The following is a 263568-nucleotide window of genomic DNA, read 5'->3' on the forward strand; positions in this document are numbered from 1 at the left end:
CCCCACCGACACGCCGTGACTGACATTTAGCGTCATTTAGCATTAATGAGGCGGGAGCATGAGGGGAAGCTGCTGTGGTGGGATCAGAGGCCGCTCCTCACACGCTCACGTGCACCAGCACGGAAGGCTTATGGGGTGGTGACGTCACACCCTTTAAAAACACAGATAATAACCCGAAGGGCTCAAATATCCAGCAGCAGTTGTCGTAATAGCAGTACTAGATCAAGCTAACGGCTCGTTTCTTTTAGCTCCATGGTTATTTTACAGGAAATGCTGCCTCCACTCGCCTGTTCGGCCCTTTCAACGGCTCCCTAGGTTGTAATCTGTGCGCTGGGCTCGAGGTATGATGGGAGACGCTCCTTCAAAACCTTGAGTGCCCGTTTTTTTTTTGTAGTGTGTTGTCCACCCAAAGAAAAGTGTGTCTTGGGGGGGGAAACTGCGCACATAAATAAGGCCTTTAAAATGCATTAGACCTTGGACACCTGTGCTGTTTGCTGTCCCACTGTTGAATAAGTGTTTCCAGACAGGAGGCGTACAGCGTGCAGCCAGAGGTGGACGGGGTCGTCTGTGCGGGAGGGGGGGGGGGATCTCCATAAGGGGCGTCCTAATAGTTTTATCTGAACCATTCATTTCCCCGGTGCTCGCACTTGAGCGCACGTTTCCCTCCGGGCCTCGCTGGGAAGACTTCACACCTGTGAGGCTCGATAGCATTAGCCAGATTGTTCCCTGTGGCCAAGGTCGGAGGCATTTCTGGTCCACAAGACAAATTCACAGTTTGATCAACTTAAGCCGTGGGAAGATTCAATTATAGATGAAATCCACCCATTTACCTGCATTTAGGCTGAGATCTGCACGTCCTCGGACGGCCGTTCCTCAGAACCTGCTGGACTTTATTGACACCAGTCCACTTTTCTACTCTCAACCCACAAATCTCTCTGTCCTTGCGGAGGACGTCATAGCCTTTATGGATGGGCTCTCCTCTCGAAAGGTCCAGCAGGCAGCTTAAAAGCCGTAGAACTCCTGTTGTGGGTCTACAGCAGCTACGTACGTAACTCTGAATACACAAATACTGTCTGTCAGTGACTGAGATGGAACTATATTCTCAGCCTCTTTCCATAACTAGCACACAAAGTTCTTTGCCACTGTCGAAAAGCACATTTCATTTCTAATGAAATGGAATGAATAATGCAGTAAGAAGAACTCTGGATCGCTGCTCACCAGTCGGGCTCACAGGTGGTTCCGATCTTGCTCACAGTGTATCTGTTCCAGCCCAGCACTGGAGGGAAGGTCCAAACGAAGGAGAAGGTCCAGACGAAGAGCAGCCCGATCGCCGCGTGCTTTGCCTGCAGCCTCATGTTGCCCAGAGGTCGACAGATCACGAAGAATCTCTCAAAGGAGAGAACAGCCAGAGACCACATGGCCACGATCCCTGGGACGGAGAGAGCATCGGCGTTAGAACGGTAGCGACGCTTTAAATAACCCTCTAGATGCACTGAAGAGGGGTTTAAACTACTGAACTGGTTCAACGATCCAAAGTGGGGGACCTGATCCTCCACCTGAACAAAAGCCACCTTCAACGATGGCGCTAAATTATTCTGATAAGGTCCGTTATTGCTCGGTGCTCGGGTAAGGCCAACTAGCAGGTTCACTTCTTTCATAACACTTGGGTTTCTGTAGCGTAAAAAAAGGAAATAATAGAAAAACACACCTGATTGGTCCAACTAATCGCTTTTCCACACAAAACCAGCTCCAGTATATTGATTATACATCAGCACGGCTTCCTCTGGAACCATGTCGTTACTTTATTAACCTTTATTTAAGGTGGACCAGTCGTTGAGGGCGTCCCCTGATTTCAAATGAGGAGATATCAATGAAAAAATCTCTGGCAGTGTTGGTTTTCTTGTGGCGGCGGTTTATGAACGGAAGCAGCAAACAGGTTCGCCTTTTTCTTCTCTGTGAGATTTGCTCTTTTATTTATTTATCATATTTATGTGATCATTTGTTATAAAGGCAGATGTTTCGACAGGAAAAAGTGCACTTTTGAGATAAGAGGATGCACCCTGTTTAACTTAAAGGGGGTATATTATGCAAAAAGGGTAACTAATTCAACGGTATGTTAAGCTAGCTGGGCCGAGGAAGCCTCGGTATGGTTGCAGCCTTGGGTGTGGGGAGTTCTCCCTAATGTTTCCCTCTTCCCCCCCTCCTGCTTCCCCAACTCCCGTCGCCCCCTCCACACACCTGCCACTCATCTCCAGACAAATCATCCACACCTGCCTCAGGTCCGTTTTCACCAATCGTTGTTTATGCCTCAGCGGCAACAGCTCGGCTCGATAGCTCGTGGTTTGCTAGTTCCTTTCTTCCCTCCGTCTGTAGCATTCCACCTGATCCTGCCCATCTGCCCCAGCCTGCCAGGGGCCCTGTTTGTCCATTTAAAAAATGGTTCAAGCCCAGGTCCAGCTAAGAAGCAGAGGGTTGTCGGTTCAAGCCCCAGTGCAGGCAAAACATTGAAGGTGTTCTGGTAGTAGGGGAAGGTGGCAGGACACTTTCAGAGCACTGCCGAGGTACCCATGAGCAAGGTTCCGAACCCACGAATGCTCACACGGGGCCCTGTGATGATCTGGTGACTCAACCAGGGGTGGACGTGCCTTCACCCATTTGTGCCCCCTCCCCATGACCCCGAGAGGGACAAAGAGGTTAAGATGAGACTGAACATTGACATTAAATAAAAAAAACTAAAGTAAACTTCACTGGCCCGAAAGAAGAGTTCAGAAGATCAACTATGGTTCTCTAAATATATATCAGAGCATCACATCACATTTAGTGACACAGAACATTTAGGAAAGTAAACATGAGAGCAGTTCTGAAACCTTTGAAACACTTCAACAGCCTGAAAAAGAACCAGTATGTCTGGATGAATGTGCAACGACGGTGCCTCAACAGTCAATGAAGACGTCATGTTGAAAGGTCCAACCACGCGCTAGATCTCCCCCCAGTTTCTGAAAGATGCTGATATCGCTGCTTCTTTATGATCAGAAGCAACAGAAATGTTTTAATTTTTTTAATCTTTACATATGAAGACACTTGCTAGCGGGCTGGAGGCTACTCTAGTTTCAGGGAACAGTCTTTTGCCAGGTGATGAAGGATCAGGTCCCAGAGGAAGGTGAGGACAGTTTATCTCAGAAGAACTTCTAAGATACAACACATGATTGCAGTTGATTATTCTGATCAATAGACTCGAAGGTCACTTGTTTTCCAATCACGATGGGATTAAGCGCAAAGATCGTCTGTGGGAGGCGCAAAGATCGTCTGTGGATGGTGCAAAGATCGTCTGTGGATGGTGCAAAGATCGTCTGTGGATGGTGCAAAGATCGTCTGTGGATGGTGCAAAGATCGTCTGTGGGGGGTGCAAAGATCGTCTGTGGATGGTGCAAAGATCGTCTGTGGATGGTGCAAAGATCGTCTGTGGATGGTGCAAAGATCGTCTGTGGATGGTGCAAAGATCGTCTGTGGGGGGTGCAAAGATCGTCTGTGGGGGGTGCAAAGATCGTCTGTGGGAAGCGCAAAGATCGTCTGTGGATGGTGCAAAGATCGTCTGTGGGGGGTGCAAAGATCGTCTGTGGGAGGCGCAAAGATCGTCTGTGGATGGTACAACGATCATCAGTGGAAGGTGCAAAGATCCCCCACAGAGGGTGATCCCCTACAGACGGTGGGGGGTGCAAATATTATCTGTGGGGGGTGCATGTTTGTCTAGCTGTTCCTATGAACAGTGAAAAATAAGGAAGGAATCAGGAGAAAAGTGCCTGACTTTAAGCGTAGAACTTTATGCCATTTTAAGAATAGAAAAAAAGCAAGAAAGGGCAGAAAAAATATAATTGATATTTTATTTATTTATTATTTATTTATTTCGCTTGTTGAAAGTCATACTCGCGTAGTTTTCTTTAATATGTGACAGGTGGGTTTGTTCAGTCAACAGAAAATAGGATAAATTGTATTGTGAAGTTTAAAAAAATCAATTTGGGATGATAATGATTTAAGTCACTTAAAACAAGAATTGACTTCTTCCCAGAGAATTCCATTTAACTAAAACAGGAGTGTGTCCAGTTTGCACTGGTTCCCACTGTTTCACGCGCCTACAAATAGGAATTCAAAACAAACAAACAAACAAAAAAACAAAAAAGTTAACCAATTGAAACCTTTCCTCGTTGATGGAGAAGACAAAAACTGTCACCGAATTCAATAAGGAATCTTTTTTTTAATTCATGTACCAACTTTAATTCATGTATCTTGCTTAACTTGGGCTTTTAGTCTCCTAGTTAACACGGTTTCTTGATGACCACATTTGTTAATAGTTAGTAAGTTAGTCATTTGCTTTGGTTGGAACAAACGGAGGTTTGAGCGCAGAGGAACTCTGCGGCCACAAAAAGCTCCAACACTGACACCTACAGTTAGGAAAGGCAGCTGGCGCCGGGGCCACACGGTACCGACCGAGGGGACTCACCGAAGTAAGTGACCGCGAAGCCCTCCAGGACGCACGCCCACCTCCCCAGGAAGAAATAACCTCTGGCGTTTGTCAGGAAACTTATTAGTCCGCCGGTGAGGGACACCAGGAAGTCAGCGATGGCCAGGTTGACGATGATGTAGTTGAGGGGCTGCCGGAGTTGCTTGAACTTAAAAGTGATGAACATGACCAGAAAGTTCTCGCACAGAGAGAGTGAAGTCACCACAAACATGAGGACGGCCAGGATGGTGAAGTTCCACTGCGCGATGTTGTTGATGGGTCCGGTGAACGGATCATTGGTGGGGGCGAGTTCCGCGGCCACCGTGTAGGACACGCCGTTGACGGACAAACTTAAAGACTCCATGTTCCGCCACCGAGGTGAAGGTTCTGCTTCTTTTTTGATAGTGTTTGAGCCTGTTGACCCGGTTTCGGACGTGTCCGCAGCCCTCTCTCACGCTGCCAACTTCATGGAGCCCATGGAGCTGCGCTGGGGAGCGTCCCGCGCGTCCTGGGACTGTGCGCGCTGGAGTGGTGGCGGAGCGCCTCTCATTGTTCAAACCGCGGCACAAATGTGGACTTGAGCTTCTTTGGAGAGCTTCTGTCTGCACGACGGAGCGACGCGACGCGACGGCAGGGGCGCGCACAGAGACAGCTGATGTCTTGGAGAGCAGCGAGCGCGTGAGTAAGCGCTCAGTGGCATCTTGGGATCCCTTTTATAGGCGGCTCCAGCATCCCTGCCTCCAGCAGGGCGTCCTCTTCCTGCAGCTCTAATGACTTTGCCTTTTTTCCGTTCAGCAATTACTCATTTGACACCCAGCTGGACATTTTCTTATAAATCATAAAATCTCTGCCTGATGTGTCATAACCGTGTGTCATACCTTTAAGATGACGCAGGTAATTGGATCCTCTTGTTGGAAGTTGGCGGCATTTAATAGCTCATGATTATCAAACCGATAATTGTCATCAAAAACACCTAATTGACTTCTGCCAGTTTTGCCGTTGTGGTCAAGTCGCGCAATGGGGGGGGGGGGGGGGGTTAGTAAATTACAGGTTAAAAAGGTAAGATTTCAGTGGCAATCAGTGTTATTGTAAACATACAACATTTAGAAGGATTACGAGTACACTTCATTTAGTTGTTTTTTTCGAATAAAAACTAGAAAATGAACTCCGAGTCATGGATCATCAATACATATGTGCAGATTTGGACTATTTGTCTTCACAATTTTTAGGAGCTTTTGAAAAAAGATTCTTTTAAGTTAACGATCATTTCCCTATTATTTGTCCCGTTTTTAACAACTTATTCATTTCACAAGATTGTTTAATAATGAAGAAAGAAACAAAAAAATGAAATCCTGTTGGGATCGAAAGGTCCTGACATCATTTAAACAACCTCTGATTGTAAAAGGAAAGACAGAAAAGAGCCACAGGTGACTGGAAAACCCTCAGCTGGAGGAACTGAGGAGTGGACGTATCTTTAATCATCATCTCCTGTGATGATGGCTGATGATGGCACAAGTGATGGAGACATGAACTTTCAACTCTGGCAAACGTGCGCGTCCTGTCAGGCTGTAGCTGCATCCTGAAGGTCAGGGCTGCATTTTCAGGGAACCTTTTAATGATCCCGCGTCTCCATCTCTGCCTGCTGTTTGATCCCGTTCCGTCTTGTGGAAGCCAGCTTGTCACACCTCAGTGACCATCACCAAAATGAGGATTTATCACCTCCCCAGTCTCTCCAGACCTGCGTGTGACTACTTTTGTTCGGCTCTTCCTTCACTGTACCGTTGCCAGGATCAACATTGTCTTATGCTCAGAAATACATCAAAGTGCTTTGAACCAGAAAAGACTTTTCATTTCCTTTAAATGTGACATCATTGATCTGTGTATTCAGACATCAGATAAACCCAAATACACTATATAAAATATGTAGCAACCTTGCAGGCACTAGACTCTGATCCTATCACAGGTTGTGTGTTTACGAGGCTTCCGCAGGGGCCAGTGACCTGCGGAATTGGCTGGTCGACCCATTTCACTAAAGATTCCAGAGTGAATGAGGGTTGATGCCCACGGGGGCAATCATGTGAGTTTTTAGCAGCTGAAATGAGCCAGTCAGTGGTTGTTCTGTTACAGTAAAGAGGTGATTACCCCAAATACTGCTCTAAAACAGTCCCTGCAACCGTATTAAGCATGAACGTTTTGCAGTGGGACCTCTACTTACGAACGTCTCTACATGCAAAATTTTCAGGTTACGACACGTCGCAACGGGAAAATATTTCATCTTGTTACGAAAGAAATTTCAGGATACGAAAGGCAAAAATACGCTACCGCTGCTACTTGCAGCTTGCGGAGTTTAGCGAACGTAAACATGCTTGTAGCTGCTCTGCAATTAGCTATCGCCTAGCATCTTCCTGTCATCCCATTGGCTAGGAGGGACGTCAATATGTACAAGTTTGTGTGTATCCCAGCGTCGTCTTCGTTTACCTTTTATTTATTGTGGGTGCTCGTATGTTTGTCCATTAGATGGCGCTGTTGCCACAAGTGTTAACGTTCGTTGCTAGTAATGACGGCTAATGTAAGATTAGCCTGTGATAAAGTTCATTTTGTTCCTGGAGAAGCCTTGCACTGAATTCCTACATTTATTGTGCAATAATCTAATTGTAACATGTATTTGTTACATGTTTTGATGCATTTTTATGATTTATAAAAAAAATTATGTTCGAATTTTTGGGGGCTTGGAACGGATTAGGGCATTTACATGGAAAACGCGTCTCTACTTACGTAATTTTCAGGTTACGAAACAACTTCTGGAACGAATTAATTTCGTAAGTAGAGGTCCCCCTGTATGTCGTATTCACTATATATAGATTTATTTGGGAATACATAGGTTCTCAGCAACATATTAAATATCACTAGAATGCAACTCTGGTAAGAAACGGTTACTCTAGTTTAGGGGGTCATAGGTCACCCATAAGATCACACCAGAAACTTCAACTGGATCAAAATTCTGCTGCCTGCATCATTACCAGAACCTCCTCCAGTGGCCACGTTGTTCCTGTCCTGCAGCAACTCTGCTGGCTTCCATCAGAAACTGGATCATTTTGAAGATTCTCACTTTCGAACCCATCAACGACCTACAGTCGCTCCTCGCCATCTTATTGAGCTTCCTTCATGTCACAGCTCCTACCGTTCTCTGAGGTCCCCCGTTCCACCCAACTCACCCTCCAACTTGTTTGATTGGTGGTCAAGACAGGAACCTTCAGTCCCCCCAAACCTCTGGAATTCTCCACATAATTTCCCCTCTCTTGCCACATTTAAATGCCTCAAAACTCACTTTTTCTGTTCAGTTTATAACACATATTTGGCATATTTTAATATGGGACTCTATCTGTATTATCAGACGTGACCCACTGTCATGTCTGTCTAGTGGGAGGAAGTTCCAGCAGGAAGCTGGTCCCCATGGTGCTGAGGTGGGCGAGGGGTGCGATGAGGTGGATGGAGGATCTGAGGTAGTGAGTCCAGGTGGTACTATGGAGATCGGACAGATAGGAAGGGCCGTCTTACTCCCTTTTGCTGTCCCAAGCATTTTCCACCACCACGTTAGCCCCACTGACGTTGCTGGTGAAGTTTGTCTGTTCTGCTGCGAGGCGGTCGTTGTCCATGAAGAGCTGCATGAGCCCGCTGGTCTGTAGAGACGTAGCATCTACAGACGTGTGGATGATATGTGGAGACGTGTGGATGCTTCTGTCCATCTGAATGGTGTTTTGGCTGGTGGCAGTGATGTTAGCAGCAGCCCTCCCAAGCTAAACAGAGGTGGGGGAGGGGGTTAGGAAACTACTCCAGATTGTATTCTGGAACCCTGCTTTGGAGGGCTGAAAAGCTGTCTTTGGTCCATTGCTTCACCTTTCGAAGCACGTTTTAACTCTTATTATAGAGATGTATGCTGGAATGACTTGGATAGTGAGGTGGTCAGTACAGCAAAGCCATCGATAAGCAGTATTTACTAACCCTACTTCACGTACGCGCTTCCACTCAAGATCTTGTAGCTACACCTTTGATTTGGTTGAGTGAAAAAACTGTTCTGCCCGTAGGAGATCAGTCTGTGTTGACAGGCTGTCCAGTGACTAACTCAGAACTTGACAGAAAGGCACGCCGCTGATTTTCCGGGTGGATTGCAGGATCGTTGTCACCTCAACAACCCCTTCACAGTTCCGAAATGACCCACATCGACCCAAGATGATGCGCTATTTTTGTGCAGTGTGAAAGGAGCTGAGGTGATCGAGTGGGAGGTCCCAGTTGCAGGAAATACTTTCCATAACAGAAAAAGGTGCAGCAATAGCAATGCCATAACAGATTGTTGGATATTCATGGAAGGATATTCCACAATCAGCCAGGAACAGAGTCCAGACTCACAGGGATAGCACAGGGATACTAGCTAGCAAAAACAAACACATTAAAAAAACACATAAAATCTGCTCTACATGCACAAACGTCGACCTGGAACCCGTGTCTGGTACCTCATATCTGGTAGGTTGAGGATGGGGGGTGTGGTGGAAAGAGGGTGCTCTGGTTATGACATTAGCAGTGGAATTCTGGACCAGTTGAAGCTAATGAGGGATTTAAGAGGGAGACCAAAGAGAAGGGGGTTCCATTAGTCAATACGGGACTAGGTTAGACGCAGTGTGTTCAGGGTGAGGGAAGAACGAGGATGGCTCATGTTACGTAGATGGAAATATGTTGGTAACATTGTTGATGTGAGATGATGATAGCGAGCTATCGAGGGCACCCAGACTCTTAACCTGGGGGGAAGGGGAGAGTGAGGAGTTATTGGTTTTGAGTGGAAAACTGTCAAACCTCGATGATGGAGATCTGCTACCAAAAAGAAGGATGTCAGTTTTATCACTGTGGAGTTGTAGTTTATTCGAAGCGACCCTTATTTACTGGAAAGGTCGAACTGGGTGTCATCTGCAAAGCAGCAGAATTGAATATTGAGTATAATGTTACCATGGGGATGGAGGAAGGTGGTAAAAATAGGTCCACCCCAAAAGCAACAGGGAGCGGTTGGGATGTAAAGAAGCAGAGTTGGAGGTACTGAATGCAGCCAGAGAGATCAGAGTGAATCCATTCCTTTCATTCTACTTTAAATACATAAAATACATTTTATTACAACATTCACATCACCTGAACAGTGCCTAGTCACAGAACATGTATTTGTCTTCTGACCACCTCACTAACAGTGAGTTTCTGGGCAAGAGGACAGCTATCTACCCCAGGCTGTTCAGTCTTTTCCATTGGAAAAGACATCTCTACTGCAAACGTGCACACACAAGAAATATGTCAATATGACAGCAACACCTGTCTACACTGGTTCCAGTGTTAAGAGGGAGCTAGCCAGAACGTTGAACCCACGACAGGAAGGATTTTCATTCAGGTTGGTGAGAACAGGTGAGTTAAGGCTGAGCGAGGCAAACAGGGCTGGAACAAACAGCAATCTTTAGAATCTACGATGAACAAATCGGAAGCTGCCATTCAAAATGGTCCAACCTGTTGTTTGTGAGGCACCACAATTAGTCTTCATAGATTTAAAACCTGTAGCTCTTACAATCACACATGTTACGTAAGGACGTAACATGATAGCCAATGTTAGCGCTGATATCAATGAACTATGTCGCAACAGAGACAACATTTTCTTGGACAGCCATAAAAAACAATGTGTAGTAGCTGGAAGACAGACACATGGATAAAGTAGTCCTTAAAGCATTGTCATTCAAGCTAATGGTCCAGTAAAGGTTCCTTTTTTAGATGAGCTGTCATTGACATTTGAAAATGTAAACTTTAGTTAAAAACTGTAAGCTAATGGAGAAAACTCCGTCGAGGGTGTTTATCCATGTCCATGTATTCAGGTTTTTGTGAAAAGCTCAGTTGCACCAATGTAATCTCCTGTGCACAGCGCGTTCATCCTTTACACGGGCCGATCTTGTTTTCGCACATGCGACATATAGTGTTGCACTTTAAAGCCCTGATATGAAGCATCACAAGAAGCTTTGATTCTAAAAATTGGACCAATATGTCATTGTTGGTTGAGCTTTGGGGGTGCTGAGCTACCCTGAGAGCCTGACTGGTTCAAAAGTTTACATTTTCTGGTCAATCCACTGAACAAAATATACGTGTATCACTTCCACACTTGTGAACAGAACTTTACACTTTGTGATATGCAGAAACTTACCAACATCTGAGAAGGTTGAGCTTTATAAATCCTGGCTCGTGAAACAAGAGGCTTGGATTGGAATCATTAAGCAAAAAAAAAAAAAAAACCACAACAAAAAAACATGGAGAAGTAAACTTTCCCCCTGGAACTCCAGTTTGTAGGAACTCATTTAGTTGTAGCACACACGCACAATAATCTGTTCCATTCGAAAACAATCCAGCTCAAATGAGGACTGTTGTCTGTTCGGGATGATAATGTGTTGGCATCGGGTAGTAGGTGATTATTTAACCATAACCATTGTATGATGGGTCGGGAATCAAATGAACCGAATCATTTCAAGGCAGGAATGTATTCCCGACATTGCGTTGTTGACAATTTTTGTGTCTGGCAATGTTTTGTTGGTTGTTTTTTTTTAAAGTCTGTTCAATTATCCCTGAAAGAAAAATAAATCTTAAGAAATGCAATCATTTTAGGGGCGCTTGGATTGAATTCAGGGCCGTTAGCACCCCCAAACATGGGCTTGTGATGGCCTTGGAGACAGGCATGATTTTCCCATGTTTGGACAAGAGTGCTCATGAAGAGGTTGTTCTGCTCATTCTCGGTAAAATTAAAATAAAGAAAATCAATAGTTCCCAAGGGAACTCAGCCAAATGGCCTCATCCATTTTTCTTGTAGCTCTTCATTTTTCCACGAATGCTGCCCTTAACCGAGTTTGAGAATTGACTTAGTGAAAGGTCTTGTGTTGATTTCTCGAGGCTTTGTAAAGTAAAGGCAGCACCCATGTGTGGAGGCTTTAGGAAATTGTATTACCCCCCCTCTAGGACAGACAGCAACACACACCAGTTACACTCAATCCCTGGAGCAATCCCACCTGGTTAGCAGGTTTCCTTTAGGCCTAAATATCATTAGGACCATTTAAAAGAGGGATGACAAACATGGTGAACATCACCATTTCCCCATGTTAATGGGCGGATGCTCATGCACTGAATCCTGCTAAATCTGTGTATCTTCCAAAGATGCTTCTTGCAAGAGTGAAAAACAATCCTGGTGTTGTCCAAGTGCTTTTATTCTAGTTACTACCTGTGAACTAAATGGGATACTGGGGATGCCGCTGTGCCTTTAGCCCAATAGCTTTTGCACTGTTGTAGTGTTTAAAGTCTGTTTGCAATTAATTTGTCATTTTGGGGAGGGGCCAGTTTGATTAACACCGATCTTCACTAATGATTCAAAGCTAGCGTAACCTTGTAGATACAAGGCTGACCTTGTCAAAACCACCAAACATCTACCAGTTAGTTCGTTATGACTAATAATGCAGAAGTAGCCTGGGAGCAAAGTAAAACTGTGCCAGGCTAAACGTAAGTAACTGAGATAAAGCCCATGTGACTAACACAACCTAAACATTCAGCCATCCGGCCATGTCCAAATGCTCTTCCCTGAAGGGACCCTATCCAGTCAGGATTTGGGTAGAGGCAGGAACAAAATATAGATCTACATGCAATAAATAATTACACCAAATCACATAATTTACACAAATAATAAGAGCATACAGGAGCATATTTGTCCTATTTCCAACAACCTACTCAGCATTTCCCACCTGGAACTATAGAAATGTGCCTGAGTCCCTTGGGATAGACTTTTGCCTGAACACCTTTGAGAAAGAGGACAGGCAGAAGTGAGTTCAGTGTTTGTACAAGAAACTGTTTGGAATAAATGAGTTCAGCAGCTGGCAGATTTTTATAATCAACACACATTTGTTTGTGAAGGTGAAGCTAACTGTTCAAAGAACTTTAGGTGCTCCACTGGGCCCCTGTAACCATGTCTACAGAGTGTTTGATGAATAATATGTAAAGCATAGGAATAAAAACCTGCAACCAAATTCAGTGTTGACAATACCATGAAAAAAATGTCATAATAGTTCTTCAAATGAAAATTCGTATGTGTTTCCTGACCTGACCAGATTTGCTGTTACTCTGCTCTCGAGTTTAGGGGTGTTTAGATTTGTACACATTGACCGGCCTTGATGGACTTGACAAACTTTTCCCCTGATATTCTTTGGGTTTCTAGTCCAAACACACTAAAGGCAAGAAGCTTGATGGACAGTTGGTTCCCCAGTCAAAGCCCAAATGACCAAACCTGAGTCACTCGGGCTGAAAGTGTGAGCAGACGTGTCAACTTCAGATTTACTCAGCACCTTCTGATCCGAGTTGTTAAAGTCAAATGTGACCTACCCTCCCTGATTTCCCTCCCTTTGAGTAAGCACCTTTTTCTGCTGACCTCCACCTTGTGAAGTACAGATCTCTGACAGCATCGATACCATTTCTGCACGTTGAGCCTGTTGGCTTTTTTTCACTTGGTGGACCTTTGACAGATCAATCAGTTGTAGCCCTCACTGTGCGTACATCGGGTCTGAGGTGACGGAGATTTTGCTGGCTTGTTTTGATGACACTCACCTTTCTTAATATGCCAGTCTGCCCAAATGGCATTACACGCTTTGCTGTCTCCATTTATTTGCCTGCTTTCTTATCTTCCACATGAGAGGCCCAGACACCCCCCGCCCGCCCGCTTCATCCACCCCCATCACAAGAAGAATGATAATTGCTAGCACCTTCCAGGAAAAAGCAGGTAAGGGAAATAGACTGGCATTTACCTACCCATTAGTGTATTGGTCAAGGCAGAGGAAAAAAGGGAAGAAAGGTACAACTCAAACCAGGACCACAGCCAGCTGGACGCAGTCTGATTGTGCAACTGTTGCACAGCACAACAAAAACCACAACCTCAACAGCGACATTCTGTGCATGCATCAGAAATTAAAAGGTGTAAAGTTCAAATTCTTGAAATGTCATATTCAATAGCATAATTATATAGTATAATTGCTCAGGGAAATGGCATAATAGAATAGAGGGTCACACACTATTTGAATGCTGTTATTAAGTCATACATCTCAGCGCTGGACTAAGACTCTGTCATTAGCATGTTTCTACTGAACCTATATAAATGTTAATTGGTCTTTTGTAATCCTATACAATAACAGGTAATTTCTAAGCTGTTAATCATATGCAACCTTGCCATGAAGCTGCAGCAACCTTTGTGACGCGCAGATAAATGATTCCCAGTATTAGACTGTTGTAACCTTTTAGCTCAGGGTTGTATCAGAAAGCACACAATTGTGCTGTTTCTTCAGTAATGTGACACTCAGACACAGGCCTCCACTGGTGTTTCAGTGCCTTGACCTTTCTAAACTACTCTCCAGGGGCATGTTTGTAAATGTCGGATCACTTCTGATTATGAGGAAAAAGTTACTCATGTCTCATGTGTAGTTATTGTTCCTTGAGATTCTTAATGCTATATGCTACAACACCTATGGGGTACTTTTTAGCACAAGAATTAAGTAAACTGTAGTCAGTATTTACCATTACCAGCTGTAAACAGGATAAATCACACCAGGGAGAATTACAGCCAGAATTACACCTATTTTTCCCACAATCAAATCAAAGATACCTTGGTCCGTATAGACTGGGAGGATGGGACAGGTAAATTCAAGGATGGAGGAAATCTTCTCAGGTAGGTGTTAAAGCCAGAGTTTGAAACAGAAGTTGTCAAACCTTTTTTTGTACCTTACCAGAAGTGTGTGTTCCACTGACGTTCCAACATTTTTACACTACCTGTAGACAGTAAAGACCTTGTGGATATTGATATGTGTACAAGTGGTAAAGTCTCAAATTCCGTTACCCAAATGTCCATCTACTGTCCCCCTCTTCCAGTGGTGGATAAGATGCTTTCTCTGTTTCATCTGTGCTGGGTACTTTATCTTCTAATGACTGTTTCGACTGTTGCTTCTTTGAGTCCACTGGCCCACATTGGCTCTGGGGATAATGAGTATGGGAATCTAGCGTGTGGAATCTGAAGCAGGTGCCAGAGGGTCAAGGTTAAATCACTTGTTGAACAAGACATGGGAGGTTGGACAGTGGAATTTGCCCTCTCCACCTCATCACCACCTGAATGCTGTACAAAACAGACAGGCTATTTTTGCTGGTCATCCATTGATTTTTGGTGCTTATTTCTGCAGGATTACAGCCGCTCAAGGAATTCATGTTGTCATGCGTGAAGCTGGCATAAAGGCTGACAATGAGCCTCAACAATCCTCTTGGGTTCTGCTGCAGCTCCATTCAATCACTTTGACTTTTCATCGAGTGACCCATGCTCACACACTTACAAAACCCTCATTTGCTGAAACAATCCTTATAGATGTGGCATTTACAGGAACCTTTACAGTATAATTGCTAAAGTATCAAAGCTTTTTGAATATTGGGCCTGAAGGGGATTATGTAAGAAGGCCAAAAGTCAGCATATAATTGTGGAGGAATCTGTCCAGATATGAGCAGCAACATAGAAGACTTGATTTTGTTGCTGCAGTCCCCTTTTACAACATGTTTTTGAAAGGAAATGCTCCCTTTATGTAGTCTGCCATGATACAGCCTCAAACACTGGTGATGATGGAGGAAACAGTCGACAGACAAATCAGGTGAGACACGACTGAACCCAAAAATTTCAAACACAAACTTACTTCTTTGGGAAATGGGCAGAAAAACCAATACAGGCAGATTTTTATGGACACCTTGGTTTCTTGTGTCAGCCAATAATACGTGAGGACACTTCAGATCCGTTTCACCTCCTCACTTCCCTGACCTGAACCAACATATCTGTAACAGAGGTGAAGGATGTCAAATGTCTCTGCAGTCGACTATATTGGTAGAATCCCTGTTGTCTTAGAACACAGACGGCAAAGAGAAGAAACTCTGGATATTTTTATGCTTTCCTCTTTATTTACTGTATTTCATAGTCCAACTTTCTTGTGTTTATATTTGGAAGAAGGTTTTAACAAGACCGTCTCTTTAATTCTCTCAAGCTTTTCAATCTGTCTCTAATAAAGATTTTAGTTCTGACTCATCTGCCTGGTTCTAGATTTTTCCAAGAGCACACGAGTCCTGAGTCTGATGGACAATCACATCGCAACCAAAAGAGACATTTGTCTTTTCATGTTGTTTGGTTGTGATGAATGAATCTAGTTTCTTGTTAGTGTTTGGGTTTAGTGTGGCGAGGTGTGCTTGTGCCTTGGTGCTGACTGATGTGTTCACCAGTCGACGTCTCGTACTGCTTCGATACTGAAACTGTTAGGAGATCCCGAGTGTTTCCCTCTCCCCCTCCCTGTCTGTGTCTCGTCTGTGTTTCCCCTATCTGTTTATTTCCAGACTCTCCCCCGTCGGGGGATCGACGCACACCTAGAACCCATCTCCAGCCAATCACCCACACCTGCCGTCTGTTTTATAAGCCTGGTCCACTTCTCAATCTTCGCCGATTCATTGTTAACCCCCCGTGGTACAGCCAGGCTCCTATAAGTTTAATTCTAGTTCACTTCACTTCCTGCTTCCTGTGCTAATCTGATTGTTCGTTCCTCCAGCAGATCTCCCTTCTCGGATGCTTGTTCGTGCTGCCCAGCCTGCTCCTGTTATATCGTGTTTCTTCTGCCGCCTGCACCTCTTGGTTTTTGTCCTAAACCATTAACAGTAAACGGACCCTTGCTCCAACTCCAGCCAGTCATGTGTGTCTGCTTTTGGGGTCTAGATTCATGTCTGCAGATTCTTAACAGAAATCGGCACCTGGATCAACCTGTCTTTGATCTGTGTTGTAGAAAAATTCTGGAGGGTGTGGAACAAACACAGTGGAGACTCAGGTGACCTTTGTTGAAGCGTAGTTTACTGATATCAGGAGAAGGAGCAACACCGCAACAGTTCATGCATGCAGATTGAGCCCCAATTCTGAAGAGATATTTGTACCAAGAGATTTTGACCATCAATCAATCAATCAATCAATCAATCAATCAACCAATCAATCAATTTTTATTTATATAGCCTCCGTTACAATCAAAATTGTTTCTAGGTGCTTTCCAGAATCCCAGGGCCTGACCCCCAAACAAGCAACAGTGGCAGGAAAAACTCCCCTTCAACAGGAAGAAACCTTGAGCAGGACCAGGCTCGTGTAGGGGGACCCTCCTGCTGATGGCCGGCTGGGTATACAACACAATCATCTAACTTGTTTATCCATTTAGAACTGCTTTCTCTACAGAAAAAAATGGGGAAAAAGAAAAAAAACAAGATTTGCCACATACCCCGGAACACTGAGCGGTAAACAACGGACAGCACGGACCCCCCCATGTTGTGGGGGTGACATGTTGGACAACAGCTGCAGTCTCTTGGGATAAAAACGTTGACCTTCCTGCAAAACATGACCCAAATATGTGACCTCTGGACTGCAGTACTGCAAGTGTCAACAGAATCAAATCACTCCCCAAAGAAGTGATGACATCATTCAGATTGTCACACCTTCTTATCAAATCACTCAATCGATTTTCATCAACACCAGCCGTCCAAGCAACTATAATGTGAGGCTACAAATCATGAAATCTGTACAAAACTGTAGGGAGGAAAGTCGCCAAACATTGTAATCAACAGCAGCAACACAATAACACTCCTTGCACAACAAATCCCTTCCAAACCAACTCACTAGAGTCCTTTCAGAAATGAGGAATGCATGTTGAACATCTGAACCTGCCACTGAACATGAGTTTGCTCAGATACCAGCTCAACTACCAGGGTACCAGAGGCACCACAGTAGCGAACATGTGCGAACATTTGAAACTGTAGCTTGACTGTCAACCAAAATTTCATTCCCCCCCCCCCCCCCCCCTGTATTCAGAGGGGGGGAGGGGGGATTACACAAGAAATAACATTATCACTCATCTTCTCGAGGAGTAGTAATTAGACGACCCTATATGATAATTAGTTAATTATCTAGGATAATAGCTGGAACTACAGAATTACTAACAATAACCTTTTTTCAAAGCATGGCGTGATTGTCGTCCCCGTCCATTTATTCAGCCCATTATGTGAACAAATTCATCAGACCAAATTCTAAAGCAGGCATGTCCAAACCCAGTACTTGAGGGCCATAATCCAGCCGGGTTTTCTATCCCAATGAATGCATTTTCAGCCTGGTAGGACAGAAAACCCAGCTGGATTGTGGCCCTCGAGGACTGGGTTTGGACATGCCTGTTCTAAAGACTTGAGAAAAATGGGGAAGTTGGGACAGAAGCAGTCTGATTATCATGTGTGTGCCCTACCTGAGTCAAGCTCTCGGCTCTCACAAGATTTTTTTGTTTTTCTGCCTTCTGGATTTTGACTGCTTTTGGTTTTTCAAATAAGGATTTTAGATTTTTGTACTGCTGCCTCGTCTAATCATTAATGATCAAAAACTGCTTATTTTAATAAAGGTACTGTGGTCGGAACAAGAACGGCCTTGACAAAGCCTATTTGGTACATCAAGTGTGTTTGACAAATATTAAGCACAGTTGCTACATGATAAATAAATAAGAGGCTTGACTTCCCCCATTTACATGCAGAATTGGCTGAGAAGAAGCTGCCAGTTGCATCACTATTATCAAAACTTTCCCCAAATTCTGAAAAGGCAAAGTGACTCCTAGAGTCTGTGGCATCTTTTTTAGCTTAGGATAGAAAAGACAGTCTACAACAAGGGCTTTTGATCCAAGACCCGGATGTTAGACCTGCGATACAGCCTCCGGAAGCGAAAATATTTCAAGAAAGCAATCCTGAAACGTTGAGACAAAAACCACAGTGATGGATTAGCTAAGGACTGCGGAGTCAAGCAAGAACTATGGTAAAGGCAGGTGAGACCCACGGCGCATGGACTGAAAATACTGAAATGGAAAAAAACTGTTCCACATAAAGGAAGGAATAAAAATGAAATACGTGTGCGTAGAGTGTTTTTGGGTGGACAGACAAGAAGAGGGAAAAAAGAGGAATATTTTCCAAATGTAGATGGTACATTTCTGCCAGATTCCATGAAGAATAAAGAGGAGTCAGATTTTACTGATCAGGATATTTTTAGGTTCAGGAAACTCAGTTTCAAAGTAAAAAAAGAACAACTCCATAGTAATGACAGGCGAGGTTCCAATGTGCACTTTGCTTAAAACGATGTTTTTATATGTGCTTTTCCTCACATCAGCTTCAATGACTGGAATTAAAGACCCATGCTCAATATAGGAAGATGCCAGGAAAAGAGCATGTTTGATGGAACTGATGACGCTGAACAGCATCAGTGTTTGTTCGGGAGACACAGCGACACTGTAAATGAGGCTGACTGGAGGAGGGGACGGGTTGGGAAGGTGCTTCTGAGCAGGAAGAGCATTAGAACCTTCCTTCCTGGGTCTCGCGTGGTGGAAGGAGTGAAGGGCCGACTAATGGTTGTTGGGACCAAGTATGACAATTTTCCTCCTGTTTTTCTAAATGTCTCATGGGCCCTCGTGCTGCTTCCAAACAGGTGGAGACGCAGGATCCAACGGATGTGTGGAGAGAGATGGAGAGATGTCAATGTGACAGCAGCAGAACAATTAGAGGTTGAGAATTCAATACAGTTGAGACCTTCTGAGTTCTTCTTCAACTTGGAGAAAAAAAATGGACAGATGTTACATTTTGTGGTTTCCAGGTTGACACCCAGGATACATCTTCTTCACTCATGAACAGTGCTGAGGTTTCAGCTCAGTGGTGCTTCACAGATGCTCGGTGTGGCGTTACTGAAGGAGCTCGGCTTTTTAAATAACATCATGGAGCGTCTCTGAGAGCCTCAGTGCTCTGTGGCTTCTTGCTGCATCTGTTTTAAGATGCTTTATTGTTCTGTCATGTTGACATTTCTGTTGTTGTATGGACAGTTTCAAATTCTCTCTCTCTCTCCACACACACACACACACACATTATTATCGACAGTCGACTGTCACCTAGCTGCCTGGACCACCGACTACCTCACCAACAGACTACAGTACGTGAGGCTCCACGACTGCGAGTCCGAGGTGGTAGTCTGCAGCACGGGGGCCCCGCAGGGTACAGTTCTCTCTCCCTTCCTCTTCACTCTCTACACATCGGACTTCAGCCACAACTCGGACAGCTGCCACCTCCAGAAGTTCTCCGACGATACAGCCATCGTTGGACGTGTGTCTGAGGGGAACGAACTGGAATACAGGGAGGTCATCACCAACTTTGTCGCCTGGTGTGAACTGAACCATCTGCGCATCAACACCAGCAAGACAAAGGAGGTGGTGATCGACTTCAGTAGGAAGGCTCCTCACACTGCACCCGTGAACATCCAGGGTTTGGACATTGAGATCGTAGAGGAGTACAAATACCTGGGTGTTCATCTCAACAATAAATTGGACTGGACTCATAACACAGACGCTCTGTACAAGAAGGGCCAAAGTTGTCTTCATCTGCTGAGGAGACTGAGGTCCTTTGGAGTGTGCAGGACACTGCTGAGGACCTTTTATGACTCTGTGGTGGCATCGGTGATCTTCTACGCTGTGGTCTGCTGGAGCTGTGGAAGCTCAGAGAGGGACAGGAAGAGACTCAACAAACTGGTCAGAAGGGCTGGCTCAGTCCTGGACTGCTCTCTGGACTCCATTGAGGAGGTGGGTGAGAGGAGGATGTTAGCCAAGCTGACATCAATTATGGACCCCCCCTCTCACCCCCTACACGAGACTGTGGGGGCCTTAAGCAGCTCCTTCAGCAGCAGACAAGGGAACGTTACCGCAGGTCATTCATCCCAACTGCCGTCAGATTGTTCAACATGCACAACTCTTGTAGCACCAATAACCCAGGGTTGGCATATTTGCACTTAATTTTTCTTCACACTGTCTGACACTCCTGTACATAATTTTCAATTTCTGTATATACTGTACAATGTACATAGCAATGTACATAATAGAAGAGTCTTTTATTTTTTTTCTTTTAGTACTTTCTGTATTGTACACCATGGGCTACCGCTGTAATGTGCAATTTCCACAATGTGGGATCAATAAAGTCTTTTATCCTTTATCCTTTATCATGAACAGATATTAGTCCTTATTTTTGATTCTTGTCTGTTAGCCTACCTTTGTGTGTGTGTGTGTGTGGAGAGAGAGGGAAAGAGAGAGAGAGAAATTAAGCCATAGTTGGGCTGAGCTGAGCTGAGAGCTCTGCCTGACATATTTTTCTAGAGGATCTACACTTGACTGGCTCATTGGCCTTCAGGCTATCCTCTTCAACTTTTCAACTCCGATCTTTATCCTCCCAATCTGCTCCACTGCTAATCACTGATGTAGTTTCATATTCAAGAAACCTTTACGGTAGCAAAGGTAAACTAAATCATTCAACTTTTTTATCTTTAAATTGAAAAAGTGTCGATAAATGCAGCTGAGACATGAACAAACCTATAAATCATTTCTCACATTTCTGAAAAGGGAATTTCTTAAATGCCCCCTGTAGTTTCCAACATTTATCCAACCACCTACGTGTTTTTTTCTTTATTATTCTTTATCCTCCTCTGATTTGATCCTATGATAATAGTGTAAATGATAACAGCTCACGTTTGACCCTGTCAATGAGGTTATAAATAAGTCTAGGTGACACATGTTTTTTTTGCGTGTTTTTTTTCTTTAATGCAGACAGATCAACATCTCTGCGGCCTTATCTGGTCCTCGGGCGAACAGCTGAGACTGGACTCATTTCAGGAGCTCCATCTTCTCTCTCTGTCGTCACTGCTGCCATCTGTCAGTACGTTTACGTGCACAGATTAATGGAGCTATGCTCAAAATTGGACTTCTTGTCAGAATTCAGCCCTTTTCCTGGTTTACAATGGCGAAAAACCAATAACTAATGGGAAGATGTCCTCCTCAACACCAGGTGGTGATATGTGCCTTTTTTCAGCTGGCTAACGCGGCCCCCTTTCCGGTTGACCTATTACGTCACCTAAACAGCAGGAGTCAGGCAGCAGACCAGCAGTTGGAACAACAGGAAGGTTGATATCATACGGCTTTGTTCATCTCACGCGTAATGAACGCGTTACCGATTGTGCAGATAAGACGTATGCTGGCCCACCTTGCTTCTTCTTCTGCAACCAGCTGGGCGTCAGTTGGATAAGAAAGATTTTAGTTGGACTAACATGCTTACGTGTAATTCCTTTTACCAAGTGCCATGCAAACATGGTGTGACTGTTTTCAAAGGATTTCAATAGAAAATGCAAAAGTCTTCTCATCACCAGCCTTGAATATAGTGGAACTCAGCATGAACATGATTATGGTGTATTAAAGACCTCTTGTCGATTCCATATGGGATTTATTTGCAGCATTTTCTATGGCTGATTTCTGACTGTCTTCTCGCCAGTGTTCTTGTCTCAGCCTTTATTCTATGGCCTTTTCAAAGGCAGCATTGTTGTTTGTCACCTCATGTTGACCTTTGTCACATTTCAACATCTAGGTGCACTTAGTCTCTGTGGCTTCATCATCCAGGCATGTGTCACATGTGTCAAACTCAGTCCTTGAGGGCCACGATCCTGCCGGGTTTTCTGTCCTACCAGGCTGAAAATGCATTCAGTGGGACAGAAAACCCGGCAGGATCGTGGCCCTCGAGGACTAAGTTTGACATGCCTGATCCAGTGAGACCAGGATGTTGTCTAGCACCTTGACTCGACTTGGGTATTTTTTATCTTGGGCAGAAACAAAACTTTTCCTTTTAAGTTTTGTTTTTTCTTTCCTACTGTGCCTTTAAGAGAAGTCCACTTTGAGCATTCCTCGGAATCTTTTTTTCCCCTCACTCTGCTTCCTGTGTTTGCCAGACTTTTACATTTATGTTGTTTGTGTTAACGCTGGTTTGGTGAGAGGCTCGGTGAGGCCATCTTTGCAGTATTTACTTTTACTGCGTTTGTCCCCTCCAAGAACAGATTGATCCTCCACAGTGTTCCTCCACATCACGACTGTGCTGCTTACACATGCAGCTTTTACCTTACAAGAATTTGAACCAGGGAACCCTGACATGTAGGATCTGTTGATGGTATTTGCACTCAAAATCTAGGTTCAATAACTTGTTGAGTGATCTTGTTTTACCAGAAAATAGGTGCAATTTATTCGAAACATGATTTGCATTGACCAGTTTAGCTTATACGCTATGTTATGGTGACAGATTGTTATGGGGTGTATCGTTTTCGTTTAGTTTCGTTTTCTCACGCTTATCCAAATCCGAGTCCCGGCCCGGAGGGTTACCGGGGCCCCACCCTGGAGCCAGGCCTGGGGCTGGGGCTCGATTGCAAGCGCCTGGTGGCCGGGCCTACGTCCAAGGGTCCCGGTGCAGTGTGGATTGGGAAGCGGACCAACGCGGGGGCCTTGGCGGTCCGATCCTCGGTTACGGTTATGGGGTGTATCGAGTGAATGGAATACGGTGAATGGTTCTTTATAAGAAGGTGAACTATCATTGATACCACTGAGGGGAAATTACACTGTTACAGTAGTAAACAACAATTTAGCAAAGAGGATGAAATTATAGGCAAATATAAAACACAAAAACAACATGCATTAAAAATAGTAAAAGGAAGAAACAGTATTTACACACAGCCTCACCCACTGGATGTGTAGTAGTTGTTGCACAGGTGTATGTAGATGCTAATATTTTCCTGTAAATGTGTCTTTTACATGTTGATACTATCTTATCTTAGACCTCTGGAGACTGAGTTGATCAGGTGGAAGGTTTGGCCAGAGCACTCTTGTTCCCTACCACCTCCATGGAGCCAAGGGGGCTGTTTTTAACAGTCTTTAAGCCTCTTTTTGTCCCATTCCGAACGCCCTCCTCCCCCACAGACAACTGCTTCGAAACCTAGAAATGTCAAAACCTGGCGTTTCATATGCAGTAAACAGAATTTCGACACTAATATCAGAGGATGTGTGCGCACACACATGCATGCACACACATCCTTGCACTATCTTTGTGAGGACAAAATGTCCTGACATTCTAAAAATGTCCTAATTTTTCTAGCAGAATAAGTGTTTTGATGCTTAGTATATAGCAAATACACACACACACATAGACACAAGACTGACTGAGTTTCTTAGAAGTGACTGAGACACACATGGGGGCATTTAGTCCAAATTTCCAGCGGGGCTGAAGGTCCCAGCAGACAACCAGCTGCTCCATCACACACTCCACCTTAGGCCACACTCTTTTAGCAATTCTGAGAAAGTCCAATCGCCTCAGGTGAAACAAACATTGCCTCATTAATATTTCATTCTTTACTTCCCAATTCTGACTTGACTACTGGATATGTTTGGGGGAAAAATAATGAAATCAAGAAATAACGAAAACAAACACATGGAGCCAATTAAATGTGGGCGAGACTCTACTCTAGAGTATCTCAGGAGCATCCTGGATGGTTCTCTAGGTAGTCAGCTGTATTGCTTAGATCAAATATAAATATTCCAACTTGGTGTTATCTTTATCAAACTATTGCCTTGACAAATTCTCCTCCACAGTTTATCATCTCTAGACTGCCTACTTATGCTGCTTTTCCCTGGAACAGTAGGGGGTGTCCTCACATTCTTTTTTTCTATTTAAAGGGGAAAGGTTTGAAACACTAATAACAAAGTTACACTTTATCATGATGTGGTTCTACGTTCACCAGTAAGGATTAAAAAATCTTCGGCAAAGATGATACAGGTAGTGATTACATGGTCACAAATCAGTGAGTGTCATGTTCTTCCTCAAACTCTGAAACTCGGTCTATAGAAGCATAACTAAGATGTTAACCTAATGATTAGACGACCCCCTAAGTATGATAATTTGTCTGTCTATGATAGTAACTGGGACTACAGAATTAGTAACAATAAGCTTTTTCAAAGAGGAAGGTTTTAAGTCTAATCTTAGAAGTAGGGATGGAGTCAGCCCCCGGATCTGGACAGGGAGCTGGTTCCACAGCGGGGGGGGGGGGGGGGGGTGGCTGGTGGCTAAATGCTCGGCCCCTTATTGTAACCCTAGAGACTCTGGGAACCACAAGTAGATCAGCATTCTGAGAGCGGAGCGGTCTATTAGGGTGATAAGGTGTCACTAGCTCCTCAAGGTAGGATGGAGCTAGGCCTCTGAGGACCTTGTAGGTCAGAAGAAGGATTTTAAAAATTATTCTAAATTTAACGGGCAGCCAATGAAGCGACACCAGTACAGGAGTTATGTCATCTCTTTTGTCAATACCTGTCAGAACTCTGGCTGTGGCAATTTGGATCCCCTGGAGGCTTCTTAAAGAGTTGTTTGGACACCCTGATAATAAAGAATTACAATAGTCCAGCCTGGAAGTAACAAAAGCATGAATTAACTTTTCAGCATCAGGCTGCGTCATTAGTTTCCTGATCTTTGTGATGTTCCTCAGGTGAAAAAAGGCACTTCTAGAGACTAATTTAATGTGTGAGTTGAAGGAGAGATTTTGATCAAAAGTTACTCCTCGATTCCTCACAGAGAGACTAGATGTTAATGAGATACAATCTAGAGTGATCATGTGATCTAATCTGTCCCTGAGAGGTTCAGGACCAAACACCATGACCTCAGTTTTTCCTGAGTTAAGGAGAAGGAAATTTGAAGACATCTAAGACATTATGTCTTTAAGACAGGTCTGAAGCTTCACTAACTTCTCTGTCTCCTCTGGTTTCATGGGTAAATATAGCTAGCTATCATCAGCATAACAATGACAATTTATTCCATGCTGCTGAATAAAGTTTCCTAAGGGAAGCATGTACAAGGTGAAGAGGATTGGTCCAAGTACAGAACCTTGAGGAACTCCATGGCTAACCCTACTGTATGAGGAGGGAACACCATGAACATGAGCAAACTGGTATCTATCAGATAAGTATGATCTAAACCAGTCTAGTGCTGTCCCTTTAATCCCAATCACATGTTCCAGTCTATGTAACAGGATGCTGTGATCAACTGGATCAAAAGCAGCACTGAGGTCCAGCAGAACCAGCATAGAGACCAGTCCATGATCTGAAGCTATGAGAAGATCATTAGTAACTTTAAGAAGTGCTGTTTCTGTGCTGTGATGAGCTCTAAAGCCTGACTGAAACATCTCAAACAGGCTGTTCCTCTGCAGGTGCTCCAGGAACTGAGTCACCACCACCTTCTCAAGAACTTTAGAGATAAAAGGAAGGTTGGATATCGGCCTATAGTTTGCTAACACATCGAGATCCAGTGATGGTTTTTTAAGCAACGGCTTAATCACTGCCACCTTGTAGGACCGGGGTACATAACCTGTCACTAAAGAACCATTGATCTGGTCCAGGATAGATCTGCCTATCAGTGGTAAAACATCCTTCAACAGGTGTGTTGGGATGGGATCTAAAGGACACGTGGTGGTCTTGGATTTCTGAATTAGCGATGACGTCTCATAAAAATATATAGAGCTGAAGGAGTTTAAGGGCTCGTTGGAGAACCTGTATGTTCCCACAGTCAGCACATCTGGTGATGGTCCAGTTGTTGGGATGGCCTGGTTAGCTTTCTCTCTGATAGCTAGAACTTTATCAGTGAAGAAGCTCATGAAGTCTTCACCACTAAGGGAAGAAGGGATACGTGGATCTAAAACACTGACCCTTGGTTAATTTGGCCACAGTGCTGAAAAGAAACCTGGGGTTGTTCTTGTTTTCTTCAATTAAAGAAGAAAAATAAGCTGTTCTAGCCTTACGGAGGACCTTTTTGTAAACTAATAGACAGTCTTTCCAGGCTACATGATAGCTGTCTATTTTACAAGAATGCCACTTCCTTTCCAGTCTTCACACTTTCTGCTTGAGGGTCCTGATATGTGAATTATACCAGGGGGCACACCTCCTCTGATTTACTATTTTCTTTTTCAGGGGGGCAACAGAATCAAGCGTGATTCTTAGTGAGGTTGCTGCACCTTCAGCAATAGAGTCAACCTCAGCAGGGCTAAGATTATAATGATTTATCCCTGGGGAAACACACGGTGGTCCTGGGATCAGCACAGGGATCACTTCCTTAAATTTAGCTACAGCATTATATGAAAGACATCTGCTATAGTAAGACTGAGTTCTGAGCATAGAAGAATCCTTAATCATAAATGTAAAAGTGATCAATGAATGATCTGACAGGAGGGGGTTCTGAGGGAACACTGACACATGTTCTACCTCAACACCATAAGTCAGGACTAAATCTAGGGTGCGGTTGAAGCTATGAGTTGGTTGGTTTATCTGCTGGAGGAAACCAACTGACTCCAGTAATGAAATGAAGCCATTTCTAAAGCTGTCATTGACAACAGCTACAATCTGGTGGTTTACTTTGAGTTTTATTGTTTCTACATCATAGATCCAAACATAGAACATAAACAATGATTATACTGTAAAATAAAATTGATAAAGACAGGATGCTCTAAGGAACAGTACAGGAAGTCATTCCTGCCATCCGCCATTAAACTCTATAATTCATCCAAACCCACCCAATAACAATAATTGTAATATTTATGTTGTAATTTTATTTCTATTTTATTCTATATTTCTGTATATATGCTTATAACATGTATATATTATATTATGTATATATTATATACAGTATATTCGTATAATATATGCTGTATATATGCTTATAACATTCTAATCTTATTTGTATTTATTTATTCTATTTCTATACTTTGTAAATACAAAACCTGCACTACAGTTATATCAATCCACGTTAGGCTGCTTCTACAATTCAATTTCCCTACGGGGATGAATAAAGGAAATCTTGAATCTTGAATGGGACGCTGTGGAAGTCAGGATGTAGAGGAGGAGGAGGAGGAGAAGGAGGGGGGAGGAGGAGGAGGAGGGCTTTGGGAGTTCTGGAATTGTTGTTTACTTCTTTTTCCAGAACTTCATTTTTTTGCAGATCCATCTACAGAAGCTTTTCTTCTTCTTTTTCTTTGATACCTGAAGCTGCAGAAAAGAGAGATTGTGTTTTAGATTTCACTGAACATCATCTGAAATCTTCTGGAAGAGGAACAAAGGCGAAAGCATCTCACCTCAAGTTGGAGGATTGCTTCAGAGAGCCTCTGGAGCTCCTCTTTGGTCTTCTCCTGCTCCTCTTGCCTCAAACGTTGGCTCTCCAGGACCTTCTGCTCCAGCTCTTCCCTCATCTGGACCCATTTTTGAGATGTCCTCTCCCACCGCTGATGAACATCAGCCAGCATCTTGTTATACGTCTCCTCTTGAGTCAACAGCTGCTGCTTCATTGACTCTTCTTTATCAACGATCATCTCGTTATATTTACTTTGCTCTTCTTCCAGCATTTTGTTGAACTTTTTTTCTTTTAGAAAGAGCTGCTGCCTCAAGGCCTCTTTCTCTTCATTAAATCTTTGCTTCTCTTCCTCCAGCTTCCTCACAAATTCCTCCTCAATCACAAGATGCTTCTGATTGAAACGTTCCTCCTGCTCCATCAGCTCTCTCCTGTGTTGCTCCTCTTTCTCCTGCTGCTGACTGTGGAGGGTTTCCTCCAGAGAAGCACATTTGAGGTTGCTCTCCTTCAGAGCAGCTTGTGTGCTGTTCAGCTGGGTCAGGGTCTCCACACGGGCCACAGTCCTCATCTGTTGCCTCTTCACTGCCCTGCTGAGCTGCTCCTCCTTCTCTGCCAGGGCTTCTCTGAGGTGCTGGACCTCTTCCCTCCAAGTCTCCATGGATGATTCCAGTGGTTCCTGCTCTGCCTTCAGCTGCTGGGTCCCTGTCTGTGCCATTGATGCGTCTGCTGGTCACCAGTGTGGTACAAGAGTGTTGAGCTCCTCAGGCATGTGCTGAAAGAGATAGAGCTGATGGGTTTGATACAAAGGAGATCAAAGACTAAAATGCCAACTTAAGATCAAAGAGAAAAATTCCAACTGGCTAAACCACCTGACCCAAGTAATGAAATGAAGTCATTTCTAAAGCTGTCATTTACAACGTGTAAAGTCTCCAATAATAATGACTTTATCTGATCTAAGGACCAAGTCAGATAAGAAGTCAGAGAACTCAGACAGGAACTCTGAATGTGGCCCAGCAGGGGGCCGATATACAACCACAAACAGAAGTGGCTTTTCTGTCTTCCAGTTCAGATGGGTGATGCCAAGAGTCAGGCTTTCAAATGAACTGGAGCCATGTTTTGGTCTGGGATTAATTAATAACTTGGAGTGATAGATTGCTGCCACTCCCGCTCCTCGACCAGTAACACGAGGAATATGATAATTAAGATGGGTAGGAGGAGTAGATTCATTTAAGCTAACATACTCCTCCTCCTGAAGCCAGGTCTCAGTAGGACAAAATAAATCAATGTGATGATCCGCTATCAGGTCGTGCACTGACAGGGATTTACACAAAAGAGATCTAATATTTAACAGTCCACACTTAATTGTGATATTAGTTTCTCCAACTTGTGCTTTAATAAAAAGATTATGGTGATTGACCGCTCCCCTGCTCTGTGCTTGGTGAACTTTTAACCGTGGAACAGAGACTACCTCTATAGTGTTAAATATGTTATTGTTGGTGGATGAGGGTTCTATGGAAGCAGCAGAGAGGTGTGTAAGACTACAACTCTGCATCCTGGTCTGGACCCTGGATTGTCAGGTCACTTTGGGTCTAATAAAATTAGCCAAGTTAAAGAAATGAGAGAGGCACCATCCCGTGTGGGATGGACACCGTCTCTCCTGATCAGACCAGGTTTTCCCCCAAAAGTGCTACAACTGTCTACAAAGGCCACCTGGTTTTCGGGGCACCACCGTGACAGCCAGCGACGGAGCGGAGCTGTAGCTACGCTAGGCGGCTCCGCAGCAGCTAGCTTCTCCTGGCTACCTGACGCAACTCCAGCTAACTCCAAGCTGCGAAACCGCGTCTCAATCTCATTAAGTCTCGCCTCCAGAGCCATTAATAAACTCCACTTTCTGCCCCTATTCCCTTCACTAAAGGAGGCAGAGGAGTAACTAAACATTTCACACGCTGAACAAAGACACCGAGTGAAACAGACGGTGAGGCCATGCTAACGCTGATAATCGGTGGAGCCCTGTATTTGTTTAATATAGGTTGTTTCTCACTGTTATCAGGTGACTAGAATGTCCCAAGTGTTCACATTTTAATTAAAGTGAATACGGTACAACACACCAAGTGTTTAATTTTAAGTGAATACAACACACCAAGTGTTCAATTTTAAGTGAATACAACACACCGAGTGTTCAATTTTAAGTGAATACAACACACAGTGCACAGCGCAACCAACTACAATTGAGAAGACAGGAAGTGACGCAATACGTTACCTGCAATACGTTATGATTAAGTGCATCTAATCATCCTTTAAAAATGATTTCATTTATTGAGTAATATTCCTAATTTAAAGGAAATTTGGAAGTTTTTAAAGAAATACTCTAATCTCCATTTAAACAGCTTTATTTTTTCCAACCCTTTTATTTTTTTCAGGATAAGAAGAAATTGGTGAACGCCACAATGGGCCGGATTCACGAAACGTTCTTCCGAACAAATTGGTTCTTAAGTCCCACGTACGAAAATTTTACGAAGATTGTGGCATTCACCAATTTCTTCTTATCCTGGATTTATGCGTAGGTAAGAACAAATCCTACGAACACTCAGGAGTACTCTTACGCATATTTCAGTGCCGACCTGTTGGCATGGTTGTGTTTTCTTCTCTTGTGCAGTTCAATAAAATTCAATATTACAATGATGATTCTGTCATATTTATTTATTTATTTACTATTTTTGGTGATTTACGGAGAATTTTAAAATTACGTAAATGTGCCAATGACTCAACTTTAATCAACCAAATTGGAAACCATGCCAAAACTGTCTATTTATTTGATTTTATCTTGATTTATTTCATTAGGGGATCGAGGATATGCCCTGGTTGTTGACACCACTGACCAACCCTCAGACCCTCAAACCCTCTGTGTTTGGACACAGAGCCACAACCCCGTGAGGATGTGCGTCCTGACGCAATGATGGGGCCATGCACGCGGTTCATGGTCGAGCGCGATTAATTGCCTGTTTGTGAATAAAATGCATTATTGTCACAATTTCAGTCTAACAGTCTTGAGTCACTTCAAAAAGAAAAAAATAAGAGAGACCGGTTTCAGAGCACAGCTTTTACACGTTTATTTTTTTTACATTCTATTTTATCAAGCGTGTTAGCCATCCTTTCACAGCGTCAGAAATCAGGCGTGGAGAGGCAAGCTTCAGGCATTTTGCTGCTTTTTGCTCTGTCTACAGGGTCCTACTGCAGTTCCTTTTATGGGCATTAGTGGGCGGTGACTTATGCTAATAGTATGTTAATTAGACTCACCAGGCACGCGCTCTCAATTTACGAACAGATGGCATTCATCAATCTAAGAACACAGCTGCGAACAATTCTGGGGCTTACGAACGCGTTGATTAATCTGACGTAGGGGTTTCTTAAGAAACTTCTTAAGAAAAACTTAAGAAAGAATCTAAGAAGATTCTTAAGAACATATTGGTGAACGAGGCCCATTGTCTTATCTGCAGGTTAGGGTCTCTGAAGAATAAAAAGGCTGGTTTACATAGTCGCAATGTGAAAATTGATGAATGTGGAAAATGATGAAATTGCCAGAATTCATCTAGAACCTCACTTTTATGGAAAGCTACAAAGAAGGCACAGGAGATCCCAGCTTTTCCTGCCATTGTGTGATAACCCACATGCTCCACCAAAGTTAACTTGGAATTTTTTGTAGAACATGTTTCATGTTATGCTATAGGCTATATCATGCTTGTCTTTTTGTGCTGAAAGAATGACATGCCTTGATGTCACCGATGTCTACCTTTAACCTTTTGGTGTGGAAAACACCACAAAAAGTGATCACCGCTTGCTCCAGGGAGTTCAGCTCCAGCTTACTCATCTCTCCATCTGCTGCAGCATATGACCATAGCTTGGTGTCCAATCCTTTGAGAGTAATGTCATTCATCCTGGAGTGCTGTTCAAGGTCTGCCATATGCTGCAACATTATTATTTTTTGGTGGGTATCAGCATTTTGTCATTTCAGTTGTTTTAGTTTCCATTATTAATTTCTGTTGTATCTGAGATAATTGCAATCACTTCTTTGGTCCCATGATGTTTAACTAGCCGGTTGCGCATACAACAGAAAGCACCTCGAGCTTAAGCTAGTCAGAAGGCTTGACAGCTACTTCTGTTTGGGGACCAAGTACCATAATACAGCAATGCATAATCAGCAGGAGGAAGTAGATCCACAGCATTCTACACGAGGTCTAATCAAGTGTTGTGCAAGGTCCAAACACAGCTTGCTCCAAGGCTTCAATATCACTGCAGTCAGCCAAGCTAGTGCTATCAGACTAGCATCCACTAGCTGCAGAAATCCTCAAAACCACTTCAATTATGAAACCAAGGGTTTCACCTGGCTCCTGCACATCAAAAACAGGGCAAGACAACCCTTTAGCTGGTTTTAATGCATAAATGCATTGGTGGTAAGCAAAATAGTGGTCTGTGTGCACGGTAAAGTGATGGCCGGCATTTTTCTAAAGCCAACACACATGGCAATGCCTTCTTTTCAACTATTGCGTACTTGCACTCTGTTGTTGTAGAAAATGAAAGCCACCAGTTTCTCTGTGCCATCATTCTGTATTTGGGTGAACATTGCAGCCATTCCATAATTACTTGAGTTTGTTGAGACAACTGAGCAGAGTGTGGGGTCGTATAGGGCAAGGGCCAGAATAGCTACCACCAGCTTTTTAACCCCCTCAAAATTGTTCTGAGCAGCTTCAGTCCACACCATTTCAGTCTTTTTAGCACACTCACGCATTGGGGCAACGAATGTGGCACAAGGCCTAAGAAAGACCTCATCAATGTGTTCTAGGTTCAGGCAGGATCCCCACAGCTGTGATGACATGACCAAGAAAGTGAAAGTAGTCTGCTTCTGATGGCAATTGTTGTCATTGAGGACTAAACCGGCCTTTTACATTTATAATAAATACCCTAGCTCCTCGCAGGTAGGCCAGCAGTTTATTGATGTGAGGCAACAACCACATTTCTTAGTGGTAATGTCAGAAGCATTCAAAGTAGTGAGTATTGTAGTGTTTGTAGACATCACCACCTGGGAGGCAGTGTGCACAGGTCCAATGCACAGGTCCAGAGCAATGAATAGGTCCATGCCTAACAGTACTTTCTCTCTACTATGAAGAACTTAGCTGCAGCAGAGGTTTTGTCCATGTGCACTCGATCATGCAGGGATCATAGCACAGGTATGTTGTCTCTTGTGTACCACCAGCATGGTGGAGGCTGCCAACAGTAGGTTGTCTCAGGAGAACTACTGGTAGATGTGACGTGGCAGCATTGAAATGGTAGAACCAGTGTCAACAAGTTGCATTGACATAGCACGAGTAGCAGGAGTAGCAACATTGACGCTGCATAGAAGGGGCATGTGTTCAATTTTCCAGGTACAGTATGGTGAAATCTGGTAACTGTACTTCATGCACATCACTCAATGGGGCTGAACGACAAACTCTAGCATAATGTCCATTTTTTTTACAGCAGAATTTGCACTGTACTTTTACTGCAAGACACTGGTGGGAAATTGCTAAATGACTGTCTGAGCCACATCTAAAGTGTACAAAAACTGTACCAAGGACACCTATGTACTGAGCTACCGTCTCGTGTGGCAGTTGAGAACGTTGTCAGAACGTATGTTGCTCCATGTTGACATGGGGCAAGAAGTGGTTCTCTAGAGCTGTTGCAACATCTTCAAAAAGCTGTACCCAGATCCAGCAGGGAGTAGAAAATTCTCCGTCACAGTGGCTATCGGGGAAAAGTGTCCTGCAGCGTCCACCACGACTTTCCAAATAACATGTATCTAAGAGCGGCCAGTAACAGAGTTACTACTGATGTCTCATTTAGCCATTCCTCTGATGGATCCAGATGCCCTTTCCATGAGTTTTTGCCTTCATCCAACCTTTTGATTGATGGTGAACAGCCAAGAATTTCTGTCTTCTATGCTTTGTCCACACCGGGGCTTTAACCAAGAGCCCTCCGCTTATCAGCCCAGCCCCCTACAGAATTTTGGGGAAATTTATGTGATGTGTAGCCTACTTTGATGGTTTTGTGTCCCATCATTGGTGGGTGCCAGAATTACCGTATTTTCACGACCATAAGGCGCACTGTATTAAAAGGCGCAGTCTCAGTTATGGGTGCTATTTCTGTATTTAAAACATACATAAGGAGCACCGTATTATTAGTCGTGTCTTTATCCCGTAATGAGGTGAAATGGTACTCACTTTGTCCCGAACTATTGTGACAAGTCAAGTCCAGTTTATTTAGAGGCAAAATCACAAACATTGTTTGCGTTGGAGGGTTTTAACATTTGCACTGTTGTGAGACCTTCTGTCCCCTACAAACCAGGTCAGAAAGACTCATAAATGATCTGTACAATGACAGTGGAATTAATAATTGATTGGGGTGATTTCTATAATATTTTACAGCAAATTTGTTATCAGCCCTCTCCTGCTCGGTGGTCAATGACACGAGCATGTTAGAAACTGTTTCCAGCAGAGTACATTTGCATATTAGCTAAATATTAGGTTTCACTTGAGATATTTAAATTTAACATTTAGAGTTCGGATTGGCATTTAAGTTTAACATTTAGATTCCTCATTTTTGATTTGATATTGAGATATCAAATTTATGTGAAATGGCCAAATCTTTGTGAATATTCCAAAGAGTGACTTTTAAAAATTAACACCACTTTTAACACCACAACATGCTTTGAAGCTAAATGCAATTAAATGTTGCTGTTATTTCTAGGGTGAGCTGCTTTACAAACAGCACCCCATAGCTGTCCTTGCTTCACAAATCCAAACTGCCTGAGCCCCTTTTCTCTTTATGTCAACACTAATTTTTAATATAATCTGCTCAGAAAATACATCAGAACTCTGCTAAAAGAGCTCTTTCAACTGTCCCAGCAGCCACTCACCAACAACACAAATCTAGCAATTCTAATCTAACATCAAGTCAAGAGGTGAGATAAAAATTAACATTAATGAGCAAATAAAAACACACTGTGACATGTCTTTTCTTTTCTTTTTGTATCTAATTTTCCCTTCCTCGTTATGGGAAAGACAGAATACAGTTTATTTAGGAGAATTTTTTTGGATTTGAATACTAGTTTTGTTGTATGCATGAGAGAAAAAGTCTTTTGCTCTCAGTTCAATTGAATTTCCTTCCACTCAAGGGTGCAAGATGGCCTCTTTCCAGTAAAGATGGGTTCCTGTATACACAAAGGCATTGAAAATTCCACATTCTTCCACGACTCATCTAAAACTGTTCGCCTCACCAAACAACTGGACGCTCTTCACTTGCATTAGTGCAGCATTTCATTGCATCTCTGAGCAGCTTCCTACTTCTTTAGGAGCATTAAGTTTAATTGGGCCACAACTGCAGCCAGGGACCCATCAGAACGGTCATCTCTGCCTACTCAGAGGGTCCACATGCATGAAAACTTGACTTTTGCATTATGCTATGCAGAGTTTCTGCCTGCTACTTCTCTGCTTTAGAGTTAGCATAAATATCGCTGACGGAGCTGAAATCTGGGCTCTATAGTCTAAAATTATAATGTGAAATTTTAACACAATAAGCATGTTTATGTGTGATATGTCTTTAAATTGATGAACAAAAGCATCGGTTTTATTCAGTCATGTCACATGTAGCCTAAAGTTTTATATCTCTTAATGATGTGAAGCAGACAAAGCGTACAATTCTGGATCAGCTGATCCATCACATGACCCCCTCTCTGGGTTAGGACAGGTATTTTAGCTCAATCCCACCATCTCCCCAGCATCCTCCTGTGGGCTGTGTCTTCTATCCCTATGAAGGGGGGGTCTGATTCATTCCCTGTGATCTCAAGGCAGACTATTGTCTGCCTGAAATAAATGTAATAATAAATTTACTTTTGTCAGGTTGTTTGTGATCTCTTTTAAGAAACTGATAAAAGTTCTATGTTCAAATTATTGCTTTGAAAAGGTTTGGATTCTTGTGGCTCAGGAGTCGCCTCTCAAAAGGGCTAAAGAACTGTGGATACACCACACAAATAAATAAACAAATGAACATATGAACGGGATTCTGGGTATTAGAGCAGCTGGGTTACTTCCCTTTCATCCACTGTCCCCAGCACGTCTGCTCCTCAGTCAGCCGTGCAGGAAGATACAGGTACAGTGCACACCCGCCAAATCTGTCATTCTCCTTATAGACAACTGCAGTCAAGTGTGTGTGTCTGTGTGTGAAGGGGGCGCTGTAATACTGGGAGAACTCCAACATCCCGAGGGGGTTCAGGAGGGCAAAAGAGCACGAGTGACTCTCTCCAGCCAGTGACAGTTCTCCTGGAGTGAGCAGCTAAATGGGCTGTGAGCTCTCCAGAGAGCCTGGCCACAGAGGGGAGACTGAAATATACCCCTGTCTGGCAGCATGGGGTCATCTGGCTGAGGAAATTCAATCTAAATCCAGACATTATTTTATAGCAAAGCTGGAATAACAGATGGTAGAACTCGCCACTTCAACCCCGATAGCACACTTGTAAAGACATCCTGGGGGGGGCAGCTGAACAGTAAAAACCTCCGGGATTAATAGCAGCTTGAATTACAAACATTTACGACCGTGGTTACAGCCGTCACACATCAAACTTATTCCTGAGTTTAACCATCTATTAAACAGGGTAATGGCGGAGAATTAAATGCTGTGCTATGTGAACAGATTGATTTGGATGTAACCTTTATCAAGCATAAAATTATCAAAATTCCAGGATGGGTTTGGACCATTTTGGACTCATTGGACTGGATTTGCACCATGTTTTTCTGTGTTCGCTGCTTCTGATGCTGCATTCATGTGAGGTTCTGGTTGGTGCCATCTCGAAACACCACAACAACCCTGAAGCATCACCTCCTGCTGTGATATTGCGTAATGCTCGGTCATGTTTCAGGGACTTTTTGTCTGTTTTTGTAAGTGGTTTTCTTCTTCTGATGTGTGTTTGGGTCCTGACTGCCCCTGGTCACGACCTGGAGATGGCAACACTGGCCTGTGCTGCTTGGCTCACCGGCTTATCGTAAATTCCAGTTTATTACGCTGATAATCTGAAACAAAATGAGTTTTCCGTGCTGCTTTCATAAGGATCTTCCTGAAGCTCCTGAAGTTTGTTTTGTTTGAAAGACCATAGTGTTGCAATATTACTTCAGGTTACCTTTTTTTTTAACTTTAACATTTAACTGCAACACTTAACCTTGAGGTAACAGACTGCATCTGTCAGGAAAATGTAAATGCAGTTACATCAACCCACATGTACCTTCAGTGGTCATTTGTAGACTCAAAAGCACGACAGAAGACAGGTCTGATGAGATAATGTGTGGCCTCACGGAAGATTTACTCCTGTAAATGAAAAAGAATAAACTGATCCGTGCTCATTGCAACAACCATCACGCTCAATCTCAATGATTTCTCCTACTTAGACCTCCTCTTCCACTGGTTTGTGTGGCCCAGCAGCAGAAAATCCTGTAATTGTAGTTCTCTTCTGTCCTCTGAAAGTGTAATCAGTTTTTTTCCTGGTTTTACAGCAATGAAAATAATGAAATAAGGGTGTGAAATAATTCAGAGACTAAGCAGCAATGGCAGACAGCAGGTCTGGGTTTTTGAGGGGACGTTAATTGGTCTCAAAAGGTCTTGATGAACAATATTCACATCTACGTTATCAATGTCCTCGTCTCTGTTGCTTTGCAGGTCGTACAGGCTCAGAAAAGGAGCGTACACCCAACCTCAAACAACCGAATGATCTGGTGTCAGTATGGTTTAAGCACACGGACACTGGACCTGGATGGAGGTTTGGTTATTTCTCAGCCCAGCAAGCTAATGTGTTTTCATTTGGAGGCTGACAGGGGTACACTACCCTAGGAGTTTTATACAGTGCTGGAAAGGCTGCTGTGATTTATGTCATCAATTACAGTGCTGGTGGTTGGCATGCGCAGCCAGATCCATGCTGCATTGTCTTCCCGTTGCTTGGATTTTGCCCGCCCGTTCATCCCCTATTAGGTAGCAAATGAGCTGTCAAGACGCTCAAACAAATGAGGAATAGGACGTGACTTGTGTCACGCCAGTGCGGGCATCTCCTCTGTCACTGCAGGATGAGGCTACTCATCAATCAATAAACTCTGCTTCTTTGAAAGCTAAGCTTCGCCCGTTAATATGGCTGGTAGATGTTTTCATCGCTCCTCAAAAATCTCCTCAAGTCGATCCTTTCTCCTCCCAGTTTCATCCTCAACAAACTTAAATAGTCTTCTCTGACTCTTTTGACATTGTTTCTTGTCAGTGTTCACAAAGGAAGAGTAACTTCTGACCCAGAATCAAGACTTTGGAAACTGAACAATGCTGCCAGAACAAGTCATTAGGCACAAGGTGGACGCTCTCCTTCCCGTTTGATCCTTTCATTCTGTTTGGCTCTGCCATCACTAAACTACCGAAGCACAACAGAACCAAAGAGAGTGGATTCATCACACGTTGATGACAAATGTCCTCACGAAGAAACACTGAGACCTTCAGGCTTCATCAGGTGCAGGAGAACCCGAGCAGCTCTGACCTCTCTGCATCAGAGCCATCAATCAGCCATGCGGGCACCAGGGTCCTGACGCTACCCTTGATATTTGACTAACATGAGGTATTACATTAATCTTACCGCTGGTTATGAAAACACAAGCCGGCACAAGGAGTATCCTTCAAACTCCTTAAACTGGACAGAAGGAGGACGGTGGAAAGAGGAGGAGAAACCAAGGAGAAGAAATATGTAATGCAAATGGTAGCATAGCTGGAGTTAAAGAGAAGAGGATACGTACGCCTAAAAACATGATGTAATGTTACATACGTTGTCCTGAATGTGCTAACACTGACCAGAGGTCAGCCAGGCTCTGTGGGGTCGCGTATCTGTACCCAGGCAGCTTCTGTCTATAGTAGCATAAAGGTACAGGCTGCTGATTCCACAGCAGGGGGGCGGCAGCTTAAGGCTCTGTCCCTTGGTATGGTGTGGTATAGGATCAGCTCTTCTCCCTAAATCCTTTTAGCTTTGTTTACAGCTTGACCTCATCACCATGGCAACCAATCACTACGATGCGTAAACAACCGAATTGATATAATGTAATTTATTCTGACTGTCACTTAATTGTGTTTTACTGTATCTGATGTACTGTAAAGGAGAGGAGAGGAGAGGAGAGGAGAGGAGAGGAGAGGAGAGGAGAGGAGAGGAGAGGGGAGGGGAGGGGAGGGGAGAGGGGAGGGAGGAGAGGAGAGGAGAGAGAGGAGAGGAGAGGAGAGGAGAGGAGAGGAGGGGAGGGGAGGGGAGGGGAGGGGAGGGGGAGAGAGGAGAGGGAGAGGAGAGGAGAGGAGAGGAGAGGAGAGGAGAGGAGAGGAGGGGAGAGGAGAGGAGAGGAGAGGAGAGGAGAGGAGAGGAGAGGAGGGGAGGGGAGGGGAGGGGAGAGGAGAGGAGAGGAGAGGAGAGGAGAGGAGAGGAGAGGAGAGGAGAGGAGAGGAGAGAGGAGGGGAGGGGGGAGGAGAGGAGAGGGAGGAGAGGAGAGGAGAGGAGAGGAGAGGAGAGGAGGGGGAGAGGGAGAGGAGAGGAGAGAGAGGAGAGGAGGGGAGAGGAGAGGAGAGGAGAGGGGGGAGGGGAGGGGAGAGGAGAGGAGGGGAGGGGAGGGGGGGAGGGGAGAGGAGAGGAGAGGAGAGGAGAGGAGAGGAGAGGAGGGGAGGGGAGAGGAGAGGAGCCTTCTGTCTCCCTCCATGTTTGCGGCCCATTCTAAGAAGACCAGAGATCTGTCCTTCATGTCCTCACAGGTGGACGTGATGTCGTGGTCCACATTGCTGACGTGGGCTGTGAATGTGTCTCATTCATGCTCGTCCACGTATCAATAGGCTGGGAGACGTTCCCCTAAAGACTACTGGGGGGGGCTCATGGCACGGCCATGGTTCTGCCTGCAGGAGGTCCCCTGTGTTGGACAGAGATGGTCCAAGAGAGCACAGACCGGCTCTGGCTTGAGGGTGACTCTGTCGGGGAGTGTGTGGTCCTCTGAGCGTCACTGTTTCGCCGATCACAGGACAACCTGTCTTTATATATTTATTCCTTTATTTATTTATTTCGATCAATAAAACCCTCCCGGCTCAGACAGGTTTTCCCCGGCTGGTTTGTTGAAAGGCTGAATCACCAAAAGGACACAACCATCATTTGTTGAAAACTGACAAATGAACTTTCAAAATAGCCTCAACCACGTGTTTATCAAGATATTAACATTTTAGGGAAAGGTTAGCGCTTCCTGACTGACAGCTTTTTCATTTCCTGCTGTTGAGCATCAGCAGAATCAAGGCGAGATCCACCGAATCAGCCGTGGGATCATCTGACACATCAGCCCGATTATTGCTGCCTCATCGCTGCACAGGACGAGAATAAAGGTTGGTGTTCACCACAGATGTTGATCAATCAATAAAATCAAATCAGCTCAAATCAGCTTTATTTATGGAGCGTCTGTTAATCAAAATTGCCTCTAGGTGCTTCACAGAAACCAGGGCCTGACCCCCGACAAGCAACAGTGGCAAGGAAACCCCCCTTTAACTGGAAGAAACCCCAGGCCTGTATGGGGGGGAGGGGGGGGGGGGGGGGGGGGTAAAGGAGAGAAAAGATGTTTATCATGCATTAACATATACTGAGTTATCAATACTAGAGATGAGTGGGCCAGTGGGGGTCAAAGGTCAGCAGGTGTCGGTGATACGTGGAGATGATGCAGCGGGGGTGGAGGGGGCATAAGATGATACAAATCAATGGATCTGTTCTTGTCTCACTGTCGTCCCACTGAGACTTCATCACTGGTCATGACATCATTCTTTGCTTTTGCAACACGGTCACAGGATCGCGTCCCTCCAGAACCAGCCGGGGTCTCTGTGGGTTCCCTCCGAGTCCTCCAGCTTCAACAGTCCTCAGACACACAGGTCATTTGGGGGGTCGTTGACCTGGGGGGGGAAGGAGACCTGTGGCGAGGCGGCGCCTCCTGGCTGCACCTGCTGCTCACCTGGAGGCAGCTGGGACAGGAGTTTAGCCCGGTCCAGTTCTCAAGAACCCTCTGTAGGAGAATGGAGAGGTCAGCGTGTGAGTTGCAGTTCTCTGGAAAACCGAAATCTCTGGGCGGGGAAAGTGTGAAATAAATAAATAAATAAATACACAGATCCTTATAATTCTTTGTGAAAATAAATCTTTGTGAAACCTTTCATAGGTGTAATCCTTTACCCACCCCCCGACCCTGACCCTGACCCTGACCCTGATCCTGACCCTGATCCTGATCCTGACCTGACCCTGACCCTGACCCTGACCCTGATCCTGACCCTGATCCTGATCCTGATCCTGATCCTGACCCTGATCCTGATCCTGACCCTGACCTGACCCTGACCCTGACCCTGACCCTGACCCTGATCCTGATCCTGACCCTGACCCTGACCCTGACCCTGATCCTGACCCTGACCTGACCCTGACCTGACCTGACCCTGACCCTGACCCTGATCCTGATCCTGACCCTGACCCTGACCCTGACCCTGATCTGACCCTGACCCTGACCCTGAACCTGACCCTGACCCTGACCCTGAGCCTGACCCTGACCCTGACCCTGATCCTGACCCTGACTAAAGTCCAATTCTAAACTCAGCCATAAAACCCTCAAACAGTCCTTTGATGTTGTGGAGACCAGCCAACATGACCCTACTTTCTAAAATGAGTAGTTTTATCCTTGGTATACAGCAAGTACAAGAACACACACACTCACACACACACTCACACACTCACACACACACACACACTCACTCACACACCCACATACACACTCACACACACACTCACACACACACACACACACACACACTCACACACTCACTCACACACTCACACACACTCACACACACACACACACACACACACCCTGCCTGCAGCCTTGCACAGCTGTCCTCCATCACGTGTGCCTGATCTGCTCAGGACGAATGAAGCTGAGCTGTACAGATGCTCAGGTTGGAATGTGACATTCTGGAATCATTTGGAATCCTTAAAGGTCTGAAGAAGCGCAGGATGCTGGCTCACTGTTTCCTCAACAGTGAGCCAGCATCCTCGTCACCACTCCAAACTCACCAGGAGTCCTTCGGAGAAAACATTTTAGACTTATAATTGTTATGGCATGGAGCTGTAAGTCCTACTAAAGATAAATATAGAATTTAAATATTGAGAATAGAATACTAGAATATAGTGCTTCATATAAATGTGGACTCAATTCAGCTTAAAGGAAATAACGGATTGTTTTGTCACCATTATTTTTTCACCGTTCAAACGGAGTAGTTTCCGACATGACCACTGGAGGGCGCCAAAGTATTGCATTTTGAAGTTTCTGATCAAGTCATCAGACCAGAGCAGCAACGGTGGTGGTAATAAATCCTCAGATGTTGCAGCAAAAGTGGTGGAGATGTTTGAATATGCGTTGGAAAATGAATATGTTTATTAAGCATAATCTTGATATACAAACCTAACATTAATGGTGATATAGAGGACCATCGGTCCCAGTTAGGGTCCGCCGCTTCCATGTCTCTCTTATTGACGTAGATTTCCACCTACTGGTAATGTTTTGTATTACTGTAAATATTAAAAAATGATTTATATCAAATATAATTAAATATTCATTTGCACACAGGTCACAGCAACTAATTTTATGAATCCAGCTGGTTTGGATAGAAACTAATATGAATATATTTTTGACAAACATCTGGATTTGGATATCTGATTGGACGTGAATTTCCTCATATTTTCTATATCTCTATTTTTGACGCTCTGATTTGCATTAATCGTTTTCATCTGGTTTTGGCTTCATATTTAAATACTGTACATACAACAAAATCCTCACGTTAGAGACGGGTATAAAGATAAATGCGATTAAACCTGGATATTCTCTTAAAAACAGCTGACGGACTGACTGACTGACGGACTGACGGACTGACTGACTGACGGACGGACTGACGGACTGACTGCCTGACTGACTGACTGACGGACTGACTGACTGACTGACTGACTGACTGACGGACTGACTGACTGACTGACGGACTGACTGACTGACGGACTGACTGACTGACTGACTGACTGACTGTCTGTCTGTCTGTCTGACTGACTGACTGACTGACTGACTGACTGACTGACTGACTGACTGACTGACTGTCCACCAACACTCCACAGTACTATCAGGGTATCTGGAGAACCGTCTGCATGTCTAGAACATCCACAGAGGTGCGCATGCGCGGAGGTCCCAGCCCAGACTCATTCTGCCTGTATAACAGCGTGGAACGAACTTAATCTTGTCCGTCATCCAGCTGCGGGCCCGGGGGGGTAGCAGCCCTCCCTCCAGCTCTGCGGGGTGCCCAGGAGAGCCCACCAGTAGAGTCTGGTGTGATCTGGGTCTCCCCCCTTCCGGCCGAGCTGTGTGCAGGTGTGCGTCCCACGACGAGCAAGGATCTTTTTAAATGTTCGTCCTAGATTGCAAAGTTGACGAGACGACTCGTTATAAACTATAAACTAATAGTTTTGGCCATTTTTGCTTCATTTAATTAAAGTTCAGGATTCAATCAAACGATCAGATCAGACATTTTGTGAGGAGGCTGAAGTTCCCCCCCCCCCCCCCCCCCCCCCCCCCCCGCGTGTTTGTGTGATATTGAGACACTAGAGGGAGCAGCTGACCGCGCTTTCGGGTTGTGCAAGCGCGTGCGTGCGTGTGCGTGCGTGCGCAGCAACAAGCGTCCCGTCGTTCGCTCCGACACCTTCGTCCCGGGTGACCAAAGGTGTCAGAGGTTTCACACAGATCCGATTATCTTTTAACGCGCTTTATTAACTCAGTTGGTCTCGACAGTTGATCAAAATGCCTCAAATTATCCGCAGCAAAACGAACTGAAATGAAATGACACGATTTATTTCTGCTCTGGACACTGGATTAGTATGGTTATTGCTGTTGTTGCTATTATTATTGTTATTATCCTTATTATTATTGCTGCTGCTGCTATTATTGTTACTACATGGATATTTAGTTTTCACAATTATAAGTCAAAATTAAATGATCGATTTGCTCGAGTGAAGGCCTAAAATATATAGATTTTTATTAAACACAAATATCAGTGAACAGGAAAAAACAGAAAATTGTTTCCTTAGTGTCATATTTTTTATTTTTCATATCTTCAAAGGTGCATAGAATTATTATTATTATTATTGTTGTTGTTATTACTATTGTTGTTATAGATGTTATTGCTGCTATTGTTCTCTAATTGTTATTATTTGTATTATTTAATAATAGTGATAATAATGCAAAGAAGAAGCACTTGTTCTTCCATCTCTAGAATCACAACCTGACCTTTATGTTTTTCCTCCTATAGTGATGATTTTAGAAAGACTTTCTAACGCTGTTGGATAATAAATATCCGTGTATACGATCGGGGGAAATACGCCAGTATAAATTAGAAATAAGAGCCCCATTTACAGGATTAGAAACCACGTGTACTCCCGCTCCTCGATGTGCAGAAATATCGTCAAAATTGTGAATCACCTCGCGTTGAAAACCTTTTAAAATCCACACTCTTCCCCTGGCGAGCAAATGGGCAGCATGGTGCATTTGCTGAAGCCTTTCCGAAGCGAACGTGGCAATATTTCACTCTTACAACCTTCGCGCATCTCCATAAAATATTACAGCACTCAAAGTGATGACTGGAGCCGAGGCGCTATTTCTCCTGCACACTTTCTCTCTAATACCGCACTTTCTCTCCAAAACACACTGATTAGCCCTGTCCAAGTCATTAAAAAGTTGAATTCTCTTGAATTTTATAAATATATATATATGTATAGAGAGAGAGTGAGATACAGAGAAAGACATGAATTGAGGCAGTTATTTAGAAGTCTAATTTAGACATCTTTTTAATTACATAAAAGATCCACAATATTTAATCTTTTGTACCGGCTTCCAATTTTATTTCTGTTTTAAGTTCCCACTAACCCTCCAATTAAATCTATATTCTTTGAGCAACGGAGGAATCAAAGACTTAATGATGATCTTAATAAAGCGCCAGTGGCTGTGGGGCGTTCACGGTCACCTCCGACAACACACACTTCACCTGCGGGATTTGGGCCCTCGGTGTTTTTAGTTCGTTATCGGAATCATTTCATCATTCCAAATAATTGTCAGACAAGTTTAATTGGACACTTTGTTTAAAATCAATCTCGTGAGCGTATTAATAAAGAAAATGTTTTTTTTTTTTTTTTTAATGCTGCCGTACGTCAAATCCACCAACTCCCCCCGGTCGTGCACGCTTTAAAACGCGCACGGTTGTCGTTTGTTCTAAATGTATCCAGTCCCTCCTCGTCCCGTTAAAACAACTAAACTGAAGTTGCTATTTCCGACGGCGCATCAAAGCAGCGCCGGTCCCAGCAAAGACACACGTGCGAGCAGCGGAGTGTCTCCTTCAGCCAATCAGAGCGCGGCTTCGCTCGCCCGCTGTCCAATGGGAGGAGCGCGCGAGCAGGTGGCTGGGCTATTATCAGCGGGTGTCGCTTTCACTGGCGGCCGAGAGCGAAGTCAATTTATGGGAGGACGAGTTGAGTCTTTAATGGTTCCCATCAAAACCACTAAAAACATCATCAGAGCGGCTGACTTCCGCGGGGATTGTTGTGGCGGACGCATGCGGCCATCTCCCCGCCGACTGCGCGCACGTTTGTCGGAGTTTTCCCGGGTTCTTCACTTCCAATAGGTTTTGTTCCAAGTTTTTCCCAACATTTGCAGACTTTGGTTCTTCCGCATCAGGATACTCTCGGAGGCGGCGGCAGACGTGACCGTCCCACTCGCCTTCATTTACTGGTTCTCAGCTCTTTTAATTCCTCCGTGTCCGTTTTATTTAATTTTTTTTTGCGTGTTTTTAACCAAGTGGGCTTGGTGGTTGATGCTCACAAATGTTAGCGGTTGGGCAGATGGAGGCTAACCGGCAGAGTGCTTTCGTCCTGGGCAGCACCCCGCTGGCGGCGTTGCACAACATGACCGAGATGAAGACGTCCCTGTTCCCGTACGCGCTGCAGCAAAGCCCGGCGGGCTTCAAGGCTCCCCACCTCTCCAGCCTCAACTCCCAGATCGCCATGGGCACCCCGCACGGAATAAGCGACATCCTGGGGAGACCCATCACCACCGCCGGGCAGCTCCTCTCCGGCTTCCCCAGGATAAACGGCCTGGCCACCACCGCGGCCGGGATGTACTTCAGTCCGGCGGTGTCGCGGTACCCGAAGCCCCTGGCGGAGCTGCCGGGGAGGGCGCCCATCTTCTGGCCCGGGGTGATGCAGGGATCTCCCTGGAGGGATCCGCGGGTTCCGTGTCCTAGTAAGTTCTGTTGTCCTTGAACCTTCAGGGTTCATTTAGATGACTAAAAACCCCAATAAATGCCTGTAAATGTGCGGCTTATCGTGTGAGGACCGCGGAGGCCTCTTACACACCAACACACACTCTTAAAATAGCCAGAGAATTATTCTTGTGAGTAATGCTGAACAAATGTAATAGGTTCGGTTAGCAGGAAACGGATGGATAATTAATAAAACCAGGAGGATGTAAAACCAGTTGATCAGCTTCCACTGCGTTGTTAGACATTTTAGAGCAATAATTCAAAGAGCAGAACTTTTAAGAATAACACAATTACAATGTGGTGCTAAAGTGTTACGAAGAAGCTGCTGATTTTGTATTTGAGAGGTCAGAGAATTACGGAGCAGTAAAAGGTTCAGACTTTGGGATATAACTATATATATATAATGTATTTATTTTGTTATTTATAGCGCAAGCTGGCGTTTTGATGGACAAGGACGGCAAGAAAAAACATTCCAGGCCAACGTTTTCTGGACAGCAAATCTTTGCACTGGAAAAAACTTTCGAACAGACCAAATATCTGGCCGGTCCGGAGAGAGCGCGCCTGGCCTACTCTTTAGGGATGACGGAGAGTCAAGTCAAGGTACAAATACGCTGTTTTATCTCCATTTATTATTAATTTTAGCGGCAAAATACTCTTTCACTCACACGCTAGTCATTTAAACTAATATGGTCCTTGTTGTTTTGGATTATTTCCGCCTCCTGGACCTGTTGATGCTTCATGCGCAATTGTCTCCGTCTCCAACAGGTCTGGTTCCAGAACCGGAGGACTAAATGGCGGAAGAAACACGCGGCGGAAATGGCCACGGCCAAGAAGAAGCACGACTCCGAGACGGAGAAAATGAAGGAGAGCTCTGATAACGAGGAAGACGACGAGTACAACAAACCGCTGGACCCGAACTCGGACGACGAGAAAATCACGAGACTGTTGAAAAAGCACAAGGCCACCAACCTGGCGCTGATCAGCCCGTGCAGCAACAGCTCGGACACCTTGTGATGGTGCACCAGAACCTTTGCTGACCTTCCCCTCCACTCGTGACAGGAACATGGCTCAGAGGAGAGGGCTTCTTGCTCCAACGAGGCAAGAATCTATGTATTAAAAACAGTAAGCGTGCGCCATGACGCGCGGAATATGCACTGACCAAACGGCGGCCAGAGGCGCATTTGGCCGCTTCACCCACTTCAGAGACGGGGATCTAACTCCTGTCAGGACCGGACTTCACCCACCTGATGATGACGACCAGCCGAACGGACCTAAACTTGCTTTTACGCCTACAGGTGGAGTGCCTAGCGGCCGTAGACAAACACGAAAGACGGTTAAAACGACGGATTAGCGGCGGGATCGAAGACTCAAAGCGTTCGTGGTTTCATCTGCACTAAAAGTCAGGAGGGAGTTCCAGCCCAGAGCGGGGTTCCATTCATTACACTCGACCGTCCGACTACTTTAATCTGCAGAAGAACCTTTTGATGTAGGACCAAAAAGAGCCGCTCGCTTCCAGCCTCCGGAGGCTGATTCATTAGCAGCAAACGCTGATCCGGACCGTCGACGCACGCCAGGTGTGAGCGGGGCCTTGCGACGCTTCTGAAGCTCAGTTTAACCAGGGTATCACTGTCCGTCATCACCAGTGTCGACTGGTGACTCGCGGAGGGTTCAGTCGACTGATTTGTGCTTTAGCTTAAAGATAAAACTGTAAATGAGATGGTGTATATATTTTTTATTGACTAAGTTAAGTGGGGACGCGGCAGCCTTCCTCTCCTCCGCCTGCAGCTCGGACGCGCTTATCTCCCCCCTCCCCAGATAAACCTGCTGCTTCGCCCCCTCGCCACCCCCCCACACACTTACTTTGGTTCAGTATGGGCACCCAAATGTATAGAAACAGATGCTGTAAATAATTATTGTAACCGGAAACGCTTGTTGGAACTTTTCTGTCGGTTTAATTTGAGCAACTTTGATTTTCGCCAACACAGCAAAGCAGAAAACTGGACTTCTCCTTTTCTTTGAAATTAAAGAGATTATTATTGCTGCAGGGAAAGTTATAGAAAGATTAAAAAGAAAGCCTTTGTATTATAAATAAATTATTTAACAAGCATTTTTGAGTTTTGTCTGAATGTACGAGCCTAATATTGTGTAAATTAAAGACAAATTGCTGAATATCAATTGTATTTCATTATTGGCAAAATAATAAAAAAAATTGAGTTAAGATTTTAATTCTAAAATATTTACGACTAAAAAGACGGTTTAAAGCACCATTAATCGATTCGATTCCATTGAAATGTACAACGATCACTAGGAACAAAATTGCATATTTTTTTTAAACTTGTCTTTCATTATTTTAATTGCTAATTATTGCAGAATGGTTGAAATATTTAGTCCAAGAGACTGACCCGTCAGTGCATAATTTACTTTGCAATATTGCGTAATGGGACTAAAACCGGATCAACCATCACTTCCAGTATTGGTCCTTACGGTTCACCCATTAAACCTACAGCTGCTATTAATTTGATTCATATTTAATTAATAAAGGAAGCCGCCTGGTGCCCACGTGCCTCCAGCCGACCCATATTTAGAATGAAAACTCTGATGAAGCCAATCAGAAATCCGCCGCGGGAAGAGAAATCGAATAAAGAGACGAATCAAAAGAGAAACGACCGGATGTAAAATCTGATAAATACATTTACAATTTGTTGTAAATAAGCCGACACAACCCGAAGCTCGGTTACCTAAAGAGATGAGCTGAATATATGAAGCATTTTATTTCAAACGTTTTTTTTTAAACAAAATTTTATTTCTTTATTTGTTTTTAATCAGACATTTTTAAACCAAAATCGGTTTGGTTTGGACTTTTTTCTGAATATTGATTTGAATCCATATTTAAATCTCGGACTAATAAAATATGACATTGTTCTGCTTTAAGGACTGATTAAACATGCCCTTTTCACTCCAGTTAATAATCCCAATGCTATCACTAAAGGTTAATTGATAAGGAGCTCAGAGTTCACGGGGGAGCCAAAATGAAATTTAATAAGGACAAACAGGCGTTTTGGAGATCTAACGGTTTATTGCTTGAGAACTGCATCACCTACAGCAGAGGCCAGGCCGCCCAGAACAAAAATCTCTATCTGCTTTAATACGACGGAGTGAAGGAAGGAAGAAAACTGCAGCTTAAACTCCTACAGAAGAGTCACGACAGGAACCAACCAGCAGCCTGGTTGTTGTGAACCTGTGCCGTTTTGTTTTTACCTAGAACCACAAAAGACAAGAGAAAGTGGGCGCAGGCACAAATGATTCCCGTTTCCTGCGATTAAGACAGCAAAACAATGAAAACAGGGATCGATCCGACGGCTCCACCCGGGCAGAGATCTGTAGTGTCGACGAGGTCAAATTCAATCCTTTAATGCTCGAATCTTTCGCAAAGACCCGCTCTCGAAGGCTACATACGAATCAACAGCGCGTCTTCCCGTTTGTTTCCCTCCTTTAGAGTTTCAGTTTTACTTGATCAACACCTCACGTGGAACTCTTAAACACTCCGTTTCTGTGTACTTGGCACCATAATGCAGTAACAAAACAAAACAAAAAGAATAAAATAAAACCAAAACATACATTTTAAGGATACCTAAGCTTACCTAAAATATCACATTCAGATCCAAAATATTATAGAAATAAGTTAGAGTAAGAATAATAATGACATAATGTGAGCGTGATATACACGTGTACGTGGATGTACGCGCGTATATGCAATCTTATATATTTGCATGGTCTATGGCACTGCTTAAAACATTCTTATATTTATTTAGGCATTGAATCAGTGAACAGCTTCTCCAGCTTCTCTCCGACGACTCCTCGGCCACAGTCATTCTGTCGGTGCGCGCTTCAGCATTTTGGTAAGAATCATAAATTATCTTTTTTAAAAAGTACAGTATATAAAACCAGACTCAGCGGGTGTGTCGGGCAACAACTCCAGAAAACAAAAAAAAAGACAGAAAAGTTGCATCTAGTCCAACAAAAAGAGCACAAATGTTTGGTAAGAAAACACTAAAACCGTCAACAACTTTATGTTCTACTGTCCACTGAACAAATAACCCTAGTGGTATAGATATACAACCTATTTTGCATTGCACTTCTTTTCTTTTTTTTTTTAAACACCTTACATACTGTGTGAAAAGTAGCTTTTATACATGGATGCATATCTAAAATGGCGCGCACGGTGTCTAAAATATCGATGAGTTCAGTTAGAGTTTTGGCAATGAGGCTATGGTGCGGCCAGAGTTGTCCTCCGGTCTGGTTTTTTTCCGTTCTGGGGAACAGGGTTGCATGGCAACGGTGAGGTCAGCGATGTGTTGTCTCGTCTGGAGCCGCATTCTTCAACAAGTGTTTTATGGAGAGAGAAAAACGCGGCTTTTTTTTTTTTTTTTTTTTTGTAGGGATGAGGTGTCAGGATGGCTGCTCAGCTCTGCTGAAAAACTTTCTCTTCAGCGTATGTTTGTGCAAAGTGAGTGTGTTTGTGTGCGAGTGTGTGTGTTTGTGTTAGAGTGGGTGTGTTTCTCTGGTGTTCTCACAGAGGCGCTTCACAGAAAATCATCTCTCCCCTTTGGCAAGACTTCCCTGCAGAGAAAAAGAGAGGAAAAAACCCCATGAAACTTTGGATTCCTGCAGCATTTGAGGAGGTTTGAGCAGAAAAATGAACTCCGAGTGTGTTGAAATAAAAGATGCAGCTCCTCGGGTCTTAAAATGGCCGAAGCATTTTAAGCTTTTGGTTTGGACTCCTGCGCTGACGTTTTATTTCAGAATAAAACTCCTCGCGTGGGCGCCAAAGTGGCGAAAGAGTGGAGCAAAGCAAACAGTAGCAACAATGGGAATTTATGAGAAGAAAGAAAATGAATATTTACCACGACATCACTGCACCACACAACACTTGTGCTTATTTGCATTAGGTTTACCTGCCCCCGCGGTTACTCGGAAGGACAGGAAGACCGGCTGGCGGGACACAGAGACGAGCCACAGTTAGAGACAGAACACACGGCAGTACCGTCCGGAGAAGAAGCTCTCTGTCCCTCCCTGACACAAAGGTTAAACTCACAGCAGCTCGGGGCATTTTTGGGCCTCCTCGCTAACGACACTGGACACTTTTTAAACACGGCGCTCTGTGATTTTAGCAGCCGAGTGCGGCGGGGAAGTGTGCGGCGTCGCGGCGTGCTCGGGTCACCTCGCACACAAACGCTACTGTCTGCAACACAACAGGTATTGATGAAAGGGCCCCGAGTTGAGGCGCCACCGGCGGCCTTAGAGGCTCTGACCTCCGCCACCCTCCCGCCCGAACACCGCCGAGGTTTCAGATGGCGCAACAGGCATCATCCACCTTCTCCCAAACACATCCGAGACGTGAAGAGAAGCGGCTGTTGCCGAGAGGCGGTTAATGAAGAGTCTTGGCCAGGCATGTCCAAAGCCCGGCCCGGGGGCCGATCACGGCCCGCGATAAGGTTTCATACGGCCCGCAACTTCAGTCTTCCAATGTATTAATGGCCCGCTGGCACTAACAGAATAAATAAATCACTAAAATGTAATTCCTCCTTTCTTGTAGATCTTGTAAAAGACAAGAACAAAATTTACTTGTTTTAAACTTGGACGATAACAGACAACTTTGCATTAGATTTATCAAACTCATGGAAATTTAAGGTATTCCATACAGTTCAGTGTTCAATGTTGTCTGACTCTCCAGATATGAATTAAAGGCAGAATTGTGTTTTTAGAGTTGTTCACGTCTGCCTGAGCGGCTTATATTTGGTTACACTGCCATTTGAAAAATAAAGAGAATTGTGAGAATGAAAATTGCTTTATAATAGTGTACATTTGCATGTAACTTTTCTGGTTAAAAAAACATCAGAAGGATCTACTGGCCCCCGGGCATCTTCACGTTATCAAATCTGGCCTCTTTGCAAAAAGTTTGGACACCCCTGGTCCTGGCGGTCATGATGGAGGAGGAAAACTCAACGTTTTCCCCCTCCAAAATGAAATAACCGACTCTCAAAATACCCGTTAAATCACTCCGCCGTGAAATGTAAGATACTTCCATTAATGCTAATGGCTCTTGACAACACACGCGTTTTAGACGCGCGTGTTGTGGTGGCGAAATGCACTCCGCACACTACCGAGTGTTCCCAACGTATCATGAAATAAGAGCTCCGGACACGTCTGATGTGTTTGGTCGATACGGAATCCTGATTCTGATTCTCTCTCTCCAATACAATAATCCATCATCCACTCTGGGCTTTGGTTCATTTCAAACCAGCTGCTGCGGTAAAACAAAAAGAAAATCAATAGGAGGGGAAAAAACACTGGATTACAACTCAACTCTACATTCTAAATACTGATCGCATGGAGCGGCTGATATTGAAGACAGACTCTTTACCTTGTGGTCCCCCATGCAGACGTTGGGCCCGATGTTGTCGTAGACGACAGACTTCTCCTCACTTTCAGGCTGCGGACACACAAAAGCAGCTTTTTATTGTGGTGATGAGGTGGAGAGGTGTGTTACAGACTGAATACACACAGGAGCAGCAGCCCAGTGTGGACACAGCAGTTACAAGCTCGCGTCCTGTTTTATAACGCGCTGGTGTACGTGCACGGCCCTCATTAAACATCATTAGAGGGATTAAACAGTTGACTGTGGAATCAGCTGCGGCGTTTTATTAAAAATGAAGCAGGAGCAGCAATAAATGATTAATAAATGTGTCTGATTATCAATATCCACAGTTATGACCCACAATAATAAGGAATATTTACATTATTGCTTATCAGAACTACCACCTTGACCTACAGAAATGATCATTTTAATAAACAAATATGGCCCAAACAGTAAAAAAAAAAAAACAACTCTGAATTTAAAATGCAGTTTTTCTCTGTGTCGTCTTAAAAAATGACCATTTCCCAACACAAATCTTGACGTGACAATAACCATCTGTTCAGATGCCACTAAATCCTGCTAGATTATTAAGATCTGGATGGATCATTGAGGGGTGATCAATATTCATTCAGACTTTAAACTGCTGAAGATTCAGGGTGATAAAAAGTAAATTATTATGAGCCTGTCCTCTACCAAATGATGCCTGTAAAATTGATTTTTCTTTTAAGGTAATTAAAGCGCTACAATCACAATCTGATGCTTGGAATAATATTAAATATTACAGCATTCATTTGCAGACAAAGTCAGAAAGAGAACACGTTTCTGGTGTTTAAACAATTAAACACAGCTGACAGAAACGGCCCGAATTCAAAAAACAATATTGGAGCGGCGGTGCTATAAATTCTTAGCCGCGTTACCTACGAAGATGCTAAATCATCTGATGGAACTTGGAACGCTCCGAATTAAAGAGCCTGCCGCTAATTTACCGCTACACAGAGGTTCTCCGCCGATCACGTTCCGTTTCTGTGGTTCTCAGAACATCATCTCAGTCGCTGACTAGACGGAACCTTCTCCGCTCCCGAATATCAGAAGCTAATACGCAAAAAAACCCAGCCCAGGTCACACCACACGCCAGTTTGGAGACAGGTTTGCACAATCAGGTAACATCTGATTGATCTGCAGTCTCTAAATGGGATTTAGTAGCAGCACCCCCCCCCCCAGGTGAACTAAAGGCTTTTTAAATAGCCCCCCCCCCCCAACTCTGCATACATATGCACACATCCAGGCTGCTGGTTTCCTGGATTCCCCCAGTTACGGCTGACTGGGCCGCACTGGTGCTGCAGAGGAAAGAGACAAAGAGCTCGAGAATGAACCATAAAGACGAATCCAAATTGACTTCAGAGCAGTTTTCCTGCCGCTCCACCTTTCCGTGCCCGCGCTCCGGCACCTCTCCGCTCGTCTGGCAAGGCCCCGGATACATTCATCAAACGCACACTTGATCATTTACAAAGGCGGCATAAAATTGCGGATTTTCGGGATGCGTAATCTTTAGACAGATAAACAAATTACCAGGGCCCCTCCGGCAGAGCGGGAGCGCTCGCTCGGCTACACATTCATTACCGCTGCTCCCGGAGCTGGTGCAGCGCCACACGGCCGGTGGGCAACCTTTGGTGTGTTAGGGCTCGGCAAGCAGAAAATAACATGATGGCGGGTTAACAGAGCGTGTCATGATAGATGGCGCCGCACGCCGGGCTGTTTACAGACCAAAAGCGTCTCTCCATCCTGTCGGCGGAGAGCTGGAGGGAGTGAGCGCTCTGTGAATCATCAGCCAATCTAGGAACAGGCCGCCTGTTCCACTCTGTGCATCACCAACAATTAGCCGGCGGTGGATGGGAAATAAACCCAACGACACATCTGTGCGTTCGACTGGGAAGTCAGGGAGCGGGTCTGGTTCTGAAGCATCGGCAGCTTCGAGTCAGCAAAGAAGAACGAGCTGGCAGGAACTTCTCATTTGTTGGAGACAAAGCTAGGAGGAACTTCTGGAGAGCTGAATTCAATCAGCAACAAATTTACCCCCATTTCTGCTGCATTTAAGCGTCACGGGAATCACCAACTTCACCATCCCGACCCACTCCAGCGTGATCTTCTGCCGTTTTTATGGCAGGTACCAGTCGTTACTGCCCCCCCACTAATTAGGAGTGTCAGTAGAACATGTGTTGGGTGGGTGGGGGGGTTGGGGGGGGGTTTCCTGCTCTGGTGAAATAATGAACTGTTCACTTCCCACTTGTAAGCACATGAATTCAGATGGCATCGTTTACATGAATGCTATGAAATGCTTCTGACGCTCGGCCCCCCGTTTCCCATAAAGAGTCGCGGCTTCATTTTTATTTCCCAATGAAGCGCCGAACAAAAGGAGGGAAACCTTGGCAGCGGCGCATCCTGGAGCTCTCATTAATCCAGCAAACAGAGCGATGGAAGCGGGCGGAGGTGGCAGACTGGCAGGAATTTACCAGCCTGCGACCGGAGGCTGAAGACTCTCCGAGGAACCCGAGAGATGTGTGAGTTTATGAAGACTGTTGGGGTGGACCCGTGGCTTAGGAGTCCAAATTAATATTCACAGACGCCTCATACTTCCATCTGTGAAGCGACAGAGGGCGGGGAGGGCGGCGTGGACCCACCAAGGACGAGACGGAGGAGCGGCGCTGCTTTGTTAGAACAATAAACGGGACTTTATTCAATCATCCAAACGGAGCGAGCGTGAGTTATGAAGGTCTCACCTTTAAGATGAGATCTCTGGCAGAGGCGGAGAGGAGGATTCTGTCGCACCAGGCGGGACATCTGGTGTTCATGTACTGCTTCCCCTGATTGCTGTCTTCGCTGTAGGGATAACTGGGAAGGGAAGGAGGAGGAAACACGGATTGAGGCGCCGCCTGGCTCAAATGAACTTTATTTCATTGTGCAATGGGAGACAACAAAGGACAGTCAATAAACATGATTCATGGGAATCGCCGGGGCTCGGCAGGAGCAATAAATATGAGACATCACGTTATCAGCCTCATCTCCGAGGCTGAGATCACGACGTCTCCCTGTGAGAACAGGAGGCCCATAAGGATGACCAATCATCTAAGTAATCCCCTGAATCAACACGCAGGAATGGCTCAATCAAAGCTCTCCTTATTTACCGACGCTACAGATTGAGGGGGGGGGGGGGAGAAATACAAAGAATAATTGAGATTTAGAGAGCGGGCCAGAGGGAGATTCGCTTACCCATATGCATAGCTCCATCCCTACAGGGTCATCAAAAACAGATTAGGTGCCGCGGCAAATGGCCGAGAGAGATTGTATCAGGGAGCAGCCAACGATCGGCTGATTTGAGCAGCCGGCGAGGCAGGAGCGGAGCGGCGCGGAGCGGAGCGGCGAGCCGTTGAGCCCATACAGACTCGCATTGTGGGGAATTCAATTTGGCCGCGCCGCCCCTCAAACCGCCTCAGATTTACACGCCACCAATCCAATTTGTTTGCAGGCGTTTGTCAGGACGATAAGACCGGGCTTACATACTGTAATACCGATCCAATTTGCCCCTTCAGTGCCACGCGTGCCAAATGCGGCAGAACACAAAGTGACTCTTCTCGGAGGACAGTGACGTCTTCATGGGGAAACAAACACGCGCGTCTGCTCCTCCGCGCGGCCGCCTCGAGGCGGAATAGGCTGAAAATAAGAGATTAAAGCGTTCCGACGTTTCCCCAGGCCCTGGAATCACCTGGAATTACCGCGTCGATGGCTAACGTTCCCTCAAACGTCGCCAACTGCTGGCCCGGCACGCTCGCCGTGGCCTAAATGAGTTTCCTGTTCACACTACAGCATGTTAGGAAGGTCGTAAGACTCAAACTGAATAACTATCACGCTAAAGATCCAGTCGGGTCGCAGTCGGCCACGTTTGCAATGAAAAACACCTTTTCTCGACCTCTTTGGATACAAGCGGCCGTTTGGCAGAGAATATCTGTGTGATGCCGATACCCCCCACCCCCCGCCCCCCCACCAGGTGTACAAACAGACCTGGAGAGAGCTACTCAAAGAAGTTCCCTGCCCCCAATTAGCATTAATAGCAGTTAAACTGCAGGGGAAATGCAGGGGGTTTTGGTATGCTAATCAAAGGACTAAAGAAGTGATCCCGGGATAAAAGAGGGCACGAAGAATAGGATGAGTGAAACAGAAATAGACAAGGAGGCAGAAGAGAAGGGATAAAGACGGATCAGACAGAAGAGAGGCAAAGTGAGGGTGCGAAAAGAGCAAAGTCTTCAAAGGGCTTTTGGAGATGCTCAACTTCAGGGTGGCCTGAATGCTGCTGCTTCCTGAGGGCCGGTCGCCGGGAACAATCCTCCTATCAGCTCCTCTGTTATGGCTTTATTGACTAACAAGTCTGGGCTCATTTTGGTGTTAAAAAGGCCGAGAAAGAAAAAAAAATGAAGACCCCCCCCCCTTCAAACAATGAACTCCCCCTGATAAGGACTTCCTCTGAGCACTTTGATGACAAAACTTTGCTGCCGTCCAGTCATTTGTGCTCACAGACTGCTGATTAAAAACAATGGCCATTAAAAGAGCATTGGGCTTCACCCTGGATGCAGGTAAAGGCTGCCCCCCCTCCGTTTATTCCTCCGCACCCTCCGATGGCTCCGGTACAGATAACACGTCTTAATGCTCCGCAAACAAGGGAGTGGCACGCCGGGGGCGGAATGATTAATGTCCCCGATTAGTGAGCTGACAAACTTATCGGCAAGGTAAACGGTCCGAGAGGGCGCGAGGGCCGGAGGCCGCCGGCTCATATCAGACCCTTATTGCGCTAATTAATGGGCCGAGCTGATAAGGTCAACCTGTGCAGGTGGGCGGTGCGCCGCCAAATATGTTGTTGGATGTGCTGCGTGAAAAGCACGAGGAGGACTGACGCATCTCTCACCTCCTGGACACGGGAAACGGACCAAGAAGAACCTCCTCCTACAGTATTATTGTTATTGGGGGTGGGGGGGGTGTTAATGTTTGACCTGGCGGATGACACATCGCTCACACTGGCGTCCTGAGCAGCGAAGGAAAGACCCCAAGAACGAGATGCTAAAGCTAAGGATGAGTTTCTATCGGGAGGAAGCAAAATGCTAGTGGAGACTTCCTGGCTCCATATTTTCTGGTCTCCGTATCCAAAGCTATTACCTCTTTTTACGCAATGACAAATGGGCGACGGGGAAAAACCACCAGCTACCAGCTTTGTCAGTGTTTAATGAGGGCAATAAAGACTGAAATATGGACACGGAAGTTAAGAGTCACCAGTACGAAGCGTGCAGCCCCAGCAGGTTGAGGTCGAGGAGAACAAAGAGGAACAAGGATAATGGGATGTTTGAACTGTGCGGAATCTTGGTGTCGGATTTCGTATTTTACTCACAGATATTGTTTGCGGCGGTGGAAGGAGGCGAGGCCCAAACGCACGCAGGTCAAACAGCATCAAAAAAGCAGAATGTTTACTTTGGTTTGCAGAGCCGGGAGGTTTGGCGGCACAACATTGGCGCAGCGCTAAGCAAACAGAGCAAAATGCCACCAGTAGCGTAGCGCCAGCTAACAGTCTGTTCAGTCAGGACATGTTCCGTCCTCGGCTGCTGTAAATGAAGACAAGAAGACGCAGATGGCATCATCTAATCCTGCCCGTGTATGATTGTTTGAAACAAAGCCCCCCCCTTCCCCCCCTCACAATGGCATCATCTCGGACAAGAGGCAGTGACAAAAGACAGCGTACAATCTTCAGCCATTATAGCACAATGGCCCCTCATCATTTTCACAGGCTCTCTCGTCGTAAGGATGATGGATGCGCTAATGGTTGTAATACAATGTTCCTGTTCAGTAGATTAGCTCGCAACACTCACGCCTCGTACCGACGCTGGCCGCTGTAGTCAGACGCTGTCTTTAACGTACAACTGCGCAGCCCCTTAAATGGCGACACGTGCCTCCGCCGCAGCGTAGCATAGCATAGCATAGCGGAGAAGGAGAAGCTTTGTGCGCGCGGGTGCCGATATGACACTAATGCGGACCTCCAGAGACATCGTTGCCGAGGGTCTCCAGAGGTCAGATGGTGTTCACCACAGAAAAGCAGCCATTGTGAAGAGCAGAGCATCGGTGGGAGCACTTCCTCTCAGCTCCCGGGGTGTTGAGAACTCCTCGTCTTCTGGCAATCCTCTCATCTCTACTCATAAAGAGTTATTACAGAACTGGCACGGAGCCGCCGGTGTCACTTGACCGAAATTTGATCACATCTGAAGGACAAGCTCCTCTCTGCCATCCGGTTTCCGTGACTGTGCAGCGGGCGAGTGGCTTTACGGCCTCAGACTCCCTCCTTTGGAAACGAGAAGGAAGAGTGGACGCCGCTCCCCTCAAGTGCTCCCGCTGGCTTTGGCGTGAACCAAAGCAGCATTTTGGAACTTCCATTTCGCAGATTTCATGTTGCTAACTGGTCCGCGCTGGAGTCAGGAGCTGTAAGACGGCATCCTCCGCACTGGTGGGTGTGTTTGAAGGGCCGTAAATCAAGAGGAATGAATTTTATTATCTGACCATGACCGGACTGCCTGTACAAGATGAGTGCACATGAACGCCATCAACATCAACAGAACCGCGTATGCTTCCACTGTAAATCAGCCTTTTGACAATTTCATTGTACCACTTAAATCCTGAGCGCGCACACACACACACACTCCCACACACACACGGTAGCTTTCACACAAAGTACCAAATATCTCCAACGCCGGCACCTCATTGGTGCACTATCAAGCATCTCCTACTTCACAAACAAGCCCCCCCCCCACGGTAAAACGGCGTCTTCATGCTTTGAAATCATGGTTTGTCCGTTGATGGAGTTCCATCACTGGACCGATGTCATTCAAAATCTCCCTCAAAGCCTCTTCCCAGTAACCACGTTATGGACAGGGTCCATTCTTCCACCGCTCCCTCATTCTCCACCCCCACCCGCCTCTGAACGGGGAGGGGAGGGGGGGGGGTTCCCGATTTAATTTTTGCATCGATCTCGCGCAAAAAAACAGCAACAAAATCAGATCAGAGGAGTACTAAAAGCTTTTCCCTAAATCAATCAAAGTACGCGGATAAGTTAGCGGTGCCGTGGTAGGTTTTAGGGAATAGCAGCGCGGTTGTGTCACGGTTGATCTGAAATCAAAAGTATCATAACGTGAGGTAAAACTCGGGGGCTTAAGTACTCGCTGCATGCGCGGGGCTCTAATGGCCTGAGGGAACCGCACGGCAGCTCATCAGATTCATCTCCTCTCTCCTCCAGACGGGGCTGAACCAGCGTTTGTGTGCACAAGAGTGGTTTCACAGCAGCCGACTGGCTCCAGGTCCAACTCTGACGAGGTGGGGGTAAATTCCTCACCGCGGTGCCCAAACACCTCGACCTGTCACCGTCAACTTTGACTCCCCGAAAGGAGGGAAAGGAGAGGCCTCGGAGAGCGTCTCACACGGGTCCCATCGCGGCAGAGAGGAGGAAGAGCCCTTCAGAACGCGGCCGCGATGGACGGGCCAGAGATCGGGATCAACTTTTGGACACAGTCGGCAAATTCGTTCCTTTAGCTTAGCGCAAAAATGACAACGAATAGATGGATGTTGGCCCTTTCCTCACCTCTAATTTTGGGACAGAAGGAGGCAGAATTAACTTGCAGATTAAACGCTGGTGACGAGTATTGATTTATAGATCAGGACAAAAGTGAGGCGTGTGTGTGTGTGTGTGTGTGTGCCAGTGGAGGGTGTGTTCTGATGGCCTGCATTAAAGAGAGTAATAACCTCACAGATGGTGAGGGGTTGGACCTGAGCAGCCTGTGTGATGGGGAACAATCACTTGAGGCTTGATTGCTCAAGGAGCTCGAGGCAGACCTGACAGGGGGCGGAGCTTCAGTGTATGTGCAAAGTGGGAGGAGGGGGTTGTTTAAGTTTAACTAGGCCACCGCTGCCCGTTACGGGGCCGGCGATGATGCGGGCGGCCGCGCGCGCCGGGTCGATCAAGCCGAATTTCATACGCTGCTGCTGGGTTTCATCCCTTTGATTCATCATCACCTCAAGTATGTAGGAATCATTTGTATTCCGGCACAGCCCGTTCCTCCCCGTGGGGAGATCATTCAGTATTATATGGATAGGTGCAAAAGTCAGCCAGCGGAAAAGGACAATAAATCCACCTGTCACTTATGCAAAGTGATGTAAATGGGGCCCCTGATTAAGACACACAGTCATTTAAAAACAGGGACTCCCAGAACCTTGACACGTTCACTCCAACACACACACACACACACCAGCTTTGATAGCTCAATGTATCCCAAGCTCGCTCTCCCTGTCACCCCCCCCCCACCCCTCTAAAATCCCCTGCTGCCCCTCTCCTGCCACCAGAGCAGTTTATCAAGTAATTATTGTTTGATTACAGCGTTTCATTATCTGCACTGATTGAGTCACAACCGACGGCAAAGGTCAAGCGCCATTAACGCGCCGCTCCCGGAACATATTTCCACGCCGGCCACGTGTTTGCCCTCCCTCCCGCTCCTCTGAAAGGGCTAATTGCGAACGCATTTGTTTGAGGAGGAGGAATGACGGCCCTCGCCCCCCCCCACCCAAATCCCACAGAGAAGAGATATCAACGTATTCTCTTAGCGGACACTCGCTGCTCGTGCACAAACACGCACACTTGGGAGCAGCTTGGGACTGGATCCAATCCTATCTGTGTCTGATAGCCATCAGACACAGATTCAACCTATAGGTTAAATCCCTTGAGGCCACAACAAGCCGACATCTGTGAGCTTTCACAATCTAGGGGAGAGAAATTGGACTTGGTGGAGCTCGTACCTTGGCGGGAAAGAGATCTCCAGTTCGTGAAGCCGATCCTTGAACACCGACAGCTCTTTGTCGTACTCTAAAAGCTGCAAAGACAGTGGAAAAAAACAAGGTGAGGACAGTTGGACACTTCTGGGCGGATCGACTTATCTCGTTTTCCGTGCACGCTGGCTGGAGACGATCAGTGGCGTGAAGCTAACCTGGTTCTGACATGACTGTCTTCATCAATCATGTCTCCTCACCCACGAGAGTGTAAACACACACACACACACACACACTTCCCCCTTTTACAAATCCCATAAATCATTAGTGAAAAGTGCAATTAGCAGCCTCTTGTACACATTAATTATCTCCGTGATGAACAGGTAACTCGGGCACCTGCATGACTGCCTCCCTGAGAGACTGACGGCGGCGTTACCCAGCAACCCCGGCAGGACCTGGTGCCAGCCCCCACCCCTCCCACTCAGGAAAAATGGAAAAAATGAAGAGAGGAACACGTTTGTTTTGTGATCATTTGGGCTATTGTACACGTTCCAAACACCAGAACACAATCATGGACCAGTGGAGATCCGGTCCCACACAGCTGGAAAGAAAAAGGGGGCGTTAATGACGCCACATCAGTGGAAACGAGCATCTGCAAGTTGTCCCCACAACAGAGACACACAGGCGTGCGTGTGTGTGTGTGTGTGTGTCACGACTGCGACACAGCAGAGGGTAACTGCTGTATCCACAATGACATTTGATCATTTGTCACCGCAAATATAAATAAAGTAAAAGCTGATGTTTGCCATCACAAAGTCGTTGGGTCTATGTGATTATGTGTCAGTGGTGTAGAACAGTGGCCATTACTCCCAGCCAGAGGGGGCCTCCCAGACGGAGTCCCAATGGTTCAGGAGGGCAGATGTGCCACATTCATCAAACTCACACATCCGGGGTCACAGGAGAGACTCACTCGGTGTGGATGAGGGATGGCTGAGCAGAGGATGCAGCCCCACGCTCCACTGTGCGCCCACGTCTCAATTCACATCACATTCTTATGGTGTGTGTGTGGGGGGGGGGGGGGCATTTCTTTTGGGTTAAAAAGACCTTTAAAAAAATTGTTTGTTGGGTAAAAATCATGATGGAGTGCAGTTTTAAAGCAGGACTCACTCACCGACCTCCAAAAACACCACAGAAGAGGCTGGATGACACTAAAAAGAGCCTAAATAAAGCTCCAGGCAGGAGGCAACGTCAGGGAAAACCAGATAAATGAGATGCAAATATGGAGGAATTCAGTCCTGATCCACTGAATGAACTTGGTCAGAAGATTTATTGGGTTTTTTTACTCCTCCTTTCTTCTGTCAACTCCGTTTTCCATCTGAAGGACCAGAGATTTCTGCTCTGTGACCTCAACACTCACTCTTTTTTAGTTTTCCATCGTCTTTATTCATCAACGTCTCCTATCAGGGGCTGCTTATGTCGTTTTAAAAGTTCAGCAAAGACAGAAGGAGCCCAGAAGAACTGTACAGATTACCCAACCGTCAATCTTCACGCAGGTATCGGCCACTGTTCAAAATCAGGAGCCGGAAACTTTGTGTGCGCACGCATCCTATTCACAGCTGCTATTGTTTAGTCAGGGTGAATTGGCTGGTATAATCCGTTTAAACAGGGAGAGATGAGTGACATATGGCCGCCCGTATCCACGCCGCGTTCAAGTGAGTGTTGAGTAATTCACGCAGGTGAATGAAAAACACAAATTTCACACTACATTTCACCCTGGGTCAATTAAACAGCTCCGCTGGGTCGGGGGGGTTGGGAGGAGAAAAAGCCCCGCTGGTGTTGGTTCAGAGGCGCGTTTGTCACGCAGAAGTGACCTTGAGGGTGGTTGTGTTGCTGCGAGGGGCAATATGGCGGCGCGAGGGATGAGGAAGTGTTGAGCTGAAAAGTACCCTGTCACTGGTTCAAACGGCCGGCTCGGCGTGGATGATCGGTACACTCCTAAATCAGAGTGATGATAGTTAAGGGGAAGAAGTTGAGAAAAGGGGTGGGGGGCAGGAGGGGTGGGGGGCAGGAGGACCCCCCCCCCAGATACCCCTCTCACCTGTAATTGTAGTGTGATTTACAGGTTGTCAAACGTCTCCTGTGACAACACCTTTAAAATCATCAATAAATGCCGGGGTGAAAGGTCATTTAATTTGATTTTTTTTTTTACACCTCGCACTCGGCTTCCATTGCAGGAACCATATTTCCCCGACTTTTTATAGGAGCTTCATTATTTTCGGGGGGAAAAGCGATAAAGCGTTGCTGACAGGGGGGGCCGGAGGAGGGTCGATAGGTGCCGCCGATAAGATATAGAACAGATTTTAATGCTGGCAACATTCGACGCGCATCAGGAAACGGTTGGTTTAACTCCAACAACAGTGGTTTCGCCATCATCAGTCTGATTTCTGGCTCAAATATTTCACCTGTATGCAAAATAGGCCTCATAATTCTGCAAAAACCAGAGACACATCCTCTAAATTAAGGGCGCAAATCATTCTAAATTATTTTACATTATCTCTTCCTTTGCATGACAATTGCCCCTCGGTAAAACCTTTGATTTTTCATTTACGGTCGCTCTTAAACCGCTTTTTTGACGCGGCATTTGTTCTTTTTATTCTTTAAAGATTAATTCTGGTAGAAAGCCGCTGGGTTTGAGAAATGCTGCACCGGCGGCATGACAAGCACGAGCCCGGCAGCCGGAAGGTCCATCACCGGCGGCGGCTTGTACACACACTCACAACACTGCAGACGCTACACTGATAAAGTTAGAATAAAGAGATACTGAGGTAAAATCAATGGGGATGGAGGAGGGGGGGGGGGACCTCCCCCCGCTGTTGCTGTGCTCGTCTGCAGACCCCAGGCGCACAACACACACACACACACACACCTGGCTCCTCCCATCCCGACACTGGAGCGGCGCTCCACGGCGCTCCGAGGAGCCGAGAGTGCCCGGAAAATTTAATCTTCCCAAATACTCATCAGGGCTCTCCATCGTCCCTCCGTGACAGTGCCAGGGATAATTAATTATACAATTTCGATGGGAATATCGACTAAACAAAGCTATTAATCATAGCAAAAGTCAATAGGCATGGACACATTCAATCATGTCCTGGCCAATGATTACTGCTCTCAAAATACAATAATTATTTTCAAGCGCTGCCTCGAATTAAATTTCTGTCAAGCTGGTACAAGTCGAGCAGTTGATGAAGGACGCGATGGATTTTTTCGCCCTTCCCCGCAGAGAAGCGGGGGTGGGGGGGGGCGGGGGGACATTTATCCTTTTGGAAAGGTAGTTTGTTTTATAAGGATCATAACACGGTGTGTTTAACTAGACCATGACCATCAGATTATCTCTGATGCCCCCCATTATATCATCCGTCTTGTCTGGCTGGGTGGTGAGGAGGAGGAGGAGGAGGAGGAGGAGGAAGGGGGGGGCTCATCCTCCTGCTGCTGCTGTTACCCTGTCTCCACATTTCTGCACACCACCTTTTAATGACCCACATTCAATAGTACAAATGATCTGATCAACAGCCTGGGTGTCATTTATATTCTGTCCACCTGGGGGATGTTAGAGCCTCCCCCGGAGGGGTGGAAACAGGCGTCGTTCGGCCTCAGCGTGACATTATTATAGCATCGGGTATTTGGGGCTCATTTTGGTGCTTTTCAGGACACCTCTGAAACTAGAGAGCTTAAAGAGCGCCATGGCAGCGAAGCTCTTCCCACTTTTCTGCAGGTCGGCAATGAAGAAGTTGTTTTAGCGGCAGTCGATTACACGGAAAACACCATTTAGAGGCGCTCGACCTACCGTGTCCCGTTGTTTTCCCGGAAAACATCCTGGTTGACGTAACTAAAAAGCTTCTTTTCCAGCTGGAGAACCACCTGAATGAGAGGATGAGAAAGGAGAGAGCTGTTATTCCACCACGCTGAACGATCCAACCAGCCTCAAAAATCGGAAGAGCTTCCGAGAAAAAAACCAAACAGGAATAGATCAATTAATGTGAGATTGATTATTTTGGTTGGATTACTTTTGACATTTTCACTGCCCGTGAAACTCATCAGTGCGGACACATTTTCCGCTCGTGCGTCTGATTTTATTGGACAGGAAAAGGTGTCTTGAGCCAGAGGAAGAGGGGAATAAAGAGGTGGGATCGGCGGGTTACCTTTCGGTCGTTGTCACTTTCTCGGAATATTAGCTTGTCCAGCTCGTTGGTGTCTGCGGTTCGGACCATCTGCATGGTAGCAGAGGAGCAGAGATTCTGCAAGGAGGAGCAGAAGAACGTCTCAAAAAAATAGGTTACAAAGCTCAAACCACATGGAAAATAAAAAGGGGGGATTATTCTACTCTGTCACCCAACTCTGAAGTGGAAGCTGGGCCACATACGGACGCCTTTGGACCCGACATCACACTGTTCCGCATTTCAAAGATGCTGGAAGGATCCAACAAAAAGCCACCTCACTGTCCCTGCTCTTTATTCTGGGTCTATGTAGTGACCCCCGCAGACTGTGTGCATGGTTAAATTTCCCTTTGTTGACTCTTTTAACAATTAGTTAAACATTCGGCCATCTGTGTTTGAAGACAGCTGAATGAGGTAATCCCTGGGCCAGTGGTTCCCAGACCGCGTGGTGGAGGACTGGCTGACCCGATTGAAATTCAAAGCACAGTTTAGATAATCAGGTCAAGCCAATATAGCCGGCAGAAAAGGACCCTTTAGACCCAAATGTCACAAATCAGACCTGCTTCGGCCACGGAGAAGCGGCGCGGCAGATTAGAATAAACACCGCGCCCTGAAAGAAAGTGGAACAACTCTCAGCAACTAGCCCCCCACAACATACCCCCCCACCTCCCAAAAGCAACTTTCTAAAGGCCGAACAAATAGCTCCATCTTTCACTCATTTAGGCCATCCAAATGCAGGGTCAATATGCTCCCCTGGCTGCCAAATGCTAATGCGCTTAAGTGCGCTTAAGCAGCTTTGTGCCATGAATGGGCCAAAGAAGGAGCTAGTGAGAAGGGCAAGAGACACTTTCCCCGTCAAAAAGTCATTGTGGTCCACAGCTCCCAAAGACAACCGGCTTTATTTTTTTATCCGGCATATTTGTCTACTTATCACTGATGAGCGGAAAGTGCATCCAAAAGATCACATGATGCAAATTCTGAACGATAAAAATGCGCCATAAACATGTGGCATTTCAGATTTAATTACGATAAATCCACTGCAAACCACATAATTATGTCCTGACCGGCCAAGGGCTCAGCGGCGGCTGATTTCGCTGACGTTGGCGGGGAAATTTGCGACCGTTTTTTCACGGCGGTTCTCCTCACGGAGCATCCCTGGGGGGGGTGAATGACGCAGAATGTGTTCCATGAAACAGGGGAGACCTCTGTGAGGAGGCCACAGCAGCTTGAGTTATTTGAATGATTCAAAACTCCCTCTTAACTTCATAAAAGCTCTCACGCTTCAACCAGCAACAGCTGATCCAATAAGAGGGTCCGGAACCATGACCTCTATATGAATGCATACTTAAAGGGACATAGAGCTGAACACACACTGGTTTGGATACTGTCCTCCACATTATAAATGAGTAAAGGTAGTGAGCCTCATCTATAAAGATACTCATTGACTGACCGATCGGGGGTGTCGCTGCTGCTGGCCGATTGCATCCAATCGATCACGCCCCCCCTTCTGTCATCCCCGGTGTCATACGTCCCCGTCAGTTCAAACACGCGTCGCCGCCAAACAGCAGAACGAGGGAAATGAAAACCCCGTGAAGGCAATTATTCCGTATCAGCGCAGCGATCCCAACAGGGTCCAGCTGATGCGACGTGAACAATCTTTGAACTTCCAAATATCCTGCCTCCTAAACACATTAAGCTCAGATATGTTCTCCGGCCTAATCAGCCCAAATGATATTACCATAACTCATTTAGTCCCTCTTTGCTCCTTAGTGAAAGCATAAAAACTTCTAAAAGTGAAGAAGAGATTGGGGAGGGGGGGGGGGGGGACCTGCAGAGACCAGAGGACGGTGGCGAGATTTTCACCGCTCTATAACTGATGCAGCAAAGTGACTTGGCATCAGATCTGTGCATTATGGGTCACGGGTCAACACTGAGTGTTTGTCGAGGGCCAGAGGCCAGGGGGTGGGGTGGGGGGGTGGGGGGGTCTGGGATGAGAGGTTGCCGAGGAAGGAGCTGCCTTTGTGCGTCAATGGAGGATAATCTCATGACTGTCGAAGGAGGAAGCGGCTGTTTAAAGGAGCTCTCTATTCCAGCTGCTCTCCTTATAGAAGAGAGGTTAAAACAATCTGTCCTACTTCAAAGACCAAACACACACACACACACACACACACACACACACACACGCACACGCACAGGCTCAACAGATGATATACCAGATGAGCACTTTTCCACTCTGATTTTTAGATTTGCTTTAAGTTTTTAACATGTAAAAGTCCTTTTTCCCCCTTAAATTATCAAGCACAGACTGCAGATCTCTAAACAATCCAACACCATCAACCATCACTTCTGTCTTCCTGTTGCCGTTTCTGTATTTTAAACACAATTTCCTGCCTGGCTGACAGTATTTTGAGCAGCTCTGGTATAATATAGTACAGAATTGTGACAGATGACACAATAAAGATAATTTTATGCTAAACCTGAAGATGTTTTTATCGTGAGATCAAATATTCTTGAGTCCTTTGATAAATCCTCCTGAAACTGAAAATTGATAAGAATCAAAGATCTTATCAGATGGCAAGGAACTTCCTTTTATTGGATTACTTGATCGTGCAATCGTAACTAATCAGAATCGGCGAAACAGACAAAGACTCGGGCTGTTTAATTACCATCCCTCCGACACGATAATCCAGAGAACATCAACAACTGATTTAATTAGGTTGACAGAATTAGTGTGTGAAGGGTGAGGAAGGCCAGGGGGTCCGGGCTCCCATCACAACTATGAGCCTGGTCCTGACGGCGTGTCAGGAGGCGGGGCAGGTTCTGCCCAGAGCCAGTTCAGAGGAGCCAATCCAAAGTAGCCAAGAACAAATCTAGCATCCACATTTGCTATCCACCATCACACAGGACAGCCAGTAAATCAGCTGTGACCCCCCTCCCCACCTGATCCGACTGGACCCCAGCCAGAAATGTCTCCTCGCTTGATTTAATGCTTCCAAACGCTGCAGCTCCACCACCGACACAAGGATGCACCGTGCAAAAGTTCTCCCATTTCAACATGTAAGAGGACACAGGAAACTCACAAAATCGGTGCTGGAGCAGCTTCAGTCGCCCCTGTGACAAAGTCGGCCTGTTAACAAATGTCCAATCTAATATTCTTCTCATCAACGTTGACAAAAGCACCCACAGTTAGCCTGTGAGTGACCCTTTGGTCACTAACTGACCCTAGTCAACCTGGCCTGTGTCACCCTTTAACACGGGGACTCTCGCCCCTTCCCAGGAAACTGGCGAGCTGCGTGGGAGCCGAGCGCTCACGGCTGAAAGCTGGCGGCGCTTCGTAGGAGGTCTTCCTCACTGGCCCCGCCCTGGCACAAATAAAGGAGTTTGGAGAGGTACGAGGGTGTGAGACGTGGCGGTAATGCGCCCTATTTATCTTGTGCATTATAACATCTGGGAAAGTTCTCTAAAAACAATGGCGGCGCATTGAGGGCTGTCATTCTGGATTTACCTTCAGAAAGTGTCCGAAAAGCATTTGTCCCATCAGAATGGATAATAGACAGGCCACAAATCATTCAGGACAACAGGACGGAGGGGTGTGTGTGTGTGTGAGAGAGAGAGGAAAAATGAATGTATGTGTATACTGCGAGTGTTTGTGAGTGTGTGTGTGTGTGTGTGTGTTCACCCCTAGTATTTAACTTCTCTGCTGGGCCATTCTCAGGGCCCCCGCAGGACAAATTGCCCTGCATGGTTGTCTTTGAGAGGCCGTGCAGCACACAGAGAAAAGAACAGGGCTGAAACACAGGGAACAGGCCTATAAAAATTCATCACTTTGACCCCCGCGACCTCCCACTACTGGGGGGTAGCACGCACAAGCACCCACCCTGAGCTAAAGCAAGGGCTTAAAGACAATGATCCAATCTATCTGCCGACATTTATCATCAAGAGACAGAGAAAATGAAACGCTGAAATGGAGGTAAAGCATAAAAAGGCAGTAAAGCCTCCTGATCCGGGTTTCTCTCTCCGACTCCAGCGGGCACAATGGCCCAGGAAAAAGCCGTCCCCGCAGGAAAAGGGCCACCAGATGCTTCATTGTGACCACGTCTCTGTGCAAAGCAGTGGCAGTAAAAGGAGGGTGGGCTCTCCTCGGGCGCATTAGTCCCACTAACAGGAGGACATTGTCTCAGGCTGGGCTCGTGACACATTAGTGCCACCTGTACAAAGAAAACCTAATGAGAGATTTAATCGGAGAAACCTCCCCCGGCACTTTTGGTCAGGAGCACTTTGAAACCAACCGCGGCAGATGTCCGCGAGGCTGTTTAACGCAGCGGCTTCTCTCTCCTCCCAATAAGGCCGGACTTGCCATAATTGCTCAATAGCCACCTTAATGTGACATTCATTTGAATGTTGTTTTACCCCCCCCACCGCAAAAAAAGAGGCTTTGTGATGCGGATCAGCCGGCAGGTTGTTTAGAAACTCTGATTCGAAAGCCGCATTTATCCTGCTAATGCTCTCATTTAGCCACCAAACAAGTATTGAAACATTTAAAAGTACAGAAGAGCTCTTGATAGCAGGGCCGGTGGCACCACATGCTCATTACGTAACGGGGCGCCGCGGTAACGAGCGAGGGGAGTCGGAGTGGATGGCGAAGCGTGGGAGACCCCCTCGGAGCAGAACCACCTCGAAACAGAGCGGCAGGAAACAATGCTGCTAACACCAACGTGCGCCTCCGCAGCCCCAAACAGAGATGCGACTGGTCACCGAAGGCTTCGTGTGTTGGGGGGGCACGAGCCTGAGGTGTTGGGGTAAACCTGCAGGGATCGATGGGCCGTGTCGGACATTCCCGGAGGGACCAACGACCGCCTAACATGTGATTCTTTCATACGTTAGCAGCTGTCGCCTTACACTAACTGATGGCTTTTTCAGACGGCCAGGTGACCAGTCGCCTCCACCCCGGTGTGCCCCCCCCCCCCCCCCGACGAACCCTCATGGCGAAGCACTCTTTAATTTGTTTGCACCATTTCATCTAAATGAGGTGCTTGTCCAGCAGGGCGAGGAAGAGGAGGGGAAGGAGCAGGGGAAGAGGAAGGTCCAGGGGCGGAGGAGGGTCTTGAAACCCAAGCATGGGGTGCTAGGCAACCATCTAGTGGGTGGGCTTTGTGAGACATTTTACCAATTTTTCATGGCCATCCCTCTTGATGTGACCCCACTCAGGGCCTTTTATGCCCCTGACAGCTCCGTGCAGGAAAACATGCTGCCGCTCTGATAGCATGAAATCGGGAACAAAGACCCCCAGGGAGAGGAGAAGGGGGCCGCTGAGGCACGCCGTGGCTCTGGACACAAACAGATGTTAGGCCAGCCCCTGCTCTCTCTGTCCCCTGGAAAAGGAGGCCCTGTGGCTGCGATGGGTCTGAAAGGCATTGTTTTGGGCCTCCCCTAAGACAAAGCCTGGAGCCACTCCTTCCCAAAACTCTGGCAATATGGCCGTCGCTGATAAATCACATTAGGGGGAGTGAGAGAAAGACCCATGAATTCTCAATGTGGCCCTTAATGGGCCCTCTTAAATATGATGGGATATTTGCGAGGCTGTGGTTGTGAATGGAGCCGGGCATCTTTTAAAGCCAGAGTTGTTTAAAAGCTCACGTCGCCGACGGCCACTTCACGGCTGCGCCACAATGGGCCTTTCTGTCGGAGCGCCGGCGTCAGCGGGAAGATTTACACTGGGAAACCTGGACGCCAACTGGTGGAAATAGCTTCAGCGGGCTTCCTCGACAACGGCACGACGCTGCACCTCCCTCACCTGTCGCTCTGGATCGTTTCGGAGGAGAGAACCCGAGAGAACCAGAGATCCCGCCTCCCACGCATTCCGTAGCGTTCCGTAGATCTTTAAAGGCGATAAAGTGAGGGCGGATAATCTGCTGGTTCCAGACACCGATGAGCTTAATTCTGCTGGGAGGCACCTGTATTTACACCGGTTTAGGGTCCAGGAGCCTTTATCGTGCTTTTTTAGAATTCCGACTTCAACACAATTACTCCGATCATCTAATTATTAGATGATTGATTCAACAAGAAAGGGAGTAGAAAACAAAAAGGATCATTTCAACAAAGCTCCTCACGTATTTTATATTAGCCGGATGAAAAATTGTGCTTCTTTCCCAATATTTAATTCTGCCGTCTAGCTTCTAAACAACATCCCAGTCTTCATAATTAATAATAATAATCAGTGCTGCCTCCCAATTAAATCCACAGATCTCAGGCTCCAAGCTGCAGGGAGAGTTTATTTAAGTGAACAGGCATCGATTGAACAAGGGCAGAAAAAAGCACCGCAGACGGCACGCGTGCATCACGTGGTGATCCAAACAGCCGTGGTTATTATGGTCTGCTCTCCACGGCCGAGCGAAATAGACTGACGTCACACAAAGATGGACACAAAGAGATGCCACCATTCAGCGTTTAGGCCACCTTCCACCTGGACTAAATGAGAGCTGCTAATGCTAATCTGCTAATCTGCTGCTGCTGCTGCTCTGCTGCTGCTAATCTGCTCTGCTGTTGCTACTCTGCTGCTGCTGCTGCTACTCTGCTGCTGCTCTGCTGCTGCTCTGGTGCTACTGCTGCTCTGCTGCTGCTGCTGCGATCCAAAAGCAGGGAGGCAGAGCACCAAGACCCATAAGAGACGACCTTGTTTAGTAAAAGGTGGTGGGTGCAATAAAATAAAGAAGAAGTCAGGGATTGAGATTTGAGGCTACCTGAACTGACGGACTGATGCATTATTCACTAATCAGATTTAGAATATTTACATTGTTTGCATAATTGTGACAGCTGCATCAGTGTAACTGGAATATATGTAAAGATCTCCATCATTTAACTTAAGTACAAAAACGGCATTAGAGTGTTTCGTTTACCTGGAATGCCTGGAAGCATTAGACTGATAAACTCTGTGTTTATGAAGGTGCAGCGACACAAAGACGCGGGCTGGCGGGAGAAATATCCTCGATTTGGATCTCCAGAGCACGTTTGAGCGCTGTTGCTCAACCATGTTGCCTGCTTGGGGTCAGAAGCTGCCCCAGTTAGCTGCAGGTTACCGGCCGACCAGGAGCGCCGCCCGTCGGAGGCCCCGTCAGTGCCAGGCTCTGTCCTCATCCCTGGCCCGGCTCGTCACCTCGTTCCCAGCTGCCGGGCGCAGCGGCCCCACCCTCGGAACACAATGGGAGCACGGCTTTCTCGGGTCTCAAACGGCCTGTTGTTAATGAGCAGAACCAACAGAAACCACCGCTTGTTCTTCATTTGCCAGCGTTTTAATGATATGGACAGCGCTCCCATCAAAGCTGCGCTGCTGGAGTTACGCCCTCATAGCTGAACTCTGTTTCCCCCTCCGTCTTCACTCTTGTGTTTGCTAGCAACAACAGCCAACACAGTGTAGCGAGAGAGGAAAAAGGCCCTGTTGTCTAGAGGGAATAGTCTCCCTCTATATCCAGATGGGGTTTCTGTGATATAATGGGCCCTCATTGTGATAGATTAGACACATAATGTGCTTTTATTGTACTGTAAGGAAGCGTCTCCGTGGCGGGCTTCACCTGTGCGGTCATAAACAGGCACGGGTCAAACAGACGGCGCTGTAATAACTGGCCGGCCTGCTTGTAAATGTACGGAAGGGGGAACGTAGCGTGGCGAGACAATTAAGAGTGTTAAGTGGGTTGTCCTCACAGAAAAGTGTATCGATTCAGGAAGCTACTCCAGAGGCGTGTCAATACAATTTGCCCGAGTAAAACAATGGTCAAATGACCCCTCGGCGAAGGAAAAACACGTCATCGTGAAGGATTTCATTAAACTGCCCTTTTAATAGCCATAAACTCGCATTTTGAGTCACTCCAAAAATAACCTTTATTTGGGAAAGCGAAGGCAGCCAACCAAAGGTCGGAGTCCCTGGTGTCAAGAGTTCTACAGAACAGAGGGCCAATCAGTGCTGGCCCGCTGGTTAATGGATGGATGGCCTCCAAAATTAATTAGCCTGACTAATGTAGTGTACACTTAATTACACTGGCCGCCTTTTGATTTATTGCACACAGTCGTCAAATTCCGCACGAAACGGGAAAATTATTTCAGCTGCCGCTGGTGCAAATCAGCCATGTGATCGTCCCGACGCTGCGGGCGACGTTATTAGAGACCGTGTTTACGTTTGGAGGCGTCTTATTCAATCACTTAAAGGCGCAGTTCATCCTAAAATTAACGCTGACCTTGCGGGCGTTGGCAAGTCAGAGCTGTTTGCGTTGTGCGAGCTAATTATGCTAACGACGCGGGCTCGTTCCTGATGACGTTCACGTCCACTGTGGGGCCGCCGTCACGGCCAAAACTCGAGCGGGTGTCACAATCTCTGCAAATCACAGATTACAGGTGTACAATCGATTCTGGATGTTAACATCAACAGGAGAACTCCTAATGTTAAAATCTTTTAAAAAGTAAATACCTTTGCACATTTTCCCTCAAGACCGCAGTGCAATTTAGCATCTATGAGGATGCAAAAAACTATCCCAAACAACACCATCCCGCCACACATGCATCCATAATACACATGTATCGCTGTCTGTGTCGTCCTGGGCAACTGGGTGGGGTGAAAAAAAAGAAAAAGAATCTATCATGGCCTGTCATTATTGAGCATTTTACAACATGCATTAGGAGCGGGGCTCGTCCGGGGCCCCACCTTTAATTTCATGCTGCTCAAGCAAGAGAAAGGACACAGGACAAAGGAAGTAAGATTGATGCCCTGGGACAGCCCCCTGCAGTCCCTGCACGGACCGACAGGGGGCGACAGAGCAAAGCTGCCTGTGCTGTCACTGAGAGGCCAGCTAGCCTAATGAAATGTTCCTACAGCAGCAGATCAGACCCAATTAAAAACAGCCTGATGCCATGTCACAGGGACAGTAGATCAAGTCAGCAATTAACCTCCCAGCTGGCCTCTATCAATCCCTAAATTAAAGCAGGCTGACCAGCGATGTACAATCCCTGCACATATTAAATGTACATTCTATTAAGTTTAATTAGGAAGGATTTTAAATAAACTGGGTGCGCAGGCACGGCGCCACGAGCGTGTCATTGAAGCCATTGATTCAGAGCCACCGACAGGCGCTCACACCTGGCACCAGGAGCACAGCCCCCAGGTCTGGGACATGATGCCGCTCAGCAATCTACAAAAGCCAACGGACAAATGTGGCCCAAAATCTTCTGGAAGTCGCTTAAAACCACACGTCCACATGATATTAATATAGCAGTAACACAGACACAATTCGGAGGCCCGTTTTGATTCCATTTTCTGTTATTTTAACCTTTCAGGCTGTAAATATTGTAATTTAAGTGACAATTAACGCATGCTTACGTGCAATGTTTACTGATGTTAAAGTACAGTCATAGATTTAATATTTCACTTGACCAAAGGAACGTGTTTGAGTATTATTTTTGCTGCTTTTGCACCACTGACTCAAACAGAATGCTTTACAAGAAGAGCTCCTCGGTCAGGAGACTGGCTGCGTCCGGAGTAAATGGCGACTTCTTGAACGTAGCTTGAACAGGAGCGATGAAAAGAACCGCGCCAGAGCAAGTGGAGTGTGAAGGGCTGAATCTCCAGCCCAGTTCTGCTCAACATTCCACCACAGGTTCCTGTTTAATCCAGCAGTGATGCAAAGCGTGATCAAGCTAAAACATCAGACCCAGAAGCCAGTGGGGGGGTGGGGGGGGGGGGGGCAAAGGGACAAGGCTGGTGGGGACGGGACCACCTCCAGGATGCTCCGAACTAGCATTAGTCTCCACGTGGCTGTGTCCTTTGTCTGCCACTCAAAGGGCCGTTGAATGGGGGTCAATTGAAACCAATTCCTTCTGTCGGACACAATTAATGGGGTTGCCCAGACTGGGCGGGGGGGGGGGGGGGCACCGCGGGTCTTTGGTTACTGATCCTGCCGCACAAACATGCCAGGAATGTACCACCTGGAATCTGCCCTGTGACAATCCATGTCCCACCTCCTCCTCTGAACACACATGGATACATCCTAAAATGCCCCCCCCCCCCTCCCGGCCCATCCACCCACCCACAGGGCATTATGGCTGACGGGGGCGTGTCCTCTGGTGCCTGTTCACCACCAAGAAGACGCCACAGCGAGCATCGGTACACAAATTCACTCGCTGCGTTTGCCGCTTTGAGTGTTGTCATGACGAGAAATATTTAAAAATGTATTCTTTTGTTAACATTTAGGATTTTTTTTAGCAATTTAACTGAAGTTTGACTGAGTCTCATGATGCTCTAATAGTTATAACAATGACGTATCCAGTAACAACATAATAATAGTGAATAATAATAATAGAATAATAGTGTCTAATAACAGATGTTTTGCAGCTTGTTTTGTTGATTAAGGTTTATGAGGAAATGCTGATGTTTTCCGATTTTCCCAGAAATAAGTGACAAATGTACAAGGAAATCCTGGAAAACTGACACTATAAACTGAATTTTAAAAAAGGCCGAATGAAGATTTGAAAGTTCTGAGGTAGAAATGTCGCCCATTACGCAATAACCCGCTCGTTTTTCTGTATATTTATTTACACTCAAAGGTTTTCCGTGTTGATATTCGTCGACGGAGGCGAAGCTGCTGTGGTTCAGCGTTGCCATGGCGTCCTGCAGCTGAGGAAACGGTGACAACGTCTCTGTGAGTGAGGACGCCAGCTAGCCCGGCCGTGTCGGAATCAATCTCTAGATAAGTACGGCCCATCGATCCGCCGCTGGCCCATCTACACTTAAGCACTTCAGTGGATGTGCACTAATTGTCCTGTTGACATTAATTGTCATTAAAGGACTTAAACCGGCCCGCCGGCCGTGAGTTACATGCTGTGCTAAGGTTGCACCCCGTTTGTTTATTAGCGTTATAACGGCCAGAAGCGTGCGAGCGGCTGCTCCATCAGGCGGGACGCAGGGCGCACCGATGACATCATCTGGGATCGCCAGGTTTAGGGGGCGTGCGGTTGCCGGGGAGAAGAGGACGGCGATGGACACGCGGCGCTGCAGGACTGACAGGTCCCCGGGAAAGGGGTCGTGACCCCGACTGCACTCCAACGGTACGTGAGGGCGCTAGCGGGACAACCCGGGACACGCCGAGCCAGAGTCACTGAGGAGCCCAGATACCAGCACAGCCGGGGGTCCGTCCACCTGACTGGGACCAACCCACAGCTCTCTGGGAACAGCCCACCCCCCAGTAAATGTGCGGACTGCTGCATTCCATCAGGCTAACAAGATATAAAACAGTTTTGCGAGCCTTGAGGTGAGCAGTCGTCAGAAACGAAGCCTGAATAGCCCTCAGTGTTTGCACATCTGCTGCCGATGGCTCCAAACTGCCCATCACATGCTCCGTTAGCGTGATCCGGCCGCCGATCCCACGTCAAATGTCGCAAACAACATCGGGAGCCGTTAGCTGCCCCCCAGAAGCACTGTGGGAAATCCTTGATTTCACGCTGAAGCCGTCACAACAGCTCAAGGTCACACGCGTTCTGGCTTCCTATCAGCTGCAGGATCCACCGTGAGATTCTGTAACAGTATTAAAACACCATACTTTATATTCTGGACCCCCCCCCCCTTCCTAGAATCAGGGCTGAGGAAAGAGTTGGTGCTCCTCTACCGGCCTGGCCACCCAAACCACGGCCAGTTTGATCTCTGTGCTGCACAGGAAAGTTCTTCCTAGGTCACCGAGAATCTCCTCCCTCCACTTGCCTTCTCCCCTAAGTGGGGGAGACAGACAATACCCTCACCTTGAACACCAATTCAATGCACATTGTTCTGTAGAGGAGGGAGAAATGGACCCACAAGTGGCCCTTCCACTCCGCTATCACAAATGCCACTCTGTGTGTGTGTGTGTGTGTGTGTGTGTGTGTGTGTGTGCGGCCCTTTATGGCTTGTGCCACTGAGGCCACTCCCCATCTCCTCATTGCTGAATGAGTGCACCTTGGCTCTCATTGGGCTCATTTGCACCGAGAAAATGAGGGGAGGAGAAGGAGAGCGGTCCGAGAGGAAGGGGGGGGCGAAGGAGCATTGAATGGCACCATAACATAACAATGCAGCCATGGGCCCAGTTGGCAAACACAGCTGGGCCTGCAACAGTGAGGCCTTTAATGAGTCAGAACCACAAACAGACCTGCTTCTACTCCATTAATGCTTCACTAGCACACACAAACACGCCGTTTCCCACATATGTTCAAACAGCGGCGCGCTAATTCATGCAGATGCAAGAGGGCAATCAAAGAAACTCACCTCGATGACCCGTTTGGAGTCCAACCTGAAGTTAAAATCTCCGAAAACAAAGTAGGGGACCTTCTCATACCGCTGGTCTGTGATCCTGGGGAGAGAAGAGGGCACGTGAGCACAGGAGGAGCACATGAGCTGACAGGCAAACATTCTTCCATCTTCCAGCGCAACCTCCACCATCTCCCGACGGTGACCTCTGACCCACAGCCCTTCAGTTCCTGTGGGCCACAGCGCCACCTGGTGGTGTTCGGACCAGCTTCACCATTGCTGAGGCCTGAAAGAGCCTCTAAAATCCACAGTACGCATCAACTCCTCACATCAGCGCCCTTTATTAAAGCAAAAATGGGATAAAGGAAAAACTCCCAGCATTCCGTTCTGACAGTATCCTGATCCAGAGGCGTCTCCGTGCACGCGCATCCACGCGATAAAAAGGAGCAACTGATGCTTTAGAGCTTTCAAATTCAATTTTCAAATTCTTCAAACAGAATTCAACACCAGCGCCAGAATTTCTGTCCTGAAATCCATTTTCAAGATCGTTTCCAGTTGTTTCCTTTTTGAATTTTTCTTTTTTCAAAAAGAAAAAAAACACAGAAAAAAGCTCCTACTAAATACAAATAATCTTTAAATCTAACTTGAATTATCTTACTGTCTGGTGAAACTTTTTTCTTCTTTTTTCTATTAAAATAAAAGAAAGTCAAAAATACTTTTTCCCCATCACCTATAAATATTGTTTAAATAAAGTAAAACCAAATTCAGTCCCACATTACGAATGAACACTTATTTCTGACACCGGAAAGGTTTTGGTTCAACTTAAGGATAAAGATGTAAAATCTGTATAAACCTTTAAAGTCTGTGGTTTGGAATTGTTGCAAACGTCGGAATTATGCTGTTGTGTAATATTAGTCATAGTGAATCTGTATTTGTGAATCTTCCCAGCTTTAGGCTGATGTGACATGTTCAAAAATTCTCTTTATGCAACTTTAGGGAGCTAAAATAAGTGATCAAAGTAAAAGCTGCAGCTTAATAAAATAAGGCCGCGCTCTTACAGCTCCTCCAGCACGCCAACCAGCTAAACAAGCTTCCCACCCGCCCAACTAATGGTCCAATTAATCCAATCAATTTGTACAATTTCCTTCCCAAACTGCTTTGATGGCTGAGAAAATCCACTTTGCTTCCCCGATCAAAGCGGGAGCGAAGCTCCGACGAGGCTCCTGCCGGGTTCCTGCTCGCTTTTCAACCTCCCCGCACCTTTTTATTGTCTTCCGGCGTTTTGATTAAAACCAAGGCGCGTATAACGAACCGCTCCATCGGCTTCTCTCCACACGGCGGAGACAGAAAGTAAAGGTGGACACAGTGCAGCCTGTTGGGTAATTAATGATGGGGGACGCTTGGCGCGCTAGCTGCACTAGCAGCGCGGATAAATCTCACCACGGACTTCCCAGGTCCAGATAACAATATATTTATGGGGCTGTAAAGAGAAGAAGCATTTTCTTAGTCTCTGCTGTCGTAAAGCATGAGCACGTCTCTCTGAGGAGGGGGGCGAGAGCCAGCAGACAGCTATTATATTAAATAAAGTGTACCGTGACATCCCATCATATTAAACAGAGACTAGCTTATCCTCCTACCGCAGAGAGTTTTCACGAGGGGTCGTCATAAAGGTTGGAGCGGCACCTGGAGATTCATCTCCACGGTAATTGATGGAATTATTAATTTCCAAGACTGTCCAATTGATGTGATGGACATGTGCGGTAATAGCGTGCCAGGATGTCGGAACACTTCAGAACCGGGTTTTACCCGCGTTCCCTTTCTCCGAGACACGGAAGCCGGGATCTAAGACTTAAGGGCTTCATGTGACCGAGTAAAGAGACGTTTCCGAGGAGGATGTGGGAAGGCAAGACAGGAAAGTCAAGGATTTAAACCTTCTCCGCAGGGGAACGCTGCGATGCCGCAGCACATCCGTTATTTTAAATTAAATATCTGACATAGCGGATCAGAGAACCTCATTCCTCTCCGAGGTCAGAGGCTTCGAGCTGGGAGAACAAACCTCGGACATCTGAGAGCAACGGCGCTGCTTAAACAGACGTTCCTCAAAGAAGCCGTTCATCAAAACGCACATTTCAATGTTGCTTTGGCTGCGTTGGTTCGGAACACCGAGTTCCTCCGCGCTTCAGCTGCACAGGCAGACGCGGCGTTAATGACCTCACATCCTGGTGCTGAGAGACTCGGCTCTATTCAAACAGGGTTAATGGTCAGTTTATCCTACTGGCTTGAATTGAGGGCAGTAAAAGGGCTGCACACAGACGTCAACGGTGTTGTTATAGGCGTGGGAACTCTTGTTTTCCCCCCGTGCAAATAGAGAATTTACTGCATCTGCTGCTGTGACTGAAGAATGTCAGGCTTCTTTTTGAGTAATCTGTACATGAAACGTGCACAAATGAAACAGGCCAGAGAGCGGACGGAGAGAACTGCTAAGACGTAATCGCGTGTGTGTGTGTGTGTGTGTGTTTCTTCAGCTCCAGCAGCAGCTTTATCTGCTAACAGCCATGTCTAATACCCACCGCCTGGCGGTTTTGTCTGCTGCTCCACAGCATCGGCAGCAGGTCAGAAGGTAACGCTCTGTTTACATGATGGTTTCCTAAAGCACTCATGGTGACCCGCTGGTGTGAACGCTGACTTTCCCCCCCCCCCCTCGGCCTTTGTGGAGGCGAGCGGAGAATTACAATATTAGCTACAGCTACTGGGCGTGAAAAGGGGCCCTGTAGGTGGGGGGTCTCGGGGGTTGAGGCCTCAATGGCTGACCCTCGCCCCCGATGGCGGCCCGGCGGAGGCTCGCCGGCCTCGTCGGGCCGGCTCATTCAGGCAAACTGTAACCGGGGGACGGCAACATAAACATGCTGCAGGGGCACTAAAGGAAGCTCTGCGAGGGGGGGGGGGGGTCTCGCTGAGGGTGCGTGCTTAGACACTAATCTACAACCCCGGAGCAGCACTGCGTCCCTCGACCCTACGGCGGCGAGCACCTGTGGGCTCCGCTCTGTGATTGACACCTAAACCGAACCCTAATGGACAGTCAGTGTGGGATTATGAGGCAGCAGCGGGGGCCCATGTCATGATTATACTGACAAGATGACCAACCATAAGTTGGCTTTTCTCAGCGCGGCGGCGCAAACAAAGGCCCGACCGAGTGCAGCCGACCATTGTGAGTAAACGTTAAGAATTTGGGAGAATGTTAACATTGTGAAGAATGTGCTGGATGACGTCTTCCTGAATGGGCCAGGGGTGGCCTTTGACCGGACCTCTGACACCGCAGGACAGCCTCGCCCTCATCCCCCAACGCAACCACAGCCACTGGAATATTGACGCCCCGCCATGAACGCCGCGGAAGAGGCGGGACCGCGGTCACTCGGGGGGTAACGCCGGCTAAACCGAAACCGCGTATAACAACACCAGATATGGAGACATTTTGTCTCCGCACCTCTGTGGGCAGATGGATTCCAACCAGCTAGCAACAGACTGGTTTCATGCTGTTGGTGGGGCTGGACTGGGATTAGCCTCCACCCTGAGTGAGCCGCGCACGTCCCTGCCCAGGATACAACGTGCACGTGCTTAAATGGAGTCCACAACCACCATTTCATACACATATGTGGCTTCGGTCCCCACTGACAGGTGGACTGGATCCACCCAGCGCGTCTGCTGTCTGCTCCACGGTGGACGTCTGTCACGTTCCGAAGGCAAATATTGGTTAGAAGAGCAGTGGATAAGCCTTGGTTACCATGGCGCCGCCATCCCAGCTTATTAATGCATCTGTAGCTTTGATCACAATTACGGCGATGCCTCCAAACCCTAAAATTAACATCAGCCACCTGTGGTCTGTTTTCTTTAAGAGCTTTTTTTTGGTTTTGATTATGTCCTGATTATGTGGTCGACCTGCTGGAATCACAACATTTCTCCCATTTTCCCACTTGCGGAATTTAGCAAACCCGCCCGGATCGAATCTCCCAGGAAGTGACTTCACAAAAACCCAGAATCAGACGTCAGTGAGACAATGTCTGGAGGGAAAGAAAACACACCAGGAGGGGAAAAACATGCCGTTGTTTTTAGGTGATGGAGAAAGGGAAGACGGGGGGGGGGGAGGCTGAGGGAGGGAGAGAGAGAAATAAACAGGTCAACTATAAGCAGAGAGACATTGGAGAAGATTAACCTTTGATCCTGCAGGCCTCCCAGGGTGAGAAGGCAGTTCAGAGTCTCTCACACACACACACACACACACACACACACACACACACACACACACACACCACACACACACACACACACACACACACACACACACACACAGGAAGAAGGAGAGAGAGAGAGAGCTCCCAAATAAATTCATCCTGGCTTTATGTAGGATCTCCATGTGATTATAGCGCCCCCCCTCTTGCAGTTCAACATGTCTATTGGCTGGAAAGTAGTTGGCCTTTCTCTGCTCTTTCAGCCTGTTGTTCTGGGAAAAGCCTAAAGGGAAACATTTAGATTGGGGGGGCTCTTTGAGACACACTGACAGTTGACTGATGAGCGTCCATAAAATTACAAAGCATCGCTGTGTGGTGGCCAGTGCGGCCCACTGCCTCCCCATGGGAAACTAATTGCTTTGAATTGTTAAGGGCAACATTATTTTTCTGCCAATCATTGCTCCTCAATGGTCCGAAAATGAGCATGAAACAAGTCTTTTCAGCGGACAAAACAGTTAAATGTCCCCAATGTTGATCAAATTAACTTCAGCACTCTGACAATAGACTATATTTGTGTGAAAATAATGGCGCGTCACAAAAGAGGCCTTTATGCCAGGATTTCACAGTTGTAATGTAAAACTGTTCTTCCCTGAACCGGACTAGGCGCTCTGAATGGGGGGGTTGGAAATAAAGAAACAAACTCCCAAACACAAAAGGGTTCTTCTAAAGACAGACAGGGGGAAAAAATGTTGTTTTTTGTCTCTTCTGGCTGCTGAGGAGAGTCCCGAGTGGCCAGGTACGCTTTCACCGCATACATTACACACACTTTAAACACACGATCCCAACTCATAATTCAAAATTGGGCCAAACTAATATCTGGTTTTGAATCTCACAGCATTAAAAGCAGCAGGGAAACGATCAAACAGCCCGATTCTAAAACAGCATCTGACGTATAAACATCTCTGCCTTCATCAAGTGGCCCCCACATCAATGCAGTGCTGTCTGGTCAGCTACAGCAGCACTGTTCTCTCTCATCATTGCCCCCCCCCCCAAAGCACTTGGGATAAACACTGTTCAGCACTTAAAAGGCTTATCAGATGACTCCTCAATGGGCTGTGAGCTGCATTATGGGGCCTGGGCCCCCAGATAAGGTGAAGTCTGCAGCTGGAGGTGTGAGCTCTACGTCTCCTGTAGAGCTCAGCTGGTGGCGTGCTCGGGATCTTGTACCCCCCCTCCCCTCCCGCTCTCACAATCCACAATGAGAGATTAGAGCTCCAAGTGGGAGAGATGGAGAGCGGGAGAGAGAGGGTGGTAGTGGGGTGGGGGGCAGCTTTTACATTTCGCCCCTGTGCCTTTCCTGTGCTGTTTTCTGGGGGTAGGAGTCAGAGGCAGGACAATGGGCAGAAAGATGGTTCCCAACCGGCCGCTGAATGGGAACACTGTTGGTGGTAGCGGGTCATTCAAAGCCCGGCCTGGGTACATTGTCCTCCCAGATCGGCGGAGGAGAATGGAGTTTGCTGGTGGTTGCCAAAAGGTTAGCATCCTCTGTGAAAGGCCCGACCCATTATTCACTGCCCTTTACAGAGCTCAAGCACCCTTTGTGCTCCTCCTCCTTTCCCCTCTCGCCAGCCCTTTTTTCACTTCGCTGCGCCGGATCCGCGCCCGACGGCCTCTGCCCAGTCAGCCGCCACCCCACCCCTGCGCGGACGACGAGTCGGAACACATGACTCTCTCCCGCCACCTTTCCTTACTTCCCCTCTGATCCCGCCCTCATCCCCGCCCCTGTCAAAAAGGACCATTAAATGATGCGTCCTAGAAGCAACAACAGGGTCGGAATCCACGGCACAAGGGGGATTTATGGCGAGGGAGCGTGGAAACTGCCACTCAGCCGGTGTCATTTCTGCTCAATCACCTCAGTCACACAATTAAAACCTCCGCCGGGCATATTTACAAGGGAGCCATTAAAAATAAATCAACAGGAACGGCACGACAGGAAGTGGAGGAAATACAGGGAATGTAAGCAACAACAAAAACGCCTTTAATACCTCACGGTAAATCTCAGTAAATTACACTGTAATAAACACTCGGAAAGGTGCCGTATTCCTCAAAAGCCCAACTTTACTTTTCATTAGTGGGGGACCACTCCTATCAAATCAAACTGACGTGCACGCCGCACAGGTAAAATATGACCTCGGAGAGAATAGTTTAAAAAGCGCCTCGTAACTCGCGCACGCCCCAAGGCCTGGCGATAATCGGGCACGTACTTATTCAAAGTGGAGGCGACGGGGGACATGTCCCGCATCCTGATGTGGCATGGACAGGAGGTCACCTGCTGCCGGGCTTTTATGGAGAGTTAGCACGAGCGGCTAGGGAGCAGGGGTGGCGCCGCGCACTCTCTTATTCCACTCTTCTGCAAATGGAAATGTCATAAATCACACCAGGAGGGCTCTGGAGTGGATACGCGTCCAGAAGGTGGCTTCGCCCACCTGCTCGTCTCCACAGCAGAGATGGCGTTTAGACGTTTTAGCGCGGTGACAGGACCTCCTGCACGGAGACCCTCCCACTACAGTCCAGGAACTGAAGCCCCGCCCCTTCTGGTGCCTCACCCGCCTAATTCTCTCGTCAAGGGACGACGTTTCAATCAAAGTTTTTATGTCCCTGTTGCTCCGCAGACACATTTTCTGCCTCCTATTAAGTTTTATTTTTGAAGATTGATGGGTTTTGTGTGCTGACTGTCGTACCTGTCCAACACGAAACCCAGAGCCTTCTGCCTGGTCCCGGAGTAGACGGAGGGGCTTTTCTCCCAGGCCACCAAGTTGGAAGCATCGTGGAAAAGGTGGATGTTGACCAGATCGAAGGCACTGAGATGAAAGCACAAAATCCTGTTTTAATGCATCATCTGAAGAATCAGGACGGGGTAAATGAGGGTTTTAGTCATCATCGGCTCAGCAGGTTTCCTTATACTGTTACTAAAAACATTCCTGGGAATAAAATTAGGACTTTTAAACAGCTGGACGTCATAATTTAGCATGAAAACTAAATAGATGAACCCATAAAATGACAAAGACATTAGCTGAGGCGTTTTAAAAGCTCTGCACGTGCATGTAGATGCTAATCTGCCTTCATTCAGTTGGATCCGTCAGGGAAAAGACAGACAGATGGATCCGGAGTGACGGACGCCTCCCTGATGATGCTGCCGGATGAGGCCGTGTTGTCAGGGTGACCCAGGGGGATTGCTCTCCTCCCAGGAGCCGCGACATCGTGAACAAGCCTGGGCCGGCGTCGGCCATCACGTTCCTCCCTCGCTCTCGCCAAACGCCGCGCTGCCATTAAACGCTCGCAGTTTCAGCTCTTTCATTCCCATGTCATCCTCTGATCCGATTACAAAGCCCGTCTTCCACCCCTCGGCTGCATCCCGGCCGGCGGTCCGTGCACATTAGCATCCGGCGTTTGTATTCATCCTGTGCGGCTTCAATTGAAAGTAATGTTTTCTGTCATCTGTCATAAGCGACTGCATGACTAACGCAATTAGGTCTAATCAAATGGCCGCTCTCTTTCTTGGTGGGAGAGGGGTCAGCTATGCCCTCCCACAGATGTATTGGCAGGGGGGGTCATTTAGGGATTGCGCGTGCTTCTGTAATGGAGATGCTTCGCTGGGAATGAACCTGGAACTGTCCCGTAGGCGGTAATGTCTGAAAATAAGCACGTTGCTGTGCTTTATCATTTAGTTTCACATTATTTCTCCTCAGCACAGCTAAAAATGACTCCCTACCATTCCTAGGAAAATGTTGGGAGGGTCAGTGGTTGGATGACGAGGGCTTTATCAAACTGGCACAGAACGTGTCTCACGTGTGAAGATGCTCCGTCCGTTTGTCTCAAAATCCTGATAAATGCTCTTTTTGAGCTCTTTCAGGGAAGCCGACAGGATTTCTTAGGGCAGAGGTGTCAAACTCAAAATACCCAGTGGGCCAAAATTCAAAACTGGGACAAAATCACATTGATATTTATTGAAAAAACTCTTCCTCCAGCTACAACAGGGAACCTTTTGATATGGACCCAAACTAGTTTGGCTCAACAACTGAACATGGAACAAGCAAAGCTTAACACAATACAATATATAATTTATTATTGCACACGTGCAAAAAATCGAAATTCAAATTAAAAAACACATCATGGGCATTCATTGTTTCTCTTTTAAATTTCAACAGCCATCTTTTGCTATTGTAAGTTAATGTAATGTAAATGTAATGCATGACTACTCTTCTCTTTCTTGGTGGTTGGCAAGCCACAAATTGGTGCATTACCACCACCAGTTGCTGTAGTGTGTGGATTTTCACACCAAAACACCAGCAGAGCATTCTGGTATTTGTAGTATTAGCATGCGCTTTAAGCGATAATACTGGCGGGCCAATTGGTATGGCTTTGCGGGCCAAATATAATTACATTACGCGCCAAATTTGGCCCACGGGCCAGAGTTTGACACCTGTGCCTTAGGGAATGACCGAGAAACCTGCCAGAGCTTCCACCGAGCAGCCCGGATCAGGTCTGTCCGCTCCGGCGAGGGTTCGGGAACCACAGGGCTGCAGAGCAGACTACAGTCTATAGCCCATCTCTCTCCCTCTTGTGGGCTTTTTCTATTTTAGTGAGTAATACCACCTTCTGTCATCTTCTTTGTTCCAGTGAGTCTATTAATGAGCTGCAGTAATGTTCTTGGTCTCCCTGCTGTGATGATGTCATCTTCCCTCGTCCATCCTACACACCCCGCACCCTGACCCACACACGCAACTCTGCAACATAATCCAGCCTGAATCTGCGGCTACTAGTAGCATAACGGGATTACATGAATTTAAAAGCCTCCCTTCTCAATAGAGTTGATTCCGAGTGGAGCCGCGATGGTTTTACTGGTGTGTCATAAACTTACCAGTCAGGCAGGGCCCACCGGGTCCTGATGAATCCTTTCCTGGACCACTTGCACTGCGGAGGAGAGGTACTCAGTTTAGCCCCAGTGTATCAGCAGTAAGGTACGAACCCATGACGTTCAGCGGGCGGTGGAGACGTCTTACAAGGTGACACAAATATGTAGACGAGAATGAGGATGAGGAGCAAACCCGGAGCAGGCGATGGCAGAATCGCCCGTTAACGTGAAACATCAACTGCAGGAAAACCCAAGAAACTTATTTTAGTGGTTCATGGGTGGGCTCGGGCCGCACGGTGCTGTTGCGTGGTCAGGATGGAGTTAGCAACAGTCCGTGACTACAGACCCAAACAGGAAGAGTCAGTCAGAAGGCCGAGGACCCCGAACATCCAGCTGCCTGATCAGCTTCCACCAGACTTGAGTTAATTATCTAATCACAAGTCCAAAGTCTCAAACTGCACATGATTTGCCATGAAGCTGGTTATTAAATGAGACAAATTGATGTTGTGAGTGTTCTCATTCAGAATAGATAACCGGGCCTCTTTCCTCTCAGCCTCTTTTTCTGTCCATCTCTCTCTGATACTCCTAATGGGGAGTTAACTGCAGCGATGAATAAACTAATTACGAGCCAGGTCACATAATTACAAATTGAATAATTTTATTTGAGGAAGAAAAAAAAAGAAAACCCTCAGATGCAAATTAAATAGGATAAGAGGTATTTGATTGCACCTCACATCCTTCAATCTGCATTAGTGCAAGATTAACTGTATCAAATTGAATTACATTAGCATACTTGAATTAATCCATACTTGCCTCAGCAGGATGTATGGACCCAATTATAACTGGCTGTCCCAATATTGTGACTTTGAAAGGGGAAAATGGAATGAGATGCGCGTTACACTGTAGCGATGAGAAAAATATGCTTTTAACGTACCAAAGGAGAACATATTGAAAAGATAAACAGGGTCGCCCGGAGCCCATTAGCATAAGGGCCGAGGATGCGCCTTTAAAGTTGAGGAAAGAAATATTTAAGAGTGGGAAAGACGAGGAGGGACAAGATGAAGAGCGAGTGTTTTTAGAGGGGGGGGCACCTCAGCCAGAGACATTTAATCTCGATTTAATTTAAAGAGCCATTAACTACAATTGCGGTATTAAAATCCATCACTTCCTTGACACCAGGCTCCAGATTGCCCCATTTCCTCCACATATGACTGATTGACCCCTCCTGCTTCATCGCTTGCTTGATAAACACACACACACACGCACACACATCATCCTGTTCAGCCGTCCTTTACGTATGTAACAAAAACACGGTACTAAATTTCATTCCTTTTATTTCACCGTTTTGCTGACTTTATTTTGAAAGCGGAGCAGCTCAGGAAAGAGGATAATCTGCCATCAATCAGAGGGCAGAAGAAGAAGAGAAGCGTCTCTTTCCATTGGCTGACATCATGATTTGGTTGTTGCAGCTGATCTCAGAACAGAGATGATGACACAGAGGCTGTCTGACTCCATTCAATCTCTGTTTCAAACATTAGCATCACACACACACACACACACACACACGCACACACAATCCAATAGTGTAAATATAGCGAGACATTAGCTTTGGGTTAGGGCTCAAGTCAAAAGGCAATGGTAAAAGGTCACAAGGCTCGGGGTGACATTGGCTGACCTTCCACAGGTCAACGGTGGCGTCTCTGCACATGACAGTGATGAACGGTGGCTACACATCAGGTCACATCCAGGGGGTGTGGGGTAATATATAAGAACTGACCATAACACACGCACACACACACAGCCGATGAGACAAATACAGGACAAATATGAAATAAAAGAGAAGATGAAGCCACGGCGAGAATAACAACCACTCTCATCACCTTCAAGATCACCCGGAGAAGCGCCACAGATTTAATTCCTGACGCTCGGATGCAACGCAGCAAAAACACACACTGACAGGACGACACAAAGAGTCTCTCGCCACTTCCTGCTTCATCCTTTTTGATTCTTTGACCCTTGTTAGATTTCAGCTTAAGGTACGACCTGTATAAATAATATAGTGAGGTGATGATGGGGGAGCCGAGCGTTGTAGGAGTGTGTGTGTGTGTGTGTACAGAAATGTACTGTGAGTAATAAGTAACACACAAATGCTGATTGATTTGAGCCTCGGTAGACAGTCACATTTATCTTTATTCCATCATCGTGAGGGCCCATCAAATAAAGAGAGGGCCTAACATCTCCTGTGTGTGTGTGTGTGTGTGCGAGAGTGTGTGAGTGAGTGAGTGAGTGAGTGAGTGTGTGAGTGAGTGAGAGAGAGAGAGAAGAAGAGAGAGCTCAAATTCAGAACTTTCCCTCTTAAAAATGTGGACTTCTCTCAAAAGTGTCGTTTGACTTCCTGTTGGCGGCGGCGGCCTGGTGGCCCAGCGTGTCGCTGGCGTCTCGCCTGGTGACAAACGCAGCGAGTGTTTTGAGAGGCCGAGGCAGTTTGAATGACTTCATCTCCTTGCGGCTCGCGCTTGTGAATTACAACGAGCACCAACGCGTGGAAGTTAACTTTCTCCAGGGGCAGAACTTGAAAGCGATGGCGGCCGGCGGCGCAGGGCGCTAACAGGGTGTGAGGAGTCGGAGCTTTTATGGACCCGCTCGCGGTGCCAAACAACAAACACAAACTCATATGGATGTTGATCTACAGCCTGTCGGCCATTTTCCCCCCTTCTTTTTTCTATAGCAGTGCAAAACAATCAATAGCAAGGGCACATTAAGGTCTGGGGTGTACACTTTATTTATATTAGGCAATGACAAACCCCGATGATGAAATGCTTCTTTTCTTTTTTTTTGGAGGTGCGTATCACTACGCCAAACGGCTAAATATATGAAAAGGGGGAGGAGAGATTGACGGAACAACGGGAAATGACAAGTTGGCAAATCCATCACAGCGACCTTTCAAAAGAAACGCGCCCACAATTTTGTCCACTTCCTTCTTATTCAGCGTTTCAATTAACGTCCTCCACTTCTTTACCCTTCACTCGTGGCCATAACTCACCACAAAAGCAGGGGTTTTTGCATACGGAGGGGGGCTGTCGCTTAAATCAAAATCAAACTAGAGGAGCAAGTGTGAATGTAAGTGATTTTACTCAATATTTTATCTTCTGACATTGAGTAGAGCTCATCTAGATGTTGGAAAAATACGACTGAGGATCGAAAGAAAATCACTGGTTTGGTTGATTCTCCGACTGTCCTGAACCAGACGCTGCGTATCACACGCATGATATATGTGGCGTACATGTATATGGGCCGTTATTACGCGGACGGACTCATCCATACGTCTACGGACGATGATGCTGATGCAAACATTGAATGTATAGAAGTGAGAGATGTGTGATGGACAGTCTCAACTCTCCCTCCAATTACCTGATACGCTTCATTCTGTTCTCGCGTGTGTGTAGCTGAAAACTATTTTTTTGTCAAATACTCTAATATTTGATGTGATTAGAGCATTTGAGAGCATCACTCATGGTTTGCTAGCTCTCCCTTCCGATGGTTTTACCGTTACCTCATATGTCAGGCGGACAAAACAATGATAGTGATATATTTAGAAAGTTGAAATACGTGAATTTTAGCAACAAACACTGCCATAAATCTGCACCACAAAGGCACAACTGCTGTTTTCAGGAGTTTGTCGGTTATTCAGCCACACACACACACACACACCATGATGGCATCATTCACAAACACTGTAATAAAGGAGGGCTGTAAAGGTGGGACGAAGGCTCACGCGGGAACGGAAGCATCCCACGTCCCGAGGTCCAAAAACCGAAGGCCGGGGTCTAAGCAACTGGTTTGGGAACGGTGTGTGACGGTCTGTCCTGTGTAATAGGATTCCTCAAAGCTGCAGATGGATGGCAAATCTAGGCGGTTTCATCTACTAAAAGAGGGCATAAATCACCAGCGGAGGGAAGCGGGGACGAGGCAAGGGGTTATCACCAGTCTGCCTCCCTCATGAGAGCTTTGCATTAAAGCATTAGTGAAATTAATTCATCTTTCATAAGAGGTTTGAGCAGTATCTGTGATCTATGATAACAACCAATTTCTCACTACGGAGGGGCCGGAGCAAGAGGAGGAGGAGGGGGGGGGGGACTCGTCAACCCTGATAGACTACACAAATCTGCTCTTTTTAAATGGGCTAACATTAGGTGGAGTGCTGCTCTCCGGAGCATCATCCCAGATTCATATCCCAGCCGGGAAAGAGGCATAAATCACCGGGAAAAACTTTTCTCATAACACACACAAACACACAAACACACGGCTTCTCTCCACATCAGCCCCCTCATCCCTCTCGCCCCGTGCCAAGTCTGTTTTGTGGTTTTTCTCCGCTTGTCCTGTTAAAACGCAGAACGGTGCCTTCTGCCGTAATCATTGTAAATGGCTTTGTGCTTCAATCAGCGTAATTGGTTTTAGATCATCTGTGGAATGGGAAAAACTTGAGATGTGGAACTGTGTTTGTGTGTGTGCAGTGGGGGGGTCGTGGTGGGGAGCCTCGCGGTGTGTGTGAAAAAGACGGAAATTGGGGGGAAGTGTGTGAAGGGGCCGTGTCCGTGTGTTTTGCATACATTTGCAAAGGCGTCCGCCGGAGCATGGTTGACAGATGAGCGGGGAGTGCGGGGATGACACACAGGCAGTCGCGCTCTTTATTACTATATCAGCAGCACGGCTCAGGCCCGGTTCAACACCGGGGAGCCCAGAACAGCGGAATGAGCCCAGACACCAGCAGGGCCTCGCGTTTGCTGGCTTCCATTGCACCTAGTTTAATTGGCTCTTTGCGCTCCACAAAGGCTTCACCTTTACTCCACGTTTTACTCCAGTTTTTTTTATCATTTCGTGTGTTATTGACTGAAATGATCTGCAGTTTTTTCGCGTCAACAATGAGGGGGGCTTGATTCTGCTGACGTGACCCACCTCAGGGAAGTAGTCCTGTGGAAACTTCTCCTTCTCCATGGTCGGCGTGCTTTCTAGTGTCTCCGAGTAGGTCTCCTTCCCCGCCAACTTCTTGAATTTCTTTGCTGCAGAGGTGGGGGGAAATGGGGGTGGGGGTAAGGGAACAGAGGTTAGGAAGTGTGGACTGGGGAAACTTCTGCTCCGTCATAGAGCAGCTGTGACTCAGACAACTGCACCACCTGCTGGTCAAAGAGGGGAACAGCTCATCGGGTCAGATACCCGCTCTCATCTCAGATCTTCGCTTGATTTCTGGGCATAACTGAACTTTATTACCTCCAACAAGGGTGTTATTTATCTCGTGCAAATAAATAAGAGCTGAATTTAGTTAGTTCTGAAGAAATTTTAAATAATAATGACATGTTGGATGACAAAACAGCTTTTAAAAACTACGACCTAATGATTAAAAACGACAACAACTAATGTCGGTGCGTTCTGTTATGTGAGGATGCGCTGTGAAGCGTCTCCATGACGATCAACAACAGTGTAGCCAGCGTTTCCAGCTGTGGATTGTATATTTTCACAGCTTCTCCTGCCGTATGGGGACAGAACATGCAGTCATGTGAAAGTTGTAAGCAGGTCCCATTAAACACTCCACACTCACCAACAAGCCACAGCATCACATGCGGCGAGTTAACTCGGGTCATTATTGACTATGTAACTTTCGTCGGGGCCACAACTGGCTGATTCAGCTATAAACATCTGCCCTGAGTCCAGCGGGAGCACATATACGGACATATACGTCACTTAGCTCCAGGTAGAGGACAAGTAAATACGTTGGGGTTGTGTGTGTGTGTACAGTAGTTTATGTTTAATCCCGAGTGTGTACTGGTGCACTGGTCCTCTCCCCCTCGACCCTTCGCCCTGTCCTTCACTGGTGCTTATGCTGACTTGGGTCTAATATGAAGCGGGGCGCTTCCACATCTATATCCCTTCTTTAATTAGCGCGGCTGCTGGATCCCGGGGCCCTCTGACACCACAGGCTGATGAGACCGCCGTAACTGTCCAATAACCCGCCACACGCCATTACCGGAGGCCTGAAATCTTATGAATTAAATCCTAATATTAATAAGCATTACCATTCTGTCTTCCTCCTTCTACATTATCCTCTGGACCAATCTAGGCCCCCCAGTTCTGATGGAAGCGGGAATAGCCTGCAAATGGTTGTGTGCGGTGTGATGTGCAGGGGTGGAATGAGGGGGAACCGTGAGAGGATTTCATGTCAGGACAGGGGGGGGGTGCTCGGTGGTCGGAGGGCCACTCACCTTTGAAATCAAACTGGTGGAGGTTTTTCAAAGACTCGTGGATAAAGTAGAAACTTCCGAGAGCCTGGGGAAAAGAAGAAACGGTCAGATTTTCACCCCTGAAGCAGCACACGTTGAACATACCAATAACTGACCCGATAATAAAATAACCCAATAGTCTTATCAGATGGAATATTGGCAGCCTTTGGCAACAGAATCAGATCTTTATTCAGGGTTTCCTGTCCTCCAACAACTAGTCTTCTGTGGCCTCTGGAGGTAATTGTTCAGAAAACGATCCAAAAATTGCGTAACAATGCATCAATCTGGACTGAGCTGGTTTCTTTAGAGACCAAATTGGCTCTGACCTTTCACACTGGATGTCCAGGCAAAAAAAAAGGACCCTTCAGCAACATCAGAAGCTGTTAATAATCCCAACAATTTCCCAAAATCCACTTCCCGATCTTTCCTCGCCATCCAGTGAGACCGTTTGACGAATTAAGCGGGTTTAATGATCTTTAACCCGCTCCAACACACACTTGTGGCGTCCCCGTCCGACGGGATGCTGCGAACCTTCGCTGCCAAAACAACAGGTGCTGTGGGCAGCGACCCCACAAACCCCATTCTCAGGCTCAGACTTTTCTAATGTGGCGAGCCACAATTTGAGGTTTCAAAGAACACATTCAGATGGACTTTTCAATGAGCAAAGATCAACTTCAATAGGCTTAAAATCTTAATTTTCCCTGTGAACAATCAGGAAACTTTCCCAGTTGAAGAACAAGCCAATCAAAGTGTGTGGGAAGAAGTGAGAGGCGCACAGTGGAGGGGATTTGATGCGGTTCACAGTCCACTACACTGCTTTCTGCCGCCCGCTTTACATTTAGGGCAAATGGAGGCAAAGCTCAAGCTCAATCCCTTGTGTGTGATACCAGAACTTTGGTTCAGGATGATTTAAGTCTTCCCTCAGAGAGGAACACGGGACCATGAGTGACTTTTCCTATAAAGACCAGAACGAGCAAATGAGCAGGGAGATGACGGGGAAAGAGCCCGGAGAGGCTGCTGGAAAAGGTGGGTAGGAAAGAGGCGTCATCTGGAACATGAAGAGTTTGGGTCTGGAAGGCCGGACTCAGACACCTCTCCCCCCTCCCCCCCCCGGCCTCTGCATTATTTATGAGTGTCGGTGCATCTTGAGATTAAACATTTGCTGATTTGTCAAAAGCACAAACATGAGGTCCTGCCCATCTCCTTGACATATAAGTTTGGCCGACAGAACACGGCGTCGCGCATTTAATTGATGAGCACGGGCGACTGGTGACCAGAACCCCCGAGCTCCCCTCCCTTCTGTCTTCTGCTCCCACAGAGGACGTCCAGAAGGAGGCGATCAAGTGGGTGGGGAGCGCGCGGAGAACGGCGGGCATTGGGCAAGGTCACAGCTTCCCATCCTGAGAGGACGGCTTCCTGGAAGTCCCCCCCATCCCCCCCCGCCACCAGCACTTATTTGCGCTCACTCCTCTTTATGTTCGCTTTCACCTTAAAAGCAGCAACGACGTACTTGGAGACAGAGATGGATCGGAAAACAGGCCGAGGGAGGGAGAGCCGCGCCATTTGTCAAAACAGCGGCGGGACGCTAACAGCTGCTGTTTGTGTGAATGTTTCAGCGCGGAGACAAAGAAAAATGGCAGGTTTGAAAAACGACAGGAGGGAAGATGTGGCGGGAAAAGATGATCCATTCCACTCTATTAAAGCTTCAAATGCCATTTGAATCTACTCGGGAAATAATTGATTCCGTGACTCCATGTCTCTCACTGAAAATGAACAAACAAGATTGGGAAGCTGTTAGCGTTAGCGTTAAAATCCCAAGTTTAAAGATATTTATCTGTGGAAGAACTCAGTCTAGGAACTTTTAAACGCGCCCCCACCAAACCTGTCGCTATTCAATTAAGAAAAATCATTCGGCATCAGGCAAAATCAGAACGAATCCATTTTCAAACCAACGACAAACAGCTGGGCTCAAGCGGCCGCGCGCGTAATCGCAAAAATCTACTTAACCTCCGACCCAGATAAATATTTATTTGACATCGGGGTTCCGAACTTGGCAGCTGCTCTGCTCTCCCCCCTCTTCATGAAGAAGCTATTATATTAGCAGGCTGCAATTAATCCATTTGTCTCCTCGCATGACAGCCTCAAAATATTCATTAGGGTCGGACTGCGCTGACAGGCCGTGCTTATCTTTTACCAGCGGCTTCATAATGGCCTGTGTCAAACGTATGTTTGTCACGTCCCTCTTTATTGATTAGCTGCCAGATTCACTTGAAATAATTAAAAGTATATTTTACATATTTATAAACCCCACTGCCAGGGTGGCTACTTAATTTTCCATTAGTAAAATGCGGTCTATTAAGTGCACCGGGTGAGCAGGGAGGGGGGGGGCTGAGGGCAAATGAGTAATCACCATAATTGGAGACAGAAAGACAATAAGCAGGCCATAAAAGCAGCGTTTTATGACTCCTTCTAGCAATTCCACCTCTTATCAGAGCTTGTATTTGCCTCGCTGCCCTCAGATAAGGACGCATCCGTGCCCCCCCCATCACTGTGCATGTGCCTCTGTGCAGGTAGACCCCCCCCCCAAAAAAAAAAACCAGCAGACCAGGGCTGAAGGAGTCCCAGAAGACTGTCGGCTGGACATAGAGAGTGGAGAGCTGCAGTCCATAGGCTGCAGACTTTGCTCCGCTGAATGCTTTATCGATACGGAGGGCTGCGAGAATGAGTCCTGGCAGGCAGCGGGAAGCAGGAATTCTCTGACCTCTGGATAGATTTTCTGCATTTAATGTGAAAAATGAGCCATAAAGCAAACATAAAAGTAATAATTTTTCTCCAAGGTCTCACCTCCAATCTGTGCAGAGGGAGAGTCGCCAGTCCCCAGAGAGCTGACACACACACACACACACACACACACACACACACACACACACACACTCCCGTGTCATCACTGTGTCACTGTACAACTTCCTGGGATAATGTTCTGGCAAAGCGCTCCCGTATGGCCTGATGGAGCCGGGCGATCGGCATCTGTATCCTGTGACGGGTTAACTGGGCAACAGCCCTCGCAGCACACTTAAACTCCCATCCGCGGTGGGAAACGACTAGTTTCGTTATTTTCGTTGGAGCGTTCAAATCTGGGGGGGGGTGTAATAACGTTTTCACGACTGCGAAGGGCTCGCACAATCAATCCGGCTCCGATGTGTAAATGTGCCGCTCACGGAGGCGACGCGATCAATAACGAACCCCGGCATTTTACCACCGCTAATAAAATGGGGAAAAAAGGAATTTTAACTCTATGAAAAACCATAACCTATAATGGGGAGTGAGCTGCGGTGACTGTGCAGGTCCTGCTGGCAGGAACCAGCCCTCTCTGGTGAAATGGAGCATTTCCACGCATGCTAACGGCGACACACCACCCCAGCATCCACACACGTGTAAATACTAAACACTCCCGAGTGAGCCCTCCAGCAGACAATAGAGCAGCTCTGACATCATAAGACATTTCAGGATGGCTCCTCTGTGTCCCGGTTTGGGTCTATTGATATGCGGGACCTGGAGCTAAAGGAGCACCTCTGTGCACAAACAGCCTGTTTGTCATCTATGGAAGGAAAACACCCCGGCAGCAAAGTGAGCAGCATCAATAGAGAAGCTGGCTCTCTCCTGTGAGCAGAGATACAAGTGGAGAATCTGGAGCAACCTTTACCCCTCCGGGGCCCACCACCCACCACAGGCCGCCATACGTGTTTGCCAAGGCCCTCTCCCACCTCCATTGATTGAGTATTCAGAGTATTGAGCCCCAGTGTCTATTATTCATCGGCTGCCTTGCAGGCCTGACTGGATACACAGACAAAACTCTCATTAAAACTTCCTCTGTCACTTCCTGTGATTTGAAAGCGGCCTGAGTGTCGGAGCCATCCGTCACGTCCTGAAGGGGCCCTTGTCTCTGGAGAGCGAGCGACCGGGAGTGTGTGTGTGTGTGTGTGTGTGTGTGGTGTGTGTTGTGTGGTGTGTGTGGATGGGGGGGGGGGGGGGGAGGAGAGAAAACTGGGACTGAAGATAAACTAAAAGGAAACGTGCCGAGATGAATTTAGTCATTTCAAAGTAATCGAGCTTCGGCTCTCCTTAAATCAGCCGTCCTCCTGGGGACGGTCCTGGAAGCCGCCCTGGGAGAGAAACACGGAATTCCAGGGTAAAGCATCAGTGATCCGTATTGATCCGCTCAAATTAAAGCAGGAACAGCAGTTTAAGACCACTCGAACACAGGCCGAGTGGAGCGATGGCGGGAAAAAAAAGAAAAAACAGGTCAGGAGAGGCTACAGCAACAGATCTGGACCTGACTGACATCCTAGGTGTCGCGTTCTGTCGCACGTGTGGAGGAAAAGGACGAATCCCAGGTCCGAAACAAGCAGCCGCGGAATCCCGGATAAATGACCCAGCGGGGAAAATGCATCCCTAATCTGAAACAAAGTGACGGACATTTCCATTGTGTCATCTGCCATCAGTAACCGCCGCTACGTCTTCTGAATCCAACCTTTATTTCCATTTATTGATTAGCTATTTCCAGAAATTCCGGGATGCGGCATAAATCACGCCGGTACCTGGACCGCTCTTTGGCAGCGAGCTTCCGGCCTTCCACTTCATTATTCTGAAATCTCCCAGAATGCAGAGCGACGCGCGTTCATGATTGATCTCAAAACCACTGATTTTATTTCCTTTGAGGAAAATATTATGGATGGGTCTAAACAGCGCATAATAGGCCGGAGCCACGGCAGCGCCTGACCTGCCAACAATCCCGAGCCGCTCTCAAGGTTGGCTGCCTCGCCGGGAAATATTGTGCATTAATTTCATTTACTCTCCCCTCCAACATTCAATGGTAGAAGTTAATTAAATTGCTTGTCCATTGTGTTCATCCACTTACAAAGTTAATGATATTGTGCCGGGGAATTAAAGAGCGTTTTATAAAGCGCGCGGGATGGGAGCTGGCAGGCACTACATTGCCCAGTTGAACCCTGTCAGTTGGCGGGCTTCTTGAGCCCCTAATTAGCGGTGAAATGGATGCTTCCATCTGCCAATTTCCTGCCACGCTCATCAGTCGTGCAGTTGCTCCTCTAACCTGCCCGGCCGTGGGGGTCTAAAGCAATAAAGCCATCACAATGACATCCCCCCCCCATCCCCACCCTAAAAAGAAGTCAATTAAAAAAGTGAATACAATATATGTGAGGCAGATTCTTTGTGATGCCGAAACTTTTCTGATCCTATTTCCAAACCGTCCAGCCGGATAACCTTATTGGGGAAAACGCCCCCCCGGGGTTCAGCTTCTTTCGTCGTGGTTAAAGTGCTCCTGTCTGAACGGGACAGGCGACGTTCTGCTTTTCCTGGCGATCCAACGAGTCAACAACGGCGTTTCCAGATGTCTATTTGTGCTTAGCAACCTGTCACTGAAGAACAGGTCACCTCTGCCTGTCTGGGGGGGGGGGGGGACCTGACGAGTTTGTGGTTGGGGAAAGACGGATGAATCCATCTCTTGTTGGAAATGGATTTAGTGTTGAGCAAATGTTGGTGTTTTCACCACCTACCTAATGAGAAGAGCAGCGCTTCCCATCTCCGTTCCTTTAAAGTCAAATAAAAATATGAAGGAATGTTCAGCACTGATTCAGAGCCTGGACTGTTCTACTCATTTAGCAGGAGGTAAAAAAAATGAAGGCAAAAATTGACAGAACTACTGGTAACCCCCGGCAACGCCATAAATATCGATGCCGTCGTAAATTGCTTTGTGCTCCTTGTGAACCTCGAGCGGTCCCAGTTTGATTCCACTTTACTTTTTCCCCATCAAAACCCAGGCAATCGTTTCTGAAATCATAAACTTTACAACTTTACAAAACAAGAGGGCGGTTTGAACGAGTCGGGGGGGGGGGGAATGTCCAGGAACGTGATCAAAAGAGCAGCGTTTGATCAGCGAGCCGGTAACACACCATCCTGGGGGGACCGTTGCTCAAAAAAAAAAAAAAAAAAGAAAAAAGGTCAGCTTCCTGACTAAATACATCTGACATCTGCAATTGGCCATGAAAAGACTTTGTTCTTTCTTCAAAGGGAATAATCATTTGAAAGCAATCTTCAAATAAAGCGTTGATCTCGGAGGCCGGGGGGGTTAAATGGCCACTTTCTTTAAATAGCTGCGCCGTCTGGGATTGACAAAATCATCATTTTAAAAGGGGGATATGAAGATGATGAATATTTGCCTTATTAGATTGCTCCTAAAGATGAAAAATCAAAGCCTGAACAATTGAGGTATCCATTAGTAATTAAAGTGACATTACCTCCTCTCTATTTTCGGAGGCCGCTGCTCGCTTGCCAGAACCATTATTCAATTGTTTCAGATGCTGGGGGATAAAATGCCTTTAATATACTTATGCTCATTAATGTAAATCATATTTGGCTATGGATGTCCAATAATCAAAAAGAATATTTCAACTTATAATTCCCTCATCTGTAAAGTATTCCCATTAGGGGGAGCGGCCGATGTAAATGACAGATCTTTGAGTTCATTGATTTTTTTTTTTTCCCCTTCTTCCTCATCTCTGCCGTTTGGAAAGGCTGCTAATGTTGTCATGGACTGTTCATCAATCTATATTATTATCTGATTTAATATTACGCCTATTCATGCGGCCTCATTTGTGAAAGAACTGATTAAGTTAGGATCATCCAAGACAGTAAGGAGAGCAGAAGGATTAGAATCAGACAGCACCCAGTCTGGTTAAATCAAAGGAGCTCCTCTTCCTTAATTATTTATACTAATTCCAATTCTTTTTTTTTTTTAAACCACACATGAGCTTGTTTTACATGATCTTTGGTTGGTGGTTCCTTCATTAGCACGACACCGGAGCCCAGAGGTTACACACAAACAACCACGCTTCGAGGTTAAGTGACCATTGACGTAGGCGAAGTCCCATAATCAGTATTGAGCAGAGCACCTGTCCCGAAGGAGCCCGGGACCGTCGTCAAAGCCGTGATGTCAGCAGGAAAAGTAATCAGTCAGCTGCTGTCCAGAGGCAGCTTTGATTGTGTCCCATGCTGCCCGCCGCTCGCTCCGGCGGCCTTGTAATGACAAAGTGGCATCCTTGGCTGCCCGGTGAGATACAGCTCCATCGCCTTTAATGAAATATATCAGTTTGCTGCATCTTCGAGGCATTACTTTGTCACTTGTGAGGAGAAATGTATCAGAGGGGGCCTCATTTCTCTATATCACGAGCCTTCCTGCTCCCTTAGTCCAAACACAACTCTTCCGAAATGAAAGCAACGGTGTCTCCATCATGAGCCGTCCGGTGAGGCATCTGTGAAATATGACGGCCCCCCCCGCCGCGCGATCGATGGCTCCTTCCGGTATCTCCCCGGGGCCCAAAGAGCAGAGCGTTCTCCTGAAAACCCAACTCAAGAACGGCGATGCGGGTTCAGTTCTGAGGTCACATTTGGGAGAAAAAGATGATTTTTTTTTTTCTTTTCCTTTCTCCCCATTGATGTATTAAAAAAAAAAAAAAATAAGCTGCTTTCTGACTGTATTCTGTCTGGGTATGAGCAGAGGCGTTCTCCCAGCACAACAGTGACCACAGGAGCGTGAAGCTTTAGAGGAGTCTGCAAAAACACACGCGGCAGCTCGTCTCAGGCTAAGACGCCAGTCCGGTGGCTCTTTGTGGCCGTCTTTGTCTTTATGTAAAAACCAATGATGTGTTATGTAAAATTCCCAGAGGCTTGATTTAAATGGTTGGATATCCTCCATGCTAGCTTAGTTATACTCCAGTGCATCGCCCCTAAGAGCACATGGACGCTGCATGAAAAGCAAATGTAAATGCAGCCTCAGCTTCTTAGATAACTGAAATTATGTCATGGCCCCCCCCCCTCGTATTGTATTATTATAATAATAAATTTTTAAAAAAAGAGAGTGAACAACGGGGGACTTTTCCCGCGCAGATGTTTCTTTTTATCGGTACAATCCCAGCATCCGGCCTTTTCCGTCTTAAAGGCGGCTTTAAGATGCGAGCGGCGAACAGAGGTCCGGTGCCAGGGGTCGGAATGGCAGCCCGCTCTCCTGTAAATATCTCACCCGCAGAAACGTGGGAGGAAAAGAGGATTTGGAGGGGCCCCCACAGGTCGCTCGCCCCCTTCTGAGCGCTCAACAGATGACCCAACACCGTGTTGTACATCAATAAGTTACAAGGAAATGCAGAATTTTGAGATTTCGAGATGAAGATCGTGGATGTGGGGTCATGCGCCACACATAGAGGAGCCCGGAATGTGGGCATGATGGTGGCTTTATGGTGGTGGGACCAACTGGACGTGTTTGAGCTATTACCGGGTGTGTGCGTCACGATGCAGAGTCTTGTTTTAAATGCATCGGGTGGCGTTCGCAGACCGCCCTGTCCACAACGCCGCTTTATCGCCTCCTTTTTCCTCACACAAAAGCGTCCTCTGTCAAGAGGAGAGTCCACGAGCTCTTTATGCCATAAAGAGAGCTCTGAGGCCAATATGTCAGCTATTTCTTGAAGGAGCATTTCTTTTTAGAAAAGAAATGTCATTAGGCAGTTAAAATGAAGAGCCCAAATTCAACCAAAAGAGCGTAACACCTAATCTGATTAGAGGGCGCTTTAACGACTTGCTAATTAGCTACAGCACGGAACACAGGGCGCCATCGTAGCGTGAACTTGTGCCCGGACGCTGCCGACTGGGTCGTTTCTGTGTTCGATTGGCTCCCACTCGAGAAGCATTACTCGCTGAAATATGGTCATGCTTTGCTAGGGTACGTCTGGGAAGCCATGTTTCAAACGAGGCCGCTCGCCGCTGTCAGGTCGACACGGCCCGACGCGCGACATAAAACAAAAGCAACAAAACGGAGCAACGTCGGGGCGAGCGAGCGGAGGCGCCCGTGTATCGGCCCGTGTTTGCTTGATCAATCACGCGCGTTTTAGCGCGGGCAGGAAACTGCCGGGGAGACAATAGATCAAAAGCTAATCCATGCGCTGGCCTTTAACGAACCCGCGGCGAGTTTCATCAAGCAGACTCGTGAGATCGCGGAGAATCACGCTGCCTTTGTGTTTGCGGAGCGCCGCCCCTCATCTGCTCACGCCCGTGTGCCTGTGACCTCTACAGCCGTACAGCGACTGCATTAATTTTCCGAACAAAAATCAATCGGCCGTGGAATAGGACAGGAAGGAAGGCCTTCGTTATTACACCCGGCAGACACGCCCTCCGGCTCGGAGCGCACGGGCCCTTTTATGGCTAATAGTTTAACAGGGAAGGCTGCTAGGGGACAAAGAGATTATTTAGTTTCCTTGACCCCATAAATGAGTCATTCCAAATAAACAAACATACGTCCGGTTTAATGGCATTAGAAAATAAAGGCCTGGCACAATTTTCAGATTATTTGATGGGAGCTTCTTCTTGCATTAATCACAAACAAGGAAGCATATGAGACTCATTGAAAGATGGGTTTGCAGTGCTGATATTTAGGGAGGAAAAGAACTGGTTGTGTCAAGGGCAGGAGAGGACGCATGACATTCCCAGCCATGTGTTCAGCTCATCTGGACTTTCTATTTATATGCCGACGGCTGAAAATGCTTGTAATTATCCTTATAATTACCTTCAGAGGTTTGACATCATATTTGCTAATGGACAGCAGGTGAAAAAGAGTTGGATAATGCAACAAAGGCGCGTTGCGTTTGAACGAGCTACCCCGGCACTGGCGAGGCCTTTGAAGATCTGCATAAAGTGCACGAGAGGGCAGGTACAGAGTTATGACAAAAGCTTGTGATGCCATTATTCTGACAGCAAACTGTGGATCATCAGCTCCGAGGGGGAAGTGTGGCGTTCAAAATGGCCTATGTGTTTAAGATGTGCTACACAATACCTGCTAATTCTATTAAGTGCTCCTGTGGTGCGGCTGCGTGGTTACGGGGTGATGTAAATGGACGGCTGGTTGACTAAACATTGCAATAGCATTAGAATAAGGTGATTGGATGACAAAGTGAGGAAGAAGGCCCGAGCGTGGCCACCCAAGGTCTTGCCAAGTCCATTACCTGTATTGGAGATATCTTGATATCTGTCATGGGGAGTTGCCAGCCAAGAAAGAAAAGAGCTTGTTGTTTTGTTTAGCTTTCATTGTCAGGATGGCTTCCACCTCGCAGCATCCCCTAAGTAATGCAATCAAATGACCCCCCCCCCCCTTCCCCGCCCAAACATTCCCCTCCTCTTTCACTTTGCTGCGAGACCTCTGAGCTGCTTTTATGGAACAGCGGGAAGCTCCAGGAGAAAGCCCAGACCTCAGGGCCAAGTCAACAGCGACTGATCACATGACAGTCATGTTGCTTTGTTTGGCTTTCATTTCCTGACGTCCTTGGGGAGAACAAGAAAGAAAGATTTGTAGACAAGTTTATAAAAATCACGCACCACTTTTTTTTATTTTTTTTTCCCCCCCAGAGTTTTGAAGCAGTTGAAAAAGATCTCTGTGCACCTAGACCAGGCATGGGCAAACTAAGGCCCGGGGGCCACACGCGGCCCGTTAAACGTTTTAATCCGGCCCGCCAAATTTGAAAAATTAAATGAATAAACCTTGTTAATGTTAAATTTTCACTGCAATTCTGGTGTTTTCCCACTAGAAAAAAGACAGTCAGGAGGAGAGTGATGGTGATATCCTGAAGGATAACAGAACTTTCAGTGCTTTAAAATAGAAATGGTTATTAATTTTTTTTAAAAAGGCACATTTTATTCATTTGATTTTAAGTGTTTTAAGACTCATTCCAAAGTCAGATATTTTGTTGTAATGCTTCTCTTCATTTTCATTTGAAATTAAAGCACATGTTTTCTCCATATCCCAAGATGTGTATTTTTTCCTCCAATGAGGTGAGGTTACCAAAGCACTCCATCCATCCATCTGCTCCTGGTCCGGCCCCTTTGTCAAATGTTAGAACCCATTGTGGCCCACGAATCAAAATGTTTGCCCACCCCTGACCTAGACCCAAATGTGCTGCAGTACACGCGCCAGCCAGTAGTTGGCAGTAACGGACCAGACAAATAAGGAAGAGGTGGAGTTGCTTTCCAAACAACGCTAAACTAGAAAACCAAGTCTTGCCAGTCTTCTACGTGCACGGTCGCCTGCAGCCGTAGAGTTGCGTATACAGGGATGCCGCCCTACAGCCGGTTTTCATATCGTTTTCACACCACTCCGGTTCCTGGTGCAAACGGACCGTCCGTTTGTCCGTAAACTTTTGCATTTTCACCCAATAAAACTCCCAAACAACCGGTACAACTACCAGTGCAGATGTGTGGGGAGGGAGTGAAGAGGAGAAGAACATTAAATGCTCTCGGTAGAGCTGTGTCTTCAAGAGATTTTTGAGTGGCGCCCCTGCTGGGACGGAGCTCAGGAGGTCCTTGTTCCCCCACCCTGAGAACAAGGTGTGACACTAGTCTGAACTGAACACACAGCTTCAGACGAGGGGTAGATGGGTTCCAACAAGATTGCTCAAGTTACAGGGAGCAGATCCGGCTGTGGGTCGGTCATCAAACACGATGCTAAGATTTCAAACGACGACAAGGCAAGGAAAACCCTCTTGGCGTTCACAGATGCTCCCTTTGTCTCGCAAAATAAAGACTGTAGCTGGCATGTCCCAGGCCTTGTTCATTCCAGGTCTCTCCCTCGTACATCCGCTGATTAAACCCGCTCGTGTATAGTGCGATTGTTTGAGTGTGTCCATTGGAGACACGTGTCAAAAGGTTGTTTCCACCGCTGTAATTACTCCCCCGTGCAGTGCCTTACCCAGAGAGCCACGCGCTGCCTCCAAGAAATTGCTTTGATTTAATGTAACAATTCCTGCCCCTGATCTCTACCAGATGTGCCTGACACCGGGCGTGGGGGGGGGGGGGATCGATTCTGAAAGAAAACTGCCATCTTCCTCAGATGGGCTGAGAAAAATCACACCTCGGTAGTCCCCTGGGGGGAGGGTGGAGCTGGTGGCTCCCTGGAGGAGCCTCAGCCTTGATGCCAAAGGCCCCCAACCACAGGTATGGGCTAAAGAGGACCCAGGAAAGGGATGGATACATATATACACTTAAGCAGGAGAAAGGTCAGCCAGCCTGAACGCGGCAGGCAAACAGGCAGAGATGGTCTGGGGGCACTGGGGATGAATCACAGGAGAATTGGTGCATGGCAGTGAATGAATAACCCACCACGGCTCCCCAAACCCCATTATTTCCTTCCTCCTCTGATGGGGCTTGAAATTCATGTCTGCGCATGCTGCTAGTTCATTAGAGCGAGGATGTCATTCCTCTTCTGGCTGCAGGAGGACAGGCCAGGCAAGCCCCAGGAGGACCGGGCCCTGTTTAATTCCACATCAACCGCTCCACTGAGGGGCCTCCGTCTCAGCTTGTATGATCAATACTATATCAGCGCAAATTAAAATGACAATTTTAAAGTAATTAAGCACGTTAATGCTCCATTTAAAAGGGATTATTTGCACAGGCAGAGACCGATGGCTGCATTTGTGCGACGGCGTCTGTTTGTGGCTTCTTTTTTATTCGCAGCTTTCCGTCTCTGAAGAGGAGCGGGGGGAATGATGAACCGTGGCCACAGTGACAGGTAAAAATCTTTGAACTGGCACCGTCGCAGTCACCAAGAGGAGGTCTCAACCAAAGCGGATTAACTCTCGACCCATGCCAGCCCACAGCCCTCTCCAATTTCTGAGCGGGATAACCCAATTGCTAAAATCGGATTTGGACAACCAAACCCAATTAGGGCCATATTAGATGAACGGTGGGAGGGAGGGAAAGTAGAGGGGGGTGGACAAGGTGGGAGAGGGTGTAGGGAGGGGGTTAAAAAGAAACATTACACAATAAAAATGCACTTAACTATAGAATGAAGCCCCGCAGTAACTGTGATTCGATTAGTTTTGTCTCCCTCCTGACTTGCTTTTGAAAGGCTATTTAGAGTCGCGCTAGGAGGGAAATAAATGGGAGCAACGGTAGCATCCCATGGCTGCGCACGTGCGTGCGTGCCTGTGTGTGCGTGTGTGTGTGTGTGGTCTCCTGTAAAGTAAGGTGATGTGTAGGTGAAAAGGAAATGAAATGATCACATTGTTGGTTATTATTATGACAGGCTCAGGAGCCACAGACGGAGCCCTTCGCTCCATCCAGGCCCCCGTTCACCAATTACACCCCATCAGATCAGCGCGGGGCCACGCAGGGGCCCCAAAGCTACACCTCACCGCTTCAATAGGGCTCCCAGCATCATTAGGAACGGGTCTGGCATTTTTAGAGCTGCTCTCTGACATCAAGAACGACTGAATGCTAAAGGGTCGACCAGGGCGACCATCTTCGATCCCCGCACGGTGATTTAATCCGGTGAAAATGTGACCAGACCCAGACGGCGCGGGACGCCTCCGAGCAGGCAAAATGAATGGACGGCATAGGTGTCGTCATCAAACGGGTCGTTGCGTAATATTCCCACCGCCGGGCCGCGTTTCCGTCTCCACTTGGCATTTTGGATGGTTAGAAAAATGTAACGCGAAAGCAAATTTCAAGCTCATTTTCCCCGAAATGAACACAGTAATGCTGCGAGCTGTTAAAGCAGCGGATTGAGGGCGGCGTGTCCTCAGCGGCGCGGGCCAATGAATTATTAAATACATGCCAATAGTGAACAGACAGAAAGCATCCCAGCTGAAAAACAAGGGCGGCCTTTGGGTATTTAATTAGCAGGGTGGGCAACGCTCCGCATGCTTGATAACTGGGGGTAAAGGACACGGAGGGGCTGGAGCGAGGCTTGGCGTGGGAGCGCTCCGCGTCCGAGCCGTCTGATCCATCACGCCGCCTGTTGACTGGTGTTTGCACAGCCAGCCCATATTAATTACCAGCTCATTTGGAAAAGGGGGGTGTCACGGGTGGAGTGTGGACGGTGGGCGTTACGTCCTCCTTGATCAATGTGAGCAATCACTCCAGGAGAACTCCGCCGAGGGTGATTAAGGTCAATCCAGCCGCTGTTGATGAGATTAGTGCTCAGAAACTAAGGTTGCCGGCTCCCCAACAGCAGGAGACACAGGCTGGCCCCCCCGAACGGACGCTATCCTGCATCCTCCTACAGCGATCTCTATCACTGGCATCCATAGAGGTGGACGACCAGCAGCATTCGCAGCCCGCTGGACAAAACCACCAAGAACGGGGCCCAAATCCAGAAGAAGATCTGTAGGAATATAAACTCTGTGATTCAGAGTAGTCAAACTAGAAGATGATCCTCAGGTTAAGCCCTTTTCCATTTGAAATATATATCTATCCTATAATGTATCAGCTTAGAAAGACATGTTCTACCGTTTGAATACGTGGGATTGAATGAAAATGTGGCTGATATGATATTGTTTCTACTCTCCTTTCTTTTCCAGATAAACGTGTAACTGCAGCCTCCTTCTTGAGGTTTGGGTGTGATTTACCTGTGTGTGTGCTGAGGGGTGTGGTGTGCTGCCGGTGTGTGTGTGTGTGTGGGGGGGGGGGATTGATTTCATTCCTTGGAGACTACGAGAGGAGAGGGCTCAATGGGCCAAAGGATTATGCAAATCAAAGCTGAGAGATTAACTAATGGCAGGATAATGGCCGCCGCCGCCCAGGGTCAGCTGCTCTGTGGAAACGAAGCAGCAGCAGATGAATCAATGTGTTTCGAGAGTGTGCAGGTAACACACACACACACGCGCGCGCGCGCGCGCACGCCAACGGCAGCCGGCAGAAAGCCCGGAGACATCCATGAGGACTCAGCTGCCCGTCCAGTACGACTGGTCCTCACCCTCCATGCTCGGTCAAATATCTCCGTCCAAGCAGATCGAGGGTCCTGGTGGACAATCGCCACGAGCCGCGAGCGTCACGCCGGCATCGGGACACGCCCAGGAGTGGGGACGCGCCGATATGAACCCCCTCTGGATGTATGAGGAGAAGCTGGGCGTCAAAGTGCAACTAAACGGAACATCCGCTCTCTTATACATCAGAATACCAATTTTGATTTCAATTTCAGGTGGGAGCGGCTGGGGGCCCCCGCCTGCCCGCCCCCCCGCGCCTGGCCTCTCCCCTCTCATTTTCATTCCTGCCCACTCGGCGTGGCCATTTATCAGGACCCGGGCAGAGGACACCTCCCGCCTGCTCACAAATGCATGGAGCAGGCAATAAAATTAACCTTGTGGCAATTGTTTTCCCACCCGTTTGATGGCCCCGTGTCAGCTCATCTGTTACGGCGAGCAAGGAATAAAAAAGTCAAGGCGGGATGTGCAAAAAATTACAGCTCCGAGATCGCGGGGGGGGGGGGTCGGCAGGATGGGAGGGGGCTCACCTGAACACAGGCGAGCTAATGCCTGATTATAGAGTCCCAGCCTGATCGATCGGGGTCGGGGAGTCGCCCTAAAGACAGAAAGCTTGTTGATTGTGTCTGGAAACACTAAAGAGTGTCAGTTTGGTGGAGGATTATTATGAATAAGACTTAACATCAAGGCGGTTGGCGTTTATTTCCCTTCCGCCGAAGCGGTTATACGGCCGGGCGGGGACGGGCGGCGCGGGGGGAGGAGGGGGAGGGGGATAAAAATCCTTCAGAGGGTGTTTATTTGCTCTCAACACCTCCTAAGCGATCAATATTTTTAATTTGGGTCCGAGTTATTATTTTTCACATCACCACGCCAGGGAGCAGAGTAAAGTGGCTCATATTTTAGCCCTAAAAAGATCGATATGACAGGCTCACCTTCACTCTGCCCCCTCCGTGGCTGAAGGGGGGGGCTGTTATAATGGACGGTGGAGAGGAACGCCAGACCCGCCCCATGCTGGAATCACATCATTATCTGTGGCTGGAGACCTCCAACACAACATTCCACCCCCCCCCCCCCCCCTCCACACACACACACACACACACACACACACACACACACACCTTGTCTAGTCTTGCCAGAATCTCAGATTTGGTCTTTCTCCCTACAATGAGGTTTAAAACAGCTAAATTATTGTCAAAACTGCAGCGGCAACCAAAGAGATGAAAAGGTAACCGTGGTAACGACACTTGATTCTTTCATCAGGTCCAATCAGGCGGCGAGAGAGGCCTGAGTCTTGTCTAAGAGAAGTTCTGTGGGCGTTGGTGGACATCTTAAAGTGTGTGTGAGAGTAGCTCCTGCCCAGTGTGTGTGTGTGTGTGTGTGGGGGGGGGGGGGGGCAGCCGCTTGGAATCAATGCATCAATCATTCAACCTCTTTACACAATCTATTAATTATATCTACATTTTCAGTCAAAATATTCCCAGGCAGAGAATGCCCACTCTCCCCCTCATAACTTATATCTGATGGCAGATTCATTGATTGTCACTCAACTCATGTCCTCAGTGTGTGTGTGTGGGTGTGTGTGTGTGCGGTTTTGTCACCCCCATACGTGGTGTGTGCACTTATGGCCGCCCTGCGGGCGTGACTGATGGCCGCGGAGAGTTATGGCGTGCCGACGTTACGCGCTGACATGTACTCTATTCAAGTGGCCTCTGTTGGTGGCGTACTTCGCGCCGTATTGGAATAAAAGCTCTCTTGGATTAAGTTAGCAATATTTTAAGGAGTTTATGTGTCGGCTGCGGCCTGCTTAAACACGGGGAGAAGGGATGATGTCGCTAGTTAACCTCTGCGTGTAAAACCAACAGGCGGAACAGCGGACAGCCTCCCCCGATGACCCCACTTTCTCTACAAGCTGGTTTTTGTTTCGTCGTAAAAATATGGAACAGGTGAGTGGTGCAGATTGCATTAAAAAGGGCAATAAATGGGAGTATTTCTGGGCCCTGCAGTAAACTTGCTTACAGCCAGAAGCCGTCATCGCAGAGGGACACTAAATGTTCATAAATTCCTGCGCGGCCGAGGCGGTTGGGGTGATTGCATTACGGCTCGCAACAAAGAGAGGAGGAGCTGCTGGCAGCCCCTGACGGGAGCCGTCCACGGACAACGGCGGGGGAAAAGCAGTCAAAATGGACTCCCAAGCATTTCCTGACACTGGCAATTTAGCCGAATAATCGCCGTTTCAATCGCAGATTTATCGCCATTAAATGTAGAGGAAGTGGGCTGTTGAAAGGCAGTTTTAGGGGAGTTTGAAGAACCTTCAGTGGATTTCCATTTCCAGGCTTCGGAATTCTTCCTGCTCCTGGTGTCGGCAGGCAGCCCGACAGAGACGGAGCCGTTCGTGTTGAGAAAAGAGGCCATGTGATGTGATTTGGATCATGAGATGTTTCTGTTCCCTCTTCACACTTTTCCAACAACAGCTTGTCTGTTTCCTAGTTTTCATCCATTGAAATATTCCAGGACTTTGGAGGCTTCATGTTTTCATGAACTCCCCGGTTTCCTCCACGATTAAATAGATTCTATTTTCTTATAATTCACTTTACTTGTCTTTAAGGACTTTGAATGTTGCCCTCTCCACCAGATTCTTTGCACACAAGCTTATTTACTGCATACTAATGACCTCCATCGCCGCCGCTCATATTTCCTCCTGAAAACTCCATATCGATACTCTACTTCCAGTCAAACAGCGGCCAAATGTCACGTCAATTCAAGCACGAAAACAACTGCGCACCTTCAACCGGCTGCATCTTAAAATAAGCAGCAGAGCGAAATGAGCCTCTAAATATCGCCGAGGAGAAGCTAAAACTTGCCAATTTCCTCTATATTCCTCTATATTTTCTGGTTAGGCTCCACTTTTCCCCTTTACAATATATTTCCCTGTTTCTGTAAGTTTCTTATTTTACGCGGGTGCTCGGCACGTCGGTGCACGCCGCTCACTCTCTCCGAGGGTGAGGGTGGAAGACACAAGCAGGAAGACAGGGGCGTCCCGTCAAGCCTCGGAGCCTGATTTATCCCCCCCCCCCGCTGCTCTACTTCCTGTCCTGCCTTTAATGTCCCATTAAAATGCCCTGGAACAACTGCAGGCCGCGGAGGCAGCGTGTGCGCACGAGCGTCTCCCTCCGTGGATGCCGACGGCTTGATTACACCGTTTGACAGCTCTGTCTGTGTCTAAGTGCGCGTTTGCCTGTCACGCTCTGCGGACGCCGGCGTGCCAGGATGTGGTAACATTAGCGCGAGTCATTGCGGATGACACGGGCTGCGGCTCCGGGGCGACGATAAATATTAATGGCCAACGAGTGAACTGGGAGTTGAGTTATCAGGGCGGACCTTCCTAATTGACATTTTACCTGCTGTATACCTTAAAAGGGCTGTAAAACAGCAGGCTGCCGTAGGGGCGAGGTGTCAGTCAAGCGCTTCCCCCACCGACGCCGCTTCCTCTGGGAGCAGCAGAGCAGCAGCAGAGCAGCAGAGCAGCAGCAGCAGCAGAGCAGCAGCAGAGCAGCAGCAGCAGAGCAGCAGCAGCAGAGCAGCAGCAGCAGAGCAGCAGCAGCAGAGCAGCAGCAGCAGAGCAGCAGCAGCAGCAGCAGAGCAGCAGATTAGCAGCAGCAGCAGAGCAGCAGATTAGCAGCAGCAGCAGAGCAGCAGCAGCAGCAGAGCAGCAGCAGCAGAGCAGCAGATTAGCAGCAGCAGCAGATTAGCAGCAGCAGAGCAGCAGCAGAGCAGCAGATTAGCAGCAGAGCAGCAGCAGCAGCAGCAGAGCAGCAGCAGCAGAGCAGCAGCAGCAGCAGAGCAGCAGCAGAGCAGCAGCAGCTCGTCTCCTCAGATTCAGCATCAGTAAACACAGGAGGCTCTGAGAGGTAAAGTTCTTCCATCGCTCAAAGCTGGATTTGTTCCTGACCGAGTTCATTCCGGTTCACTTCATTACGTCGGAGATCGGTACATAAAAACAAAAGCGGCCACATTTTCCTCAAATTACACCTAATTTGATATTATCAAATTGGCAGTTTTCATTCGATTAAAATTCCAAAAAACGTCAAAAAGATTCAATTTTCCGTCACTGGAGCTGGCTGAAATTTGAGGAGATGAAACCCAGGCTGCAATGTTTCCACCCACAATCTGCTGATTATTTTCATGCTTAATCTATTAATCTCCTGGCTACAAAAAAAGAGACTCGGATCCTTTCGATTTCCCAACGCCGAGCTCATGCTCGCTCCTGTGCAAACGCTTCCGAAACCCTCAGAAATGAAGCGAAGACCAAGAACCGCGCCTTCCTTTTCGGACCCGACGGCCCCGACAACCACAAGGTCTTTTCACTTCTAATCACAGCTGCGTTCATCGGCGCCGTGACCTGACAGGATCCGGGAAAAGGATCCAAAACGCAGTCGCACAAAAGGTGGGGAAACGTGTAGACGACAAACAAACGTCCCCCTCCAGGTCGGACGCGCGGGGAAGAAATCGAAGTTCGAGAAAAGCAACACGCGTGATGTCATTCCATCGGATGTAAATGGCAAAGATGGCGGAGTCTATCCATGTTTACCGACGGCTGAGTTTCAACATCAACAACATGGACGGCTCGGCCCACGCGTTCCGACCCAGCTCGATTTGACAAAAATAAAAATACAACACAAAGGTTAATCTACAGTCAAACACTGTTAAATAAACAGCTCATAATGCAGCGCTTATGTGCAATGGCAGATAATTATATTTTCTAAAGGCCAATGTTTGTAATTCTTTTTTGAAAAGAGCAAATGTGACTGGGTTGCTTCTGTGATTTATGAGCGTTCTGCAGAGGTTCAGTGTAGCGTAGGGAGACCGCAGGAGGGGAACCAGTCATCAAACTGGGCCGGGACCACGGGGAGCCGTCTCCCTGTTGGCCGCCATCTCCCGGCATCGTGCACATAATCACGTGACGCACCTGCGGTCGGTCAATGAAGCGTAACGGAGCATTTACCCGTGAGCAGTCAGCTGTGAGCGGCTGGCTCCACCAAGGGGCAACGGTAAAAACACCACAGCGCAATTAAAACCATTAAAGCTATAATGATGGCAAAGAAACACCCGTAAAATAACAGTTTTCATTAGCATCTAATCACAAGTTTTCTTCATTTAATGATTGATCATTTATGACAGAAAGAGTTATTTCTGTAAATCTACAGAAGAGGATTTAAAGAAAAAGATCCGGTAATACTAAGTTGCCTTTACTAATCTGAAAGAAGGAAGTTTAGCAATTAATTCACGCGAGTTAATTGCAGATGTGTCTTCGCTTCCTCCTCCAGAAGAGGAGCAATTATTCTCAGACACGTTGCGCCATCTACCGGTCAGTCGTTGTTACAACACGCGCATCTTTCCAACATCAAAACACTGAGTTCTAATTGATCAAATTAGAACAGGAACACATTTGGAAAGTATCAAAATCCCTGGTTTATGCACATCTTGTTGTCTAAAAGCCACCATTTAGAAACTGAAGGACTCATCTAAGCTGGATCGACCCGATCTGATCGATAACCTGAACTTAAATCCAAATAGAATCAGCTCAGTGTTCAGATTAACTTCTTATTAGTTCAACCCACAAAAGCCTTTCCAATGGAATAAACTCTTTCCCACAACACAAATCTGGGCCCTCGTCTCTGGGATGCAGCTGCTGCCACCTTGTGCAGATGTTGATATCTGCAGCCAGTAAAAACCAGCTACCAGCACTCACCGTGAAGTGCTCCTGGGATTTGTAGTTCTTGTCGAGGTAGACGCGGGCTCTGTTGTAGTCCTTCATGGTGTCGCTGGACAACAGCTCTCTGAAAAAAGAAGAATCATTTCATTCAGTTCGCGATCATGCTCCTGCGCTATTTTATTACCATTATTTTAAAATAGACAAAACATTTTCCCAACACACAGCTGTGACGCGGCCAGTAGAGGGCGCCCTCTGCCCAGGTTAATATACCGTTTCCTCAGCACAGAGGCTGCCACCAGCCCCAAAGTACCATAAAAACATTGAAACTTACTTGACAAAGCTGTCCACGTGTGACATGGACGCCTCGTAGTTCTTCCCTCCCACCTCCTGACAATGCAATGCCAGGAAGTGAGGTCTGTACGTGTGCACTGCCTGTGAAGAGAGAGGGAGAAATAAACAACGGCGCACTTCTAATGTACATCCACCACAGCTCATTTGCTCACAATAAACAGAGCTAAATTATTCAGTGGAGCACAAAACCCACGAGCGCATCTGTCTGCAGTACAATAATGAACGGCGCCCTGCCACGCGCTACTGTATTTACACAAGATGGAGTGGCTGGCTAATGCAGGCAGAGGGCACTTAGTGAGTTGTTCCGCAAGCGTGATGTTAGCCTTTCCATCAGGGATGTGGTCGCAGCTCCACGTAGGGACAGCGAGGGCGCGACGGACGCGCCGAGAGGCCCGGAAAACCTGCGAAAACGGGCTGAAGACGGCGCGTTTATTCAGTGTCAACTCATCTGACTATTACGGATTTGATGCATTCTAATTATGAATGTTACTATCGTTTATTTTAAAATGATCCTGTTTCGTTGATCACTGGTCTGTGGAACCGGTCACGGTTGCTTCAGGCTCCTCAACTGTTGCCAGGTTTAAGGTCAGATGCAGCTAGGTTCAAAATGACTGATAATTTATGCCCCCAGATTAGTGTACATCAGGCATGCCCAAAGCCCGGCCCGGGGGCCAATCACAGCCCGCGGCAAGGTTTCATACGGCCCACAACTTCAGTCTTACAATGTATTATTTATGGCCCGCTGGCACTAACAGAATAAATAAATCACTAAAATGTAATTCCTCCTTTCTTGTAGATCTTGTAAAAGACAAGAGCAAAATTTACTTGTTTTAAACTTGGATGATAACAGACAACTTTGCATTAGATTTATCAAACTCATGGAAATTTAAGGTATTCCATACAGTTCAGTGTTCAATGTTATCTGACTCTCCAGATATGAATTAAAGGCAGAATTGTGTTTTTAGAGTTGTTCACGTCTGCCTGAGCGGCTTATATTTGGTTACACTGCCATTTGAAAAATAAAGAGAATTGTGAGAATGAAAATTGTTTTATAATAGTGTACATTTGCATGTAACTTTTCTGGTTAAAAAAACATCAGAAGGATCTACTGGCCCCCGGGCATCTTCACGTTATCAAATCTGGCCTCTTTGCAAAAAGTTTGGACACCCCTGGTGTACATACTCATAATCTATAGATGCATATCATAACATTAATACCGGAGTAACTCACACAACTTGATTCCTTCTGACCTGTTAATGATAGGATGTTTTGCTATATTATTGAAATGAGAACCTGCAGGCACAAGCTCCGCCCGTGCTCGCTGCGCAGCGTGCACTTGACCTCCCTCTGGCGAGGTGTTTGTGAGCGCCCCGTCAGAGGTGTTCAGATTGGTCGCCCTCTAATGGAAAATCAATACCCCAGAGTGATTTAGAGCACTCACGAGCACTCACAGGGTCGGCCTGTAGATGGCAGGCAGACGCCATACATCAGTGTCACAGAGGAGGGGGGGGGGCATTGGACCCTGGACCCCAGAGGAGACCTGCTACCTCACCAGGAAGTTACATTACGCTCACTGGAGGCCCAATCAAATAAAAGTAATGTATGGCAATAACGCTATGGATTTTCCATCAACCTATGGCTCCTCACTTAGCCTCGATGACCCCACGGCAGAGACCTGCAGCAGCGCAAACTCGGGGAGATTAGTGGAGCCATCAACTCGCCACAGGAGAGGTCACCCATTGTGAAGGAGCCCACAACTAATGTGACACCCTGTGTGTGTGAGCGTGAGCGTGTGCGCGCACGTGTCCTGACACACATGCACTTGACTTAATTGACTGCGGCCTATTTATCTTTCCAGGCTGTAAATTAGCGTATGCAAGCAGGCTGAAGGCAGGTGGCGATTTCACCAGGGGACTCGCTCTTCATGTTAGCTAAAACAACCAATTTACACACTAGTAACTTAACCTGGGCAGCACGCGTTGAGTTAAACAGGATAACGTTGCTAATTCAGGACCAGCTGACCGTAAACGAGAAGGCTGCTAGTCTGAGTGAGGGAGGCTAACGCCTTCGTTAACCCCTTTTTAATCCCTCCATCTCACAATTAGCTGATTAGTTTCAACAGGTGAATTAGTTGAATTGGTTGGTTGTGTTGCCCACACTGGATTAGGTTTTTTACTTCCCATCAATGACGGTTCTGATCAATCTCCCCGTTTGTAGGTAGGGATGAGAGACACGCTCAAGTCTAACTCAGCAGTTCCCACATTTTAGACCTCCTCTCAAGTTTGGAACCACCAGACGAGTTCCTCCTAACCTTTAAACATCGTGTTGTGTCTGGTAGTGGCCAGTTTTTGACCAGCATCTGATTTTCTTCAGGTTTATTTTGCGCAAACGTGCAAAAACTTCACTTAACCTGGTGCAAAACAAACTATATTTTTTATATACTGGCTCCAAAACATGTAGGTTAATATAAAAATGCTTGAAATTTAAAGGCAGGAAATGACATCAGAGTGCAGTTTATGGGACTGATGATACGGCAGCCTGCTCGATTATACCCGAGGTTTATCATTTATCCATCAGGTTTTCCCTGCTCTGATCAGTCGTAGCAGTGACAAGATTATTGACAAATATGTACAATAAACAACGAGGCTTTACATACAAGATGTGTGCGTTTGAAGGAGGCATGCATGCTTTTATTTTGACACTGACAGTAATCAGCAGGATCCAGCAGAGGGCGCTGCTTCATTCAAGGATCCCATGAAACTCATATGGCAACAATATGATGGGAACAGGGTGGTTTTAATGCTTAGTGGGGACAAAATAAGTTAAATGATCAGTGGGGGGGGGGGGTAAAGGTGTGGGAGGCATTTGTTGATCCGGCTGTGAGTGGGGTTCTGTTGCCGTGGCCACTGGACCATCACCGACGTGCACGACAGGCAAATGAAGCTACTTTGCTTGTGTGTAAACGGCAGCGCTGATGCCAGATCTGATGTCGTCACAAAGGCAAATAAACGAAAGCCAAAAGCCGTCCTGGCACGCCTTCCCTGGAACAATCACGGCCCGGTTCTGATGGTCAGGACCTGAGTTTGGGTCACAACCTGGAGATGTGGTGTGTAACATTAAATACATCCCATCATCTTCAGAGCTACATAACCATCTTCATCGCCTGAGGGTTTACTTCAAGATGTCGATGTTCAAGGATGAGACCCGGGACCCTGACTGAGACCCTGGCTGAGACCCTGACTGAGACCTGAGACCCTGACTGAGACCTGAGACCCTGGCTGAGACCTGAGACCCGAGACCCTGGCTGAGACCCTGGGTGCTGATGAATGAAAAGGCTCTAGAATCAGGTAAGAAAGTCAGGAGTTCAACCAAATTTCGCCTAAAAACCACAAACGCCTCATCAACAGACGTGAGTTCCTCAGAGTTCAGGCTGGTTATTGAGCCACCACCCTGGAGACGAGCACAGGAAGGAATCACACCCCAGCAGACTGCACTTAAATAGACCGTTCATAGACATGTCACACCCAGTCCAACAGCTCAGTTCCACACCTGCCAAGGTGCTAAACTGAATCGACACATTCAACATGGGGAGATCCCGAACGGGCCGTTAAAAAAAAAAAAAAAAAAACAACATCAAAAACTCAGTAGTAGAACACTAGAAAAGAGAAGAGAGGTCGCGTTCATGAAGCAAAGAACAACCCCCAACCGGTGGGCCAACCCCAACACTGCAGGTGGTTCCAGCCGGCTGAAGGTCAGGGGGTGACCGAGGTAACTGCCGGCTGTTCCGTGAGTCCGAGGCTCCGGGCCTGCTCCCCTGCTCCCTGTTTGTTTTTCCCCTCCCTCCCCTGACGGCACATTTAGCACAGCGCAGTGCAAACAGAATTCCCCAACAGCCGTGACCATGACGCCTTTCCCCACGCGCTCGGGAACACGGAATATCCGCGGTGACGACAGAAACATCCAGAGCGGAGTCACCTGGCAGGTGACGCGTCCGGACGCACGGCCGATGGAAACGGGAGGGAGGAGCCACGTCTGTCCGGACAACGAAGGAGGTTAAACCGTTCCGAACGGCTCCTGGAGGAGCAACTTTAATGGCCTTTAGATTAAACTGGTGCGGAGATGCTGAAAGTCCCCCAGGTGAACAAATCTGCATACGTTAAACCTGCGTGGGAACCAGATCCCCTGTTTATTCTACTCGTGTGTGTCCTCGCAAACATTCCCCGCGGCATTTTACCTTTATCACATTTACGCAACGACAGTAAAATAAAAACAGCTGCGCTTCCACGCTGCCGAGGGGCAGAAATCGCTCTCTTGGGGCGATTGCGCGACGCCGTTCAGTGGAAGTGGCCCGACAGTCGTCAGCGTGAGCTCTGCTCTCCGTTTCGTGACGCTGCACATTTAGCCCGACGCCATTTGCGCCGGCAGGAGTCGCAGGTCTAACGGAAACTTCTCCTCGCGGCGTCAAAACACAGCTGCGCGCGAGCGTTTGCTTTATCTTCGGCGAACGATCTTTGATCTCTTCCGCTGGCAGCACTTTCGTAAAGCAGCTAAGAGCTTCAACCACCTCACCAGTGGAAAGAGTTGTGGTTACCTCGGGGTTCCTATGTAGATGTAAAGCTAAGATAAGTAGCTCAGCCGTTGATAGACACGTGACACACCGCTCTAGTCATTAAAAACGTCCTTTTACATGAATGCTGCATTGTGGGCCGTTGTTTTCAGCGACGTCTTGGTCGATGAAGTGACCAGAGGGATACGGAACAGCATGTGGTTTAGCCTCAAGGCTGCCGCTCACGGTCCCATGACAGCGCTTGGGATTACCACACATTCTAGAACTGTTCTCCTCTGGAGCACCCCAGGGTGGTGCTGGTAAAATGGGAAAGACTGGTGAAGATGGCGGCGCGTTGGAGGTGGCAACTGGGAAGGTTTTGGGTTCAGCAGGTGTGGAAGAGGCAGGTGCGTGGATGTGAATATGGTCGTTCATTGACGGGTGATAATGGGTGCACAGCCGCTATATTTCAGCTAAAAACTGCCTGAATCCGTTACGCAATCACCCATAATTACACCCAAACAAGAAGAAGAAACGAAGACGACGGCGCCCTCACCTGGTAGAACTCCCTCAGCCACGTCTTCTGCAGATTTTCTGGCTGCAAAGAGGGGAAGAAAAAAAAAAGGTAAGAGTTAATGGTGCAATTACCAGTGTGATTTCCAGTTCAACCAGTTTGGCGTGTGCGCATTTATTTGGCAGGAGAACTACTGCGGAGCGCTTGGACTGGAGCTCGGCTCAGCAAGTGTTTATCTCTGTTTCTCTGAATTGGCAGCCTGGTGGCGTCTGACCGGGCCCTGGGTCAGGAGGATCTGGATCCTGTCTTCTCAGATACCGATCTTTGACATCTGAACAAAGCCAACAACGCACGCTGACGCGGGGGAGCGTCGTGCGTCGCAGGAAATTGCTTTCATCTAATCGGAGTATCTGTCTTTGGGGGTCAAGGGTCATATTCTCTCAAACGGAGGCTGCCCCCCCCCCCTCCGTCTCTGTAAAAGGCCATTCCCAGACCAGGGCTGCGTTTGGTTTGTGCCGTGGAAACAGAGGCATGGCCCCGGGCGGTCTACCATTTAAGGACAGATCTCCCCATGTCGATAACTAGGTCTGATGAACAGCTCCGCGTGCTTGTGTGTGGTGGGGAGGTTGTCCTAACAAGAACACTCTATAATAAGAATTCACAGGGGATGTGCTGTCTGAATCTGTCAGGAAGCGGTTATATATACATCAAAAGAAGTGGGTGCAGCATCAAAGCACACAGGAAGAAACACCCGTGCTAATTTTCCCAGGTGAACGCTCGACTTTGGCAGATTAAATGCTACAAGTGGTATTTTACAAGCCCCGACAGGACATTTAATCCACATCTTTCACAGGCGCCGTCGTGCGTGAACAGTGACGTGAATAGAACCTGCATGTGTGAACGGAGCTGCGAGCGCGGAAAATGCGCTTGTGACAGGAGATTTCAAAAAGGTCAACAAATGTTTCATTCGTTCGGAGCCACAGAGGCATTCAGCCCTTTTTACCATGCGTCATTTTGAATACCCATCAGCCCCTGCACCCCACAGCTAACCTAGCACCTCTGGTGTCCATTTAAAGTACAGGAAACCAGATAGAAGAAGTAGAAAAGTGAGGTCTTGCGTAATCCAACGATCCATTTTCCCCAACACAGTTCTTCAGACTTTACTGTAACTAAAATGAAACGCCATTAAATTGACTAACTTGTTCCAACAAAGCAATAAAGCTGGTGCGGGACTGGTTAAGTACTGAAAAGTCCACACATGCAATGTTATTTTCCTACTAGGAACCCGTCGTGCCGTGACGCGGCGTCCAAAAAGTATCAGAATAAGTTGTGGAAAAATGCAGTCCGTAAATGTGGCGTCCAGAATTGATAGCAGCACATTTATGCCATAACAACGATGCTTCGATGAATGTGGCCAAGAGATCATGCTGTATACAGTATATGCTGACATTTCCAAGGGCACCCAAATGCCTCAAGAATGAGCAGGAGTGTGTGTGTGTGTGTGTGTGTGTGTGTGTGTGTGTGTGTGTGTGTGTGTGTTGTGTGTGTGTGTGTCCCTGTCTCACCAAGAAGAGACAGAGCAGAGGTCTATATAAGGACATAAGTAGTGGACCTTGTCATTAGTCACATGGAGGAAGAGAAAAGGGGAGCAACATGGAGGCGAACAGAGAAGGAACCAAGAGGGAACCGAGCGGAACCGAGAGGTTCTCAAAGAGTCGTCCCCACACACGCATCACAGTTGTGAATGGATAACTTGTGCTGGTCCAAGACAAGGCTTGCATTACTCGCAAAGCCTTGTATTAGAACCAGGTTGTATTGACATTCATCTCTGGGGTGTGTGTGTGTGTGTGTGTGTGTGTGTGTGTGTGTTGGGGTTGGTGGCCATTTAACAGGAGATAAATGTATAATTCACAGCCTCCAGTCCACTGTGGCCTTGCACAGGTGCTGGCTTCCCTTTCAAAATGTATTTAAATTTAAGCTAGCAGCTGAGGGTGGGTGTTGTTAGCATCGGCCTCTGCAGTAACAGTTGGATTATATATACAGCTCAATACTGTTCCTGATGTAACCAGAACTGGAACCAGAACCTGGCTGGCACCAAGAACAGCATTATAAACTAAACTCAGATGCCACAACAGCGTACGAGTGGGATACAAATGACCCGAGTTCGACAGATGTTAATAAGGCAGCAGGACCAAGTCAACAATAGCTGTATTAGCAGCTCTAAAAATATCCGAAAGTGTCCGGGGAACGCATGTCCTAGATCGGCTCAGTCAGAAGCGCGGAGTGGAAAGAAAATGGCATCAGCTGTGCAGGAATCTATCCAGGGTTCATTAGATGTGTTCAGATTTAGGCTGACCTAAGTGTGGTGGGCCAGGGGAGCAGATGTAGGCCCTGCCACAGCAGCTCAAAGGGGGGGGGGGGTGACGAGCCCTCAGAGGCACAGAGCCCAGAGAGAACGGGGGCCATTAGCAGGAAACGCAGGATGAACTGCAGCTACATCTGCAGCCGCCCACCCTTCGCTCACTCCTCTGGAGTTAATTTGCAGGTAATTAGGAAGTGGGGCCATGCTGAGGGAGAGGTAAAAATAAAGCTGTAGCCTCCAGATCCACCTTCTCCTCCTCCGCTGGCTTCCACTTCTCTCCACCTCCTCTCAGCCACGAGTGGGTTCTCTCTCTGTATGGCCTATTTTTGACGCAGTCGTGGAGACAATGAGTTTGGACTCTGAAGCTTCCGCCAAAAAAGTTACACTCCAACAATTTGGTCCCTTTTCCCCCCGCGAACACGACGCAGAACTTTACGAGATGGTGGTGCGGCCGAGCGGCGGCAGGATATTTGCCAATTGCAAATGCATAATGGTTGAATTTGAACACAATGCAAAGCACCGGAGCAGGCGAAACCTGCGGCGTCCCGCAGGGAGCGAACGCACCCCTGACTCCTGTCCTCTGCAGTGTCAGCACGTTGAACATTTAACACACTTTAACCATCTCATCCTCATCCGCTTGTTAGCGGGACAGTTTTGTTGAACCCCAACTGGTCCTCTTACAAAAAACTGCGGCGGTCTTCCTCCTCCCAGCCCGACTACATTTGCCCATCATCTCAGCTCTGCGCCCTCGCGTTTCGGTTCGTTAGCGTTCCCTGGCAGACCGGCGCGAGAGAGGGAATATTAAATCAACTCTTTTTTTCGCGGCACGCAACCTCCATAATTGAAAAGACGAAAGTAGAGGCGAAGAGTCTTAAAAAAGCCACGGTTGCCTGGTTACACCTGGCACTGAAATTCAGACAAGGTACCACTGCAGCATCTCCAGCCTGCAACTTTTCTGGCTGTCTTGGCTGGCTGTCTTTGACTCTCCTGATGCTTGAACTGGGATGGAGAGTATCTGCACAGTGTTGTGCGGCAACAGCCACCGTGGTCGGAAAACACCCGAATGCACCAGTTGGCTGTCTGCATCCTGAACAGCCCACAGGTTTTCCATTGCAAAGTGGTGTCCACCAACCGGAGCCTTTATCATATCAAACAGGCAGCTCTCAGGCTGGACAAGCAGCCCTTTACTGGCCCAAAACACACTTGAGATCACCTTTGATTCCTGAGCACCAAAACACTGGCGGAGCCGTCAAAACAACGCGACCAAGCCATGAGAAAGGCTTAAATCTTCCGCTAGTTCAGGTTTCATGGACTTTGTACGTTCTTATACGTCTAATCATCCTTTGCTCCCAAACAGCAGCAGTTTATGACATCATTCCAACATTTATCTGCTCAGCTTTTGTCTCCAGTAGTAGGAAAATATTGAGCACCACCTACAAACAAAATAAAGATTAGCTCAGCCTTAAAGGGTGAAGGAGTGTAGCGCGTATGCAACCGCTTATCAGGGTTGGTCTGGTCCACATCTTTACCCGAGCAGTCAACCTTCGGACACTCTCGCATATCTAATTTATCTCAAGAAAGTAGATCAGCAGCGGGAAAATCGAGGACAGTTTAGCAGATACGTTGAGGAAAGATTCACAGCTCACGTCACAGCTTTGATATTGGGGGGGGGGGGGGGGGGGATGATCTGTTTATTCATAATAACGGGATTCACCTGGAGAAGCGAAGGAGCGACAACATGAAATAAACACGATGGCTCCTTCAGCCTTGGCAAGGACTCTTTGATATCAAAGCCCCCGTCTTGGGAGAACATTCAAATGAGGTTACTGACTATCAGGGGAGCGGGCGTCTGATTAAAAATACCCCCCCCCAAGAAGCGATGGAGGCAGAAAGGCAACAGGGGAAGGAGCGCCGCTCACAGCCGATTGGCCGAGCGCGTGTCCTGCCACAGGTTTCCTTTGATGACGCTTCAGCGACACATCAGAGGACAGATGATGTGGGGGCGTGTCCTCTCGCGTTTTATTTAACTCCACATCAGAGGGGCTCATTATGGGATTAATTAGAGCAAATGCACTCTGAGGAGCCACTGAATTAGACCAGGACGACTCCAGAGATTAAGTCCTATTCGGAGGAGCAAGTTTAACGAAGATTCTTTTGATGGTTAAACTGGAGGGACTGGGGAATGGTGGGGGGGGTCATAACATGAATAATAAACTGGTTTTATACACATAACTTTTGCTTTAGCTGAAAATGGCGCTTGCTCTTCCTCCAATAGCGTCGTCAGCATAATTACCAACCAAATCTGTTGGCAGGATCACTTTCCCTCGATGAATCTAATCACTGCCATTCATCGCTCCATTTTACGCAAATTGGCGCTTCATAATCAGGTTTGTCTTTTTTTTAATGGGGGGGGTGGCGCTAAATCACCGCGCCGGCCAACAGCTACCGAGACGTTTCAGTAACACACGACGGCGAAGACTCAGGCAGAGATAAATTCATGGAGAGAGCAGCCAACAACAACAACAGTGAAAGTACAAGCTCCAGGAGGAGGAGGAGAAGGAGGAGGAGGAGGAGGAGAGGAAGACCAGCCCAGCTGTGGAGCAGGAGATGGAGGAGAAGCCAGGACCCCCCCCCCCCCCCCCGGCTGGCACACACTGCATCTCTAATGATGAATCTCACAAATAAGGCCTCAGCTAAAAAAACTCAAGTATAGCCTGTGTCTGTAAACACACCACAAGTTGATCGTTGACCCTTGATCGTTAAAAAAAAAACCGAAACAGTTAATTACTTGGGCTTGGTGTGTGTTCAGGTTCTGGTATATACCACATTGCTACAAAGCTCTATTTCAGGGTTAAAGGAGCAGTCTGTAAATGTGGCCAAAGTGGGGAATTTCCATCAACACTGTACCGAGTGAATGGGCAAAATGTAAAAATTGGATTTGTCCTTTCTGGGTCCGAGTTCCGATCTGTTAAGGTTTCAATAAGCAGCTGGGAAATACCTCACGTCTCTATTACGTGCACTATTACAGCTGTATGAGATATGACACAAGAGCCACAAGAATCACCTCTACTCCCTAAAGTTAGAAGGTTCCACAACTGCGAATCACCAAATCTGCTCCGAGCACTTCCAGAAGAGAGAACAGGCACTGTGGGGGGGGGGGGTTCTGGTGTTTAGACTCAACACACTGCAGCCTGTGGCTGGACAGCTGAGACACGGTTCTCCTGGGGTCCAGGTGAGTCATTTCATGACTGATAACCAGGATTCAGACAAAATACCTCGATGACAAATGTTCCAACAGGGAATTTTCCGCTCCTTCATTTCTGGATCGGCCTAATCAGGAGCGGTGCTCTTCAAGGAAACAGACCCAGAACCTTCTTGCCTAATGTGGCCCTGAATAGAACCTGTAGCTGAACTGAGAAAGGGAGAACGTCCTGCTGCCAGAGGGACTCTGCCGTCTACTGAGGTCAAGCCGGTCCGTAGGAGGAGTTGGGAATTCTCACAGTTCCTTCTAATGTTGCTTATTTGCTTGAATTCTAAACTTGGAGAAGTAGTGGAAATTCCCTGGTGCAGTTACCTGGGCAGCATCTCCAGGAGAGGGCAGGGAAACTGGAGCGAACTGCACCTTTCTACATTTACAGGGTTCTCCTGGGAACGAGGACCGGATCGTTCCAATCCGCTCAGCACCGAGAGTTAATCTGCGTGTTTACTTAACTGAAGGAGCAGAGACGGCAGCAGCGCGGCAGAAAACGTCACGGCAGGCCAACAAACAGACAATATTAATGACGCGCAGGTCACTGCCAGGAATACTCCAAAAATAGCTTTGTCGTCATCATCTGTTCTTTGTCATTGAAGCCGTTCTTCTTTTAAATCTTCCATAACAAACATATTTACTTCTCCAGCATTATGACCCAGATAAAGCGCCGAGTCACCTCTTTAAATGGCAAATAACCTTTTAGACTTGAGTTTTGAGAAACCAAACATGATAAAGTGATTAAAGCGCGGCGCTAATAGACTATTCCCTCGCTATTAATGGAGCTATTTTCTTACTACGACGCGTTTAATACCCTTTAAAAACAAGAAACAAGCGGTTTCATTCATGCTCCAGCTTTGGGAAGAAAATGTGCGACGGCCTCGAAAGGCACTCCAACAAAAATGGCATTTTTATTCTCTCCTGTTTCTCCATTTTAATGTCGCAGTGCTCAATCAGAACTGTAATATTAATATTGACTTCTTCTTGCACTTGTCTTCTTCTGGTGTTTTCTTTCTTTGGGGGGAAAAAAGGGAATATTAAATATTCCAGCCCTGCCGGGCCTGAAATAACTGAGACTGGAGGGTTTACATCCTCGGAGCAGCGAGCAACTGGGTTACCCAGATTTCCTAAAATGGGCTGCAGAAACGTCCAGTCTCACCTAAAAATAATGCCAACAGGATTTCCAATAGGAAATCTTCAGCCTGCTTCCCAATGTGCACACAAACACTGTATAATGACATTTTATTTTAAGAATATATCCACATCAAATTTTTAAAAAAAGAAGCGATATGGATGACAGTTTTCCTGAAGAGGACCAACAGAACACAGAAGTCCATCTGGACCTCTAGAATGGTAAAAATAGCAGTAATCACCCTGTAATTTGTTGGTGTGATAATAACATGTCATTACACCTTCATACTAATCTCTGTGGCCGGTGGTGTGTATAGAGAGGGTGTGATTTTGTACTCCAGCTCAAGCAGCTTTGATCATGATGGTAAACAAAGTCACTCTGAACTTCTGTCTTGCAAGGAGGCAACAGGAAATGGTTACGAGGAGGAGGAAGAGGAGGAGGAAGAAAAAAAAAGTCGCCTACTTCCTGTGCGAGATTCGAGCTATTGTCGAGATTCCATTTTGTACCGTTCTGGTCTGGGGTCGTACGACCCACTCACTGTCACCAATCAGACGTTTGCTTCCTCCCGCTCTCTCGCGTCCTCCTCTGTCCTGAAAGTTGACCTTTTTTTTTTTTTGGCTTTCCTTCTTGCAGTTGTCTGCTCTTATCTTGCGACGCTCTCCTGCAAACCGCATCCTGTTTGCACTGCGGCAGGACAAACATTGTCCCTGCGTGACGCCAAAGACATTTCACAGGCTATCGCATTTTCAGCATGGGTCCGATAACTCTATAATTGGGTTCTTCCTGCTGCTGAAGTGCTCCGAAGAAACAATGAGAGTGAAAAAGGAAAACGAGAGAGCGATGAGGAGGCGCCCAAACAAGGTTCAGGTTCCATTTCCACCAGGAACCCATTAAAATATGTCTGGGAAGCCCCCCACACGGACCCTTTCTGTCATATTCGGCAGTACAGTACAGAGATCAGAATGGGGATAAAACAAAAATAGGTTGAACGCCTCATAGCTCATGGTCGAAGGCCAAAAGAGGGCAAAAGAGCTCCGAGTTTTCCTATGCTATTTGCAGTAGAGTCGAAAATATGGTCAGATCAAGAATATCTCTCCCAATAAGTCCTCGTGCTTCATGGTTCCCCTCGGGAAGGTCAGAGCCAGAAAACCAGATTTCTAAAGTCAACAACAAAGATCCCCATCAGATCTTGGCGCCACCAACACTGGACGAGCCCCATCAGCACATCAGGGGGGAAAAACCTGCACCAGAACTCAAACTGTTCTCATCCGTGACGCAAATCACGAAACTCAGGTAGGCTGTGGCAGGAAAACACCCCCCCCCCCCCCACACACACACACACACACACACCATTACACCAGCAGCAGCTTGCACGCTGATCTTCTGTCCTGTTTTGGTGAGTGTGTGTGAGTTGCTGCCTCACTCTCCTGTTCTTGGCTGACAGGAGGGGCACCAATGTGGTCTCCTGCTGATCTGGCCCATCTTCTTCAAGGCTGGAGGTGTTCCGAGGTGTTCCTCCTTCCTTGGTAGGAACCAGTGGTTGTTAGACTTCCTGTTGCCTCTCTACCATCTGAACCAGTCTGCCCAGTCTCCTCTCCCATCAACAGGGCATCTTCATCACACACACTTTTGGGACCATTCTCTGTCAACCCTGGAGCTGGTTGTGGGTTCAAATCCCAGTAGATCAGTTTCTGAGATCCTCTGACCAGCCCGTCTGGCGCCAACAACCATGAAACGTTCAAGGTCACTTCAATAAATTCTTGTGATTCTGCTGCTGGTTGTCTGGACCAGGTCTACAAGCCTAAACACGTCCAGTTGAGGTCATGTGACTGGCTGATTAACTCTGTGCTAACGTCCAGTTGAGGTCATGTGATTGGCTGATTAGCTCTGTGTGCTAACGTTCAGTATGAGGTCACGTGACTGGCTGATTAGCTCTGTGTGCTAACGTTCAGTATGAGGTCACATGATTGGCTGATTAGCTCTATGTGCTAACGTTCAGTATGAGGTCACGTGACTGGCTGATTAGCTATTTGTGAGAAGAACCAGCTGAACAGTTGGACCTAATAAAGTGGCCGATGAGCGCAAGACTCACAAATTTCCAATTTTCATGGCATCACTGGAAACGTAGCCCAGGCCTCATATTCAAGCTTCACAACTTTCTTGTGACGTTACACCAGAGCGTCCACAGCTCCTTTCAAGTGCATCATTCACTTACACACCTACAGGATATCGGTTCAGAAAACGAGTCGCGTAGGCAGGTAAGGTTAAGCGCTGAAAGATTGAGAAAAAAATGGGGGAAAACATGGTAGTTTGGATAATAAGCACGTGTCCTTGTGTCCTTGTTTGCAGAGGAACTCCAGGCCAGTGGAGGAAGCACACTGTATATCATTGATAAGCAAAAATAATATTCTGCTCCTTCAGTCTCAATTGTTTAATAGCTGGAAGCAAGGGTCATAAAATTCAAATAAACATCACATTATTGTATTATTCTTGGGTTATCGAAGGCTTAAAGTGCCTATCATCCTGTCAGTACCGGACTACTGCCTCGTGACCGTCAAATGTTTTAGCACATCTGTGAACAGGAAGGCCAAAAACATTATAGAATTCAATCACTTCACTGTATTCACACGTGATTATTTGCATCATGCATTCAGAAAACATTTAGGATGAAACAAAGCAGCACTGTTGCAGCTCCTGAACTGAGACAGATCTGGAAACACACACACTTACACACACACACACACACACACACACCCAGAGGATGAGGAGTGTAGACTGGTTGCCAAGAGCGACACCTAAACAAGTTCTATGTAATCTCATTGTTCCTGATTTTGAAGTTGCACAGTCACACAGATTCAGCTGATTTTGACTCAAATACCCTGAAATTAAGCTCACCAGGGTGGCAGGTGTAAACTAGAGGCTCAATACCGCGTTTCCTCGAGTACGAGTGCTCGCTCGCGTACTCACCGATACCGAGTGCGATACCAATAACCCAAGTACTTTTGAGATACAGACGCACACATCAATGCAGCTCGTGTTTCGGTCTGAGGTTTTACTATTGCTACTATATAAACCGATGAAAGGTTAAAACATCAATGACCTCTAGCGGGGGATTCAAGACTGCTATGAGGTCAAAGTTCAATCAGGACCAACCAAAGTAACTTGAGACAGAAATAAAGGGAGCAACGACTGAACGCACTGTAATTAAATTACTTCAATGACATTAAATTGGTTTACACTGCACATTCCACATCGCTGACATGTTTGTTCGTATCCGACGTGTTTAACGTTCAGAAAACAGAGCTCAAAACACAAACACCACAAAGCCATAAAAAAAACCCCACATTTAAACCAACAAGATGTGTCAATTTTGCTTTGTTTGGTTAACGCAACATCACTTCCTAAAGGTTCAACTGTTTTTTACGTCTTTGTGGTGTTTGTTTTCCACTGTCACTATGAGATGGGCGTTTTTTTTAAGCTTGAGTCATTAGCTGGCATCGCTAGCAAACGAGCACGCCAGCCCAGTGAAACTTCAGAATAAATGAGACAGATAAAACGCAAACCATCTGCTCTCGACGCGACGGGAGCGACTGTTTCAAAATGATTGATGTCATTGATCGGATGGTGAATGAAGACATCGCGATCGATCGCATAAATCACATAAGATGCAAAATATCGGCCAATCCATTCGTCGGAAGGCCTAAAATGAACGTCTCTTCATACCTCGTGCAACTGTCAATAGAATTTGGGGTTTTTTTGAGTATCGTGGCTGATGGTGACAGCTAGGACGAGTACCGATACTTTGAAATAAGGCAGGTATCAGCCCGATCCAATACCTGGTATCGGCGCATGGTTAACCCTGATATCCACCAACGACAGCTGTAGTTTTGGGTTATGAAACTCCTGACAGATGCTCCCGTCGCGTCGAGAGCAGATGGTTTGTGTTTTATCTGTCTCTATTCCGAAGTTTCATTGGTGTTTGTTTTAACCATAAGGCGAATCAACCACCAGGGGTGCCCAAACCAAACTGTTAATCGATTATATCATCATTACAGTCGTGAATTAAACTAAAAAAGCAGGCTCCGCCTCCCGCTTGTGTGAAAGAGCCCTTTTGTTCCACTCTCTCAGTCTCCCCCTGAATCACTTTTAGAGGAAAACGCCGAATGCTTATTATGATTCCTTCTACGTAGAATAGCGAGGACTGAAAAAAGGGCCGTGAGCGGCGTGTGGCACCAGAGTAACTCCCACTTATGTCTGGAAATGTCCCAGACGGAGTAGAGGAGCTACAAGTGAACACGCATGAGGTCACAGAGCTCCCATCTTGGCGTGCCTGCCTGGATGATGTCACCAGTATCTCTGTCCTCTATCACCAGTATTTCTGTCCTCTTGCAGGATGCTGGCGTGGTTTCACCACTATTACATGCACTAGACTCCGTTCTCTCCTTTCAAGCGGGCCAGAAATGCGTTCAGGTTTTCGACCCCTTGCCTCATCCAGCAGTCAATCAAACCCAACCCGTTCAGCAGCTGGTGCGTCAGCGTGAACGCGAAGCCTCGGCTAAGGCGCGAGGCGTGGCCACGGCTGGGACAACACACCGTTAATCATTTTATCACAACACTGACTAATGAGCACAAATCTTTTAAGCATATTTAAACAACAAAAAAAAGCGAGTGCACACCTCCAGCTGAGGAGCTGGCGGAGCGTCTTAGTGTCTCGCTTCAGCTCTTACACACTTGGTTGAGTGTTTCTCATCCGGGACAGACGCCTCTGAGGTAATCAGCGCCAATGCGTCGCCAAAAGACAAAAAAAATAAATAAATCGAATCAAATTTGAGTGAGGAGCAGCGAACAAACCAGGCTCCTCTGCAGGGATGTGGAGCATCAGAACATCTAAATGCGAGCAATGACTCCAATTACGCAGGGGAGACATAATTGTTATCAAATGAATTTGACGGTGGCTGATTCTGGCTGTGCATCAAAACTGATTACAGCAAATGTTTTCCTCTCATTGTCACCGACACCGTTAATATCTGGCTCTAATTACAGACTCAAATGATCTGACCAGCCACCCCCTCCCAGATCTGGACAACAAGGCCTTGTGGCCCGTTTTACCTGTACGCTGAGGGAGTGTTCGCTCCTGTTTCTTCTCTCTCAGCTAAACAGAATTTATCCACCATCCACACATCCCTCCTGATCCGTCTATTGTGACTGGTTTTGTAAGCTAGTGTAGAAGGTTGGGACAGGGTGGGACAGGGTTCGGGGACACGACTCCTCTGTTATCAGTTTCCACGCATGCCTCTGCTGTTCTTCACCACCTCAGTTTGCTTTACCCGTTTGAAACGCATCACCAAAGCTCGGCTGCCTGTAAATGCACCACCGAGCACCCGATGCTGCTGTTTTCGGTATTTTGAGCGTGCTTTTCTGCTTGGATTTGTCAATTACCATCTTTCAGATTTATGTCTTCTTGGATCCGTGAGACGTGTGGACATCAAGAAGGAATATTGGCCATCTTTAGGCATTTCTGTTTATATTCTGATGGCCACATGAAGGTGGATGAAGACAACTGCAATGTTGGAGCAGCATCCTACAGCTACAGACAACGCATGCTAACCTTAAATAAACCTTGCTTGACATCAACCTCGCCACTTTAAATAGACCAACTGCATCATTTTCCATCAGCCATACTACCAAGGGGCCACAGTAAAGCTGGAAATTCCCCCCATCCTATGTGACTAGAACGTGCATTCAGCAATTTTACCTGCAGACTTTAACAGTTTCCATCTGTCGTGAACTTAAAGCAAATATCTATAAAAGCCAAATGAGGAGCATTAGCAGGAGGATAAACGCCTCTCACCAGCCTTCGCGTCTCGGTAGCCTCTCGTCGGCCAAAGGGGGTTATAAAACCCTGTGAGGCAGGTAAGGTAGCAACTGGCCATCTGTTCCACCAGTAGCACTCCAGGCTTCTCCCAGGGAGCCCCCACTTGTCTGGGAGGGGGCAGACAGGCAAACAGCCTAGAAAAGCCTTCAAACAACTGTGTGAGATTTTAACCTACCACCTGTCAAACGTGCTCTTAAAATCACCCATAGAGCTACCGTGGGAAAGTATTTTACAGTGTTACACAGTCGTAACCGGCTTCATATGGAGCCGAAACTATCCGGACGTTAAGCAGTTGTTTGCCTTGTTTTTTTAGGTTGAGGTCAACACACAGAAGCCAGAGGGGAGACGGACGCCGAGGAGGGTTTGCATTGTTCTGGCTGTCCACGGTGGAAACTTTCCAAGAGATAACCTTCCCTCACACTAACCATCACAACAGAATCCCTGACCTTGTGCTCATTTCCCTGATTAAATGTGCGATTTTCAACTTACCATTCAGCAGGTTCAAAACACACACACACACACACACACACACACACACTTTAAATAATTACATCTACTGGATGTAAACTGGCAAAGACCCAAAGACAAGTTCAGGAACAAAAGGAGAAATCAGCAGGGAATGGCAAAACCTCCAGGGTTGACAGCTCTGACCAATAACAGTCCCAGCACCTCTCTGGGGGGGTGTGGGGGGGGGGTTGCTAATGCATCACTATTACTGTTAGGAAGTCATGTGACACTTGCCTGACAGAATATCAGAAAGAACAAATGAAATCCCAATGTAGCCTTTATTACTGATTAGTTCTGTATGACGTTTCCTGAATGAGTCACGGAGGAGGACGACCGGGATGTAAAACAAACACAACCTCGGGCGTCCCGAAACATCTGCCCGAGCAGCGAGGCTCCAGAGGAAGGAGCCCCCGGCAGCCTCGCGGGGCGGCTGGAGTGGGACGAAACACGCACGATGACAACCGGCAGAGAAAACCCCAAGAGGCCCGCGCTGGGACACGGAACATCTCTTTCGCTGATGGACTCCATCTCATTTCATTTCCATCACTTTCCATCATTTACAAAACTGGAGAAAACAAACCGTGATCTGGAACACAAACTGAAAAGGAGTAGGAAGGAGAGAAAGTGTTACATAACCTTCCCCTTTTCCCAATAATAACATTTCAGAGCTCTCCAGCCCGTCCAAACGCTAGAAAAGCGCTAAAAAGACACATATGGACGCTGGACCATGAGGAACCTGGACTGACGCAGCGTCCAGGAACCTGGGAGACGTGCACGCCTCTCGGACCAGGATAAACTATAGAAAACGAGCAGCTGAAAGGTGGAGAACGATGAATACTGCTTCCAGTAATACGCCCCAGGCGCTGCAGCTGATGTGCTCGAGCGTGCAGATGGCCCGACCCAATATGTACATTTTTCCCCCTCAAACCAGCAAAACGAGTTCATGACAGCGTCAGTCAGACTGACAGGAAGACCTGGGAGGCAAAGTTCAGCTCTCCATATAGGTTCTGTGGCTCAGCTCACACAAACTTTAAGCTTTCTACATGTTAGAAATGATCTCTGCTCATCACCGAGCTGGACCAGTACCCAGAATAAACACGCTTCTCTCATCTTCACTTGGTAATTCACACACAATTAGATGTTTTTCCATGACAAACCCAAGACGCGGCCCAGCCGGATGGGTTGCATTTGAAGGCAGTCAGGTTCCCGTTGGCCTGGAGATTCTAAATGAATCAGTAAAAGCTTCATTTACGACCTTGCTTGTGTTGACCTGCAACCACCATGTTTTTATTGGCAGATCCAGCAGCAGCATGAGCAGCACCACGCTCCTCCTGAGGGATTCTGGGAGTTCCCACAAGCCAAGAGAAGCCTCGATCCAGCCTTTTACTTTTGACTTTAGGTTATACTGGATGTTCCAAGTGATGTGACAGCAGCAAACAAAGAGATAAATCATATGTTTGTGCGTGTGGAACAGATGACTGACAACTATGTTAGAGAAACCATCTTTAACATGTTCTTTGCTGCCTCAGTGAGCTCCTTTCTGCCCATTAACACACATTTCTGTAAAGTTTAGTACACTGGTAACTGGTAAGACGCCTGGTTTTGCACCAGTAAGTGCACCCACCCCGGTGGTGGGGTAGAACCGGGGGCCGCGATTCCGCCGTGGGTCCGTGAAGCTTTCAAGAAGCGGTGCAATCCTTAAACATCCCAAAAAGAAAGTCAGCAATGCAGATGGCTTCAACATGCACGGCTAATGGAAGAGGCTCGCTGGTGTTTACCGATGATGTCACTGCTGACTGATGGAACCGGACCACTTCCAAAAACCTATTTTGGACCTAAAATAACACACTTTGCAAAGCTGATAGGACCGACTAAGAAGCAACAAACGCCCTCGCGGGAAACTCGCCGCCATGGACTCCCGGTTCACACGTAGGTCCGTCAGAACCGCGTGGGCTCGCCAGCATAACCGGGCCCACCTCTCTGCTTGCACCCCTGCAGACGGGCGACTAAAACACAGCCACCGTGCAAGCTGACCTGGCGGCGGCGTCTAAAATATTTAGGAATATTCCGCTGGAGATGGAGGAAAACGCTGTTCACGCATGATGGAAACAACATGAGCAGACGTGCTAGAGAGGCACCGGAGGTCAGAAAAAGGGCAGAAACATCAATAGAAATGTGCCGCTCCTCACTCGTGTTTCTACTCCGACATGCTGGGAGAACCTTGAAACGTGGAGATCGGGTTTCTCTCCCCGGACCAGCTAAAAATACCGGCGTGATCGTTTATGTCATGGCGGCGATGCATTATTAAGAAGGCAAAGGGAAGAGAAGCATCATCAAGCCTGCTACAGATCTTCTGCCAGCTCCAGGGACAAACACTAAAAATGGAAATTCTACAGAAACATGACACAAAGATCGATAAATCCCAAAAAAGGACCGAATATTCCATCATTTCTAATGATCTCTACAGTTTCCTTTGGGTTTGATCTCAGCGGTTCAGGCCGGGGAGGCTGCGGTGCACTCAGGATGGTCCCGGAGGCCTGGGACAGGCAAAAGGACAAGACAGAGGTCCTGGAGGACCAGCCAACCGGAGCCGGGAACAGGAGTGAGCGGACCGAACCGTAAAATGCCTCTCAACAGGCTGCAGTCCTCAGCTCCCTCCAACACCTTTCCATTTTGAAACCTGGGTGTTATGACAGGATGGAGGAGGGCAGAGCAGAGGGAACACCAAAATAGCATCATCTGATCTTTCTTTCATAAACTTTTCCACTCCTGCAGCAACACTCTGGAACAGACTTTTGGCAGAGGAAGAAACAGGGGGAAAAAAAATAACGAACCCTGGGATGAAGTGTTGAGTCACAGCTTCGCTTAAAACTTTGGACTAAACACGCCGGGAGGTGGCCAACAAACCCAAAGATAGGAGAACGAGACCGAGGCTGTTTTGACGTCGCCCTCCACCATCTCAGTCCGTAGAAAACCAATCTCAGGAGGTGGAATCCCGCACGCTCACACGTATGAGGGGTTTCTCTACTATCAGCAAGTGACTAAATATAGAATCTGGAGGCATTGCTTCATCATCACATGCTCACAGGATTTAAAAAGAACTGAGCCTTTTTACATCTCTGTGCCTCCTTTGTGGTCTAAATACATCACCTGACTGGGGTTGGGACTGCAAGAGTCTCACATAATCTGGATGCCAAAGGACTAAAGGCAGCTCGGAAGTGCAGGGAAGCACGCTGGCGCTTCAGTGAAGCGTCAGTGAAATCGATCGTATCGCCAAATCTTGGCTTGCCAAACAGGATGATTGAATTAACGATTAAAGCGTGACCATTTATGAGTGCGCAGGAAGGATTGCTAAGCTAATGGCGCCAGTTCGGGCAGGAATGGAAGCAGCCTCCCGCCCTCTGTGACGACCCTGAGCTCATCAGTCTCTTTACGGCACATTTAAGTCACTCCTCTCCGTACATTTCTTATGACCCACCTTGTCCACACTGTAATTCCCTTTGACCGGCTGATGGACAGTCTGTCTTCTGTCAAAACAAATCCTGCACATCAGGCTTGACGCATCTTTTATTTGGAGACGCCCAATTCCAGCCAGCATGGTGTCCATCTGTTTAAACAGCTCGTTGCTAAAAAGGAAAACAGTCCAGACCCCAGCAAATGCGTCTGATGTGTTCGGATCCAAATACTGCCCGAGAGTCCAAAATTTATTTTATAAACAGATGCTGCTTTGGAGTTTTGAGCTAGTTAGCCTATCCTGTTATTGTGGACATTAGCAGACCTGAAAACAGTCAAACGTCCCATTTATACAGTCTAATATGTTAATATTACCCAGCTTGCCCCACGTGGAAGTTGTGGGTTTAATCACAGGACACTATCAAGGTACATAAACCCTCCACAAGACCACAAAGACACCATGACTTGTTCGGGGTGGGACAAAACGTAGAGCAGCAGGCAGGCTTTAGCAACTAGCTAACACCATCCGGAAAACTACTGCGGGAAAATTCTATCTGCCAGCTTGGAAAAGTAAACACCGCTTATTAAATGAGTGCATTGTTAATACAGCCGTGCTCGTGGAACACGTAGATGGCAGATCTGTGCCAGCTTTCCCTCCCCTCCTATAAAGCGGTGTGGCGCTACGATGCCTTGGAGCGGTTGCGCGTTTCATTTGCAGGCTAAACAACATTTAGGTTTTCAAACAGACTTGATGGAGGGAATCAACAGCAACTGGTCCGACCATAGCAACAGGGTGGATGTTTGACAGAAGAGAGGAACACCAGCATAAAGAGACGCCACTTTCACAAAAATCTGGTCCCACAGCTCAGGTTGAAAAGTTTGACTTCCATCTGTGGTAACTAAAGTTTAAACAGTCCAGCACCTTGTTTACAGGAGCAAAGCAATCCGTACAGGATAACAGTGTCTTAACGTTAGCAAACAAGAACAAAAGCGCGGCGCCAGTTAGCGAGGAAACTGCACACTTCTGTGGGTAATTGGTAAAACTGACTCAAGTTCAGGCTCAAGGTGAGTGTCAGGATTAACAAAACACTATGATGGCAACAGATTAGCAACACTTTGGATATTTAGCATCACTTTTTCCCCCGTTCTAGCCTCCATTTAATTTTCAAGAGGAGCTCCGAAGCTCCGAAAGGCAACGGCGGAGTAAAAGGAGCTTCCGGACGTGCGGATCGTCTTGGCAACGCGGATCATGACGTGTGAAGAAACACGCTGCTGCTTTTTTTACAGTGAAGTTGACATTTGTGCAGCAAATAGCCTGAAAACATTAGCAACTCGTGTCCAAACCATAATAAGCAAGTAAAATACTTGGAAAAACCGCCTGCATGTCACGTTCAAAGATCAAACGGGCATTTCGCTGCATTAAAGTCACATCTGTAGCCACATCGGGACGAGAGCTTCCATTAAACAAAAGACTGAAACAAGATGATGAAAAATGGATGCGATTCAAAAGTAGGGGAAACAAAAGGGCGAGGACCTTCCTGTCCTCGTTGGGCAGGTTGTGAACATCCGAGCGCCCCTTTTCCCTTTAAAAACTCATCCTCGTGTCCCAACTCGCGACGACCGAAGGAGCACGTGGGACTCGGCGAAGAGCAAATAAGAGTCAACTGTTGGTGGCCATTTCAAACAGGGGTGTTTGCTATTATAATTACATTTGCAGAGGAGAGCCCAGCGTACCAACAATGGAAATGGAAACTGCCTTGAGCTTCAGGAAGGTGGTTTGTCATGTTCAAACATCAGCTGTTTAGGAGAGAAATTATTAGGTCAAACCAAGATGGCGGAAAGGGTGACATAAGATCCCAAATCCGGATAGGAATATTCAACTGGAAATGGCTCAGAAGGAGCTGTTTGACGTATCTCTGAGGGGGGGGGGGGTGTATTTGTTGATGCTGGTTTGGGGAGGGAAGTTCAGATGGGGGGGCTGAACACCCTTGAGCAAGGTACTGAACCCACAAATGCCCACATTTTCTCCATTTGTTGTTGGACTGGAGACTCATGAATGTATAGCTGGACATATTTCCTATTCCTATATGTTGTTTGACCTTTATTGTGGTCCTCTCTCACCTTCACCTTCTCTTTGGCCCCATGCTGAGCCCTGAACATCCCAAAGTTGGACATCTGATGGGACGTCCGTTACCAGAGATCTGACCGTCAACATCTGGAAGTCTCGACTCTGAAACCTGAGCCAGTACTTCAGCGTCCTTCACCGGTTCCCTCTCTGTTCCTCCTGTACTGGACCAGCTCCTGTACCAGTACCAGCACCCCCAGCACCACCACCACCACCCCCCCTTACTGAAGGAAACTAGCCGAAACGTGGATTTCCGTTCAGTCTGCGACAAGTCTGGTAGAGGCCAGACAAAAATGTCCATGAGACACCCAGAGCACAAAGGCTGCGAGAGGAAGGCTATTTATAGCGCGACTCCAGCGAGGAAGCCCGTTTAGGATGGGCTCCTCACACGGAGGAGGGGGGGAGCTCTATTGACACAACACTGGAAGTGACACAAAGTGTTTGAGCTGGAGGCACCGAGATGTTACATCCCCCCCCCATTTGCTCTTCCTTCCATTTGTCTCCAGACCAACGTCGACGAATCATGAAAACACACATGCGACGCGGGCGGCTCTGTGCCCCCCCCGGAACCAGGAAAAGCGTCGCTGGGATCACAGCGAGTCAGAGAAGGATTCCCAGTCTTCCTGAGAAGACTTCCGGCCGTGACGGCAGCCGCGCGGATCATTCAACAACCTGCGGAGGCACTCCTTAGGAGGCCAGGCACACCTATTTCTACATGCTTGTCTTTAGCCAAACAGGCAGGAGGCGTTCGGAACAACTAGCAAGTGAAAACGGCACATCTGGGTTCATTTACAGTCCGACCCCCCCTCCCATGAGGCCTGGCAGAAGATGTCAGGACAGAAAAGGGTTTAAACAGCTCAGAACTACATAAGTATAAGTTTGGGACCACCAGGGTTTCCCCCCTTGACCTTAAATAATATTTAAGTCTAATCTTTAAGTGTCAGTCGATTCTCAGAGGGTAAATAGTAAGAAAAGTCTATTTTTTTGGGGGGGGGGGGGGGGGGGGCGTTCTATATGAGGGATTAATGATGTGAAAACACGGCGCGAAGTGGCAAAACCGCCAATTTTGACATGAATGTTGCAAAACGTGCACGTCGCGTTTCCTTCTCTCGGTCAGAACTTTTTTTTTTTTTTTCCCCACACACAAAACACATGCTCATCTACAAATAGAAGTTTTGGAGGCTATTTTTTCCTTCCAGCCCTCCCAGCCTGACACATCAGACCAGGCTGCACCAACGTGCGTGTCTGGGGGAAAAAAAGTTTGAGTCGGTGCCGTCGGTGTCGGTAGCGGTCGGAACCGTGACGGCACCGGATTTCCATGCACACGCGAGCACAGGTACGGACGCACAACGCGCACATGCCGAGCAAATCAATGGGAACGCGCGGGTCCGCACCGGAGGCCCGAGCTCGGAGGTGGGTCTGGGTGCGGGTCGTGACTGGCTCCTTCACCCTCACGCACGGAACATGGCAACGCACAAAGCCCCTTTTTACTGGATCAACTCACGTCTTCGAACAGGGATCCAACGTTGGCTGTCACCAGCAGTATTCCCGTGCCTTGCGCCGCTGTCAGCTTCCCTGCCATGGCTCTTCCTCGCAGGTGGGTCTGGGACGTGCACGGCGGAGCTCGGAGGTGGAAAAACGTGGGGATGGGGGGGTTGGGGTGGGGGTGTCAACAAACACAAGCCGGCAAGTGTGTTCTCAAAACGGCTTACAAGGCTGGGAATGTGTCAGAGGAGGCAGAGTTAAGGCGACTCGGCTGGAGCATATTTTTCCGTGCATGTACCCGTGAGTGGCGCTGCACTGGGAGCTCCGTCGGCGGTTGTTCGCTGCTGCCTGTCACGCTAGTTTCCCGCCTCCACAGCCATCACCAAAAAGTTTCCGCTTTCTAATCCGCGGCGAGCGCCCGAGGACCTTGGCTCATTTCAGCGACGAGGGTTTCCCCCAAAAGCTTTTGTGCGGTGTGGAAGTGTCCCTCCGAAAGCAGGACGCCGTGCCCGGACCGTCAGCCTCGCCGTCCGCAGCGGATAGGCTGGGGGCTCCGCCGCGCTGACGTCAGCGCGCCAATGGAAGCGCGGAGCTCTCTTAAAGGGCCCGCGCGTCACATGCGCGCTCACACGCACCAGCGCGACCTCCCGCGAGGGCTGCTCGGAGGCTAAAATAAGTGCTGGAGGTTATCAGAATAAACACACGGTGGATTCAAATACAATATATACCCACTATAATGCGCCATCATTACTATACAAACGCCACTTGTCCTTTGTTGTTGCCTATGGCGGGAAAATTGCCATAGACCGCAAATTTATCACAAACTCATCTAAATTGGCTTCCTTGTTTCAGTAATTGTCACATACAGCGAACAGACTATGTGGCCTCATCTAGATATGCTTTAAATATATGTTTAAAATGTGTCATTCTGTAATTCTTTACCCCAGTGGTTGAAGCAAAGGCGTGATATTGGAGTCAGACGTGACTCAGGTCTCAGTCTCAATGCTACACATCCTGTCCTTGCTTGTATTTGGACAGAAAACTAGAGAACCAGAGTGTACAGACAGGGAGACATCATTCTTTACGTGGATAGGTTCTGTTTTGAGGATCTCCACGCTGTAAGGTGGCAGAACAAACTAACAAAATAGATGTGCGGGCAACCAAATCATTTCCTTGGTGTTGTTTTCTTTTTTCTCATAAAACTGAGGTCACCTGGGAGGGTTTTTTTATATTGTTGGACGTCTCACTTCTTATACAATATTTGTAGACACTGTCGTGCCAGGATGCTATCGGGTCTTTGATTCTAAGGGATAGCCGCATAGTGTGTATGGAATGAGTCTAGCACATATGGACTGTGGGGTAAGACTGACAAATGGAAAAAACAGTTACATCCAGACAATTATAAATAAATAAACATATACCAGAGGATGGCATGAGAAGAAATGTGCTTGTCCTTCAGCACAGCTTGTGGATTCGTACTTCACTGTTGTCAAGCCTATTCCCTGCAACATGAGGAGCTGCTAGTGTGTAGTGGAGAGCAAGCTTCTTATCAACATATTTAATGTGCATATTTGCATGTGTATATTCAGTGATGTTTGTTTTAAACCCGCTATGGGCCACAGCAGAAAAACCCAAGTGTGTGGAAAACTGCCTCTAATTAAACAGTAGCGAGACATGGCGAGTAACCTAAAACATGTTTGCTGCACTGCAAGGAATTTAACAAATGGTGGGCCTGCTTGCCCGACCGGTCCAGATGGGCTTTGTAGACGTGGGAAATGCATTTGATCGCGTACCTCAAGGATTCCTCGGGAGGTACTCCAGAGGTATAGGGAACCAGCCTCCCTGACTCGGGCTCCCTGTAGACCCAGTGTCAGAGCTGCGTCTACATGGGCAGGAGGAAGTTGGACTCTGCCATGGCTGCCACATCTCACCGATACTGTTCATAATCTTTGTGGACAGGATTTCAGGATTTCCAAGGTGCAGCCTTGGACCTCAGAGGTTCCCCTTGAGGATAGTTGAGGATAAGCTCTTGAGGAGAAGGTTGAGTAGCTAAGGGTCATTTTCACGGCTGAAGGAAGAATAGGGCAAAGCTCTGGATTGAGTAGTCAGCCAAGATATCCAGGATGTTACAATGTATGAAACTGGCAGATGAAACATTTCATTAGAAATGAATTTCTAAATGACAGAAAGGGGAAATGAACATCTGTGCGTAATACGACACATGCTTGTGTTGGTATGACTTTTGATGCGCCCTCTTCTTTTCTGGTGGGTTTGGTGGCTCCTGCTTCTCTATTATGTTGTTTACTTGACTTTAGGTTTTCACATGCATTCTTTGGATTCGCCTCAGTCAACCTCGTGTCTTACAGCCGTGGGTAATTCCCTTAAGAAAAAAATACTTCACAGTTCTCTTGAATTTCATCCTCCCTCATGGAGTTGCGACTTCTTGAATGTTTGTCTGCCAGATAATGTGAGGCATGAATCTCTGTGTGAGTCGAGCTTGACAGATGACACTGTCGTCTTAATATAGTCGGGAATTAAAGTCCCAGCAAGTTGGGATACATGTGCGAATGAAGGGCAAGAAGATATGAGATAAGATAGAGATAAGAGGAGCATTTGCTGTGGTGACAAAGTTGAGCTAAAGAAGAAGAAGAATACTGTAAATGATTTACTTGGTTGTGTAAACATTTGTCAATACCTACCCTCTGATATTTAGGAATTATCTATGACTGAATGAACAAACAAGCTCCTCTAATCAGCCCAATCAATAGCTGACATAGACTAAAGTCCACTTGTTTATTCTTGTTTGTCTGACTTCCTCCCCCAAGCCAAAATCAAAGATTTGGGACAGTATGTAAGATTGTGTGTGGGGGGGGGACAATATATTTTAATGTATAAAGGAGGACGAGGGGATTAAAATAGGCTCAATTGCAAAAAGTAACCTCTTTTTCAGGTTCCCCAGTGCCAGGGAATATCCTGAAAGTCCATAAAAGCCCAGATGTTGAGGTTGATAGAGGCCTCCGCATGCACCGCCAGGAGAAAACGTGAAGGATCACCACATTAAACCCGGCTCAGTCGTACTGAGATGCACAGTTGTAGGAAGTAGCTCTGAAGTCCTGTTATCCACCGGAATACAAAGGATTTTTCATTCTGCAAATGGCCGCCTAATAACCAAATGATTCAGCAATGCTGGTAGCTGCATCAGATACTGTGCTGTTTCCTGTCAACATGGACCTGATCACCACTCTTCTCCCTCAGCTCGAAAATGGTTCACGAGTAAAACGCACAGCAGCTTGTTGTCATCTGGATTGCAACGAAACAATTATAGTGACCCCTGAAATCGTCACAAATGAGCCCAAACAGCAGATAAAACCTCTGGGTTGGTGGTTTAATGCAAACACCGACACAGTCTTTGGCATTTGGATGCACGCTTTTTGATCGAAACATTTCCTCATTATTTGTTTTGGCAGGGAGGCCTCGGAAAGTTTCTTTTTAATATCCATTTCTGTGTGCATGACTGATTATTACCAGGGGTGTACAGCCAAGGCCATGTGTGATGGATTATTGTGAATGAGAACAGATTATTTCAGCCTTTTCCTGGCTTTGAAATTTAAAAAAAGTAAAAGATTGCTCACCCAGAGTTACAGATCCCTCAATTACTAACCCTAACCCTAACCGGGAAAACAACTGGCTACAAGTGACCCCCCACCACCACCACCATTACCCCCCCTGCTGGTGTGGAGGAAGTCCAGGACCAGGAATAGCTGTAATCAATGATAATGACAGGTCACCAGCCCTGGGCAGGCCTCTGACTCAGGCCCACAACCAGCCTCTGTTTCTAATGGCAGGGCCAGCGAAGGAGTACTGGGATGGTTCCTCAAGATGTTGTTCCATCCACCCATCCATCCATCCATCCATCCATCCATCCATAGAATCACTTTATCAGAGATATCGGTAGATTTAATAAAACTGTATCAGGTTGAATCAACTATGATTGAGATGATCAACGTGTTACTGTCGCGCTCAGATGACAGGCAGTAGTTTTACACAAGGTTAAAAGCAGTGTGGCATCGTAGCAAATGTGGTTAAACACACAAAGGTTGGTACCACAGGCTGGGATTTGTGCACTGACTGCACATTCATCTCCACTCGTGTGAAAGGCAGTGTGGTGGCCTTCCCTGGTCTGCTCCATGGGGTAGTTCCCTGGAAGGACCAGAACCCTCACGGCGCCGCGTCCTTACAGACTGCAGTCTTCCAAAAAATGCTAAAACATGCAGTGGTATTAGTAGTTCAGCCCTGGAGTGGTTTAGGCCCTACCTGACACGCCCAACCTAACCTTTTTTTATCAATATTGGTGACTTCCTGTCCTCTTGTGTGGTCCCACAAGGTTCAGTCTTAGGCCCTCTTTTGTTTTCATTAGATTTGCTCCCACTGGGGTCGATTCTGCATAAACAGATCATTTCACTGCTACGCAGATGACTGGCAGGTTTACCTGACATCAAGGCCTGGATGGTTTTTGCTGGCACTGCTGCGACTCATTCACTAACTCGATACGCAACCGCCAAAAACTTAAGGGGGGTAATGGATCCTGGAATTAATCTTGACAGTCAGATCAGGCCAGTTATAAAGTTTAGTTCCTTACAACTAAGGCAGCTGACAAAAAAAGTCTATCCTTTATCTCACGGAGCCGCGCCTGGCGATGAACCGCCACAGGGGCAGCAGGAAGGCGTCCGTTTCGAGGCTTTCCAAGAGATGCACCTGGTGGGGGGGACTCACTCCTTTTACATCTGAACAAAGGTTTGCTCATTTATTCACTTTTACTTCCAAAGATGTCCAGGAGGAGCTCAGCGTCCAAGGACAACCTGGACAACCGTGGCAGCAGAAAACGTGCATATATTCCTGAAACGTGGAACCATAGCTCCCGTCCCCCTGAATCCCTGCTAGCTGCATCCAGTTGCCACATTTGCCTCCACAAGACTCTGATCAAAGAGACCTGAGAAGTGAAACGGTAGCAAAACCCTCACATGTAGGGTGTTACGTAAAGGTTTGCAAATACTACACTGTTAGCTGTAGGCAGGATATCCCATGGGGGATGGGGGGGGGTGAGTTTGTTTGAGTGTGTCCTGCTGATAAAGAAGTTCTTCTGACTGCAGCCTCCCCCTTCCACACACTGGGTAATGGAAAAACATTACGCTGGAATTCCAGATGGCAAGCAACTATGTGCTCTTTGACCCTGATCTCCAAATCTAAAAATAGACAGACCTGCAAGTAACCAGGATCTCTCACGTCTCCGAAGGGCCGAGGACCTTGATGCATTGGGAAGAAGTTGATGGAAAGTTTGATCGTCGCTCACTTGTGTAGATCTGATGTATGGATCCCAGGAGACGGAGGTTTTGGATGGGAATCTACCCTGGGAATCTGTTTATCTGTGTGTGTGTGTGTGTGTGTGTGTGTGTGTGTGTGTGTGTGTGTGTGTGTGTGTGTGTGTGTGTGTAAAGATTTCCATTTGAATTGATTTTCTGTTGAGTCTCTTTACATGAACCGTAACATAAGTAACCAGAGCAGCATCGTATGGAACGTCTGTAACCTTTTCTTTTAAATTTGCTGAACATAAAGCGGTAGTTCAAAGGTCGTCTGATCTTTAACGGCCAACGTTGTCTCTAAGCGTCCTAATCTGGGCAGAAGTACCGTCACACAAGAGACCCAGAGATCAGTCCTGGTTCCACTAACTGGACAATGACATCATTTTTTTTACTTCTTTCCCTTTGTACAAGTGACTTAAGAGCAGAAGCCGCCTGGGTTCGTTTGGCTTCGTCTTCTTTGTTGTCGTCTGACTCTTCCTGTTCCTGTTTTGGGCAGCAGGCCTGGGATGCTCGTCCCTCATGTCGTCCTTCCTGAACTGTACCGTTCCAAACTCTTCCCCTAAACTCATACGGGTCGACACTGGCATGACGGTGCCATTCTGTGCACGTGTTCATGAGGCATCCCGGGGGAGAGAGTCTGTTACGCTTCCCGTAAAACACCCCAACACTTTGGTTAGGGGTCTGAAATGTTTAGGTGGACGAGCGTCGATCAGAAAGGATCAATCATTTGGGCCTTTTCTGCTTGGACTGAAGCTCTCTGTCTTGGTCTCTGTCTCTGTCTCCCTCCCTCCCCGTGTTCCTCGGTCAGAGTGGGTCCCAGAGTGAAGGAGCCTACTTCAGAGCTCCCACTGGGGGCTTTATTATATCGCTCCATGTTAATTTATCCTCTCTTACCAATTAATTTGCTACTGGGACAAAGGTCAGGTATTTTCTGAAGGAGGCCTCAATCACGTTGAGCTCTGGGGGACAGGGGGACAGGATGGAGGTCTGAGGCTCTGGAGGACAGTCGATCCAATTATAACCTAGAAAAGCCTGTTGGCAGCAGTGCTGTTCACGCTGCTATGAATGAGCGGTAACTGCACACGATGCTACTTCAGCAGTGATGAAGAGCCCGTGTGATGAGCCGCATCCATGGCAACGTGAAGAAAGACAGAAGATCTACTGCCAAACAAGTGATTACCTTCTAAAAGCAGCTGCTCTATAGGGATTCAACAGCTTCAGCCAACTGGGGAGAGCATGAATCCAGGTGAGCGATATGATGGCATGAATCTGGACAGACTGAGACTGATGGGGGGGAGGGAGGGAGGAAGAGATAAAGAGAGGAGAGAGACAGAAAGAGAGAGAGAGAAAGGTTACTGAAAAGTTAGTGACAAAAGCAATTCTATCAGGGCAAGTGCCCTTGAGTTTAGTGATGGATGGATGGATGGATGGATGGGTGGATGGATGGATGGATGGATGGATGGATGGATGATGGATGATGGATGGATGGATGGATAGATAGATAGATAGATAGATAGATAGATCGATAGATAGATAGATAGATAGATAGATAGATAGATAGATAGATAGATAGATAGATAGATAGATAATGGATGGAGGGAGAGAGGGATGCATGGATGGAGGGATGGATGATGGATGGATGGATGGGTGGATGGGGGTGGATGGATGGATGGATGGATGGATGGATGGATGGATGGGTGGCTAGAGTAACCAAGGCCAGCTCAGATCACAGCCCTCCGCTCATTCATCTTGCCCAGAGCAGCAGCATTATTATTATTAGCAGCATTATTAGCAGCAGCATTATTATTATTAGCAGCAGCATTATTAACAGCAGCAGCAGCATTAGCAGCAGCATTAGCAGCAGCATTATTATTATTAGCAGCAGCATTATTATTAGCAGCAGCAGCATTATTAGCAGCATTATTATTAGCAGCAGCAGCATTAGCAGCAACATTATTATTATTAGCAGTAGCATTATTAGCAGCATTAGCAGCAGCAGCATTAGCAGCAGCATTATTAGCAGGAGCAGCATTATTAGCAGGAGCAGCATTAGCAGCAGCATTATTATTATTATTAGCAGCAGGAGCATTAGCAGCAGCAGTATCATTAGCAGCAGCATTAGCAGCAGCATTATTAGCAGCATTATTAGCAACATTAGCAGCAGCAGCATTAGCAGCAGCATTATTAGCAGGAGCAGCATTAGCAGCAGCATTATTAGCATTAGCAGCACATCCCAACAGAGGGGCGACTGTGTCCTCTGCCAGGAGCAGCGCTCCCACTCATCCCTCCATCCATTCAAACCATAACTGGCAGGAAGTCAATGCAGCGGCCCCGTGATCCAGGCTCCTGTAATGAGAGCGCTGTACTAAATATAAACCCAGGGGATTAGACCTTTTTTTGCAGCCTGTCAAACAACCCTCCTGAAGGTGCTGAAAGCGAGCCTGTGCGTATCCAGGAAACGGCCACAGCCAAAATGGGAAACAAACCACCTTCTGTGCCCCTCTTATGTAAAGGCCCCAGCAGAGGCAGCCTAATTGACATCGACTGGTGGTCCCGGCTGGCCGGACTAAAAATGATGATTTTCCGCCTTGTGACCAAAACTGACTTTAACTGTGTCTGAAAGTCCGACCATGTGACATGGTGTTTCCTGTGTTGCGTAGTGTCAGGAGCAACAGCCTCCTTTAGAGGTGCCTCTGCAGTTATATTCCTTGTTTCCTGTTTACATTGACCATTTACCAGCCACATAGATGTTATCCATATGTATTTGTCTTTGGAAGTGGATCTGATTAGTCAGGGCAACATTCCGTAAAGAATAAAGCTCCATTTTTCAACAACAGTTGCTACACTTGTACAACAGAAAAACGCTTCTGAAGATAAATCGGTTCCTGTGATTAAAACGTCCTTTTTAGTTGTAAAATCTCAGCATATTTGAGAAGCGAAGCGTCAAAGTTTATGGTGCTGCTCTGCATCGTCTCTTCAGGAGCTCGGGCGCTATGGTGTTTTCACCAGGCGGTGGCAGTAGAGAGCAAAACATAGCAAAGCCGAACACTAAAAACTGTAGCATCTGTGCGCGTCCACTAGATGGCAGTATAGTTGCGTTTAGCTCTGGCTGTGCGTCGCAACACATCGTTCAGAGCTTCTAGAGTTTCAGCTTTTGTCGTGACCCTCCGCTCACCGGGATGTGTACTCAAGTGTGTATGTGTGTGTTTTCTATCAAAGATTCCCACCAGGGATGGCCAGAAACATGCGGCTCAGACCAGACGTCCGTTATCGTCGGTCCAGATGAGGCGTTGTCATGGCAACCCGAGTGACAGCTGCGTGGTGAGTGAGAGGTCGCTGCCACTCACAGCTCTGGTGTGCGAGTTCGGGAGGAAGGGTGTGTGACAGCTGTCACACACCCTTCCTCCCGCTCACGTCACCTTAACCCTGCAGAATCAACATCTGCACGCGGAGGAGGAGCGGCGAGCTGGAATTTTAGGTCCAAAGATGCGATTCCTCGCAGATTCTGAGCAGGAAAACTCATTTAATCTCCGGCTACATGCGGCAAAACGTGGACCAAGCTGAAGACGTGATCAGCTCCAGACCTGAAGGAGTCGTTATCCCCTCCAGAGCATCTCAGATCTGGTTCTGATCCACGTGCACTCGTCCCCTGGTGCCTCCTGGGGTAGAATCTTCCAGACACACGCCAGAGAAAGCTAAATAAAAACCCTAGAATATCGCGAGCCAACGCGCAGGACGTCGCGTCGTCCGTCTCCGGGAGGAGCTGCGTTCTCCCTCTGAGGGTCAGAACTGATCCGACACCAACACCAGAACCCACCCAAGGTCCTGCCCGTCTTCTCTGGGCCTCCAGCCGAGGGGGCGACCTGAACACCGAGAACATCTGGGTGGTGCCGAGCCGGAAATGAAAGAAAAGACAGACGTGTTTTTATTATTATTATTGTTATTGTTCTTCCAGGATGAGTCTGAGAAGAGCCGAGACCAGCCAGATCTTCTGTGATCTTCCCGGGTCAGGATTTGATGACTTCCTGTTAGCGTCACGCTTCCCAAAGGAAATGAGTGTGACAGCTGGATTGTGTCAGGCTCCGCCCGTGCAGCAGTAATCTGGGCCCATCTCTGAAGTCAAAGACGAGGCTCCGAATGTTCCGTCTGCTTCTAATCAGCCGTGAATTCAACAGCAGCCGAGCGGAGCGACTGATCACATCGGTCTCCTCCCTTCGCTCCCGCATCCACACTCATTCTCTCACGTCCGTTTCTCTAAATCTTCTCATGAACGAAGCCGCGGGAGAGCTGACAGGAAAGGATTCCGACGCAGACTTTCAAACTGAAACAGGAAGTGACTCAAATCGGACAACAGAGCAGGAAAGATCATCTTCTTTGTTTGTTTTCCAATAAAAAAGGGAGATTTGAGAAGAAGATCTCTTTAAATAGTGTGTCTCTAGGGTGAATTCTTCATCCAACACTGTGGAGTCTGGAAATTCCTCTTTTCCTCCAGCACTAAGTCATCTTTAAACTGAATTTGGCTCTTCGCGACCCTGAGCAGGGTTAATGTTTAAGGCGCCTTTATAGATGTCAAACCAGCCGGCAAACAGGTTCAGGCACAAGTTAGAGAAGAACCTCAGAGGAGTCACAGGGTTCACTGCTATTCATGGAGGGTAGCTAATCCAATAATGACACAGTCTTTCCTGTATGTACCAACCGTCTGTAGACGAAGTCCCCCCCCCCCCACACACACACACACCCACACACATCCTCGTCCTTCAGTCTTTGGGAGGACTTATGGACCTTATGCTTTCCCCAGCTCCGTCCCCCAACCCCGACCATTCAAACAACCCCCCCGATCCTAAACCCAGCGCTAACCTCAACCTTCAAACCCGGTCTTAACCCGCAAACACTCCTTTGAAGTAGTGAGGACCAGCCACAATGTCCTCAAAAAATTGCTCGTAGAATGGAGATTCTGGCACCCAGAAGTATCCAGTAATTGGTCCTAAGAGAAACTCGACAGTGAACAAACAAACAAACAAACTTTGTGCGGCAGGCTCGGCCGTCATGTGCGCTCCTGTCAGCTGGGCCTCACTAACTAAATAACATTATATTGCGAGTTAGCGTGGGTGAAGCCGAGGACGCCACATGGACGCATCAGGGGTCAGGAGGAAGAACCCAGTTGTGGCAGAACCGGCGTTTCGCCAGCGTCGGGACCAGATGGCTGCCGGGTCCAGATGGTTGCCGGGTCCAGATGGTTGCCGGGTCCAGGCAGAGCTTGGTGCTTTTAGGCACTTCAGCAGGGCTCACGTCATTTCCAGGTGTTTCCCTCCGACACGCGCCGGTGAAGAGGCGTGAAGAAGGCTTAAAGGGTCGAGTGGAGCTGACATCGTCCACTGGGGAGCGTGTCCAGGAAGTGAGGACGGGGACAGTAACGGCTGCTGGTGTCCGATGTGTCCAAACGTGGGAGCGCAGCAGCCCCAGAGGCTTTACATCAAGATATTGTGTTTCATGTGAGACGCCAGCGTCACTATTTCACATCTGATATCACGTTGAACCCAGACTGTGCTGGATTAGGATGGGGGGGCAGGGTGGGGGGGGGGGGGGGTCGCTAATTAGAGCTCTGATTAAGAGACAATTACAGATAAAGATGAACGTGTTAACACATGAAAGGTCTTCATTGGCTGCTCCGGTCTGTCAGTCAGCTCTTCTGCACATAAGGCTGTGTGTGTGTGTGTGTGTGTGTGTGTGTGTGTGTGTGTGTGTGTGTGTGTGTGTGTGTGTGTGTGTGTGTCGGGGGGGTGTCTGAGTGTGTTACTGACTCATATGTATCCATGGCTTAAAGGAATTGTGGGTAAAAGCAGTCTTGAATTACAAGAATCATCATGAAAAGAATGTGGAGACGTCGACTCCCTCGATTATGAGTTTACTGCTACTACCACTACTACTACTACTCCTACTAATACTAGTACTACTACTACTACTACCACTACTGCTCCTACTAATACTAGTATTACTACTACCACTACTGCTACTAATACTAGTACTACTACCACTACTACTCCTACTAATACTAGTATTACTACTACCACTACTACTCCTACTAATACTAGTACTACTACTACTGCTACTAATACTAGTACTACTACTACCACTACTACTCCTACTAATACTAGTATTACTACTACCACTACTACTCCTACTAATACTAGTACTACTACTACTGCTACTAATACTAGTACTACTACTTCCACTACTAGCACTACTACTACTACCACCACTACTACAACAACTGCTACTACTGCTCCTAGTACTACTACTACCACTACTACTCCTACTAATACTAGTATTACTAATACCACTACTGCTACTAATACTAGTACTACTACTACTACTACCACTGCTAACTCCTACTAATACTAGTATTACTAATACCACTACTGCTACTAATACTGGTACTATTACTACCACTAGTACTACTACTAGTCGTACTACTACCGCTACCACTTCTACTGCCACTGATACCATTACTACTACCACTACTAACTAGTACTACTAACTAGTACTACTACTACTACTATATTGCTCCAGGGTCTGAGGAGAAGCCAGTCTCCGTCCATGCCATGCTCCATTCCTGGCCGTCTCCATAGTTACGGGGCGGACGTCCATCCTTCTTCTTCAAAGTCCCTCCAGCATATTTCTGCCTCCTCCTGACGCGACACAAGTGTAACAAACTCGTCGCCATGGAGATCCAGGGGGGATCTTGATCAGGGGCCCAACCTTCAGCTGGCTCCTCGTGCAGACGTCACCCCAGTCACACCCCTCCTTGGAAGAAGACTCCAACCCCCCCGACCCAATGTGGGTATTTCCCTCCTACCCGACGGGCCCCCGTTACCAGGGATGGAGGTCCGATAGCACCAGACACCTCTAGCATCCCAACACAAGAAGGGAGCTGTTGCTGTTTTCTCCTGGCAGGCAGCAAACGTCTCTCATCGGGCCTTCACCACGGGGGGGGGGAAGGAAGTGGAAAGAGAAATCTTTCCAGCAGCCTCAGCAGCTACATCTTGTTTGTTTTCAGTCTGGCTGAATAAAATCTTCTTCTAGAAGGACTTCCAGGAGATGATTAACCACAAAAGTGTCCATCTCCGGATGTTGGTGGGACACTTTTATGTCTTTGTTTGAAAAGAAAACCCCACTGATGATCACGGTCCCCTGATGGTATCTGCTTCCCCTCGGAGCCGAGTCATCGCTGGCGTCCTGAGGTGCGTTTCACCGGCTGGGAGCAGCTTCTCTTTTCTCCTGAACAGCGAGATCTTATCGGACCGCCGTCCTTCCTGCAGCAAACATGTGATGCGCAACGATGAGGCGCGCTCGCTACCACCTTGGCCTCGTCTTCGGAGGGGCAGAAGTCTTTCCGCCCACTCGCTCGCGTGGCGACACAGATGATGACGAGGCCGCTTCGGTCGTGAATCCTCACATCGGCATTTCCTCCCTCCGGAGAAGCAGCTTACGACTCCTCGAACTGTGAGTCACGTTGTAAAAGAGGAACCTGAGCGGCGGAGGAGCCGCGCGCAAACGGTTCCTCGCGGTCGGAGGATATCTGACGGGACGTCACGACGACATCACCTTGAACTCAGCGGGGAGGGGCGGGGGCGGGGGCGGCGTCTCTACCCAGAAAACCGCGGCTACTTTCCGACTGATGCTAATCGTCCACACAAGGCTGAAGAATGCGAGCTATGCGAATGAGGTGGCGCGGCCACGTTCATTCGACATCCTCGCGTTCACACCCATGTCGATCAACTCTTCTGGGGTCTCGGGAGGTGGAAGCTGTGCAAACGCAGCTGCTCAGCAACCACAACCTGGCTGCAGAGCTGTTTTCTCTCCTTCGAAAGGGCTGAGCTAAGGCTGCCCGAGCAGATCCCAAAGCAAAGTCTCTGCCAACCTAAGTGATTTTTATCTCCACGAACTGTTTGCACACGTCTAACAGCCCCCGGTCTCAGCAGAACCGGGCTTCAGTGAGGATGGGAGATGTAGAATTATGGGTGAGCAGCCAACCGGCCCCTGCTGGCGCCGCGGCGGCGAGCTAACGGGACTCTGTGCGGCTCCGCTCGTCGCCGCTGCCGGACCCTCTGGGTCAGTTTACGCCTCACAACTCGCTGCCAGGTGATCAGAAACACGTCTCCAAGGTTGTGACCCAGGGTTCCGCGGGAGGATGTCGAAACAGCAAAGCCACAGCCGCCGCTAGCATGTGGTCTGATAAACTGGAATTTTCCCGTCTATTCTTCTGGGCCGTGCGCTGCTCTCTGATTGGTTAAAGCCCTGGCAGATTTCACGCGGAGCGATTGCACGACCCCGAAGAATCCGGTTTCAGCCCCCTGTGAAAAATCCCTAAATACTTTAGAAGCAACAAAATCATCGCGCGGACGGTGGAAAACGGAGGAACGGCGGGTGTCAAAGGAGCAAATTAATGCGGCACAGTTGGTAAATGCCCTTCAGGGATCTTCATAATGAGTATTAAAACACACACTCTCATTTCCTCTCCCAGTCTGACCACATCTCCAAAGGAGTTCCAACCCATCGGATCCCGTCGGCCTCGTGTACGGACCCTCGTGCACGGACCCTCACTCTCGCTCTGGTGCCGCAGTGTTAATAGTGCCGGATTAGAGAGACAATGGAGGTGGTGTTGGGATCAAGCTGTGAAGAGGCAGGGTCCACAGATGGGGTCAATATAGCTGCGAGGCACACACACACACACACACACACACACACACACACACGCAAAGATGCAAATTTCACATACATTTGACAAGCTTTTCTCATTTAGTTCCTCTGTGATCACATTATCACGCAGCAGGATCTCAGCTACAACCCTCCCCCCCCCCAGTCTCAGGATCTAAAGCAGATTTACAGGCGTCAGCTCCGCCGTGACAGCGCCAAGCGGCGTCTTGGACCGCGCGGCGTCACAGCACACGTGCGGTTTAGTGATAACTGTCAGCTCATTCTGCTGTTTACAGAGGGACTCTTGGACTCTGAGGAGCCTTTTTACAGAGAAGAAGCAGCAGTGGCCTCATCCTGCCACCTCCAAGCCCCCGCAGGAGCGAGAAGACCTCCATGATACAGTGTAAAAAAGCCGGTTGTGCCTGATTTTTCTGACAAAAATGGAGGATTATACAGTTAAAAGGAGGAGAGATGGAGGTAGTTTATGCTGACGTCCAGTCAGATGAAGACGGCGTGTTTCCGCGGGAGGCTCGGGGGGGGGGGGGGGCGTTACAGCTCACATTCTCAGCAGGGTTAGGTCACTGCAAAATACCACAAACTGAAGAGTGTGCATACTTTAGCGTCAGGCTCGTGTTAGCCCGCTAGGCTACGTTGCTGACGATAAGAAAGGCCGAGGTTCTGAAGCCAGGATGTCTGAAGGCAGATTTATTTATCGGCTGTGTGTGACGCGGGTTCACACCCCATAGCTCATCCGTCTTTCTTGGGTACGCCAAGTCTGATTTCCACGGATGACCTTTTAAATCACACGTCGGTGCGACGGGGCCTTCGGGAAAGGTCGAACGTGGAAAAATGCTGGAGCGCTTCACCGGCTGGACAGACGCAAGCGCTCAAAACAAAACCGCTTGAAACAGCACTAAACGCTCCAGCGGCGAAAGCAGAAGAGTTCCGATGAGAATCTCAAAACACAGGAAAATGCCGCCACATCCGACCCCGTCACAGTTAGCCAGCCAGAGCCGGTGGTTGTGGGATCAAACCTTCCATAGCGGCACTAACGTGTTGCTTGTTAGCATTAGCTCTGGTGCTACACACATTCAGGACAGAAGAAATGTCACAATGTTCCCTTGAAATTTTGCTCAAACAAACAAAAAAACCATCAACCCACAAAAATGTGTGATCTCACGACTGAAGGTGTAACCTGGAACGGAACCAAAGCGGGTTAACGGATAATCTGAAAGGAGCTGAGAAAATGCGAATGAGCAGCAACGTTCGCAGCTGTGTTAAACATCACACCCCTTTATAACACAGAGCAGCTCACAGCTCTAAGACGGCAAACTTCCTCTCATCCAGAGGCTTTTATTCTTCATCCTCTGATGTTGACGGTCAGTTATGGAAGAAGCTGCTCAAATTCCAGGCTCGGCGTGCCGCAGGAGTACTAGATTAGATAATAGCGCATCCCTGCTGCCTGCAGCGATGCAGGAACAGAGTGCTACATTTTTTTACTCTAGCAGGTCATCCTGCTTCCCCGCAGCACAGTCTGTACTCTCTGCCCCCCCCATGTTGTGTTTATTAACATGAAAAAACAGCGAATTTTCAGGTGTTGCATCTGGGCTAACGTTCACCCGCCGCCGCTGTTATAGTAGCAGGAGTTTGGACGTTACTCTGAGATAACAAAAGTGTTTGCTAATTTGCACAAGGCGGCACTTCCTGTGAATAGCTCTGGGAAATCTTTCCTACGGCATCGAGGACGCAATGTTTCATCATGTAGGAACGGATCTTCGCCGGTTTATCCGCTACACAGTTAGCCTGCGTTCCGCGCTCCTTTCACACATATCGGACCTTCCTGTCGTCACGCCGGTGTTGAACCTTTGAGGATGTTTTTCGCCTGGTCGCGGCTTCGGGAGAGAACAGTGACACAGGTGGAGGACAATGGAGGCGCTTGTAAACAGGAGGTTGAGAGAGGAGGAGGACAGATGGGGAAGCTGGGATCAAAGCTTTGACGGGTCGTGTGCAGTCGGACCCATCTGGGAGGAAAACCACGTCTGAGAACAAAATCCAGACCTTCGAAACGACGTCCTGGGGAACCGCTCCTGATTTCTCCATGTTTTCTCCATGTCTGCGAGCGCCCATCCCCCTTTAGTGCCTGCAGAGAGCAGGCAGACTGGAGCTGGAGCTGGGGGCAGGGCGACGTTCTTTCTTTGAGTCTCTGCAGCCTGCTGACAGCTGCTCGCTGAGGCCTGGGGCGCCACCACAGCAGCAACCTGGAAGATTCGCCGAGCACATCTCGCACCCAGGCCGGAGTGACGCCGCGGCCTCCACAGGGCCGAGACCCGTCACCCACAAACGTACCGGAGTGGCGTCTGCTTCCTTCTCGCACCTTCTCAAACGCAGCTTCGTGCATTCTTCCATTCAGAACTAGCTTAACCTGGCTGCTTCACGCCGAAATGTTCCCAGCAGCAGATGTCAGACGTTCAGAGGACGCAACGTTCCAGTCGGCGCTCCGGTCAGAACTGTTCTCGCTTAGAATCCCAATGAACTCCAACAGGCCATTTGTCCTCTTGAACACATCAATGCGCTTCACTTATTTTTCGTCAGCTGGGTGGAATAAAGTCCAGCAGACGGCAAACAATCCAATCAATGCTGAAGTGTGTAATTAAAAGGATGCACAGTAAACAAGGATCACTTTGGTCTGATCCGGTCAACCACAAGCACATTCGGGCAAACAAAGCGGATCACCTCACGGGAAAATCCCGGGTTGAATCCTCTGCCTTTATTTTTCGCAGCGTATTTAGTTTCTTGGCGATAAAAATGGATCCGTGTCAATTCAGGTTGGACGCCAACAAACGATAACATAAACCTCGCTGCCCCAATAAAAAGTCCGTTTGACAACGACTTCCTGTCCGGGACAAAATGGCCGAATCATCAGCTGACCCGGACACGCCGCCACAGCAAGAACACGCGGGACAGGGTCGTCCAGCCGTCTCCCTGGCCTCGTCACGGACCTCGCTAACGTGCTGTAGCGAGGATTTAGCGAGACGCACAGAGCTTCACGCTCCAAAGAAGCTCCCAACGGAGATTTCTGCTCGCTGACGCAGAACCGCTCGGTCCAGAGTAGCCCAACAGTGGCCCGAGTCACGTCGCAGCAGCTCTTCCTGCGAGCGTCCCCTCCTGCTCAGCTCTCACCGGCTGCTCTTCCGCCACAGTTAATTATGGCCACAGCTTGAACGAAGGCATATCATTAGCTGTGATTGCACGCGGCATCCCACGACCATGTGCCCCCCCCCCCCCCCTTTATTTTTTTTTTTTTTTTTTTTTTTTAGGTCCCAGATTTATGCTGCAGTGATCCGTAAAGGAGCGGAGCAGCCACCCACGTGCTGAGAATTAGAGCACAGCGACGCAGCTCCGCATCGTGTGGTCACATCCATCAACAAGCCTCACGCCTGATCCGGGTTCAAAAGCACCCGGGGACACAACGGCCCCCGCGGAAGCTTTGCGCAACTCCGTATCGAGTGTGGGAAATGCGGGAATTCTGGAAAGGCTGGGCGTGTTTGTCGTCTAAGCAAGTGCACGTGTGCAGAAGTGTTTCCATATCAACAGTGGAGCAGTTGATCAGTCGCAGAAACCAGTTTGTGCACGTTAAACCCCGAGGCGCCGCCTTCCCAAAGCTAACAACAGTAGCCCTCCGGGCCGGCCGACCGTTGCTGTCCGATACAAATTCCAGCCTATACAAGCAAATTCCATCTACGTGATGATGATGCCAACGCGAAGGGCCGGAGGTCAGAATCGCCGTTACCTCGACGTCAAGTCAGGAGGGAACAATCAATCAGTGGTGAACAGACGGCGGCAGGAAGGCAGAGGCGGTTAGCATAGATTTGGGTGGTTCTAACTCGAGAAAGTAGGGAATGTAATCAATAAAGCCTTTCAGTTGGAAATATCCAATTCTCCAGATCCGACCCGACATTCGGACAAGCGCCAATTTCCAGTGCTAGAAAATGGAGGCGCAGTGGGAGGAAATGTTGGCAGGAAGAGCTGATTCCCAGTCTGCCACTGGATCCCTGCCTCCAGACCTCCCGGCACACACGGTCGCTCTCCATGCGTTTGTGCACGCCGAGCTGGACGGACACTGGTGAGGTTCTCGGACCTGCCTGTGGTGGGATCAGATGGAAGATAGAGAGTAAAAACAGCTGCCGGGGACACTGAAGAAGCAGCAGATGGGATCATGGAAGCAGCCAATCAGGCTTCTTTACGCAGCGTCGGATCACACGTGTAAAGATGTGGACCAAAGACAGGAAGGACCATCTTCAACTGCGTTCTGTTGAGTCCAGACCGTTGATGGCGGCGCCTAATTTTAGCCAGTGGCCACTTGTGTAACATTACACGGGAATCCCAAAGGTTCGGAACATTAGGGGTTTTCGTTGTTGGAGCCCGGTTCTGTCAACACGTTCAACCAAAATCTCTCCGAGATGAAGTGACAAACAGAAGAAAGGTGCTGCAGGGGGCGCTAAAGAAGAAGAAAGTTCATCTATACTCCAAAGGAACAGCTCTTTGGAAAAGAGGAGCTCCATGAGGGTCTATGAGGAGGAGGAGAGGCTGTGGGACCTCCAGAAGATACTGTGTGATCAGTGATGGGGGATGGGGGGGTCCAGAGTGGGCAGAGCCCCACAGAAGCTGGAGCAGATGCACCAGAAGACGAAGTAACATCTGGAGGTGGAAGAACGGGTCAAAAAAAGAGAAGCGATCTAAGAAAAGGAAGAAGATCCGGACTTCTGGAAAGTGTGAAAACCTGGACCACAAAAGACCCGTCTGGTCCCCGCTCTGCTTCCAGGATCTCCTCCCTGCGGACCCTGAAGTGACCCACTGAACTGTCCCCTCATTTCCTGGGTTATGTAAGAAGATCGGGTGGAGAACCTGCTGGAGCTGGCGGGCCACCTTCACTGGACCGACCTTTCCACGCTAGTTATGCAACAGCCACTCTCCTGCTCTGCTATTTACGACACGGGCGTGACAGGTTATCACTCAGGGAGGAGGGGCAGGAAGGGTGGAGAAGGACGGAGCGGTACCGTGCACATCAGCTGTGCACGTATCTTCTCCACCGGGGCACATCTTGCTCTAGTTAATAATAAAACTGCGCCCACAGAGCTGGTGGTAGAACATTAACCATTTGTGCTGAAGGTGGCGAGAACAGAGAAGAGCGGAGCGGCACAGATACGTGCCGATACGAATGAATCACCGTGGAAACGCTCCCACCGGTCCTCCCTGCTCCTCGCTCCCTTTAGAGCCCTCCTTTTGTATTACTCAGTTCCCGACACTGAGGCTTAGCTTCCCGTAACGCCACTGAACCGGTGAGTCACAGGCAACATTCAGGCCCGATCGAACAGGGGTGTGTGTGTGTGTGTGTGTGTGTGTGTGTGGTCAGCCTGCAGAGATGAGCAGAAAAGCTCAATGAGCGAGAAGCAGCTCCAAAAGGGAGAAAATCAAGTCTTTTCTGGAGTTGGCAGCTCCCAGGTAACGGAGCCCATGTAATAACAGCATAATAACAATAGTAATAAAACGTTGCTGAACACACGGAACGATCCGACCTGCTGGTTACTCTGGTCGTGGCGCCCGGCCAGGATCACTGGGAAGGATGGAACCCGCCCAGCTCTTTAAGAATCAATGACGCCCGCACAGCGGAAACAAGTATTGCTTTAAATTTTATTTGTATGTACAGTACATGTAAAAAAAAAAAAAAGAACCAAGTAGCCGATAACGTTGACCGTTACGGTCGACAGCAATGTTGGTCACACACACGCTGGAAAACCCGTGGCGGCGTTTTTCTCCTCTCCGGGATGCAAACGTTGTGTCCGCTCCACGCTGTGCAAGGCTGCCGGGAAACCTATCCAGGCCTGACGGGCGGAAACAGTCGAATGTTGGAGGGGCAGATTATTCCTTGCGCCTGGTCTAACACACACACACACACTCACGCACACGCACGCACGCACACACACGGCCTCCCACGACTGCAGAGGCAGGAAGCTTTCCCGCTTCCTGGCACCTTTTGCTTCTCCGAGTCGGCCTTTTTGAATCAAACCGCGCCGATTCCAACTCAAAGGTCCCTAAAGGTCGGCGGCGCCGTGGAAGCCGGCGGCGGGCCGCTTCTCCAGCGCCCTCAGCAGTTGAATTCACAGTATTCTTACAGCATGTTGGTTCGGTTTCTCCCCCCGCGCGACACAAAGCGACCCTAAAGCTTTCACTGATGCTGGACAGGGGCCGCGGGACACATTCGTCCTCCCATTCTTTCTCCAGTGGAAATGTCTCGTAGTGTGTGGCACAGGAGCGGAGACACCGGGGTCCAGAAACATCTGCCCGGTGTCCCCCGAACACATCGTACATCAAAACAACAATAGGAATAGAAAATTTGCATTGTCTCCAAGGCCATGGATAGATAGTCAACCACAAGGACTTCTGGACCCCCCGGCTACCTGTCAGGGCTGTAGCTCCCAATAGTGTGACGGACAGTGAGGGTACAGCAGGCCACCAAGGTACAGATAAAGTGCTTTCTTTCTTTCTTTTAAACGTGACGCTTTAAATAATTCACCATAACGGTTCTGGGGTCAGGTGGGGAGGCGGGAGGGGAACTGGGGCGGTGATCGGACACAGCTCGGGATTTAATAGATCCACAGATCCAACTAATGTCACTGAAAAGCTTTGTTTTTGAGGAGGGGGGGGCCTCATGTCCCTAATCCCACTGAAACCGTTCACATTTCAGAAGAAAGAGCGAGAATTGAGGGGGGGGGATGCAAAAAGGCTGAATCGTAATAAACCATTATAGATAATAAATACATTTGGGTCCATGTAGTGTCATTATTCAGCTCTATTGAAATATGATTAAATCTAAAAAAAAAAAAATAGATGAAAAAAAAAAAGAACGAACAGTTCAGAGGTGACCGTGAAATGTCCGGCGGCCATTTTTCCTCGACCAACCTCGCGGCGACGGACAAACGGTAGCCGCGGCGACCTCGCGCGCTCCCTCCTCGATGTCAGAGTTCTAGAGCTTTGAAGAACCGACCCGGTGTTCGGTCCTCAGCCTCTGAAGAGACAGGAGAGAGGAAGGAGAACGTTAGGACAGGGAGCCAACTGGCCCTGGAACACTTCGTCAGCAGGACCTGCGGGGGCGCTCCTGAGCTGTCCGATGACCTCAGAACCTGCTGAACGACCCACATTCATGACGACTCAAGGATGTAAACACGCACCAAGGCTGAGCTATAGGACAGAACCCCCACGTGTGTCCTGGACGTCCTCCACCGGGACAAACCCTGGTCACCGTTTAGGCGCGACCATCGTGGGTACTAGTAAACTAAACCACGGGAAAGGTGTGTGCGAACCCCGGTCAGGTTTATTTGACACGGAAAGCCAAGAGTCGGGACGTTAGCCTTCAGGGAGCCAGAACCTGGAAGGTAATGAAGATTTCAACGCAACAAAAGTGACTGAGCGACCCAGCACGCCTGGGGAAAAGGGCGCGTAGATCGGATTACCCAAGACAATATTTGACCTTTGAGCGGGCGCCAAAGAAAAGGCTGCTCAGCTCCACAGGAAAGGCGCGCGCACGGCGGGGAAGCGCGAGGAACGGGGCCGATCCGGCTGACACACAACAGCCTTTCACACAGAACCTGATCTCGGTCCCCGGGAGCGGCGGTTCTGGCGAGCCGGGCTATCTGAGCGAGCCGCCGCGCTCCCCAGCAGCAGCCCGCACAAGAGCGGGTGTGAATGTTTGTCGGGCCCCTTCAGACACACAAGTCTTTCATGAGTAGATGCAGCTGGAGCCCCCCCCCCCCCCCCACACACACACACACCCCCCCACCCCCCCGACGTCAGGAGAACTCCTGCAAATAAGCAGGTTGCTGCAGATTCCCGTCCCCACAGCTCATTAACTTATCCCGAGGATTAAACACTAACATCATCAAATTTGACGGTTCGGAGTGGCCCAAGGGGCCCCCGCCTTGCACGTTGACTCCAAAGAGTGGAATCAATTCAAATAATCCTGCCCCCCCCCTGCCAGCACGAAACCGGTTCCCCTCGGCAACCTTGAGATTCTCGGCCCTTTGGTTGGCTTCATGACGGCCACATAAACAATGGAAGCGTTAACGTGTCGGGAGCTCATCTGGGATCCGCGTTTAACCTTTTCCAAGATGATTCATTCCCACGCCGCCGAACATCAAAGCCCCCATTTAAGCCGGCCTATAGGGTATTATTATCTGTTATTACATGTAATAAATGTTTAGATGGCTCCTCTGAGAATGAATTCACGTCTTGAACTGACTTCATGAATCCTAATCTGGATTAAAAGACTAGACAGAATACTAATTCCTGCTGTTAACAGGTACCGGCGGCGATGGAAAGCTTATTTAAAGACCCCCCCCCCCGTGCAAGACACGTTATGTTTGGGTGGCACAGGTCAGGGTGGATCCTGCTCTCATTAACTAGACGCTCCTCATCCTAGCGGGCCATGGTTGGAGCAATAAGCGGGAAAGCTTCCGTGGGAGTTGCTGGAGCCGGAGCGTGCGGGGAGGGGGGGGGGGGGAACGAGACTCCGGTGTGAATAAATGACTCCCGAGCGGGAAAAACGGGCCACTCAGCTTCTCCCAAACAGCTCCAAGATGTTAATTGGGAATTCGCCCTGGTCTGGAATGTTGCCTGCTACCGTTCCAGACGTGCTAATGCGGCTAATGCTGCTAGCCGCCACGCTACGGGTCGCCCGTGGTGCCCGCGAAGGCTCGCTGAACTGACCTACGTGTCGCAGTGGGACAGCAGCGACGTGATCTCCGGACTCATGTGGCCCACGGCCTTGGCTGCCTCCAGGATGGCCCGGCGGTACATCCCTTTCTTCTTGCGGTTGAAGCGGGACCTGAAGAGCTCTCTGAAGGGCGACAGTTTGGCCACGGACAGCTGGGAGGTGGTGGGCGACCCGAACCAGGCCACTTTGGCCTGGGGCCACTGGGCCTCGCAGCTGGCCGTCTCCTGTTTGCGGGCGCCGCTGATGCTGAGGACGCGCGCCGGCCACCAGGGGAAGCCGTGGATCTTCCCCCACACGATGTCGCCCACCGCCACGGCGTGCCCCTCCTCCGTCACGCACTTGGTCATGCTCCGGGTGTGGAGCCGCACCGTCAGCGGCGGCACCGTCTTTGAGTCCTCCCGCGAGGGGACAGAGGACGAGGTGACAGAGAGGTCCTCGCCGGGGGCCAGGTCGCACAGCTCCGGCGAGGTGCCGTCGGAGCTGAAGGACTTGGACTCGTCCAGGCTGTCGCTGCTACAGACCGACAGGCTGGACGAGTCCGCTTTGCGTTTCCGAAAATTGATGAGAAGAGTGAGGTCGCTGTGACTGCGCTCCGCCTCCTCTCCCGAACTGCCCGACCACAACTCCAGGGAGTTTTTGCCCTCCCCAGAATCTTCCGAGTGGGGGAGGCAGGGGCCGGGCATCCTCGGGCTCCTCCTCCGGCCGCCGTCTACCAGTTCCGCCGCGTACTCCACCACGCTGTCCTCGCCGTCCCTCTCGGGGGGTCTTAAACGGATCTTTGGCGACGGCAGGTCCTGGCCCACGGTCGTGAAGGGTCGGGTTAGTTTAAGTTTGGGAATGGACACGGTGAGGCCGGAGCGCGTGGCGTCCAAAATGTGCTGCTGCTCCTTGGCGGAGCTTCCGTGGTCCCCGAGGCCGTTCTGAACCAGCTGTTTGGGGCAGAAGGGTTTGACCGAGCCGTGGACCCTGGAGGGGATCTTCATGACCTCCCCCTTGCCCTGCGGAGTACTGTAGGAGATCTTGATCACGGGACTGTGCGGTATGACGTCGCCCCCGGGGAACTTGTCCCCCTCCGCTTCGGCCCTTTTGTCCTTTCGGAGGCGCTTCCCGTCGAGGTTGCTGGTGCCGTTCTCCCGCCTCTTATTGTCCTTGGTCGTAACGGCGTCCTCTTTCCTCGAAAGCTTGGCGGCGCCGTCCTTCTCGTCGCCGTCCTCGTCGCTCTGCGGCGCGTTCTCTTTCCTGGAGGACTTGCCGCTGCCGAGGCCGTCTTTGCTGTCCTCGTCGCTGTTCAGGGTGTTCTTGCACTTTTCGCACAGCACCTGCCGGGGCCGCAGGCGGATGGTGCTCATGGTCATGCGGCCGGGCTCTCGCGTCCGCCTCTTCTTTCTCTTTATTGGTCGCGGAGGCGGCTGAGGCACCCACTGGCTGTAGGTGTGGCGCACCCACAAGGGCTGGGGGAAGGGGGCACCTTCAAAGTACGGAGGGTAAGGAGTCTGTCCAGCAGGCACTGGCGTGGGCAGGGGGCAGGGCGGCGGCGCGGCGGGGACGCCGTCTTCAGGGAGCGCGTTTTCGTCCTTTGGTCTGTGGCTGGGAGATTTGGGGGGCGGCTGCTCGCTGGCGGCTTCTGGGATCTCGCAGGCCGCTTCTGACACGGGGCGGTCTCCGGGCTTCGGCGTGAAATCCGGTAGACAGAACAACCCGGTCCTGCAGGAGGAGACAGAACAGCACAGTGCTCGTTACACAACTGGCTACAATGTCGCACCGACGCGCCACATTTCTCGGATTTTACGCCGTGGCCGCTTCAGACCCGTGTCGGATTGCAACACTCATCAAATAGTTTTCGTTGGACTCGGTGACGCCGCTCGCCGCCACCTGTCCGGATACGTCGCCGGTTGCCGATACGTTGCCTTAAATCGCAACGACGATACACAACTGTCGGATCTTTCCCTCCGTTTTTGAACGCCGGCCAGGCCAGATCTAAAGAACGGCCGCTATACTTCAGACCGAGGCTTTGAAAAGGGGCTAATGTGCAAAAGTGTGCTGACTTGCTTTAGTCAGGAGACACGAGACAAAGAAACAGGATGCTAACCCCCCCCCTCCGAACATCAGGCTGTACAAAAACAATCTCATGAATCGCTCGGGACTCTGAGATGGAGGGAAAGAGCCAGGAGATTTGATTTTGTTTTTGCCTTTTGCGTCCACTCGGGTGGTGACGTTATCAATTAACGTGCGTTTGGAGAGTCTAGGATTCTTCTCCAGAGAGACCGCCGGCAGACACCTCCGACTAATAGTCTCCCGGTGGCAGTTTGAGCCCCTCACCTGTATAAATGCTCCCTAAAGTGGGAAATTTAGCCCTCATCAGATGGGACGCGGCACCCGCAGGCCCGCGTGGGACAGGCGGCGCCGGCTGAACGCAGCGCGCGGGTCTTACGGCTCGTGCACTGTGACTAGATGTAGAGAGCTGCCTGAATTAAAGGCCAGGGCGATGACATTTAAAAATGCATGAGGGACAATGACGGGAAATGTATTTTCATGAGCTGGAAAGGGGGGGGGGTAGTCAAATGCTGTCAGCAGTAAAGCCCAAAATACACACAGGCCCATTTTAAGCCAATCAATGCCTGACTGTTCCTCTTTGCTGGGTTTCTTTTCACGGGAGCTTGTTCACTTACACGTATAACTCTGCAAACCTAGGGGCAAAGCTGGTCACATTCTGCTTCTGCTTGTCTAAAAATAGTGTGAAGCTAGTGGTTTTAAGGTGTGCAGCATTAGGAGCAAGCGGACTTATGTAAGGGACACACGGCAAGAGGGACAGACGAGACAGGACACAGGACACGCATCCCTTTTTTAATTTGGGAAAACTTTTAACAGCATTGTTCAAGTTACTTGGCCAAATTGGGTGATCTCCTGAAGAAAGCACAAGTGTGTGCGTTTCTCCTCAACACACACACACACAAACACACACATCTATGGCAGAATGATAAAACACAACTTGTGAATTACCAAATCTCTCATTGTGAAATTCTGGGTTTGTGTACACACCAAAATATGAGGAGCAATAAGGTCTGATTCTGAGAACAGCTCGACTAATTCCCCCCCCCTCAGAGTGAACCATCATTTCAGAAACCTGTGACAAGCTCCAGAATCACCTGTCCACGTAAATACACCCAAGAATAACTGAAAGAAAATGTTAATCTAAGGCCTGCACTTCTTAGAATACGACTTAGCTCTTGTGTATTCCATAAGGCTAACAATAAGCTATAGTGAGACCTATTGACATTAGCCATTGTTCCAGGAAAGTCACACAAAATCTCTTTATGCGCAGTCACTTGGTTGCTATAAAGTCATTAATCGGTGACAAAGAGTAACGTTCTGCATCCAATAATTGTCGGCTGCATTAAGATCGTTTGCCAGTAGCGGCTGGTTAGCAGATAGCGGCTCTGTCAGCTACAATAACCTGCGAGTCTTTGTATGGAGGCCCTGTTAGCAGCGGCTAGCATTAGCCGTTAGCTCCCCTTAGCTACCAAATTTGACAGATAAAATCAGCGTCGCGTCGAAAGAGATAAGACTCACTTTTTCTTGCAGTCGAGTAGTATCCCCGTGTAGCTCCGCTCTCGGTACACAAGCGTCACCACCAGCGTGTCGTTCACCATTTGATCGACAGTGACGGATACCCGAGAGCCGGCCTGCAGCTCCTCGGCCGCAGCCTCCATGTTTCCCGCGTGGTGTCCGGCGCGGCGGTGCTCGTTCTCGGCCAAGGGAGCCACGGTCGCGTCGGCTAAAGCTCCGTGTCAGCCTTCGCTATTGGAGCAGGAGGCTACACCAGGGCATCAAATGACGCCATCACCCCCTCCAAGTCAATTACAACAGCGCTGCCACCGCTGACATCACGCTGTCGATGCTGGAGGAGCAACGCTGCTCGGAGGAAAGGCCTCCCTTCTCCGGCTCACCCCGAGCTTCGGAACCGACTCTGCCCTCCCTGATGTTCCCGTTAATCACACCTTTTCTTTCATCCATTCAGTTCGGGTTTTTTTTTAATTAACCTAAATGACAGTCAGGTTGTTCGGTTGGAATCGATTCCGAGACAATCGGTTGTTACAAATATAAGGTCAATAATCTCCCTCTGACGTGGAACTGGAAAGATAAATCCTACATCTTACGAGGAAAAGGTGAATTATCTCAACAGGGGACACTTTTCCCACAAATAAATTATGGGAATTTGGGCAGCACGTTTGAAAGATTGTAGATGACTTAATGTTCCGGGTTAATGTGTCATCGTTTTTAAAAAGCAGTGAAATAGAGGTAATCCGCTCTGTTGTGATGACATCTGATCCAACAGTATTGCTCCAGTATTTGTGATTGACCTGGGTCGGTTCGTTCCAACGGCCCACCCAGGAGATTTGAGACGACGTCCTTCCACCTCCCACGCGGCACCTTTCCCGCCGTTCCCTCTAATTCCGGCCTCCAGCTTTCTGCCCACGTGGGCTCCGGCTTTTTTGAGTAATAAGAACAATCACAGGTTTGTATAGTTGCTGAGTTTGTGACCTTTATTTTTAAGGTGTCTTCACAATTAAGAGTGCAGCAGAGCCGCAGGAGTCAGCTGGGGAGGAAACTGCGGCAGGCGTCTGCTGGGTCGTTCTCCACGTCCTCGGTTCTTCTTCTGCGGGACGCGAGCCTGCGACCCTCTCGTCTGTCGTTCAAAACAACAACGGCTCAGATCAATGGCCGAAGAGATCAATGGGAGACGCGAATTCAAACGTGTGGGCTCTGACCTCTTTCACGCCTCGCTCTGCCAGAGCCATCTGCCGTGTGCTCGCACCCCGGGGATCCCTGCGCCTCTCCTGCATCCCATAAACAAAGCTGCAGATCTGCTGCTCCGGCACGCGAGCAGATCTGGAGAAACACACGGGTCAAAGGTAAAAGACCATCACAGAGGAGAGGAGTGTTTAAAGATTCTCCTCAGGACAGCAAAAATGTCCCCCAATGCAGTTTGTCCCACCCTCTGTCCCGCTTTATTCCATCAAGGGAAGCACAAAGAGTGCTTCTGGGGTGCAGTGTAGTAATAATTTAGGAGCAATGCAGCTCAACAAGAACAAAAGAAAGCTGAGCAGAACGTGGGGTGTGTGTTCCAACTTCCTCCACTAGGTGTCAGTAGAAACGCTAACTTTAAAGTTAAGTTATACTTCTAATGTTTTGATATCATCTTAACCATTACCCTCCCCCCCCTCCCCCCCGTCCAACCACACCCATGTTACCAAGTGTATAAATTGCAACTTTGAATTGAAAAGAGTCACAATCATAATGATGATTTCCCACATGAGTTCGGACGCCCACAGGTGCGATGGTGGACGTTTACCTGGCCTTCTGCTCTGGAGGGCTGTCAACACTGTCCATGACCAAAGGAGTCAAATCTCTTTGTAATTCCTGCAATAAAAAAAAATCCCACCTTGTGCTCTTTTCACATGTTTAGTCAGGATTCCTGATTTCAGACGGAGCTCTACCGCCCTCTTGTGGCTCCAGCCGAACAGACACATATTTACCTCCGCTTTTCTTGGCGTTTCAGGCTCCCGGGGGCTGGAAATTTGTCTCTCACGTGCAATCTCGGATCCTGTGCAGCGGCTGTGAAGAGTCTCCAGATATCTGCCAGGAGGTCAGATAACAATGGGCCATAATAGACGTCCACCATGACAAATGCTGACTGTGCCTTGATGACCCTCACAGCGTTTGTGGGCATTGATTATTCTTTACACAGCAGACACACTGACCAATTTAACAACAATGCACACCCACGTGGATGCACGGGCGGCAGAGCTGGGAAACCCTCAATCGGCACCGCTGCAGCAGATCTGAGTCAGAATGCAACAAGACCTCCTTCAACGGTGGTTTGGGGAATTCAGTGGCTGCTCCAGGTGAGCGGGAACCTTGTTCAGTTTGAAGATGATACACACATCTGCCGCGGTGTGACTCAAGGTCCCCGCTGGCTTCCCCCAGCGAGACGCTTACCCGCTGCATCTGAAGTAGGACGGGACGTTGAAGGACACCACAGACGCTTTTATAGAGTTTTAACTCAGCCGTGATGAAAAGTGGAAGCAGGAGCTCCAGGCTGGAGTCCAGAGCAGAAATGGGGCCATCAATAATGTTGTTTCTGTGGCTCAGTTAGACACATATATCCCATTGATTTTGACCTCAACTGTTACTGACACGGGTTGAGTTACTCTCGCTAACGGGGTTGAAATAAAGCCGGTTCCTCCATCGGGCGGCGACGGCTCACCTTCTCCTGGGCTCAGGAAGCTTCTTTACAGTCTGTCTCCTCTCTGGTTCCTTCAAACGCAGCCTGCCAAACAGTGGGAGCTCAGGAATGAGACCGGCCCCGCACGCAGCCTTTTTCCTGACAGATAAATGAAGAGAAACTGTTTTCAGCTTTGTTGCTCCCAGAGGAAACAGCCGGGGAGAATTGCTTTAAAATATTTGATGATTGAAAGTGTTCTGTAATTGTGTTTCAGGGCAGCATGCCACATACCTGGCCCTCCTCCACAGCTCCACAGCTTTTTACTGCGCTATAACTAATATATCTCCAGTCCCTGAACTGATTTATGCCCAATAGCAACCAGCACGGCGTATTTGGCAGGGCGGTGGGGCTTAAATAGAGGAATAAATTGTTCTGACACACGAGTTACAAGGTAAAAAAGATTCTTCACCACGTCATCCTCAAAACATCTTCAAGCTAAACGAAGCTAAGCTAAGTCCAGGGACGCCAGCTCCTGCAAACATCAGACTGCTTTCTGGCCTCCAGAGTTTACGTCAAGACTTTCCACCTGAATTTACTCACCTGTTGGTCGCTGGGAAACGACTTCTGTCGTTGGCAGGTGTGGCTGGGCCCAGTTCCGCCTCATCCAGCAGGATCATCTTGTGTTTGAGCTCCCTGAACCTGCGTAGCTCCTCCTCCTCCACCGGCTCCTGCTCCTCGCCGCTGGACTCCATCGACTCGGACAGCTGGAGCTTCTCCACCGCCGGGAACTCTGTGGAGGAGACCCAGCAGCAGCAAACAGCCCCAGGATGGTTAAGAACTCATCGTCCCGAGGGTGGAACCCAGAACCTTCAACGAGGAAGCTCCAGCTCCAGCTTCAGCTGTGGATGCAGCAGATTCTGGACATTCAAGGGGAGACTTAAATCTTCCCTTTCTGATAAAGCCTATATTTAGGGCAGGCTCGGGCCGGCCCGTGGCTAAGCTCCTTTGGGTTCAGATTGCTGGGAAATTTCCCAGGATGCACTGGGCTTTTGTCTCCCCTCCCTCACCTCCTTCTGATAACCTGCTCCATCAGCACCAACTTTCCATCTTCCCTGCAGTCCCTGCACAGCCTCTGATGACCCGTTTTGATGGACGAGCCATTCTCTGATTAAATGCACTCGTTTTTTTTCTTTTATCAGTTGACGCGAATAATGTGGGCAGGACAAAATGAGTAGTAGTCATGGGGACACTCGATAGTTCAATCGCATTCAACTTTATTTATACTGCGCCTCTCACAGTCATTAGTGTCTCAGCGCTCTCGTGGTGGAGTAATGTCAGTAATTTTATCTACAAAATGTGCCAATACTCCACCAGGCAGGACACACACACACACACACACACACACACCCTTGTACTTCTATCTTTGTGAGGACTTTCATGGGTATAACACATACGCAGCTCCTTATCGTAACCATCCAAATTAAGCCCCCAACCCGGATCTAAACCCAATTCTGCCCTCAACCTTAAAACCAGGTCTTAACAAACAGTGCTAGAAGTTGTGAGGACCGGCTAAAATGTCCTCACTTCCCCTCTTAAATTTGTTAGTAGAATGTGTATTTTGGTACGTAGCAAGTCCGATAACACACACACACACACACACACACAACACACACACACACACCCACACACACCTTGGACTGTGGAAGGAAACTGGAGTACCTGGAGAAAACCCACACAGGTACAGGTAGAACCCAGCATCAAACACCCAGAGCTGGAATCAAACCTCAAACCCCTGTTGCTCCAAGGCAACTGTGCAACGATCATAATCTCTGAACTGATCCGGACCATAATATCCCTCTTGTAAGGCATCGCAACTGGATTATTTATGGAATCTATGTCAATAATATACATTAGAAAGAAACGGGGGTGCATGATTTGATCTGGGTTTCAGGATATTATAATAAAGGTTCAGGATGGTGCTTTTTTGCCTCCTCGGGTAATTGAGTAGAGAAAAGGCTCATGCAAATGCACCAAATGAAAGTTATATATCCAGACGTGCACGGTGATCCTGGGGTTCACACCCATAAAGAGTGAGTTCCCCCGGGAGACTGCAGTCGTGCCTGGGTTAATATCCTCCCATGCAGCGAGATGAATGGCGAGACGGGAGCGTTCGACTCCTGCTTGTGCAGCAGCAGCCTCTCCTGTGGAGGGCAGCCATTACTTCCAGACGCGGCTCTGGGACCGAACGCTCGCCGGGGTTATCGATCATTTCCCACCAGCTAAAAATATTACAGCGCTAGGCCAATGGGAAAGGAAGGGTTTAGATTCTCAGCCCCGTGCTGTCTCCACGGCAACAGAAGTCACACCAGTAAAGTGGTACAGGGACAAGCAGCTATTTTTGTGAACCGCTGTCCTGCCTTTGACCAGAGGAGCAGATGGCTTCCAGGCTCGACAACCAGCCGCAGAGCTGGTCAATGTGAAGGTGTCTTTGACTCACCTAGAGGGGGGGTCGTCCTCACACCGAGCGGCCGCTTAGCCAGAGCACCCCTGAGGTACTGGAGGATGCTCCGGACCCCCCGGCTCACAACGTCCGGTGGAGGGAAGGTGATGGGGCAGTACCGCAGGTTCAGGCCGCTGAGGCTGATCACATGACCTGCAGAGACACGCCGAGATGACCTGTCTCAGCATGAGGGGGTGTCCCTGCTTCAAACCCAGCAAAAGAGGAACTGGAATTATTCCTCACCCAACTCTGGTGGAAGCTCTGTGATGGGATTTCCTTCCAGGAGCAATGTTTTTAGAGCCCTGCGTGATCAGAAGCACAGCGGAGACGATGAGCGCCCCCTAATCTCGAAGAATCCCCTTTGTGTAGAACCAAGAATCACAGATGGGGTTGAAACAAAAGCTAAACAGGAAAAGGTTCATCCATGGAAATCCATGGAACGAGGAGCCTTGGATCAATCTGCATAAATTTCAGAGGGCGGCTTAACCTGTGTGAGCCAATCTGTGCAGGAAGTGATGGGATCTGGTTGTTTCTGAGGTCCAGCCACAACAATCTGGGCAGACTGATGAAGAAGGAGTCGGGAATGTCGGATATCTGGTTGCCTTCAAGATACAAGTACTGCAAGAAGAACAGAAGCAATAAGAGAGCGCAAATACTTTAATCCGAAAACAAAGATTTCACATGGATTTAAGCATTTAATAAGAATTACACTAAAAAAAGACACCTAAACTGACCTTTAGCGTACTATTTTTTAAAATACAGTCTGCAACATGAGTCAGGCCGGCCCGGCCCAGGCCCAGGCTCTCCGGTGGTTCCGTCTCCTGGGGTCCAGTGTGATGTTCCCGATCAATGTTCCCGATCAACCTCTCCGGTGTGTTTAGAACCTCCAGCTTCTCCGAGGGGGACATTACACGGAGGTGGTGGTTTAACATTTGCTGTACACAAATACTTTCAATGTTTGGACCAGCGGTTGGCGGAAAATCGAATGAATTATTCCGCAATTATCCCTAAAATCGCATTCAAAGCCGCAAAACCCACCTCAGCTAATGCGTTAGCAGATAGTTTTACCTCACATTTTCTAATTAGCATCCATAAATTAACCTAGTGCGAAACCTGCACTGTTTCGCAAACGCATCACGAGTTTGGCGTCGTAACCGTGGCAACGACTCCAGCAGCAGCTACGGCAAGCGCGTTGGCAAAGCGAAGCGAGTTCACAGGCTGTGTTTTAATGGATTCCACATTGCATATATGTGGTCTTCTATGGACATATGGAGGTGAAGTAATAATAAAGAGCGGAGATAGAGTAATTTGTGAGGGATCCGTGCTGTCGTTCCCGGGGCAACACCCAGCAATCCTTCATATGGCGGATTAGCCGACTAAAGTTGGAGGATAGCTGCGGTTTTGTGCGTGTGAAGCGCTACGGAAGTGCTGCATTCGCCTCAGGGAGGTCTGCGGTGGCACCGTGGGTCGCTCCGCATGAAACAACGTCTGCGACTACAGTCAGCGACCAAGACCTGTCACGTTATTCTCCCCGACGTCAAAGTGGCCCCATTGGCAACGCAAGCACTTCCGGTTTGGCCTTTCACTAGAATAATCTAATAAAAAGGTTATCGTTAACTACCGCTCTGAAATCAGGTGCAGGTTTTACGTCTTTATATTTTGACATCGCTATTTTTCAACACCGCTGCATTTTTCGTTCAATTTAATTACGAGTTTTTTTCCTCCTAGAGGTCGATTAGCAATAATTGGGATATTTTAGTTTGACCTGCCATACAACCATCAACAGTTTAACATTCATGTATCGCTATCTACGTTCCTAATAATGGTTACAACGGTAACCAATGGTTTTCTCAACGCACGATAATGTTATTGAAGCCAGCTATTAAAGGTATGTATGTTTAAGTCTAATAATTGGAATCTATATCAATTTAGTATCGAGATAAAGTTACATAATGCGCAACATGTAAGAAGTAAAGGTTATAATCACACACACACACACCACACACACACACCACACACACACACACACACACACACACCACACACACACACACACACACACACACACACACCTTTTTACTGCGGCTAGTTCGGGCTTTTATTTTGTAGGAGCGCAACGACTTCCGGCGACGAGCGGAAACTTGACGCATCTTTGACTCGCCGCCTCGACAAAGTCTCCCGATTTTGGCTGACAGGCGAACGCAGACAACCGCACACTTGTGCCGCGTTTCCCCCCCTCCAACTGTAACAAAGCGAACACTGTTTCCGACTGAAGTATTTTTACACTCCGACACATTTGTTCCGCCGCCCTCCTCCAGTTTTTGGAAGACTTTCAGCCCCGCCGCGTACATGCCGGAAGAATAAATAGCGGATAAATAAAGGCACGCAGCGGAGCCGGAATTTTGGCCCAAGATGTTTGATTTGGACTGTGGTTGTTCGGGGAGGGTGTTCGACGCACGGCTGTAGTTTCTCTTCTGGAGGCGAGGAATGAAATCTGAGCATCAATGTTTCACTGGGGCAAGTGGAAGAAGAGGATGGGCGCCAATAGTTCTTCGAAGAGACCCGTGTTCGATGAGAAGGAAGATGGTGAGTTTGGTTTTCTGTCCTAGTTCGCCTCTTTACGCCGTCGAGAACCCGCGGAAGTTTCTCCCAATTGCAGTTTATTTCCGATCAGTTTGAACATGTGACCCAATAACTTGTTTTTGGGGTTTCTTTTGTCTCACTTTATGCAGCAATGAGTTTGGTTTGCTTAAGATAAATGCAGAGGAAGACAAAAAAAGCATTGATCTAGCTTCTATATCCAAACAAACATCAAAAATCCCGCAAATGTCCTTTAAAAAGTGCCTGTCAACATTAACCACGTCTTTCCCAAAGAGGAGACTTTGGTGCTGGTTGGTCTGAGGTGTTGGATGGATGCTGACTTTATGACTTTATGCTGGTTGTAATTACAGGATAATTACTGAAAACACATCACACAGGAAGGTGTCTTCTCAAAATTGACGTGTTACATTTCACGCAGCAGTTTTTACTTCAGCAAACATCGAGGAGCCGAGAACAAGCGTAGCATCTCCCATTATGAGACGCGTCGGCCCATCAATGAGCCCTTTGTGTCGTCGAATACGGACGAGATTCGCGTTCGACACAATTATGGATCTGCTGTCATCACGTGGGCAGGAAGTTGTCCAGGAAGTGGGTTGACGGTCGCTGAATAGAAGAAGGAATCCACTTGTTTCTTTACAAAGCTGCTGTCAGTAACGCGCCGACCAAATTCCATCCAAAAACTTGGATAAATGAGGTCAATTCACTGCAGGGATGTGGTGGTTTTATTGAGTGTGTGTGTGTTTAGTATCCTTCCCACCATTCGGCCCTGCTCAGCCTATTTCCTATCCACCGTCTTCGTCCTCCTTTGGTTCACGTGGATCACACCGCTGGTTCAAAGCTGAGATCTGCGAGTACGTCATCGTTTCTGAGAGATATTTGTGGCGGGAGTGTGAACATGTGATCTACGTGATGACAGGATCGACCCCGAGGCTCCGGTGTGAAACTCCCAAGGCCGAGATGTTGTTGCCGCCCTGATTGTCAGGTTCTGTCGCTGGCCGTCACGTTTGACCTCCCGACCAGACATGAGCTACAGGCCTGTTGTTGTGCTATTTTCTCTACACAGATTTCTTTTTAATGCAGTTTGGGAAGGTGAAAGTCATTTTCAGGGCTTCCAGGGCAGCGTTGTGACACGCAGATCCCTCCAGGAACGTGCAGACGAGGCAAAGGGACATTTTTTAAATGCAGTGATGATGCCAACACGTTTTACACCTTTAACATTTTCAGGAACTTTGCCATTTTTGCTGGGGTTCTAATTATTCAGGCGCAGAGTGGAGCATCACAGAGGTCTCCACGCCACAGCTTCATCGGGCAGAACTTTGAGCCGAGCCCAGATAATGATGTAGAAATCCCCCCCGAAGCAGCATCTTCGGGGTGTGAACGTGTGCGACGGCTGAGCCCCCACGATCCCAATTAGGAATAAGTGGATGGACAATTTGAAATTAAGCAGCTCCGACCAACACGACCGCAGAAAGAGGCTTGAGATGGACTCGATCCAGTCCCCCCTCCAGACGTCTTCGTTGTATTTATGCTGTGTTTGCGTCATTCTTTGTAACCTGGATGAATGCAGCAGCGGCGTGGAAACCATATCTGTTGGCTTCTCGGGGCAACGGCCGATATTCGCCGGTAATGTGGCGACAGGCGTAATCAACCGGTCAGGCTGATGTCCAGGCCGAGGTGCACGCTGGGCTTTTTTTTTGGCAGATTCCTTTGATTAGCGTCGCCTCCTGGGTTCTCAGTAGAACGCTACGGCATCGCTGTCCAGCGGGAGCTTTGCTCATTGTTGGGGGGGCACAGAAATGTGGCTCCACCTTACTGACTGGAGGCCTGAAGAAGATCTGGGCCATAAACGAGTGTTTTTCTAATATAAATGAATATCTCAGCAATCACTCTAAAATAGAAAAGCAACTTCGGAGTTTCCCCCGTTTGAAAGAGTCCTTTTCAGGACTGAGCGCTGTTGAATCCTCAGTGTGCACGTACGGCCGTGCATGGGGCGGTTGCCTTTATGTCCACGGCCGCGTGACTTCCGATCACCTCCGTTAGCCCGAAAGGTTTTCTGTCTTTTGGTGTGTGAGGGTGTGCGTGACTGCTCTTCTCACGTGCACGAGGCCGATTTGGTTGAGGATAAAGATAGACGCGGGGAGACATGGCTGATTACCTTCCCTGAATACTGAGGCTCCGGCTGTCTTTCATCTCTGTTACATACTCTCGCCGTCTTTCTTCCGCTCAACTTGATGCTCGCCTGCAGCTACTGGCCTCTTGCCGGCTGCCATAATTGGGATGAGTGGTTACGCAATAGGGTGGGAAGTCTGCTCCGATGGTCCGATGGCAGAGTGTGGTCTGGGACCAGCAGTCCGATGTCGGAACATCAAAGATCTGACCGGATGTCACCTGACAGGAAGCCCAAAAGAAGAGGTGCTTCTGTCATTTCTATCCATAAAGACGGAACTCCATTTTAGTTGGATAAATGTGGTGTTTGTGTCTTGCACAACACAATCGACCCCCCGTGGTTACAGTTGCTAAGCCTGGCAAACTTTCTGGTTCATTCCCGGAAGCCTGTAATTCTCCGCAATTTCAGTCAAAAATATTCAAATCCTGTCAAATTCTTTCTGGGATATTGTTCCCATATCCTGGCTTTGATTAAAGGATATAGAACATATATATAAAACATTAGTAACTTTTAATATTCCACTACTGTCTTGTAGCTGATACCTGCGTGCTAGTTAATGTTAGCATCTTTCCTTGGAGCAACATAGTAGTTTTTCATCGTCTTCCATGGATTCAGCTGCGACTGAGGTTACGGTTGCTAACTCGTGATTGGTCAGTGGGGGTTCTAGGGCGGGACCTAGCAGAGGGTCGATTCCTCACTTCTCTCGGAAGCAATAAGGTGAAACTAAAGATGCTAGCAGGTAAAACCAATCACGGCCATCGCTGTTTTCCTATGAGACACCAAAATGTCTGACACAGGCTCTCAAAATGCAGCTCTTCCTGGTTCCTTTGTGTTCCTCTAATCCCAGAACGGGCCACCTCTGGCGTAACCTTGTTTACTCCAGGCGAGGTGCAGGTGGTGACGGTCGAGGTCGCTCGTGTTTGTTGCCAGGTTCTGTGCAGGTAAAACGGGATTAATACAGGAGCGATGCCCCTGAGGTGGCTCCTCCCCTTCCCCCGTTGAGGTTTCTGCCATTCAAACGCGGCACACTTGCTCAGCGTCGCCCTCCGGTGGGAAGCCCGATGGAAGCGCCGCAGGTCGCCTTTGGCTGCCGCCGTCCTCAGGCACACTCCAAGCAAGCGATGGCAGAGGATTAAGATTCGGATCGTGCGTCGTAAAGTCAACACGAGTTGTTAGCGAGAGAGTATAGACGCAGAGTTAATAATCTCCTTCTTCACACAGGATGTGTGTAATTGTGCTGGGAGGCCACTGTGCAGAATAACGATGTAACAAATCCTGTCTGGGGCCTGTAAACCAGCTCAGACGTCATCGCCCGTGGAAACCAATTAAAACTAGTTTTCAGATAACGTCCAAATCCAATTAAGAGCGAAGATAACGGTGTTAAACAAGTATCGGCTTCAACTTAAGGTTCCCTTTAACCGATGCGCTCAGTCTCTGCACCTCAAAACAACCGACGGACCTGCGGCCACAGCGTTATCTTCGTAGATCATTCGCCCGTTGCGCCGCAGATGTGAGCGAAATATGCACCTACCTGGGCGTCCTTGTGATCCGGATCCAATTAGAGTTGATCTCAGATCTAAAACATGTTGGGATCAATTTGCTTATATACACATATCTGCCAGTGGTTAATGTCTCATTGGGGATATTCTCAGTCACCTACTATCACTAATCCCAGTGTGTGTGTGTGTGTGTGTGTGTGTGTGTAAGAGAGAGAGAAATTAAGAACAGGTAACAGCTATTTCACAGCCTTTCCCCACCTTGGCCTGAGTGTTATTTTTGGAAAAAGGTGCTATGAAACAGAGAATGAGGTCAGAGGAAGTCGACTCCGTCCTCCACACGAGCCAGGACAGAAGGACTCGTTTCATGTACCTCAGTTACCGAGAGGAACCAGGTTAAAGCAGCAATCACAGAAAGCACCTGTGTCAGCATCCCAAATCTGCCTTTACGCGCGCTTGACCGGTATTCCGGTTCCTATCCGTATTTCTTCGAATAGGAGCTGAGATGAATCGTTTCTGAGGTGCGGATTCGCCACTACCAGCAATAACCGTCCCTCAGCCCGATGAGGCGCTGCTGCTTGGGTTTGAGGTGCTTTTCTAAAAACCGCCGGCTCCTTTGCAGGTTTCCGGCTCCATCCAGCCCGGCAGCGTGTCGTTATTCCAGACATCCGCACGGTTCCGTGTTTCCATCCTTTGTGCAGAGCCACTGGAACGTGACGCCTCCTACGGCTGTACAGGAGATCCCAGGAGAGTTCGTATGCAAACAACAGATTGTAGTTCGGGAATTTCGAAGGTGTCTCAGAGGGCTTCACAGTCCGACATGCCAGTACCCTGGTAGCTTTTTCAAATTCGGAGTTAAGTGGATCCCCAACACAGCTGCCAGGGAGGGCAGGCTGGCAGGTGTTCGGGGCCTTAACGGCAGGAGGCCACGACACCTTTGCTTTGAAGCTGACCTCATTTAATCCCCACTTTAAATACGTTTCTCAGTTACTAAACATTTGTATTTATTTAGATGCAGGGCTCCGAGAAGGTTTCCTAGCAGCCGTAGCCTCCGTTTATCCTTCGTTTCTTATCTGGAGTGCCCGGAGAACCGAACGTGGGACGGCCATCTGCCACCTGCAGCTGGATGTTCATTCAGGAATTAGCAAGGAGGCTCAAAGCGGCGGTAGATTTCCCGTGTTCCTCCAGAAGCAGCGACGGTTGAGTTCACTCCAGTGGTCGGTGCTCATGCAGCGTAGAAGCTGCAGCGCTGGGAGGAGAAGATGGATTATTCAGCTGTCAGCGTGCTGCTTTTAAAGCCCTGAACAATGACTGAGCTGTTTATTCATTTCATCCGCACTCAACGCCCGCACATCTATGTGTTCCTATTATTCTAGTCCAGCACCAGAACCTCTATTTATTGTTTTGACTGGACGTCTTCAGCCTTATTCCTCCCCTCCACCATCTCTCAACTCTGAACAGATCTCTAATATATCCCTCCGTGAGCAGCTCAAAGGTTAATGCGGCATTTAGGTCCATTTCTCCGCTATAGCATTAGCATTAGCAGCAGCAGAGTACACAAGGATCCACTGTTTTCGCGATCGTCTAGATTCTAATACTGGAATTTATTGCTAAAAAATAATCGGAAAATACTTTCTCATCAGTGAGGGACGAGAGGTTGGACATTCTTTAATCAGTGGGGACAATGTGTGGGTACGAAGTGGCCCGGGACAGAGCGCACCGGGGCTAGTGTAGCGAGACTCCCTTATGTTTTATTAATGAGCCAAAACAGGGTGAACACACAATGTCATGGTCAAGGAGTTATGAATCATTGGGAATAAATTATGTTGAAAAAAGAGCCGGACGCAGAGAGCGTCTTAAATCACATCGACGAGGAGCAGACGCGCACGCCTGTTAAATGGGATGTGCGCTCTCAGCGCCCCCCCCCCCCCCCCCCCGATAGAGCTCTGAGGCTGCTTCCATTTCTGTAGCGAAGAGGGTTAAACTCCTCAGTCGGTAACAGGTGGGACAGTTTTTAGCCTCCAGAACCGCCTTCATTCTTCATTCCAACCTGTCCACCAGGTGTTGGACACATTCCCCACAGATTTTGCCTCACATTGACACGGGAGCGGCTGGGATCTACTGGACTGAGATTGGGCTCGTCTGATTGGCCGATTGGCTGATTGTTGAACAGTTGGACCCATTAAATTGGCCGTTGAGTGTAAATTTCAACCCTGCATCTTATGTGAAGCTGTAATTTGAGGATTCTTCTGATCAGGAATCATCTTTTCCTGGAAGAACCTAATTTCTTTTTCCAGTACCTCGAAAAACATTGTTTTTTCCAGTGGTCTTGTAAATAATAATGACATCGACTTGTGTCTGAGATCATCCATCATTCATACTCGCTTAAAAACGAATCAGTTAAATGTCTCTGAGATCCCCCAGAAGGACAAAGAGCAACTGTTAGCTTAAGAAGGTAGAAACAGCAGAATGAGAGATATAGAAGGAGAGGCTAACCTTGAGAACGAGCTTCAGCATTCACACATGCAGGACATTAACTTTAAGACTGTGGACACGTTAGGAACCAGTGTCCTCCTCAAGGACACCGCGGGGCTCGAACCATTGATCCTCCATTTAGAGGATCACCGTTGCTGATAACAGCTATCAAAAGTGATAGTAGCATTCCGGTCATACTTTAGCCACGGCTCAAACGTTCCACGAGCACGTCGGCGGAGCAGATGCTCTCCTGCCGAAGAGTTCGGGCTGTTCCCCACAGCTCTTCATTTGGACGGCTGGTTAGCACAAACCAGTAGCATCGCTGTAATCACGCCGTTTGGCATCTTATTATGGGGTACGTCTCCAAAGTAAATGGTCCAATACGTGCGATTGTGTTTACATGTCATTGAAGGTGCTAGAACACGTGTGAGGACTCAGAATTAGCTCTTAGCTCCGGTGGTTAGCATCTCTGGGAGTCAGTGGGACTTCTGGGGGATGCTGGGCTCCTGCATGCTGATGGGAGGATCTATGGGTTTGGATCTGGATCTGCCCAGCTCAGCTATTAGTGTTTGCTTGGTGATTCATCCCATTTCTATTGTAACACAGGATATTTTCCTTCCTTCAGGTGAGCAAACGTCTCCCATTTCCTTGTTTAACACAGTTCCCCTCTGTGAAGCACCACCTGCCACTGTAATTTACCACAGGACACGAACCCGCGTCCACAGGACGAAGCTCCGAGGCTTCTGGATGAAGGTCAGCTGGATGTCTGCGCCATCGACCATCCCTCCGGTCCAAATAGGAGTGTTTCCTGAACTCCCAAAAGAACTGAAGGAGGAGAAGTTTGCTGTCCACCTTTTCCATGATGGATGCACAGAGGGGTGGAGGAGGTGACGGCAGTGAAACAGCCAATAAAACCTCGACAGCTGATCTCCGTCCTGATCTATAGCCCGCATTGATCTGGCCCCGCAGGTCCAGTCCGGTCCAAGTGAGGAGATGCGCGCCACCGTCAGCCAGGAGCTGAATAAATCAAATCAAAAAATACGGATCAAGTCCAAACCGTTATCCCGCTCCGGTTTTACAGCAGCCTGATTCTTTTTTTATCACCATTAAGAAAGATTTAAAAAAAAAAAAGCTTAATTAATGCGATGAGACTAAAGGAAGGTTTAAACATATGACAGCTCGCCGCTAGAATTAAGTCCCGAGCTGCTGGCACACGCACAACGTGCACGTCTTCCCCAGCTTTGTCTAATTATCGGCGCAGATCCACGGCAGAAGTCGTCACGCCTGTGAAGACAGTCGGCTCAGTAGTGCTCATGAATATTCACGACGTGCACTGGGTGGAGCGCACGCTATTAGAGAAGGAGAAGAAGAAGAAGATGATGATGATGTCTGCACGAGGATGATAGTGATTTAAGTAAACAGGCTTATCAAATGTGGCCTTCGGTGCACTGAGGAGGCTCCCCGTTCTGCTCGGCTTTGAACCCTAAGACGGCTTTCAAGTGGAGGCGCGCTCTTCCGTGATGTGCAAGTCTCTGGGAATCACCAGGCTCCAACCAGCTTTCTTCCTCATCTGGAAAAGGCGGAAACTTTTGTTCTCCCAACACGTTAAAATCGCACCGAACGTTGTGGAATCCAGAGCCCTCAGACATCGCCTCGTACGGAAGATGATGAGCCGAGCGAGGAAATGAGAAATACCGTATTTTCTGGACTATAAGTCGCACTAGCCAAAAAATGCATCATAAAGAAGAAAAATAGATATATAAGTCGCACTGGACTATAAGTCGCACTGGACTATAAGTCGCATTTTGGGGGGAAATTTATTTGATAAAATCCGAGACCAAGAACATACATTTCATCCTGAAAGGCAATTAGCAATCCATTAGCATGGATTAGCAATAGCGTTACCGTATGCTAACGTAACAAATTCAGCTACATGACCCACAACGAACTGAGTACGTGTCTGCTTTGTTAACGTAACATATTAACAGTTAATCAGATAACTATAGCATAAAGAACATCCGAGCAAGTTTACCAAACAATCAGGTCTAACTCCATAGACGAAGCACCGCTTCTTCTTCTGCGTCGCTAAAGGAACTCGTTCCTCAGGTACAGACGCCTAGAGCGCCCTCTTGTGGTTGTCAGTGTGAAAATAACAAACATGTGAAATTCTGTAATAATGTATTTATTTAACATATAAGTCGCTCCGGAGTACAAGTCGCACCCCCTGACAAACTATGAAAAAAAGTGCGACTTATAGTCCGGAAAACACGGTAATCTGAATTCTGTCAATTATTTTTGGATCTGCAGTGTGTTTAGACGGCTGGAGACACTCTGGGTGTCCGTGCAGCAGCTCCACGAGTGCACGTTGTAAAAGAAAAGGCTTAGTAGCGCCATGAAATATTCACGACCCACATGGGCGAAGGGGCGGCAGTAAGGTAAACAGTCTTCACTCCCAGTGGTGTCACATGCACGCCGGTCCTGCTGCCCATGCACAGACGGCGGTCCTGATGTAGCAACCAGGAGAATAGACGCCGCGTTCCGTAGCTGCTGCTGTGCACGCTGAACCCGCCAAACGGTGGCTACGTGCCGGAAGCCTGTCAGAACTACAAAGCAGCGGTCTGAGCCTTGTTCCCAGTCCTCTCGGGTTTCAGCACAAACGCAACCACAAAAGGTGACGTGGACGTTCACAGTGGTGTTGGACAGTTGCCGGCACAAGTCCGATAAAGCCACTGAATAGCATGAGCAGCCATCGGCAAACGCTCACCTTTGCAGGTCACGTGGCGCCTCTTAGAAGGTCCCGCAGTGACTTCAAAGGCCCCTGATACTTCAAAATAAAAGCATCAAATATTCATTCATCTCTTTCTCTCTAATTTTGTAACACTGACAAGGATTTTTGGGTTCTTTTTTTAACCCTCCAGGCAGATTGCTGTTGCTTTTGTTGGCATTAGCATCTATTTGTATAGCGAGATGTTTCACACACACGCACACACACACACACACACACACACACGGGCTTATGAGGGATTCATGCATCTACATGCAGGTTTTCCTGCCAAGTTGCAGCTGTGTTGCTACAAAACATGGATCAGTGATGCGTTTACTCAATAGCCGGATGCTAATGTTCTAATATATGATTTCTAATATAATAGTATATACTGCTAATTTCTCTCTTGAGCTGTTGCAACCCGTTTGTGCACATTTGTCACTTTGTTAATGCTGCGTGTCGATGCTGATAATCGTTTTCATCATTTCCTAATTTCTTTTCCTTCCCTCACCTCTTTTCAGTGAAAAATCCATTTTTACGAGCTTTTTAGTAGCTATTTTAGCTTTGCTTTACGATCTGTGTGGGGACTCCTCTACCAAACATCTCTAACACTGTTCCCACTGCTGACAGATCCGTGCTGACCAACAGGGAAACAGTAAAATTCTTCAAATCTCTCCATAAATAAGTGACTGATTTGAATTACCCTGAGAAATTGCTGTCCCTCCTCCTTCAAACAAGTCTCTTTTGTTGCTGGCACCAGGCACTCTGATGGTAATAAATAAAAGATATGTCATGAAAATTGCATTATTTTAGGAGTCATTTATTCATAATTCATGCATAAATAAGATGACGGAATCTTGCGCAATAAATCCACCGCTTTTGTCCGCCCTAACCATTCCTACTCGCCAGTGCTGCCGGAGCTTCCTAGAATATTTGCTAACTCTGCTGCTTCTGATTAGCTTCGCATGGATTCGGCAATGACTGGGTGTCGTTTCACGGTGTCGGCGGACGGTAACGAGTATATAAGGGTGCCGTAGCGGCCCGATAGCGCACGCTAGTAATGGGCAGCCCACCCTGTGTCATCCCTGTAGCGGGTCCCTGCAGACCGACTCTGTTTGTTACGGATGGAGGTAGCAGCTATTCCCTGTCCCTGCACCTTGGAGTGGGCTTTACCCCAGTATCAGCTCCTCTGAAGGAGCCGGCCCCCCACTGAGGCCCCCCGCCGAGCCCACTCAGCGGATCAGCTGGATGTGTCAGCAGCTCCCAGCCTTCGCAGCCATCCGCTGCCTCGTGCTTCCCGCTAATGTCATCTGCAGGGCTCTCCCACACTGTTTTGTGCAATGTTGGCTAAAACCTGAGCGCAGCAACAAGAGCTAAACGATTGAATCCGACCCGGATCACCACGGAGCTGCGTGGCTTCCCTTCAAATCCACTTGATCCCGGAGGAAGCCAATTAGAAATAACAACAACTGCGGTTGTTGTTCCCGCGATGGATTAAACCCGATGCCTTTTGACGACGGACGTAGCCGCTAATTGCTGGGTAGAAGGATACTTACTGACCCCACTTGAAGATGAAATATGTAAATAAGCAGTTTAGTTTAGCGAAAGGCTGTTTGAGACCGCAGGAATCTAAACATCCCGGTTCTTCTTGCTGTCATCCAGCTATTTTCTTGGGATTTCCCGGCTGTCGGGAGAGGTTTGTATTGCCGTCCTCCTATTGAGGCGCTGGAATCGTCCCTCGTTAGCTTAGGGAAGAATAACGGTGAGGATTCTTTGGCCTGAATGTTTGAGCGTCTCATTTCATTCAGGGGCGCGGGGCATTTAATCAGCAGCCTGTTGGCCTCTTCTGCCCATTGATTGGACGAATAAAGAGAACTGGAGTGTGATACGAGCACAGTCGTGCAAATCTAAAGGAAGGGAAGAGACAAAAGAGGTTTGATGGAACTCGTATTTACTGGATTGTTGACAGCAGAGCGGCTGTGTGAGGGGCACAACTGGGTTAGCTCTGCACAGCAGGCAGGATCCTCAGTATTCCCACCAAAGATGCAAACTAGTCCTTTTTGCTGCTGGTAAACACGTCTCATCTCCTTTGAAGGAGAAGGCTGCGAGCGTTTCGTGGTCCGCCTGCTGTGCTCGTATCTGATAAACGCACGCGCACGTGCACCGACATACGGTGCAGCTCAAGTCTCAATCAATACAGCTGCTGACCAGGAGGAGGTTGGTCAGTGGTAGCGTATTAGCGTATTAGCCCACCCTCCCATTTCACGTGCACTATACCCCATACCTCGTGCACATCAACTGGAAGGCATTGCTGCTGTAACTTATTGACGGGCATTTCCACAATAGTCCTACTTATATACCGTATTTTCTGGACTATAAGTCGCACCAGCCAAAAAATGCATATTAAAGAAGAAAAATAGATAGATAAGTTGCACTGGACTATAAGTCGCATTTTGGGGGAATATTTATTTGATAAAATCCGAGACCAAGAACATACATTTCATCCTGAAAGGCAATTAGCAATCCATTAGCATGGATTAGCAATAGGGTTACGGTATGCTAACGTAACAAATTCAGCTACATGACCCACAACGAACTGAGTACGTGTCTGCTTTGTTAACTTAACATATTAACAATTAATCAGACAACTATAGCATAAAGAACATCCGAGCAAGTTTACCAAACAATCAAATCTAACTCCATAGACGAAGCACCGCTTCTTCTTCTGTGTCGCTAAAGGAACTCGTTCCTCAGGTACACACGCCTAGAGCGCCCTCTGGTGGTTGTCAGTGTGAAAATAACCAACATGTGAAATTCTGTAATAATGTATTATTATTATTAAGTCGCTCCGGAGTACAAGTCGCACCCCCTGACAAACTATGAAAAAAAGTGCGATTTATAGTCCGGAAAACACGGTAATTAAAACAAATTAAAAACTCCTGCGTGAGCTGAGTGCTTCATCTGACTGTTTGTGACCGAGCATCAAACACGAGAACCTCGAGTAAGTTTTTCTTCTCTTTTCTCCTCACAGTGAACTTTGACCACTTCCAGATTCTTCGGGCTATCGGGAAGGGGAGCTTTGGGAAGGTAACCCTCAATTTCCATGCAGTAAATGTGTGTGTGTGTGTGTGTGTGTGGTGTGTGTGTGTGTGTGTGTGTGTGGTGCACGCGTCTATTTCATGACAAAGCATCGCGTCCACACACACTGACTGTGAGCTGACTGTGACATCAGTGGTGAGTGTGCACGTGACATTGGGACAGAAGTGGCTTTTAGGACCCGGAATAGCTTAAATCCTTCTCCTATTCCAAAGGTTTGGGCTAATATTTGTACGTAATTGGCTGGTCTGTGCTCCTCTACAACACAATCTGCTCAAAGACGCGTCCCTCTGTCCAACGGAACGTCCTCGCCCGTGCACCCGTGCACGCCCATGGGATGAGAAGCTCTTCAGAAACACAAAAGAGCCTCCTGGCGTTTGTGGCGCCGTCGAGTTCAGTCCACATTTTTATGGACCCAAGCAGACACGTGACAGAAAGGTCATCTTGTCTTTTAGTTTGTCCCCGGTTGGCCCTGTTGTCCTGCTCTCCCAGAAGAATTAAATCTTTCATGTCCCACTTAACATACACGGCGGGAACGTGAGAGAAAATTCCGTCCTGAGAAAAAATAAATAAGTATACTTATACCCCGCTAACGTCAACGCATGTCCCCCGCTGCTCCGTTTGTCCTCGTATGCTTATACCCCGCTAACGTCAACGCTGGTCCCCCGCTGCTCCGTTTGTCCTCGTATGCTTATACCCCGCTAACGTCAACGCTGGTCCCCCGCTGCTCCATTTGTCCTCGTATACTTATACCCCGCTAACGTCAACGCTGGTCCCCCGCTGCTCCGTTTGTCCTCGTATACCTATACCCCGCTAACGTCAACACTGGTCCCCCGCTGCTCCATTTGTCCTCGTATACTTATACCCCGCTAACGTCAACGCTGGTCCCCCGCTGCTCCATTTGTCCTCGTATACTTATACCCCGCTAACGTCAACACTGGTCCCCCGCTGCTCCATTTGTCCTCGTATACTTATACCCCGCTAACGTCAACGCTGGTCCCCCGCTGCTCCGTTTGTCCTCGTATACTTATACCCCGCTAACGTCAACGCTGGTCCCCCGCTGCTCCGTTTGTCCTCGTATACTTATACTCCGCTAACGTCAACACTGGTCCCCCGCTGCTCCATTTGTCCTCGTATACTTATACCCCGCTAACGTCAACGCTGGTCCCCCGCTGCTCCGTTTGTCCTCGTATACCTATACCCCGCTAACGTCAACGCTGGTCCCCCGCTGCTCCGTTTGTCCTCGTATACCTATACCCCGCTAACGTCAACGCTGGTCCCCCGCTGCTCCGTTTGTCCTCGTATACTTATACCCCGCTAACGTCAACGCTGGTCCCCCGCTGCTCCGTTTGTCCTCGTATACTTATACCCCGCTAACGTCAACGCTGGTCCCTCGCCGCTCCGTTTGTCCTCGTATACCTATACCCCGCTAACGTCAACGCTGGTCCCCGCTGCTCCGTTTGTCCTCGTATACTTATACCCCGCTAACGTCAACGCTGGTCCCCCGCTGCTCCGTTTGTCCTCGTATACTTATACCCCGCTAACGTCAACGCTGGTCCCCCGCTGCTCCGTTTGTCCTCGTATACTTATACCCCGCTAACGTCAACGCTGGTCCCCGCTGCTCCGTTTGTCCTCGTATACTTATACCCCGCTAACGTCAACGCTGGTCCCCCGCTGCTCCGTTTGTCCTCGTATACTTATACCCCGCTAACGTCAACGCTGGTCCCCCGCTGCTCTGTTTGTCCTCGTCTACTTATACCCCGCTAACGTCAACGCATGTCCCCCGCTGCTCCGTTTGTCCTCGTATGCTTATACCCCGCTAACGTCAACGCATGTCCCCCGCTGCTCCGTTTGTCCTCGTATACTTATACCCCGCTAACGTCAACGCTGGTCCCTCGCTGCTCCGTTTGTCCTCGTATACTTATACCCCGCTAACGTCAACGCTGCTCCCCCGCTGCTCCGTTTGTCCTCGTCTACTTATACCCCGCTAACGTCAACGCTGCTCCCCCGCTGCGGCTGTGTCTGGCGTGTCCGCCGCCGGGCTCGTTAAGTCCTGACAGAACAACAGTGGAGGGGCGGCAGCAGTCACTGGTGCTGATGGCTGCTTAATGCCAACGGTCAGGAGCAGGTGGACATCCAAACAGAGGTCAGAGGGAGGCGGAGGAAGGAAGAGGGAAGAGGTCAGGAGACAGTGCAGCAGCTCAGCTGCTGTTTCCTTTCCCCCTCATATGACACGAGCACACACTGGCTCATTAGGACATGATGGAAGCAGAGAAATACGTGGCGATAGAAAAGGGGGGGGGGGGGTGACGGACCGACAGAGGCTGCCACACTCGTCACATCGGGGGACGTCACTGCGGAAAGGTCGGGAAGTGATGTTAGCATTGGCTGCTGCTAAAGAAACGACAGCAAGCTAAGCTATTGGAGCCACTCGGCGGCGGCGTCATCCAGCCAGGTTTGCTGTGTTTTTGGGGACACGATGGGACAACAAGGGACAACAGTAACCACTAATTGATGTACGTGTCTTCAGGAGTTGACGCAAATATCCGCCTGTTGATGGGAGCCAAAGCTGGACGCCGCCCGCGTGCGTTGTACCCCCCCCAACAGCGACGCACAATCATTCAAACCTTCCCGAGCGAATCCATTAAAGGACGCCACTGCTGATTCCCGGGAGAAAAAGAGGAGAAGCATCAAAGAACTCCTCGGCTGTCATCATTTTATCCGTCATGCTGCGTTAAAAAAAACACCAAAACAGCCACGTTGGACATTACAGCATCATCTTAGATTCATGAAACTGTCCAGGCTGTGGTTGCTGTCCCCTAATAATACTATATACAGTATATATGTATGTATGTATATTTACGGCGCATGCTGTTGTTTTAGTCCCACACTGGGAACATTGGGATATATGTCCTGTAACGGATGGATGCCCGTCTGTTTTCCCCATGGATGCGTGGATACTTTAGGTAGATCTGCTCCCTCCTATAGGATACCTATGCGTCTCCCAGCGAGGAGGAAGTGGCCTTTGTTGCCGAGTACTGGCAGATTAGTCGCCGTGTTGTCACAGTGATGCTCTTTAAGGAGCGGGAGGTGTCAGGCTCGGGCTGTTTGGGCTTTTCCATTGTGATGCTAAATCCCTGCTGCTCGGTGACGCTTCAAAGGACGGAGCGCTCCCGGGCTGTGGGAAGAACGCGTGCTTTCAAAGTGCCGCTCAGCGCGTCGGCACGTGCTGCCGTGTTTGGATTCATCTGTCCTCACTTCGGCCCATCGCGCGGACGTCTGCGGTCCTCATTAAGGGTCCATCCTGCTGGAATGTTGTCTCGGAGATGGGAAGGGCCGGGCTCTGTCGACACTTTGGGCTCCTGCAGGCTGACGGCGCCGCCGCGGAGCGGAAGACATCCGGTGGAATGAACCAAACGAAAGAGCGAATCATTCCTTCTCCCCGGATGACGCGTTCATCAGACCTTGAAAGTGTGTTTCGCCCCGCTCGCCTGCTTCAAAGCACTCTTCGGAAGTGGCGAGGGCGTGAGTGTGCGTGCCGCCCGTTTATCTTCCACTTCCACAACTCTCGGAAATTCACTGCGAAGCGACGTCGGGCCGCTGCAGCGACACAAGCAGGAGGCCCGGCTCCACGCGGAGGAGGACGGCGTCCACGTGAATCCACAGCACGGCGTCTCAGGAGTTAAGAGCAGGCACGCAGGCTGCCCCCCCTTCCCAGGCGGCGGTCTTCAATCTGCTCCTGTTGCCCCATGTGTCTCCGTCGGAGGCTTCTGGCCGACTACCTGACCTAGAAAACAGGAATTCTGCAGCTTCCCGTCTCAGCCCGCAACGTCCAAACCTGTCTCTCCTGTCCACAAGCCTCGTGTCATCCTTTGAAGACAGTTGACTGGACTGATAACGATTGGGGGGGGGGGAGGATCGGGAGGGTAAACAACATGCAGCCGACGCTAATACCTGACTCGCAGGCGCCGTGTGACACGTTCAGCTTATATACGCTTGATCAGCGGCGCCCGGATTAACCACGGGAAGATCCGGAAGAATGAGGCGCTCGGATCCGGGGTGCAGAGCTGCCGATCGGATCGGCGGAAATAGGCGGTGGGACCAGGTGAAAAGCCTGGAAAGGTCGCCGCTACATCAAAGGATCGGGGCGCTTTGATCGGCAGATATCAGCCGCCTCTCCCGGCCTCGTTCCGTTCATTTTCCTGCCCCCCCCAAAAAATGCAACACTGGAACCCCCACATCTAAATTTATGGCCTGGGTCGCTGCATAAAACATGAAATAAAGTTAATAAAACATCCGTTTCCTGCGCCGCAGCGCTGCCGCGCGTCACGTGGAAATCTCCAAAACGGCCATGTCCGACTTCGCCCGTCTTCCTCGGCTTAAAGGCGGAGGAAGACCGATGAACCTCGGGCATTTTTCCTGCTCTGGAGCAAACAGCGGCAGGTTGAACGGTGGTTTTGTTTGTTTCTATGGCGACGGAGAATTATATGTGGAGTTTTGTAGCCTCTTCCAGCGCCTCCATGCAGGCTCGTTTGCATATTTACCAATTGGCTGAATCCTGGTGTTTTTAACTAGCTTAGCACCGACAGCGCCTTCACCCTCTGACCCGGCCCGGTGTGAAGCACCTGTGGACCAGAGCTCACTCTCTGTTGTCTTTCCTGCCTTATCGGCGAAGGTTTTGCGGCATATGGTTGCCGACTGGATCCAGTGGCTTTATTTAGAACAGAGGGTGGTTTTAATGTGGCGTTCAGTTGTCCGCGGGCCTGCCAGGTGCCCCCCCGATCATCTCCAGAGGGCTGCCTGTCGTTATCAGCGCCGTTCTCTTTTTCTTAGCGCTGATTAAATAATGATGGCGCTGCAGAAAGAAAGAAAAAACAGCCAAAAACAAAGTTAGCTTCTTGCTTCAGAGCTCCAAATGGCGGGTGCCAGCTTTGGCGTGCGAAGGCTGCTCTTCTTTGGGTTCCCGTTTCCGAGGATGAGAGGGAATTGCGCTCTCGTCGGTGGCGTTCTATCTCTGAACGCCGTTTTCCCCCCGCGTTCTTTCACATCAAGCGTCTGCATTTCACAGTGCACGCCGATATTTATCTGTCTTTTCTCGTCTCCTGCCACGAGCAGGTGTGTGTGCAGCTGGTGACCAGGAATCACAGCCAACATTGTGACAGAGCTGTCGTCCTCCGCGCTGCTCCCAAAATATGGAACCTGGAGCCAAATGCGGATGCAGCACAGTATCAGGACAATGGACATTCGTTAGCTTATCAAATTTAATAGAATTCCCTTTTTCTGAACGTACCTTCCCAACCACAAGAGTGATTTTTCCGTAATAGCAGCTAGTCTAGCAGAGAGAAGAGCTAATGGTTATGTACAGCTGCTAACCAGAGGCTACGGGAAGGGTATCGCACCCTAGCAAGGCGAAATACCAAGCAGATATTTCAAGTTATAAAGAGCTAAAACTGCGCTGAACGACTGATTCACGTAGCATTTTGTCCTGTGTCGCATCTATTGGAAAACACAGGGTTTGCTGTAATGAGCCCTCACCCCGGACGCTCGCGGTGAAATTTAGCTAATTTGCTGCTAGCTTCCAACCAGCTTGCTCGCTAACATAATGAGCGTTATCTCCGGGCGATATTCACGGGCTCCTATCTGAGCAGCAGGTGTTGCTAAATTGGATTTTCATATTAAACAATAAAAATCCTCCCCAGCAATCTGATGGTATTTTGGCTCGTACTGGCCATTAGCGTTCGGGAGATAATGTATCAGCCTTAATTAGTGGCCACTTTGCTGTTTAAAGCGGATTGGTCTGGGAGCTGCGTGGGCCTGTAGCTGTCTAAGCCCTCATGCCATGATGATAAATTGAATCTTCTTTTTCAACTCAGGTGAGAATATCTCCATTCATATGCAAATCGCTTTGAAAATATTAATTCTGGCTGACTCTCCACTGTAAAACGCTCCTTTTTTCTCTCTTTTCCTTTTTCCAATACATTGACTTGCAAATTTACTCAATGAATATATGAATAAATCCTTTGGAAAAGTCGTCAGTTCACTCCGATGACCAGCTTCGGCTGGTATCCGCTGAGTGGAGGTTACTAGATGATTGACAGGCTAAAACCTACGCGCCCGACATCTTCTCGTTCATGAAAGAAAGATAGATTTATCTAGTTTTGTGTTCCGGGTGTAAAAAGACGAAAGATATGAGCGCATTTAGCACAACCCAGGATTTAGGGAATATATTCGACTTGCTGGTTAGACACGAGTTCATTCTTAGCAGGCAGAAACACGGAAGCTACGGGGAAGCTAACGCTAAGCCGGAGTAGCGAGAACAGACCTTCTCCTGTGAGGGAGAGGATGCAGAAAGTATTAAGAGGCACGTAGAGGATGTTTCCTTCAGTAAGTCCTGACCAAGGACTGAGACATTTTACACATTTTCATAACAAAACGTTCCCTAGCAACCAAAAATATGGTGTCATGAAAACTCAGTTACAAGTGATTCGTGGTACAACCAAGACGCCCTGATCGTTGCCATGGAGGTCACATGACAGCCAGCATTGATCTGTTAGCAAAACTGAGATGAAGAGGATACTGAAATTTGCATGAAATGTTAATATTGGGCCGAGGAAGAGCTGATTAACTTCTGCTCCAGATTCCGGAGGAACTTTGAGCTTCCAAATATCAAAGCCAAGGAGCTTTGATCACAAAGCTACCTCCTGTTATGTAAGCTCACGTTACTCCCCTACTCCCCAATACGATGGGGCTTAGTTTGTGTGTGTGTGTGTGTGTGTGTGTGTGTGTGTGTGTATGGGGGAGGGGGGGTCAGCTAATTGTGATTTAAAATGATCAAAGTCAGCATCTCCTTAGTCGTGTTGAATAAATCGCTTGTGATTTTTCTCAAAGTCGGCAGCTAATTAGCCGCAGCAGCGCGTTATGAATATAAAGAGCATTTCTGCACGTGCTGTCATGGTGCCGTTGGAACAACATTGCTCCAAATATCCATCCCTTTATGGACGGAGCGGCGTGGCCTGAGCTGAGCTGAGCGCAAACCCACAGATGACTCTGATGATTCAAGCGCAGATGGAAATGCTGTAAAATTTATAATGTTGCTTCTGTTTTCCAGAGCGACTCGTGCAGCAAGTCAAAAACAGGTCAAATGAGCCTCAAGAGCCACCGTACAAATAAAGAATTCAAAGAAAAAGACGTTGAAGGACGATGCCTAATGAAGACTCACCAACTGGGAACGTGCATCCGCCCGTGGAAATCCCAGTATCATCATCATAGAAAATAAAGGGAATATCAAGTGAGGGTGTTCCCATCGCTCACACCCCAAAAGGGCTTCAGGGGTGTCAAGGGGGTGTCGCTGAAGCATCGACCTAATAACGTTTATTCTTTCTGTCTTACTCTTGATCCACAAGTCCTGGTGACGTTCACATCAACGTCCACGGAGTCACTGAGTATCATCACTTGATGAGCTCATTAGAAATAACGGAGCTGTTAATTAGAAAAGCGCTCAGAGCAGCTCGTTCCCCACCTATTGTGGCTTTCCTGGCGGCTTGCTTTATGATCAAAGTTCCCTGGCTTTGATCTGTGGAAGATGAGAGGTCAAAGTGCCTCCAGAATCCGGAAGATCACTGAAATGTAATCATCTGTTGCTCCGCCTGCTATCGACATTTCCTGGAACTTTCATTAAAATGGGTCCATAAGCCAGCGGCGGCTGTGGCCTCACCTTGGCGGAGGTAATAAACGAAGGGAAGGAACGAGGGAAAAAAGAGTCAGCAGAAGACGGAAGAGCCGAGGCGTGATGCGTTTAATGACCGCGGGAAGAAGAAAAAAACTGCTGCTGCTCACCTGTCGGAGCTGCCGCTCAACGAGAGCGCTAAACCTGGGATGAATAAATAATGAGGCGATCTGTCGTGGGGAGCGGATGAGGTCCGTTAGCGTAGCGGTTAGCGTCAGCACCCATGTGGGGCACCTGTCCGGATGAGGACAGTCGCCCCCAGCTGGGTGATGCTTTGGAGGACACTTTTACACGGCGTCTTGGTCACATTTCTGTGGTTTTTTTAAACATTCGTGTCCCCGTGAACGCTGGTACGCTACACGAGCACGGTCAGAAACAGCGACCCGTGTCGGTGCTGATGTCTTCAACATGAAGCAAACATGTCAGAACTGACACCACTGACGAGTAACCGGGCTGCAGTGAAGGCGGTTTTAATGGATTTAATGGTTTTATTGAGTCTGCCCTTTGACATCCTGCTAACATGTTAGCCAGCAGCGCCGGTTAGCATGGTGACGCAGCACTCTCCGAGCCCCTTCTGTGCTCCAGTTCTTGTCTTTGTTCCACAGGTTTGTCCTCAGGTGTCCTGCGGAGCACTCAGACTAAAACTAGGCCAGTCAGGCTGTAAAGGTGCGATTCTACTAACAACATTCCTGAGTTGCACTTCTGGAAACTTTTTTGTTTTTTACATTTTCATTAAGATTATAAGCGAATTGAGTCTAAATTAAGATAGAGCCGTCATCATTTCACACCTTATTTTGTCTGAGAGTTAAGAACCTGCTGCTTCTTGTTCTCATGAAGGTTCTGTTCACTAACGGACCCCCCCCTCCCCCCACCCTTCTGTCTGTTGCAGGTATGCATTGTCCAGAAAAGGGACACAGAGAAGATGTACGCCATGAAGTACATGAACAAACAGCAGTGCATAGAGAGAGATGAGGTCCGAAACGTCTTTAGAGAGCTTGAGATCCTACAGGAAATTGAACATGTGTTTTTAGTAAATCTCTGGTGACTATCCTCTGTTTTTACACTTTTGCTGTCGTCTGCTCTGCATGTTGCGCCGCTGCTCTGCTCTGCTCTGCTCTGCCTGCTTGTGCGCACGCCTGTTGACCTCGGAGATGCTCGGCGGGAGAGTGCATGCTCAGTCTAAAATAGATGTGCTCTTTGTGCACTTTGCTTTCCACATTTGGCACTTTGCTGTTGGTTTTTTTATAGTTCCGTCAGGGGCTGGACACAAATCTCTTCCAGTTACACAACACTAATAACCGCAGGGATAATTAATAGAGGGGACGGTATTTTGGGGATATTAATTGAGACTCTGAGCCTGCGAAACGCACATTTGATAATTACTGTGGAATAAAATGACCTTACTCCTCCCTGGAGTTTGATATGTGGGTGAATCGAGGCTGCTTCCATTATTCAACGCTTTCTAAATGTAATTGGAGACCTGGCACGCCATTCACGGCGTATTACACAAAGCACTTTACTCTGCTGTAATTGGGGGAACGATATTGCTGGAGCCGGCCGACAACAGATGTTTTGTTATCCGCGCTTCGGACGGAGGGTCGAAGCGGCCTCGTCTCGTCTTCCCTTCAACGACTCCGGTTTGGTCGGCAGGAGTTTTCAGCCCGCAGAGCCGCTCGCTTCCAAAAAAGCCCAGGGCGCTTTAATGAGTACAGTCCGAGGTCTGTGTATTTTTTATAGTGTAAATCCCCGCAGGAGTACATGGCTGCCAAAGCCTTCTGTGCTCTAGTTCTCCATGTGTCGCTCCGCTCTCTTTCTTCACATTCTGCGTCCCGCACAGTTTTTAAATGCCCGAAACGCCGAGTTATTGGAGTTATGGGTGTGGCTTAAGATGCTATATTGATTCTTTTAATCTCATAATTCCACTGTTGAGACTTAAAAATTTAGGATTCAGTCTTTGAGCGATGAGCTGAGATTTTGGGCTACTTAAGTGTGGGCTTGTTGAGGCTTTGCATCAGTGAACTACCTTCTTGTTTAAACAGGTTAGCATTAGTATTCCAGTGTTTACCGTATTTTCACGACTATAAGGCACCTAAAACACTGAGATTTTCTCAAAAATCGACAGAGCGCCTTATAATATGGAGCGCCTTGTGTGTGGACTGAGTTCCAAAATCTGCTGTGCGCCTTTGGTGGGTGCACTACGGTAAACGCTCCGCCCATCGATTAGCGGCACACCTACGCGTAAGGACCCCCTAAAATAGCGCCGGTCAAGCGACACGCGTATGAGGCTTACTTTAAACTGCAGGACATCGAATATGCGGCTGAAAATGGCAATCGAGCAGCTGCAAGACATTTTAATGGAAATGAGTCCATGGTCAGAAAGTGGAGAAAACAAGAAAGTGAACGAAAGTGAGGAAGACGAAGCTGAGTTTCCGCGGGAACAAAGCAAGGTGGCCCGAGCTGGAAGACCGAGTGGAACAGTTGGTTGTGGAACAGCGAACAACTGGAAGGGGCGTCATACTGTCACCATCCGACAGAAAGCCAAAGCGATTGCTGAAGAAATGGACATTGAGCACTTCCATGGAGGTCCGTCTTGGTGTTTTCGCTTTATGAGGAGGCGGCATCTCTCCATACGTGCAAGGACAACTGTTGCGCAGCGGCTGCCCGCGGATTACCAGGAGAGGGTGGCCATGTTCCCTAACCCTAACCCTAACCAGGAGAGGGTGGCCATGTTCCCTAACCCTAACCCTAACCAGGAGAGGGTGGCCATCTTCCTAACCCTAACCCTAACCAGGAGAGGGTGGCCATGTTCCCTAACCCTAACCCTAACCAGGAGAGGGCGGCCATCTTCCCTAACCCTAACCAGGAGAGGGTGGCCATCTTCCCTAACCCTAACCCTAACCAGGAGAGGGTGGCCATCTTCCCTAACCCTAACCCTAACCCTAACCCTAACCAGGAGAGGGTGGCCATCTTCCCTAACCCTAACCCTAACCCTAACCAGGAGAGGGCGGCCATCTTCCCTAACCCTAACCCTAACCCTAACCAGGGGAGGGTGGCCATCTTCCCTAACCCTAGCCCTAACCCTAACCCTAACCAGGAGAGGGTGGCCATCTTCCCTAACCCTAACCCTAACCAGGAGAGGGTGGCCATCTTCCCTTACTGTATGTTTCAGCATGCGCCTAATAATACGGTGCGCCTTATGTATGTTTTAAATACAGAAATAGCACCCGTAACTGAGACAGTGCGCCTTATGGTCGTGAAAATACGGTAATTAAAACTACACACCCTCATGATCTGACCAACCAGAGATAGAGAATCACTTTTATTCTCTTAATGCACTTTAATTCAGAAACAATTACTCAACACTACACTTCTTACTTTAATTGTAAAAACATTAAAACTCCAAAACCTACATCAGGGATGAGCAACCCAGGCCTCCGAGAGCTACAATCCAGATCCGTGATCCAGCCGGGTTTTCCTTTTAACCAGGCAGTCAGTTACTTGCCATTCCAGATTTTATTAAACTAGTTCAGAAGACCCGGCTGCTTCCTGGTTCCAGCAGGACTGGGTCACCCATCCTTGACAAAACATTTCCCTTTTCTCTCCAAGCTGGATGAGGTTCAGTCTCAGAACCACTGGAGACCAGCAGACTGCTTCTTTAATGTGCTACTTCCATCCCAGTCACGCGATGTGTTGTGTCTGTTCTCGTCTCGTTAGCTGTCGCCTCCTTTTAGTGGCTGTAATGAGATTAGAGTGACGAGTGCTGCGGAGGACGAGCCTAATTGGTTCACCCCAATCCACAAACATGTCCAATACGGCCTTTCTGGTTCTTGGCATTTTATTAAACTAGTAATGGACACGTGGTCGAGGCGTGTTGAGTAGATACCAGCAGGCAAGGGAAGGGGGGGTGGTGGTGCACATGACGGCTCTAAGAAAGTTAGTATTGATTTGTTTGGTCAGACAGAGATGTGCAGGCTAAGAGGATTGTCGGTGTTTCCTTTGTTTCTCCCCTGACCGGGCCTCCTGTCGAAGCAGGGTTTTACTTCCTCTGAGATCTGCGGAATTTTCTGCGTTTGCCAACGTTTCCGTGCCGTTTGGGAGGGGGAAATTCATTAGCCAGCAACACTAAGGAAGCCCACACGGAATCCTTGCTAGAGGCTGCCTTAAGCTGGGTCTGTGTCAGGTTTGCAGCCCACAGTAATTGCTGTGACCGTTCTCTCGCTCCATAGAGGCGCGGAGGAGTCGAGGGTGCGGCGGGAAGATTATCGAGGAGGAAGGAAAAGGAACTAACATCTGCAGCACAGGCAGGATCCACACAGCGCCTTGCGAGGATTTGGGACGCTTTGCGACGCTAAATTCTGCCTTCCCTCAGTCGCGTGTTTGAGACCTCAGCGCACGGCGGCGGGGAGGGGGTGGAGAGAAGCCCAACACAAAGTTGGGGTGATGAATTTCATCGGCTGGCCGGGAGCGCGTGATTCCATTAGAAAAGCAAGACGAATCACAACAGATCACAGTCTAGCAGCATTATCTGTTCTCCCCTCCAGTTCCACAGATGGATCGTAATGGGCTCGGCCCCGGCGCTGAGGGCAGTTCGGGTTGTCGTGGCAACTTTTGTCATAGAGACAGAGCTTTAAGCGCGGTCTCGGGGGGTGGCGTTGGGCTGTTGAAGCCAAAAAAGCAGTGAGTCAGTGACGCTGTCCTTTTAGCAGCCGTGAATTCAATAAGATTCGGAAAGTGAGCAAAGAGGAGGCCCGAGGACGGTGGTGCCGCGCTCAACCTCCATTAGGAATATTGATTCAAAGGCTGCGTGAGAGCAAGACTTTAGGAGATTGTGGCAGATATTAGCCTGTATAAACCCTGTCAGCAGGTATAAGAAGCCCAGGGGGGGGAGGACGCAGCCTTGTGTCATCCCCGTCCACAGCTAAATATGGAACGCTTCCCAGGGAGCTGGTGTAACCCACGAATGTCGGTCTTATTTCCCGTAATGGTGGGATCTGAACCTGGGATACAGCATGTTCTGGGCTACCGGCGCCACTGAAAATCTCCTAAATGAGGGTAAATCACCAAAATATACTGTTTTTACAAGAGCGGCGATGCTTGGTTGCTATTAATATCCTCTTATTTCCATTTCACGGTGTCCTCAGTTCAACTCCAACACAACCTTTTTTTTTTTTTTGGAAGGGGGGGGGGCAGAAAGCAGGCCAGTGGAGGTGTCTTCAGGACTGGAGGGAGGGAGGCAGCAGGAATCCTCAGAGGGACGTGGCTGCATCTCGTGATTGAGCCGCGCAGGCAGCTCAGCACAACACACCTCTGTCATCAGCGTTATGTAGGCCGGTCGAACTTTCTGGACCAGCCAGCAGAACCTCTTGTTTCTCCTGTGCTTCTTTTCCTCAAACTAGTTCTCCTCTTCCTCCGGCCCTCTGCCTCCCTCCCTATTTTCCCTGCTTCCCTGGACTCATTTGTCATTGTGGCCTGATTACTTCAGCCTGTTCTTGTACTTCTTCTGGCCGGCTAACCTTCCTCTCCGGGTCTGCGTGACTGTTGCAGCCCGGTCCTGTTCTGGCGCTTCCACGTGGTCTCCTCCTCCTCTGGAACCATTCAAGTTTGCCAAAGAAAAGCAGCGGCGGCGGTAAAACTGTGATCTGAGAAGCAAATGTTGACATTTCCATTGGATCTGAGGAACGTCGGCCATCTTAGAAGCATCAGCCGGGAAGTAATGAATAAGAACCCCACGAACACAGGTGGACAACGGCAATAACAGGTGTCAGAGCTGTAATTACAAATGAGAAATAGCTTAGATAGACTTCAAAATCGCCTTTTAAGCGTTTTAAAACAAGGAATTGATTCAATTAAATGAATACATTGCATGTTTTTACAAAACACCTCCGAACACACTCGTTGGCAACAGTGGACGTCTGATGTGTCGCTTCGTTTAAAAATGCAGAATCCATCTGTTATTTTTAAAAAAGTCAATTATTATCAGGTTAATGTGTTTTAAACATTTATGACTGATTTTACATTAAACACAACTGAGCAGTTATGTCTTATAGGACAATTTGTTTATTGCGTAACAGTTAAGGACACACTATGAAGCATTAGTTAAGCATCAATTAACACACATTTTCCCTCAGTAACTGTTTGGTTACATGGATTTAGTACAATATAAAACCCAAGACATGAGCTAGAACCCAAGTTCACTGCCCGTCGCTCACAAACACTTTATTTGAAGTATTGCACAGAATTTCTTTTCAATTTTCATCAAACACACACACACACACACAGTGTCATAGAGATGCTAATGTTTGAAGACACACGAGCACATTTATTCCATCCACCGTAGAATAAACAAACGTGGGCTCAGGTGACAGGAATGCATCATTTATTTCCTTCCCGATCGATCATCTCCTCATTGTTGTGTCATTAATACTCCGTTTGATATCCCCAATCAGAACCAGCACACGGCATTACTGTAGCTGGTGTGTTCCCGGCTAAAAATAAGCTGGTCTCATCGTCATTCTGCGGGGAAGCGTGCGGAATCCCGGCTATATGTGAGGATTCCCAGGAACGTGTGGGAACATCTTGTGTGGAACTGTTTGGCCTCTTTGGGGTTGATGTCTCATCGGGTTGAGGGTGAGAAGCTCGCTGTCATACAGAGTTAACGTTGGCATTGACCTCCGCAATCGCTGCCCTTTTGTGGACTATTCCGTTATAATAATTCCGTTATTTTGGGTCCCGCCTGGATGTGATTGTTCAGGCTGGTTGATTTTCATTCTTGCATTCTTGCATTCTTGATTTTCTCAATCCACCAGAGACAAACGTCTTCAGAAGAATCATGAAGGCATTTAGCCTCCAGACCCACTTTGAGCTTCCGTTAAGACCCGAGTGAAAATATCGGAATTTAGTGACGCCGATGCTTTCAAAAGCAGCGAATCGCAGGAACGCCGCGCTCGTACCTTTGAAGCCAGCTTTCCTTCCTCCTGGCACGAAGCTGCAAAGTCCATTTTCCTGGGATCGTCAGCGATCAATGTCAAGCTCTGGTTAAATGGAGCGAAGCTTTGGGCTGGAGTTTCTCTGTAACGGGAACCTTAAAGGTGACCCGGCCCGTCAGCGCCGCAGCCTCGCCAAGCTGCCGTCGTCGGCCCCTATCTGACATCTCCTCGCCACCTCGGTGGAAAGGGGAGGAGGGAGCGACATCCGGGCCGGGCTGCCGCAATCTCTGCCCCTCTGAGGAGCCTAGATATGACGGCGAGGCTGGACGGGCGAGGCTGGATGGTGGGACGGCAAGATAACGAGGGCTGCCTCAGAGGAAGCTCGTCTGTCAGCAGGATGGAGGATGAGGGTGTGACAACGAGGCGGTAAAAAGGGTGACAGCGGAGGAAACCTCGCCAACAATAAACGGCGCCCTGGGGCCGCCATCTGCGGTCACGCTGATCTTTGGTCCGACGCGTCCTGGACCCGGACTCCTCACTCAGACCTTTTCCTTTTCCTCCGTCTTCAGGGGCCACGTGGATAAATGTGCATGATATTTACCTCCTGTTAGCGCGGGAGCCGCGTTACGAGCCCCAGAAATGTCAGATTTATAGCCTTCTATTCAGTATTTATTGAGCGATTGTTTAAGCCCTCTCACGAATGAATTTATAGCCGAGAGAAAGAGCCGGCATCACTCTTTGCTCTCCTCTTTTTTCTTCCTCTGTGGCAGTCATCTTTGGCTGAGATGAAATGATTTTCACTCTGCCGCTAATGCGACCCTCAGCGCTCTCGTAGAGACGCAGGAAATTGCACCTGAGCGCGATCAATCACGTGGTCGGCCTGGCTTTTCTGGGCCAGCGCCGAAGATGCGCCGTCGGGGTTTCAAAACAAGCAATAACGCAACAAAACCTAACGTGGAGACAATGATTCTGAATCTGTGGCTCAACTCAACAGGTCAAATAGATGACTGTTGCCCAACAAAATACTATAAGCTGACCTTCAAGGGGTGATTTTGAGGCAACACATAATAATAAATACACTCAATTAAACTTTGGAACTATATAGATGTGTGTTCTAATTAGTGCTGAAAGTGAACGCGTTACTAGGGGTGATTAATTCTTGGGATTAATCACTAAAGTGTTGCTGTCGATCAGCAGAGCGTGAAGAGAGCTGAGCTGAGCAATAAGAAAAAGTCCACCTCAAGAAGTCGATGGCCCGGCAGCAGGTCCTGACCCTCACACCCCGCAGGGCGTTGAACGCTCAATATCAGGGCTTCAGATCCACCTTCAGATCTTCATCCATTCGCTCTCCTTCCTTCCACGAATGGAGAAACTTGTTATTCATCCATCAAAACTGCAGCTCCCCCTAATTCTTCTGAATAATCGCAGCAGCCTGCAGACGGGCCGTCTCAGACCGCTCCCCCCTGACATCGGCCATGTGCCGTTTGTGTCACGTTACCAGGGTCGTAGTGGGCGTTAATCTCCCGTGCATGCGCCGCCTCGGGCCTACGTCGACATATGCAGAAGGCACGAGGGTTGTTGAGTCAAACGTGCCAAATTCCAGACAGATGCATGATTATGGAAGGCTTTCCTGTGGCTGCACACTGATATGAGCTTGCATCAGCCTGTGGGCTCCTGCAGATGCCTGTGAATATTTACGCTGTGTGTGTGAGGGCTGCATGTAAGCTGCTACCTGTATATGGTGTGTTTGTGCGCTCTGTGTCTGTTTGTGCCTTGTTTTTCCATCCCCTCTGGGCGGCGAGTGAACAGCGCGCCCTCTCCTCGCCCTCAGGTACTCATTCCAGGACGAGGAGGACATGTTTATGGTGGTGGACCTCCTGCTGGGCGGAGATCTGCGCTACCACCTGCAGCAGGGCGTCCAGTTCAGCGAGGACGCCGCCAGACTCTACCTGTGCGAGATGACGCTGGCCCTCGACTACCTGCAGAGCCAGCACATCATCCACAGGTACCCCCGTGGCTCAACACAGCCAGATGATTGATTCTGATTCTCAGCTCCACATCTCTGAAATCAACATCCAGAGGTTCCGGCACAAACATTCAACCGGCACCTGCAGTTTTATTGCCGGATTACCCGTGTTGCAGCTTCGACCTGCCACGCTCATTATACTTGACTTGGCTTTGGCTTTTACTTCCAAGACGGTCATTTCTGCGAATCTTTCTTTTGTTTCCTCATTTAAAAGCGTTCCCAAGGACACTTCTGTCAGATTTGAGAGTCACCGATGCATTTGACTTACAAAGAGTCTAAAACCATTTCTGAGTTCAGCTTTTGTTCGTTTTAAAGTTCCGTCCGAGCATTTAAATCGGTTTCACAGACGCGGTTCCAGTTGTTGGACTCGGCATCCTATTTTCTGGGATTTAGTAAAATGGATTAAATGATTAATGATTATTGTCACATTGTCACTTCAAATCACCGCTTCAGCCTGTTATGTGATCCGTCTCGCTCTCTGAAGATCAAGTGAGGGTGGTTGGTGTTATTAATGAACGAGTCTCTTCTTCAGAGTGCTCCACACTCACATTATCTGATCTGGGGGGGTGGGGGGGGGGATTCTATTGTGGGGCCAAAAACTCCAAGTATCTGATGCCCTTCAATCCAGTGCACGTTGCAACTCTATACATTAATCTGTGTTACCCAACTTCCACATTTAGCCCTACACACACACACACACACACACACACACACTCTGTCTTGCTGACCAGGATAACAACATACACGTCAACAAGAAATGTGCTGAGGCTGAGTTAAGCCGTGCGTCCTGACTTTGGGGGCTTCCTGCTGGAGCAGCCCCGCCTTGTCGATGTCGGGGTCGCCGAGGCAACGTTCTCGGTGTAGAAGGGTCGCCGCGGCACAAGCTGTGAGCTCTGACTGCCGCCAGCACGTGATGTTCGTGATCGTTAGTATGGATCCGCCGTGTAAATATAGCCCCGACCCGATTCGAAGCATTAGGTCGCGCTCGCCAAAGTGGCGTTCCTGTTTGGTCTGTGAGGAACAGAAGAGTCCAGACGGCTCAGCCTGACAGAATCTGTTGGGTCCACATGTCCAAACCCAACAACCGTCACACTGAAAAGTGACAGTCGTGACGAGCAATCTTGTGTTGTTCAAGCTAAAACGCGGCTGTCGTGTTAGCGACGTAGCTTTTCCCATAATTCCCGGCCCCCTTTTATGTGATCTGGCATGAATAAATGATAGTGCTCGGTTGTGCTTCCCTAATTGTTGCCGTCCGTCGTTTCCGAAGGTTGACCTTGCTGTCCACAGCTTTTCATGCTAATGTGCTGAGCACAGCGGGACGGGTCTGTGCCGTCCAGTAAGTAACAGAGCTGCAGATCTGGAGCCACAGATGGCTGAAAGAAAACTGTTTGAACCTTATTCAAAACCTCCCCGGGGCTGAATTTTACAATCAAACAACTCTATACACACGCTCTCTCCTCCTGTGTGTGTGTGTGTGTGTGTGTGTGTGTGTGTGTGTGTGTGTGTGTGCAGTGTAATAATCAGTAATACTGCTGACACGGTGAAAACAGTTTGATATGCTAACGATTACAAAACTGTATCTTTCCAGAGACCTGAATCCTCAGTGAGACTTTTGTCCGTCTCACCGCTGTAGTTTAAGCAGAACTGATAAGAAGGTCAGGACCACGTCGGTTCGGTCCAGATTAGATTATTGACGGTCCCCACATTTTTGTGTTCACTTTGACTGGATTTGTCTACCTCCGCCGCTCTCGCTGCTCTCAGAAGTGAAATCGAAGCCCCGACTAATCACCGCTCTGCCTCTGCTCCGCAATTTAGTGCCACCCTGTAAGTTTTTGACAGGAGAGTTCTGTACAATTATTTGGTTGCAACAAAAGGAAGAAGGTCTGTGGTCTCCTAGCAACAGTCGGCTGCCACCGTGCCCGAGGAGGTAAAATTGGTCCTATGAGGAAAAAGGGGAGAGAAAAGTGGCGAATCCCTTTAACAGTATATGTTCGGTTGCTCCCGAGCCACCCCCCCCTCCCCCCGCTGTGGCCGCCAGGCTGCTTCACCTGTTTCCACCAACACCTCAAAATTCCTCCATCCAGAATGTTGAAGAATTAATTGGACATTTATTTTCTTTGGCGTGAGGAGAACAGGTTCTTTGGGGCCGAGCCGTGGCCCACTCCGCCTCCTCCAGGGCTGTTTTTTGCAGATGATATCAGCATCAGTGTAGAGTTGCACAGCCATGAAGAACAAATGGCTCCTCTGGGGAAACGGAGACGCTCTCAGTGGACCGCCTGTGTTCTCCACACGGGGGTGACGTGTGGCATAATTAAATAAGCTCTGTGCGCTGTGTTAATTGGCTGTGGAGGGCTCGGAAGGGATGCGTGTGTTGGTGTGTGTCTGCTGCACGGGTGACCAGACGAACCTGTGATGCTCCAGGCGGACCACTGGTTCTCCTGCTGGTTCTCCTGCTGGTTCTCCTGCTGGTTCTCCTGCTGGTTCTCCTGCATTCTGGCAGCATCTGAAATAGAGAGAGCGGGAATTGTCTCACTCTCATGCAGAACATGTTAAAGTGCATGGTCTCTCCTCCACCTGCTCTTCACACATGCTCCACATGTGAACCCAGTTCTCCCCCCCCCCCCCCTCACCCAAACCCCCACAGGATCGAGTGCAAATTGAAAAATTTAAAAACAAATAAAGGGCCATTTTTTCAAATGCCTGAAATGACAATAATGTTTCCAGCCTGCGTCGATGCTGCAAAAATCCCTTTTTTTTCTTTCTGTCCTCTTTAGGGACGTCAAGCCCGACAACATCCTGCTGGACGAGCGAGGTGAGGCCCGAGCCTCCTTACACACCGTGATGTTATGACGCGGTGGCGACGGCTCCGCCCACTCTTCGGCGTGCCGATTGCATAAAGCTGCAGTTTAAATGTTAGTTATTATTCCTTTTCTCTTGCTTGTTTTAGGTCACGCTCACCTGACAGACTTCAACATAGCCACCATCATAAAGGACGGAGAGAGAGCCACGGCGTTAGCAGGAACCAAGCCCTACATGGGTACCGATGCTTTCCCCCTAAGCATCCTCTCCACATGTTTTCTAATGAAACAGACCCAATATTTGCCTCCCTGCAACACCAGGAAGTGGTTTAAAAGGTTATTGTGTTTCCCTTCTCTCTGCTTTAAGCCCCAGAGATCTTCCAGTCTTTTGTAAACGGCGGGACTGGTTACGCTTTCGAAGTGGACTGGTGGTCACTGGGGGTGACGGTCTTTGAGGTCCTTCGTGGATGGGTGAGGAATGACGTGATGTCAGAGACACGTGTCCATTTGTCCTCCCTCCCTCCCTGATCCCTGGTCCTTCCGTTACCAGAGGCCCTACGATATCCACGCCAGTAACTCGGTGGAGTCTCTGATTCAACTCTTCAGCACCATCAGCGTCCAGTACAGCCCGGCCTGGCCCAAGGACCTGGTTGCACTCTTGCGGAAGGTGAGATGAACATAATAAGCCGTCTCCGATGGAGCCCAAGTGATATTAATACGGTCTGTCCGTCCATCCAACCATCTGCGAACACCGACTGCTGAGCAAAGACGGGAGGGAAAATCAGGTCAGATAACGTTGGAGGGATTAAATGCGCTCCACACCTCCCTGCTGCTAGCGCACTCAGGCCGGAGTCCGGCTCCTCGTCATCAGCAGGGATGAAGATCTCTGGCCGTGTGTTCTTTGGCAGAGCACGAGGGCGTGCGCGTTCTGAGCGTTCTAGCTTCGTTTTCTTCCGCTCGGCTGCTAATCGATTACCCTGTCTGGACTCCATCGAGACAGACCTAATCGGCCCTGCAGGAGTCAACATGTGACCAGCAGAAGAGAATAAAACGCAGGAGACCAGTTGAACCCAGCGTGCCTTTTTATTTGGATTGTTTGTTTTCAGAGGGGTACAAGATTTATGTATCAAACGGTGATAATTGCACAGAAACGCAACCTTGACCTTTTATTTTTCTCTGTACTAAAAAGTTTTCGCGATCGGTGCGACGGCTGTAATTCTGCTGTGGCTGGTCTGATCAATACTGCCCCCTGTTGGCCGCCTTAGTTCATTCTACGTTACTGGCTGGCAAGAGGAGGGATCTGATCAAGTAATCCGATTAAACATCCTCCGTATCAGCAGCCTGGTGGCGCTTACAGACACAAACATGCAGTTTTATCATTACTGCTAACGCCTGCTAACAGGAAGAATGCGATCATATTACCAGCTCACAATGTTTGTGATATGTTTTAAATTCAAGTGAAAATATCAAGCATGATTTCCTTGTTTTACCTTGTAGCTGCGACTGTCAGTGAGGAGAGCAGTCCTGGGGGGTGATAGTGTGCGACTCGGAGGGTGACATTGCTGTGTGTGTGTGTGTGTGTTTTCCTTCCAGCTTCTGACGGTGAACCCTGAGCACCGCTTCTCCAGCCTGTCTGACATGCAGACTTCTCCCTACCTCACCGACATCGACTGGGACGCCGTGTACGAGAAGAAGATGGAGGCCGGGTTTGTTCCTAATGTCAGTGTGGAGAAGCGGCGCGCCCGTGTTAGCACACGCACACACCAGCCGCGCTTTAAAGCACACGAGACTCCCTTCCTGTCGAGCTCTTTAATAATGCAGGAGAAACCTATCTCATTGGAATTTATAATTGTGGCTTACTTTTCTCGTCCGTGGGCATTGGCGTTCCATAACGCGACGGTTTGCATCGTTAGCATCCCGGCTGTTTAAAGTTGTTGCCTGGCAACGTACGAGCTTCGCGGCCCGGTTTACCGTCTGGTTTGCGGTGTCCCTCCTGCAGAAAGGTCGCCTCCACTGTGACCCCACGTTCGAGCTGGAGGAGATGATCCTGGAGTCGCGGCCTCTTCACAAGAAGAAGAAGAGGCTGGCGAAGAACAGGTCCCGAGACAACAGCAAGGATTCGCAGTCTGTGAGTGGCCGTAAAACCCGCGTAACGCGTTTGTGAGGCCGTTCGGAGTTGTGCAGCTTTAGTGAGACACAGATGAATGGGAAACCCTGAATGAGAAACCAAGCGGGTCTTTAAACCTGTTTTTTGTAGCTTTCAAACAGAAGCGATGACCCTGAAGACATCTTGTGCACCGACGTGCACAGAACAGTTGTAAAATACAGAGGAGGCAAAGAATTAGACCCTTTTTACCAGTGCGCACAGCTCCAACCGGAGTCTGCTGCCCAGCCACTGGCAGGTCCACCTCTGAGGGTTCTGGTCCTAAACCAGACAGCACAACACGACACATTCAACCCATAGAAGAAACGAATCCTCATGTTTAATGGAAGATAACGGCTGCAGCTGACCTGAGCTCAGCGTCTCCCTCCTCATTTATGATGGAGGAGGTGTGTGGATGAGCCGCCGCCTCGCGCCGTCGTCATGACATCAGTGTTATTAACGTCAGCCTCACACAATAGCGTCTTATGAGACTCGCGCGTGTGTGTGTGTGTGTGCGTGCGAGATTATGACCAAGATGATTAAATTATGAAGTCTCGCTGCTGTCATGGCCTCCGGTGCTTCCGGATATACGAGCTTCTATTTTTGTCTCGGGCCAAACATCCAATTTGCGGAGGCTCACAAACAATTCATGAGTTCTTTAGGCAGGAAAAAAAAGGGCAGCGGAGGAGGAGAGCGAGGGCCCCAGTTGAGACGTTGACGTTTTAGCCTGCGTTCGGGGCGCTGATGGCGCTGTTGTGTGCTGACTGCAGGAGAACGACTACCTACAGGAGTGCCTTGAAGTGGTGCAGCAAGAATTCATGATCTTCAACCGCGAGAGGTGAGAACTCCCCTTTAATGTGGTCGTTCCTTAACCAAGCAATAAATTAATGATCAGCAGTTTTGGTGGAGGTGAATATCCAAGAAGTGAAAAGAACCACACACAGTCAGACACAGGAGTCAATCAGGGGCCAAAACCAGGAGTAACAAAGCCAATGTGGCACAGGAAGGAAGAGGGGCGTGGCTTAAATAGGCACAAGGTAACGAGACACGGGTGACAATCACACACACCTTCAACAAACGACACACAACCAGGAAACTACAGCTCGTTAATGTCGGCACGTATGTAAAAGTGCCCGTTCCGGGACATCGAGTCAGTAACGTACATCAGAATCTTCCCCCTCATGTGGTTTTATGTCTGATGTTGCAGGTTGAAGCGGCGTCAGTCGGAGGGTCAGTCGGAGGCGGCACGCGAAGATGCTAACGGAGACGGAGAAGCTGAAGCCGCCGCCACGGACGAAGACGCCCCAGAACCAGAACCTGACCCGGAGCCCGAGTCCTCCTCCAAACTGAGCATGTGTGGTTCCGTCTGCTCCTCCCCAGGCAGCTGCTGAGGTCATGTGGTGGGATCCCGCCCTGGCTGTCTTCTGTTTGTAGCCCAGAACAGGAGGAGGATGGGACGCAGGAGCTGAGATGGCTCCCACCCTTTCCTCTGTCTTTCCTTTCGGTTTCTTTCCTATGGTAGCATAATTCTGGTATGAGGACGGCAGAGCGTTCCTGTACCTTAGAGTAAGCTCTAACTAACTTCTATGCAATGTTGTAGTACAGCATGAAAACGTGGGGAGTCACAGTTTGAGGTCAGCCTCCGCGCTGGAGACGACTGAATAATTCAGAGCGACGGGCTCTCTCTCGTACGGTATCGCCGAGCCTCCCCTCAGCTTCCTTGGCTTCACGCTCCTCGGTCCCTCCAGGAAATTTCGCATCAGTCGGTAAAAATTCCGCCTTATAGATGCGATCGCAAATCTGGGTTTTGCTTCGGCTGTAGGCCTGATTTCATTATGGCACATTTCAGTTGGCAGGGTTGAAACCTGAGCGCGTCGGGGGAGCTTCTGACAGGAAATGGTAAAAAGGAACGGGGCTGGAACGTTAGCCTTGTCCTCCACCTTCATTGTCCCAAAGCCTTGACTCGCTGCGGAATCGGTGTTTGACAGTTTCGCCTCAGCAGAATTCAGGATTGTAGATTGTTAGCAGTGATTTTCTACACATTTAGTGCGATCACTGTGTTCATTCATGGTCTCAGTGTAGCCCCCCCGCCCCCCCGTAGAGCTCCACCAGGGCTGAACTCACATGTGTAGCCGTCCACATTGTACAGACGTGCTCGTTCACAGCGATAGGTTTAAGGCGGCGCCCGTTATTCCCGGTCAGATCTCCTGGGAACATGTAGCAAAAGTCCACCTTAAAGAAACACAGGACAAACCCGAACCCGTGTAAATAGAATTCAGCGGAGGTTATTGAACTCACCACAGTTTTATGTGGGATCGTGAGCTGCGTGAAGCTTCACAAAGCTTCACCGAACTCTTCTTTCCAAGTGTGCAGGCACAACTTGTAGGTGAAATAGGCCAAAGCTTTTCTACCATTTGCATCATCATTTCTAAAGAAGCGAGTGTGTTTGTGCGTCTTTTCCCCCCCAGTTCAACATCCGGCGTCCGTTCCACGTTCATGTTGCGAGTATCTAGACTTACTGGAGGTGAGATGAGGGGAGAGTTGGTGAACAGCGGATAATGGAAAAGCCTCACAAAGCAGGTTCGAAAACACCGAGTGGTTCATCTGCACTTATCTTCGAAAGCAATTACTTATAAACGATGGAGATTCCGCGGGATAGCAGTAGTCACAGAAGACAATCTTTCTTTGGGATTGGTCTTGTTTTACAAAAGAAAAGATAACAAGCTCTATCGAGCTCGGCGGTGCCAGAGAAACGGTCCCGTCGTTTATCAGGAGCGGCTCCTGGAGACACTGACGCTGTTGTCTAGAAAACAACGATCCCTGCTACGTTAGTCCGAACAGTATTTCGGGAGCTCGATAACGGGTCATAATTTGTGACCCTGACGGTAACCACGCCAGCATATTAGCAACAGCTTTTATATTGTGACAGTGCCACAGCCGTGCGCGTGCAGCCCTGACCATGCGTTTGTTGCTGCTGCTTCACCGTTCAACTGCAAATATGACCGTGAGAGGAAGTAGGTAAGTGTTATCCCAGAATCAGGCCTACACATTTATCCTCCGGGTGTTTGCAGGTATCAGGTCGGTGATCTGAGTGATCTCCAAACATCAGCGCGATAAAGATCATTCCGTCATTCATCCAATAGGAATATCAGATGGTTCCGTTGGGGAGCATCGTCGTCTGTTGATGGCCAGTCTTCCACCCAGTTACGACCGCAGGAGTTGTTTATTTTCAACAATCTAATACAACTCAGGTGATTTGTTTTCAACGCGACGTTAGCGCCCCTACTGGCAGGAGAACGCATGACACTTGGGCTGCCTGTGGGTTAGTGTTGCGCCACAGACTTCTCCACATTCTCAATGCAAGAAGGAAGTTCCAGACTCGGAATAGAAAGCGTTTTACGTGCTCTGAGTGCAGGTTTCCCTTAAAAAAATGTGTCCTTGTGTTTCTTAGACAGTGTTTGTCTGTGTCCGGGTCTGTTTAACCATAATGCCGACTTCAGCCCTTTACATCACCAACGCATCACCTGCTAGGTTGCTAACACGAAGCCCAGGTTGCCCTAATGTGCACAACCACCCGATGGCATTTCCTAAAAACCGACCTGATGGTCTGAATAAGCTACCTTTCTAGCTAATAGCGCTCTGGGTAAGAGGGGGAATATATGCTTTTGATTTTGGATTTAATTCACTCTAAACATGCAGTATGAGCACACAAAGAGGTTTCTTTGTAGATAAAAATGCTTCTTCCAGTTCTGCCAAAGCGTATGATGAATTATTAGTGTTTTGGACCCCTGTACTTTCTGCATGCATCTTTACAGCTTCTTTTTGCTAAAGCCTGGAGCAAGAGCTCTTCCGGCTCATATGCATGTAAGAGCATTAGGTAACGATAGCATACCTCAGTGCTTATCTGATAATAATGATACCTATTAAAAAAAAAAACTGGGTGCCACCGGCTTGCGTAAATGTTTCTGGACAGTGTGATTTGTAAACTTGCAACTGTACAAACATTGTAAAATTCCAGTGTTAATCCAGTGTTATATGACCAGCATGATAGTGTTAGCCTCTAGACTGTCTTAATAACTACTGTATGGTCGGTATTCAGGCCCTCATTGGCTGAGAGGAATGAGCTGCGTGATCCTCTTTAGCGTTGCGTTATTATCTGTTCTATCTTTTTGGATGCCAGTCAGGTTTTTCACTTCGTCCCCTGCAGAATTCACTGCATTATTAAAGCTCGGAGAGGGGCGCTCGGATTCGAGTCTACAGCCAACACAAGTCTGATGCAACTGGTATTTATATCATAGCAAAAGCTCCGTCGACTGTTTGCTGACTGCTGCCGGGGTTGATGGGCCGCTCCTCTGGATGCTGTTCGGTGTTTTCTCAGAAACCGATGTTCAACCATGTTTTCCGTCGGTGGGTGCGCTCCTGGCGTATCGCACTGTTGATGTCTTAAAGCCGTGCACACAGTTGGAAGCTCAGTGCCCTGCTGGGGAAGAACTAATCCCGAAGAAGAAGACGCGCTTTCTTTCCCTTTGTGATGTCATTCTCTTTTTCATGATGTTGTCGTGCCGCGGGATTTCTATGAGTCAGTGAAAAGACTTGTTACTGTACCAACTGGAATTGCTCCATGTGTTTAAAAAATGCTGCTTTAACTGCTTTGATAAAGAAATAAATCTCCTTCCAGTAATGTAGCACCTGAGTGTGGTCTGCTTGGATTTATTATTATTATTAATAATAATAATGTGCCTTTCAGGTGTAGAGGTTTGCTTTTAAAAAAAAAAAGAAAGTATTATCACATTTAATACACACAGAACTTTTGTTTTAGCTGACCAAAGCAGAGTCAAGCAAAGTTATCTGTCTATTTCCACAAAAATGATGAAAAAAAGGCCACAAAACAGGTCAGAAGCTTTAAGAATGTTCCAATAAAAACCTTCATTTTGGATACACTTGCAGTATAATACAGACTTTGACACTAAAATGTTGCACAGAGATGAATAATTTGCTTCAGGCACTCATGAGGGCCTCCTCCAGGGCGGAGCGGACCTCTCGTCTCGCTTCTTCCAGGACATCGTCCACCGTTTCCTCTCCTGGTTTGCCCAGTAGGGGGCGCCACTTTGGCGCTTCGATGGCTTCCAGAAGAGAGGCCAGTTCAACCTCCAGTGTCCCCACGGTGTCCTCCACTCTCTGCAGGAGACACAGGGACGTGGTTAGTTATGGCAGCACAATGTTTGCGTCACTGAGCGTGAGCCGCTGTCGATGCCGCTCCAGGACGAATGTTTTGGCAGCTGAAACGGAGACACGGTCGGATGAAACATTCTAAAACCGTTCTTCCGAGACTGGAACCACAACCTTTTCCACTAAATCCAGGCGGCTGTGGAGGTTTGCGTGTTCCTGGCAGGCACCCGGAGGATTCCGGTCCAGCTCCGGCCCTGAAAAAAACAGATCAGTGTCGGAATCATCGACATATGATGTGATCTTTCCCAAAGCTGCTTTTTATTATTATGTTGGGTTTGTTTTAGAATGAGAAGAAGGACGTTTCTTGGACAACGTCACTGAAATAAGAGGAAGCTGATGGTGCATGCTGACACGAGCCCCCTCCCTCCCCTGCAGGGGTCTCTCTGCCCCCCAGTTGACCTCTAAAAAAGTGGTTTACTTGCTCCTCTGGGTCCCCCCTTGCATCTTCATGCACATCAAGCTCAACCGGCAGCCTGGATCCAAGCCTGGTGGGGCTACTGCTGAGCTAACCCACCAAATCCTGGGGAAAGTCTCAGAACCAACATGTCTGCCTGCACAAGGCCGAGCAGCGCGCACGCCGTCCCACCCTGTAGCGCCTCAGGAGCAGCCCCGGATTTCTCCAACCCATTCCTGAATCTCATATTAGCGTGAGTTCTTTCATTTATGGAGCCGTTGCTGACGGAAGAACAGTCGATGCCGATGTTCTCCTTCCCAGTACCGGAGCCTTTTGGATGTGTTGTCCTGCAGAACCTGCGGCAGAATTTGGGTTTTTTACATTTGAAAAAAAAAACACTTTTGCTTTCCACAACGTCAGTGGCGTTTCCATGCCAACCGTTAATAGCTGGGGAGTATGGACGTCCAAGGGGTTTATTATATAGTTGAAATAAAAAGAATATCTTGACTGATTCTGATGGAAAATCCAAAACAAACATCACAAAAAAAACCAATGCTAGTAAAATAAAAGAAGGAAGGAAAAAAAGATGAGGAGACCACAAAACAAAACGGACCTTCGAGGACTCTGATGTCTGAGAGACCTGAAGGAAGCTGGGAGAAATCCTCATTTCCATCAGAAACCAGTTTGCTTCAGTAAAAAGGTGAAACATTTACACATCTCTCAACTGATCTAAGTTCATAGATGTAAACTATTCCTGTTGTAAAGTGGCTCCCCATGACAGGTCGAGGGTGAAGTGGAACCTGTGGGAGCGGAACAACCGGATTTTGCTTCTTAACCAACGGACCAGGATGAGCTGAGCAGCAGTGCTTCTCGACATCACTTTCTAAGCAGGGCCAGAAGAAACTTCAATATGTCATCATGTGTTGTCCTCATCCCCAGATGACCAGAGTAGATCCAGGAGCCTCAACAGCCTCTGTGACAGTAGATCCAGGAGCCTCAACACTCTCTGTGACAGCAGATCCAGGAGCCTCAACAGCCTCTGTGACAGTAGATCCAGGAGCCTCAGCAGCCTCTGTGACAGTAGATCCAGGAGCCTCAACAGCCTCTGTGACAGCAGATCCAGGAGCTCAACAGCCTCTGTGACAGCAGATCCAGGAGCCTCACAGCCTCTGTGACAGTAGATCCAGGAGCCTCACAGCCTCTGTGACAGTAGATCCTGGAGCCTCAACAGCCTCTGTGACAGTAGATCCAGGAGCCTCAACAGCCTCTGTGACAGTAGATCCTGGAGCCTCAACAGCCTCTGTGACAGTAGATCCAGGAGCCTCACAGCCTCTGTGACAGTAGATCCAGGAGCCTCAACAGCCTCTGTGACAGTAGATCCAGGAGCCTCAACAGCCTCTGTGACAGTAGATCCTGGAGCCTCAACAGCCTCTGTGACAGAAGATCCAGGAGCCTCACCCCTCTGTGACAGTAGATCCAGGAGCCTCAACAGCCTCTGTGACATAGATCCTGGAGCCTCAACAGCCTCTGTGACAGTAGATCCAGGAGCCTCAACAGCTTCTGTGACAGTAGATCCTGGAGCCTCAACAGCCTCTGTGACAGTAGATCCAGGAGCCTCAACAGCCTCTGTGACAGTAGATCCAGGAGCCTCAACAGCTTCTGTGACAGTAGATCCTGGAGCCTCAACAGCCTCTGTGACAGTAGATCCTGGAGCCTCAACAGCCTCTGTGACAGTAGATCCAGGAGCCTCAACAGCCTCTGTGACAGTAGATCCAGGAGCCTCAGCAGCCTCTGTGACAGTAGATCCAGGAGCCTCAACAGTCTCTCTGTGACAGCAGATCCTGGAGCCTCAACAGTCTCTGTGACAGCAGATCCAGGAGCCTCAACAGCCTCTGTGACAGCAGATCCAGGAGCCTCAACAGCCTCTGTGACAGCAGATCCAGGAGCCTCAACAGCCTCTGTGACAGTAGATCCTGGAGCCTCAACAGCCTCTGTGACAGTAGATCCTGGAGCCTCAACAGCTCTGTGACAGTAGATCCTGGAGCCTCAACAGCCTCTGTGACAGTAGATCCAGGAGCCTCAACACTCTCTGTGACAGCAGATCCAGGAGCCTCAGCAGCCTCTGTGACAGCAGATCCAGGAGCCTCAACAGTCTCTGTGACAGCAGATCCTGGAGCCTCAACAGTCTCTGTGACAGCAGATCCAGGAGCCTCAACAGCCTCTGTGACAGCAGATCCAGGAGCCTCAACAGCCTCTGTGACAGCAGATCCAGGAGCCTCAACAGCCTCTGTGACAGTAGATCCTGGAGCCTCAACAGCCTCTGTGACAGTAGATCCTGGAGCCTCAACAGTCTCTGTGACAGCAGATCCAGGAGCCTCAACAGCCTCTGTGACAGCAGATCCAGGAGCCTCAACAGCCTCTGTGACAGCAGATCCAGGAGCCTCAACAGCCTCTGTGACAGTAGATCCTGGAGCCTCAACAGCCTCTGTGACAGTAGATCCTGGAGCCTCAACAGCCTCTGTGACAGCAGATCCTGGAGCCTCAACAGCCTCTGTGACAGTAGATCCAGGAGCCTCAACAGTCTCTGTGACAGCAGATCCAGGAGCCTCAACAGCCTCTGTGACAGCAGATCCAGGAGCCTCAACAGTCTCTGTGACAGTAGATCCTGGAGCCTCAACAGCCTCTGTGACAGCAGATCCAGGAGCCTCAACAGCCTCTGTGACAGTAGATCCAGGAGCCTCAACAGTCTCTGTGACAGTAGATCCAGGAGCCTCAGCAGCCTCTGTGACAGTAGATCCTGGAGCCTCAACAGCCTCTGTGACAGTAGATCCTGGAGCCTCAACAGCCTCTGTGACAGTAGATCCAGGAGCCTCAGCAGCCTCTGTGACAGTAGATCCTGGAGCCAGATCCAACAGGCCAGCTCAAAATGAGAAATTTATTTTCCACCTGTTTCTGAGGAACCAAACTCATGTGTCGACCAACATCAAATCTAGGAGCCCCAGGACCCTTGGACCGTAAATCAGCTGATCCACCCACGAAACTCATCCTCTCCATTCCAGACTTCCTGTCATCTTCTCTAACTTTTGTCTCCATTGTTTCATTTTTAAATGCAACTCCAATTCATGAGTGTCCGTTGGACAACAGCACCTCCTCTGTCCTCTTGTCAGAGCCCCAACAGAATCAGTGAACTCTGCATCCTCAGACTTCCTGATGATTCTGGATCCAGTGGAAGCTTCACTCCCCAAATCACCACACAGAACCAGTGCTAGCAAACCACAGAAGGCTGATGCGTCCAGCACAACTTCCTGCCACACAGTAGGGAAAAATACTCCCACCCTGACATGAGTCAACACAACAAACACTAAACTACTTAGAGGATGCGTATTTTTAATCTTTCATGCATGGACAGGCGTCCCCGTGTCCTGTCTTACCTGCTGCAGCACCAGCAATCAGCAGCAAGAGGAGTCCCAGTGAGGAAGAGGAGGGACAGGTCATGGTCATCCCTGACAAAGACAGACTGAGAGGACAGACAGGACAAAACCAGTTCAGATTTTGTCCTTCTTCTTTGCTTCGAGTTCCCTCGAAAGCTTCTCTCTCTGCTCCTCCTTCACCATGAAAACATGGCCAACACATGTCTCCGGGGTTTGGGAGGGGCCTGGACATTTGTACTGGGAGGGACGGGAAGGTTGTTGAAATGTTACACAGCTGACCTAAATAGACTGGTTACAGTGGGACAGAGAGGATAAATGGACTGGTTACAGTGGGACAGAGAGGGTAAATGGACTGGTTACAGTGGGACAGAGAGGGTAAATGGACTGGTTATAGTGGGACAGAGAGGGTAAATGGACTGGTTATAGTGGGACAGAGAGGATAAATGGACTGGTTATAGTGGGACAGAGAGGGTAAATGGACTGGTTATAGTGGGACAGAGAGGGTAAATGGACTGGTTATAGTGGGACAGAGAGGGTAAATGGACTGGTTATAGTGGGACAGAGAGGGTACATGGACTGGTTATAGTGGGACAGAGAGGGTAATGGACTGGTTATAGTGGGACAGAGAGGGTAAATGGACTGGTTATAGTGGACAGAGAGGATAAATGGACTGGTTATAGTGGGACAGAGAGGGTAAATGGACTGGTTATAGTGGGACAGAGAGGGTAAATAGACTGGTTATAGTGGGACAGAGAGGGTAAATGGACTGGTTATAGTGGGACAGAGAGGGTACATGGACTGGTTATAGTGGGACAGAGAGGGTAAATGGACTGGTATAGTGGGACAGAGAGGGTAAATGGACTGGTTATAGTGGGACAGAGAGGATGATTAGACTGGTTATAGTGGGACAGAGAGGTAAATGGACTGGTTATAGTGGGACAGAGAGGATGATTAGACTGGTTATAGTGGGACAGAGAGGATAAATGGACTGGTTATAGTGGGACAGAGAGGATAAATGGACTGGTTATAGTGAACAATTGAACAGTTGAACAGACGAACACATGGCCACGATCATCAAGCTAGACAGGGTTGACCTCTCCATCCCTCTCTCTTTCGCTCCCTCTCTCCCTCCCTCTCTCCCCCTCTCTTCCCTTCTCCTTTTCTCCCCCTCCCTCCCTCCCTCCATCTTCTCTCCCTCCCTCCCTCTCTCCCTCCCTCTCTGCGTGCCTCTCCCTACCTCTCTACCTATATCTGTCCTTCTCTCCCTCCCCCTTCCTCCCTCACCCTCTCCTCCTCTCCCTCTCTCCTTCTCTCTTCCTTCCTAAAGGAAAAGACCGGAGAAAGGGAGAACGTCCCCCTCAACCTGAAAGAGGAGAGCAAGACACTCCTGAGAAAAATCCTCTCCGCCCCCTCTCCCCCTCTCTCCTCCCTCTCTCTCCTTCCCTCTCTCCTTCCCTCTCCCTCTCTGTGTCCCTGTCTCCCTACCACACCCCCTCCCTCTCTCTCCTCCCTCTCTCCCCCTCTCTCCCTCCCTCCCTCTCTCCCCCTCTCTCCCCCTCTCTCCCTCCCTCCCTCCCCCTCTCCCCCTCCCTCTCTCCCTCCCTCTCTCCCCCTCTCCCCCTCCCTCTCCCCCTCCCTCTATCCCTCTTCTCCATTAAGCAGATCTGCAGTTAAGCAGCAGAAAACCAAACTGGGGGAAAAGTAAACAGTGGATCAAAACAAAGCTCAGAGGTTCAAAGGATGTTTGTCAGAGCAGGAAGTGATGTAAGCCGAGGAAAAGTGAGAATGATGGCGTCCGGTGGTCACGCTGATGGTTGTGTGACAGCCTGCTGGGGGCGGGGTCACCTGCTCACCTTCTATTTCTGCTCCTCTTTCTGCCGTCTGTACGTCTGTATTTAATGTCCGACGGACGGAAAATGTTGCGCTTGCTAATCCTCTGGTCAGGCTGCCGAGTCCGTCGCCAGCCGAGGACATTTTGAACGATTTGGACATTTTTGTGCGTGTTGCGTAAGCCAACATGCAGGACTGAGTCATTGCTTTCTCCTGAATGCGTCAACAGTCATTTCCAAACACACTGACCCCCTCTCACCCTATTTCACTGAGAACTTGACCAGCTTCATCCACACCCACTCCAGGAAATGTTTTTAATTTTCTTCATTTTGTGGCTGCGCTGAGTTTGTGCGTCAGTGTTGCGGACGACATTAAGACCACCCACGACCACGGTCTACATTTTATTGACTAATTTGCACCAACTCTAAAAGCATATCTGGTTATTTTTTGTTTTAATATTCTGAAAGGACGATGCCATTTCTGGCACTTCACAATAGAACGTTACAATCAAACATGCTAACTGGATGTAAATTACAAGTCACTTGGCTGTTATGAATAGCAATTTACATTTGAATGCACCCCCACCCAAAGGGAACCGGCTCTAATCCCAATCATGGTTCTTGCGTCTGTATTCAACGTGTGATTGCTGCTCCCTTTTGATGCCACCTTTCACCTCTACTTTTGTCTCGTTTCTCTACGTTCTACTTCTGATCCTCCTTCAGCATCTCCTCTGTGTGCCTGAGCCTCCAGATCACTGCTCCCCAGATAAACCCTAAGTCTGCATCGATCTCCTTAGACGTCTGATTACACCACGTCATAGAAAAGGGGGAGTAATCCTAGTCTGATCCCAGGAATAGACCTCTGGGTGGAGCCACAGACAGTCCAGAGCCGTGGTACATGTGCCCTGGGGTAATCCCATCTTAAAAAACCCTCAGGAGGGACAAGGTGGGAGGGAGCCGGGGCATGAGACCTTCCGCCGTGGAGCAGCTCTTGTGCTGTTGTCCCTCGGATCCACCGCGGCAGTCGTGAAGAGGGACTCGCTGGACCGTAGGAGGACTCCTCCAGCAGGATGAACTTCGCTGCACAGCTACTCTACTCCAGCTACCTGAGCGAGCGCCTCCAGAGATTGTACTCACCCAGGCCTGCACTGAAGGACACTGAGGAGAATGACCCCTTCTGGCAGAGGTGGGAACTACATCTGAATTCACCAGGAATTCTCTGGGAATTTTTACCTAAACCCTGTAGTCACCAGAGATGTCACCTCTGGTCTCAGGGCTTTGACGTGTCCTTTTGTCTTCAACTTGAATTTCAAAAGCTTCTTATTAATGTTTTTCCTAAGGTGATCCAGGTGATTGTTCTTCTACAAGGTTCTATAAAGTCAAGGAATTTAAAGGGATGGTGGTGTGAGGGCCTGATAATTGGGTAGAGCTAAACAAGGAAGAAAATAAGACAACTGGGCTTGAACTGCTCACATAGCACTTCTGTGGTTGGTTGTGTAGAGCCCAAGGAGAGCGGGGTGAACTTTGTTCCAGTAGAAGGTAATGAGGCAGTACAGCAGACACCCTTCAAAGGACGAAACGAACTTTGAACTGTCTTGATTTAAACGGGAGCGTTTCCTCTGTGTCAGCATTTCATCTCTGAAGGCGCTTGTTGAAGTCTGATCCTGGCTGCCGTCGTCCTCTCCTCCATCTATTTGATGTTGTCTTTGAACTCTTGGAATGGAATGGAACTCTTTGGACCTGAAGGCAGAGGGAGCCTTGAAGTTCCACTCTGATGATGGTGCTGCAGTCAGACTGTGTCTAAATAACACACACAGGTGAAAGGTCAGGGTGCTGTTTGGGGCTGTGGCCCATTAAAGGCTCCTCCAGGAGAACTGCTCCATCTGGTGGAGTGCTGCTTTAAACCCCCGTGACAGGGACTGTCTTTGCTTTCATTTATTTAACTCCTGACAGGTTTTTTTTTGCCTGTATTATTGTTCTGAATGTGTCTGAACTTGGCTTGTTTTAAGTTTTGGTCTAAGCTAATAAAGCTTTGTGATGTTTCTTTAACGGCTAAGTGACGGGGGTTAATCTCTGAGGGGTGTAATCCAATTATTATGTTTATACCTAAAGGGCCTCCTGATGATCTGCCTGCCCTAACAGACGCCCGTAAATCAAACTATTGGATTTGCCATCCATTGACCGAGTTGGTATGAATCAAAACACCCTGACTTTGGTTCTAACCTCCCACTTTAATCACCTCTGAGTCACCTGAATGTGTTAGCCAACCGTTCGCCCAATCAAAGATGCCACTTGTTCCCAAAGGTGACAGGTGAGGTGAACGATTCATCTTATTGGTGGCCGCAGGACGTTTTATAAGTAAGACTTGGATTTAAGGTCAGACCGGTGATTAGATTATGGGTAGCACATTATCTCAAGGAGGGTCCCCACACCGGTAGGAGTGTAAATGTGTGTGTTTATGTACATGTTACATATCGAGGGGGAGAGAAAAATGATTGTTGGCAGTTTTTTCAAAGTTGCTAATGTTGTTTGAAACCTGTTGTGTATAAATGGGTTGATGACACACAGAATTCTTCTAGGCTGAGGTTTTTGAAAAGGATTTCAATATCAGAAAGATTCTCTGGATTTACCAGGACTAAACAAAGAGTAATGAATGGTTCCTCTGACTTCTTCTTCTCACAGAGAGGAGCTGCGTCTGGGCCCTCACCACCCTGGCGGCTCTTTCCCGTTTGGCCTCCTCAGCAACGGCACTGCAGGATGTAGACCCACCCTGATTGAACCAGAGAGACTGAAGGATTTCGGCGAGGAGCATCTCGTCAATGGCGACGTGAAGGTTTTCGAGACGAAGGTGGTGGAGGCTCCGGAGGTCCGGCTGATGGAACCTCCCAAAACCAGACGTGTCAGCGAGTTCAGGCACACCCCAAAGCCTCAGTACCTCCGCTTTGAAGACATAAGTGCTGCCGCCTTCAGGCTCCAGACGGGAATACAGAAAACACCGTGCACGGTAGGTCGGCACGACCCGCGTTTGATTACACGGTAACTAACGACGAATGGATGACGTGAAGGCTGTTTGTGTGTGCAGTACTCCAGGCTGTCCAAACAGTACGGGATGGAGATCTACCTGAAGAAGGAGCACCTGCACTACACAGGCTCTGTGAAGGAGAGAGGAGTGTTGTACCAGCTCACATGTCTCACACAGGTAACCAGAGAGGAAGAACCATCCCTTCCTGCTCGCTTCCTCGGGGTCAGGTCAGAGGTTGTGTGACCGTGCACACACATGTGCTCTGTCCATCACTGACAGCCAGTTAGGGCTCTCTCTAGGAGAACTAGTGGAGGCTACGTAAGGGGCCATTAATAAATGAAGTTAAGACATAATGTATTCAGCCTCCGCTGTGAATTACACTGTTATTACCATTGTTGTTGTTCCTCGCGTCTGTCCAGGAGCAGCAGAGGAAGGGTGTGATCGTGTCCACAGACTGTAACTTCTCCATGGCTGTGGCTCACCATGCAGTGGAGCTGAAGATCCCCGTGTTCGTCATCATGCCGTCGGGCTGCTCCTCACCTCGCCTCAGGGTCTACCGAGACTATGGCGCCATGGTCATCTCCTACGGCAGCACCGGACAGGACTCCCGGAGCCATGCACGGCACCTCGCCAAAGAGAACGGATACCTCTACTTGGAAGAGTCAGTGCCACGCGCCTCACGCCGTACTTTAACCCCATCTATAAGCATTTCGATCTGTGACCGAGCCCCGTTGCATTGTGGGTGATGTAGGCACCAGAGATGAGTTGACTCCAAGCCTCCTTCTTCAGTTCTGATGAGTTCTGATTTACAATAATGACAGTTTACAATCACCTTCCTCTGATTCTCATGACGTCTTCACGAAGAATCACTGGGTACAAAAGTCTACACGCAGCTGCCCACATCTAAAAGAACAAAGTCTTCTTTCTTGATTCTTCCCATCAGACAGTCAGAATCATGTCTGGCTCCTTTAAAAATCACCATTTTGTGTTTGGCTCCTGGTTCTGTGGGCGAGACCGGTGAATTGTGTCTTTGTGTTTGTGTTGAGCAGAGACGAGAGTGAGGTGTACCTGGCTGGCCTAGGAACTGTGGGCATGGAGATCGTTGAGCAAGTGCCCAAAGTGGATGCAGTGGTGGTTCCTGCAGCTGGCCAGTATGGTCTCCTGGCTGGTACCGCCGCAGCCATCAAACACCTCAATTCACAAATTACCGTCATCGTGAGTGTGCATACGTGAAGATGTAACAGTCTACCGGAGGCTCAGCTTCCCTTCCACCAAATGTTTGTTCATTTACTGTAGATCCACCTCCTAAAACCATCTGTTGGTGGATTTTGGAAGGTGGATCTGCGGTAAATCTGCAGTAAATGAACAAACATTTTACTCTGGTTTCGCACAACAGTGGAGGAAGACGCCGTTATTGTGGTGCCTCAGTTAAGCTCTCGTATCTGTAGACTGAGATGGTAGTAAAAGTGCTAACGAGACAAAAAAAACATCATTTCTGAACTCACAGAACTTTGTTCAACAGGGAGTTGAACCAGAAGGATTCCCTCTGCTGCTCCAGTCCCTGAAAATGGACAGTCCAGTCAAAGACATGCACAGCAACCCCAACAAGCAACTTTACGGAGGTAAACCCTGTCATAAAGGAGATGTCGGGAGCCTTTTTAACAGACTCGATCTGCCATCGTCTCTTTTCGACACGTGATCTTCTTCTCTCTGTCCTCAGATCTCATGGAACGTTCTTTGGGTGTCCATGTTTTCCAGCTGGCAAAGAAGCTCGTGGATAAAGTCATCTCTGTCAGGTTAGCACGTTCGGATTCTGTATTCTACGCGTGGTCAAATTGTTTGAGAGTCTTTCTGTCTTGCAGTGAGGAAGACTCCTTGGTGGCAATGCTGCGGTTTCAGGAGTTTGAACGCTCCACTGTGGACACGGAGGGCGCCATGGGCCTGGCGGCCATCTTGGCAGGACAGCTGCCAGAACTGAAAGGCAAAAAGTAAAGCAGAAATGCTGTAAAAAACCAACTAACTAACTCATTTTTAACTTAATATTGGTGCTTTTCTTCCCCCCAGGGTGGCTGTAGTGGTGAGCAGCGCTAACATGGAGCTGGCGCTGGTCAGACAATGCGTGGACCGGGCGCTGGTTCTGGACGACCGGGTCAGCAAGTTCTCTGTGCAGCTTGGAGAGTGGCCCGGAGACATGGCAAAGCTGCTGGACTTCCTGTCCAGAGAGGACGTCAGGTATCAGCATCGTCATCATCATCTTCACCGTGTGTCCTGTTAATCATCCTGTAATTTGGCTGCTCCTTGTCGTCCCCAGACTTTTGGACATCTGCCATCGGACACAAAGCGACAGGTCAGACCTCTTCAAGTCGAAGGTAGACGCCTAATCTCTGCTCTTCATCCCCTTTCTTTTTCCTCCTAAAGCCGCTCATGTTCTCTCCTTTTGGTGTCTTGGAACTGCTGACTTTGTGTTGGCAGGACACAATGTAAAGTTAAGAAGGACAGAAACTTAAATGGACTTACGCAGGTCAAGACAAGGTCCTCGAAACACCTTGGATGGAGGTCACATGACTGTCCATTACACACACACACACACACACACACACACACACACACACACACACACACACACACACACACACACACACACACACACAGCTGCTGGACCACATTTCTTTTTAAAAAAGCAGTTAAATGATTGAAAACCAGCACTTTTCCTCCAGCAAAACTATTGATGAACTTAAACTGAGGGAATCAGGGAATTTGTTATCTTGGTATTTTCAGTTTTTCCCCAAGAAAATAAGATCTATTTTGTGTATATTACCCTACTGTGACCTTTGGATCAGCAAAGATATCTTTTGTGGTCTTTTGTCATGTTGGCTCTGAGTTTAGTACGGCCAGGGTGCAACCCCTAACTGGACTCTCTATGTGTGTGTGTGTGTGTGTTGTAATTTACAGGTGGAGTGTGTGGTGGAAACCAGAGATAAGTCTCAGAGCGCTCAGCTGCGCAGGACTCTGAGTGATCGTTACCCCTCTATATGCTGGCTGGACCGGTGATTTCAACAGGAACACAGAGTATAAGGTTTCCCCGGCAACAGGCTGCCATAGCGATCTCATTAAAGGCTGTTGGGCACATGTACAGAAAAGCCCCAACGCTGTAGAGCAAATGTATCGTTTCCCTGATGTTTCTGCTGCTGTTCCTGAAGCATCGTGCGATGTCAGTGACGTTAGGCTGCGCTCAGTCGCACAGTAGAGGCTCCTCGCTCTGCACCCACGTGGATTGTAAAATGTTGTACATATTTCTTGATTTCTACCGTGATTTTAGACTCGACCCAAGCAAATAAAAATCATTACCAGACCTGTTCTGACGGGAAAGCCAGTGTCAGTTTCAGCCCTCTGGAGAGGCCTCTAGTGGAGGCGGGGCGGTCCGATATTAACGGCCCCGAGCGCCATCAGCAGAGGAAGGTGTGACCTCGTGTTAATGATCCGGGCTCGCTCGCACGACCTCACACCCCCCCCCCCCCGAGTGTCAAACCCACCAGATTTACTTCACTTTGCTGTGAATCACATGAAAACGTGTGTAACTCCAAGCAGATACCAACGGCTCTGTTGCGCAACTGCACGTTATCAGCGATGGATTACTTTATCAGTGATTTGGGTCAGGGCCTAAGAAGACATGAGGATAAATCTTTGATAGTGGAGTCAAAGGTCAGGGGTCACATCCAGCCTGCAGTACACACTCGGGTCCACCTGTTCAAGGCTTCTAATCAGCCCATCACATGGCTGTGCAATGGATTTACAACCAGAATGGGGAGGAAAGGGGGATTTAAGAGACTTTTAATGTGGCCCGGTTGTTGGTGCCAGACAGGCTGGGCTGAGTATTTCAGAACCCGCCGGTCTACTGGGATTTGCACCCACAACCATCTCCAGGGCTTACAGGGAACGGTCCCAAAAGGAGGAAATATCCAGTGAGCAGCAGTTGTGTGGGCAGTTCTGAAGGCAGAAGCGGGTCCAAACTCTTATCAATAAAGTGGCCGGTGAGTGTATTTATAGACCATCCAGCTTTTTATGACAAATTTGTTCAAGAGTCCTTGTGGTTGGAAAGAAAAAAAACTACTATTTGCTGTAGAACAAACATTTGCAACTTCATAAAATGCATAAAAAGTGTGTGTAAGTGTAGGAAGGACACAGCTGTGAGGAGGCAGCGCTCCGGTACAAAAGGGGGTTTTTATTGGTCAGAGAGCATGTAAGAAAACAAAAACACTGGAACGTTAGAATGTTAAGAGTCTAAACAAACGGAATCAGGAAATCACAGTACGATTCCAGCGTCAGCGGCTCCGGAACGTTTCACCAAACCTGCCACAGAGTCACAGCAGCCTCACATTCACAGTATTCAAACGCTCAACAACATGGAGACGAGTCCAAATACCAGCGCGGTTCTGCTACCAGGACGGCTGAAACACCCTCAGACAGCTGTAAACATCTTCGTTGTTCGGCCAGTTCGTTCTGCTTCACTTCCAACTTTAGAAATGGGTGTAAAGCAACAAACTAGGTGCTGAAAATACATCAAACACTGTCCTGTCATGTAGCAAATACACTTAGTGTTGTTCCTAACAAGAATTAAAAACAGCTTCTTCTTCTTCTGTGTTAATGGAAAGTACCGGGCGTCTTCCTCCGAGGGTTCTGCTGGGGTTAGTTCTTTTTGCGGCGCTCAGGTTTGTACTTGATGAGGAGCCCCAGGGAGGCGAAGCCGAACAGGAAGGTCTGGAAGAACCAGAGGCAGCGTGTGGTCATGCTGTTGATGCCTTTGTTACTGCGGGGACACGCAAGAAGACGCAACCGGTCAAGGAATGTGGGGACGCATCGTGAGCATCAGATGCTTCTGCAGCTGGGATGGCTTGATGGTGCTTCGGGAATTACCTGCACACCTTCAGGGAAACGAAGGCCTCGACAGCATGGATAGCTAAGGCTGCCCACCACCTGCAGCAGAGACACACCACAACTGTCACAGTTTTCCACACAAAACAACAAATTTGTGGTCACTTCTGTGTCTGTGCGGCGGGATCGAACACCAAACACGTTCATTTCCCAGATAAACATCATCATCCTCACTCTTAGAGTGTCAGTCGGCCGGTCCCTGCGGCCTCAGGTTCATAAATATCATAGAATTCTTAGTGAGATCGTCAGATTCACTGTGAAGAACGTTTGTCTGCTACAGCATAATCAAAGTCACATGACTCTCGCTGTATCCTCAGCACAAACCATGAATAAATGACGCCCCGGCATCAGCCGGCGCTGAACGGGAGTCATGTGACATCCTAAGCCTCCCCTGTGTTTAGAAAAGGTGTGAAGAGGGTCACATTAGCGTAACAATAACAGCATTCTGCTTGATTGCTCCGGTAACCAACTCGTGCTGCATGTGACCAAATAAGTGGAGAGAATTGTTTTGTGGTGTGAATGAGAGGGGGAAAACAAGGCTGAAATTTGATTAAACACTGACTTAGAGGAATTATTGCTTATTTTAGTTCTGAATAATCCCAGCGCAGCTAAAGCAACAAGGCTTTTGAAATCAAACACTCACCCCTTGTACAACAAGCCAGAGTGGTTATCAACAAGGTATCTGCAGAAGGTGCCATAAGGACCGAGGTACTGGAAGGGGAATGTTCCAGGAGCAAAAACAACCCACTGCAAAAACAGACATTAAAGTATATCATTAACCTAATGACAGGGATCCTCTTCCCCAGCAAGAAAATATTCACAAAACACAAGAATGACCTTTAATAAGCATCAACAGCGCTGGTGCTCACGTCTACTATTGCTGCTTTATGAAAGTCACTATTGACAAATGCCTCAACAGTGTGTCAGCATTTCTGAGTATTCTATAGCAACAAGAAGGGAAACTTTTTGTATTTCGAATGAAGTTTGGCATGTTTACTTTTCTCCAGTTCATGTCACTAAATGATGGACTTTGGACTAAGCTTTGACCTGTGCAATGAAGATAAACCGAGTCTGCAACACTAAAGGAAGAATTGTGTTCAAACGTAGCAGAATGATTAAATGTTACTGGGTAGAACAAAATGGGTCAAACCAAATGTACAAAAGGACCATTATATAAAATTTCTACACCCTGACAGTTTAGAGCTCGATAAATGCAATGGTATCAACACTAAAAGCAGCTGTTCAATGTGAATTTATTTAATATTCTTTAAATGAATGAATGCATTGTCAATAGTGTCTCAAGTTTGCCCAAACGATGATGTTCACCCCCCCGAAACTGGCCGACACGTATACAACTTCATTAGTGCGTTCAGATACGATGAACTTGACTTTTTTCCATCCTTGGTTTGTTCGAGCATTTATGCATTTAGCATTTATGATTGCTTTTTTTTTTAAACTTACACTGAAATGTCCGACCCCCAGGGTCACAAACACGATCCAAAACAGACTTGATCTTTTAAAATAGTCGCCTCCACCACTTTTCGCCATCGTTGCTGCCTCCTCCGCTGTTCTGTGGGCTGGTGCCGCGATAAAAAGGGACCGTGTAGAAACAGCTGGGGAAAGGTTCCGGGGTGGGACAGGCTGCTAGACACACGAGCGGAACTAATGCAATAGATATGTGCAATCTGGTATGAAATATTAGTTTTACATTATCCTGATTTCCTCTCTGTCCTGTGTTGTTAGCGTCATATCCAATAAAATACAATAACAGGATCACAGTCCGTGACGGTTCAATTCACTGTGGTTTATATAGACAATAGTGCCACCTTGTGGCTAACTGCCCTTTTTATTGCGATCTCATGATATATTTCTACATATTACAATATAAATATTATTAAAATGTAATGGGCAAGAGTGTTTTTGTTAGAGTTGAGATACAGCTGCTTGTTCACCGTCAGGGTTAAGAGCTACATCGTCAGTTCACTGTGATGCAGAAGCAAGTTTGCTTTCTGCAGTCCAATAATTAGGAGCATCACAGCTTCCCGTTTAGTTTGCACTTACACGACCAGACAAATTCAAACATGCACACATGTGTACTGGCAAGACGAATTCAGACATAAGTAAACAGAAAGTTTATTAATAAGAAATGCTTCAATGTACAGTTCACACATTAAGAGATATTAAAAATCACTGAAATTCTTCCATTAGTTGAAAGAATTGTTTTATTTTTCAGAGTTTGTCAGCTTCAGGTGTGTGAGGGTTTATCTGATAGGACTGGGGTCGTGCTCAGAGAAAGCTGCTGCGACATTTAGGAGCCGTCTCCTTTTGAGGGGTCGCCGATTCCGCTGATAAAGATTTAAAAAGTCTTTACTTTTCAAAAATGCTTACAAAATACTGCACCTCTCTTTCTGAGCTTTGCTCTTTTGCACTGTTTGACTTTGGATTTAACAAGCAAACATTTACATCTTCACTTATTTGGCACGTTTTCTGGCTAATGTCTGATAATCACTGAATATACACAAGAGGTCAAGGATCAGGAAGTCAAGGACTAACATTGCACTATACGCTCAAATTTAAGGTGCTTGGATTCAGATTTAAAGAAATAGAACCCCCCTTTGACTCAAATATGAGGGTTTTTGTTGTTTTCATGCTGTTCGACCCACCCTGGTGGTGTTATTGAGATGTTTCCCGGCGATGAGCAGCTGGAGGAGAGGACCCGCTGCTCGGTGAAGGTCTGGACATGTTGATGCATCTGACAAGCTTTCACACACCTATTCAGTGTCACCAGGGTGGTGTGTGTAATGGACTAGTTCAGCACTGAATAATTAAACTTCCTTGTTTGTGCTCCTTGGACGATGCCTCCAGCTGCTCCGCATACAACGAAAAGCAAAGAAGAGGTGTTGATAGGCTTCAGCTGTTTTGCATTTAGCCGCTCGGTTAAACATTTCTCTAAGACTATTGTTGACTAATCAGCATTTATTCCTAAAACCCATCAAATGATTCACAGGAGAGCTTCATTTGAATCAAAGGGAATCTTTGAAGTGCGACGACTGCTTCGTCAGTTCTAGCTCACCAGAACTAGATTATCTCCATTTGCATTATTACAATGTTTATTAACAACGATGGAACGTATTACTTGTCATTTTAATATTACTTCCATTTTCACTTGAACACCTTTCAACAGCTTCACCACAGTTGTATCTCCTATGTTACGCTGGTTATTTACTGTGAGTAGAAATAGTCATAAAATGCTCATTTATTTTCAAAATCGACGTCATCTTTACTTTGCTTCTGCTTCTGATCGCAACAGCCAAAGCACCTTGAGATTGTTCATGTCCATGAGTGCAGCAGCAGCAGCAGAACAATAATCTGCAATCAGGGCCCAATTTTCCTGTTTGATATGTTTCACAAAAACAGTCACATGCAAGTCGTCTCTGAGCTAAGTGGTATCGATGGGGCTGACGATCAAAGCTTTGCCACCATACTGCCAGGGATCGGGTGATAATGGGAGGGGGGTGTGATAGTGTGTGTGTGTGTGGGGGGGGGTGGTTAGGGTTAGGGTTAGTCTGCATCAGTCTGTAGCGTGCTCTCCTGGGTGCTCAGGTGACCTGGATAAAAGGTGAGCTGACAGGAGCTGCAGTCACACAGTGAAGGGACACGGTCACATCAGCAGAGGACCCAAAATCACTGCTCATTCAGCCGCTGCAGCCATCAACATGTGGAAGGAGTCCAGCACCGGTGAGGCACCACCTTTCGTCTGAAACACAGTCGGTTCTGAGGGTTTTGTTGTTGCAGAGTTATGAGCAGAAATCAGACTCGTGTAAATGTAACAGAGCAGGTTGAAAAATAATGAGGGTCAAAACTGAAGCAAAGTTCCATTTCCCATGTTCGATGAGCTAATTTAGGTGTAGTGAAAGTAATTTTCTGACACAATTGCAAGAAGTGAATCTAATCTTGCTGACAGTGATGCACTGTATTAACTATAGAGTGCTGATCATCAGCCAATTATCAGATCCAGAATGATAGTGAAGATTGGACAACAAAAGATGGAATTCTGGAGAAAAACTTCTGACATTCCGATGCATCTCATTAGCCTATTTTTTTATTTACCTTATTTGAGTCAAGTTGGAAGGTAAAACATAATGAAAGCAGGTGGACGCCGAGCGTTCAGTGTCTACCACAGTTATCTAACATGGTCACCGCGTCCCGTCAGTGCGGCCGTCTCCATTATCGCTCCATCGCCGTGTGAATTTCTCCGGTTGACGTCAGAAAATGTCCCTGGATTCTGAACCTGCTGTCTCTCTCCGCCTCAGATGATGCCCGGCCCGCGGCCCCCGGCAGCAGCTCCGGCAGCAGCTCCTCGCGCAGCGCCAGCCGCAGGAAGAGGACCAGCTTCTCCAAAGAGCACGTGGAGCTCCTGCGAGCCACCTTTGAAACGGACCCCTACCCTGGCATCAGCCTCCGAGAGAGCCTGTCTCAAGCCACAGGCCTGCCCGAGTCACGTATCCAGGTGTGTATGGCATTCAAACGCTTTCTAAGGAACTCATGAAGGTCATCCTGCGATTGTGAGGTCGGACCTTGTGCATTATAGTGAAATACTCAACAAAGCAGTAGGGAGGCGCATGAAAGCAGCAGAAATTGGAAAACATGCGAAACCAACGCAAAACAGCTAAATTCGGCGACTGTTAGCAGCTTTATCTCTCCCTCAGGAATGCACGTAGATGGCAGACGTGCACACGCTGTGAGTCACCACGGTCCCTTATCATGTGAAACCTCTGTTTTCAAATGCATCCTGCATTGACTGGCAGATACCGCTATCACTGGTCAGTTTACTTCAGTGTGGTTAAAGATGACACCAGCTCTTTTTATCAGCTCCAGGAGCCCGACGGCCCGCGCGCTCTCTGCCGGCTCTCGGCTCCTGCGCGTGTCCCCGTGCGCTGAGGGAATGATTAACGGGTCGAATGTGTGCTCGGTTTATCTGCTGTGACTTTAATCTGTTTTTCTCTCCCGTCCAGGTGTGGTTTCAGAACAGGAGAGCTCGCACTTTGAAATGCAAAGGGGCCAAGAAAGCCCTGTGGCAGTCGGACAGCCCGGTCCAGGACGGTAGGACGCTGCAGACGGGTCCGGTCCATCTGCCACCTCAGGGACCACCGCCGGCCTACCCAACCCCGGTGAAAGAGGAGCTGGAGGAGGCCTGCTACTACGGGCCCCCTGCTTATCCCACCATCGGGGAAGAGTATGGATCCATATATGGGCTGGTGCAGGGAAGACCACTGGGAGGCCCCATCAGTCCAAACATGAGGGACGTGTGGTCCCAGCCGGGCGGCCACCCGTCCTCCGCTGCCCCTGCGTGGTGCCAGTCTCCACTGGAGATGAGAAGCTACACTCCCAGCCAGATGAAGTTCATGTATCCGGGATCGGCGGAGCAACAGTTGTACATGTCCTGCTCCCATTCTTCAACTCCAGATACTCCAGATTCCGGGTTTTGGGATGCCACGATGGAAAACAGCCCGCCACTGCTGGGCCAGTATTCAAAGCTTGAGGATTCTTGGAGTGGAACCGGTCTGGAAGCTAGAGGAGAACCGGGGCACCAGTCAGTGGGTCAGCACGCCCCCCTGCCAGAGCTGTCCCTGCAGGAGATCCTTGGGGAGCTGGAGGAGGACTGGCTGGGAGGAGAGGGCCTGGGCCGCCACGCCACGGAGAATAAAACCTTCTCCTGAAGACTCCCGTTCCCTCAGAAGAAATCTTTTGTACTATTTTAAATTTGCTTATTAGTTGCTAATATGTGAATACATATATTTATTTTAAGAAAAGAAAAAATTCACCGAACCAACAACGTTCCGATATTTTTTACAATCTTTTATTTATTTTCCATCTACAATTTCTTCTGGTTCATCTATTTATTTGTTAATTATGACCACTATTTATGATGTTCTGCACTTTATCTGGAATAAATCTGGTGTAATGAAATAAGGAATTGGTGTTCTTTGTCTTTATTAGAATCTACAAGCGTCTTTGAAGCTACAATTTTGCCAAGAAAATGAAAAATAGCCCAAAGACCTTTAAAATTGGGCCTCGCTGTCTGTACCAAGAAATGACCTTGGCAATTGTCTCTGAACTCCCTTCTGATTGTCCCTTTGGTTGAATCCGCCACGACCGCTGGCGTGACAACGAGACATCTGCAAGGCTGCTGGAACACTAACATTTCCTCTCCTCCAACTTCTCTGTTTGGACCTCTGCCGGCTCCGTGAGACACAGCAGAAAGAAACACTTGCCAGATGTTAACCTCCAACCGTTGGCTTCCCTTACATGGATGGCGTGTGTCCTGCACCAGTTTCCTTCCTCCCAGACCCTCTGTTTTATGATTAACTTCTATAAGTTCTCATTTGTTTATGTGGCTGCAGGCAGTGCGGGTTAGAAACGTGGAAAATCCTCAAGCTTTATAAACTAATTGGAAAGGATTCAAGTGAACCTTTAAAGGAGAAGAGAGCAAGAAACTATTTCAATCCATTTCAGATAGACGTGATGTTTCCAGGGGAGGAAATGCAGCTGTGATGTGATTTATATCAATCACACTGATAATAAGCCGCCTTAATGAGTGTGTAATATAAATGGATGCATGACTGTCTCATTTGTGTAGATGTGAAATAATCCTTATGATTGTGAAGATCATGAGAGTTGCTTCTGACGAAGTCGGGCCTGTAATGACTGACTCCTGCCAGTAGGGGGCAGTGTGAGGCGACCGCTTCTTCTCTGGTCACCTTCCCTATTCCTTGCTAATGATTAAGGTGGTTGCAATTAAGTTCTCAGTTGGTATAAAACGGACTCAAATCATTTTTTATGTCGATGTAATCTTTCACAGTGTTTAAAATGGCAGTGCGTAACAGTTTTAAACCCTTTTAAAGGAGTCATTGTTGGCTAATAAGCTGCTGCCAACATTAATATTCATTAATATTCAACAGTGTTTATTTCTCTTTTATAATGGAACACACCAATTGTCACGACCCGTACAGTCTGCAGTGTGCAAGGAAGCAGTCGACACAGCTTGTGAGGTGGTTTTTCCATCATTTATTAATAACCACCATCAAAACAGGAGAGAAGATATTGACCAAAAATGGCAGAGCCCCCCTACAACCTTGTCTTTTCCTGGGAAGGTGTGAGGAGGGCGCGCCTGCTGCTTTTATCCTGTGACTTGATGAGGCGAGTGGCTTCAGCAACCAACCCTGCAGCACACCAGCATTTAATGAACTGAAATATGACGTTTGACGACAAGTCCATCACCCTTGACGGTCCTTCAGCTGTGAAGGACCTTAAGGAGGAGATCCTGAAGCCAGAAGGCCTCAGATTGTTGCTGACAAGTCCAATGGTCAACAAACTTTAGTATCCTGTGGACAAGGACAACGTCCAGTTGATGGAGTTTCCACTTTAAACAGGGAAACGAGGGTGACCTGGAACGTGAAAGGAGGAGGCTGCACCACGGGAGAGAAAGTCTGGAGACATTTCAGATGTGTCCCGTCTGCAAAGAGCGGCGCAACAATCCTACGGGGCTCTCAGTCTCACTTAGTGTCAAAGATCCAGAAAAAATGTCTCCTGGCTCATTGTAGTCTGAGTCGAGCTGTTTGACGTTACCTCGCGGTAAAAATAGACAAAAACCTTTCATTCAAGCGATGTCTCATCTGTTTTGGGTTATTCAGGAACACGCAAGTTTAAAAGCAATGGTGGATACACCAAATGGACCCCTAAAATAAGGGAGAGGCTCAGATAACGTCGAAAATACACTGATATTGGCGTGAAACCGACACGGATCCCTTAGAACACATAAGCCATCAGGAAGGGGACCACAGATAGGTCCCACACACCCCCACAACAACCCCATGTTTTTATGACATAATGCACTTAATGACCTCACATATTTCTCCAGCTTCATTATTGTTTCATGGTTCCTAATAATGAAAAAGGTTCAATGAAAAGAAATTGTTTTATTATCAGTTGATTGCCAATCGGGCATTAAAATGACATAGAATTTTTGTGTTTTTTTTGCAGGTTCTTGGCAGAATTTGCAGGCTGATAAATAGATTTCAGTACAAAAAGGAATGACAAACTGCACAACCATTTATTATTTCTCATTAAATCGGATCCATGAAGCCGACATAATTTAGAAGTTGTCATTTTCAACCTCGTTAATTAATATAAATTTTGTTATTGATGTCCAACATATAAATAATGTCTTTTCACTCTGATCGGATTAAAAATGCCAAACTGAAATGGGTGTGTTTGGACGAAATACTCCAGTTCCAGAAATGACCAGGAGAGGGCGCAGATGAGCAGCCTTTACAGAATTTAACGTGATCGGGCACCGTACGTCATTCCTGACATCATAAATAGCGTTATTGTTCCATGATCAGGGCTCTTCACGAGAAGGTATGCCTGCAGAACCTTCACAATACCTGAAGAGTTAGTTTTATATATATTTTTTATATATATCTAAACGTTTAAAACCTGCAGGTTTGAACCCGGAGTCCCTGTTGAGATGAACGTCTTCTCTGAATATACTGTTTTGTCTTGTGTGCGCTTTTGTGATTTGTTTGTTCCCCTCGGTGTTTGCTTTTGACTTGGTGTTTTGCCCTGGGTGTCATCAGCTGCTCTGGGTCCCCTCGTGGCCGCTCCCCACCTCCTGTAAAACCTACGATCCGCCTTCTCTTCTGATTAGGCTATCAGAGGTCAATGTTTCTATCAGATGCTTAGTCACAACCAGGGGAAAAAACATAAATCCAAATATATATTTATACACAAGCAGCACATTATGTGCACGGTCACATTGATTTGCCAAAGAGAGTAATATGACAACGCCCTGGGGTGTTGTTGCATAAAGCTCAAGGTTGTTGTAATAATCCAAGAGAGAGCAATAAAGCAGAGTTCAGGAGAACGGCGACTCCCGACGGCCCCTCTAACCAGATGTCAGAGCGCACCAAAGCGACACGGTGCTCGGGTGACGAGCAGGAAGTCCAGTAATCTACACCTTCACAATCAGGCCGTTCCTTTCCTGTGGTGGTGACGGATGGGGTCAACGGCGAAGCCTTTCTCGTCATCCCCCGTGAACTACTGCGTCCCTGGGTGGGGCTGAACCGCCAACCTCTCAGTTAACAGCGCCAGTGACACACCACCGACACGTGCGATTCAGGTTTAGAGAGTTCGTGCACTCATCGCTTCCTTTTGTTGCCTTTATTTGTGCCACAGACACGTCGGCGCTTAAAGGCACTTACAGAAACAGTCGTTATTGTCACAATGTGACCAGTCCAGCTTCACCGTACCGGTACCGGTCCTCACAGAGCTGTTTAAACCCCGTTTGACCGCATAAAGCTCGTTACTGAAGGTACAAAACTACAGCTGTCACTGTAAATATTAGCTAGCCTGCTCCGTTATCCCACGCTGCCATTGATTAGCATGATCTGACCATCAAACTGTCCTGTCCAACAACATTTCACGGTTAAATAAGTAATCATAAAACATTTGTCCAGACCTGAAAACACCTGAAAACAAACGTCACATATTTCCTTATCAAACGCTACAGGGAACAATCCAACAGGCAGGATGTCAGGCTTGAGGTTTGACACCATTTCCTGCAATACTGAATTGTGTTTGTGTTGTTCATCCAGTCCTGGAGATGTGAGGAAGGGTGTTGTCTCGTGTGTCTGGCGTGGGTTCCTGTCCCCAGGAAAACACAGATGCGGGTGGGAACGCAGCCCGGCGGCCTCCCGAAGGCGCTAAAGATAGCTCAGCGAGGGGAAATGTCGCAGACGTGTGCCGGCGTTGACCAGGACGTGAGCTCAACCAACAAGACCCAAGACACGAGAGAGGGAAAAAAACCCAGCAGCATGTTTCGGATCCATCATGTGACCATCATCACATATGAAGCTGTTGCCCCCGTTTGCTACAGCAGTTGCTGCTGTCTCCAAACGCGACTCCTGATCTGTTTCCTGCTGCCTAATTTTACACATGGCAGCGTGATGCCGCGTTTCAGTGCAACCAGAGAAGCCTCTTAACGTTGCCCGGTCCCTAACGGTCCCAACGACCTCTGTCCCGGTCCTCACTTTTACAGCTAGATTAGAAATCCAACCCCTTGCATGAAACGCGAGTGGATTTATGCCCCAGAAATGTGTCCCTGTGACTATAACCCAGAGTAAACACACCAGAAGGAGATGTTTCTGAAGAGCAAGGGGGAGTTACGATGCAGTGAAAGGGATATGAAGGAGGGAAGGATGCAGAGGGGAGGGCTACGTGGAGGGAGTGGGCTCGCCGAAACAGCCCGAGGGAGAAAAGACAGGTCCTGGACCTTTATCCTTGTTCCCCTTGACTGTCGGACCTGGCTTCAGGTTTCTTCTGCCCTGTTATTAGCTGTCGAACCAGATGTGTATTTGTTCCAGTAATATCCCGGTTTAGAGGAACCTGCTGAACAACTGTGATGGCAAATATTAGCCGGCAGCCTTCAGATGTGGTGGACGTGGGCTCGCCGCGTCGTCCCCAGCTGTCGGTGGACACTCAGCCGGACCCGCCTGATCTTGACCTCGCTGCAGTCAGCTGTGGTTGCACAAGCGCCGTTTCTTCTAATAGGACATTCCATCATGAGGTCTATCATGTGTCCCGGGGGTTGCTCAATAAAGAGCTCCAACTGTCTCCCGCTCACTTCCACGCGCGCCGTTGACCACTTCCTGTCAGCTGAAGCCCTCACATGACGCAGCTCGAGCGTTTACGTTGTCATCCATCACCCGGAGCGTTCGCAGATTCACCCTGTCGGTGACCTTTACTGCAGAGAACCGTTATCCAGCCTCGCCGGCGTGTTATTTATGTCGTTGTCTTCTTCTTGCTTCTGAAAAGATGACCAGAAAAGGACTCCGTGTGGAAGATCAGGGTTTGTTTTCCCAACAGCTGGCTGAGAATTCATTTACAAAGGTCGGCTTGAGCTTTTCACTGATGTCAACAGGCTAGAATCCGACAACGGCGACAACTCACGAGTCTTTCGGCTTTCGAGCTGAAGGCTGAAGCGATTCATCTGCTAATTTATCTGCTCTTTGAAACGTCCGAACCGTGACGTCAAGCTCCTGCGTTTGACCTGCGACTGCATAAAACGTAGACTTGGTAAAGAAGCCACGAATTTAACGGCGCTAATGTCAACGATGCCCCCGTAAATGAGGTGGAAGGAGCTAACGGACAGAGAGGAAGGGACGACAGAGACGACAAGACCATCTCAAATCTACAGAACCCCGTGGGGCAAATTAGATTTACACATATAAGAACCCTCCCGGCATGATAGAGGGAGCAAGCGTGAGTCAGGAGCGTCTCTGGGCTGATGGAATGTCCACCGTGGACGGTCGGCCTTCGCTAAAAATACGACTTGTAATTTAAGTAAACGCGTGCAGGGAGTCGAGCCTCTGCGCTCTAATTTAGGAGCTCATCTGAGCACGTTGTGATTCCGCCTCAAACGGTGTCTGGACACCGAGGAGCTCTTGCATTTGTTTGCTTTTTCCAAAAATAGCCGTGCGCATGTGTCGGGCGAGCGGCAGCTGACTGGGAACGGACTAACGCCGCGTTGCACGTGAATCGCCCTCGTGTTCGCCTTTAATCGCAGCTCCGCACAGCTGATATTAAATGGCGTCCAAGTGGGAAATAAGGCCGGAGCCTCATTAACTAACTGGGGGTTGAGTGGGGGTGGGGGCACTGGGGGACGTCAATGACAGTTATTCCCATTTGTGACATATATTCCGGTATCTACTGGGTGGGGACAGAAAGGCAGCTTGGGCGTGTCTCTTCGGGTCCCTCCGTCAGGTGGACATTGTCCCATGTCCTCAGTTTGTTTGTCTGCATAATTTTTAGATCCACTGCTCAAGTCCAAACCTTTAAATGTCCATTTGTCTCCCGTCAGGTGCTGTCGGTCAGTTCTGCCTGTTCCAGCTCCGTTACAGCCTCCAAACAAAGTAAACACCATATATTTTAACCTATTTAGACCCAGAATAAAGTGTAAAAAATTCCTTTCCCCCCCTTTTTTAGTCTCCTTGAGAGGACAGAATGACGTTGCTGGGTCTCTGGAGGATGTTTAATCATCAGGTGCCTCTTTTTGAAGGTTTATTGACGCTCAAACGAGAGTCCAGGTCTTAATCAGAAAGATGGAGAGCTTCATTCTTCTACCGTCCCGACGTCCTGAATGTGGCATCTTCACCCTGACGGCAGCATCACTGATCCACCACAGGGCTTCACATCGCTCCGACGGGTGGGGCCATCTACCAACACAGCAGCCCATTACTAGCCAAACACTAGCCACTGATTTCTGTTTCATTTTTAACTCTGAGCGAATACAAACACAGTCTGATCATATGAAACGTGACCCAGAGTCTAAAATCTGACTGAAGAATGTGTTTCAGAAGCACTACTCACTATTATTGCAACAGTTTGGGCAGGAATTATGGATCCAAGTTAGGATTGGGTTGTTTTACGGTCAGACGAGGCCTCCAGAATCTCCCCCCGTTGGAACAAATAACTGTGTTTCCTTGTGACGTCGCTGCCAGGGAGGGCAGGAGTGACGTGATTTATGAGGACGATATCCGTGCACTATCGCTCAGGGAGAGAGCTTCCACCTGCCAGCTGCATCAGAGGTCAAATCTCTGATATCTCCCATCATTTATTCGTGCCCCCCCATCAGCATCTCCTCCTGCACCGTCACCGCCCCGTCCTTGAGAACAAACACTGCACGCACACATACGTTGACCCCTTGCAAAGGTGCAAAAATCCCTCTTCCTTGATTAAATAGTTAATTAATAGTTGACAAAAGTAAAGAATAAGTCGAATGTGTCAAATTATATATGTATTTAAGAAAAAAATGGTTTTGGGTCTTCAAGAGTATAAAATGAACTGGATTTTTTTGAACCGGTTTAATTTAAACATCACAAGTAGCATTTAAAGCTCAAAGCAGCAGAAAGTTAGCAACACAAACCAATCTTTACTCTTTAATCTTAATTTTCCTCATCCATAAATCGTGCGCAATTACAATCCTCAAAGTATTTTCTGCACTTCCAGCGTGATGAAACCAATCCTAACTATCTAATCATTACTATGATGATGATTATGATGATGATTACACTTTGTATATGTGTCACCTCTCCACATAGTGCAGGATATTCCTGAGCATTATTGCAGGATATTTCCTGCCTTGTTTCGGCGCATTAACCCCAAAGCTTCCTATTCAAAAATGATGTCATTTCTCACGGTCCTGGTTCTTTATCCGGGGCCCCTTGCTGTTAAATCCAGGCTCCGCCTCTCCAGCAAGCGCACCCACCTTGTCCAGCAGCAGCAGCAGCAGCAGCAGCAGCCCAGTGCTGCAGGCACCGACCGAGGCTCAGGCGTGGAGCGCACCGGGGAGCGAGCGCGACGCACCGGGGCCGCAGCGCCAAGCAGCGCCGCTCATAACCGCCTCGGTTCCTCGGCGCAGGGGAGCGCATTTCCGTCTTAGAGGACACGAAGAGGGTGTTGAGACTCTTCTGTCAGTTGTGCAAAGGAAACTCCCTCACGGCCAAATTTGGGAGTACCGTAACCGGTGGTGGGGGGGAGGAGGAGGAGGAGGAGGAAGAGGAGGGGGGGACGATGCAGTTGCGATCCGACTTAGAGCGCCGATCAGTCCGTCACAGAGGCTGGTGATGCCCGCCGTGCGCGGATCGGTACCAAGCAGCAGCGGTAAGAGGAAGGGGTCGGGACAACAGGGCGCAGGGGTGGCGGTGACGATGGTGCTGGTCAGGTCGGGATCATGGCTAACGGAACCGGCACTATCATGTTAAAATGCGTCGTGGTGGGAGACGGCGCCGTGGGGAAAACGTGTCTCCTAATGAGCTATGCCAACGACGCCTTTCCAGAGGAGTATGTGCCCACAGTGTTTGACCATTACGCAGGTAGGAACGCATTTCTCCTCTCTTGTGTGTCTTGTGTCGCCACCAGGGCAGGTTCAAACACAACATGCTAATATTTCCACGGTAGGAGAGAGAATCCGAGATTGTTTGACTGGATCTCCCCGTCCCCAACTGCACAGTCCTGCATCTGTTGCTATAATCAAAACCACTTGTTTGCCTTCATAGCAGAGAGGGGTTGGGGACTCTGATCCACCCCCCCCCCATCCCTCGCTGCTCCCCACCCTCCTCGCCCCCTTCGCCCCTCTCCTCTTCCTCTCCTCAAAGCTCTTTGTCATTTCCTTGCAGTGAGCGTCAATGTCGGTGGGAAGCAGTACCTGCTGGGACTGTACGACACCGCCGGCCAGGTACGGCTCACACTCTCCTCAAGGACACCCTCTCACATGCACTTTGTCAGCGTCTCTCTCGCTCTATCTTGGTCCTCCCCCATGTGGCTCCACAAGCCTCCAACACGCCCACAGGCTTCACATTCAGGCCAGACGCTAAGCTGCAACAGGTGATGGCTTTTGCACATGGCTTCACTGCCAGGGTCTGGGCTAGCGTGGACAGTGGTGGCAGTGAAGGGGTTTCAATCCTTCTATTATGTGGAGAACAGGGCTCCTATGTCCAGTAGTGATGTCACAGGTTTGTTAATAGAGCTCCCTAAAGCCAGGCTTTTTTTGCTTTACAATGCACCATTCAGCAGGGCCAGAGGTCGAGCGTTTCCGAGCCGCACGGATCCGCACACACAATAATGTTTACACGCAGAGGAGAAAAAAGAGAGGATCCCACACCCACGCGCTGGACACGGACGGCAAACTTATCCAGACACGGAGCGTCACGTCCGCCCACGCTCGACACTTCGCGCAGAAGGAAACAATGAGTGCTTTTATGTTCAGTCATTAGCCTGGAGGCCATTGAAATTTTAGCTGTTAGCAAAATATAGAAGGCAAACTTTACCAGCGACTGACTGCTTAACGTATCGGGATCGAGGCGCGTCTCCTTTCCAGAGGCCATTTTAGGTCCTCGTCTGTAACACCTCGAGACGTTGATGGGATCCAGCTCGCATAATAAGGTGCTTAACAAATATTATCCAGAGGGAGAACAAACAGGTACTTTGTTCAGGTAAAAATAGAAGATGGCTCTTCACTTGCAGCCCTTTTTTCTGACTTACCGACAGATGCTTTTTCTTTTCCTCAGGCGTAATGATGCACAAAAACTAGTTTTAACGACTCACAATAAGGACAGAGGGTTATTTTTGGAAATCCAGGCCATTATATCTGTGTTTGAAGGTTTTTTTTTCCTTTTTTTTTTATTACTGTTAACGTACATTTATTATTCTGAAAGAGCCTCAAACGATGCACATTTCACCACAGGAACTGTTACGGCCGCCTAAAGCGTTTGAAGAGTTCCTGTCCTGAGTTAAGACTTTCTGAAGAAAGGCGCTTTGAGGTTGGGGGTGGGGGGGTGGGGTGGGGGGTCGGCGTGCTCGCACCCGGGGGTTTGTTTGAAGCCCCGATCTCCTGCCGGGGCTGCATTCGGGATGATGATATCAGAACAAGGCTCAGCTGGGAACACATCATCTTTTAACTCGCTGTAATGCAATATGGCCCAAGACGCATCCAACTGCCAGCGCGTTAAGTTGCTCGGGACATCTGCTGACAACATCTGGATTCTTCACACATGTTCGCAGATGGCAGAAGAACATTTACGGCAGTTGGGAAACCACGGAGCAGAACGAGCCCTTTCCCTTCCGCCAGTTAGAGCTGCACGCTGACAGCCCGACACCTTTGACCCCGCCGCTTTCCGGCGACCTAAAACTGCGCACACGTCCAGTATTGAATATTGGGGCCACTTTCCCCGGGGGGCCAGATTTAACCGTGTCGGGGCAGAACATGGGATCCACTCGCTGGAAGGACAGAAGAAGAAAAGGAAGGTTCTGCGACGCATCTAGAGGAGGTCCAGAATTTTGCTCAGCTCACTCATGAATGCAGGGATCCAGGAACTGCCCCCCCCGTGGCTGCTTTATGTTTGATTTTTGGAAAAACAGATGGGGAGAGGTGCTGCTGCTACGAGCTGAGAAAAGAGGAACACACATATTGTCTATTTTGGCGATGCAGGTTTGTTTTTAGCTGATTCAGAGCGTCTGTGAAATGGAGAAGTTCTCCCAGATGTCTGCCGCGGGTGCTGCCGGCCACTGAGGGTAGAGTTACTGCGCTCTTAAACGCCTCGTCCCGCCGCCCCCGGCTCGGCTGACCTCTTTATGCGGAGCACAGGGCCAGCTGGTAATGTTTATAGCTCCAGCATCTGATCAAAGACTGGAGCCCCAAACAGAGGGAAGGGGGGGGGGGAGTGAAAGGAAGACAGAAAGAGGAAGAGAGAGACAGGAGGGGAACAAGAGAGTCAGGGAGGGGGAGGATGCCGTCAGGAGCGGACTGAACGTAAACACTCCAATCAGCCCCTCGCTGGGATTCGTGCTGTTGTGTTTATTAACCGGGTCTGGAGGTTCGTTGTCGTGGTTTCCACAGTTATGGTGGTCTGCGGGCCGGTGCTGGAGGAGTGGAGGATACGGCATCTGTCAGGGGTTAAAGAGTCACGCTGTTCTCTGTACGAAGGAGGAGTCGCAACTGCTGGAACGCGGCTGAAGTGGAGGCCGGGTGACGGACGCGTCTCCGGACGCACTTCAGGGACGCTGTCCCTGATCACCCAGAGAGAGGCTCGGTCTCCATTATGCCAGGATTTCAGACCCAAAAACAAGGGGAAGCACCTTGATTGGCGGCTGAGGGCACGTAACGCCAGAAACGTGCCGACTGATTTATTCCATATGGTTGTACGCAGAGGAAAGTCTTTACTTATTCATTCGTTCGTTCATTCATTCTCCTGCTGCCGCCTCTGCACTCAACAAAATCTCCCACCGCTGCCGGTGGAGGAGCAGGAGGAAACAGGAAGCGGACGCTGAGTGCTGCGGTACCCACAGACACGTCCATAGAGACGGGCTCCGGTTCGGCTGCCCGGTTCATCTGCTCAAGATGATCCCGGTGCACCCTGGAGTTGCCAGTTCACTTAGCTCAGAAGTGGTGAGTCGGTGTGTCCCAGTGACCCCCGGCAGGGGTTACGGGGCGGCAGGCGGGGATTGGGTGTGAAGGTCGGAGGGGGTCGTCTGGTTTAGGTCTCACACGGCTGGGAGCCCGTCTCTCAGCAGGACCTGTTCCAGCTCACACTTCACACTCCAGGTCTTACACTTGAGCAGAGCCTTGAAATAACCGCAGAGCAGCATGTGTTAAAGCTGACCTGGCTCGCACTCCACACACACACACACACACACACACACACACACACACACACACACAATGCCGCCGCCGCCGCTGCCGCCAGAGAGCGGGCATCTGTTGACACAGCCAGTCTATAGAATCCAGAGGAGGCCACAGCCGCGGTGGTGGGGGTCAGGGAGGGGGTCTGGTTGACATCATCGCCCTCGTGACTCAACACAGCGCCGTCATTCTTGCTGGGACACCGTCCCCGTGTGCACATGTATGGAGAGAAGATCATAATATTTACACTATCGTCCCGACACGCGGACGCGACGGTCGTCTGAGCCGAGCTGATTGAAACCTGGAAGGAACGGGGGTGTAAAGGTTCCCGACCAGCGCTGGAGCTTTGTGGGAGAAAACACACACAGTGTGTGTGTGTGTGTGTGTGGGGGGTGTTTACAGTAAAGCGCTAACAGTCCTACAGAGCTTGTCTTTATGTCGGCGTCCTGCAGGCAGAGGTCACGAGAACAGACGTAAACAACAACGTGGCAGATAAATAACGTGTAAAAAAGGCAGGAGAATATCTCAACATATTCCATAATGCTACTAATACTCGTCGCACGGTGGGTGTTCGTTCCTTACGAAGGGATGGCCGCCGCTCCTCCTCTTCAGAGGGAATCGGCGATGAAAATCTGATTGCTTTCTCATCCGTTTGCCCCAGAAAACACTCAAGATTAATGAGCAGGTTTAATCCAGCCCTTGTAAATCAGGTGCTTGGCGCGGGCTTTGTTTTTATGTCTGCAAAATTGGGCCTCCCACACACACTTTAATATCCAGACAGTGTGTGTGTGGATCATAAAGAATTGTTCAAAAACAAAGCGATGAGCTTCGCTTGGCGGGACATCAGAGGGTTCCGCACCGCTGACGGATGTATCACGTTAGAAAAAGGGGGGTTACGGTCGTGTCCACCTCAGTCAGGGTGGGACGCCGTCCATTTCCAAAGGGGAAGGTTGAGATGTTCCACTCCTGCCATTTTAATCCCACTCCGTCGAGCGAGGCAGCCACGGAGACGCCTGAGTGTAAATCCTATGAATCGGGACAACAAGACCCTGAAATGTCAGCTCGTGTCCTTCGTTGTCTCCTGCCTCCCTGACCCGTCCTGGCTTGTCTCCTTGCAGGAGGACTACGACCGCCTCAGGCCGCTGTCCTACCCAATGACCGATGTCTTCCTCATATGCTTCTCCGTGGTTAATCCCGCCAGTTTCCAGAATGTACGGGAGGAATGGGTGCCAGAGCTACAGGAGTACGCCCCCAGCGTCCCCTACCTGCTCATCGGCACCCAGGTCAGTGCTCTTTCATTCCAGAGAACCAGGATAACACATTCTTCTGTGGGGACTATTGACCTATATGTAATATTGCAAGTGTGTAAAACCTCCTGCCGGCTGTGTGAAGCGTCTGGAGGTTCTGATCATCTGTAACGATCTGCAGCCAAGCTTCCGTGCAACCGCGAGCAGGAAGAGGAGGCCGCAGGATGAGCCGAACCTCCCCGGTTCACACAAGCCACCTAATCTCCCGTTTTTGTGTTAATAACAGTGGCAAAAGCGGCGGTCCTCCGACACCAGCTGCCACGTCCACGTCACCAGTCTGACATTCAGCATGAGCTGATAGCAGCTTTACAAGCGTCTTTAGCTTCTCTCGCGTCCTCTGGAACATCCATAACATGGCCAGTGTGTTCAAAACACACAGAAACGACCCTTTTCCACGTTGCTGAGCAGAACGGCGCCTGATAGAGGACGCCGCGGACACTCCACTGTCCGTCTCCGTCTGCGTGTTTGCAGCAGTTAAGATTTTTACAAAGAGATTTGCTTTGATTGCATCACACTGAGAGGAAGTGTGGCTCCATTTCCTGCTCAGGACACTGTTACTCCACTCATCTCTTATGCTGCTGATGCGGTTCTGCAGCCCTTCCTGGCATAATGGTTCATCCGAACGAACGCTGTCTCGTAGGTGAGGTCTGGGCCCTGTTCCCTGGCAACCACATGCCAGTGCAGCCAGCAGCCCGGCAGCAGTGACGAGGCTGGAGTGGGTGTTAGCTTATCTGGTGTTAGCCCACAGATAAGCAGTTCCTGCCATAAGTCACTCTCATACCCGCTGCTGGGTGCTGAGAGGGACGACACGGGGGTGCCACACTACACAAGAAGAGGGTTAATGATGCGTCGATTTCATCCCACCGGTTATGACAGAACTATTGCCGGAAATTAAAGAGGAACCTTGCGGTTGACTGAGAGAATCGCTAAGTAAGAGTCACAAAAGTGAAGCAGTTTAACCGTTTAACGAGGGCGCAGGATAATTACGGGTTCCTCTTCTTATCATGGGGTGATCAGTGGAACAAAATACTCCCCTTATTCAGCTGTTGGCTGGTAAATTAGACGGTGGCTTCCGGTACATAATTATTCAAATACTAGAACATGGTGCTGAATTTCCATGCAAATGATGTCTTTTGGCTTATTAAGGGAAGTCTTCAGGGGGACAGTCCTCGGGGACAGTAAATCATTCAGATGATACATTCCTGGCTTTATTTCTCTGTTGTGCAACCGTTGTTTTTATCTCATCAGCTCCAACATCCACTCTACTGATTTAACACCCTCAGTTCCTCATGTTTTGGGTAGCAGGGAGTTAGCATTGCTACAAACCTTCCATATAAGCCACGCATTATGGGATGAAAATACCTAATTTGGTCCTTTGACCAGCAGTTTGGCTCTTCTGTTCCTGCTATTGTTGTTGTTGACATTCAGATTCAGATTCAGATCCTTTTTGTCCCACACGGGGAAATTTACAGTGCAACAACAGCAACAAGAGCACTCAGAGAAAAATAAGATAAAATCAAATAGGAATCAAATGAAATATACAAAGAGGATGTATATTTACAATAATCCAGATAAATGGATACTCGGCCTCTGTGTACTGTACATAGTGCAGAGGGTGAATACAATATACATATCAGAATATATAATATTCAGATTGTGCTAGCGGGCGTTATGTTTATTGTGCAGTCTAACAGCAGCCGGCAGGAAAGATCTGCGATACCTCTCCTTCACACAGCGAGGGTGGAGCAGCCGCTCACTGAGGAGCTGCCCAGTGCTGCCAGGGTGTCCTGAGGGGGTGGGACGTGTTGTTCAACATGGATGACAGCTTAGCCATCATCTCCATTTCCCACCACTCCACTGAGTCCAGGGGACATCCCAGGACAGAGCTGGCCCTCCCTACCAGTCTGTCCATCTCTTCCTGTCCCTGTCCGTGATGCTACTGGACCAGCAGACTATCCCGTAGAAGATGGCTGATCCCACCACAGAGTCATAGAAAGTCCTCAGGAGGGGTCCCTGCACTCCAAAAGACCTCAGCCTCCTGAGCAGGAACAGTCTGCTGTTGCCCTTCTTGACCAGGGCGTCTGTGTTGTGTGTCCAGTCCAGGTTATTGTTTAGGTGAACACCCAGGTACTTGTAGGACTCCACCACGTCAACATCCGTTCCCAGGATGTTCACTGGTGCAGGTGGGGGGTTGTTACGCCTGCGGAAATCCACCACCAGCTCCTTGGTTTGCCAGCGTTGATCTGGAGGTGTTCCGCAGGCTCCAATCAATGGCAACAGGTGAATCAGAAGCCACCTGGGTTAGCAGAAGCGCTACTGCTAGCTGGCTGCGCTTCACTCTTAGCGTTGACGTCTGTCTGTCCTCCTGTGTCAACTTCAATGTCACCGGTCTGGGTTCTCTTTAGGCCTTTTTGGAGCCACGCCGACATCTGTAACCAAGTCCATTAAACTTCTGACCCAAATCAAGCAGAGAATCAACCTGATGTCCACTCAAATTGATTATCACCTTCAAAATCCGCAAGATCTCTTCTTCTTCACGGCTTTCCCAGCACACCTGACTCGCGACACCTCCTTACGAGTGAACAGCTGTGGGGTGTGTACTAATGCACTCTGGGTAATGTAGTGTAGCCATTGGAGTATGTCTATCAAAGACAGAAAACAGGAGAAGGGGAGGATTAATCCATGAGATTAATCTGGACCTGAGGTGTTATTAATGAAATATGAGTGTTCGCAGCCATGCGTGCACGCAGCCATCAGGACCGTCTGGTCCAGGCGACCCAGACTGATGTGCTCGCTGCCGATAAATTCACCCTCAGCAACCTTCCCCCGCTGAAGGCTCTCATATGCTGTTAACCTCATCTCAATTACTGCCCCATATTTCCTTCAGATCGACCTTCGCGACGACCCCAAGACCATCGCCAAACTCAACGACATGAAGGAGAAGCCCATCGCCACTGAGCAAGGACAGAAACTAGCGAAGGAGGTTGGTACTCGGTGTCGGGCGCGTGGCTCCCTCTGGCCCAGTCAGGGGGTCAAGGGTCGATTTGTTTCTCCTTTCCTGACAAGACTCCACCACACAAATGCCAGGAAATGGAAATCCCCTGTCAGTACTGTGTGTACGTGTGTGTGAGCAGTGGCGGGAGGTGAGCGTCACACAGTTCACACTGGCCAGTTCGGCCCAAAGGAAGAAAACGACCTTGAGGACCGACAGAAATAGAAGCCGCCGGTTGAATACACACAAAAGTGATCGGTGGTCTAACAACAGCAATAACTGCTGGTTGACCATCGTTTACTCACAATCCTTCTGCTCTTGTCTCAGATCGGTGCCTGTTGCTACGTGGAATGTTCCGCTTTGACCCAGAAGGGCCTGAAGACGGTGTTCGACGAGGCCATCATCGCAATCCTGACTCCCAAGAAGAAGAAGGGCGCTCTGAAGAGGCGACTGGGGCCGCGCTGCATCAACTGCTGCCTGATCACATGATGACAGCACGTGGGTCTGCTGGTCCTCCATCCAGACAAGCAGAGACCAAAGCCGGACCCGGGTTGACTGAGGCCTCAGAAGGACTTCGGAGGAGCACACAAAAACCCAAGTCGGTCGCTTCTTCACACAGACTCTTTTGCCTCCAAAGTACCTTCTTTTATAACCATTTGTAGTAACTTTACCTGTAAATTGTTATAAGCTGCCATACAAAAGATTTCTAAGACTGTCTTAGGTGACACTGTGACAGTGAGCAGGAGGCTCTCCTGGACACGAGGCCTCTGTCTTTTCTATGTCAACCATGTGCTACAGACCCCGCCGACCCACAATATCTGCCTCCACTTGATCGTTTTGTGGGGACAATGACAATGCTGTGCAGTAATATATGCTGTATTTTGGACTTTTGAACTATTATTTGTAGGTTTTTTTTTTTTGTTATAGTGGCATGCCAAAAAAATGAAGTTTGGTCTTCACCAGGAAGTGAAGATGCCTATTATCCATTTTTAAAATGCATATTATTCAGAGGTTATGATTTTTCAGCTCTATAAGGAGCTTCTTTTATCCTGTAGTCACGTGCTGGCGTTTGTATCGGTTTTAGACGAGGGACGATTTTAGAGAGCCGCATCCAAAGACTCCCGTTCCTTTAAGACGACCCCAGTACCGGGCGTCAGAGGCACAACACGAAGCACAGTTGATCCTGGAGCACATCCCCCCCCGGGGAACGCCACAGTCTCCCATCAGAGGCTGGCGGAAGCACAGACGATGCACACGGATGAGCACAGCTCGCCATTTCAACAGGCACAGTCAGGACACAGGTGAGACAGCGATAGCTGCCTCCGTCCTGGTCAGAACGCGGTGGAACACGGTTGGCTAAAGGCAGATCCTTGTGGGTTTTCCACCTCTCTGATCCGGCTCACGTAGCCATTTTGTCCTGACGTCACGGCGGGAATCCAAAGTCAGGAGGCCTATGGGACCGTGGGAAGTCCATCGAGACGGAAAAGAGAATAAATTAAGATTCTGTCGGTGGGGAGATGGTGACCAATCACACGGAATCATGTTTGAGGGCGTGGTAGCAACGGTGTAGCCGAAATGAAGCTAACACAAAAAGATGAGTCAAGTTTTAGGCTGAAACTGGCGCCCGAGGCGCCGGACATGCTGAGGTTTTACATCTAATGTAGTAAAATATAACTATGGGGTTGTGTTAGGTAGTCAGCTTTGGTCTGAAGTGACACTATAAGTTATGTTTAAGACTGAGCTGTGATGGGGAAGGGGGGGTCAGATGGTGACATCAGAGCGGCGTCGGGACAAAATGGCTGCAAACGCAGTGAAAAAAGAGAAATATGTTAGCAGGACATTGGAGGTTCGCAGAATTATCTTGGGGTTGCAAACTATCGCCGGAGGTCCACCTCAGCAGAGCGCTGATCATTGAGATTCTGGTGAAGCCGACCGTGTACCGACCCGCTTCAGCATTGGGGCGTCGCAGCATTGAAAGCACAGCTTTGGTTTGACATGAGCAGAAAGGACAGTGTCCAACGCTGTTTCCAGCCCCTCCATGATTTCCTTGCAAGTCTGACCTTGTTTATATGCATTTGATATATATATATATATTTGATTTGTGTTTTTTTTAATACGTTACTGAGAGGTGCCAACTTTTGCTGAATGGCTTCGGTCCTTTTTTTCCCTTTTGGTCAAAGCTTTAATGTAAATGGTGCTCCTCCTCTCTGCCCCCTGCCTGCATCCCATGTGTTTGTGCAGCAGTGGATTGCAGGGTTAGCAGCCTTTTGCTCTTCTTTTGCCTGCTTCTGTTGTGTGAAAGGTCCACCTCAGGATTCAGGACCTCAGTGCCGCAAACAACAATGCATCCTCCCATCAGCTCTTAAATAAACGTGTTTACTGTGTTAATACATCAGCGTTGAGGGTTTGACTCGGGGAAACGCCCCAGGTATAGATTCCTGAAATGACATCAGGAAGAATTAAATCCTGGAGGAGGAGATCCACCTACGGAGTTAGATAGCACAAGATTGGCTTGATAAGCAGGGCAACAGAATTAGAAAAATATAAATTAGCACTTTCTCTCTGTTACAGAATATAGTGATTAAAGCATTCATGTGTCTGTGTGATTTTATTATCATTTAGAGACGATTTATGTAAAAATTGTTAAAAGAAACTGCGCTGATCTGCTTATTCATCCATTCATCCATTGAAAGTGGGAGATCTTAGTCTCATGGTTTTCATATCTTTAAATTATTTCCCGCGAATTTTAAAAACGTTATTTTGGTGCTGTTCTTCTCTTGAGGATCCCATCAACAAATGTGTCGCTTATTATCATTAAAGTCGTGATTACTGCCACAAGAAAAAGAAAACAAGAAGCGGATGACGAGTGCATGTGCCTCTTGTGCTTCTGCTGCTTCGCCACAAGAGGGCGCACTTTCCCCTCGATGCAGCGGCTCCTGCTGTTATTGATCGCAAGATGATCGATCGGAAGTGATCAGCGATGTAATCAAACTGCCAACCTACAAGCTGGAGAAGTTTGGTGAGACGCATCAAGTTACTATGACAATTAAAGTCCAAAGGGTCACAAATAAAAGCAAATGCTATCATAGTTTATAGTTAATTCACGAGGCCTGATGGTGTCCATCACCATCGCCATCGCCATGGCGCTCGTGGTGCAACGGTGAGCAGCAGCCACGTGAGGATTGGCTGTGATTCCGTCTGGTTTGCTTCCATGAGCTCTAACTGGATCAGCCTGGGGGGGACGCTCACCAGTACATTACTCACACCACTTCCGCCTCCCAGTAAGCTGTGTGTCAGCCTGGATGCTCCTCACCATGACCTCATGTGTGGGCGCACGAGGACGCCAGGGCTCCTCTGAGACACGTCACGTGGTTCAGAGTTACTTGGAGCTGTGACACACGATGACTGGACCAGGAACTGGGACCAGGAACTGGGACCAGGAACTGGGACCAGTGTCAGACAGCACTCCTGCGTTTATACTGACTGGTTACAGTGGGAGGGAGGATAGATGGACTGGTTATACTGGGACAGAGAGGGTAAATGGACTGGTTATACTGGGACAGAGAGGGTAAATGGACTGGTTATAGTGGGACAGAGAGGGTAAATGGACTGGTTATAGTGGGACAGAGAGGATAAATTGACTGGTTATAGTGGGACAGAGAGGGTAAATGGACTGGTTATAGTGGGACAGAGAGGGTAAATGGGCTGGTTATAGTGGGACAGAGAGGGTAAATGGGCTGGTTATAGTGGGACAGAGAGGGTAAATGGACTGGTTATAATGGGACAGAGGGTAAATGGACTGGTTATAGTGGGACAGAGAGGATAATGGACTGGTTATAGTGGGACAGAGAGGGTAAATGGACTGGTTATAGTGGGACAGAGAGGGTAAATGGGCTGGTTATAGTGGGACAGAGAGGGTAAATGGACTGGTTATAGTGGGACAGAGAGGGTAAATGGGCTGGTTATAATGGGACAGAGAGGATAAATGGACTGGTTATAGTGGGACAGAGAGGATAAATGGACTGGTTATAGTGGGGCAGAGAGGGTAAATGGACTGGTTATAGTGGGACAGAGGGGGTAAATGGACTGGTTATAGTGGGACAGAGAGGATAGATGGACTGGTTATAGTGGAGGACAATGTCTGCCTCTTCCACTCCCTTTCTGTCTCCGTCTCCTCTCGTCCCTTCGAAGCTTGTCCACGCGTGTCCATTCGCGTGTCCACAACCGAACGTCGGTCTTCTAAATGTCCAACTTTGTATGAGTCTAATGATCTTGCTGACGATGACGATGATGAAGACGACGCAGGACAGGTGGACACAGCAGCCTGACCACAGCTGTCCTTTATACATCTCGGCTTGTCCTCCCACCTGCTGCTCCTCTCACCTGGGTGACGTCATGGCTGCGCCCCCTCCCGCCCTTCCCCCGTTTCCGGGAAACCCCTCCCCCTCCCCCCTCCGTTCATTGGTGACGTCAGACGCCCGTCGCGCGGATCCGGAGCGCGTCATTCCCCCCTCCGCGTTGTCGGTCGGAAGCAGCCGGCTCTCCGCTCCTTCCCATTGGACCGGGCCGCTGTCAGTCCGGGGGCCGCTCACGCCGAGCACCGTCCGCCTTCCCTGGCTCTCCGTCTGCTGAATCGCCGTCATATTGGCTGCTGGAAGCAGCAGCGACCGCGGCAGAGAAGCAGCCCCTCACCATGGTGGAGAGTGCGGGTCCGCCGCACTTCAACCGTGATTTGTTTTTAAAAGGCGCTTTGGGAGGTGTTTAAATTGTGATTTTTAAAAGTATCCGGGATGAGACCGTCAAGCATCAGAGGACCTTTTGTGCTTTCATCCGACACCGTGGTCCGCAAGGGGGATGTATGCCTGACTTCTCTCAATAGCCATTTTTTGCAGACAAAGAAAGCTTTTGAATAGAGCTTTCTAAGGACAAACGGGTAAGATATAACTTCCAGAATAACACGCATTTACACCCCCGCGTGTCGGGTTTGTCTACTCGGCGCGTCGAAGCCCCAGAACAGCTCTCCGTCTATTTGTGTTGATATTTTGCGTCTTTTTTAAAAATCAAGCTAGCAGGCTAAGCTAACGGGCTAACCTAGCTGGACCGCTGGAAGGTCCACTCAGGGGGATGCTAACCGTTAGCTTCTCTGACAGCTCCCGGCCGGACCGCTGGTCCGTGTGGAACCTGCGCCGGGTTCCAAGGGAGGGGAACAGTTTGGACACACTTTTTGAGTAAATGGCTGTACTCCTGGCGGAGCCGCCAAGCCTCCAAGGCCACATTTAGCAGCGAACGTGTCAAAATGTTAGCGTGTCTTCCAACTCGGTCGGTACCAGAGAAAAGTGGGGCCTCCGCAAGCCCGAAGGCCTTCCAACCATTCCCACACAGAAACTGTAATAACCTTATCGTTTCGTGGTCGTGACAGTGATACAAGAAGTTATTCCCGCTTCATAAACTCGCTTTTCTGTCCCATTTCTGTGGTCATGAATCACCCAAGCGAAGAGGCTCATTCGGGAATGTTGGGATAATATTTCAACTCTGGCAACATGGATTCTGCAGCACTTTTTGACCTATTTGACTCCTTTTATTAAAAAAAACCCAAAAAAACCCAACTTGTTATTAACTCTGCAACACACAGCAGCTTTGCTGATGTGCTGCTGCATAGTAACAGCGTATTAACGTGTCGTTAAAGTTTTCTTTCCAAGTCAAAAATAAATGTCTTTCCAGACCATTCCATCAATCAAGATCTTAGTCTCCCGCTTTTTAACACCTTCATTTAAAGATTGCATGCAGCATTCTTTGTGGCACATATCTTTGAGAAGGCACGGCAGCAAATATCTCATTAACTCTGGTCTGAGCTGCAGAGGCATCCTCCTGTAATCTCCTCTCTTTTCCAGCCCTCCGTTAAATCAACTTGATCCCAGGAGAATGGGTGTGTTGGGCTGCCGGAGAAAGCACCAGTATCCAGCGCCGGTTCTGTCTCGGGGCAGCTTTTAGGGCGTCCGGCCACATCGCGAACGTGCATTCCCGGCGTCCGCGGGTCGCTTAGGTTGAATTCTGCCGCCAGGTTTTATGGAATCCGCTGAGAATTCCGACACGTGACGCCGTCGGTATGTTTTTAAAATGCCTGTCTGCAAAATCTGCCAGGGGATTTTTTTATTTTTATTTTACTGTGAGTTATGAGACGAGGACGCGAGCACATACCTGGGTTAAAAAGGCCGCCGGTCCGCTTCAGCCCTGGCCTCATCACCCCGCTCCAGCCCTGATTGTCGCCCTTTTGGCCCGGGCCGTGCACGCTCAGAAAACCAGGCGATTGCTGGCAGATGCAGGCTGCGGCTGGTTTCGGTTTCAGCTCCCACAGAACCGAGTCGCAGCGCCGTCCTGCTGCGAGCTGAAACGTCGCGTTGGGAGCGAAAATGAGACGCGATGTGGAACCGGCCGGATCATCTGGTTCTGATGGCGTTTAAAGGTGTTTTCGCCCGAAGCCTGAAGGTACCAGGCCTTAATAACGAGGCCGATTTTCTGATTAGAATCAGCTCGAAGCAGCCAAAGCAGAAATAACGTGCTCCCTATAAACACTTCATTCAAAATATTTTTTTTAAAAAGGGTCCAAATGGGGTTGAAATCTCAGTCTGTTTTCCAAGGGAGCCGTAAACAAAGCAGCTGTTTCCCCATTTCACCAGTGGCTGCTTCCAACTTGGACCGCAGAGGGTTGTTTTCTGCACTGATGTCCGTCCAGCGTGCTGTTAATGACTCGTTAGTCGCAGGATTATGCTGAAATTGCAATTAAAAACCCTCTTTTTGCAGGATGATGGTGCCTCCCACTCGAGCGGGACGGGTTTGAACGGTGTCCCCCCACGAGACCGCTAATGTTAAGCAGAGTTAGTGCTGGTTAACCTGCTCGGCGTTTTCCTTTAAACCCTTTAAAACGGCATTTATGATTAAAGAATAAAGAAATGCTGACATTCAGCAGACATCAAAGGTCTTTCTTAAGTATTTAAGGAACATAAAGCTCATTATGATGCTCATTTATACCGTCGACCCGGTCGCACGTGGGAAAACGGCTGGAATCAAACAACACCCGAGAAGCGGCCCGATGGCGTGCGCCAAAGTGCGCGGCGTGGCGCTCGTCAGGTCTAGACTGGCTCTGTAATACAGTACATACCAGCAGATCAGCTGCGAGCAGATCCCGGGTTCATTTATAGCCGCGGCCTTGTGCCTCCGCACGTCTGCCTGGCAACTCCGGAGCGGCTCCAGTCAGGACGGCTGGCACGCGCTCCCGCCCCGACACTCTCGCCATGTCTAATTATTAGACGCACGGCGGCGTGGAACGTCAGACGCCAACATTCTTTGCGCGGGCTTCCGTTTCTCCGCCTGTGAGTTTCTGACTTTTGTCCTCCGTTGTGCTCAGGTCCTCTCCCACCGCGGAACCATGTGGAGCAACCTGAAGAGCAAATGCCAGACGCTGTTCCACAACAACAGTAACCCGGGACCTGCGGACAGCGGGCCGGAGGCGGACGCTGTCCGCTGCACGCTGGGCGGGGCCGCGGCATCGGGAGCCTCCAGCCCGTCTCGGAGACTCCAGCCGGCGCCGGCGGCATCGGCGGGGCGGCGTCACCATAACTGTGTGTCCAACGTCCCCCAGATAGTAGAAATCACCATCGACAAGGAGAGCGAGGATGTCCGAGGGGACGTGGGGGCGGTCCCCCTGGCCAGGAGGGACTCCTATTCCCGGCACGCTCCGTGGGGCGGAAAGAAAAAACACTCGTGCTCAACCAAAACGCAGAGTTCTCTGGAGACGGAGCGCAGGTCGGGACGCGTGCGGGGGAGCGGGAACCGCCGGGACAGGCGCTGCGGCGTGGGTTCCATCCAGGAGATGAGCGAGGGCGTGTGCGGCGGGCGCGGCTTGAACGCCCGCTCGCTGCGCCAGCGCTTGAGCGACACGGTCGGCCTGTGCTTACCCCTGCCCGCTCACAGACGCGCCCGCTCGGCGAGGAGCCCGGTCGTCTCCAAGAGGAAGATCCACCTGACCGAGCTCATGCTGGAGACGTGCCCCTTCCCACCCGGGTCCGACCTTGCACTCAAGTGGCACTTGATCAAGCAGCACACGGCGCCCGTCAGCCCGCATTCCTCCACCGCCCTGCTGGACGCCTTCGACCCGGCGCATCCCTCCCCGGAGGACGAGGAAGAGCGTCTCCGCGAGCGCCGCAGGCTCAGCATCGAGGAAGGTGTGGACCCGCCCCCTAACGCGCAGATCCACACTCTGGAGGCCTCAGTGCCAGGCTCCTCTCTCTACAAACTGGGACCAAAAATGGCTCCTGGCATGGGAGAGGCCTCTGGGGAAGCCCGGGCCTCGGGGTCCGGCGGCTCGGCCGGCGTCGCGGCGTCTCTCCCCTGTGGACAGGGGCTGGGGGCCGCGGCGCCGGCGCAGGACTGCGAGTCGGAGGAAGATTCCACCACCCTGTGTCTGCAGGCGAGGAGGCCCAAACAGAGGCACGCCTCCGGGGAGGGTCACCTGAGCCGGCAGCAGACCGGGCCTTGGAAGGTGCACACCCAGATAGACTACATCCACTGCCTGGTGCCAGACCTGCTGCAGATCACAGCCCTGCCCTGCTACTGGGGCGTGATGGACCGCTACGAGGCCGAGGCCCTGCTGGACGGCCGTCCGGAAGGCACCTTCCTGCTGCGGGACTCGGCCCAGGAGGATTACCTCTTCTCCGTTAGCTTCCGGCGCTACAACCGCTCGCTGCACGCTCGCATCGAGCAGTGGAACCACAACTTCAGCTTCGACGCCCACGACCCGTGCGTTTTCCACTCTTCCACTGTCACAGGCCTGCTGGAGCACTACAAGGACCCCAGCGCCTGTATGTTTTTTGAACCTCTGCTCACTGTGCCTCTCCACCGGACCTTTCCCTTCGGCCTGCAGCACCTGGCCCGAGCCGCCATCTGCCGCTGGACCACGTACGACGGCATCGGCTCGCTGCCGCTGCCGCCCGCCTTGCAGGACTTCCTGAAGGAGTATCACTATAAACAGAAAGTACGAGTCCGCTGGCTGGAGAGGGAACCGCCACTCAAGGTCAAATGAAGGGGACTTCTCCATCGCCCCATGACACACGCTGCGGGAGGATTACAGAACTTTAGAAATTCCTCATTAGCCAATTAGAGGCTAAAGGGACATGGCGCTCTCTCTCTCTCTGGTGGGGAATGAAAAGTAAATATAACGAGCTACACACGATTCACTCTAATTTGCTTTAGTTACTACTCACACCTGAGGATATCACGACTTTATTCAGTATAACGCTGTCTGGCAAGCACATGTTTTGTTGAGGGTGTTTCAGCCGGGAGCGACGGAAGACACGATCCCGATCGTCTCGGTCACTTTGTGGGTTTTCTCTCTCTCTCTCTCTCGCCACGTGCTCGGCGCCCGCCTGACCCCACGTCATCACCCTGTCCGTAGACCCGCCCGCATGCCTCCAAACTCATCACAGACCGCGTAGCTCTGTTGTCCAGGTTACTCGCTTCTCCTTTTTATGAACGCGCGTGTGTGTTGACAGGGCGTCTGACAGCGCCGCGGCGGGACCGGCGCCGCCCCAGGCACAGTCGTTGCTCTCTTTTTGCACACATCAGCTGCGAGAGGTCGTGACGCCAGGGTCACGGATCAGGGAAATCAGGTGCTTACTCAAGAGTAATGTTAATGTTAGCGACTCCTTAAATAGAAATGATCTACTGTGTCCTGCCTGAGACTGGTTTATAACCCCGTTAAATAGCTGTGCGCTGGTCTGCGTGCCCAGCCAAAACACCTCCAGCAGCCACTTCCCCCTTGTCTCCGTCGGAAACGGCCTCGCCGGTTTACCAGGTCAGCCTAAATCCACTAATCTGTGACGGAATCGAACCCTCAACCCTCTTCAGATCACTACGTAAATGACACGGTGGGAATATTGACCAGCTGTCACAGGTAGTTACGCTTCTGGGGATTAGCATAAATCCCCCCCCCCAGCCAGCCAACTCCACCCCCCCTCCATGTTTGAGTGCCGTGTACACTCGCCCCCGGTCACGAACGAGCAAAATTCACGTCCCCGGACGAAGATTTAATTCCAGTTTCCCGCCACGCTGAGGCCGGATGACCAGGGCGGCGTTGCCTGTGGTGTGTATCTGCACTCAAAAAGAACACACACACACACACACACGCTTTAAAATGTTTTACTCGCCGTCAGCTTTAGCAGGTGGCAGGACGGCGCGACGCCGTTGTGAAGCCGTTGTAGCCCGTTTGGGGAGAGATGTTTCACTGGGTACTAAAGGTTCCACCTCCTGGTCGGGTTCTTGGAAGGCCTGTTTGTGCTGCTGTCCCCGATGCTCAGAGATGCTCAGAGGGTCGAAATAAATAGCACTTTAATTTCATTTGGCGTTCGCCGGTGCAGTCTGAATACCGGGGCAGCCAACAAGGTCGTTGCGTCCCTGAATTGGCTGCAGCCTCTCGTCCCCGGTGCGAAAAACCCGCTGCCTCTCGAAGGCGAACAAAGCCATTTCCTCAAAATCTGTACTTTTTAATCACAGTGGCTGCTTTTAGGAACACTACAAAATTGACCACGCCTGTATTTTTCTGTTCTCTTTGTCCCGCGTCTGCCAACGCTTTAGTTTCTCGCTTGTTTCCGCGACTTTAGCCTGCTCTTAAAAGGTGACGCATCCCTTCGCGGACCACGCGGTGGTAAATCGTTTTAAACTTTGACGTCACCATCAACACAAACACAAGCCGACGCTCTCTCTCCTGGTTCGCAGCTTGTGCGACGGGGCTGGAACTTCCCTTTAAAGCGCCGCCGTCTCATTGGTCTCCCCGGAGCTTCACCTTCCCTTTCTATAGGTTTAGGGTGCGTCTTTGTGCTCAAGCTCGATCCGTGCACTTTATCAGGTTTTGTTAGCGACACGCCGAACCGAAACTGTCCAAACGTTCTCCGGCAGCACCGCTTCTCTTCAGCCTGGTTCCCTCTGAGGATCAGGGAAAAACTGCAGAAATATTTCACCTCGATGCCACAAATCTGGAATTTCCTACCTTAAAAAGGCCACAAACGTCAAGGGTGATCTTCTAAAAACATTTTATGGAAGTCGGTTCATTGTCAATCATGATCACAATCGGGCTTTTTTTTTTTTTTTTTTTTTAAAGAGTTGAGCTTGTAAAACATTTGAATTCTTTTACTGGTTAGTGTGAATTGATATCCGCCTCTAGCAGTTACTGAACACCATTTTGGTTTAGCTAAAACTCCTCCTCCAGGACGCCGTTGCCTGTTTTGGGTCTTTCTGACCCAAGACGGGTCGGCCACGCGGGGCGCACGGACTCCCGTCAGTGTCCTTGGACGTGTAATTCCACCGACGGGATTAACGGCTTGTTCCGATAAGAGTTGTTAACTTTATCTATACTGTAACGTGTGCGTTGCAGACATTTCAAATAGTCAGTATTTCCTTTTATCAACACTAATTCAGGTGCCGTCAGCCTCCGATATGCTGCAGTTTGTGTGTGTTGATTGGTGTCCGGTCCCAGCCGCACAGAGGGTCACCGTGGCGGTGGGGGGGGGGCGGCAGAGTCCAGTGTGAGGGGTGACCGCTCCTATGAACAGCGACCTCGTTGCCCCGTCCCACCTCCGCCCTTTATTCTCAGGCAGGCCCATTGTAAGGAGAGTCCCCCGGACCCTCCGGACTCGGTTTTCCCCATGGGAAATATCTGACATTAACCGTAGCACATGTTTGCCATATAATCTGTAGATTTAGGGGGGGGGGGACCTGAAAGGAAACTTGTAGGATGATGATGGAGTTACACAGCCAGAGGTTTAGGTGTGAGACGACTACGGTGAGTTAGCTGTCTGGAACACATGTTTTTGCACACATCGCACTAGTTCAGGTATTGACATGCCCCCCCGCCCCGCCCCCCATCCCAAAGCCAGGGATGTGTAAACACGGACCGCACTTGGACAGCACGACGTTTCTGTTTCTGCCCCCATGAGTTGTGTGTGACATGGACGGATGACACGAGAGCTCCCAGATGTGAGGTTAATGTGCCCCGAAATCGGTCCTGGTTTTATTTTAATGTCCTATTTGACGGTTTTTAGACAATTCTGATTGGATCAGGAACCGGATTCCCTAAAGCCCCATCAAGAAACACTCGAACCTGTCACCCGTCTCCGTCTCGGTCGGTCGCTCCAGGTTTCTGCGGACGCGGTCTGGTGGTGCCAACCCTCTGTTGAGATTTTAAAAGTTTTAAAGATGCTTTTATTTTGAAATTTCAAAGTACCCACTCGATGCTTTGTCTCATCGATTCCACGGCCGGGGGCAAAAACCCACCATCCGGATTTAATCCCGGACACGTTGCCATCGGGAATTCCTGGAGGGACCGAGCGTTTGGCTGCACTCGGACCCAGCGGATCTGCTCTGGATCACATAGACCCCCCCCCCCCCATCCCCCAACTTGAGTTCATGACATGGTTTTTATCCCTTAGAGGACAAAACAAACAAAAAAGATTCATCTTCCCATATATATTTAAAATCAGCTCTGAAGGTGCGATATGCAAAGGTAAAGGATTTATGACAGAAGTATTATTTTTCATCAGAACTTCTCCCTAATATGCAATGGAGCGGAGCGGAGCGTGAGAACGGCTGCAATCCTCTGTCACTTTAATGCTGAACGTGCACATTGGTTGCTATGGGGACGTGAGCGCCAAGGCGGCAAGACTTGACAATGATGGGAACTAATGGTTGTCTCTCCAAAGCACCGCGGTTTACCCGGACGGCCTTATTCGTCCCCACCAATTACTAAACCCCCCCCCCCCCCGGGGCCGTCGGACGAATATCGCCGTCCCGGTTCCTCCTCCCGCCTTTCGGATTCGGAGCATGTAAATGGCATCACTCACGTTTCACAGTGTTTTCTGTGTATCTCCTTCACCATCATTCAGCGAGGGGGGGGGGAACCAAGTTGTTTTCCAGTGTAACCTGTTCATTTTTTTTTTTAAAGAGCCATATGATATGACACATGTAGCTGTCTCTTGGTGCTTGGCTTATGCTTCATTGTCTTAATATTCCGAATAAAACTGTTAAGTGTAATCCACACTGACCCCGAATTTCATGTCGACCGTCTGTCTGACCTTTTGTCCTCCAGTTTGCGCTGCCACTTTGCATTTCAACGCCCGATTTACGGTCACTTTACTTCTATAGTAGCGGCATGCTCTAGGGGGCGCCTCTGAGTCGACCCCGGCAACCGAGAGAAAAACGCTGGTAACGTACGGTGAAATACATCTGCTCACAGCCCATAATAGTTTCTGACACTTTCCTTCACTTTATTGAGCAATGAACTAGTACATTTAAATGCTTCTTTAGAGTTAAGCTTTTTAAAAGTAAGATTTTTAAGTGAATATTTTGAGTTGTATTAGGTGCTACGGCAGCCACATGTGCAGTATAGATATACACTATATAGATACGCCTCATATACATGTATATACAGTAGATATAATACAGATTATCGTTTCCTGCTCGCTATTTGACCTGGAGTATAAATAGCATGTGGGCTATCGGTTTCATGCTGGCTACTCAGAGCTGATGAATAATTGATGCCCACCCAGGGTGAGGACGAGGGCAATGGGGAGGTGAGTAAGACGACAGGCCAGAAGTTGCTTCAGCCCAATTTCTCCAGTTTAAAACCTGCAGTGGGGTTTGTGGAGTCTGGAACTTGTCTGGAAACATAATATTGCCTGTATCTAGTTTGGTAGCGTCAATGCTAACATTAGCGCGTGGAGGGTGAGGGTTAACTCTACAGACGTGTTCTTGGCTGAGGACGTTCCCGGAGTTGGGAAGGTTTGTTTCCATCTGACGGGCTGAAGGCTGGAATATGTGCTGATAGTGAGCAGATAGTATATTGGTGTAATCTTAGTCAGGGAAGGAAGTTCATCCATATACACTTAATGCCTGTTGCAGGGGACACAAAGTCTTTGAAAGTTTGAATAAGAGCCTAATAAATGCGATGAATGTTTCCCCTCAAACAAGTCTCAACAAACCATAAGTCAGCATAGTATCTCAGTCCATTTTATATGAGGGCAACCGTTGCTATGTGGGATGTATATGCAAATCAAATCAATCTTTATTTATATAGCGTCTTATACAATCAAAATTGTTTCAAGGCGCTTTCCAGAATCCCAGGGCCTGACCCCAGACAAGCAACAGTGGCAAGGAATTGCACTCCCCTTTACCAGGAAGAAACCTTGAGCAGGACCAGGCTCATGTAGGAATGGATGGACCGAGCTGTAGGTTTCACAGCAAAGCCAGCTTTTTCCCGTTCCAGTTTTCCATCGCTGCTGTTTCCAGAAGCTCCTCTGACTCACTGGTGAAACTGGTCGGGCTTTTCACTTCCTCCCCTTCTGCAGCTCTGAGCCCACATTTCCCCACAGAAGTCAACCCAGATATGCGCCACATGGCTGCTGCGTACAGATCTGCAGGCAAATCAGAGAAGAAGAGCCGAGAAGAGCCGCTGCCAAGTCTGTGGCAGCAACGTGAGCGCCGACCTCTGGGTAACCCGACGTCAACAGACAGCCGTACTTTTAACTTTGAGCATATCGCCCAGCAGAAATAAACCCAGCCATTGGTATTTTACACCCCCTCCCCCCGAAGCAACCTTTCGCCCAACAAAACATGAGCTCGATTTATTAATCAACACTTCACCTCTGGATCTCTGATGGAAGGGGACCGGGTGTTGCATGAATGGAGATTATTCCCTTTGATTCCCTTTGGAACGTTGCATTTTGCTACAGGTTCACGTTCAAAGGCAAAGTCGGCGGTGAAATGGGTCAAACGTGGGCCAAATCGTCTTGGATACAGCAGGTTACTGTGCATGTTCCGCTGGACAGAACCTTGCATTTTTATGCTAATGATTAGAGTTTGGATCAGGATAAGGTTCTAGTCTTTTTGGCAGTAAAAAAGCAGAAATAAACAGACTTGAAAGGTTTATTCTTATTATCTGATTAGTGAAACAAAAAAACCCTCCCAAAGCTGGTTTTGAACTCAAGTGTCCTTTTGGACCCCTGTCAGTCTGGGCCCCCTCCCGGCGCTCTCTGAGCAACATCTGGGCTGACCTCTGGTTCTTTTCTTTTTTCTTTTTTTGTTCTCTGGCAAAGATACTGGAAACTTTCAGTGGGCACGTCCTCTCGATTCCCCCCTCCTTCACCCCCTTCCTTCTCTCTCAGTGTCTCGATGCATGATGCAAATATGCTGCATGTTATATTCCTGTGGGGACAAACTCGCAAGCAAACGTGTTGCTAAGTGATATAGGAACAACAAAACAACAAAAATAAACATGGAAACCTGCTTTTGAACACCCCCCCCTTCCCTCACAACTCCACCCTTTTGCAGGGAGTCTCGGGGATGCTCTCCACCTTCTTTGTTCCTGAATGTGTCCAGTTGGAGCTGCAGGGAGGATTATCTGTCCTCTGCCCTTGCTTTCACCACTCCTCTCTGCTCCGCTGCTTTCTCCTCTGCAGTGTATCATTGCCGTTTGGCTGGCCTCTACGTCAACTCTGGGCTCATTCAAAAAGCCCCACTTACTCTCACCCTCGGCCTCCCAGTCACTCGGCTGGCCTGTGGAAAGTTCTGCGAGTGCTGGCATCAGGAGCGCAGATCCATGTGTGTTTATAGAATTCTGACAAATTCCTTCCTCCTTCCTTGCTTTCTGGGCTGCGTTGCAGACTGCCAGCATTATATTTAATCCTTCGTTCCTGGTGCAGGCAGAGGCTGGGGCAGCCTTGTGGTCCAGCGCTGAGGTATGTGGTGAGGCTATATTTTCATGTGGCAGAGTCCTGCCTGGGCCGTTGGCATCGAGAACGCTGGTCACTCTTTAATTGATTGAATTTTGAATAAACTTCTGTAATCCATATTAGCTTCTCCACCCAGTTGCACTAAAGGGTAATTCCAGCTGTAGTAAAACCGCACATTATGGTAAAAGACATAGCCCATGTAGCGCACATGCCGCCGAGGTCGGCCTCTAAATGGAACATCGTCATGCAGTCCGGGACATGTTTCAGCTGCACATTTAGTGCACGGTCAATTTTGTGTGTCTCAGACGTGTCAGACATGCTGCCAGA

At 48.4% G+C, this 263568-nt stretch overlaps 12 protein-coding genes and 2 long non-coding RNA genes across 17 annotated transcripts in view; 6 read left to right on the forward strand and 8 right to left on the reverse strand.

Annotated features, from left to right (window-relative positions):
- Positions 1 to 5208, reverse strand: part of valopa (vertebrate ancient long opsin a) — a 9521-nt gene extending 4313 nt beyond the window's left edge. The window contains exons 1-2 of the mRNA XM_057047910.1: positions 4499 to 5208; positions 1219 to 1429 (exon numbers count right to left, since the gene is read on the reverse strand). Coding sequence (XP_056903890.1) covers positions 1219 to 1429; positions 4499 to 4862 — 575 coding nt within the window. The 5' untranslated portion in view covers positions 4863 to 5208. The remainder of the gene's footprint in view (positions 1 to 1218; positions 1430 to 4498) is intronic.
- A 22047-nt stretch (positions 5209 to 27255) lies between these two features.
- Positions 27256 to 28584, reverse strand: LOC130534045 (golgin subfamily A member 6-like protein 1). Its single transcript, XM_057047914.1, has 2 exons — positions 27618 to 28584; positions 27256 to 27531 (listed from the first exon to the last, which is right to left on the reverse strand). The coding sequence occupies exons 1-2, from the start codon at positions 28323 to 28325 to the stop codon at positions 27451 to 27453; spliced, it is 789 nt and encodes a 262-aa protein (XP_056903894.1). The 5' UTR covers positions 28326 to 28584; the 3' UTR covers positions 27256 to 27450.
- Positions 28585 to 45207: 16623 nt separating this feature from the next.
- Positions 45208 to 48214, forward strand: nkx6.2 (NK6 homeobox 2). Its single transcript, XM_057047911.1, has 3 exons — positions 45208 to 46026; positions 46473 to 46645; positions 46811 to 48214. The coding sequence occupies exons 1-3, from the start codon at positions 45609 to 45611 to the stop codon at positions 47057 to 47059; spliced, it is 840 nt and encodes a 279-aa protein (XP_056903891.1). The 5' UTR covers positions 45208 to 45608; the 3' UTR covers positions 47060 to 48214.
- An 887-nt stretch (positions 48215 to 49101) lies between these two features.
- On the reverse strand, positions 49102 to 139869 carry LOC130534046 (inositol polyphosphate-5-phosphatase A). The gene is given in 16 exon segments (XM_057047915.1): positions 49102 to 50665; positions 50950 to 51037; positions 52470 to 52538; positions 55241 to 55352; positions 61335 to 61408; positions 65145 to 65222; positions 65504 to 65599; positions 77793 to 77877; positions 84742 to 84861; positions 86922 to 86974; positions 91872 to 91975; positions 93173 to 93236; positions 113756 to 113843; positions 114051 to 114151; positions 119173 to 119214; positions 139339 to 139869. Coding segments are annotated over 15 exon segments (1245 nt in total). The 5' UTR covers positions 139417 to 139869; the 3' UTR covers positions 49102 to 50665; positions 50950 to 50956.
- A 4878-nt stretch (positions 139870 to 144747) lies between these two features.
- On the reverse strand, positions 144748 to 166098 carry pwwp2b (PWWP domain containing 2B). 2 transcript variants are annotated; one of them, XM_057047903.1, is made up of 3 exons: positions 165717 to 166098; positions 162140 to 163850; positions 144748 to 145963 (listed from the first exon to the last, which is right to left on the reverse strand). In XM_057047903.1, exons 1-2 carry the CDS (start codon positions 165854 to 165856, stop codon positions 162140 to 162142), a joined length of 1851 nt encoding a protein of 616 aa, XP_056903883.1. In that variant the 5' UTR covers positions 165857 to 166098; the 3' UTR covers positions 144748 to 145963. The 2 variants fall into 2 exon arrangements, with proteins under 2 accessions (XP_056903883.1, XP_056903882.1); XM_057047902.1 differs by lacking the exon at positions 144748 to 145963 and adding an exon at positions 159054 to 160442 and having other exon boundaries at positions 165717 to 166096.
- On the forward strand, positions 145757 to 149111 carry LOC130534047 (uncharacterized). Its single transcript, XR_008952781.1, has 2 exons — positions 145757 to 145925; positions 147899 to 149111. It is a non-coding gene; the product is annotated as an uncharacterized LOC130534047 (long non-coding RNA).
- A 565-nt stretch (positions 166099 to 166663) lies between the features above and the next one.
- On the reverse strand, positions 166664 to 172403 carry LOC130534041 (leucine-rich repeat-containing protein 27-like). Its single transcript, XM_057047909.1, has 10 exons — positions 171607 to 172403; positions 171360 to 171490; positions 171116 to 171174; positions 170870 to 171025; positions 168973 to 169162; positions 168415 to 168531; positions 167684 to 167783; positions 167500 to 167567; positions 166916 to 167036; positions 166664 to 166833 (listed from the first exon to the last, which is right to left on the reverse strand). The coding sequence occupies exons 1-10, from the start codon at positions 171802 to 171804 to the stop codon at positions 166714 to 166716; spliced, it is 1260 nt and encodes a 419-aa protein (XP_056903889.1). The 5' UTR covers positions 171805 to 172403; the 3' UTR covers positions 166664 to 166713.
- Positions 172404 to 173009: 606 nt separating this feature from the next.
- LOC130533791 (serine/threonine-protein kinase 32C-like) lies at positions 173010 to 211775 on the forward strand. Of its 3 annotated transcripts, none has more exons than XM_057047478.1 (12): positions 173010 to 173458; positions 185407 to 185462; positions 194087 to 194238; positions 201955 to 202128; positions 204924 to 204961; positions 205097 to 205186; positions 205315 to 205418; positions 205498 to 205614; positions 206541 to 206666; positions 206947 to 207075; positions 207861 to 207928; positions 208298 to 211775. In XM_057047478.1, the coding sequence occupies exons 1-12, from the start codon at positions 173377 to 173379 to the stop codon at positions 208479 to 208481; spliced, it is 1320 nt and encodes a 439-aa protein (XP_056903458.1). In that variant the 5' UTR covers positions 173010 to 173376; the 3' UTR covers positions 208482 to 211775. The 3 variants fall into 3 exon arrangements, with proteins under 3 accessions (XP_056903458.1, XP_056903459.1, XP_056903460.1); XM_057047479.1 differs by lacking the exon at positions 173010 to 173458 and adding an exon at positions 183668 to 184071; XM_057047480.1 differs by lacking the exon at positions 173010 to 173458 and adding an exon at positions 192580 to 193863 and having other exon boundaries at positions 185416 to 185462.
- A 203-nt stretch (positions 211776 to 211978) lies between these two features.
- Positions 211979 to 216325, reverse strand: LOC130533792 (placenta-specific protein 9-like). Its single transcript, XM_057047481.1, has 3 exons — positions 216145 to 216325; positions 212434 to 212513; positions 211979 to 212268 (listed from the first exon to the last, which is right to left on the reverse strand). Exons 1-3 carry the CDS (start codon positions 216212 to 216214, stop codon positions 212089 to 212091), a joined length of 330 nt encoding a protein of 109 aa, XP_056903461.1. The 5' UTR covers positions 216215 to 216325; the 3' UTR covers positions 211979 to 212088.
- Positions 216326 to 217975: 1650 nt separating this feature from the next.
- Positions 217976 to 224347, forward strand: LOC130534231 (uncharacterized). Its single transcript, XM_057048251.1, has 11 exons — positions 217976 to 219159; positions 220656 to 220977; positions 221056 to 221172; positions 221415 to 221656; positions 222045 to 222210; positions 222518 to 222617; positions 222716 to 222791; positions 222858 to 222983; positions 223060 to 223227; positions 223307 to 223364; positions 223948 to 224347. The coding sequence occupies exons 1-11, from the start codon at positions 219044 to 219046 to the stop codon at positions 224044 to 224046; spliced, it is 1590 nt and encodes a 529-aa protein (XP_056904231.1). The 5' UTR covers positions 217976 to 219043; the 3' UTR covers positions 224047 to 224347.
- Positions 224348 to 225197: 850 nt separating this feature from the next.
- On the reverse strand, positions 225198 to 227550 carry tmem254 (transmembrane protein 254). The gene is made up of 4 exons (XM_057048128.1): positions 227389 to 227550; positions 226571 to 226674; positions 225910 to 225969; positions 225198 to 225802 (listed from the first exon to the last, which is right to left on the reverse strand). The coding sequence occupies exons 1-4, from the start codon at positions 227473 to 227475 to the stop codon at positions 225682 to 225684; spliced, it is 372 nt and encodes a 123-aa protein (XP_056904108.1). The 5' UTR covers positions 227476 to 227550; the 3' UTR covers positions 225198 to 225681.
- Positions 227551 to 232972: 5422 nt separating this feature from the next.
- LOC130534317 (uncharacterized) lies at positions 232973 to 239512 on the reverse strand. The gene is made up of 2 exons (XR_008952865.1): positions 239255 to 239512; positions 232973 to 238202 (listed from the first exon to the last, which is right to left on the reverse strand). It is a non-coding gene; the product is annotated as an uncharacterized LOC130534317 (long non-coding RNA).
- Positions 239513 to 239569: 57 nt separating this feature from the next.
- LOC130534314 (rho-related GTP-binding protein RhoQ) lies at positions 239570 to 249855 on the forward strand. Its single transcript, XM_057048345.1, has 5 exons — positions 239570 to 239861; positions 240165 to 240223; positions 244285 to 244449; positions 247361 to 247456; positions 247793 to 249855. The coding sequence occupies exons 1-5, from the start codon at positions 239720 to 239722 to the stop codon at positions 247952 to 247954; spliced, it is 624 nt and encodes a 207-aa protein (XP_056904325.1). The 5' UTR covers positions 239570 to 239719; the 3' UTR covers positions 247955 to 249855.
- A 2123-nt stretch (positions 249856 to 251978) lies between these two features.
- On the forward strand, positions 251979 to 260545 carry socs5b (suppressor of cytokine signaling 5b). Its single transcript, XM_057048340.1, has 2 exons — positions 251979 to 252398; positions 254871 to 260545. The coding sequence occupies exon 2, from the start codon at positions 254892 to 254894 to the stop codon at positions 256542 to 256544; it is 1653 nt and encodes a 550-aa protein (XP_056904320.1). The 5' UTR covers positions 251979 to 252398; positions 254871 to 254891; the 3' UTR covers positions 256545 to 260545.
- The last annotated feature ends 3023 nt before the right edge of the window (positions 260546 to 263568 follow it).

The sequence above is a fragment of the Takifugu flavidus genome, chromosome 11 (genome assembly GCF_003711565.1).
Source record: "Takifugu flavidus isolate HTHZ2018 chromosome 11, ASM371156v2, whole genome shotgun sequence".
In the NCBI taxonomy this organism is placed as follows: domain Eukaryota; kingdom Metazoa; phylum Chordata; class Actinopteri; order Tetraodontiformes; family Tetraodontidae; genus Takifugu; species Takifugu flavidus.

Bases quoted from the DNA above. Each gene is read 5' to 3' on its own strand.
- LOC130534045 (XM_057047914.1), bottom strand. From the start codon at position 28,325: ATGGCACAGACAGGGACCCAGCAGCTGAAGGCAGAGCAGGAACCACTG. The intron at 27,532-27,617 runs GTGAGATGCTTT...TCTTTTCTGCAG, and splicing joins AAGCAATCCTCCAACTTGAG to CTTCAGGTATCAAAGAAAAA.
- nkx6.2 (XM_057047911.1), top strand. From the start codon at position 45,609: ATGTTAGCGGTTGGGCAGATGGAGGCTAACCGGCAGAGTGCTTTCGTC. The intron at 46,027-46,472 runs GTAAGTTCTGTT...TGTTATTTATAG, and splicing joins TCCGCGGGTTCCGTGTCCTA to CGCAAGCTGGCGTTTTGATG. The intron at 46,646-46,810 runs GTACAAATACGC...CGTCTCCAACAG, and splicing joins TGACGGAGAGTCAAGTCAAG to GTCTGGTTCCAGAACCGGAG.
- pwwp2b (XM_057047903.1), bottom strand. From the start codon at position 165,856: ATGGAGGCTGCGGCCGAGGAGCTGCAGGCCGGCTCTCGGGTATCCGTC. The intron at 163,851-165,716 runs GTGAGTCTTATC...CTCCTCCTGCAG, and splicing joins CTACTCGACTGCAAGAAAAA to GACCGGGTTGTTCTGTCTAC.
- LOC130534041 (XM_057047909.1), bottom strand. From the start codon at position 171,804: ATGTTAAACCACCACCTCCGTGTAATGTCCCCCTCGGAGAAGCTGGAG. The intron at 171,491-171,606 runs GTCAGTTTAGGT...TTCTTCTTGCAG, and splicing joins TAAAAAATAGTACGCTAAAG to TACTTGTATCTTGAAGGCAA. The intron at 167,568-167,683 runs GTAAATATGTGT...TTTTTATTGCAG, and splicing joins AAACGCCAAGAAAAGCGGAG to GAATTACAAAGAGATTTGAC.
- LOC130533791 (XM_057047478.1), top strand. From the start codon at position 173,377: ATGTTTCACTGGGGCAAGTGGAAGAAGAGGATGGGCGCCAATAGTTCT. The intron at 173,459-185,406 runs GTGAGTTTGGTT...TTCTCCTCACAG, and splicing joins GTTCGATGAGAAGGAAGATG to TGAACTTTGACCACTTCCAG. The intron at 205,615-206,540 runs GTGAGATGAACA...TTTTCCTTCCAG, and splicing joins TGGTTGCACTCTTGCGGAAG to CTTCTGACGGTGAACCCTGA.
- LOC130533792 (XM_057047481.1), bottom strand. From the start codon at position 216,214: ATGACCATGACCTGTCCCTCCTCTTCCTCACTGGGACTCCTCTTGCTG. The intron at 212,514-216,144 runs GTAAGACAGGAC...TGTTTTTTTCAG, and splicing joins GATTGCTGGTGCTGCAGCAG to GGCCGGAGCTGGACCGGAAT. The intron at 212,269-212,433 runs GTTGTGGTTCCA...TGTCTCCTGCAG, and splicing joins GCCTGGATTTAGTGGAAAAG to AGAGTGGAGGACACCGTGGG.
- LOC130534231 (XM_057048251.1), top strand. From the start codon at position 219,044: ATGAACTTCGCTGCACAGCTACTCTACTCCAGCTACCTGAGCGAGCGC. The intron at 222,792-222,857 runs GTTAGCACGTTC...TCTGTCTTGCAG, and splicing joins GATAAAGTCATCTCTGTCAG to TGAGGAAGACTCCTTGGTGG. The intron at 223,365-223,947 runs GTAGACGCCTAA...TGTAATTTACAG, and splicing joins CAGACCTCTTCAAGTCGAAG to GTGGAGTGTGTGGTGGAAAC.
- tmem254 (XM_057048128.1), bottom strand. From the start codon at position 227,475: ATGGCGAAAAGTGGTGGAGGCGACTATTTTAAAAGATCAAGTCTGTTT. The intron at 226,675-227,388 runs GTAAGTTTAAAA...CTGTTTTTGCAG, and splicing joins TGGGGGTCGGACATTTCAGT to TGGGTTGTTTTTGCTCCTGG. The intron at 225,970-226,570 runs GTGAGTGTTTGA...TCTCTGCTGCAG, and splicing joins TCTGGCTTGTTGTACAAGGG to GTGGTGGGCAGCCTTAGCTA.
- LOC130534314 (XM_057048345.1), top strand. From the start codon at position 239,720: ATGGCTAACGGAACCGGCACTATCATGTTAAAATGCGTCGTGGTGGGA. The intron at 240,224-244,284 runs GTACGGCTCACA...GTCTCCTTGCAG, and splicing joins TGTACGACACCGCCGGCCAG to GAGGACTACGACCGCCTCAG. The intron at 247,457-247,792 runs GTTGGTACTCGG...CTCTTGTCTCAG, and splicing joins GACAGAAACTAGCGAAGGAG to ATCGGTGCCTGTTGCTACGT.
- socs5b (XM_057048340.1), top strand. From the start codon at position 254,892: ATGTGGAGCAACCTGAAGAGCAAATGCCAGACGCTGTTCCACAACAAC.